Source organism: Sceloporus occidentalis, unplaced genomic scaffold, assembly GCF_023333645.1.
Source record: "Sceloporus occidentalis isolate IW3139 unplaced genomic scaffold, rSceOcc1.0.p SCAF_7, whole genome shotgun sequence".
Lineage (NCBI taxonomy): Eukaryota > Metazoa > Chordata > Lepidosauria > Squamata > Phrynosomatidae > Sceloporus > Sceloporus occidentalis.
Genome location: NW_028316987.1, coordinates 1613052 through 1856106, shown reverse-complemented (window position 1 = coordinate 1856106; position 243055 = coordinate 1613052). Strand labels below are relative to the sequence as shown.

The 243055-nt window shown below is 41.8% G+C and overlaps 5 protein-coding genes, 1 long non-coding RNA gene, 2 other non-coding genes and 1 pseudogene across 22 annotated transcripts; 6 read left to right on the top strand and 3 right to left on the bottom strand.

The window, feature by feature from the left end:
- The first annotated feature begins 5616 nt into the window (after positions 1 to 5616).
- LOC149309004 (rho-related GTP-binding protein RhoH-like) lies at positions 5617 to 8421 on the top strand (annotated as a pseudogene).
- On the bottom strand, positions 7989 to 8060 carry TRNAC-GCA (transfer RNA cysteine (anticodon GCA)). The gene has a single exon. It is a non-coding gene; the product is annotated as a tRNA-Cys (tRNA).
- An 8360-nt stretch (positions 8422 to 16781) lies between the features above and the next one.
- Positions 16782 to 20430, top strand: LOC149309003 (dickkopf-related protein 3-like). The gene is made up of 4 exons (XM_089531248.1): positions 16782 to 16943; positions 18066 to 18243; positions 18986 to 19181; positions 20376 to 20430. The coding sequence occupies exons 1-4, from the start codon at positions 16782 to 16784 to the stop codon at positions 20428 to 20430; spliced, it is 591 nt and encodes a 196-aa protein (XP_089387374.1).
- Positions 20431 to 23055: 2625 nt separating this feature from the next.
- Positions 23056 to 23127, top strand: TRNAC-GCA (transfer RNA cysteine (anticodon GCA)). Its single transcript has one exon. It is a non-coding gene; the product is annotated as a tRNA-Cys (tRNA).
- A 4839-nt stretch (positions 23128 to 27966) lies between these two features.
- On the top strand, positions 27967 to 50903 carry LOC149309001 (ADP-ribosylation factor-like protein 5C). The gene is made up of 6 exons (XM_089531618.1): positions 27967 to 28012; positions 35118 to 35178; positions 37697 to 37844; positions 42289 to 42372; positions 46132 to 46283; positions 47586 to 50903. Exons 1-6 carry the CDS (start codon positions 27967 to 27969, stop codon positions 47632 to 47634), a joined length of 540 nt encoding a protein of 179 aa, XP_089387744.1. The 3' UTR covers positions 47635 to 50903.
- An 8660-nt stretch (positions 50904 to 59563) lies between these two features.
- On the top strand, positions 59564 to 124413 carry LOC149309000 (plexin domain-containing protein 1-like). 2 transcript variants are annotated; one of them, XM_089531617.1, is made up of 14 exons: positions 59564 to 59813; positions 78447 to 78610; positions 96832 to 96975; positions 99927 to 99996; positions 101009 to 101131; positions 102284 to 102402; positions 102601 to 102700; positions 105260 to 105355; positions 109575 to 109656; positions 111977 to 112037; positions 114855 to 114990; positions 121772 to 121807; positions 122837 to 122997; positions 124303 to 124413. In XM_089531617.1, the coding sequence occupies exons 1-14, from the start codon at positions 59705 to 59707 to the stop codon at positions 124411 to 124413; spliced, it is 1512 nt and encodes a 503-aa protein (XP_089387743.1). In that variant the 5' UTR covers positions 59564 to 59704. The 2 variants fall into 2 exon arrangements, with proteins under 2 accessions (XP_089387743.1, XP_089387741.1); XM_089531615.1 differs by lacking the exons at positions 59564 to 59813; positions 101009 to 101131 and having other exon boundaries at positions 78450 to 78610.
- Positions 111300 to 162115, bottom strand: LOC149308998 (uncharacterized). Of its 3 annotated transcripts, XR_016281875.1 has the most exons (6): positions 161847 to 162115; positions 161042 to 161312; positions 128359 to 130249; positions 124354 to 124501; positions 122970 to 123266; positions 111306 to 112436 (listed from the first exon to the last, which is right to left on the bottom strand). It is a non-coding gene; the product is annotated as an uncharacterized LOC149308998 (long non-coding RNA). The 3 variants fall into 3 exon arrangements; XR_016281874.1 differs by lacking the exon at positions 122970 to 123266 and having other exon boundaries at positions 111300 to 112436; positions 124354 to 130249; XR_016281873.1 differs by lacking the exons at positions 111306 to 112436; positions 122970 to 123266; positions 124354 to 124501; positions 128359 to 130249 and having other exon boundaries at positions 156563 to 161312.
- On the top strand, positions 133753 to 154756 carry LOC149308999 (F-box only protein 47-like). 12 transcript variants are annotated; one of them, XM_089531604.1, is made up of 13 exons: positions 133753 to 134081; positions 136243 to 136322; positions 136431 to 136526; positions 138287 to 138494; positions 139429 to 139599; positions 144466 to 144542; positions 144655 to 144732; positions 145888 to 145996; positions 146296 to 146472; positions 147752 to 147898; positions 148220 to 148362; positions 150989 to 151148; positions 153079 to 154756. In XM_089531604.1, the coding sequence occupies exons 3-13, from the start codon at positions 136467 to 136469 to the stop codon at positions 153186 to 153188; spliced, it is 1440 nt and encodes a 479-aa protein (XP_089387730.1). In that variant the 5' UTR covers positions 133753 to 134081; positions 136243 to 136322; positions 136431 to 136466; the 3' UTR covers positions 153189 to 154756. The 12 variants fall into 12 exon arrangements, with proteins under 12 accessions (XP_089387730.1, XP_089387735.1, XP_089387729.1 ...); XM_089531606.1 differs by having other exon boundaries at positions 133798 to 133840; XM_089531608.1 differs by lacking the exon at positions 133753 to 134081 and adding an exon at positions 134448 to 134505.
- A 2469-nt stretch (positions 162116 to 164584) lies between the features above and the next one.
- LOC149308997 (LIM and SH3 domain protein 1) lies at positions 164585 to 233509 on the bottom strand. The gene is made up of 7 exons (XM_089531602.1): positions 233127 to 233509; positions 216866 to 216960; positions 194078 to 194162; positions 178010 to 178117; positions 171500 to 171665; positions 169566 to 169669; positions 164585 to 168301 (listed from the first exon to the last, which is right to left on the bottom strand). The coding sequence occupies exons 1-7, from the start codon at positions 233193 to 233195 to the stop codon at positions 168128 to 168130; spliced, it is 801 nt and encodes a 266-aa protein (XP_089387728.1). The 5' UTR covers positions 233196 to 233509; the 3' UTR covers positions 164585 to 168127.
- Positions 233510 to 243055: the final 9546 nt, after the last annotated feature.

Genomic DNA, 243055 nt, shown 5'->3' with positions numbered 1-243055 from the left:
GCTCAAGTCCCATTAAATATAATGGCATAGCAAAATGGTATCCCTTATTGAAAAAATGGAAAATCAAGCTTTGATATTTGAAATTTATACTCTTTTAAAAATATTTTCAAACCGTGCATGCTTGAATCCGTCTATTAAAAATCTGTGTATAAGAAGGGCCGACTATGTGTGTGTGCGCTCGCAAATATGTATGTGTATATATATTTATACACACACACACAATCATACATACACACACACACGCACACACCAATGGGGGGAGCAAACCTTGCTCTTTCCCATTTTATAAAAGGGATGCTGTTTTAAAATGATGCGGTTTTTATTTGTGACTTAATGCTAGTAGCTAGTATTGCATTCATTTTTTTAACTTTTGGAATCAGTGTTTTAGCTTTGTCTTTGTTTCAGGGAAACTTTGTGCAAAGGGGTGCATTGATAGAGAATGACAGCAGAGGTGGAGAACCTGTGGGCCTTGAGAGCAGGGAACCGTCCAATTAAAAAGATTGTATCAACAGCGCTGTGTAAATTTGCCGCGCTTTATGAATAAAGGTTAATAATAATAAGGACTGGCATTTTTACTTACTGGCTTAGAAGTTTGCTTCCCTGCAATGGTCTGAGAAGTGCCCAGTTCATCTCCTGTCTCTGTAAGTCTGAAGGGGGGGGGGGGGGGGGAGAGAGTAAAAGACCATGAAACATCAGACCGTTTGTAAGTCTATGAGCCTGAAATGGAAGTCAAGAAATTGCCACTGATGAACAGGTGAACCATCATGTATACCAAGCATCAACACTTCAAAAATCTTGTCCAAGAGACATATGAACTCCTCAGATTTGTTCATTTTCAGTGTTTTCCTTTGAATCATTCGGCAAAGCCCACTTTCTCTTTCCTGATTCTGGAGACCAGGATTCAAATCCTGACTAAGCCATGGAAAACCACTGGTGTGACTTTGAGTGAGTCACACTCTCTCAGCTTCAGAGGATGGCCATTGCAAAACCCCTCTGAGGAAATCTAGCCAAGAAAATCTTTGACAGGTTCTCCTGACGGTTGCCACAAGTGGGAAACAACTCGAAAGCACACAACAACAACAACAACAGCAACAACAAGAACAAAGCCTCAATATACCTTTCCATTGTTGTTATCATCGTTGTGTGCCTTCAAGTGGATCCAGACTTTCTAAGAGCAAACGTATCATGGCAAGATTCATTCATCACCTCTTTAACCAGCTTCAAAACTGCGTTGAAGACTCTACTGTCCAGGGAAGCGTTCCCAGGCGTTGCGTGATTGGTATCTGATGTTATTTTAAATTGTTGTCTGCCCTATTTTATTGAATGTTAATATGAATCAATATGTATTATTTAATTATGTGTGTAGTATGTATGCTATAGGCAGATTTATTTTTATCTATTTTAATCGTGTGTAAATTCACAGTGCTATAGAAACAAAATATTAATAACTTTAATGGACAGGTAATATAACCTATACATCTGCCACTGGAATCTTATCTCTTCCCCCAAACTAAATTCTTTAGTTCTTGTGAGTGTGTGAATGTGTGTATCTTATATACACTATACACTTGATTTCCCTCAATACATTTTTGATTTACTTTTACTAAGTCCTTGTCTGTAAATATTCAGTGTCTCTGTATAGCATCTGGAATACTGAACATTCAGCAGTAAGTCTGTAATCCAGGGATTTAAGTGGGTCTGGTTCCAGGACACACACATACAACCCCCCCACCCCAATCCATGGATGCTCGTCCCACTGGTCCCTTGATATTTGCTAGGGTTTGAGAAAGAAAGAAAGAAAGAAAGAAAGAAAGAAAGAAAGAAAGAAAGAGGCACTTACATCTCAGGAGACCCTGGATTTTCATTCTCGATCGGAGAAGACCCGAGGGTCTCAGGGCCTCTGGCGTGCTTGTGGTGCTTCTTCTTGAACCACTGCCAAGCAGAGAGACAGCGAGACCCAATGAACCCCCTTGGGATGGTCAGTCACACAAGCCCCCTCCCCACGCTTGACCGCTCCCCTCCTCCACCTCCTCGGGCTCACTCACATTGCAAACACCTCTAGGCATTTTGGGAATGGTGCCAGCAAGAACCCAACCTGAAAAGGACCCTGTCGGAATCGGTTGACCTCTGACCTTAGGCCCAAGCCCAGAAACCAGGCCAGAACAACGGTTGGGTTCGGAACCACCCGGGATCTCTGGGGCAACGATGTAAACAGAGATCCACAGCTAGAAATGGAACCCTTTGCAAGGAAAATTCTCTCTTGTTCTGGCAACGCTCCTCTGCCATGATGGGCAGTGTGTGGGTTTGTGTATGTGTATACAGTGGGCCCTTGTTCTACGCAGGGGTTTGGTTCCAAGATCCCCCGTGGATAACAAAATCCGTGGATGCTCAAGTCCCATTAAATATAATGGCATAGCAAAATGGTATCCCTTATTGAAAAAATGGAAAATCAAGCTTTGATATTTGAAATTTATACTCTTTTAAAAATATTTTCAAACCGTGCATGCTTGAATCCATCTATTAAAAATCTGTGTATAAGAGGGACCGACTATGTGTGTGTGTGCACACGCGAATATATACACACACACACACACACACACACACACACACACACACACGCACACACCAATGGGGGGAACAAACCTTGCTCTTTCCCATTTTATAAAAGGGATGCTGTTTTAAAATGATGCGGTTTTTATTTGTGACTTAATGCTAATAGCTAGTACTGCATTCATTTTTTAAACTTTTGGAATCAGTGTTTTAGCTTTGTCTTTGTTTCAGGTTAATAATAATAACGACTGGCATTTTTACTTACCGGCTTAGAGGTTTGCTTCCCTGCAATGGTCTGAGAAGTGTCCAGTTCATCTCCTGTCTCTGTAAGCCTGAAAAAAAAAAGGGGGGGAGAGACCATGAAACATCAGACCATTTGTAAGTCTAACTGGTCTGTGTTAAAATTTCATTGAAAGGGGATGAAACTGCTTAAATGTCACAGTCAAGCTAGTGCTTTGTTAACTTAGCACCAAACTCTGAACTGAGATGGTCGCCATAAGTCAGAAATGACTTGAAGGTGCACGACAACAACAAGAACAACCTTCTGATCACAATGATATTTATCTAACCAGAGCTGGGGGAAATTATTTGCATGGGTCACACCTCCCAGAATTCCTCAGCAAGCACGGCTTTTGTTTCCAGTGATCCTGTGTCCTACTGGCGGCTCGATGAAGCCACTAATAATCTACATGAAAGGAGAAGTAGGACCAATACTTCTATTGGGCAGAGTTAAGCCCTCACCATGGGTACCAAACATTATGATGGGAACAAGAGTAGGAACCCCCTCTCATCATTCCAGAGCATGGAAGAAATGAGGGGCAAACAAGAAAGCTAACAAAAATAAGCTCTGCTATCTGTTTTTTTAAATGAGGGAACAAAAAACTACATATCACCAGTAACCAATTCATCCCATGGGTCTAGTTTACTTGGAACTGACAGGTCACACTCTCTCAGCCTCAGTGGAAGGCAATGGCAAAGCTCCTCTTTGATCTGGATTTCCTGCATGGCAGGGGGTTGGACTGGATGGCCCCTGTGGTCTCTTCCAACTCTATGATTCTATGATTCTGTTACAACTGTTGCAAAAGCCTAGACTTACAATCAATGTAAAATTTTATGCTGTCAAATCATACATGCTTTTGCTACTGAATTCAGAGGCAGCCTTGAATTGCTTTTAAAAGCAAACAAGAAAAAAAAAAAAGAATGCATGGCAATTGCATCCTTTTCTGGCATTTCCGAGGTGAGGAATCTATTATTATTATTATTATTATTATTATTACATGTGTAAGGATAATGATGATGATAATAATAATAATAATTGTTATTATTATTATTATTACGCTTACATGTGTTAGAGTCATTCTGGGGAGCAGGGGGGAAGCATTAGCTTGCATGGGATTGAAAAAGGGGGCAGATCTATATATATTGGGCAGACTGCTGCACTAACTCTAAGGGGGAGTTGTAAAGGGTTGTTGTTCTTGTGAGGTAGTTGTGTGCATTTTGGAAGTGTGGAGGTTGCTATTGTTGTTGTCATTGCTGTGCACCTTCAGTCTGTTTCTGATCCTGGAATAGAATAGAAATTTGTAGGCTTATATATGAGTATATACAGCAATCATTTACGCTATGACAGAAGCTGAGAACAACAGTGGAGGCCCTTCATCTCTATTCCTCCCAAGCCTGACTTGCCTTTTCCCTCTCTTTAGATCTGTCCTCCACTTGTAAGCTAGTCTGGCACATTTAATTAGTGGACCCTATTCCATTGCTTCTGTTGAACCAAGTTCAACCAATCCAGTTGGCTTCTGAATATGAAAAGGAAGGGGTGCCATCTTGGCTGTTGCTTCAAACTGTAAAATGTATTGGACTGACCCTGCAGCAACCTCAACCAAAAAAAAGAATGCATAAAAAACCATAGTGTGTTCCAGGATGCCCATATTTTAAAGTGCCTGGCCTATAAAGCCCTTTCCAGCTCTGATGCGATGGAGAAAGGCCATACATTTAGAGAAGTATCAGTGTCACTTGGGGAAGCCCTTCAGGAGTGCTTGAAGGTTAAGATAGGTCTTTTTCTCACTCTCTCTCCAGACTACTCTGAATCATTCATGTTGCAAGTATTGCCTTCCAGGAAATGGTTTCTCATGCAATAACTGCCTTATAAGTACTGCTGAGCAGAAGTCAGAATGAAAGTCACCAGGGTGGATTAGATTGAACCTCTTTGTAAGATCCAAAAAATCTGTTTCTCAGGATCATTTAGGTTATTTTCTAGCAACAATACATGGGTAGAAGGTCTTTTCTTCATCAGACATATGGAGAAAATGAAATGACTTTGGGTTGAGGTGTTCTACTTTTTGACCCCAGGTTGATCTCCGCATCAGAAGGCAACAAGATTTATGTTGGAGGCAAACAACCAGGAGGTAAGATTCACCTTCTTCACTGAACATGAAAGGTACAGTCCTCCTACTGAAGGCAAGGGAAAAACACAAATCTTGGGAAAGTCAATTCTTTGTGTAGCACTGATCCAAACTACTGCATAACTTTCACAAGATGGGTGATATGTCGCTTTTCAGATATTGTTGAGCTGTAACTCCTTGCCAGTCCTGTCCAACATAACAGAGGTGAGGAATGAGGGAAATATGTTCAAACCAGCTGGAAGGTGAAATATTCCCCCCTCCAGCCTGGAGTTATCTCTCCTATGCTGCAGTGTATTCTGTTGCTCAAGCTTTTCTGTTGGTGGCTAATATTGGTTTATTAATATTTGATTCTTCTTGAGTTTTCTAAAACAAAAGTGGGGTCCTTAATGCTCTCTGGAGGTTGTTGGCTTGAGGTTTGTATCATCCTTTACCATTGGCTATGCTGACTACGGCTGATGGGAGTTGCAGTCCAACATGTGGAAGGCCATATGTTTGTCCCTCATGTCCTAAGGTTTTTTGTAAGGATTAAAAAGCTATGGGACCTAGGGAAAGCCATGTAGGCTCTTCTGAGGAGAGAGTAGGATCTGTAATAACAAGAAATAATTATTTCTTTTTGACTTGCCACTAAAATGTATTCTCTTACTGTTGTAGGAAACTAGCTGGACTAATTGAAGCACTGAAGAGTATGGGGCACAAGAAATCTTGAGTCCTTGAGTTCAGCCACAGAAAACATTATGGTTCCCAACTGAATGGTGTTAACAATAGTAGCCCTCCTGGGATTGTTTCTCCGGGCTCCATTTTAGACTTAGAAAAAATGTTGGACTCAGTCAAATGCGTTTTGGTCGGAGATGCTGCCGTTGGGAAAACAGCTCTGCTTCTAAGATTTACCTCTGAGACTTTTCCAGAGACGTACCAGCCAACAGTTTATGAAAACACAGGGGTCGATGTTTTCCTAGACGGCGTCCAGATTAGCGTAGGTCTTTGGGACACTGCTGGCAATGATTCCTTCAAAGGCATTCGCCCCCTTTCCTATCAACAGGCAGATGTAGTCTTAATGTGTTACTCAGTGGCCAACCGCAATTCCTTCCTCAGCTTGAGAAACAAATGGGTCACAGAGATCCGGACCCACTTGCCCCGAATCCCAATTTTAGTGGTGGCTACCCAGACTGACCAGAGGGAAATGGGACCTCATAGTGCAGGCTGTATCAGTCCAGTGCATGGCAAGTGACTGGCCAAAGACATTCGAGCCAAAGGCTCGAATTGCTTGTTTTTTATTTTATTACATTAATTTTTATTATTAAATATATACAACCCTGCCTTGTTTTTTTTCATTATTTTTTATTATTAAATATATGCAAGTACATTTTCTGTGTATTTATGGAGCTTTGAATGCTAACAAGTCTGCCTTTCTTGGCCAATTATAGTGGTGATGATGATGGTGGTGATATTGATATCAACAAGCCTCTGAGGCACGGCCAATGTAACTTGCTGTGATTTTTACAAACTCATGTGCAGTGAAGAAAAACCACAGTCCCTTGCCCAAGTACACACTTTGGAGAAGTACAGTTGAACCCGAGGGCAAGTCCATTTCTGCCATCTGTCTAAGAATAATGCCAAAATGTCCTCCATTTTGATCATGCCTAAAAACATGCATTTATATTAACATTTTAAAAAAAAAAACTCAAATTTTTTGCGTGTCCTCCATTTAAAAAATGTGTCCTACATTTGAAAATGTTGCCCTACATTTGTCCTACATTTGTCCCGGTTTGGAGGTCCTGACTTACGGCAACCCTGTGTATATATAACCCATTTAGCCTTCCAAAGGTATCACAATTTTGTGGATTTGGGGTTGTATATATATATATATATATATATATATATATAGGTTTTATGGATTTGGGGTTATTGTACTTTGTTAGATAAATAGATAGGTTCCCATATAGCCTTCCAAAGGTATCACAGTTTTGTGGAATTTGGGTTGTTGTTCTCATATATATATATATATATATATATATATATATCAAGGCTATAGGGGAATCTATCTATTTATCTATCTAACAAAGTACAATAACCCCAAATCCACACCCACACACACACACACACACACACACACACAATGGCTTTGTGGATTTGGGGTTATTGTACTTTGATATATAGATATATAGATATACATATTCCACATAGCCTTCAAAAGGTATCACATGTTTTGTGGAGTTTGGATTATTGTAGTTTATACACACACACACACACACACACACACACAGCACATTAACCCCAAACCCACAAAACCATGATACCTTTGGGAGGCTAAATGGATTACCAATAAGATAATTTTAGAAGAATTGTAGAGGGCCAAATAACAGTAAACAATATAAGACTTTAACAGGGTTGTCAGTAGATAACACATTCATTTTAGCGACAAAGGGGCGGATGTAAAGAGTTGTGTAATAAGCTTTAGATATCATAAAGAACGAATGAACGAATGAATATATATGTTTATTCGGTCAATGACCAGCAAAATTTAAAAAGATGCAAAGCAAATACAAAAGTGTAACAATAAACTTCAAGTGATACACAATAAAAGTAAAATAAAATAAAATGGAGTAATATAAAAATACACTTCCCTGTGATTTTATACAATTCATAATTACATTATTTGACCATAAGGCAAGGTCTTACACACCCTTAATATCTATATGTAGAGAGATCTTGCAGCACCTTTTGAGACTAACTGAAAGAAAGTAAGTAAATCTTTATTGAACCAGTCTGCTGACTATATCAAACAGTTAAAAATAACTTAAAGACTAATTGAAAGAAATAAGTTGGCAGCATGAGCTTCATAGACCCAGATGCTTGCAAATAGACTGAAGCCTGGGAAAGACCATGCTGCCAACTTCTTCCTTTCTGTGAGTCTCAAAGGTGCTGCTGCAAGATCTCTCTCTTTACACATTGACTCTAACGTGGCTGTATCTTTGCAATTCTCCTCTTCATATCTATTTCTAATTTATCTTAATATTATATAAAAAAGGTTCTTTGAGGGGGCACCCGGATTTGAACCAGGGACCTCTTGATCTGCAGTCAAATGCTCTACCACTGAGCTATACCCCCTCTGCTGGCATGGAAAATGGAGACAAGTTCTTTTCATGTTATGATGAAATAATCCCAGCACTACAGCTGCAAACCTTGGAAGGGAAGAGAAAGAGACAGGTTTTGTTCTGAATGGAAGGTTTATTTAAAGCAGGAAGAACTAATTAGACCCAGAATCTAACTGGCTGATCCTGCAAACAAAAGAACTGCTAGCAGCAGCAGCAAGAGATAATAAGACTTAAGCAAAAGGGACTGGAGCAAAAGAAAGCATTGCAAACAAGGAAAGCAGGTTAAGCAATCTAATTTGTTGTGCTCCCAAGTAAGCTCCCAAAAAGTCTCATTGACACAACATTGTGTTGTCTTGCATTGGCAATATTTTTAATTGCACAACACACTCACACACACACACATCTTTTATATAGTGTCCTCTGTCAAAATGTTAACATTGACAGAGGACACTATATAAAAGATGTTGGTGTGTGTTGTGCACTTACAAATATTGCCAATGCAAGACAGAAAACAGAAGGAATCTGGGTTATTTTCTCCCCTCTCAATTGAATGTGTGATAATAATAATAATAACAACAACAATAATAATAATAATATATTTATATTCCACCTTTCCCCGAGGGAATCAAGGCGGATTACAACATGAAATATAACAATAAATATATCATAAGAATAAAAATTCACAATTATAAACAATCCCACATCCCAACCCTCCCCTGCATCTTAAAATAATAGTCAAAGAGCAATAAAATAGAGATAAATTAAAATTAAATTAAAAATTTCAAGCACAAATTTTCTAAAACCAAAGGTAGATTTGAGGCGAGACAAATAATTTTGGGGGGGTCAATTTTTTACTAAAATTTCTAGACTTATACATGAGTATATACAGTATCCAAATTGTGAATAGCCCCCCAGGTTGTAAAACCCATGATTTCCAAGATTTTACACTCTCTGATCTGGATGTCCAGATTATTTACTTATTTATTTAGTGCCAACACTGTACAGAGTGCTTTACAAACAGTTGCAAAATAAAACATTTCTATACCATTCAATATCATACCAAAATACAATACGAAGGTCCAAAACACACTGCAGAAATAATCCAGTTTGAGACCGCTTTAACAGCCCCTGACTCAGTGCTAGGGAATCCTGGAAATTGTAGTTTGTTGTGGGACCAGAGCTCTCTGACAGAGAAGGCTAAATGTCTCACAAAACTACAGTTCCCAGAATTTCCTAGCATTGATCCAGGGCAGTTAAACTGGTCCCAAACTGGATTATATCTGCAGTGTGTTTTAGACCTAAAATACAAGGGAAGAATACACACACAGACATGATGCACAATGAAACAAAACAGGAAGTACAGATAAGATAATTACAGGTAAGATGCTTCTTAACTGCAGACTATCTGAAGGCAGGTGGGGGGGGGGGGACTTTGTGTCTCATAAGGCACTTTGCATGTGCTCAGAGGTTTTCCAGTTTCCTAGGTTAAGCTCTGGGTTTGGGTTCTGACAAACTGCTGCTGTGGCACAGTGCCACCCTCCTCCCCTTCACAACCTTTTACATGAGAGTGAGCAAAGCAAGCCCCTCTACATGTTGCTGGACTGCAACTCCCATCAAGCCTACCTGTCATGGCTAGTGGTGGGAAAGTTGATAGGTGTAAGTCCAGCAATATTTGGAGCTTTGTGAAGTCAAAGGCTTTCATTGCCGGCATCCATGGTTTTTGTGGTTTTTTTCGGGCTATGTGGCCATGTTCTAGAAGATGCCAACCACAGATGCTGGCGAAACGTCAGGAAGAAACTCATCTAGAACATGGCCACATAGCCCAAAAAACCCACAAAAATATTTGAAGCTTTCTTGGAAAGATATATTCAGAGTAGTTTATCACACGGGAGGAATTTAATGTAAAGACTGGTTTACTTTATATGCACCCTCAACATATTGGGTACTGTGATTTAAAAAGAGAGTCCAGCACAACCGTTCCTCCTGCAACAATCATATCTAAAAGCATGTGTATCCAAAAGAAATGTGTATTCTTCCCTGTTTATTCCTGTCTCCATTTTAAACTCCTTTCTCCATTTTCCTCACTACAATTCATTCTTATATTTTCACTTTTTCAGGAAAAGAACACATCCTATTAATCTTTGTAACATTTTGAGCATATCGGTGGGACAAAAAGAATAATGAGATGTAGGCTCTGTAAGAAAGCTTTGCTATGTGGAGTGTATAGCATGTATAACAGCCTGTTGTGCCTCCTTCCATTGTTCCTATATAAAGAAACACAACTTGGAAAATTATTGTGTCTTTGTTTGCAAATGCACCCTCTGTTTTTCCTGTGGATTTCTGTTTTTGAGATTATGTCTGTCTATGCATGCCTATGTGCCTAAGTTTCTTTTTAAACTTATATATATATATGAAGATATAGAAGGAATCCATTTGGAGAAATCCAGTCAGAGCAACTCAAGAGTGATTGGGAACTGTTGTGTTTGCTTCTTTGAGCAAAGATCGAGTCATTCCCTTCCCAGCTGGACCAAACTCTCCAGAGGAGAAGGTGCTAAAGACATTAGCAAAGTCAACATGTCATTTGCAACCTATTAGGGAAGGTGCTAAAACCATCACTGGGAGGAGATGAGCCAAGGGATGATGAAGTGTGAGGGGGAAATCCATTTAGATAAATATTTGTATGCAAACACACATGCACTTTGTGTATCTGATGAAGAAATCTCCATCTGTTTAAGCCTATGCCATAATAAACCTGTTAGCCTTCAAGGTGCCAAAATAATCTTACTTTTCATTTCTTTCCCCCCACACGTTTTGCTTTTCCTATATATGCAGCTATGAGTCAAAAATTATCCATAGGGATCAGAAAAGGGGGAAATGTGGCCCTCCAGATGCTGTTGGATTGCAACTCTCAGCAGCCCTACCAGTCAGTGGTGAGGGATTATGGGAGTTGCAGTCAAGCAATATCTTGGGGAATACATGTATCCCACTCTGCAATAAATGAATGGATCATATAGCATTAGAAAGAATAAAATGTCAACAACACCAATATCTTTGTTATGGTAATATTAGAACGTAATGTCATAAGGACTAAATCAGGGTGGGAATTATGTTGCTCTCCAGATTTTATTGAACTGCAGTTCCCAGCATTCCTTACTATTGGCTATGCTGACTAGGAATGCTGGTAATTGCTGTTCATCAATATTTGGAGTGTCACACAATTCCTGCTCCTGGCTGAAATGCTTCCTTGCTAGAGAAGACCCACTGAATCAATGGGATTTATGTAGCAGTTGAGTTACCATTCAGCCATTCTTAAATGTGTCTACTTTGGTTTGGACTACCAATATACTCAGATCAAGATGAGCTGTTGGTAAGGTCAAAGCAGACAGCAAAACAAAAGTTAGAAGGGTGAGCATCATACGCAAACACAGACCTTGGAAAGATTCTGCCCATACTGGACTGGGATTCAGTAGTACAAAGGGTAATTTTTCAAAGCTCCCCTCCAAGGGTTGTATTTGCTCACGGAAGAGAAACCTTATTAGTTTTCTGCTTCTACATAATTTTTGGGCACATTCTGCAAAAGCTGAAACTATTGGAACCCTAGGAAAGCAACCGATGCAGAACACCTATTGCAAAAAAAGTGACAAAAAGTTAACAAACCTCTTGTTCTAAAATGGGAATAATTTAAAGTTGCCCTTCTTTTTATCTCTGTTTGGGTATGTGAAAAAACGTGTACACATTCACACACGAGCACACATATAACTCTTTATGGTTTTCAAACTTGACATTTGCAGAGCATTTGCCTGCCACATCTTTGCAGGCTACAAAATAATATTTAGGGGCATTAGAGTAGCCCAACACATTTTGCTGCCTAAGGTAAATGATTACACAGAACCACACCTTTTCCATTCTCATAGTGATCATGGCTTAAAGCAGTAGGTCTCAGTCTTTGGCCATCCAAATTATTTGGACATCAGCTCTCAAAATCCTTGATTAATCTCCTGGCATTTGGAATCCAAAGCACCCAGAGGACTGATCTTCAAGAACCACTGTCATAAAACAGGGATGGAAATTATACAGACCTCTGGATATTACTGGACTGTTAATTCCCAGGATTCCTCACCTTTGGCTATTCTGGCAAGGACAGATGGGAGCTGCATTGCAAGTACATCTGGAGAGCCACATCATTCCCATTTCCAACTCAAGTCTAATTGCTAGACCCATTAAATCAACCAAATTTGCAAAAGTTTCTGCAGTTAATTCAATGCCTATGCTCTAGTTGAGTCTAGACAGTTAGATTAAGCCTATGGGATGAATTAGATTAATCAAGTCCTTCCGGTGTTGATGGACTTGCAAATTTTATCAGCCTTAGATGTCATGGCCGGTGGTGAGGAATGCTGGGAGCTGCAGAATATCTGGAAGGCCAGTAATTAGATGGCAGGTTAGAGAGCAGTCAGTGGACACACACAACTAAACTCTGTCCACCACCTTTGCCACCATGACACTTCTCACTTGTCTTTCTGCCTTGTGTCTCCTCACTGCTTACTCAAATTCTGCAAGGTGGCAGTGACAGCAACATTGTGCATCATGTGAGCAGAGTAAGCTTACTGAGATGTGTGACATGGGATCATGGTCTGCACAACCACTAGATGTGGGGCAACACACACTCTCTCTCTCTCTCTTTCTCTTTCTCTTTCTCTTTCTCTCTCTCTCTCTCTCTCTCTCTCTCTCTGTCTCTCTCTGTGTGTGTGTGTGTGTGTGTGTGTGTGTGTGTGTGTGTGTGTAAAATGTATCCTGTTGTCCTCATGTGCAATGAAGGACACTGGTTGCCAGCACTGAGCAGAACAAAAAACTGGAAAATACCTATTCACAGTGGAAGAATAAAAGGAAACAAAGTCCCATGGGCTGTGTGATACTCCAAAAACTTTAATATCTTAAAACGCCAGCACTGAAGCAAAATTCAAATGCCACTCCAGTTGGCTTGTCTATATGGAATAGGGCTGGAAAGACCATCTTGTCCTTTTGCTTCAGACAGCAAAATCTCTTGTGACATTTCTGCCTCGATTGGCTGCCTCTTTGCTTGCTTGCTTGCTAGGTTATTGGCCTTTTCTAATGGTACAAGTTGGGGAATGAAGCTCACCCAGGTCAGACCAGCCACAAACAAACACTGTTTCAGTTGAGACCCCAGCTCATAAATTTGGACATGGCCATAGGATTCACAAGGGCAGGAAACTGGTACCATAGCACTGATCTCGCCTCAATATCTGCCACCTGAGGCAGTTGCTTCAGTGTCACTCATTGTACAGCTGACACTGTTAATGTGGCAAAGATTGGGAACTTCTTCACACCTCTAAAAATCCTATTAATTAATTTTTGCTCCTACAACGTCCAAAGCCCCATAGCTACCGGCTACACTCGCTGCAAGATTCTGGGAGTTGTCCGAAAAGGACTTTTCTAGTTTAATAAGATACATCCTATCTTTCTATATAAAAGAGACGTAAGAATAGGTGTAAAGCAACATCTACCTGAATTAAATATCCTATACAGGTTGAATCTTCCGTATCTGGAATTCCAAAATGCTAAATACTGCAAAATCCAAATTTGTCTATACAAGTGGCTAAGACCTTTGCTATTATGGTAGCACCAGAATTGAATGCCTTAATGACACGTTTGCTTTCTGATGATTCGGTGTACATAATCTTTGTTTCACACACAAAATTATTAAATAATTGTGTATAAAATTATAAGGAGAGTTGGGGTGGTATAGTGGCTTGAGCATTGCCCTGCGACTCTGGAGACCAGGGTTCAATTATCTGCTCAAGCATAAAAACCCCAGTAAGTGACCTTAGACAAGTCACACTCTCTCAGCCTCAGAGGATGTCAATAGCAAACCCTCTCTGAAGGAACTTGCCAAGAAAACCCGATGATACGCTTGCCTTAGCATCACCATAAGCCACAAATATACAACAAAAACAACGAACAACATGTTTATAAGGTGAATTTCATGTTTAGACATGGGTCTCATTTCCAAGATATCTCACTATGTAAATGCAAATATTCCAAAATCTTTTTCAAAATCCAAAATTCTTCTGGTACCAAGCATTTTAGAAAAGGAAGACTAGGCCTGTATATACATTCCTTTCTCATTCTCTTGGGAGTGAACTGAACCAAATATGGCACATACAGTTCTGTTAGTCTCTGCACTCCCAAATCTCTGTCTTTTACTAATGAAGGACACAGATCCATATTTGTCTATTTAAAATTACCACTGGCTACCATCAGATTTACACTCAGGTAAGCTTGCATAGGATTGAAGCCTAAGAAACAGGAGGTAAGGGCTGAAGCGTCTCTTCCTCTTATCCCCTTGTCACCATGTTTCTCTGGGGCAACAGCCATTGTCACCCCATTAGATCTTCAGACTTATCAAGATACAGCAGTTAATAGGGTTTGGGGGGAAGTGTGGCAGGAAATTAATCCTGTTTCACCATAGAATTGACTGTAGACAGCTCACAAGTAAAAGACAAATATCCTCCCTATCTCCCAGGCTAAGACCCTGGCAAGGGCTGCCCCATGACATTTTGCTGCCTGAGGCAAATGTTAAAATGGCACCATCTCCTAGTTCATGTACCAAAGCCAAACAAGCTGGCAGTTCTTACTTTAACACTGGTGGTGGTGGAAAAGGGTTCACCCAGGGTGAGCAGATGTCACAACTGCAGAGGAGGACAAGGCACTGCAAAATGTAGGCCACTCAAGAAAAGTGTAGGGCATTCCAAAACAACAGCTAAAAACACTCATATAAATATAAATTCATTTCACACAGCTATAAGGTATATAATGTGTTTTATTATGTACTCTACTCATCCAACTCTATGATTCTATGATTCTGTTTTTCTGATGAACTTGGCTTCATTAAAGTGCCTTGTTGGCTTGCAATTTACTTAAAGAATTATGAGTAAGACTAACGCTTAAAATGTATTTTCCTAGCAACATACCCCACATTTAATTTATTCCTTTTATTTTTCAACATTTGCATTGTGTCCTCAAGCAGCCCATTGCCTAAATAATTTGCTCTCCTTTTCCCTTCTTGAGAAACAAGGCTACCCAAGCTCTGGGGGCAAGTCTTGTCTGCTGTTGTTTCTACGAAAAAAGAACATTAAATATTTTACAGCAACAAATGTAACCAACAATCAATGCATCTGAGACTCAGTACAATGAGGTGTAGCGAGTGCATGTTTCCTGATTATCCAGCCACATTTTTTCCAGTTGACACAACAACAACTTTATATCTTTCCAGAAATCAACATGTGAGGATTTATGTAACTAAGAGCTGCTTTGGGAGTCACTTGTCGGCCCTACAATTTGTTTATGTGACTGAATACAAACATACAGGATGTCATCTGCAGAGATTCCACCTCAACATTAGGAGGAACTTCCTGACAGTAAGGGCTGTCTGACAGTGCAACAAACTCCCTCGGAGTGTGGTGGAGTCTCCTTCCTTAGAGGTTTTTATACAGAGGCTGAATGGACAACTGTCAGGGGTGCTTTGATTGAGAGTTCCTGCATGGCAGGGGGTTGGACTGGATGGCCCTTGCGGTCTCTTCCAGCTCTGATTCTATGATTCTAATACCCTAAAGGCACCAGATTCCATCTGATCTTGGAAACTAAGCAGGGGCAGCCTGGGATTTTAAGGAGGGATGCTTAGAAATCTCATCTATAGAACTCTAGTGCCACCCCAAACTACCAGTCCTAGAATTCCATAAAACTGAACCATGGCAGTTAAAGTGGAGTAATAACACTAATTGTGTAATGTGAAGTAGGTCCAAGCTGGTCAACCCCTACTTCCCTCTCCGTCATCGCCACTTACATTGCAAGGTCACATTCTCCTCTCTCAATTTCTCTGTCTTTCTCTTTTGACCCATAGTCCTAGGCACCAGATCCCCTCTGATCTTGGAAACTAAGCAAGATCAGCCCTGGTTAGTATCTTGGTGGAAGACTGCCAATGAATATGAGGTGGTGTAGGCTATATTTCATAGGAAAGAATTGCCAAACCGCTTCTGTGTATTCCTTGCCTAAGAAAAGCCTAATCCTAATCAGGTACTGCCAACAAGGCTTGGAATTTTTTGCTTTTTTAACCTATATCTCACAATATCCCCGAGCCAAAGGTCTGGGAGATTCTGGGGATGGTAGGCTGAAAAAGCAATTATGTCAAGGTCTAGCTATAAACGAAAGGAAAAAAGACAAGAAATAGAAAGAAGACAAAGATGATGATGAAGAAGAAGAGAGAAACAGCACACTTCCAATATTAAATAGCAAGCAAAATCTCATCATAAAATGGCACTGATGTCTACTTTGTCTAAGAGCACATGATTTGTACTCTTGCCACACACTGTCTATAGTTTGATAATAGTGAGCCTCTTGTCCTTTATTTTAATGCTGACACCACAGACAGAGAAATGGAGACAGAGCGTATTGGTATCCCACTATGAAGGCAGATTTCAGGGAGTCAGCTCTCCAGGGGGTGAGGAGGGGTGGATGCTGGAGTTCCTAGTCATTATGCTAAGCCTCTAAGCCTTGATTGCCTCCTCCTCCCAATTAGGTTGGCAAACAGTTTTACCAGGAGGTGTCAAGATCAGCCTGCCTATATAAACTTTGCCAACTTTGCTTGCTCTAAAGGCTTCTCTCTTGCTTGCTAACCGCTTGCTAACTGCTAACAACAGTTGAAGAACCAGGAAAGATCATGGTGATGATGGGGAACCAGCTTTGCCTTCTTCTCGCCATCCTTTTCTGCTCCCTGCCCTCAGCTCAGAGCCATCTCTGGGCATGGCTGTACTCGTTGCCCGAGTACAATGCGGTGGCATCTTCCAAAAGTGCTGAACTGCTGTCTCATCTGGAGATGAAGGTAAGACCACAGCATTGCATGGAGTGAGTTGAGATTTAGGTCTTTTCTACTCTTGGTTTTTTTTACTACAACACCAAGATCCATGGAGTAGAACCCGGGGCAAAAGACAGCATAATTAGCATGTTCTGAGCCCTCAGAGAGAAAAGGCTAAATATCTCACACAACTGCACATCCCGGGATCCCATAGTATTTTAAGCCATGGCAGTTAAAGTGGTGTCAGACTGCATTATTTCTGCAATTCAGATACAGCCATGGAGTACTAAAATACATTTAAACTGTAGCAGGGAATCAGAAGTGGCTGAAAGTCCTGGTCTTGAGAAATGGTTGTTTGCTATGAAACAGTGTAGGATGGTGGGTGGGTGGTCTGTTTAAAATGCCCCGGGCAGTCCAAAATCTTGGTGAAAATGCCCCCTAGGGGGCATTTATGGGCAAAACATTTGAAATGATTTCTTTGCATGTTTTAACTCCAGGGGAACCTGGGGGGGGGCACAAAAACAGAACTGAAGGGGGGCTGTATGTGACCCACAGACCAGAATTTCCCCACCTTTGATTTAAAAGCTGAGTTGTCACTTATTCCTCTTGTTTCCAGGAAAAGAAGGATTGGGGAGACTAAAAAAACAGTATGTAGAGAGATCTAGTAACACCTTTGAGACTAATTAAAAGAAAGAATTTGGCAGCATGGCCTTTTTTGTAGACTTAAGTCTACTTTCTCAGATGCATTTGTCAAAATTGGCAAACTTGCCAAAATTGGTAAATGCAGCTGAGGAAGTTGACTTAAGTCTATGAAAGCTCATGCTGCCAACTTCCTTAGTACTGGAGCATAGCTTCTGGCCTCTTAGGACGCATGGATCATTTAAACAGCCTACCTCCAAAGTGACCCGAAGCACCTTTATTATGGCCTGTCTGCTTGGGCCCTTAGTCTCAAAGGTGCTACTAGATCTCTCCACATACTGGTTTGACAGACTAATACCACTCTATCTTTGAATTCTACCACTCAAAAAACACTGTTAGGGCTTCCACATTGCCTAGAATCCTTTAAAAGGTGGCATTTTCAAACCCAAAGTGATCTCATGCCTCTGATCTTTTCTTTCTCCCTTCACCCCCATTTTATTTCCTCTGCAGATGACTGCCTGCAGCCCTGAGCAAGGATGCCCAGAAGGGCTCTTCTGTGACCACCACTTTGGACTCTGCTTCACACTCAGGGAAGATGGCGAATTCTGCCGCCAGGATGCCCACTGTGCTGAGGGACTGATCTGCATGTTTGGCAAATGCCAAGAGAGTCTGCCAGAAGGACAGGAAGGTAAGACGGGGAGGTGGTAGAGGGCAGGTGTTGAATTGGTGTTGTTATTATGATTATATTTATTCTCCAGTGCACTTTTGGAATTGAGGCCAATATGTTTCCAGTAGGGAGTTTCAGTGGTCTAATTTGCACTGCAGAAATGGTGCAGTTCCACACAGCTTTAAATTCCATGTCTCAGTTCTATGGAATTCTGGGGTTTGTAATTTGGGGAGATATTCAGTCCCCTCTGTCAGAGAGCTCTGGTGCTGCCACAGACTTCAAATCCCAGGATTCCATAGCATGGAGCCATGGCACTTAAAGCAGTATCAAACTGCATTATTTCTGCAATGTGTATTAGACCAATGACAAAACCAACCATTGTTCAGTCTTGGAACATGTGAAGAAACATGCCAGATGTAAAGAGCAATCTTTTCCAACCGGGTCCTCTCTTTGGAATACAGTACAAATTCTATGCTGCATGCTGGCTAGGAATGATGGGAGTTACAGTCAAAAACAATTGAAAGGCATCAGTGCATCAACTGAACTAAACATTGGGTCAGATTTTGATAAATCGTACTGAGCATGTGTGTGTTGTGTACCTTCAAGTTGTATCTGACTTATGGCGACCCTAAGGCAAACCTATCACAGGGCCTCCTTGGCAAGTGTCTTCAGAGGAGGTTTGCCATTGCCTTCCTCTGAGGCTGAGAGAGTGTGAGTTGCCCAAGGATTCAAATTATAACTCTCTTTTCCTTGCTCCTGAAAGGTTCCCGTTGCTATCATGATAATGACTGTGGTCCTCAAAACTGTTGTGCCCGCCACCATGGGGAGATGGTTTGCAGGAAAAGACTGGCTTTAGATGAAGGATGCTATGTCCCTGAAGGAGGCATTGCATTCAGCATGAACCAGGTCTGCCCATGTGCAGAAGGACTAGTATGCAAAAGGAGATCCCTCAACCGAGAGTGAGTACTGGGGTGAATTCTGGAAGAGGTGGGCAGGGAGGGGTGGATGGAGAACAACTCGCCATGCCATGCCATAACTCTAGCATGGGTCCTTACATAAAGCTTTCATACAAATGTGCATGATGAAATAAGCAGCAGGTTTTGATGCCATGAAAAGGTTGCAGTGAATTTATATTTTTGTCTTTAACTTATTATTATTATTATTATTATTATTATTATTATATTTATTTATTTATTTATTATTTATTATTACTAATTTATTTTTTTACTTATAAGTAGTTTACTTATAAGTAGACTTGCCCAAGGTAATCCAGTGGGTTTCATGGCCAAGCTAGGAATCAAACCCTGGTCTTCAGAGTCATAGGCCAACACTCAAACCACTATGCCATGCTGGCTCTCTTATAAGTAATACATAATATTTATTTATTTATTTATTTATTTATGACTATTATTGATGCTGTTATTGTGTTTCTCCAAGACATTTTTTACTTATGGCAATCCTAAGGCAAAGCTATCAGAGGATTTTCTTGGCAAATTTCTTCAGACAGTATTAGGAAAAAAAGATTTTATCTCTCTCTGCTGCCAAAGAACTTGATTGGTCTTTGATACTGTTCATAAAGTTATTTTTTTGGACTGTATGTCCCAGAATCCCACAACCAACATGGCCATATATGTCTTTGTGGACAAAGATGCCATTATTATTATTATTTTGCTCCATCTCAAGCCGGTCATCCATTGGGTTTCCATGGCTGAATGGGGGATTCAAACCTTGGTCTTCCACAATCTGAGTTTAACACTCAAACCACTACACCACTCTGTCTGATCATAGTTTTATCTTGGTTTATCCCAGGTCTGTTTGCATTAGTTATTCACACAGCCTACAATGTGAATATTTTAGGAAAACAGAATAAAAATCCCAAAATCAATTATCCCAGGATTTGCGGGTTTTGGGGTACCCCCCGAAAATGGATGCATTCAAAATGCATGAGAACAACAGAGACTAATGCCACATTAATCTGGGATTTTCTTTTCACCATCTGAATAACCCCATCATTGCAGCCACCTCTAGTGCCTGCTTATCCCAGTTCTCTCTATTCTGTCTTTTGTTTGCTGTTTGTTGAAGCATCCTGTGTGAAACAAAAATCTGTCCAGCAGTCCAGTAATTTTCTTTCTCTTTGTCCTTCTCTTTTCCAGGGTTCCGTTTGAATACTGGACAGACAAGAGCAATTGGAGCTGCCAAAAGAAATAGGCAAGAAAGAAATGCACAGTGGTTGAAATAGCAGTATTTATTCTATGTAAATAATGATGTACATAGACCGGTTTCAGTCCTCTTCTCCTTCTCCCTGTTGACTATTTGCAAATAAAACTCTTGGATCTGTGTAACCCAAATAAAGCAAGTGTTGAGTAATTATTACAAGAATAAAGCAACGGTGGTAGCAAGGTTGAAAATGGACTGGTGTGTGTTGTAGTCCTATGGATGACTAGACAGAAGTAATACATATTGTGTTCAGAGGGGCTTATTCCCAGGTTTGTGCACATAGAATTGTGGCTTCAGTCCAGAAGCAATGTTTACATCTCTTTACACTTATGATTCAGCAGCTTCCTATATCACCTACATTTTGTACCTTGGGTAGGACTACAAGGTCAGGACTATCCCAGGACTTAAGATTTCAACGCCCAAACCTGAAACTTAGGGTTGACCCCTTGTGAGATCGTGAGGGTGGGCTCCTAACAAGGTTAATAGGATGATATTATAAGTGTCAACCATAGCTGCACAGAATATGCCATTCAAACAAGAAACAGTAAGCAAGGAGGAAAAATATACAGTGAGACCTTGGTATCAATCCGCTGGAGGTTTGGTTCTAGGACTCCGGTGGACCCAAAATCCATGAATGCTCAAGTTCCATTAAATACAGTGGAGTCGTGAAATGGTGTCCCTTATATAAAATGGTAAAATCAACATTTGCTTTTGGGAATTTATAGTGGGCCCTTGATATCCATTGGGGTTTGGATCCAGGAAACCCTCCCCCCCATAGAAACGAAAAAGAAAATTTGGAAGGGAGATTCATTTGCAAGACATCTTATCTTTGGGAGGCATGAGTTAAACAGAGGACAAAGATAAAGGAAATGAAGACCATTTTTATTCCTTGGAGGAAGATCATTTTAATTTTCCAAATGACTCAGGGAAATCTTCAGGTATTAATGATTCTTGTTGTTGTTGTTGTTGTTGTGTGCCTTCAAGGATGCTCCATGGACACTCAAGTCCCATTAAATACAATGGCATAGTAAAATGGTGTTCCTTATATAAAATGGCAAAACCAAGGGTTGCTTTCTGGGATTTTAAAAAGTATATTTTCAAGCCATGGATGGTTAAATCTATGGATTAAGAATCCATGGATATGGAGGGCAGACTGTAGTCCTCTATGCCTTGGTGCACTACAACTCACCAAAGGGTTGCAGTTTGCCAATGTATAAAGCCCATCAGAAGGGCTTCACTTTGTCCACTCCTGGTTTATGTGGATATATGATAATTTTTAATTTTGATCTCTCATAATGCTATTCTTTAATATTTTGTCATCTAGGTTTTTGTTGGGAAATTTTATAAGCAAGATTAACCACAATAAAGAGTCTGAGATGAAGTGTGAAATATTAAAATGAAACAAATAAAATACCGTGGGCATTTGTTATCTGCCGAGGTTTGGTTCCAGAATCCCCCCTGGATGAAAAAAATCTATGGATGCTCAAGTCCCATTAAATATAATGACATAGCAAAATGGCGTCCCTTATAAAATTGAAAATCAAGGTTTGATATTTGGAATTTATACTTTTTTTGATCATTTTCAAACTGTGAATGCTTGAATCTGGGGATTAAAAAAATCCATGGATAAGAAGGGCTGACTGTATATAAAAGTGAAATACTTGTCAGCACTCAGCTATGCCTTGTGGAAAGATAGGGGAATTATTTATATGGCTTTTAATAATGGTAACACCTTTGAGACACATACATACCTCCCTGTAGTCTGTTTCCATGCAAAAGACGGCTGCCCGTATCGCCGGGCAAGCCGATTTGCCGACGCGGCGGCAAAGAACTACAGGCCCCAGAGTGCTCTGGGGCCTGCCCCGGCTCCTTATTGGTGCGCGGGGCGGAAGGGGCAGTCCTTCCTCCCCGCGACGCTCTGGGAGCCGGGCTCTGTGGTTGGAGCTCCCGGTCCTCCAGGGCAACCCATTGGCCGGGTTGCCTTGGAGGAGGAGCTCCGTAGCCACACGTTGGAGGGGCGGGGCTTAGGCCTATTTAAGGCCGCGTTGTCGGCCCTGTCCCTCAGTTGGCGCTTGGCTCTGCACGGTGCAGAGCCAAGATAGGAAGGGAGGAAGACCGGGAATCTTCCCCACCCACCCACCGCTTTCTCGTGGGTTTTCCTTTTTCTGTCACAACTTTGGGCGGCAGCATAGGCCAGGATCTGCACGGTGTGATACCAGGGATAGGGAGCTCTGGTTTGGGAGTCACAAGGTACCCGGGGGCGAATAGGGCAGGCGTATGGCCATTGCGGGGGCCATACGTGGGAGCGCCTCCCGGTGACTAGGGGCTTAGTGAATATGTGAACGCATGACATGGTTTGCGGTCAAGGTTGTGTTCCTTAGCCCCTAGGTCATCCCATGCGCCTGGTGGGTGCCAGGTTTTGAATCAGACAACATCGGGTTGTTCGATTCCGCAGATCCTGACCTCATGCTTTGTGCCAACCCTTACCAATTGCTTGCTAATAAAGTTGTGGCCTTTCTTCCAATATGTTGTTGTGTGGTTATTTGCTGGAGCCTCTGAGGCAATGAGGATGTTACTTCCAAACAGAAAAAGTTCAAGCAAGCCTTTCTTGCAGCTGGGGGTATAGCTCAGTGGTAGAGCATTTGACTGCAGATCAAGAGGTCCCTGGTTCAAATCCAGGTGCCCCCTCTTTTCTTCAAAGTCCAGGAAATTTAATCTCTTACTTAAATAAATGATCTGTCTCTGCAAGGAAAAATAAATGCACAGTACAGTATTTGTGTTGTAAGGAGGGAGCACTCTAGAAATGTGGGGTGGAGATAGGGAGGTTATGCAACTTAAAGGCAAACACATCTCACATCCTACCTAATAGGAAACAGGCTACAGTTGAATTTAACTAGTAGCAGGTTAAGTGGTAAGTGTAACCAGAAATATAATATGTGTATTCTAGTTTCATAAGGCTCATGCAGGATTTCCTCTCAAGTTTGTTTTGCTGAATCTGCAATACAGATCTATGTCAGCGTTTACTTTGAAATCAAGATATACTTCTGGGGAAATTTGGTTTCAAGAGCAATCGATAAATGCGGTGTGGAAATCTAGATCCGAATCCTGATTTTGCCCTTAAAAGTTATTGTGCAGCAACAGTCATACAGACAAACTGAACCTCTTTGTTCTTTCTCAGGTTCAGTGACCAACAGGGATTTAGAAAGATAAGAAGAAAAATAAACAGACAGGGGACTTGATCGAATAAAGATTGCTGGCTTTTCCTGGGATTTTAAAAATAGCGAACAACAACAACAACAAGAATAGATGTTCCAGAAGCAATTCCAAACAAACTGACAAAAACTTGGAAATAAATCTCTATAGATAGGGCCACATCAATGCAACTGCAAAAAAAGTGACACTGCCTGGAACATGCCATGATATATGACAATTTGTTGTAGTCATTGTGTGCCGTCAAGTTGTTGAATAGCAACCCTCTTGTTGTGGTGGTGCCTCCAAGTCGTCTCAGACTTATAGTGACCCTAAAGTGATCCTATAATGGGGTTTTCTGGGGCTGAGAGTATGTGACTTGCCCAAGGTTAGCCAAGGTTTCCATGGCCAAACAGGGAACCAAACCATGGTCTCTGGTAGCCCAGTGCTCAAACCATTACACCTCCACTTATCCATGGATCATATCAAAATCTATAATTTTGGTCCTAAAACCTGCCCTCCACTTATACATGAGGCCGATTTATAGTTGAATTTATATGGTACTTTGTCTACAAATATTTTTTTCAGAAATGTGGGAGCTTTTTCCTCCAACTGATGCGGTGAAACCAACAAGAACACATAAATGACCTTTGCTGTCAATAAAGCTAATTTAAAAGATGCACCAAGCCACCTTCAAATAGCAATTAATTCAGTTTTTCCAAGCATCTATCTGAAGATTGGTTTTCGTTTTTCTTTTCCAGCTTGTTCCTGCTTTCTGTTTTGAGTGTACCTCTAGAGAGAAAATACATTATTTTCCTATCTCAATTCCCTTAGGGAGGGGCATTTGACAACAATATTATAATCAATTTTTTCTCTCCACCTTTATGCCCCCCAATGAAATGCAAGGCATTCTGCTTATGCTCAGAAGCTTTGAGGAAGTTACTTCATAACCACAGGCTTGATGTTCCATTTCTACAATTTCTAGGACATTGATTTTAGAACAGAGCCCATTTCGCATATATTGTAAGCCTCTACCAAGAGGTGGTTGTGTTTTTAAGTACAATTTTGTTTACAGAGTCTGTATTTTCCACAGACAGAGAAACAGAAGCGATCACATCATCAAGAAAGAGGAAATACCTACCCGCTTCCTGTCTTGTAAGAATAAGTCGGCTGCAAAGACCATATTGTGCAGTTTTGTTCTGCAAAGGACAGGAAGAAAACAAACCAACATTTAGAGCTTCAACAAAATTTTCTGCACTGTCATCTTCTTTCAGATTTCTAGGGTTTTTTAAAAATCACATAATTGATTTATCATTCTGCAAAGAGGCAGCTGCTGCTGTCTTGATCCCAAATAATAAAGAGGCAGATTTTATTTCTTGTGCTGGACCAACAGAAGCTACAAGTCTGTCTAATCATTTGAGAATAAAACCCTTTAAATACACCATTTCTACTCCTCTCATTTTATTTTTGATTAAACATACACAGAACTGAGCTGTTAAGTATAGTGTTGTTGTGTGCTTTCAAGTCTTTTCTGACTTGTGGCAACCCTAAGGCCTAACTGAAATATCATGGGGTGTTCTTGGCAATGTTATGTTCCAAGGAGGTTTGCCATTGCCATCCTCTGATGCTGAGAGTGTATGACTTGCCCTAAGTCATTCAGTGGGTTTCATGCCAAGCTGGAATCGAAACCTGGTCTCAAGAGACATAGACCAATACTCTAACCACTATGCCATATTGTTTATATAATATTATTTGCATATCTGTTATTGCCATATGCCTTCAAATTGACTCGGCTTACAGCAACCCTCTCATATCTTCTTGGCTAGTTCTATGCAGAGGACATATGCCATTGCCATCCTCCGAGGCTGAGAGTGTGTGACTTGCCCAAGATCACCCAGTGGGTTTCTGGGGCTGAGCAGGTATTCATATCATGATCTCCAAATCATTCTCTCCTGCAGCCCTTGTCCAAAACTCAAACCATGCTGGCTCTCCTTATTTGCTTACTATACCTTTCATTTAATTATCAACCCCATGTCATACAATTATTAAACCACAAAATAGGGAGCACTTAAATACTTGGAAGACACCAGTTCCTGTCTGATCTTTACAGCTAAGCAGGTCAGCCCTGGTTAGTACTTGGATGGGAAACCACCAATGAATGCCAGGTGCTGTACGCTATGGAGCGGTATATACCGCCAACAAGCAGCATACCAGCCCTGATTCTAGGGTTAGGGACCGCATGGCAACCGCAGGGTCCCTAACCCTAGTACATGCGAGTGGCATAACAATGGCGGCGCCCTGTGTACACGGGCACCACCATTGTTACGTAAGTGCTGCCCAGCATCTGCACATTGCTGTGCGCCACTTACGTAATGAGTGCACCACTGCCGCACTTGTTACGCTGCCCCAGCGGCTCAAAAAGAACCCAGGTTTTGGGGATTATTTTTTCTCTATAGGGAAGCCGCGCGGTTTGGCGGCTGTGACTTCCCTATGGAGGAAATTAGGCCACCGGGATGCTGCCCTTTTCGGGCGGTCTGTCCCATGCCACTATTTCAGAGGAAGGAACTAGCAAAACGCCTCTCAATATTCCTTCCCTAAGAAAACCCTGTGAAAATATTCTTCTTCTTCTTCTTCTTCTTCTTCTTATTATTATTATTATTATTATTATTATTATTATATCCTGCTTTCCCCCCAGAATTGGGATACAAAGTGACTTACAAATTAAAACAGTACAATTAAAAACATACAAAAGTGCAGATTAAAATAGCATTAAACTAGTTCAATGTGAAAGCATCACTCACTAAAGGAATAAAATGCAATCAAAAGACCAAAGCTCTTAAAAACAGTGCATATGGAAACAGGTAACATGCTAAAATACATTGAAACAATTAACAAAACTACACTCATCCATCTATATTTGCGGCTTTGATATTTGTGGATTTTATTATTCACGGATTTGAACATCTAGGCCCTCCAGTGCAACTCTATGGTGAACTAAAAGTTGCACTGAAAGACCTAGAGATTCCTAGACAGAATACTACTCTGTTAGGCATTTGTAGCTCCTTCAGCGCAGTTTTATGGTCAGTGTCTGTCGGACGTTGACCCCAGAGTTGCAGTGGAGGACTAGAGATTCCTAGAGAGGTGTCCTATCAGGTAAAGGCATAGTGTTTTTGCTATTTGCAGTTTTTCCATATTCACTGGGGTCTTGTGCCCCTAACCCTAGCGAATATGGAGGGACAAATGTATATACATAGCCGAACACAATCATAGGGTTTCATGTTACTGCATGAGAAGTGATCACACGCAATTTCGGGCAATGGCAAGCTATTTTGGGGCAATGGGAAGTCAGTTCGAACGCAATTTACATTCATGTAAATTAGCTGAACTAGCGAATTCATGTGAATGCATTCTGGCCCCTTTCTTTTCATTCGAAATTAAGAGACATTCCTCCCGTGTGATAAACTCTCATGTAAGCTGTTGTGTTTTCCATACAGACGTCTCCATCTTGCCCTTGGAGATGTAAACACATATGTCATTGTGGCAACTTTCCAAACGGCCGCTGTATTAGTCTATTGTGGGAAAAGCCAAAAAAGAACCCATTGGCACCTTGAAGACTGACAGATTTATAGTGTTGCTTGAGTGACAACAGAGAGAGAGAGAGAGCAGGCATCTGGGTTTGTTACAAGACCTGATCCCAGGCACACAAGTGTTGTTGTTGCTCATATATATATATATATATATAGTCCTCATTGTATGCCTATATAGGAAACCCAAAGCAGGATGTGAGTGCAATGACACCATCTTGCTCGGGTTTTCTCCACAACTAGAATACAGAGGCACCATATATAAGTATGTAGTGAGGCTCAATGCTATGGAATTCTGGGATTTGTAGTTTCTTGTGGCACCAGAGCTCTCTGACAGAGAAGGCTAAATGTCTCACAAAACTACAAATCCCAGGATTCCCTAGCATTGAGCCAGAGCAATTAAAGTGGTGTCAAACTGGATTATTTCTGCAGTGCAGATCCCCAGGACTCCATAGCAATGAGCTTTGCTCTGGTGACACAATAAACTACCATTCCCAGGATTCCACAGCACTGAGCCATGGCAGTTAAAGTAGGGCCAGAAACAGGACTGTCTCTGAAATGTGGAGGCAAAGACCAGAGAGTAGCCCTTCCCAGCCCTGGTCCAGGGATCCAAGTTCTGGGTCTGCAGAATAAATTTCCCCTCTAAGGGGCGGGGCTTAATCGCAGGGACCGCCCCCTCCTTGCTACGTCACCAGCAGAGGTTATAAATAGGCGTGGGCGCTCCTTGTTTCCTTGGGAGGCTGCGGGGCTCGTAATGGGGCAGCTCTTGGCTAAGCTCCTGAGCGTCTTCGGAAGCCGCGGTAGGAGCCCTTGGGGCCCTTTGGGTTACACGTTCCCTCCCTTGCCCCTTCTTCCCTCTCCTTTGCCCATTTTCCCATTCCCTCCTTCCTTTCTTTCTCTTCTTCCCTCCCTCCCTCCCTCCCTCCCTCCCTCCTTTCTCTTCTTCCCTCCTTCCACTGTTTTGTTTCCATCTCCAGATTTTTTTCTCTCCCTCTTTTCTTCCACTTCAGTCTTTTTATTATTTTTCTCCTTCTTCATCTACCTTCTTCTTCTTCTTCTTCTTCTCTCGTCCTCCTTTGATTCCCTTCTCTTCTTCCTGTCTTCTTTCACCCTTTTGCTAGTATTTTCTCCCTCTTTTTTTTTAATCCTAATCTTTTTGTTATTTTCTTGTCTTTCTTCAATCCTTTCTCTCCTTCCTGTCTTCCAGGGCTGCTTTATCCTTTTTGCTTGTATTTTCTCCCTCTTTTTCACCTCAATCGTTTTATTATTTTCTCTCTTTTCACCCTTTGAATGGTTCTCACACACTCTTAGTTCTCATCATTAACACCCCTTTATTTTTTCTTTCCTCCCATCCTTTTAATATTCCCATGAATGACTCAATCCTCCCTTAGTTCTCATCATGTATACCTCTTTTTTCTTCCATCCTTTTAATATTCCTTTGAATGTTTCATCCACCCAACTTTCATCATTTGCACCCCTTTATTCTTTCCTTCTATCCTTTTACTATTCCTTTGAATGATTTATCCACCCATCTTCCATCATTTGCACCCCTCCTTTATTCTTTCCTTCTGTCCTTTTAATATTCCTTTGGGTGATTCACCCACACAACTCTCACCATTTACACTCCTTCTTTTCTTCTTTCATCCTTTCCCCTCATTTCTTTTGCCCGTGTTCCTCCGTTTATTCCCTTTGGACTGGTCAGTTTCCTTTGCTTCAGTGGGTTCCCTCCTCCCTTTTCTCTCTCCCCCCTTCCAACTTCTTCTTTCTCTTGTTGTTTTTTGTTGTCTTTCCTCCATTCCTGCCTTGTGGGTCTGGGTGAAATTTGGGGCAGATGGGGAGGGAGAAGAGAGAACAGGGCTCTGGCCTTTCTAGCACACTGCGATCCTTGGCTGGCGTGGAAGGATGGCTTTTGTGTGGCCGTTCACTGAGTGTCGAGTGTCATTGTTGTGTTGTGTGCCGTGTGTGAGAACTGACACCCTGCCAAGTGGTGCAGCTTGGACGGCGGGTATGGAGTTGGAGAGAAAATGCACGTTATCAGACAAGGGAAATTGGAAGTATAATCCAATGGCAATCCGAACGCAGTCATGGGGTTTAACGTTATTGCGTGATAGACTACCACACACAATTTCGGGCAACGGCAAGCTATTTTTGGGCAATGGGAAGCCAGTTCGAATGCAATTCAAATTCAAGTAAATTCACGTGAATGCATTCTGGCCCCACTTTCTTTTCATTTGAAATTAAGAGAAATTCCTCCCGTGTGATAAACTCCATTGCTTCTCCTGACCTGGACATACTCAAAGGCTACTTCTGCACTGCAGAATTAATGCAGTTTGACACCACTTTACCTGCCACCGCTCCATGCTACCGATGTCTGGGACTTGCAGTTTTTGTGAGACATCTAGCCTTCTCTGTTAGAAAGCTCTGGTGTCACAACAGGCTACAAATCCCAGGATTCCATAGCATGGAGCCATGGCAAGTAAAGTGGGGTCAAACTGCATATACAGTGGGCCCTTGCTTTGTGCGGGGGATCCCCGTGTAAAGCAAAAAATGCATATGCTTGAGCCCCATTATATCTAACGTCGCCTATAAGGAGCCTGCATATGGCACGGGCTCACTGTACATATATTTCTACCTCTGTTAATAAAGTTTATGTTAAGGAAGTACCATATATACTTGACTATAAGTTGATCTCTTGTATAAGTCGAGGGAAGGTTTTGGAGCAAAAATTATGGATTTTGATATGACCCGAGGATAAGTCGAGAGTAAAATTTAGGGCTATGTAACAAAGGATGTAAAGGATGAAGCAAAGGAAAACAGTGCCAAAGAACTTACAGAATCCCAGGAGGCATAACTGTTTGTGTTCATATTAAAAGCTGGAATGATGGGAGAACAGAGGGAAGTCACTGCTCTCAGGACAGATTGTTCTCTTGCTTTTCACCAAGGGATGGTTCCTTTTCTCACACACACTCACACGCATAACACCCCTTAACCATGTAATATATTTCAATATAGATAAATATATAAATTGTCGTCCTAGGTTCACGTAAGTCTGTCTCTGATGGGGAATACCTGTTGTTTCAGGCTGAGGGCAATCTCTCTGTGTGGATGTGATGGTAGGATGGTTGTGGGATGCAGCAACAGGTGTGACAAAGTTTGTTAAAGAGGGCCTTGGGTGAGTCACATTCTCTCAGGGGAAGGCAATAGCAAACCACCTCTGAACAAATCTTGCAAAAAAATCCATGATGGGTTTGCCTTAGGGTCATAAGTCGGAAAGGACTTGAAGGCACACAACAGCAACAAGGCAAATAAAACAAGGGGCAGAAAGGGAAAGTCCAGGCTGTCTTGATAGTTGGTTTTAAGTGTTAAGGAAATCTTAGAAGATGGTGGGAACCTGTGAATCCCTAGAAATGAGTTTCTCTTGAGAGTGTTGGGTGTAAGATAAAATCAACCCTGATGATCTCCTCCTTTGATCACTCCAATTGTGAAAGAGCGCATAGTTTGGAGAGGGGAGCATTGCACTACAACGAAACTCTTTGTCATCTTTGTTGGCCCTCTGTTTGCTGAGGCAGATGTTTGGTGGTGAGAATATTTTCCATCCTTTTGTTCTCACTGTCTTTCAGGTTGATCTCTCCTTTTGTCTTCTTTAAACGAACTCCTTCTGCTTGGCGTCTTTTACGGCTGCATCCACACTGCAGAAATAATCCAGTTTGACACCACTTTAACTGCCATGGCTCAGTGCTATTGAAATCTGAGATACAGAGTTTTGTGAGGCTTTTGGCTTTTTCTTTCAGAGAGCTCTGGTGCCACAACAAACTACAATTCCCAGAATTCGATAGGATTGAGCCATGGCAGTGAAAGTGGTGCCATGCTGGATTATTTCTGCAGTGTAAGTACAGCTGCCATTTCCCCAAAGATATTAGATGAGGGTTTGAAGAAATAAAGACTCACTTTTTAAGCATTGTGTACATGTGTTTGAGGGGATCCTTTTCTGACACAGAGGCAGTGGCCCACATGCACATACACCTATAGCTGGATGTATGCACAGGTGTATTTCATTCACAAAGCCACGTTCTTGATCAGGCTTGCTTGTGTGCACATTGTTTGAACACAGTCCTGTTGATCCATTCATTAAAATTTGGGATATTGCATTGGAGGTGCAGAAGCCTACTACATTGGATGAGAGAGAAGTAGTTGCTTTGAGCAATAGACAATGTATGTATAAACTCACTTATATTGCTCCACTGCTGCTATTGCTGTCTGCCTTCAAGTCTGACTTAACAGCGACCCTATCTTCGGTTTTCTTGGCAGGATTTGTTCAGAGGAGGCTTCCCATTGCCTTCCGTGAGGCTGAGAGCATGTAACTTGCCCAAGGTTACCCAGTGGGTTTCATAGCCAAGCTGGGAATTGAACCCTGGTCTCCAAAGTTGTAATCCAGCGCTCAAACCGCTATGCTACACTGGCTATATATTGCTCCATAGGAATCCCCATATATCCCAGGTTTTTGCATTATGCACTGTTGACATTGAGTCTCAGTGGTATGTGCACAGTCCTTTGTTGTTGCCATGGTTTTTCTGGCTCGAGGCCAATGTGTCATGCATGCACATGTTCGTTTTTATGAGGCAGCTACTTATGAGTGTGTGCATTAGGTATTTATGAACTGCTAGTGACTTGAAGGCACACAACTGCAAGACGAATACAGTATTAAACCTTTGTTCCCTGAAGCACATACATATTTTGTTTTTGTTTTTTAAATCTAGATCAAATCTGCATGCACTCTCTTAAGCATGTGTGCTTAAAAATGAATCAAAGGGATATTTTCTTTTTTTCTGCTGCATTCACAGGTCAGGCTCAAACATGGCTTAGCATGGTGCACACAAGCAGCAATGGACAAAAGTGAGCCTTGGGTCAAAACAGTAACCCTTCCACATGGCTGGACGAAGGAGTTCAGAATTTGGGGAGAAGAGTTGTTTGTTAACCACAGCTTGGTTGGCCGGACTTGAATGGTGATTAACTAGGGCTGCAGCCGCACTGCAAAAATAATCTAGTTTGACACCACTTTAACTGCCATGGCTCAATGATACGGAAATCTGGGAATTGTAATTTTGTGAGACTTTTAACTGTCCTTGTCAAAGAGCTCTGGTGCCACAACAAATGACCATTCCCAGAATTCCATAGCATTGAGCCGCAGCCGTTCAAGGGGTCTCAAACAGGATTATTTCTGCAGTGTGGATGCAGTTGCAGTGACTGCAATTTATGCAGGTTATTATGTGGTCCTGGCCTTGAGACATGTCTCTGGAGAAAACCAATTCTTCCATTGTGTCCTTTCTTTACATTTGGAGTAGCACTTCCTTCCTTCTCTACAAAGCAATGTAATGTTTATCTGATGAAGCTGCCAGACTTTTCCTTCATAGAAAAGGAGCTGACCTTTTAAAGCTGAATTCTTTGCTGCAGCCCCCTCCCCAACTTCTTCTTATTACCTGATCTTAACCATATATGGAATTTTTATCCTGGCCTTAGAAAGGGGGAATCGTGAAGTCTGGTGTGCAGTTTAAAACAGGCTTTCCCTGAAACTGTGCATGAAGCTAAACCACTTAACAACTTTTGAGAGACTGAGAAATGAAAAGAGAGAGTATATGTTATTCATTCTTGGCCTTTAACTTTTGCCACAACCAAGTACCACTTGTTTGTTTTGTGTCTCATTTTCTACAGTGTACTCAGTTGCAAACATGGTCAAAAGTGACTGTAGGGTTGTGGAGCAAGGGAAGTAGAATTCTATTTGTACATGTTTTTCCACCTTATAAGACTAAAAGAAATGTAATAAATCTTAAGGTAGCCTCAGTGCTTCAGCCAGTGGGCATGATACACTATAAAAGTTTTTATAAAAGTCTAATTCCAAAAAGGACACTGATGTGTTTAAATCTTTCATGGTAAAAATCGATCAATTGCTTATCCACAGCTTGATCGTATACTGTTAAGTATCAGCACAACACAGTACTATGTTAATAAAATACTTGTTTTTTCTCAAGCTACCTCCATTTTTGAAGTACATACAGTAATCCCTCCACATTTGCTGGCGTTAGGAATGAAGGGTCCCAGTGAATATGGAAAAAACATACAAAAAACCCTATTCTTTTTATCTGAGAGAACATCTCTCTTGGAATCTCCAGGTCCTCCAGTGCAACTCTGTGGTCAATATCTCCCAGAGGTTGATCATAGAATAATGATGGAGGACCTAGAAATGCCTAGAGAAATCGTTTTTTAAGGAACTTCGTGGTTCTCCAGCACAATTCTGTCAATGGTCAACTTCTGGCAGAATTGCACTGGAGGACCTAGAGATTCCTAGACAGAATGTATTAATCAAAACCGCAACTAAATACAAAATATACAAGACAGTTGCCCAAATATCTTTATTTGTCTTACATGCATTGTAACTTGTTGTGCCTTTTGCTGGAAAAAAAATTCATACCAACATCACACATAAGCCAGAATGTAAATTAGGAGAGAGGTTGCTCCTTTTCTGGTTTGTGGAGGTGAAGTGTGTGTGTGTGTGTGTGTACACACACACACACACACACAAGAACTTTGAAACCAGTATTAAAAACTTTCCATAAAGGAGAAAGAAAGAAAGAAAGAAAGAAAAGAAGGTATAAGGCCTGTGCTTTTTTTACTTCAGGCATTTCTTACGTTCCTAACTCAGTTCTGTTGCCTTTGCTGTATTGATAGCGAGACGAAAATAAAACTTGCCCAACAACATCTGGAGGGGGCACCTGAGTTCCCATTCCTGTTGAAATGTAACTAAAAGAATTATGTTTTTGGTTACTCAAAAAAACTATTTGGGTGATGGGGTTTAGCTAGGGTTGCCATCCCTGGGGACCTCCAAAACGGGAGAAATGTAGGACATGGTTTAAAAATGTAGGACTGTTGTTGTTGTTGTTGTTGTTGTTGTTGTTGTTGTTGTTGTTGTTTCCTGGCCAGGAAATTAAAAAAAAAAAGTCCTACATTTTTAAACCTTGTCCAAGGCCTCGCTGGGGTCTGGGAGACAGCGTCTCCCAAGCCCCAGCGAGGCCTTGGAGGACTCCGCGATCGCGGAGCCCCATCCAGGGCCTAGCTAGGGCTTGGGAGGAAGCGTCCTCCAAGCCCCAGCCAAGCCTGGAGGACTCTGCAATCGCGGAGCCCCATCCAGGGCCTAGCTGGGGCTTGGGAGGAAGCGTCCTCCAAGCCCCAGCCAAGCCTGGGAGGACTCCGCGATTGCGGAGCCCCAGCCAGGGCCTCTGGGGGGGGGAATCCCGGGGGAATCCCCCGCCTCCCCACGCGCCCGTGCCACCTTCCCCTGCCTCCTCTCCTCCTCCCTGCGCGGAGGAGATGCTGCCTCCTTCCACCTTCGCCTTCTCTGCGCGGCCTGGGGGAGAGGGGGCGGAGGAGGAGGGTGGCGCGGGCGCGTGGGGAGGCACCGCCTCCAGCTTCGCCTCCTGCGCCCCAAGCAGGCCTCGCTGCCCTCTTCTTCCTCCCCGCCTCCCCGAGGTGGAGGAGGAGGGCAGCGAGGCCTGCCAGGGGCGCAGCAACCCAGGCTGCAACCGGGGGGGCTCCCGGTTTTGGGGCTGCACCCGTGCCGGGAGGGGCCCCGGGCCCCCAAAATCGGGAAGTTCCCGGTTGCAGCCGGGTTATGGCAAGCCTAGGTTTAGCGCCTTCAGTATAGCTCTTTTAAATTCTGTACTGAAACACAGAACAGATTTACTGCTCCAGAAATATAGAAGCCATCATCCACTGCTTCCGTGAAGTCCAGAGTATGAAGTGACTTGGCTATACCAACGACTGCAATAACAACTCAGTTTATCAACAAACTAAAGAAGTCTTATATGCATGATAGCCATCTCAGGATGCTTGTTGTATTTTCTCTCTCTCCAGAGCATAAAGTGATAATTATTGGCTTGGACAATGCTGGAAAAACCACCATCCTCTACCAGTTGTGAGTATCTCCTTCCTCTTTGCTTTGAACTTCTGTTTACATTTAAGAAACTTGCCATGGAGTTTGTTCAAATTCAAGGATTCTAGTAGAGACAGGGGTTGAGCAAAGTTGACACTTAAAATTAGAATGCATTTCAGGTGTCACAGCTGAACTGTGGCACAATAGTAAAGGAAATATTCCAAGTTTTGAAGCTGTTTGAAGATAGTTTGCTTGCTTTGAGTATTTCTCATGTTTTGACACCTGCTGAATTTAGACATTTCTGTTACCAAAGTGATGAATTTTAGCTTTAACCACAAAACCAAGGGGGCAGCCAAGATCCCTGATATCAACTCCTTAACAGCATAAATATACTTTTGAGGCCATACGGCTTAACCCAGCAAAGTGCCGCCTTATGAGTCCCAATTCACAGGCAGTGCTAGGTTTTTCTCCAAAAATCAAGAGGAAAAAGAACTGTGTTTTACCCTGCATTCACCAGGAAAATCCAGATTGGCGGTAAGGACATGGTTGTGTGGCTGGAAATACTGTATATACTCATGTATAAGTCTAGAAATGTTAGTCAAGAAATTGACTCCGAAAACCTGAGTCGCCTTATCCACAGGTCAATAAAAGTACTGTACTGTACTTTCATTGTTATAAAAGCAAATATCCCCTGGTGAAAGGCAAGAGTATCATCTGTTCTGGAAGCACCCACACCCCCTTTATATTCTCTCATCCATGAAGCCTTTAGTATGAACACAAACAATTATGCCTGATGGAGTTTTGTAAGTTTTCTGGCACTGTTTTCCTTTGCTTCATCCTTTGAAGCAAAGTGCACATGCAGACAGGCCAAAATAAAGCTGCTTCAAGCCACTTTGGAGGTATGCTGTTTAAGTGACACACAGATCTTAAGAGGCCGGAAGCCACGCCAAAGCCACACTCCAGTCCTAAGGACTTTGTTACATGCCCCTAAGTTTTACTCTCGACTTATCCACGATCATATCAAAATCCATGATTTTGGCCCCAAAACCTGCCCTCGACTTATACATGAGGTCAAGTAATAGTTAAGTATATACGGTACTCCGTACTATAGGATATGTGACTATTGTAGCACTGCCCTTTTCTACTGGGTTACACTGATCTCTTCATGGCGAGCGTGGCCTTATCAGAATCTTTGCAGATCAGGAGATTGTGCTGTTTTTTGCAGGGTGCCACCCTCAAACATATCCTGGGAGTCTAATGCAACCTCTTAGCCTCCCACGGTTGCCCATCCCTGATTTAGCCAAAGGTGATGAGACTTTGTCAGCCAACATGGTGACAAACATGCCTCCCAAATGCAGTGGCTAGGGAAGTGATCTTTGACTGTTCTTTTCCCTCTTCACCTCATCTGACACCAACTATCTGACATTGATTCAGGAGGGCTGGGAGACCATTCAAAATGACATAGAAATGTCACAGACAGTAAAGGGCACTCTTTGAAAATCATCTTACTCCCTATTCTATTGTGGAAAGTCTTCACTTACTAGTTAAACAATCTTGAGCCGAGGATACCGGTTAGCTACAATTCGTTGTAACTAGTTATTAAAAGTAAATATAAATAGCGATTACATAGCGGGAATGAGCAAGTATTAAGGAAATGCTGGGTAAGTACTGGGAAACAATCCACACCCATCTGCCAGGAGATTGTTTTTTTAATCACCTAATGACAATGATAGCTAAATACATACTGCAAAGGTCTACTTATTTTCTGTAGAGAAGGAGATGTCTCCACCACTAATGCCTTGGTCCCTTGTGAACAGATGAAATTGAGCCTTCCTGCATTAGGATAAATGTCCATCTAATCTAATACATTGCTTATACTCTTTCGCTCATTACAACCTATCAAATACATAGCTTACTGTAACACATCAGTTGTAGCTTCTGTTGTTTTTCTTTGTATACAGAATTAGTGCTTCCACATTCCATTGATTTCAGTTTGGGAGACTGAAATTATGAACATGCATCTCTCCATTAAAATCAATGAGGCATACAAGTGTTTAAACGTCATTAGTATATATCCCTGACCTGATGGAAAACTTGATGCACGGCACCCCTATTAAATAGGTGTATGTAGTGTACATTGTTCGCTGCTTTGAGTCCCTGTATTGGGAGAAAAGCAGGATATAATAAAACAAAACAAAAATACATCTTCCTTAGTATATCTGGTGTTTGTATGTTTGCTAAAAGATGTTATAAAAATAATTCCCAGACATGGGACTTGTAGTTCAAAACATCTGGAGAACACCAGGTTAGGCTGACACCAGTGAACAGCAGATGTCATGCCTACAGTATATCTGACTGCTCCTTGCTTAATGCTGTTCAGCTTCCCCAGAATCCAGGGGCTCACTGCCATAAAATTTCCAGTGTTCCCAAAATACTTCTGATTGGAGCTTAGGGATGCAGACGAAGCCTGTGTAGTTCTTAATTCCCCTTATTTTTATGTGGGAGGAACCACGAATGATTGTGGGTTGCATAGCCACTCACTGCTCTGTTTTTCCACCAGCCTTATGAATGAGGTTGTCCACACATCACCTACAATTGGCAGCAATGTGGAAGAAATTGTATTGCGCAAGACACACTTCCTGATGTGGGACATTGGTGGACAGGAAACCCTGCGATCTACCTGGAACACCTACTATTCCAACACTGAGGTGAGCTTGCTTCAGAACATGTCATTTAAAAGAAACCATTACTCAGTAATGGAAGAGTGCTGCATTAGCGATGCGTTATAAGTATATTACTGTTACAAATAACTTAGAAACACAAAATGGCCCCCAAAATCATTGTATTGGGAATTTTGTTAACACTAAAAAGGTAGAGATCCTACTGATCATGTCATTATTATTTTAAAAGTTATGGCTGGTGTCCTGTTAGTAGTTACAAGCTTGTAAGTTGAAACTATGATCTCACAAGTGGATGTGACCTCAAAAGCCCTTTCTCAGCACATCCTGTGAGTAAGAGTGCTGCAGATTTCATTTACCAGTGCCATAATCTGCAGTAACTCAGAAACCCTTTTTTGCAGTGCTGTCTGGCTGAAAAGCTAGGTTTGGGGAGTGGCTCATCAGACATAGCTATGAAGACAGAGCTCCATCACTGTAGTTATGTACAGTGTCTCAGCTTATGTTACCATATCTTTATTTCCCATTCCCAAAGTAAAGTGTTATAGATAGCATTGTTAATTATAGCAGTTACCTCCAAACTCCGGTATGGGTGGGTTCCAGTAACATTGCTGTTATTTATTCAGAGGGGATTTGCCATTGTTTTCCTTGGAGGGCGAGAGTGTGTGACTTCCCCAAATGATTTGTCCAAGTAACTAGAAGGAAGTAAAAAAAATGTATTTTTCAAAATTGGTTACTTCCAAAATTGGAGCCTCTGGAGAGTCCCAGGAAATAAAACTGGGCTTTGGATTCACTGATGTTGCTCAACCCTGGATTAGTCCTATTGAACCCAATAAGTCTTAAGTTAGTCATGGCTAAGTTGATCTGTTGGTTTCAATGAAACTAAAGGTTATCTATGGTCTGGATCCAGCTCAAGCACTCTGAAAGCTTAAAAATATTATATCAGTGCTAAGTATTTGTGACAGTTGTGTGCAATCTATTTTTGTTATTGGAGCAGCATTCAAATCACATTAATTTGCACTCAGATGTACTATGCTCCAGCCCAGCTATTCATGAACAAATATGGACAAGAAAAGCCCATCATAGGGTTGCCATAAATCAGAACTTATTTGAAGGCATACAGCACACACACACAGAGATTTTTGATAGTGGCCAATGCCCAACCAGTGGTTTGGTAATGGTATGTAGCTCATTGACTAAGTACATGCTTTACATACAAAAGGTTCCAGGTTTAACCCCTGGCATGTGAGATGAGGGCTGAGGAAAAGCCCAGGAGAGCCACTGTATTCAGTAAGACACAGTATAAAGATCAACCAGTAGCTGGGAAAGGCAGCTCCCCAGGTGCCTACAATGGTGTTGAGAATTGTCACAAAAGAAAATAATATAACTCCATGTCATATTATGTAGCCCAGCTAAGTCAGGCACTCTGCTTGAACAAAGTGATCTTGTGGCACATTTGAGACTGTGGTCCAAAACACACTGCAGAAATAATCCAGTTTTGAGACTGCTTTAACTGCCCTGGATCAATGCTAGGGAATTGTGGGAACTGTAGTTTTGTGAGACATTTAGCCTTCTCTGTCAGAGAGCATTGGTGCCACAATAAACTACAATTCCCAGGATTCCCTAGCACTGAGCCAGGGCAGTTAAAGTAGTCTTGAAGTGGATTGTTTCTGCAGTATGTTTTGGACCTCAGTGAAACAAATTGTAGCATAAACCTCCATAGGCTTGATCTACTTCATCAGATGCAGTTTGAACAAGTTACCTTTTTTGGACTGCAACTTCCAGAAGCACCCAGCTAATGGACTGGAGGATTCTGGGAATTGGGGAGGTTCAAAAAGGTAATTTTTCTGCACTCTGGCTTAGCTCTCCTCTGTTAGCTTTTTGTCCCAATTTGTTGAGAATAAGATTAAAGTATCTATCTGTTCTCTAGACTTGAGAGTTGAGGCCTGTCTGTGTCATGGCTCTCTTTCTACTTTGCCAGAACAAAGCCAAGTTGAGACAAGTTCTTTTTTCTGCCCGGATCACATTCTTGACATTTCTCAATATGGAATGTGTTTTTCCCCTTCTTTTCTCTCTCTCTCTTTCTTCACTCCCACCCCCACCTCCTTCTCTGGGTTTCTCAGCTTTTGCCCAAAGAACAAGTCGACAAAACAAAACTCTGTCTGAACTTCATCTCGTCTTGAATTTGGAGCCCCCTTTTAAAAATTCCACATGGATTATGTATTGCTTATGGAAGAAATCTAGAGAACTTCACAAGCTTGTCTGCTCTGCTCCACCCCGACAACCCTTGTATATGGAAATGGCCACATTGTGACTGTTTAAATTAAACAGCTTTCATTGTATTTTGTTTAATTTTACACTGATGCTGCTGAGGTCAGCCCTTTCATTAGGTAGAGTGAAGCAACTGCCTCAGCCAGCAGATATTGAGAGGCACCAGTGGCAGTCATATCCTTCAGTCTGTCTTACACCCCCTAAACTATCTTTCCACCCTCATGTGTCGTGGTAGAGTTTATCCTGTTGTCCATGTTAAAGTAAAATTTACTTGCCACTCCAACCAGTAGAATTTGGCAGAGGATGCCTTGGCCTCAGGCAGTAAAATGTCTTGGGCAGCCCTGGCTATTGCTGGCCATGAGCCAGATTTAGAGAAGCTAAGCATATAAGTGCATAATTAGATGTCTTAGAGATGGGATCCAAAGCGAAACACAAAATTCATTTATGCTTCATATGCGTATTATATACATAGTCTGAAAGTAATTGTATATAATAATTTAAATAATTTTGTGCATGAAACAAAGTTAGTGTACATTGAGCCATCAGAAAGCAGAGGTGTCACTATCTCAGCCACCCATGAAAAATGTTTTGGTTTTCGGAGTATTTTGGATTTCGGAATTCTGAATAAGGAAGACTCAACCTGTATAAGAGGCAGTAGAAAGCTTTTCTGGGAGTTGTAGTCCCTATATTGGGAGAAAGGTGGGATATAAGATACAATCATCATCCAAAAGTAGCTTTTTCCAAACTCTGTAAATTGGCAAGGCAATGGATTTGGGACTCCTTCTGGGTATGAAATTATTAGAGTGGGCTTAGTGCATACTGGCCCAGTTTTACTTTCTTTCCCACCTTCAACACACACTAACTTTATTTTATGCACAATTTTTAAAAAGATATTATATACAATTACGTTCAGGCTATGTGCATAAGGTGTATATGAAACATAAATTAATTTTGCATTTAGTCTTGGATTCTATCTTCAAAATATCTCATTATGTATTTACATACAAATAGTTATTTTTTGCCACAGCTACATCCAGGGACAGTAGGTCTCCTTCACTGTAGAGCTGCTTCCAGCTGACCACCATTTTTGCCATCATTGCAGTTGCACCCTTGAAATCAGAGGTACGGGCCAGTACTATGCCTTCTCTCTACTTTATCATTACAACAACTCTGTGAACTAGGTCATGTTGGGAGAACATGGGGAATATGTGGCCCTCCTGATTTTGCTGGACACTCTTCAGCCTAGCCAGCACAGTCAGTGATAAGGGATGATGGAAGCTGTAGTCTGACTATAAACTAAATTCGGAAGGCCCTGATTCTCACTTCTTTCACTATGAGCTGCAGATGGTGTATTCTGGTATTTAATGCCCTGCAATGTCAAGACTAAACTAAGCAAAAACCTCCCTACAACTAGAAAACATGAACAGCAGTGATAAAAATGAGCTTGCTATGCTGATTTTCTATTTCAAGGTGTGGTTCTGGATTCAAGACATGCGGACTGTCTGCATCATGAACTAGGTACATTCCAACCTTAGGAAATGGTTGACAGTGTATATGAAGGTTGAGTGATAGGTGTAGTACTATAGTGCCAATATAGTGTATTTTAGATTTTAGAGTAGGAGCTGCCATACAGTGTTACAATATGAAATTCTGTCCAGAATTTCAGCCAATCCATTCTATACACAAATGATCCAACCCAGTCAGTCAACATTTTCTGAGTGCACTTAGTCCTCATGAGCCTGTTTTAAGGATTACTCCTTAAATTTATTTTTTGCTTACCACATTTATATCCTGCTATTCTTCCACTAAACTCGGGGTGGCAAAAGAGGCTCTCCTCATCACTTTATTCTCAGAACAACTCTGTGTGATAGGTCAGACAGAGGAAGACAGAGAGAGATATGATGTAACCAGCCCATGGTCACTTAGTGATTTCCATGTCTTAATAGGAATGTGAACCTGGGTCTCCCAAATCCTGGTCCAACACCATGCTTTTATACTTCCGCAAACCCTGTGTTTCCCCTAAACTTTGCTGATACTTTCTGCTTGAACTTGAACATTATTGTTTCAGTTACATATGGATTGAAACTTTGGAGAATTGAGGCGGCTGTTGGTATGCAAAGGGAATGATGTTTCCATCTCCTTTTCTTAGATGTGGATTGTGTTGTTTAGATAACTCATAGATTTGATGCTTTCTTCCTTCCTTTAGTTTGTTATTCTTGTGATCGACAGCACAGACCGCGAACGGTTGACAGTGACAAAAGAGGAGCTGTACAAGATGCTAGCTCATGAGGTGAGTCTGCTTGCCACAGAATACAAAGAGATGCTTTATGGGATAACATGGGTACCATGCTGAGATTTTATATTATTGTGAGCCTGTAGTGCTTGATGAGACAGTTACCTGACAGTTGCTTTCTCGCACCTAGTGTACAGGTGGTAACAGGAAACACAAAAGTCCTGAGGTGGTAGACTGGGTTGTCGTTTTTAAAAATGTTACCTTATTGTAAAATCTTTCTGCAAGCAGAAAGACAGCTTAGCTGTTTGTTTGTTTGTTTACTTATTTATCTTGTGTCCTGTGTTTCTCCCAGAACTGAGAGTCAAAAAGGTGCAGATAAAAACATTAAATGATATAATGTTAAAATGCAGTTACACAAATTATAATATTCAAGATACAAATAATTCCAAAGTACACCAATAAAAAATGTGATGCCCACTCTTTGGGAGCTTCTTGCAAGGCAGCCAGTCAGTTGTCAAGGGGGTTGTTCTCACTAGGTGAAACCCCGCGTTCTGAATCGAATCCAAGGAGTGGCGTTCCTATTAGGATCCGATTTAAACCTAGAACGGTTCTAGAGCAACCCGCAATCGTCCCCACTACAAATCGAATTGTAGAGCGGAATAAAATTTTGAATCGAGTTTTCCTCATTTAACGCGTGTTAAAAAAACACTAGGGTCCGACCTACATTTTTCCATTGATTCGATTTAGGAACCGGAGCATTTAAATAGGAACGACAGCCTTTGAAATCGCGTTAGATTAATGGGAGGAGCGGAGTACGATGGGGCTGTCCTTGGGGGAGTTGCCCTTTCTGTCCTCATCCGTCTGGCTGTCGCCATTTTTGCTTCCCTCACCCCTTTGTCCGCTGTGGTCTTTCAATAAGAGATAAGGATTATTTTTATTTTTTATTTTAATGGTTTACAGGCGCTTAATCTCTTCAGCGCTTTAAACACCTGAAGTCCCGGCTGCTCAAGCGCCTGCATCTGCCAAAGGAACAAGGCTTCCCCTGGTGGATTGCAACCTCCCCTCTGTGTGGGGAGAGCCCATTTCTAACGGAGGAGAGGCAGGGAAGGGATGGCTGTTTGCGAGGAGACATCTGATCTCACCCAGGCAGGGAAGGGCTCTAATCAATGGGGGGGGGGGGGGATAGAGCCTTTCTCTCTCAAATGGAATCTGCCTTCTCCTCCAACCCTGAAAAGAGAATCTTTGGGAAGGGTGCTCCCTCCCTGCTTTTCCAGCAGCCTCCTTCATTGATCTCTGTGCTCTCTGAAGGGATTCTCCCTGGCTGTCTTGGGAGACAGGATGCTGCCCTCCAAAACCTATCCCATAGTTCCTCTGGAAAGAGCTTTGCTTTGCCAGAAGCCTCTCCGATTGATCTCTGTGCTCCCATTGATCTCTGTGCCATTTTTGCTTCCCTCACCCCTTTGTCCGCTGTGGTCTTTCAATAAGAGATAAGGATTATTTTTATTTTTGCAACCTCCCCTCTGTGTGGGGAGAGCCCATTTCTAACGGAGGAGAGGCAGGAAGGGAAGGCTCCTCTCGAAGAGGCATTCCCTGCCCGCTTGGGCTCTGATCTCGCCCAGGCAGGGAAGGGAAGGCTCCTCGCGAGGAGGCATCTGATCTCGCCCAGGCAGGGAAGGGAAGGCTCCTCGCGAGGAGGCATCTGATCTCGCCCAGGCAGGGAAGGGAAGGCTCCTCGCGAGGAGGCATCTGATCTCGCCCAGGCAGGGAAGGGAAGGCTCCTCGCGAGGAGGCATCTGATCTCGCCCAGGCAAGGAAGGGCTCTGATCAATGGGGGGGGGGGGGATAGAGCCTTTCTCCCTCCATTTCTCAAATGGAATCTGCCTTCTCCTCCAGCCCTGGAAAGAGAATCTTTGGGAAGAGTGCTCCCTCCCTGCTTTTCCAGCAGCCTCCTTCATTGATCTCTGTGCTCTCTGAAGGGATTCTCCCTGGCTGTCTTGGGAGACATGAAGAGGGGATGCTGTCATGCAAAACCTATCCCATAGTTCCTCTGGAAAGAGCTTGGGTTTCCTAAATTCGCTTTCATAAATTCGCTAAATTCACAAACAGTCAATGAAATGGAAACGATGCCAAAAGATAAATCGCTTCCAAATATTCCGGATTAACGTTACGTCATTCTGACGTACTATTGATTGACAGCTCCAAATAAGGTATGGAGGAGAAGAATCGCTTTATTTAAACACCGATTTCATGCCAAGTAGGAACGCTTGCAGGTAAAAACTTCGATTTAAATAACCAGATGGGAACGATGAACAAAGCGATTCGGATAGCGGGATAAGAACAGTGTTATTTTGAATCGATTTTATTAAAAACGTTGTATTTTAAATCGTTTCAAATCTTAAGTGAGAACAACCCAAAGAGCCTGCAATAATACAATGAAATGTGCCTGTTGGCAGAGGGACAAGGGAGAGAGGGGCAGCCTAGCCTTTTTTTGGAAGGAAGTTTCACAAAGCAACCACTAAGAAGGCCCCACAACTTTGCTTCCTATGCCAGAGGATCTTTCTCTCTAGTCAGTCTTGTGATTGATTATTCTACCATTTCATCCTACTGCATCTATAGATCAGGCCTAATTGAAGAATGTTTTGGCCATAGACTGCATCACAAAAGATGCCAAAATAGATAGAAGGAAGCGTGTGTAATGCTGCTGGCTGGTAGCAGGAGGACTAACTAATTCTGGCCTGATAGTTAGGAAACTCAATTCAAAAGGGGGTCTAGAGGGATGCAAGAGACAGTAGGCTAAGCAGGTATAGACCTGGGAGGAAGTGTCAGCATACATTTGAGGAAGGCAGCCAGGAATCAAGGGGAAATGTTACAAGCATCCCTGGCTCCAAGTGATATTTGCAGGAACTGAATGGAAAAGCATGGAAAGTTTCAAAATTGGAAGGGGCTGAATTTCACATATTGCTTTGAACTAATAACCCAAATCTATGGGCATAAAGTTTTATTAAATATTTACAAAAATTGAAAAAAGTATCCCTTTTGTCAGTGGAGATTATCACATCAGCAAAAAAGACAGGATCATAGTGGTATGCACCCATCAATATTGCGCGATAATGTGGAGATTATCACACGACGTCACATTTATCCCATGAATAAAGAGGAATTCTAGTGCATTTTTTATTCACCGGGATTTTCTGTGAATAAAAAAAGGCACTAGAATTCTTCTTTATTCATGGGATAATCGTGACGTCACATGACGTTTCATAATTTCTGTGTTATCGCTTGATATTGATGGGAGCATACCACTATGCTCCTGTCTCTTTTGCCAATGTGATAATCTCTAGTGTGTGTGTATCTTTGTGTGTAGGACCAAGGATGAAGAGAACATGTGGCTGTCCAGGTGTTGTTGGACTGTGACTCCCATCACCCCTTACCTATGGTGGCTGGGAATAGTGGGAAAAAGTCCAGTCACAAGTTCCCCGACCATTATCTGAAGGAAGACAGAATTAAGGCCACTATTTGGAGAAGTGGGGGAGAGAATAAGCTTTTCTCCTCCTCCCCCACCATAACAAGATGTTGAGCAAGGTTAACTGGGCTTCATCGGAAGTTGTTTTGATAAATGTGCTACAGGCAACAGGTATGTTACAGTCCAAATATTAATTTGGCAGTGTAGTTATTATTTTACTGTGTGATTCCTGTATTGGGATATAACCTCTGAAGTATGGAATTTGTGAGTCACTCCTGTTTCAGTCCAGTTTGGGAGCCAGTAGAGACTGGGCGGCAAAAATAAATAAATGCACCCTCTCCTTCTGTCCGCAGGATCTTCGTAATGCAGCTGTGCTGATATTTGCTAACAAGCAGGACATCAAAAATTCCATGTCTACCTCTGAGATCTCAAAGTTCCTCACCTTGAGCTCCATCAAAGACCATCCATGGCATATTCAAGGATGTTGTGCTCTTACAGGAGAGGGGTGAGTAGTATTGCATACATAGATCTTCCAGTAAGGCGGGAAGATAACTGGAGTCCTTCACATATGGAACCTCTTACCACAATGAACAGAGATGAAAAAAATCTCAGGCTCAAAACTGGAAATGACAAACTGGTGAGGCATCACGATTGTTCTAAGATAGCCTCCCTAGATCTCTGCCACTAGGTCTATTTTTGTTGCCCCCAGGGGCTAATATTTCTAAATTGCAAAATGCTCTCTGAGGGGATGGGGGCATTTTTGCCATGTGTTTGGACTTCTGTGCCAGGAGAGGCTTGTTTCTGAAATAGAAAGTGACTTCTGCTCATTTCCTTTTGTTAAAAAAAAAAGACAGCCTCTGGGCTTAAAATGGCTCTAGGGCTGCTAAAACATGGTGAAAATGCCTGTCAGGCCCTCCAGGGGGACATTTGGGGCAGATTTTTTAAAAGCAGGGGTTGTGGTAGGACATGTGCCCCTTCAGTATTCCTGGGACACTAATGCAACCTCCTATCCTTCCCAATAGCCCACCTCTGTTCTAAGATAAAAACCCAAGTACCTTGCATGGAGAAGAATGGAGCTCATGTTTTGCATGTAGAGAGTCCCAAATTCAGTTCCTGGCATTTCCAGTTAAATAAAGATTGGTAATCACATGGCAGACATGCAGCTCTCCACCTGTTTGAGGGACTCCCACGCCTGCCAGGACAAAAAAAATCAGTCAGAAAAGAACAATTACTACTCCCCACAGCTCCCAAAAGCAAGGAGCAATGATTTGTTCAATTTATGCACGTACACATTTCTTGTATATTTTTCTAAGCCAGAAAAATAAATGTAGGGAAAATCAAACTTTGCGAGGATATATGGCCTGGGTTGGACATGTGGGGTTAAAATTACTTGAAGCTTGCCCTCCCCATTGAGTTAAGTGTTCAGTGCTCTCTGTTGCACATTTGCTGCCAGCTAGAGTAAAATAATACCAGGATAGATGAACCAGTGCTCCAGCTCTATAAAACAGCTATGTAGGTCCGTGCTGAGTTTCTAATGGGTTTTGATCAGCAGGACCTGAAACAATTCAAGGGTTTGCAATTTTCTATGAGTGAACCAATTAACTAAAGTGTCCCCAATTCACTGTGCCATTGATTTTTTTAAAATTACCTATAATTACTGTACTAAAACTTAGATGCCAAGCATCAGGGGACTTGGGGTGGGTTCTCTCCCTTAGAGGACAGAAGAGGCAATTTGAGTAAACCACTAGATCTGTGAGTTCTTGAGTTCCCCAGCACTCTGCTATCTCTTCCTCTCTCTTTCCTGCAGCCTTCCAGCTGGCTTAGAATGGATGATTTCTCGAGTTGCAGGCAAGTGACATTAGCCAAAGCTCTTGGAGAGAAGGCGGAGAGGAACCTTGTGCATATTTATTTCTACTTTGCAACACTCTCAGGACTTATTGGACATTTTTTGGCTTTTTCTAGTTTTTCAAAGCCAATATAACTTAATTTTATATACTATTAAAGTATACTGAATATTATAGAAGGTGATGATGAAATGTGCCTGTACAGAAAAGGAATGGAAGATTCCAGTTGTATCAGGTCTTGCCACACAGAGAAGAGGAACATACTTCATACCATTACAGACAGGTGACACACTGAACATCTTTCTCCCTGACCCTTTCCTGACATGCTTTAAAATGTCAGCCTCATGAACATAAAGACAGTTCTGAAAAACTGTGGAACAGAAAAGACAAGCCGTGTTTTCAGCCTTCTTTTCACTCCAGAAATCTTTGCCTTATCATGTGGGATCAGCAAACGTGGGATCAACAAAAGCTCACCTTGACTTTTTCTGATGGTCTCTGGCCATAAGCTGAGCTAATTGGAAGCGCAAGAGTAAGTCTAGGAGGAGACCTCTGTTCTCTGATTCCCCTTATTCTTCAAGGATTATTCTCATGTCTTTGTGGATCATATGCAACAGAATAATCAAGATGCTGCTGATTTACCCATTGGTGCTTCCCCCTTTCAGTCCCTTTTTTGGGTAGAGTTCCGCCTTTTTTAACAGTATCTTACTTTTTAAAACCTGGGAAGAGTAATCTCAGCAGCTGGGTGCATTTTAGGGGTTTTTTTAAAAATAAAGAATTCCTTTTAACGTGTCTGAGCAGGTCTTGGACAAGGACTCTGTCAATAGCTTTTTTGTTGCACAACAGCATCAGAATCACCATGTAAGGGGGAACGTTTATTGGGAGCTTATCTCATGAACAAAAAACCTGACTGCACCCCACTGGGATGCAGCCGGGTTGCCGGATGCAGGCGAGAATAATTGCATGTAATTCGCCACCAGTTCCGCCAGGCAAGTGCACCCTGGCTGCATCCCGGCTTTGAAAATAAGTCTCTGAAGCGCGCCTGGGATGCAGCCAGGCTGTACTTGCCCAACAAAATCGGCGGCGAATTACGTGCGATAATTTCCACCTGCAACCTGGCTGCATCCTGTTATTATTATGACGTGCAGTCAGGTTTTTTGTCCATGTGATGAGCTCCTTGCTGTTGTTGTGTGCCTCCAAGTCATAAGGCCTATCACAGGGTTTTCTTGGCAAGTTTCTTCACAGGGGGGTTGCCATTCCCATCCTGTGAGTCTGAGAGAGTGTGACTTGTCCAAGTTCACCCAATGGTTTGCCATGGCTGAGCTGGGATTCGAACCCTGGTCTCCAGAGTCATAGTCCAATATTCATTGTATTCTAATCTCCCCTCCTTGTCAAGAGAGGCAGAGTTCTTCAAAATTTGTTCAGACTTTTGTAGAGGTAATAACAGCTGAAATGTGACTGTAAATTGGGGATAGGCAGCATGTACCCCTTCGCTGAACTACAATACTCATCAACCATTATCAGTGGCTATCCTTGGCCAACGGGGAGTGCAGTCCAACATCATCGGAAAGCTTAGAGGTTGTCCATTGCTATTATAAATATTACCATCTGGATCTAAAATAATGTAACATGTCAATATCAACAATTTTATACATTCAGCTATGCACTGTCAAAATTATATATCCTCAATGTGCCTTGTGTATTCACACAATTAATGTCTTCTTTGTATGGCTCTGTGGTTAATGTGTGTAGTAGAATGAAATAGTAGGATAGACTCAACCACTTTGGATTACAAATGGGGAAGCTTTTGAAAGTGGCATCCCTCTTGGAAAAAATTAAAAAAACAAAACACCTCCTTGTCAGCTGAAAATGAATACACAACCAGGAAGATGCTAACATAGTTCCTGAAATGCTGGGCTTTCTGTTTAAACTGGAGATCTGAAGTGGTGTTGTCAGTTCAAGTGCCTCACCATTTGACACTTTCCTAAGGCATGGGAAGAGATGTAGACCTAAATCCTATTGCTAGTCCTGACTACAGTAAACCCATTGGATCTATGTTATTTTATCTATCTGTTGACCTGCCATCACTTAATATGTCTATTCTAGAGGGAACTAACAACAGGATGCCACCCAGTGTGTCCTTTCATTCTACACATTTATATCATACCCTCCAACTGCCCCAATTTGGCAGAGAAGTCCCGGTTACTCCTCTGTCATCCCACTTTTCCAGCTGCTTTTAAAATGTCCCAGTTTCTCTCCTCCACCCGCTATGTCCTCAGCTTATGTCAGTTGCTGCAAATTGATGTCAAAGTAGTTTGCACGCAGTTCAGCATGGGAAGAGGAGAGGAGGGAGTGGAGTTTTGCACACTCTGGTAGGGTCAGGCACACTCAAACTGCTGCAGAATCTCCTAACTTGTGAGTTGTTCTTCAATAATTTTGCTGCCTTAACTACAATCTGATGCTGTTTGACTATATATATCCTCTTTTTCATCTGTGAAATGTTGATTGGCATGTTATACCACTGCGATTCCACTTTAACTGCCATGATTCCATCGTGTGCAATACATCTTTGGGATCTACAGTTTCTGGAGGGATACTGACCATTTCTGCCAGAGAGCTCTAGTGAAACTGCAGGAGGCTAGGAGGCTGCATTGACTTCTGCTGGAGACCACAGAGGGCTGCACCTCCACTGCATAAAATCACATGTTAATTTGTTTTGGCTTCTGAATGCCCCAAACACTGAGAGGTATAGGGATAATTTTTTGCCATGTTTTCATATCTTCAGTGCTTACAGAGGAAAGCAAGATTTTGCCCCCTCTTCTCTCTTCATTGAATTAATTGAGTGCAAACTACTTTTGCTCATTGAATTTCATTTGCAGCAGCTGAAGTAAGCTGAGGACAAAAGGAGAAAGTGAGAGGAGGACAGAAACTGGGACAGTTGAAAAGCATATGAAAAAGTGGGATGACAGAGGATTAATCAGGACTATCCCTGCCAAATCAGGACAGTTTGAAGGTATGTGTTTTTGCTCAACCAGGCCATTTTAGGTGCAGGGAAGCTGGCTTATTTTTCTTTTTTGCTAAAGGGAAGTGACTTCCGGCTCCCTATTTTTTAAAAGAGGCTTCTCCTGGACCAAAATGGCCCGGGGGAGCCTAGCAGGCATTTTTTCAAAATGATTTTTTAACCACTTGGGAAACCATGGGATGCCACAAAAATGTTTTGAGGGCTTGTATTGGCCCATGGGCTGTGTTTTGCTTACCCCTACACCAGACTACAAATCGCAGGATTTCATAGGATGCAGCCATGACACTTAAAGTGGATTCATAACTGGGTAATGTGAAGGGAATCCTGATTACTCCAACACAAAGACCAATCCCCACCTTGCTTAGCTGCACTATACTTTTATGGAAGTTAATGGACTATACGGTTCATAATTTAGAAGGCTCTACTGCGTTTCAACAGAAAATAAGTTTTCTCATCCCTTACATGTTCTCTTATTGTGAGTTTTTAAATATATATATATATTTCCAAACAATGGTCTGTTTGGATTTTTTTAATTAAAATATTTCTATTAGTGAATGTGTTGTTTTTATTGTTTATGTTTTACATACTTATGCCTTGACCTTTAATTCTGTATGTTCCTGAAAACAAAATTTGCTTATTGTTAACTTTAGCCCAAGTATTGGGGCTATAGTCTTGAGTTCATTTTATTTTGTGTTTACATAGAAGAAAGCGTATGGGAGGCTGCATGCCGGCAGTGGACAGGGCCACCCTTTTGATTGTATGTGGCCTGATATGATTGTACAACTCCATTCTTACTCTCTCCCAATCTGACCTTTCCCCCGGTGTCCGGGCTTTTAAAAAGCCTCCCTTTTGATCAATCACCTTTTCAAGGCATCATTCCCAAAAAGGGAGGAATGATCCCTTCCTCCTCCCCCAAAAATCGCCCTATGCTACAATTAAATTTTAAAATTAAAAAAATATATACGTGTCACTGAGTTTTTAAGAAACCTTCCATTGCAGTAAGACAGGTGAATTTTTCCTGGGGGGTATCACAGCATTGGTAAAATAGGTTCAGCCTTTCTTCTTAAGCAAAACATCATCCCTCAGTGCACACACAGAGAATGCAGTTAGGCTTTTTAAAACCTCCACTTCTATGAATGGAGGCTTTTTAGAAAACTCTGCAGGAAGGGGAAAATCTCTTATCTTTAATCAGCTATTAAAGAATTCAGGGGTTCAGCCATGTTAATCTGAAATAGTATGCAAAGGGATCTTGTAGCACCTTTGAGACTGTGCAGAAGAAGCTGCAGTATAAGCTTTTGTAGACTTAGGTTGAAACAGACTCTTCCAAAGGGGCGGCATGACATCGCCCCTTTGGGGGCCGGATTGTGGCCACGGCAACCACACGCCACGGCCCTTATCTGGCTTTTTTCCAGTGCAAAAAGAAGTGGCAAAATGCCGCTCCTTTTTGCTCCTGAAAAAGTGTGCTCTGTTTGCCGCCGTTGCGGCTTTTCAGCACTCAGCTTTAGCAATGGTCATTGAGGGACAAAGGCAGGAAGGAAGATGTTACCTAAGGCCAGGGTCGATGGCTATCCATATGAAATGGAGGAAGTTTTCGAACTTGATGTGAGCAGGCTGGGAACCAGAAAAGGGATGATCTTAAAATGATCAAAGGTAAGAGCAGTAGGAAAAGTGTCTGGATTCCTCCCACAGGACGCAGTTTTCTCACTTCTAACATGCCTGGAACTAATTTTGGTTCCTGGCTCTGCCTCTGTGCAAATCATTTATAAAGATTCCAAGCATTCTCATCTGCAAGGCTTATGGAGTATTAAACTTGGCATCTTTGCTTTATCAGATAACATGGTGTCATGGCTGGTAAACTCCATTCAAAGAGCATCAGTCTTAATAACACACTCTGTATCAATATGGTCTTTTTATGACACCTAATGTCCTGATATCAAATGCCAATTTCACCAATTAGCTGCTTCTTGTGCAAAAGAACTTCTGACACCCCCTGCTTTTCACACTTAAAATACATCCTCCTCTCAATCTTGAATGATGCCCAGGGAACAGCTCTGGAAAAACATAACTTCTTAGAAAATGAGACCACTTATACAAAACTGGACAACTCACTTGTAGGTACCAGACAGCCTTTGCAGCACCTTTTAGTCGTTTTCAGAAAAACAAAAGAGTAGAATAAAAGGTTATTATGGTATCAAACCGAAGGGCACAATATTGGAGCCATCAAGCTGCTTTTGAATTGACCAAGGTAATCTGAAGGTAGCAAGCCATGTATTTTTTTAGTACTCCAGAGGCCAAAGTTGTTTACAGCAGAATGGGTTTTTCAGCCTACTATTATGAAGCGCCATTGACCCTCAGGAAAAATCAATGGCAAGGTATGTATGTGTGTGTTGGTGGGGGGGAGTAATAGGATACAGAAATTGAATTTATAGCATTGCAGGACTGCACAGCGTATTTCCCCACCACCATCATAACCCTCGCAAGAAATTACATTAAATTAGGAAGTGTAGCTAATACAACAGAGGATAGGATCAGAATTCAAAATGGTGTGGACAGAATGGATTACTGAGCCCAAACTTACAACATGAATTTCACCAGGGATAAATGAAAAGTAGTGCATTTAGACATCTGGCTTGAAAACAGCAAATGTGGAAGGGATCTGGGGTTTCAGTAGTCCACAAACTAAACCTGAGTCAGCAGTGTGATGCAATGGCTGAATCAACAGGAGTATAATGTCCGCAGTTCAAGAGGGATATTGACAATCTGGAATATCTCCAGTGGAGGCCAACCAAGATGACCAACGTTCTGGAAACTAAGCCTTATGAGGAATGACTGAGAGAGCTGGATATTTGTAGCTTGGATAAGACTGAGGTCTAGTCTGCCCTGCAGAAATAATGCAGTTTGACACTGTTTTAACTTCCATGGTTCAATAATAATAATAATAGGATTTATTTATATACCGCCCAATCACTGGGAATCTGAGCGGTTTACAACAGAGGGGATAATATACGGTTCCCTGCCCTCAGGCTTACAATTTAAAAAGACACGACACAAAAGGAGAAGGGAATGGTGAGGGCAGGGGAGGGATTTTAATGCTATGAAATTATGGGATTTGTAGTTTTATGAGCTATTTTCTGAGCTATTTAGCTTTCTCTGTCAGAGAGCCCTGGTGCTACAGCAAACTACAGATTCCAGAATTCCATAGCCATGTCAGTTAAAGTGGCATCAGACTGCATTATTTCTGTAATGCAGATTAGACTAGAGAGGTGACATGATAGCCATCTTTTTGTCTTCCTGCTCCAAAGACTAGAGCAGTGATGGCGAACCTATGGCACGCGTGCCAGAGGTGGCACTCAGAGCTCTCTCTGTGGGCACATGTGCCATCGTCCCAGCACACAGTTTGCCAGAGTTTGTTACTAGAAAGCCAGAGGGACATGGCACTTTGTAATAAATAAGTGGGTTTTGGGTTGCAGTTTGGGCACTCAGCCTCGAAAAGGTTCACCATCACTTGACTAGAGCATGAGCCAATGGAATAAAATTACAAGAGATTTCACCTATACATTAGGACAAACGTATTTTCTGTAAGAGCTGTATGACATTAGAATAGACTTACAGCAACCCTAAGGTAATCCTATCCTGGGTTTTTCTTGGCAAGATTTGTGCAGAGGATGTTTGCCATTGCCTTTTCCCTGAGGTTGAGAGAGTGTGACTTGCTACCCAGTGGGTTTCATGGTTGATCAAACTCTGGCCTCCAGAGTCATAGTCCAACACTCAAACCACTATGCTATGCTGGCCCCTGCCTTGAGGTTTTTGAAACAGAGATTGGATGGCCATCTCTCAGGACTACTTTTGTTGTATATTCCTGCATGGCAGGGTGTTGATGGCCCTTGAGGCTCTTTCCAACTCAGTGGTTCTGTGGAATCATATGCAACCCAAGGATGGTAGGCCCATGCTTATTAGTATAAGAGAATCAGTGTGGCATGCTGGTTAGATTTGTGATTAACTTACTGGAGAGGAAAGAGCTTGTAGTCTACAGTGGGTTAGTTCAGCAGCATCATGGCTAAAGGCCAAGAATGTTAGCAAAGTGTCTCCATCTTTCTCCGAGAAAACCAGCAGAATGAGGAGTCATCACCCTGTAAATCCTCAACAGATCCCCTGACGAGACACAGACCAAGATTGCCAATTTAGTTCTGGGACAAGTACCACTTCTGGACTACAACTCCCAGAATCCCCCCTTCCAGCATGGCCTATGCTTAGCCACTAGCCATGCTGTTGAGGGATTATGGGAGTTGTTGTTTGAAAAGGTACCATTTCCAAGATATATATGGAATTCCTAAGCTTTTATCATGTCTGCCAGCAATTTTATAGGGTTCGCCCCAGGCCACAAGCCATCCTTTAATGGAATGATAAATTTAGGGCAAATGCACATGGAGACCAATGCGTTCTATGTTTAGCCCTTCATCTTTTCGTCTTCCTTCGCAGGGTTCCTGTCTGTTTAAAATCTGCCTGATGGATAGAAACCCAACACAGGCTTTCTGTGTATGAAGATATGGTGATGGGAAAGCATTATCTGTTGCATTTCTCCCTACCAAGGAATGGGGAGTGTGAGGCGCTCCATAAGATGTTAAACTTCAATTTCCATCATCTCTCACCACTGGATATACTGATTAGAGATGATGGCCATTATAGAACCTCATTATTGGAAGCCACAGCCCTAAGTTTGTAAGACTTAAGGAGGGCTGCTAATAACAGGATATTTTGAAGATCTCTCATTCATAGTGCCATAGCTATGTATCACAACAGAGCCCAATATCTGAAAGGCCACCAGTTTCCTGTCTCTGACCAAAAACTCTGCAAGACCCTAGAAACATGGGGGGTGGGTGGGTGGGAACTATATACATACAAATAGGAAAATGAAGTCAGGCTCTGGATAAATACTGTATGCTGTTCAAATGTAAATTATTATGCATTGTCAGCATAGCTGAAATACAGAAGTTTCTGGACTTTAAGGAAATGAAAAAGTGTTAGCAGGACCTTGAGGATAAGGAAGTATGTCTAGCCATACAGCTAAAATGAAGGTTTTACAAGTCCAGTTTCTGCAATACATTTTTGCAGGGCTGTTCCTGCTATTAGGCAGAGTGAGGCATTTGCTTCAGGTCTTAAATGCTACATACACGACGGATGTGTATGTGACTTCAAATCACCTGTTAATTTATGGTGGCATTAAATTCATTGGGATTACTTAGGTAAAGAATACTTTGTGGAGGTTTTGCCAGTTCCTTGCTCACAGATCAGTAAAAATGAGACAAGACAGGAAATAAAAGGGAAAGGAGACAAGGAAAAAGGAAGAGAAACTGAGGAGCATGCAAGGGAATCTATAGATGAAATTAGAAACACATTTCAGGATGTTCAAAAGATGGCCTATATTTTCAATTGTCCAATATAAATAGTTTGAGCTCCTCATCCAGAAATTATTGAATTTCTAAACAGCCTCTGAGGAAGACCTTGGGAGGTATACACCAGTCAAAATATCATACCCTCCAACATTTCACTGATGAAAACCAGGCTAGGCCAAGCAACATCCAAGTGTGGTCAAGATGGCAAAAGTTATTAATGAAGAAGAACACATAAACTAGAAGAGGCTACAGCAATTTGCTTTTGCCTGAGCCTACTGGGAAGGGCAAGATACCTCACTCCACTCCTCCCTGGCCCTGTTAAGTTAATGGCGTCCAAATTTACTTTGCACTCTGAACTCAGTTTCCAGCAACTGAAATAAGTTGAGGACAAAGAGGAAAAGTGGGAGGAGGAGAGAGAAACTGGAACGTTTTAAAAGCAAAAATAGGGGGATGACAGCAAATTAATTAGGACTGTCCTTGCAAAATCAGGACAGTTGGAAGAAACATATTGGACTTTTTTTATTAGTAAAATAATATCCATCTTTTGAGCATCTTGAGCTGTGTCTCCAATTTCTTCTCAGTCATCAATAGGACTTGACTTGAGCCACCCCTGACGCTTTATAGCTAACTACCCCTCCTCCAGAGTACTCCCTTTCCCATTTTTAAAGTTCAAGTGTTGATTGCAGCCATTTCACCATTTAGCTACTCCAGGCCCAGCCTTTTCCAAGGTGCTTGGTCCAGCCAGCGTAACATTTCCACACACAAAATTAAGGCCACATGCAGAGTTAGCAATCATTAATTTTTAACATTATAAAGTTCAATCCAAAAAAGAAACTTTTCTGACATCTAGCAAGGCCAAATGCCAGTAAAATTACCACCTTTTCATCATTGTCTTGCCATATGGTGGAAAGTTCCACATTTTAACTATTACTTTTTTGTATATTTACATGTTTTTCACCAGCATCAGTATCTGGTTTATTTTTTGTAAGCAGCTTTGAGTCCAAGATAGGGAAAAGATATGAGATATAAGTGCATAATGTAAATATAATCATTATCATCATCATCATTGCCATAACCATGATAAAAAACAAGACCGCTGAGAAATTTGTGCTAAACAAACATGGCTATGAGCCTCTTTTCCACTGTGTGTGACTAGTTGCTAAAGAGGTGACAAAATGAGGACATTGCCTCACCATAAGAATTCTGTCTCCCAACGAAATTTTCCATCAACCTCCCAATTTCTAGCATTGCTGTTCAATACGTAACTTGGAAATGTAAGAAACTGTGGCCTGTTACAGACTGCCAAAATAAAGCTGCTTCAGGTCTCTTTGGAGGTATGCTGTTGATGGCGGGTTACAAACTGCCGAAAAGTGGCAGTCTGCTGCCGCCGCTGGTTGCAGCATCTGGGAACCACAGCAGCCAAATGGTGTGGTTCCCAGATGCTGCAAAGAAGGAGTGCGAAAATCGCGCTCCTTCCTGCGCCCCAGAAGAGACACCACAAGTGCCGAAGTGCGCACTCACTGCGTCATTTCCGGGGCGCAACGTGCAGATGCAGTGCGTCTGCTACGTCAAGATGGCGGCAGCCGTGTGGAACGGCCGCCGCCATTTTGTACAGACTCAGTCCGTACTAGAGTTAGGGGCGTCTGGAAGAGATGCCCCTTTCTAACCCTAGTACGGACTGAGTCCGTGCTAGGGTGCCCGTTTGTAACGGGCCTAAATGATGCATGCATCCTAAGAATCCGGAAGCTGCACCAAAGCTGCACTCCAGTGATTAGGAATGGAGTGTGGCTTTGGCACAACCTCTGGACTCTTAGGACCCATGCATAATTTAAATAGCATACCTCCAAAGAGACCCAAAACAGCTTTATTTTGGCAGTCTGTAACAGGCCTGTATTTCTTATTTAAAAGTAGTTTGGGCTTTCAAAGAAAACAGAGAGACAAAGGGTGCATCTACACTGTAGAAATCATGTGGTTTGACACTACTTTAACTGGCACAGCTCCATTCTAACAAATCCTAGATTGTAATTTTGTGAAGCACCAGCACTCTTTGGCAGAGAAGGCTAAAGACCTTATACAAACTACAAACCCTAGGATTCCATAGGATGAAGCTACAGCACTTAAAGTGGTGTTCAACTCTATTAGTTCTACAGTAAAGAGGCGCCCAAAGTTACCAGGGAATGTGAACGCAGGAAATAGAAAAGTCCTAGGGAATTTTCAGTGACTCACTCTCTGCAGTGCTAGAAACTTAAGGAGTGAAGGAACATTTCATTTGGGGGAGCAGAATTCTTATTTGGAAGACAATACAATATTCCCATTTTGCCTGCACCTGGTTGTGGTTGTGCTGGTGGTGTGCCTTCAAGTCATTTCAAACTTATGCCGACCCTAAGTCGAACTTGTCATGGTGTTCTCATAGCAAGTATCTTCAATTGGAGGGGGTTTGCCATTGCCATCCTAAGAGGCTGAGAGTATGTTACTTGCCCAAGGTTGCCCAGTGGGTTTACATGGCTAAGACAATATTTGAACCTTGGTCTCTAGAGTCATAATCCAACGCTCAGATCACTACACAAGTTTGTAACTACAGGGTTACACCATGGCTCTAAGTGTAACTCTGTAGTTACAAACTTGTTAATACTTTTTTTTGATGACAGCAACAGTTTTAGAACAAAACAAAATTAACTTCACCATCCAACCAGTGAAGCTTTTATACCAGAGGTGACACCAGTGCTCCTGAAACATCTGCCTTTGAGCAGAAACAAGCTGTGGCATTTACCTATGTCCCATTAAAACACTGAAGGGATGGGGTGAGTGGGGTGCGGCTCAGTGGGAGGACAAAGCAGAGGCCCTGGTTTTTGTCTTGTTTTATTTAAATTAAAATTTAAAATTAAAAAAAAAGTTAATTTTTAAAATTATTTTTTCCTTAAAAAACGCCAAATTTTCACTTTAAGCCCATGAAACTATATATAGGCAAATACATTTGGGCTGTACGTATGAAACTGTAATTTAAAAGTACAATTTTAATTGTGCTGGTTGTTCATGTCGCAACTGTCAGCATTACCTTCAGTGGTATATGCGAATTATGATTTTTGAGTAACATTAGTAAAAAAAAAAAAACTCATCACTAAGGATTATGCATGGTTTGGTATTGGAAGAGGCCAGCACGGCAATGGTGACACCATGAATTACTGCACCGGGTGACACCAAACCTAGTGACACCCACTGTTTTGACTTTACAGGTGGATTTAAACTCAAATTGGTTTCAGCCCAATGGAGACACATGCCTTGAAGCTTGTGCCTTCATTCAATTCCCTTAAATGACCAAGATTGCTTTTGTTGTACATCCCAAATGGCCACTAGAGGGCAAGCAGTCCCCCTCTTTCTCTCTCTCTCCTTCCTTTCTTCCCTCCCCTGCTTGCTTCTCCTTTCTTCCAGCCCCCCCCATCCAAGCCCTGCTCAGCTGAGCTTTGATAGTTGCTTGGTGCAGCAGCAGCCCCCAAATGCTGGGTTTTCTGCCAGTCAAATTCCACCACAGACTAGGCATCTTGCTGAATGCACTCATCCTTGGCCATCACCAGCCTGGAGGTGACAAGTGCTAAGGAGGGAGACCAGGAGCCCTGGAGAGAAACTACAGAGCAGAAAGTTAGTGCCAAGGAAAAGGTGGTGCTTTCGAAAGATGGGGATGCACCTGGAATTGCTGAAGATGTCCTGGGGAGCCTTTGTCCTCATCTTCTGGCTCCTGCAGGAGACGGCTGTGGGATCTGACCAAGAAAGACCAAAGCCAGGTACAGTTCACACCTTCGGCGGCATTGGTACCACCACCATCTCTCGCAGCAATGTGCATGTGCATTATGTGCACAGAAGTGGGTGAAAGCATGGGTGGATGTCGGGTAGAATTGGTGCATGCTGAACAGCTGGGAGCAGGGTACATTGAAGAAGGTGTGGGCATGCAAGGGAGGGATGATGACGGGAGGTAAAGGTGTGAAGGTGCATGGACAGATGTGCCTCTGACATGTAAAGAGGAATGAGATGTGCAAAGGTGGGAAGGAGGTGTAGGTGCTGACAGATACCTTAAAACTGACAACAGATGCAAGGTGTTAGGTGAGAATGGAAAAACACATCATTCTGGTTGTGTGCATCCATGCCCAAATTAATTGGGCACATGCCACAAAAGGAACAGGTAGGCGCATGCATGCCAGAAATGTGAACAGCATCAGGATTTGTGAGAGCCAGCATGGTGTAGCAGTTCGAATGTTAGACTATGACTCTGGTAGACTAGGGTTTGAATCTCTGCTCAGCCGTGAAACCTACTGGATGACCTTGGGCAAGTCACACTTTCTCAGCCTCAGAGGATGGCAATGGCAAACCCCTCTTAAGAAACTTGCCAAGAGAACCCCATGTTAGGTTCGCTGTAGGATCGCCATAAGTCAGAAATGACTTGAAGGCACACGACAACAATCAAGATTTGTACATTAACATGTTCATCCCTATGCAGATGCATGCAACTGTATTCAGATGTTGGCGCCTGTAATGGTGAGAGTTTGCAAGCATCTGGGAAAGAAGGGATTACCTGTCCTTGTGTCTTTCCATGGCAGTGGATTGTCACTGTAAACTGTCAGAGGTAAACAAGTGTAACTGCCTGCTTCCACACATAGCTCTCAAGCTGGGTCCTTGTGCTGCACACACCACACAAGGATCCACGTTCTTGTGGCTATTCTGAACTAGTTTTGTGAATGACACTGTGTGGGTCCAAATTGATATACCCAGGGTTCAACCAACTCTGTTAAAGAAATTTAGGTTATGATGGCTTACACTATGAACATGTGGAAAGCATTCACATGACCAGTGGGCTGTGATCGAACCTGCTCTAGAAATCCACTCTGCTAACTTTATTGTGTGAGTCATCTTTGTATATTTATATGTCAGTGAACATGTATACAGCTGCGAAGGGTGCAACAATACAATATACAGTGGGCCCTTCACATTCGCTAGGGTTAGGGGTAAAGGACCCCCGTGGATGTGAAAAAAACGCAAATAAAAAAACACTATTCTTTTTACCTGAGAGAAGACATCTCTATGAATCTCCAGGTCCTCCAGTACAATTCTGTGGTCAACATCTACCAGAAGCTGACCATAGAATCATGCTGGAGGACTTACAAATGCCTAGAGAAGTGCTTTCTCTAGGAACCTCTGCGTTCTCCAGCACAACTCTATGGTCAACTTCCAGCAGAATTGCGCTAGAAGGCTTAGAGATTCCTAGAGAACATATTAATCAAAACCACAAATAATCAAATCCGCACGTCAAAGCCACAAATGTGGAGGGCCAACTGTATACCTGAGTCATAGATTTGCTCACTCACTACAATATATTCACAGCTAAAACCTTTTCTTTAAGATTGGGAGAACCTTGACTTTATGGATTTGGGGTAGAAGCTAGCCATACTCTGTACCATTTGGCTGGTGCCTTGTGATATCACAAATGGACTTTCCCAGGAGCAGGTTTTCAGCTCTTAAAAACACAGTGGTTTTTGTTTTAAAGAGGACACCAAATTTCAAATCGATTTAAATCACTTAAATTACCCAGCAGAAGTTAATAATATGTATCTTTATGTGTCTTGATGGACCTTGTGTAGTGTAATGGTTTGAGCATCAGATTACAACTCTGGAGACCATGGCTTGAATCTCCTCTATTCTTTGTGCTGTCCTAGACAAATATTCTATACACCTGTCATGCTTAAACTGAATCAATCTTTCCGTATTCTCCATTATATGGAAAGGCTGCAAAGAAAAAGAAAAGGTGACATTCCTTTATTTCTGGATATATTGCTGGATATATTGCTTCTTCAAGTACACAAATATTGGTCAAAGGTATTAGAAATAATGTTGTTATTAGGTATTAGAAATAATATTGCTTGCCACATATCAAGCTGTTAATTTTTGTTACTTTTTATTTTTTTAAACAAGAAACAATCACATTAAAAATGGATTCTACTTCTTATAGCTGCAGCCTGTGCAGCATTTGCTATAAAATGGGAAGACATTAAAAACTTAATCAACTGGTGACCAGAAATTTTGGGATCTCATTTTGGAAACTTTACACTCTGCTGATGGGATTCTCAGAAGGCTCAGGATGGTCACTGTTGGAAACAAGATACTAGATAAGAAGAACTCTTGCTGTTATCCAGCAGGATTGTTATTGCTTTCTTAAATTCAGCCCCCAGCAAAAGTCATCTGTCCCATCTCCCATTTCATTTGGCTGCATCTGCACTGCAGAAATACTCCAGTTTGAAACTGCTTTAACTGCCCTGGCTCAATACTATGGAATTCTGGAAACTGTAGGTGGTTGTGGCACCAGAGTTTTCTGGCAGAGAAAGCTAAATCTCTCACAAAAGTACAGTTCATAGAATCCCATAGCATTAAACCATGAACCAGTTAAAGTAGTGTCACCCTGGATTATTGCTGCAGTGCGGATGCAGTCACTGCCAGGAAAACAGCAAGCAAAGGGTGCCTTCCTGCTTACAACAAATGACAGTTCCCAGAATTCCACAGCACTGAGCCAGGGCAGTTAAAGTGATGTCAAACCAGAGTATTTCTGCAGTGTGGATGCATCCTTTGTTTATATTTCTTAAACTTGGTTCCCTTAGCGAGAAGTGCCTGGGTTGGCACTAGCATTAGACAAAATGAGGCAATTGCACTAGTAAAGTGGGAAGTGGAGAGAAACATAGGAGTTTATCACACGGGGAAAAATGGAAGTTTAAAATGGTCAGAACCCGTTATTAATTCACAATTGCGCAAATGGTTTTCACATGCAAAGCGTTGTTATCCTGTGCAGAATCAGACTTCCATATCCATGGATTCCTTATCCACAGATTCAACCGTCCACAGCTTGAAAATATTAAAATATATATTTAAATTCCAAAAAGCAAAAGTTGATTTTGTCATTTTATATAAGGGACACCATTTTAATACACCATTGTATTTAATGGGACTTGAGTATCCACAGATTTTAAAATCCATGGGGGTCCTAGAATCCAACTCCAATGGATATCAAGGACCTACTGTATTTTAAAACCAGCTGAAAAAGTGGAATGACCGAGGATTAATCAAGATAGTTCCTCCCAAACTGAGAAAGTTGGAGGGTATGCACTTCTTTGCAAAATTGCTGTGAAATTAAAGCTGGGGTAGGCAAACCAACAGATAATGGTTATATATTATAGCACTTTTAGCTGAGTGTTCCAAATAACAGTGGGTTGTACTGTATGTATTTTCTCCCATTTTCTTGTGGTTGTCCTATTATACCGAATGTCTCTCTGCCTTTGTCTGTCTGGTCCTGTTTCTAGTGTGAATCTTTTTATTCAGTTCATTTAAGGGATCCCGTAGTTTTGAGCATATTTTGTGTAAATCATGGAGGTGTGAGTCTCCTTCCAAGAAAGTGGAACAAATACAATCACTCCGTAACACTTGGCTGCAGAGCAAAGGTCACGCGGTGTCCTTTTGGCATGAGCTAGAAGTGAGTTGATTTTTTAAAAATTGTTCATTACAAAAAGACCAGGAAAAGGTTAATAACAAAATCAGGCAGTAGGCAAGTATACATATAATCAGCTGGTTTAATATAGTTGCTAAGAGACTGGGCTATGAATCAGCAAGCCCCTGGTTCGAATTTCATCTAGGATGACTACATGCACAATGACAAAAAAAGGGGGGATACATAATAAAAAGGGGGATGAAAGAGGATACAGATTTGTATATATACAGTATACATATAGAAAGCATTGCTACAATTTAAATAGGAATCCAGTGCATCTCCCACAGGGATGTAGCCAAGGGGGGGGGGGTTCTTGGGGTCCGGATAGGGTTGCCATAGTGCCGGACCTCGAAACCGGGAAAAATGTAGGACAAAATTTTCAAATGTAGGACACACAAAAAGTGTGTCCTACATTTGAAAATTCTGTCCTACATTTTACTGCGATCGCAGCGGAGGCCAAGCGGCAAGGGAAAGCCTCCACTTAAGGAGGCTTTCCCTCCCCGCCTGGGCCCCGCCACGATCGGAGGCCAGGATCGGGGCCTCGCCTCGTTCCTGGGACCCTCAGGGACCAGGAAGGAGGCGAGGAGGCCGGCGGCGATCGCCCCGGCCTCGCCTCCTTCATGGCCCCCGCAGGGACCAGGAAGGAGGCGAGGAGGCCGGCGGCGATCGCCCCGATCCTCGCCTCCTTCTTGGCCCCCGCAGGGACCAGGAAGGAGGCGAGGAGGCCGGCGGCGATCGCCCCGATCCTCGCCTCCTTCTTGGCCCCCGCAGGGACCAGGAAGGAGGCGAGGAGGCCGGCGGCGATCGCCCCGATCCTCGCCTCCTTCTTGGCCCCCGCAGGGACCAGGAAGGAGGCGAGGAGGCAGGCGGCGATCGCCCCGGCCTCGCCTCCTTCATGGCCCCCGCGGAGGCCAGGAAGGAGGCGAGGAGGCCGGCGGCGATCGCCCCGGCCTCGCCTCCTTCTTGGCCCCCGCAGGGACCAGGAAGGAGGCGAGGAGGCAGGCGGCGATCGCCCCGGCCTCGCCTCCTTCATGGCCCCCGCGGAGGCCAGGAAGGAGGCGAGGAGGCCGGCGGCGATCGCCCCGGCCTCGCCTCCTTCTTGGCCCCCGCAGGGACCAGGAAGGAGGCGAGGAGGCAGGCGGCGATCGCCCCGGCCTCGCCTCCTTCATGGCCCCCGCGGAGGCCAGGAAGGAGGCGAGGAGGCCGGCGGCGATCGCCCCGGCCTCGCCTCCTTCATGGCCCCCGCAGGGACCAGGAAGGAGGCGAGGAGGCCGGCGGCGATCGCCCCGATCCTCGCCTCCTTCTTGGCCCCCGCAGGGACCAGGAAGGAGGCGAGGAGGCCGGCGGCGATCGCCCCGGCCTCGCCTCCTTCATGGCCCCCGCAGGGACCAGGAAGGAGGCGAGGAGGCCGGCGGCGATCGCCCCGGCCTCGCCTCCTTCATGGCCCCCGCAGGGACCAGGAAGGAGGCGAGGAGGCTGCAGGGAGGCGGGAAGGTTGGCGCGGCTGCGCCCAAGAGGCGCCGCCTCCCTGCAGCCTCCTCCGCCTCAGGCCTCGCTGCCCTCCTTTTCCGTCCCGACTCCCAGGCCTCAGAAAGGCCTTGGAGCCGCGGCGGCGGCGGAGGTGGCCGCGGTGGGCGGGGCCGTCCCGGTTTGGGCGCCAAACCGGACCGGGACCGGGATGGCACCGCCCAAACCGGGATTGTCCCGGCGGGGGGCGGGATATGGCAACCCTAGGTCCGGACCCCCCCTTCCATTAGAAAAATGAATGGTGCGTGCTGCTGTGCTGCCGCACCCAAGCCGCATTATAATGGTGGCACTTAGTCTGGACCCCCCAACTTCCTAAAATCCTGGCTACATCCCTGTCTCCCATCACAAGGAAAACTACAACCAAGTGACCTGGTACTTCAGGTGCTAATTGTTGATGGACAACCTTAGGTTTCCCTCTGTCCCTATTTATGATATTTCTATTTTTAAAATAGATTTGGACTGTGACATATAGAGGATTATCCCCTGTAAAACATGACCACCCTCATCTCGCTTTGTCATGAACTCACTAATCTCAGCTTCAACCCACCCACCTGCAAGGTGAGGGATAATAATAAAGACGTACTTTGCAGGGTTTTTATAAGGATTACAAGCCCATAATATATGCAGAGTTCTTTAAATACTTGCAATTGCTAGGCACATGCTGGAAATATTATTACTAACAGCATTCTGCTCAATAAAGTGCAATGCTAATATCAGTTAAAATTAACATGTGGGAATTTTCATTATCCTTAAATCATTATTACAAAGCAATCAAGAAAAAGGAAAGATTGTCTTGTGAAAGTGGATGAAAAGGATTAGAAGTATGCAATGGTCTGGAGGTAACAGGAGTGCAGGTAACAATAGGGTTGCCATATCCCGCCCCCCGCCGGGACAATCCCGGTTTGGGCGGTGCCATCCCGGTCCCGGTCCGGTTTGGCGCCCAAACCGGGACGGCCCCGCCCACCGCGGCCACCTCCGCCGCCGCCGCGGCTCCAAGGCCTTTCTGAGGCCTGGGAGTCGGGACGGAAAAGGAGGGCAGCGAGGCCTGAGGCGGAGGAGGCTGCAGGGAGGCGGCGCCTCTTGGGCGCAGCCGCGCCAACCTTCCCGCCTCCCTGCAGCCTCCTCGCCTCCTTCCTGGTCCCTGCGGGGGCCATGAAGGAGGCGAGGCCGGGGCGATCGCCGCCGGCCTCCTCGCCTCCTTGCTGGTCCCTGCGGGGGCCAAGAAGGAGGCGAGGATCGGGGCGATCGCCGCCGGCCTCCTCGCCTCCTTCCTGGTCCCTGCGGGGGCCAAGAAGGAGGCGAGGATCGGGGCGATCGCCGCCGGCCTCCTCGCCTCCTTCCTGGTCCCTGCGGGGGCCAAGAAGGAGGCGAGGATCGGGGCGATCGCCGCCGGCCTCCTCGCCTCCTTCCTGGTCCCTGCGGGGGCCAAGAAGGAGGCGAGGATCGGGGCGATCGCCGCCGGCCTCCTCGCCTCCTTCCTGGTCCCTGCGGGGGCCATGAAGGAGGCGAGGATCGGGGCGATCGCCGCCGGCCTCCTCGCCTCCTTCCTGGTCCCTGCGGGGGCCAAGAAGGAGGCGAGGATCGGGGCGATCGCCGCCGGCCTCCTCGCCTCCTTCCTGGTCCCTGCGGGGGCCAAGAAGGAGGCGAGGATCGGGGCGATCGCCGCCGGCCTCCTCGCCTCCTTCCTGGTCCCTGCGGGGGCCAAGAAGGAGGCGAGGATCGGGGCGATCGCCGCCGGCCTCCTCGCCTCCTTCCTGGTCCCTGCGGGGGCCAAGAAGGAGGCGAGGATCGGGGCGATCGCCGCCGGCCTCCTCGCCTCCTTCCTGGCCTCCGCGGGGGCCATGAAGGAGGCGAGGCCGGGGCGATCGCCGCCGGCCTCCTCGCCTCCTTCCTGGTCCCTGCGGGGGCCAAGAAGGAGGCGAGGATCGGGGCGATCGCCGCCGGCCTCCTCGCCTCCTTCCTGGTCCCTGCGGGGGCCAAGAAGGAGGCGAGGATCGGGGCGATCGCCGCCGGCCTCCTCGCCTCCTTCCTGGTCCCTGCGGGGGCCAAGAAGGAGGCGAGGCCGGGGCGATCGCCGCCGGCCTCCTCGCCTCCTTCCTGGCCTCCGCGGGGGCCATGAAGGAGGCGAGGCCGGGGCGATCGCCGCCGGCCTCCTCGCCTCCTTCCTGGTCCCTGCGGGGGCCAAGAAGGAGGCGAGGATCGGGGCGATCGCCGCCGGCCTCCTCGCCTCCTTCCTGGTCCCTGCGGGGGCCAAGAAGGAGGCGAGGATCGGGGCGATCGCCGCCGGCCTCCTCGCCTCCTTCCTGGTCCCTGCGGGGGCCATGAAGGAGGCGAGGCCGGGGCGATCGCCGCCTGCCTCCTCGCCTCCTTCCTGGTCCCTGCGGGGGCCAAGAAGGAGGCGAGGATCGGGGCGATCGCCGCCGGCCTCCTCGCCTCCTTCCTGGTCCCTGCGGGGGCCATGAAGGAGGCGAGGCCGGGGCGATCGCCGCCGGCCTCCTCGCCTCCTTCCTGGTCCCTGAGGGTCCCAGGAACGAGGCGAGGCCCCGATCCTGGCCTCCGATCGTGGCGGGGCCCAGGCGGGGAGGGAAAGCCTCCTTAAGTGGAGGCTTTCCCTTGCCGCTTGGCCTCCGCTGCGATCGCAGTAAAATGTAGGACAGAATTTTCAAATGTAGGACACACTTTTTGTGTGTCCTACATTTGAAAATTTTGTCCTACATTTTTCCCGGTTTCGAGGTCCGGCACTATGGCAACCCTAGGTAACAAGGGCAGAATAGAGGTTTTTTTTGGGAGGGGCATTTTCAGCTACAGGAACACGTTCAGTTTCAATGATGTTTTTTGGGGGGTGGCATGTTTCAGTGATGGTTGGGTAGGACCTAAAATATCTGTACATGGTAGCTGCAAATTCTTACTGCCAGTAACTATGGTTTTGGAGAGGCATGTCAACTTTTTACAATTGGAAGTGAAACCAAGACAAACCTACACAGATCCTATACAAAAGCTCGGAAACCACTAAGGTTGGATTCATGAGAAAGGGGTCATGGTGATTTGGGGGAGACCCCAGGAGGTCAGATTCAACCTCAACATCCGGAGTTCTCTGCAGTTTATGTGTAAACCCTTCCCAAATTTATACCCATCCATAGCAGGGCCAGATTACTGTATCAATTGCTCCAACATCCTTAATGGCTAGAGACTCAGGGGCTGTGCAGACCAGCATCTTTGGACAGCCTGGGGGACGCACACCCTGACTCCGCCTCCAGGCCGGGTTGACACTGCACACTGCACCACACGGTGCGTGGAATCATGGCGCTCCTCTGGTGCTGTGCCTAGATGACACAGTGCCAAAGAAGCACCGTAAAGCTGTGGTGCCAGCAGCTACAGCTACAGCACCCTTTCCAGGGTGCAAAAAGGAGCCACTTTTTGCAGCTCCTTTTTGCGCCACGGAAAGGCCAGACCAGGGCAGTGGCATATGGTCACCATGGCCCCGATCTGGTGAAGATGGAGGTGGTTGCAGGCCACCTCTTCAGGGGTGGTCTGCACAGCCACTCAGTGTGAAAAGAAAAAGTCTTGTAGCTTGATTCCTCTTCTTCCCAGTCACTTGCTGAATTTCCCAGTGTTTCTGCTATTATCAAGATATTACAGTGGATCCTCCACATTCGCTGGGGCTAGAGATGTAGGATCCTTGTGAAAATGGAAAAAATGCAAATAAAAAACCACTTTTTTTTTACCTGAGAGAACACCACTCGAGGAATTTCTAGGTCCTCCAACATCTGCAGGAGCTTGACCATAAAATTGTGCTGGGGGACCTATAAATGCCAAATGTTCTTTCTAAGAATGTCTAGGTTCTCTGGCACAACCTCTTGTGAAAGTTGGCCATAGAGTTATGCTGGAGGACCTAGAGATTCCTAGAAAGAACATATTAATCAAATCCGCAAATAATCAAATCCACAAAAGTCAAAGAAGCAAATGTGGAGGATCAACTGTACTTGAGTAAGAGAGTAATAATGGCAGTCCCATCAAAACTGCAGGGTTAAAAACAGGTTCATACATGAAGATTTGTATGTTTTTGTTAATGTACTGTTTGATTTCCATGTCATCACTCATAAAATTGCTCATTAATGTGCACTAGGGGGACCTATTTCAGGAGCTGCTGTGGGTTCCAATCATCTTAATCCAGCTTTACCCAGATCAAATTGAAGACCTTTCTAGTCCTATATTTTATTCTTTGAAGAGTCAACCAAATGCCCAGCAGGACAGCCGCAACCTGGAACTGAGCACAGGAGCATCTTAATGCTCCCCAAAGTACAAAAACATCTCAAATCCACAACACAGAAATTCCTTTATGGGACCAATCAAGATGCACAAAATACATTGGTTAGTTAGTCCAGTAAAGGTTTCACTGTTTTGTGGATTTTGGATGTTATTGTACTTTGCTGTATGGTCACCACTGCTCTACCCAGGATATCTTTAATGTCCCCCAGTTACTGATACTCAGTGGGAGACTCAGTACTGTAATGCTGAGAAGTTTTTAACAGGGTTGGATCAATCTAAAGCAGAATGTAAATTGAAAGAGCTCAATAGATTTTAATTAAACCACTAATTACTGAAAAATTAGGTATTGGTAGGCATTTCCTTATGTGTCCCTGAGTAAAATGCCTAGCAATTTTTTTTAAAAAATAAGAAAGCTAAAAAGTAAAGGGATTGGCAAGGCCAGATATAGCCTTAAGCTTGAGGTTGGCTGCCTTTCATGAGTAGGGATAGCCCAAAGCATTTTGCTGCCTGAAGCATTTTGCTGCAAATGGTACGCACCTGCTCCAAGTTAAGTATCCAATAATATGTGGTGTACAGATTAGGGTATTGGTCTGGGAGACCTAGGTTGTAGTCTTCACTGAGCCATGACACTCATCCAGTGGCCCTGGGCCAATTACTGCCTCATAGCCTGACCTACTCCCTTGCAAGATTATTTGAAGATGTAGTGGGGAGGAGATCCATGAAGGCTGAATGAGGAACAACCATGAGTTCCTACCTCTGACTGTAACAATGCATGGACTAAAATAATTTTAAAAATAGCACACTTTTGTGACAGCTGCAACCATGTTGATAGGGCAAGGACTATAGGTTTTGGCAACTCTAGAAAATGCAGACCTCCAGTTGCTTCAGCCTGTACCAAACTGGAATTAATACTTCTTTGGCCCCATTCACACTATGAAAATAACCTGGTGTGAAACTGGGTAATTTCTGTGACGTTCCCACTGGCCCCGAATGCACTCGGCACCATTTGTGGGGGGAGGGGGGCATGGAAAAACCCACTTAACCCAGTATATTTGACACCGGGTCCTTAAGCGCATCTATTTTAAAGGTCTGAGCAATCTGGATCTTTGGCAGTGTGAGCACACTACCGAATCGATCCAGATCATGGGGATCATTCCTGGACATGGAGGCGCCTCAGTGTTAAAGCGAAGCGGTGCGTGTATGAATGCCGGAGAGGATTTAAATGCCTCTGAGAGCTTCAGTCATGTTAAACATAGTGGGAACATTGATCCTGTATTGTGTCACTGCGGAAATCCGGATGTCTGCGGGACAAAAACATAAGTATAAATGCCCACCAGGTTTAATTGTAAACTCACATTTAGGGTAGCTCCCAATTTAATCAATGTGAGGTTTTCCCCCCAGCCAGTCCATTCCTTCTTGTGAGCTGTGTTGATGTCTCTACATTTTGTGGGGTGACCATTTGCTTCATCAGTTCTATAGTTCAAGAACTTAAAAATATTCTAGCAATAAAGCCAGGCCTTTATAAGTGCTAGGAAAATGAAGTTAGCAATGCAACATGGCTAGATGCAGTTTCCTATTAGCGGCTTTTGAAAATCTCCCACAAGACTAATTCAAGAGTGTGAAAGAGCAACAGACCTTCTACAGCCCAAAATTCCACTCCTTGGGAGGTTTTGTTTACTGTGTAGTCAGTGCCCTCTACCCCTTTTTCATGTTAGATGTTAAAATGTCCAATTTTAAGCCTTTTCTAATGCACAGACTGTCTTGACATGCATATAAAATGCAGATGTGTGAGCAATATGTAAATACAGAACCATGTTATGTTATACCTCATGCTTCCTGCGTTGAGGGAGAGTTATAATATAACTGTCCCCCTTTCAAATTTTACTAGCAAGCAGTATGTGTTGAAGTATATATATATTTTTAAAAGAGCCGGTAGGTGTTAATGTGTTGGTCGAGGACTTGGGAGAGCCAGGTCCAACTTGCCACTAAGCCAGAAAACTCTGACTGTGTCACAAACCTGTTGTGAAGATAAAACGGAGTGCCATGTATGAGCTCATTAAAATATAGATATATTAATAAATCAATAGATGTCAGCTTTCTGGGAATATATTGACCAGGTGGGTGTATTAGGGTTGCTAGAGTGAAAACTGGAGAGGGCTCTTCTACTTTTAATGGTTGTGTAGAAGAGGGCATTTCTACAGGTGTTGCTTGTTACCTGGTTGTGTGAGAAGCAACATCTGCTGAAATTCTCTCTTCTACACAACCATTAAAGGTAGAAGAGCCCTCTCCAATTTTTAATCTGATACCCTAAAGGTTATTCTTTTGAGTCCCTCTGAAGGAGAAATGAACATGTGACAGTTCTGTTGTTGTTGTTCTTGTGTGCCTTCAGGTCGTTTCCAACTTGAGTCAATCCTAAAACAAACCTTTCATGGGGTTTTCTTAGCAAGATTTGTTCAGAGGAGGTTCACCTTCCCCTGACTGTTCTAGTACTCAGGATATGGTGGGCTATATTTGTACCAAACTTCAGCTTCCTAGCTAAGGTGCAAGCTTCCTAATTATTTTACAGGTATAATCAGTAAAGTCTGATCAAGGAGAGATCAGAATATGCCTTGTTATTGAGTAAAGTGAGACATATGCCTCGGATGGCAGATGCTGGAGGCTAGCCAGTGGTGGGGAAGAGCCATGGGTTCCATGTGGCCCACATTGAGCTAGGTTTCTGCCCCAGGTGGAGCAGAGAACCCTGTTCTGTTGTGGATGTTGAAGAAAGCTTCATCTGCCAGGGGAGCTGTTTCTCTTTGTAGAACAGAAAGGTCACCATCTTGCCCGCCATTCCAGGTAGCTAAATTCCATTTGGCTATCCATGAAAGCATCATACAAAAATATTCCACATCAACCCTTTCTTATATTCAAGTTGTCCCAGACTACGCACGGGCCAGATTTAGAGATTTATGGGATAGCAGACTAACTGAGCAATAGTGCAAGAACCTGTTTTGAGAGAGAGGCTGACCATTTTGATTTCCTGTAGAGTTTCCTCTGCTTTGAGGAAGAGGTTTTGAAGAATCTCATTTTCACCTTTTCCTATCAATTAGAGACTCTTAGATTAGTGTGTTGCCAGATCCCTATCTGTCAGTGAGACTGATTATCTATCTATCTATATAACACAGAGATTCCCTAGGGCAGATACAATTTGTTGTACCCAACATCCGTGGTAAAACATCTCAAAGTCACCCAAGTTCTTTGTCGCCAACCCAATCTCAGCTGGAAAACTGTATAAACAGGAAAAGTCAGCAGTGCATGGCCAGCAGGAAAGAGTCTTGCGGCTCTCTCAATACGCATTTGCCTGTTTCATAAAGTGTCTGAGCTCAATATTTTCACGCCAGGAAATGGCAGGGAAAGCAGCCAAACCATAGAGACTGATGTTGCCAAATAGCCGTCTTCTTGGATCATCCATATGTGAGGGAGGGAGAGAGGGCAACTGAGGGCCTAGCTAGATGTTTTCGGAGGTGATGACTGCCTCTGACCCACATCTGTTTGGTAAATACTGGTCAAAGAAGTACATATGTGGTCTATCGATGACATCAACTTGTTCAGGTTGTCCTCAGCCTCTGCAAGTGACAGCCAATGAATTGGAACAAGTGTTTGAGTTAGGGTTGCCAGATTGAAAGCTGGAGATGGATCCTGTACCTTTAATGGTTCTGTAGATCAGAATTTCAACAGGTGTTGCTTGGCTTGTCATACAACCAGGTAACAAGCAACACTTGCTGAAATTCTTGCTTCAGCACAACAAAGGTACAGGAGTCATCTCTGCTTTTTACTCTGGTAACTGTAGATGTTGGGTCTAATCAAGTTATATCACACATTTCTTTTGCAAGATGCTATTGAACTGGACAGTAAAGGAGGCAGATAGGAAGATGTTGTGTTCCAAAGCTAGGAGAGACTGCAGCAGTTTGCTTTTACCTGGGCCTATTGGGAAGTGCAAAACTTCACCCCTTCTTCTCTTCTTCCTCCTATTAAGTTGACTACAAACTGCTTTTGTGCTTTTTGCAATGGTTGAAATAAGACAAGGTGAAGGGAGATAGTGGGAGGAGGAGAAAGAAATTGGGATATTTTAAAAAGTAGCTGAAAATGTGGGATGAAGGTAGACTAATCAGGATGGTCCCTACCACAATGGGACATTTGATGGGTATGAGAGAGCAATCTGATGACTCCAGGTATATAGCTTTCTTAGACAAAAACCTTGGAAGCACCCATAAACCCTACCGGATAGTCCTTCAGCCAGTTACTATCTCTCATTGTAAGGGAATGGGATGTTTGTGCATAAGCAGTAACAAACTGGTTATGCACAAGCACTCTATTCCCTTACAATGAGAGTTTGTTACTCAGTTGTGGTAATCCCTATTTAAACCTTTAAAACTTTTAAACCTGCCTCTTTAGTTCCAAGATCATGACCCTAACATCAAATGGGACAATAGAACATCATCAGTACATGGAAATATATTCAACTGTATGTTGTTTTGGGATCCTATACCTGAATTAAACACCAGTACTTTATGCGGGAAATGTTGTCACTTCCATTTCTTGGTGCAATAAAATTCACTTACTGCATCATCCCTGCTTTTTAAAACCAGTAGCAAAGGCGTTGAGAATCTGATCTGCAAAATTGGATTCCCCTCCCATTGTGATGGTCTGTTTTTTCTTTCCTTCAGAAAGCAAAGCAAGTGCCCAAGGCTCGTTTCCATTTCCACCACCATACCGGTGTTTGATATGCTACCTCAATGGAAAACATCTGGATTCCCAGGCCATTTCTGCAAGCCACAGGCTAAATTCAATCTTTGTGGGGGAAGCAGGGCTAGGATGAATATATACCATGGCAATCCTTAGAACGGAAGGAGTGGTTCCAGAAGGAAGCCAGGAATAACATGCTGTGGTTGTATTGTGTGACATTGGTTCATGGCTGGTGCAAAGATTCAGTTGTATATTGGGGTAGGCAACTTCTGGATTCAAATTAGAGTCCTTCTGGTACAAAAATTCAATGTGCTATAATGGCTCAAGTGTTGGGGTGAGCATGGGAAGAAGATTATAGTCCCCACTGAGATACAAAACCCCTAAGTGACTCTGTCATTCTCCTTCACCCTGAGCAACACCCATGGAGTTGTTGTGAGATTAAACTGGAGGAGGAGGAGACAACCAGAGGTGCCATTTTGAGCTCATTGCACAAAAAGGCAGGATTAAAAAATTTAAAAAACCAAATAGGAGTAGTGTGCATGAAGTTTGGAAATAAGCCATGACAGTATTTATTTGTGATTTCTTCAAGAAGTTACTTTCTTCAGGAAGTTCACGTTGGCTGACCTAGGCTGCCATCACATGGCAGAAATAATCCAGTTTGGCACTACTTTAACTGCCATGGATCAATGCTATGGAATTCTGGGAATTTGTAGTTGTGGCACCAGAGCTCTTTGATAGAGAAGGCGAAATATCTCACAAAACTACAGTTTCCAGAATTCCACAGCACTGAGCCATGGCAGCGAAAGTGGTGTAAAACTGGAATATTTCTGCAGTGCGAATGCAGTCCTAGCCTCCCTCTCATTCCTTTGGGCCTCATGACAAATCGGTGAGTTAGCTTAAGGTTAAGGCCAAAGTCACCTAATGGTATACATGCTACTAGACTGTGGAACTCCCTTCCCAGGGAGACCAAAATGGTCCCTTTGTTGATAGCCTTCCTCCAACATGCAAAGACCTTCCTCTTCAGACAGGCATTCACAACAGAAAACTATTAAAGACTGGGATGGGGTGTTATATTGTTTTAATGTGTTTTAAACATTTTTCTCTTTTTAAACTATTCGTTATTTTAACATGTAATTTGTTTTAATTATTGTGGTAATTTAATTCTGTTTTAATGTACTATTTTTGTATGCTTTTAACTGTACTGCTTTTAAATGTTGTAAACTGCCCTGAGTCCCAGTCTTGGGAAAAAGGTGGGGTAAATGATGATGATGATGATGATGATGATGATGATGATGATGATGATGATGTCTGAAAGGAGATTTTAACCTAAGGCCCATCCACACTACACAATTATAGCACTTTGGGTCTACAGTACTTTATTTGCCATAGTTTCATCCTATGAAATAATGGAATTTGTAATTTGGTGAGGCAGAGAATTCTAAACATCCCTCCCTATACTGCCAACCTGAGGTTCCCCTTGGTTGTGCCATGGCGGTTAAAGTAAAATCACAGTATTTATTTTCTTCCCCCCCCCCTACTTCTTGCCAAGGTGATCTGCCAGTGCCACCCATTTTTCACTTTCCTCTGCCCATCTTTTCTTCCTTCAGATTTTGCCTTTACCAGAAGGTTGAGGGAGAGGAGGAGGAACAACTAGGCTGACCATATGTAACATTTTAAATAGGACAGTACCTTTTTTTTTTCATATTTCCAGACCGTCCTGTCATTTTATAAATGTCAATTTTGTCCTGTTGTCAAGAAAAATGCCCTGTTATGTTACAAAAATGGTTTGAAGATCCTTGTTTAAAATTGTGTGTCATACATCCACCCCCGGCAAAAAACAAACAAACAAAAAAATCCAAAAAGTGTCATGGAGTGTGAGATGTTTTATGGTAAGGTGTTGAAAGACCGAAATTTGCTGTGCAAGATTATTTCATCAGAGAAATATTAATGGTACAATGAAACACAGCCCTCCTCTATGTCTACATAAATTTTTGTATGAATTTTGTCACTGAAGAATAACTGTTAGCTCAGTATGTTCATGTAATAAAACTTTTGTTATTGTCTTACTTTTTCATGAATAAGGAATATTATGTAACTTCGTCCCATTTTTGCCATCCCAATGTCCCACTTTTGTCTCAAGGAAATATGGTCAGCCTAGGAAAGACTGAACTATCTGTACTGTGGTTCAGTTTGTAACTTTCAACATCTATGGATCAAATACATGTGGTTGTTTGGGGTTTTTCTTGGTCCTGTTACATAAAACGTTTTTGTTTCTAAAAGGAGAGGCATCAGGACTCAAACTTGCCTATACATGTGGCCTTCTGACCAGCTGCTCTTCACAGATGTGTGTGGTGTTCAGAGATAGAAATAGGACGGACTCTTTGTACTCGCTTAGAAGGAATTGTTGCCTTTCTATTTGTTTTGTAAGTTCTAGGAAAGAGTCCTGGCGCCAAAATCTACTTTCAGGCCCAGATTCATTAATGGTTGTATATATCTGATGTCACTACGGATATTTCAAAATTCTGTGCCAAGAAAAACTCTCAACTTGGAAATTATTATCTTGTCATGAATCATCTATATAGCCGATTGAATAAACAAGGTGAATCATCTATATAGCATATTTAGTAAACAAGTTGCTTCACAACGTATTGTCATTATTTATAACACATTTAATGTGCAAACCACTTTACAGCTTTGATTTGGTTTGCTCCATGAGCTTGGAAAAAGTTACTTTTTGGACTGTAAGGTCCATAAACTCCTAGCCACCGAGCAAAGAACATGTTAACAGGAGAATTCTAGGAACTACAATCCAAAAAAGTAACTTTTCTAAGCATTGGTTTGTCCTTTTAGTAGCCTACTAAGTAGGCTACCATTATCCCCATTTTACAGGTGGGAAATTGCAGCTAGCAGTGAAGAAAGTTGACAAGAAAAGCATCAGCTTCTTTGAAATATGGTGATGGAGCAGACTGTTATGGGTACTATGGACCACCAAAAAGACAAATAAATGGGTCTGAGAGCACATTAAGCCTAAACTCTCATAAGAAGCCTGAATGATTCTTGTACTTTGGGCATATCAAGAAGTTAATTCATTGGAAAAAACGTTAATGCTCAATAAAGCTGAAGGCAATTGGAAAAGATGAAGAACACATTATAGGTGGATTGATTCAATTAAGAAAGCCACTACCCTGAGTTTTTAAGACCTGAGCAGGTCTGTAAATAACAATGTCTCTTGAAGGATTCTCATTTGTGTATATAAGAAGAGAGAAAGATTTGCCCAGTGTCACCCAGTGAATTTTCCATGCCTCTCCCCTTAAAAAAAACATCTTAAGCCAGCATTCTGCATTCGCTAAACATGCTCAGGTTTCACCGGGAACTTTGTGGTCTTTTTTCACTAAGTATTTTATATCTCTCTGCCAAAAAAGGCCTGGAAATCATGCCCTATGATGAGCAGCTTAGGGAATTGGGTATGCTTTCAGCCTGGAGAATAGAAGGGTAAGAAGTGATATGATAGCCATGTTTAAATATTTGAAGGTATCGGATGTCATATTGAGGATGGAGCAAGCTTGTTTTCTGCTGCTCTAGAGACTAGGACATGGAGCAATGGATGCAAACTACAGGAAAAAGAGATTCCACTTGATGGTAAGAGCTGTTCAACAGTGGAACATGCTGCCTCGGAAAGTGGTGGGGGCTCCTTCTTTGGAGGTTTTTAAAGAGAGGCTGGATGGCCATCTGTCAAGGATGCTTTGATGGTGTGTTCCTGCATGGCAGGAGGTTGGACTGGATGGTCCTTGAGATCTCCTCCAACTCTATGGCTTTGGTTCCTTCACCCTAAACCTGCTGATGCCTCTGTTGTGGTGAGTTGGTGGTATAGTTTTGGCTATTTGGGGATTATTGCCTCTCCCCACAGAACTTCAGAAACTGAAGGAATTATTTCCCCCCTAGTTTTTAACCATTCTTCCCCTAGTTTTTAACCAGCTTTATTGTAATAATGTTTTTATAGTGCAATTTATTTTATATTGCTTCTGTTTTAGGACTAGGATGGTGGGTGGGGAAGGGATTATCTATGGATTTTATTTTATTTGTAATGTATTATTTTATTGTTGTAACCCACCCTGATTCTTCATGATTGGGCGGGCTATAAATAAATCATCATCATCATCATCATCATCATCATCATCATCATCATCCCTGTGACTTTGTTAATGTTTGTTGAAACAAAGTAGGAAGAAACCAGAGTGAAGCAGTTTTGTATTCTTCACAGGATCAGATTAACTCATACTTAATCTATATATCTTAATGAACAAACACCATTGCTTCAAAACAACTTCCTACTCTAGAAAAACACTGGCTGCTTTTCATTCTCTTCCTACAGGTTGGACCCAGGGACATGTTTCAATGCTGGGGGTAGAACCTCGATCCTGGGAGCGAAAGGTGCGGGAAACCTCACCAGACAACAAGCGGACACAGATTAGCCAGGACCTCATTGGGAAAAGTTTAGCTATTGACACTTTGACAGACAACGAAACACAGATTGTGGTGAGTTTCATATAAGAATGGCTATCACAGCCAAGATGGTTTGCTTCATCAAAAGGGCTTTTGATTCCAGTAAGCATTATTTTCTTTGTAAAAGAGAATAGCAGATTGGAAAAGTTACTCTTCTTGGACTACAATCTGTACAACCCCCAACCAGTGCTAGTCCAAAAAAGTAATGTTCCCAAACTCTTGAGTGGACTAGAGTGGGTTCTGAGGGTTGTAGTCCAAAAATACTCAAAACCTTTTCCAATCTGTGGAGTGGATTAGATAGGATAGATTAACCTTTCTCTACCTGGAGTCCTCCAGATGTTTTGAACAACAGCTCTCAGCTTTCCTGACCATTGATCATGCTGTCTGGGGCTAATGGGAGATGATGCTCAAAACAACTGGAGGGAAGTAGGCCAGGAAAGGCTGGGATAGGATAACTTTCCCCAACCTTGTGCCCTCCAGATGTTTTGGACCCATTTCCCTCCTCAATTAGCAATTCTCTCTCCCTCACTCTTTCCCCTTAACTTTCTTAAAATTATTTAGCAGCAGCAAGAGAAAGAAAAAGAAAGGACGTGGGGCCAGCAACATGACAGCAGGGAGACAGGGAAACCTTCCTTTTCTCTTTCCACCAGAGGTATTATTCCTTCACCTTCTTGGGCACAAGAATATCCCATGGATTTGTTTTGGTGCTGTCCTCCTAAACATGCCATAAGTGGATGTTCGTAGAAAAAGCTGAGGAACCCCCCCCCCTTGAGATAAATGCATGCAAATAGTGGATACAGTTTGCATTGGCCCCAGGGCCATTCCCTATTCAGCAGAATTAGCAAAGGGGTTCAAATGCAGCAGGGCTGGCTTACCATACTTCAGAATAAGTAGAAATACATATTTCCATCTAAAAAGGAGGTTTCTATGACACAATTCAGTCCAGACTCTGCACCACTAATTATCTGCACCATTGCTCCACTAATTAATTGTCCTGGAGTTCTCCCTAATTCCCCTGAATGTATAAATACTGCAGGACCACACTCTGAGTTTCTGAGTAAACTATGCCAAACTCTCCTCCCTTTGCCAATATATGTCCACAAAATAACAGTTGCATCCAGAGCTCGATTCCTGTCAAATTTCATTTTGTATTATTTTGTTTTGGCCTCTACTCTCCTGGTCTTAAGGAACAAAAGTAGTCTTGGTGTTCAAGAACTTTATGTTTTGTGTGTTGTTTTTTTAAAAAAGAAAGAAACAAACAGCCATGCAGGAGGCAGAGAAGAATTAACGCGGACAGTGATTCTAGAGGAGAAGCCAGAGGCATAATGTTTGGAGTGCCAGGACATTATCACATGAGGCTTTTACTGTGGGACTAGAGGAAGATAATAGCATTATTGCACCATATATACTGCACAACGTCATCTTCATCCCGTTTCTGGTGGTTTCTGAAATGCACTTGTCAATGAAGGGGAAAATCCATCACTTCTATTTGTGTAGTTCTCCTTGTGCAATAATTTCTTCTGCTTCATACTGACGATGAAGCAAGCTTGTTTTCTGCTGCTCCAGAGAATAGGATCCAGAGCAAGGAATTCAAACGACAGGAAAAGAGTTTCCACCTCAACATTAGGCAGAACTTCCTGACAGTAAGAGCTGTTTGACAGTGGAATACACCCCCTTGGAGAATGGTGGAGTCTCCTTCTTTGGAGGTCTTTAAACAGAACCTGGATGCTATCTGTCAGGGATGCTTTGATTTGTGTTCCTGCATGGCAGGGAGTTGGATTGGATGGCCCTTGTGGTCCCTTCCAACTCTGTGATTCCATGATGCTATGATTCAGAAATGGAAGAGATATCAATCACGTGGCATGAGGGGATGGGATTCTCCTCCTCTTGTCCTCTTTCCCCCTCTCTTTCTATTCCCAAGCAGCCCAAGCCATTCCTTTCTTTTTTATCTTTTCTGTTTTTTGTTGTCATGTGCCAGACCGATCTCTTTTTCCTGCTATCACCAATGCCTGATCTCTCCTCTCCTGCTGCCACCCAGTCTCTCTTCCTCCTTTCACCACCTGCTCTCCCTTCTCCTCTTCCACCACCATCCAATCTCTCTTCCCCTTCCTCCGCTGTACAGTCTCCCGCCTTCACTGTGCAATCTCTCTTTTCTCCCCTCTGCTACCTGATCTCTCTTCCCCCTCCTCTGCAACACAATATCCCCCCCCCCCACTAGACCTATCTGCATGTCCCAATTAGGGCAGTAATGGTGAGGAAGCAGAAGTGGATCAGGGCGGAAGGTGCACCATACCAGTATTGAAATGGAGGTGCGACAAAGATTGCTTCAATATTGGTATGTTTCTGTGTGCTTCAAAAAAGCGTGATTGCTATGCAGTAGACTCTTCAAGTGGTAACGTCACTAGACTTCGATGAGGTACAACTAGGTTCACTTTACTTAGCTCACTTGGTAAGGTTTGGCCAATCGTAATCTCTTAGACCAGGAGTGGGCAACTGTGGATGGCTAGGGAGCTGCATTCATGTGCCAGGAGAAACTGGAGGGCTGCACCTCCTCACACTCATAACATCAACTTCCACAAAAAAAGGTTTTTTGCCACCAAACACCTTCCGGGGGATATGAGGAGTGGTGTCGCTAGGGGGATGACATCCTAGAAAAGAGGTGACACCCAGTTGACCCCCCCAACTTGGTGCCATCACCTCATTCTCCTCATAAGAACAGTATTATGAGAATGAGGCAACACCACCAAGCAATAGCAATGGAAAGTAATAGCAATTACATTTCTATACTGCTTATCAGTGTTCTTAAGCACTCCCTAAGCACTTTACAATGTGTAAGAGAATTACCCCCTGTGATATACAAAATTTTGACCCCCTTCCTCATATAAGGTTTTTGTGAGGATACAAAGATTAGGAAAGAACAACCCTTTTCTCTGTGGGAAAATCCCCATTTCCATGATCTGTTAGTGAAAAAACAGTGGGTGGAAAAATCGAACCTCATTTCTAAAGGAGAGAGAGAAAGAGAGAGAAGGGGAAGCTTGATCATATATCTCAAATGTCTCATGTCATTTTACTCCTTGTCTGCTTGTTCTCTGGCTAGAATTGTAATTAGGGGTTTAAATTCTCTCCCTTCCTGAAAATTACACCAGAAATGTAAAATAATTCCATTGAACCTGCACAATTGTCATTGATAAAGTCAGCATGGTGTAGTGGTTTGAGTGTTGGACTACAACTCTGGAGACCAGGGTTCGAATCTCGGCTCAGCCATGTAAACCCAGTGGGTGACCTTGGGCAAGTCACACTCTTTCAGCCTCAGAGGATGGCAATGACAGATCCTCTCTGAAGAAATTTGCCAAGCAAACGCTGTCATAGGTTCACTTTAGGGTTGCTTTAGGGTTGCCATAAGTCGGAAACAACTTGAAGGCACACAACAACAATGTGACTACGCTGAATGAAGCACAGAAAACAGAAGACATGGCAGGATCAGTCTGAGACATTTTGCTGCCTGAGGCAAAGGACAAAATGATGCCTCTCTGCTATTCCATGTATAAAAGCTTACTAAATGAATCACTGAATCAGCATGGGGGATAGGGCAGCATCCCGCTTTGCATCTTAGGACATCAGGCTAGCTCCTCAATCACAGATCAGGCTGTGTGGCACACATTATTTTGTACTCTAGCATCTTATTATTACTCTCAGGGACGTAGCCAAGGAGGGGTTCCTTGGGATCCGGACCCCCACTTCCATTAGAAAAATGAATGGTGTGTGCTGCTGCGCCGCCGCGCCCAAGCCCCATTATAATGGTGGCACTTAGTCTGGACCCCTCCTCCTTCCTAAAATCCTGGCTACGTCCCTGCTACTCTGAGCCCTCATACCCTGAGTATCTGTCCCATGGAGTGGCTGCCTAACTCAATGATGGAGCCAACCTTGGTGAGAAGGTAATGTCTGAAGAAAGGGAAGAAAATGGTTTTAAAATTAAGTTATAATTTGAACGGAGTATCAAAAACATTTCCGCTAGCAATGCAGCAAAACACAGCACTGAGGAGTTAGAGATATCCCAGAGAGAGCAGCAACAAAAGAGTTGAGTAGTTTGGATGGCTCAAAGTTTCCTCATCTTATATCCACCTATCATGACGTCTCTGGTTACATAGGCTGGCATTCTGTTAGTGGCATATGCATGTGTAAGTTATGCTATATATGCAAGGTGAATGATTTGCCATAGGGCAACAGATATATTCTGTAGGTAACAGTAGAAGTGGAGTTGCACAGACAACTTTGTACACTGCAGTTGTGCATTGCCTATTGTGCACTGTAGTTGCACTTTCACATTGTACTGCAGCACCCAGCCAGTGACGTGTGCTGTGCAATGTTGCTATTTGGCATAGTTTTGTCATATTGGCATATGTGGATATTTTCGCTATGCTGAGAGAATATTGAATTGCAATCAGTGTCTGATACTCCTGGGGAACTTTCTACCTCTTCTTTTCCTGCCACTTTTATCTCTCTTACAGATTTTTCAGGGATGAAGCTAGTTTAGTTCAGTAATAGCTCAGCACCTTGGAGAATTTACCTGTCTTAATGGATATCTTACAATAAGGTCTTTGTTTTATTTCTGGAGCTGTTGGTGTCTTTACTCCTTAATCAAGCTCTCTAGCCATTGCACTCATTCTCCATCGAATTTCCATTATGTTTGCTACTTTTAAAGGAAGAAATGCTTTCCCGTTTCTCAAAAGTAACTATGTACAATCATTACACTTTAGTTGTCTAAAAACACACACACACACCTGACTCTTACAAACTGCCGACTTGTAAAGCAAACTTTCCTTCCACCTACTTCAACACCTACAACAGAGCGCAAGGCAGCTCTTGAACTACCTGATATTCTTCCTCCACCATTTAGTGAGACCACATTCCAGTAACTATCAAATTAGCTAAAATTATAGGTATATCACAAAAGGAGCAAAGGTAGCTCCCATTAAGTTACACTAATTATGAAATGTCATTTTACCTTTGTTAAAGTACCTAGTTGTATCTAGTTGTTTGTAATTCAAGCTCTGATCCAGATCAGCTAGAGGCATGTTTATGTACCTACTTAATATGGCATGGAGTGTGGGAAATGAAAGCCCTGAGGAGGTGCGGGATTGAAATAGAGAATTCTGTGAGTGGTATAGATTAATGGCACATTGTTTATGAGCTTTGGAATTAGAGTGTGAGCTGCGTCTAGATGAAAGAGGATTGCATTTTAATGAACTAAAATCAATACAGAGGGAAAATGTGTTGCACACTTTGACAGAACACTGCCAGCAGCTGTAGCTGCAAAGTTGATGCACTCTACCCATGCACAGGTGAGGCAGAATTTAGAGACTTGTTTCATTTCATGGCATTATCAGTTGTTGGGTGAGGATGACATACAGACCTATTAGTGAGAAGGGTATGTACCCCAGGGCAGGTGTAGATAAAACAGCATCTGTACAATGGAGCAGAGAGTGCCAGCTTTTCAACCTGCCTTTGTGATTTTGCCTTTAACATAAATTGACTTCCAGGAGTTAGCGCAGGGGTTGGAATCCTGTAGCCTTCCAGATATTGTTGGATTGTATGTCCTACTAGTCTTAACCAGGACTACCAAGAGTGAAGAATGCTGGGAATTGCTCTCCAAAAATTTCTCGATAACTGCATGATTCCACCTCTGAATTAACTGGTAGAAAGAATGTCCACAGCATGGAGATGAATGTATCCTCTGTTAATTCTTGCAGCTCAAGCTGCTGTTAAAGGCACAGCTGCAAAGACTTTTGAAAATGTGACATCCTTTAAAGATCTCCAGTCTATTGTAACGTTATAAGAGCAGCTGGGTTGGCTGTTAAACAAAAAAACAAACTTCAAAATCCACCCTGTGTTAATACCTTTATTGGACCAAACAAAGGGTATAAATCATCACACTAGCATTTAAAGCTTTACAGGCAGAAGAGGTAAAAACAAAAACAAAACATATACAGGAGAAATAAAGTGACAACATTTTGGTCGCACCATCACAATTCTGCTTTGGATATTATAGGAAGTCTGTGTAGATGAAAAGTAACACTACCACCCCAAGGCTGGTTGAAACAAAGGGAACATGAGGCAAGAAACTCTGCTTTTTCCATTTGAACTTACAAAGTACCCTGCTCCCAGAGAACTGTATTGGCATCTATCCAGTTAGAAGCCAAGGGTCGTTAAGATGGAAGAATGCATTTATTCCTTTGAGAAAGTCTCTTCATTCTCAGGAATAAAGATAACTTTAGGAGATGGAATAAGCAAGGTCTTTCAACATAGGTGAATCAGGTTGCTTTACCTGGGCCACCATCCAACATCGGCATCTGCACTGCCCAAACCCTGTGCGGATGCCTTTGCAGATAATGATGACTGGTTGATATTGTGCAGTTGTTGTTGTTTTGTGCCTCCAAGTCATTTTTTTTAATTCTCGCAACCCTAACATGAACCTGTCATAGGATTTTCTTGGCAAGTTTCTTCAGAGGAGGTTGCCATTGCCATCCTCTGAGGCTGAGAGAGTGTGACTTGCCCAAGGTCATCCAGTGGGTTTTTATGCTCAAGTGAAGACTGAAACCCTGATCATAGTCATAGCCTAACATTCGGACCACTACTTCAACCTAGCTTTCAACGATGTACAACTGTAGTATGAAACATTGCTGTATGCACAACTCTGTGTTTGTCAATGGCTGTAGAGTATATCTATTGTGCCATGACAAATAATTCACCCTGTATGCATAGCTTTACTTACACATGACACTAGCTGCTGGAAGGTTCTCTGCAAAGCCATTCCTAGCGTATGATGACAAGGAATCCACTTCTTGAAGTAAAGTATATTTACAGCTAAATTTGGTATTTTCGGTACCAGTCTATTCTGAGGTGCTGACCAGAGCAGAATACCCCATGATAATTTGCACATATCCTGTACTTCAAAGCAGGGCTATGGCTCACCATATATTGATGATCTACTGCTCCTATGGTTACTTGGTATTGCCCATACTACCTAGGAATGAAGAGATGGAGTTCAGCAGCATTGGGGAAGCCACAGCTTCCACAGCTCTCCTTTAAAACAGGTTTGGGAAACTGTAGCCCTCCAGAGGCTTTGGCCTTCCATCAGAATGAAAACTAGAGTAGGTTCCTGGAATTTTCATAGTTGCGTAGAAGAGGAAATGACCAGGTAACACATGCTGAAATTCCCTCTTCTATACAACTATTATGAATGCAGGACTATCTAGTTTTTACAGGAGCAGCTTTATCCAGAGTAGCTAATAGTGAAGGATTGTAGTAATTGCAGTCCAGAAATATCTACAGCAGGGATTGGGAACCTCCGGCCCGCGGGCCAGATGCGGCCCGCGGAGGCCTGGCGGCCGGCCCCTGCCTTCTCTTGCCGCCGCCACCGCCGCGGGCGCCCGCCACAGCTTTTCACCGCTCTGGGCGCCGCCATTTTTGGCAGCAAAATGGCGTCGAAGTCTCGCGCGACCTCCCCTGAGGTCACGCGAGACTTCGCTGCCATTTTGGGTGAAAAAATGGCAGCGCCCAGAGCAGCTTCTGGGGCTATGGGTGCCGCCATTTTTTTGCCCAAAATGGCGGTGAAATCTCGCGTGACCTCAGGGGAGATCGCGCGAGACTTTGCCGCCATTTTGCCGCCCAAAATGGCGGCGCCCAGAGCGGCGAAAAGCCGCGATGGGCAGCCATGGCGGCAGCGGCGGCAGGCCTTTAAGAGGCCCGCCACCATCCCTGGAGCCCTCCAGCAGGGCTCCGAGGGCGGCAGGGGGCCTCTGGGAGGCCCGCTGCCATCCCTGGGGCCCTCCAGGAGGGCTCCGAGGGACGGCAGGGGGCCTCTGGGAGGCCCAGTGCCGTCGCTAGGGCCCTCCAGGAGGGCCCCGACGGCGGCAGGGGGCCTCTGGGAGGCCCGGTGCCGTCACTGGGGCCCTCCAGGGGGCCCTCCAGCGCTGGTGGCCCCCACCAGCTTTTTTGCCGGTCTCTGATGGGGCCTGGGGCCCTGTAAGGGGCCAGCAAAGATGGGGAGGCCTGGCCCCCGGAGGGTGGAAGCTCCGCCCCCGGCACGCAGCCCTGCCCCAGAGGGTGGAAGCTCCACCCCCGGCACACGGCCCCGCCCCGGAGGGTGGAAGCTCCACCCCCCACATGTGGCCCCGCCCCAGAGGGTTGAAGCTCCACCCCCAGCATCGGCCCCCCAGTCGCCTGAGGGACACCAACCCGGCCCCTGACTCAAAAAGGTTGCCTACCCCTGATCTACAGGTTCCCATTTGCTCACCTCTGTTTTTAAAATTATATACTGGGCACTTTCCCCTGGAAAAGGTGCCAGGGAACAAAACCCATAGCTTTCTTGGGCAGCTTAGCCCCAGAGCTGGACTCTTCTTAGAATTAAGATAATTTTCCTAATGTTCAAAACAACTTCTACCTTCCTATAGTTCAGGGCCAGGGAATGTGGCACTGCCACTTGCATCAGCCTTAGCCAGCGTAAGCAATACTAAGAACTGATGAGAACTGTGTTCTAGCAATATCTGGAGGGCCGCATGCTCCCCATCTCTGAGCCTGACTAGAAGTGAGAGGAGGAGGAGACAGAGGAAAAGTTACGCTGGAGACAGCAGCACCCCAGGAGTCTTTGGAAGCTGCATGTCCGAGCGGATTCCAGCAGCCTTGGCTAAAAAACAAGGGCAAAGGGATGCCAGCATCTTCCACAGGGGCAAAGCCAACTGAAAGAAGGCTTCCTTCCAAAATTCAGTAATGGGTGGTTTTGAATGAAGAGGCAATGGGTGCCTCCCTAAAGGGGGGAAGGGTTAGCTGCAAAGGAGAGAAGCGTCATGATGTGCCAGCTCATGGGCGTAGTATTGGTAAGGCCCTGACTATAGCTTATTTGGGAGAAAATGTAGAGCTTCTTATTACTGCAGTTGGCTTTTTGCCCTGGAATATTGTGTCCAGTACTGGCCACCACAGTTTTAAAAGGACATTGAGAAACTGGAGAGTGTCCAAAGGAGGGCGACTAAAATGGTGAAGGGTCTGGAAACCATGTCCTATGAGGAAAGACTTAGGGAGCTGGGGATGTTTAGTCTGGAGAAGAGAAGGTTAAGAGGTGACATGACAGCCCTGTTTAAATACTTGAAGGCATGTCATATTGAGGAGGGAGCTTACTCGTTTTCTGCTGCTCCATAGAACAGGACCCGGAACAATGGATGCAAGCTCCAGGAAAAGAGATTCCACCTCAACATTAGGAGGAACTTCTTGACAGTAAGGGCTATTCAACAGTGGAACAAACTCCCTCAGAGTGTAGTGGAGTCTCCTTCCTTGGAGGCCTTCAAGCAGAGGCTGGATGGCCATCTGTCGGGGATGCTTTGATTGAGATTTCCTGCATGGCAGGGGGTTGGACTGGATGGCCTTTGTGGTCTCTTCCAACTCTATGAACATCATGGCTTTTCCAGTTTCTGCTGTGCACACTGTCATCTTTGGGTTGCTCTGGGCTGCCTGTAAATCAACCTTCTCCAAGCCAATGTCCACCAGCTGTGTTGGATCCCAATTTTTCCATCATTCTCAACCTGTCATGTTTGTGAGTGATAAGAAATACAATCCAACACTACTGGAGAGTGCTTTCCACAAACCAGTTTTCTGTCAAGTTACAAAAGGCTTGTTTTGTGGAAAGCTTCACTATGGATTGGGGGTGCTTGGCTTTTTTTGGTGGGGCCTCGGCCAGGACTGCAAAAAACGCTGAACCATTTTACACATCCTATTCCTTGCTCATTTTCCATTCCCATTGTTGCTAACTGCATTTCTTATAAGCCTGTGCTGCTATTAACTCAGCAGAGGTGGAAGGAGCAGGAAGAGTTTAAGCAGGAATGATAGAATCATAGATTTGGAAGAGATGCAGAAGGAAGTCTGAACAGTTCCTATCAATTAACACAGAAATCAAAAGTATCCTTTGCTGGGGCAGATGAATGTGGAACACAAGCTTCTCTTCTTCCCAGAACCCTTTGGCCTGTTACAGACTGCCAAAATAAAGCTGCTTCGGGTCTCTTTGGAGGTATGCTATTTAAATGATGCATGGGTCCTAAGAGTCCGGAGGTTGCGCCAAAGCCACACTCCATTCCTAAGCACCGGAGTGCAGCTTTTGGTGCAGCTTCTGGATTCTTAGGGTGCATGCATCATTTAAATAGCATACCTCCAAAGAGACCCGAAGCAGCTTTATTTTGGCAGTCTGTAACAGGCCTTTGTCAGATCTTATGAAATTCTATTCTGTGAAACCTGAAAGCTTACATGCTCCAGCAACAGCTTAACCTACTTCAATGTAAGTATTACATTGTATAAAATACTTCAATGTATTTTAACCTACATTGTAGTTCTTGTCTTTTGACTAACATAGCAATAATCCAGCATCTCCACCCCCACACTTCCCACTTTTGCTAGAGGATTCAGATTAAGCAGTGTGGCAGAGCTGGGGGAGGCCATGGCAAGTTTCTGCAGGATAACACAACCAGATTGCAAAGCTTCACCTCATTCTCACTTCCTGTGCATGTTTCTTCAAGGTTATTTTCCCCCTTCTCTCATTCCCCTCCGCTCCCCTTGTTTTTTCTCTCTTTTTAATTCTTGCTGTAACCAAATCAAGGTGGTGGATTGGGACACAGTAATGATCCAGCAATGAGGTAATGATGGAGCACATGCCGAAGTGTGAAAGCAGCCAATTCCACCCAGCCCTGGCATTTGCTGTTTAAATTTGTTTTTCCCCCACATTATTTTATTGAGAACACATTTGGAAGCTCCTAGCCTCTGTATGCGTGTGCGCAAGGGAGAAAAAGGACCAATATGGTTGATGATTCTCCAACAAGTAGCTTTTCTGATAGCTCCCAAATGCTGCTGTGTGCCCCCCTCACCCACACACACACCATTAGGAGATTTCAGTTCTTCTAAACATATTGTATACCCTCAGGCTTCTTTCTGAGTGGAAACTTTCTCACCCAGACATTTGTTGTTGTTGTTGTTGTGAGCCTTCAAGTTATTTCTGACTTATGGTGGCCCTAAGGCGAACCTATCACAAGATTTTCTTGGCAAGATTTGTTTGAAAGATTGATGATGATGTTGCCTTTGCCTTCCTCTGGAGTCGAGAGAATGGGCTTTGCCCAAGCCCACCCTGTGTTTTTCCATGGCTAAGCAGGGATTCAAATCCTGTTCCGGACACTTCATTTTAAGAAGGATATAGATGAGAGATTCCCAAACTTTGCTTTTCCAGGTGTTTTAGACTTCAACTCCCAGAAGCCCCAGACAACTTGGCCAACAGTTAGGAATCCTGGGAGCTGACGTCCCAAACATCTGGAGGACCAAAGTTTGGGAACTACCAATATAGACAAATTGGAGCAAGTTGCGAGAAGAACAAAGAGGATTATAAGAAGTATGGAGAACAAAACATATGAAGAGAAGTTGAAGGAGCTGGCCATGGTGAAGAGAAGGCTGAGGGGTGACATGACTGCACTGTTTAAAACCTCAAGGGCTGCCACAAGGAGGAAGGTGCACGACTTGTTCTCTGTTGTCTCGGATGGTAGAACTCGGTCTAATGGTTTTAAGTTACAGGAGGATAGATTTTGATTGAACATTGGAATGAACTTCTTGACAGTGAGAGTGGTTTGGCAATGGAATCAATTGCCTAGAGAGGTGGCGAGGTCTCCTCCTCTGCATGTCTTCAGAAAAGAGGTAGACAAAAGGGAATGCTCTAACTGGAGATCCTGCATTGAGCAGAAAGTCAGAAGGCTCAGAGGGCCTTCTGCAGGAACTGTCTTTCAGAGATCCTGAGCAATTGGGTCAGAGGCACAATGTCCATCACCGAATTGACTTTGCTTCTGTGAGACAGATTATGCTGCCAGAGTCAGTACCATACTAGTGCTAAACTTATTGGCTGAAAACTCAAAAAGGAAGAAACTACCCTGATGATTCCTGGGAGAAAATTCATCCAGGGATTATGCTAAATGTGGCACTCAGGCAAGGCCTATAAAGAGTAGGTAGCCCTATGACCAGGGCTGATCTAAGATGTTTTGTTGCCTGAGTCAAAGAACAAGATGATAACCCCCATTTCATGTAGACAAAGTCATCAGTTTGACAGTTTCATTTTATTTTGACACTGCATCTTCCTGAGGGGCATCAGAGACTAGCTTAGAGAGCACAAGGCAGATCCAGAGCACAGAATAGTTACTTTTGTGGACTGTATCTCCCACCATTCTCCCACAGGCATCGCCCTTAGCCAGGCCGGCAGCAGGATTCTGGGAACTGTGTGTGGGCCATATAGCCCTGTCTGTCAATATCTTTTGAGTACTTATCCAACCATTCGGCATTTGCTACCTGAGTCGATGGCCTTTTTGTCCTCAAGGTGTTTGGATGTCAAAACACCTGGAGGACAGGTGGCTGGGGCTTCTGAGAGTTGAACCCCAAAACACCTGGAAGACCAAAGTTTGGGAATCACAGTTTTAGTTAATGACAGAGCCAACCTTACCTAAGACTGACTTGACCTAAAGGAAGATTAACAAACCAGGAAATTTGCTGAGTGCAGCACATGGAGTCAGCTCATTGCTATAAGTGAACCAAAGGGAGAATGTTGGGCAAAGGAGGGGAGGCCTTCAAGCAACAGGTCCAGTGAAAAGTGGGAAGAAGTCTTGATTCTTTGCTGTGGGGCTTCTTAGCAAGACAGCAATGAATATAAGGGCCAGGCTTTTCTCTGAACCTCTCGGTTGCAAGAAGGTAATTGTTTGGGCTGGTTCAGGCCACCCCGCTTTCCCTATTACCTTCACTGCCTTTAGCTTTTCTGACAATTCCTGTTTCCTTTTCTATCACTGGATCAAGACCTCCATGTTAACAGTCTTGTTCTGAAGCATCAAAGGGGTAACTTCTGAATTAATGTCTCATTCCCTAAAACCTTGGCCCATCATCCCATTAATTTTTTTTTAAAAGCAGTCAAACCCTGAAAGTCCTTTATAGAAGACCAGATTTCTTTAGCAACACCGCTGTGTGAAATCCACATGATTTGGTTGGTGGCCTTCCAAGATAGAGCTTGGCTAGAATAAAACTGAAATTTGAGCCAGAAAGGACTTGGTCTCATAACATGTTTGCAGTGGAAAGTCAAAAGGGGCTATGATCAGCTTGAAGATGAAGATGAAAGATAAAAAGCCCCACGTTTTAAAAAAAAATACACAGCTGAGAAGGAGATAACAAAAAACATTTAGAACAGAGTGGGAAAACCTTTGTCTTTCCATGTATTTTTGCCTGCAACTCCCGTTATCTTTCCAGCTTACTCAGGGGTAAAAAAAAGATTGTGGGACTTGTGATTTTTTGAAACAGAGCTTGAAAAAATTTGCTTTTTTAAATTAAAATTTCTAGATTCCCCTTGCCAGCGGCCATGCTGTTTGGAGTACTCTGGGAATTATAGTCCAAAAAGGTAACTTTCCCAAGCTCTGCTCAGAAGTATATGGAGGGCCAAAAGTTCTCCGCTGCTAGTTTGGAAAATCATTGAAGAAAATGAATAAAGAAACATGCACATACACACACACAGAGAGAGACCAGTCTTGAATACAGCCAAATAAATAAATAAATAAAATACAGCAGTAGGCAACAAGCAGGCTGAACAAAAAGCAAACCTTCTTAGTGTCATGTGCAATTAACTTGCAGAAGTCACTTCCATGGGAAGTTGTGAAGACTTGCAAGCATAAATGGCTTTTAACCACTATTAGATACTTCCTAGGGCATATTCTGCAGCTATTGATTGGAAAGCAGAAGGGGAGAATATGTGATTCTCCAGATGTTGTTGGACTGCTACTCTCATCAGCTCCAGTGAGCATACGCAATGGCAAGGGTTGGTGAGATTTTAACTAACATCTTTAGGGCTATGCTTTCCATTCCATACAGGATTTTGGCTAGATGGAGACCAAATCTCCACTCAGCCCTTGGATAGTCCAGGACAAAATCTCCATTAGCCTAACCTATCTCAAAGCAAGATAATCTTTCTTGGGGTCTGTCAGTCAGTGCAGGAAGAGAAAGGGGAAGGAAGAGGATGAGATGGGGGGGGGGGAATACAAAGAGGATAATGGCAACAATGTTGGAATTGGAGCACAGTCTATTTCAGTACTGGAAAACATGCTGGCCTTCCAGACATAGATAACATTTAGCTCCCATCAGTCCTAGCCAGCATAGCCAATGGTGAAGGAGAATGGGAGTACAGCAACATCTGCATGATCACATATTCCCTATCCTTGGGCTAGTTGCTTGCAATCCATTTATTAAGCAGATAGAGTCATAATGAAGGTTATCACACAGGATGCATCCCATGTAGAAATGGGATTTAAAACCTGGAAAACACCTAAGAAGACATGCAAAAGTGTGATTGACACATTGGTGTTAACGCAACATTAAACTGGCTAGAAAGTCAACAAAATGCAACTCTTTTTTACTTTTGGGATTTTTCAGAAGTAAAAAGAATCACATTTTGTCTACTTTCTAGCCAGGTTAATGTTATGTTAATACACCTGAGCAGCCATGTCATCTGAAAATCAATTGCGCTTTTGCATGTCTTTCCTACTTACTGACCAGGTTAATATATTGTTAACCTGGATGTTGTCTGATAATAAATCTGCTTTTGTGGTGTTTTTCCCCCCACTTTAAATCCCATTTTTGTACAGGATCCCTCCTGTGTGATAAACTCCATAGACTATTGAGGAAGAGTTTCCATTTGAGTGTTGGACTGGAACAGCATTTAACAATAGCAGTAGCATTTACATTTTTATACTGCTTCATGGTAAACGTAAGCACTCCCTAAGCAGTTTACAACATGCAAGCCAATTGCCCCCCAACAAGTCTTACCGACCTACAAAAAGATGGAAGGCTGAGTCAACCTTGGAGCTTGGTATACTAGGCTTTGAACCCTTGCCATGGAAACCCATTGGGTGGCCTTAGGAAAGTCACACTCTCTCAGCCTTAGAGTATAGCAGTGACAACTCTCCTCTAAATAGTCTTGCCAAATATAAATCAGAGGTGACTTGAACCCACATAACAACAAACTAAATCTGTCCTGTTTCTGCTTCTTTTTCTGCACCTATAAAAAGGAAAGGGTTAACTAGATAATTCAAGCAGTTTGGTTCCAAATGGTAGATAGTTAGGACACAAGGAGTAAAGTTCTTTTTCAAAAGGAAAGTGGTCTGGGATAACTCATTTCCACAGTAAAAACCACCCTCCCTGCCTCCCCTTAAATGTGTAGCACTCAGAATATCCTCAATCCTCCATCAAGAAGCAGAGATAGATCTGCTAAAAGAATAAAGGAGGGGAAGCATCCTTCCACATTAAATGCTTTTTTATAAATAGAATTTCTATCCTGTTTTCCATCATGCAGGGAGGCGGCAGTGGTCTCTTTGGGAGATATAACTAGATCACTCAAATAGAAGCCTTTTCATGGTATCTTCCTCTCCTTCTCTGTCCTCAATCTATTTAAAAGGAAAATAGGGGAAACAGCAGAGCTGCTAACATAACATAACAGCAATGTTCTGGAACTGTAAAAACCCTCCTCCCCATTTCCCCCCCTTCTAATAATGTGTCCACAGGAAAAAGAGGATGAGGCTGCTGTGTCTTTAACAGTTCTGATACATCTGATGAAGTGGACCAGAGTTCACATAAGCTTATTCTAGAAATCCCCTTTTCTTGGTTAGTCTCAAAGGTGCTACAGTAGTGGTTTTGAAATGGTGGGGCATTTTCTTGGCAAATTTCTTCAGAGGGGTTTGCCATTGCTGTCATCTGAGGATGAGAGAGTGTAACGTGCCCAAGGTCACCCAGTGGGTTTACATGGCTGAGCTGGGATTCGAACCCTGGTCTCCAGAGTCCTAGTCCAACACTCAAACCCCTACACTATACTGGCTCCTTTTCCCCATCTTTTTTATATACTCGCATATACACAAGATAAGAGAACAAATATTTCTATGTGACTGTGGGAGAGTCAATGAAGTATGTGTGTGAGTGAAAGAAAGAATGAAAGAACATAACTGTGTACATATCTGTAAGCAAGTGAGTGTGGCTGTGTGTGAGACAGTATGTGTAAAATTTACACGTGTCGAGTTAGGTATTGGATTTATTTAAATAAAACTGTTCTAATTTTGAACGATGTTATTTCCTTTTAAAATGTTAAAATATGAATATACATGAGTGTACAGACAAAATCCGCACACTAAACAGAATATTTTTATTCATATACAGTTTCGTGGGGGGGGGGTGGAGGTGTTCACATGTAGATCTAAAGGGAATCACAAGGGTAAAAGATGCTACAGGATTTCTTCATATCTATGCTTTAACAATTGGGTGGAAGAGGAAACTGCAGCACGTGGAGCTTTAAATTCCCTCCTCCGGGAACTATTGAAGGTGCCAGATCCTTCACTTCTTTTTCAAGTGGCCACCCTACATCTCAGTCTAAGAATTGTTGCTGGACTTCAGATTTCAGCCAGCCTAACCAGTGGTGGTGAGGGTTGTTGGACATTGCAAGTCCAGTAACTTCTAGAAAGCCACAAATTGTCCATCACAGGTATATACACTACAAATTATTTGGTCATAGATCCAAGGATTCTAATGCCAAACTTACAAGGTGGCTGGCAGAAACATAGGGCTGTTTCACACTACACAATTATAGTGCTATGATTCCACTTTATATGCTATATTTCATCCTATAAAATCCAGAGGTTTGTAGTTTGGACAGGCACAAGAGCTCTCTGTCTGAGAATTTTAAATGCCCATCCCTAAATTGCAAATCCCAGGATTCCATAAGCTGATGCTATGGCTGTTAAAGTGGAATCATAGTGTTATAATTGTGTTGTGCCCATGGAAGGGCCCATAGACAGAGACAACTAAGGAAAATGTCCCTTACACAAGTGAGGAGCACTGAAATCTAGCATTTCTTCTTTGTGAGTTCTTTGTTAAAACACCAGTTTTTATGTGCTTTGGTAGAAGTGTTCATCGTAAGCATTTGGCAATCTGTAGACTTTCTTCCATATATAACAAGAAGTAAATCTGTGTTCTGCTCACTGTGAGCTTGAATATCATTCTCTAATGCACATTTTTGGCACCAATGCATATTTTTTAGCTGTGGGACAAGTTTATGATGATTATAATGTTGTAAATACTGATATGGGATTAATACATTCAGCAGCATTAGAAATTAGTTTATTTTTAAAAATAAAACACGATACCGTTAGCTGTGCAGCAGACTTTTTTTTAAAATGAAGTATTTATTTTAAAATACAAATGCACAGAAGTTTGCTTTGTTGATTAAACCACTAATTAAGTAGCAAGTGACCACATAAAATTGTCTTGAACCCAGTTGGTTCTTGGCTCATGCATTCAGAGTGTGGTTTGTGGCAAACCATGGCTTGTTAGCAGAGCTGGTTCACATGTAGTAAGCCAGATTCTAGCAAACCACACCATGGTTTGTTGTGCTGTGCAGACATGGTGATTCCCTCAAATATACTGCTTTCAGATGGAATCCATTCAAATATTTTAACAGCCAAATATCAAGAATACAGAGAGTAAGTTATGTCTATCAGGCTGGGCAACTTTTGGTCCTCCATTGGACTCTAGCTTACATCTCCCCTAGTGGTCAGGGATGATGGGAATCATAGTTCTGCAGCAGCTGAGGGCTGCAAATCCCCCAGCCTGGATATTCAAGCAAAATGAGGATCAGCTCTAAATTTCAATCTGATGCTTAGTTAAGATAGGAAGCAGCTGTAAATGTTAAGTGCCATCATGTTGTCTTTAGAAAAGAAAAAAAGTTTTACAACCAGAGAGAGTTTTTCCCCAATACGTCACGATTTTTATAGCCATTGGCTACTGCAGCACAGAATTTCCACAAAGGGCTTCGCAAGGCATCAGTTGTAGCAGCTGCTATTGGTTTTCCTCTGACTGGTCTGATGCAACCAAGGCTGCAGTCTTGTAAACTCTTCCCTTAGAATAACTCCCATTGAACTCAGTGGGATTTAATTCTGAGTAGATGTACATAGGGTTGGCCCTTCAATTCTCCCTGTGGATCAAGAAGAGCTTCCCCCATTTGCTGTATTTCTGGGAAATACAGAAGTTAGTTAGAGAAACATGTGCACATACACATGCAGAGGGAGAGAGAGAGAGAATGAATCTGCATGTTCTAATGAAGTCATATAGCTTCTACAAAATGTCCATTTTGGTCTCTGTAATAACTACACCTGTTTCTCTCTTTACAGGAAGACAACCATAGCTACTATATATCCCGGATTTATGGACCTGGTGAGATTCGAGCCAAAGAACTTTGGGTTGAGGTAGCAGAAGCTAATAGGAGCCAAGTGAAGGTCCATGGAATCCTGTCCAATACACACAGACAAGCCTCGGTGAGCCCATCCCTTTCACTTGCCTTGTCCTTTCAGTTGCTATGGACTTACTTGTTCTTCTGGATTCTTTCATGCTAGGAGTCTACCATTGCAATTCCAGACATTTCCTCCCTCTAAAGGTGATTATCTGCATGCATTCTCAGGGCTGGGTACCTTAGTGCCTTCCAAGTGTTTTTGACTTAAGGTTTCACCACTCCAGCCACTGACCATGTTAGCTGAGCCTGTGTTGCCCAAAATGTCTGGAGGGCATCAGGCCGACTATCCTTGCCTTATCTTTTCCTGCTAGTATGCAGCTTTGGCCCAGTGAAGGACAAGAAAATGGGCAGGAATGAGGAGGAAGAGGTGGTGCCTAGACCCTGAAAATCTGTGTTCCTCTCTAAGGAAGGGTGTGTATTTGTATATTTATTACTGTACATAATAAATAGTCTCAAAGACTAACAGGGATCCTGCTTATTCTTTCACACTAAATATCCTGAGATTCCAGTACAGTACTTAAGAGTGCTTAAGCCGAGTGTTGATGCTAACTCTGCTTGTTTGGACTTTACTGTGGTTCATGAACTGGGATCCTAGGCAGTTTGGGACCACTAAACAGATATGGATTAGCTGGCAAATGGCAAAGAACTCATAATTTCTCTGTCTAAAGAGGCAGAGGTGAGGAACCATGCCTATTTCAATGGTATTCACTCATAGGAGGGGTCCTACTGAAACCCATCTTGCCCAAAGACCCTGCAAAGCCTGAAGCCAATATAGGGTTTTCATTTCCTGGAGATGATCTTGGTTTACTTTTTGGTTATTTATTCTTAACAGTAGCCTCAACTCTGCATGATCAAAAAGTCAGTATTGGCTGGATACTAGTTAGATACTGATTCCAAGAACCTTTTATATAGCATTGTGAGGTTGTGTGGAAGAAGGAAATTTCAGCAGATGAAGCTGCTATTACACTTGGGTGATTACTTTGTAAAGCGTACTTAACTGAATAACTGATGTAGAATTCTACCTGTGTTTATATTGATGGGGGCAGTCTCCTGATCACAAGGATATATGATATGGTGCAATCCTTAGCTTAAACTGGGCTGGAAGAACATGCAAAAAAATATTATTTTAGATAAAACAGTTGGTTCTGCTCCATGATGACTCCAGATAAAAATCACAAATAAAGAACTGGTGCTTTACAACCACAATACGCTTTGGATCACTCCAAAGGATATGCCACCTGTGCCCAGGACAGTGCTGGCTAGTGGCTACTCTAAGGGTAGAAACTGAGTACCAGACTCCAACTTGGTCATCACAACCTCTGCTTATTTAAACTGCTGAATCAATATAACAGAAAGCAGCTATTGAGCTGCTAACTACTCATTTATGGGTGTTATTTTCCACTCCCTGAAGGTGTGGCTAACAAATCAATACTCAAACAGCCTCTTAACTGCTGGGAAAACATAAAGCAGCTATTGTATGTGCCAACTACTGTTTTCTGTGTGTTGTCTGGCACCAAGATATAACACCTTAATCACAGATGTTTCTGAATGCATTCACCCCCAGAGGCAACAAAGAGAAAACAAAAAAGCTGAAAAATGAACACCTGCTTCTTTTAATGGCAGCAGCATTAACATTGCACAGCTGCTGTGTTGTAGCCTATTAAGTCCAGGTCATACTGTTGTTGTTGTTGCCAACAACCTTGACTATGTAGTACCTTTTTTCCTCTGTTCAAATCAATTCACTTCAGTATTCTTTTTAGTTCAACCTTCAGTCTTAAAAACATGCACCTGTATTAAAAGACATGCTGAAATGTTACATAATAAAAATACAATTGTTCTTTTCAGTAAAATAGACCTATTACATAAGTGAGTAGGCCAGTATTTATGTAAGTTCTGTTGATGGGTTGGTTAGCTCTAGTTAGAAGTAACAGTTAAATTTAATCTGTTGTGGTTAAAGGAGAATCCGGGTTACCAGTTAAGGATCATCCTAGGCTCTGAGATTTCCAGGCCAACCTGAAACCTAAGGATGACCTCTGGTGATGTCATTAAGCATTATGCATTAGGTACCAGCCACAGTGTCCCACAGCTTGTCAATCAATCAATCAATCAATCAATCAGTAAGTCAGTCAGTCAATCTCAAACATACTCACATAAGCACAAAACAAAGATAACATATTTTTCTGTTTGGAAATTAAGACAGAAATCTCAGATGAAGAGGCTGCTCCGAGACAGGAAAAGGAATATTTAATGTGGCCAATTTGCTTCTGGTCAAAAGGTGGAGGCAAAGCAGAATGGAGGGTGAGCCCTGACACCCGAACAACCAGGAGAGAAGGAAGAAACTATCTAACTAATTACTTTGCATGTTGCAGCAACAAATCTAATTAAGCCTTGGAAATTGTAGCAAGCTATACACATAGCCATTTTCTCTAGAAGTGAGACCACCAATACTGGAGAATCTGAACCTTTGTCTCCAGCCTAGAAATGAGTCATGACAGCTGAGGCTTCTTCTAACTGTGATCTTACGAAAGTCTATATCCCAAAATGCGAACATTTATAACCAGGAATGGACTGGCATTTCAACAAATGCATCATGCATGCATCAGGTGTAGACCTAGCAAATCTTATCTTAGATTTATGAGAAGAGGATGTTTCTATCCCTTAGGCAAGTAAAGGCAAGCCTGAAAATATAGGCAACATTTCAGAAGCTGGGTGAGCAGCTGAGATGCAACTCTGGTGTTCACATAATTCCTTGCCCCTCTCTGTGATTAGTAAAAACAGAATAAACTATGCCAGTAAGTAAAGCAGGGGCACGGCTACTTATAATAAAATTACTGGCTTTCCTCAGCACTGAATTCAGATTCCTCCGTTCCCTAAAGCACTGACCAACACTGCTATTTTATCTTAAATGCTTTGGAGGCCTGGGAACACATGCGGTTCCTGTTTTTAATACTGTTATTTCTATCTGTCCTCCTTCAGAGAGTCATCCTGTCCTTTGACTTCCCCTTCTATGGGCATCACTTGCGACAGGTCACCATAGCAACGGGAGGTAAGCTTCATTGGGTACCACACTGGGTATAAGGCCTCCTGTTTTGCAGAGGTTCACTGAATACAGATGGAGGACTGCCAGAAAGGTTTCAAAAATCAAGGTGGTGCATTAAACATTTAGATTAGAAGGTGAGAATCAGATGGCCTTCCAGATGTGTTGGATTGCAACGCCCAGCATTCCTCACCAGTGGGTATGCTGGCTAGAGCTGATAGGCACACAGCTTATTAATTTACAAAGCTCTGAAGTGTGTGGGCTGAGAGATAAGGCTAGAAAGAGAGAGAGTGAAAATACACTTGAACAAAGGCTTGGGGAGCTTGTGGAGTGCTTACCTGCAAATAGGTCAATATTTTTCTACCTGAGGTGAAAAACAAGATACTGTTCCATGTATGGGGAAAAAACCCAACCAATTGGCAGCTGGATCTTAAACACTGGGGTTGGGACAATGCAGCATCTTGCACCATACTTGAAGGAAACATTCAGGGGTAGCTGTGTTGGCCATTTAACAAATATAAACAAAAATCCGTCAGTGATACCTTTTATTAGCCAACCAAAATGCACAATATACTTGTTGCAAGCTTTCGAAGCTCCATGGGCTTCTTCATCAGGCTTGCTTAGGGGATTCAAGACAGGCTGCATGGTACAGTCAGTCTTCCATATCCACAGATTTAAGCATCCATAGCTTGAAAATATTCCAAAAAATATAAATTCCTTGATTTTGTCATTTTATCTAAGAGACACCATTTGATTATGCCGTTGTATTTAATGGGACTTGAATATCCACAGATTTTGGTATCCAGGGGGAGGCCTGGAACCAAACTCCAACTGATACCAAGGGCCCAGTGTATACAGTTTTCTCCTCCAGTCCTTTGCCAGTGCCTCCCAGTATTGCTTCCTAAGCATCGCCCTCTGAACAGTAGGGCCAGAAGGCAATGGGATGGTAGGTTGTGACTAACATATATATTGCAATGGTGATACAATGAGATTTCTCACTCCTTTTTTAATCTCTTGTCAGGTTTCATCTTCATGGGGGATATCATCCATCGGATGCTGACCGCCACGCAATACATTGCTCCTCTTATGGCAAACTTCAATCCCAGCTACTCCCGCAATTCCACTGTCAAATATTTTGACAATGGTGAGGTCTTTCAGGAATGACCATATAACTACTGAAAAAGATGCTTGCCATTATTTGTAACATATGTCGGTGGTGTGGGAGGATACAAAAATATTGGACCACTAGTCCGGACATGAAAACCAGTATAGTGTAATGGTTTGAATGCTGGACTAGGACTCTTGAAGACTTGGGTTCAAATCCCTGCTCAGCCATGGTAACCACTGAGTGACCATGGGCAAGTCATACTCTCTCAGTCTCAGAGGAAGGCAATGACAAACTCTCTCTGAACAAATCTTGCCAAGACAGCCCTATGGCAAGTTCACTTTAAGTTGCCGTAAGTTGGAAGTGATTTGAAGCCACAGAAGATCCAAAGTACATGGGGCTTCAAAGCTGATCATTTTCCCAGTGGGTGTTTGCTGAACTTGGTTGTGGCTACTCAGTGGTCAGTGGAAAGCACTCTTGATACTATATGCTTAAAGCCATACTTCAGCTAGCCACAGAAAAATAATTTCTACCTAAGTATTCTCTCTGGATGTATTCTGTGCATGCTCAGATTCTGCAAGAACCAGAAGTGAGAGAGGGAAGGAAGTTACATTTAGTTTAGGTTAGCCAGTGACAAAAAGCCAGTGCACAGGCTTATATGTGTTTTCCTATGTAGCATGGTGCCTTGCTCAGTTTCTTGAGTCCTTTGGAGCTCTCTTACCCTGCAGGGCCAGTATTGCTGTGCTGCATTTGTCTTTGGCCATAACATGGTGACACAGAACAGACTGGGAGCAAGTGAGTGCCTTGTGTCATGGATTTGGACTACATAGCTTTTGGGGTTGGGTTTTTATTTGTTTGTTTTACTTGTTTCTGTGAATCCCCATCAAAGTTTGGAAAGACTACTGGGGACTACAGTTCCTAGAACCACAACGACTAAGGAAAAAATCTCATTGCTTCTTTTTTATATTGATCAGAAATTCCTTGTCTAACCATGTGTTAGGAATATAGCTTGAATAAGTTACCTTTAGGGACACCAACCCCCAGAATCCCCCAGCCAGCATCAATGTTAGCCTTGCTGACTGGAGAATTCTGGGATTTGTAGTCCAATTTTTCTAAGGTCTGCTCCTCATATCCCCTCTTAAGGCACAAGATTTCCTACTGCTATCTTCTAACAGCTTGTTTATCTCACAGGAACAGTCTTTGTGGTTCAGTGGGACCAAGTGTACCTGGAAGGAAAAGAAGACCGAGGTTGTTTCATCTTCCAGGCAGCTCTACACAGTGATGGCAGAATTGTCTTTGGCTACAAGGAGGTAAGGTGATGAGTTTCTAGTAGAAATTATAGTCTGGAGGGGTCTTTGCAGTTCTTTGGTGTTTCTTTCCTCAAAAAGTCATTTAAAGCCCTAGCCATTTGGGAAGTGTGTATGGAGGGAGTGGGGAGTGGAAGAATCTCCAGATCCTTATATAATTGCAGATTCTTACATAATTGGGGTTTTCTTTCCTGGCTCCAGATCCCCATGTCAGTCCTGGAGATTAGTGCTACACAGCACCCTGTCAAAGCTGGCCTCTCAGATGCTTTCATGATCCTTAACTCTGCTCCTGGTGTGCCTGGTGAGTCTGGGATGAATAGAAGCAAAGGGATATAGGTGTGTGGGTGTGCCTGCAGGCTATGTGTATAAGGTGTATATGACACATATATGAATTTTGTGTTTAGACCTGGGTCCCATCTACAAGACATCTCATTATGGATGTATATGCAAATAAAGGTATTCCAAAATCCAGAAAACATCCTTAATCCAAAACACCTCTAGTCCCAACCATTTCGGATAAGGGAGATTCAATCCCTTAATGCAATGGCAATATGCTGGACCAGGATGGGGAGACTTGGGTTTAAATCCTTATTTGGCTATAAAGTTCAGTAGGTGAGCATCACACACTTACCATTCAGCCAAAATCTCTCATTGGCAAACCTTAGAAGTGTTACATAAAATTAATATTATGTTATTTTTTAAATATATATGTAATGTTAACACCACTGCAGGTTTAGAAGGCAACACATTAGTAATATACTGTAGGCTTGTTGTTTTTATTTACTTTGTATTTTTATCAAATTATTAAAAAATAAAAAGTTACAGAAAGGGACATGGTTATCATCCCTCTGTAGTACCCTCCTCCTCCTCCTCCTCCTCAAAAAAAGTGCCACATTTTATAAGTTAAAAATGTCATTTTTCATTTTAATGCACTATTTCCAAGCTGAGTTCACAGTGCTGTTGTTAAGATAAAAATGGAAAGGTGGACTATATACACTGCCTTGAACTCCTTGGAGGATGAGGTGGGGGGTTATGAATATAAGAAATTAATTAATAAATTAGCATAGGAAAAATGCTGATTTGATGAAGATTGCTTGATTGAGATAATGAAAGGAACCTCTTTTTTTAGCTGCCAAGATGCAAGCCCCAGTTAAACATATTAATGCTTGGTGCACTTCTGTATGTACTGCAGAATAAAGTGGGAAGATGGACCCAGCCCCTTTAGATTGCAGATGCAGAAACTCTTCCTTTCTTTCTTTCTTTCTTTCTTTCTTTCTTTCTTTCTTTTCTAAATTCTCCCCTTTATTAAAAACTCTCAGCCAATAGAAAACCAACCTAGCAGGTCTGAGACAGAACATCTGATGTTGTCATTTCCTATTTGCACCAAGTTTGATCTACATGGGGGAGAGAATTCATAGAATTAGGGCGGCTATGACCAGGTGAGCTAGGGCTATTACACATGTATTATGCAAATTGCTGCAGATTTTCGCACATATACATCAACACTGAATTGTCTTCACTTGCCTTGCCATCATTGTTTTTATTATCACTGCCACCATCAGTCATCATCATCTTCATCTTCATCATCATTCAAACTTTGCTCCAACGAGTTCTAGACAGAATATATAGTCTTCCCCTTGTTGCCTCACACTAGTTGAGGCTGAAAGACTCAGACTTGCTGAGGGCCCATTCCCACTTACCGGAAAATCTGTTTCCTGAACCAATTTTAAATTTAATTGATTTATTTGAAAATACAAAAAACACTGCAAAAACCCAGCATCTTTTTGATGTGGGTTAAATGGGCAAAAAGGGGCAGAAAGCATGACCTCTCTTTCTGAATCGATTTCTAAAATCGGATTCAGTGGGAACCATGCCCCTTTAACCCGGATCCTGATCCCGATTTAAACATAGTGGGAAAAAGGCCTCAGAGTCAGTAATTTCTGTGACCTTGTTCTGTGGCCTGAATGGGGAGATTTTAATCTCTAAAACTCTAGCCCAGCCTCTCCCAAACTGGTGCCTCCCCTGGTATGCTAGATTACAACTCCCATCGTCCTCACCTTCCTGGTGCAAGTGTGCCTGTTGAAGGAGGCAACTGGAGAGTACATTGTCTAAGGCAGGAATGGGCATGGCCACAGGTTAGAGGACTATGTTTGGGTCCTCCAGGCCCTTTTAGAGCTGCTGCCATGTCCATAGACCCTAACAAGACAGTTACTTTTGTACATTTTGGGAGAAGGTTATATGTGGCTGTTTGCGTGTGGGCAAAAACAGCATTTTAAGCACTTCTAGATTGATTTTGGGGTAATATTTTTCCCAGCAAAAAAATGAAGAGGGAGAGTTAAAGGCTTTACAGTACAGTTGGCCTTCCGTATACACAGATTCCTTATCTACTGATTCAACCATCCATGGCTTGAAAATATATTTTTTAAAAAATCCAAAAAGCAACTTGAAAATATGTAATATATATATAAATTCCAAAAAGCAAACCTTGATTTTGCCATTTTATATAAGGGACACCATTTTACTATGCCATTGTATTTAATGGGCCTTGAGCATCCTTGGATTTTTGTATCCATGGGGTGGTGGTGGTCCTGAAACCAAATCCCAATGGATACTAAGGGCCTACTGTACTACCCACATCCCAGGATTGCATGTGACCCTTGAACCATGCGACTCCTATCCCTGATCTAAAGGGTGCCTGCTTTATTGAGTGTGGTTTAGCGATATGAACGTCTGTGTGAGCCAGTTGGTAGCTAGCTCCACCTTAATACTTGATCCTCTAATGGACCTTGACATGGTGTGCCATTTAAAAAAAGAGGACAGAAATCTTCACTAATATAATACTCACTTTAATCTATTTTAGAATCCCACCGTCGGACCATCTATGAATACCACCGAGTAGAACTGGACACCAGCAAGATCACAAGTGCATCAGCTGTGGAGTTTGTGCCCTTGCCCAGTAAGTAATAATAATAATAATTTGTTTTATTTATATACCGCTATTCCAAAGATCATAGCGGTGAACAGCAAGTAAGCTAATTAGCAAGTAAGCTAATTTGCCCCCAACAGTCTGGGTACTCATTTTAGCGACCTCGGAAGGATGCAAGCCTGAGTCGAGCTTGGGCCCTTTGCTGGTCTTGAACTCGCAACCTTGTGGTTTCAAGTGAATGGCTGTAGTACAGGCATTTAACCACTGCGCCACCAGGGCTCCTCCTAAGTAGAGGTGCATAGAAGCATCACCATGCATCCTTCTTCCAGAGATTCTTAGGCTTTTCACAACAAGCTTGTTTTAAATTAATGGAGAGATTGTTGGGTTTGCCTGAGACATTAAAACTGTAAGTCATCTTGGATGCAAAAGGTTAGTGGTTAAAATAAAAACGAAAACATTTCCGTATTTATACAGCACAGAGTTTTTTAAACAGGTTTTTAAACATCCCATTGCCTTTTTGTGGAATTGGTTTATGTGCATCCTGTTTTTAATCCAGACAGAGTCCCCAGTGATTAAACGTCTACTTTCCTGTGTACATTTTGTACCTTTCATGCTTTGGGATGCATCAAAGAAATGATGCTGCATTGCCACTGAAATAGATAACATTTTGTGAAAACAGTGAAAACAAGGAGTCCTGGTTCAATCCATAAATACCCAGACAGCAGAGGATAAACCTATCCAGAAGATGCTAAGTTTATACATTCATGTCAACTCTGTTGGGTGTTTTATGGCAGGCTTGGCATGCTGCAATGCAGGGCATAAATAAGCGTTCTGAAATAGGTGTTTTTTTAAGGGGAAGAATATAATTTATGTGATTTTTTAAAAAATTAAAAATCTTCTATGGAACTGAGAGAGAAGAATCAAATAAAAAGGATTTATGGGTATGTACTTAATTCTCCTGTTTGGTTAGTAGCTTCAAGTAAACATATTTCTTTCTTTGTTTGATTCTATTGTCTGGTCACTTGACTCTGGCTAAAATAATAATAACAACAATGACAACAACAGTGGAGGGTGAGAGACGCACAGATACATGAGTTTCTCACTGAAGTCTTATGAAGTATTCTTCCCAATGTTCTCAGTGTTCAGGCTGTGAAAGCCAAAGCTATGTGGCCAAATGGTATCATCATGCACAAGGGGGAAGTATTAATAATCTCAGAGAAAACCCAACATTGAATGTGGAATGGAACAACACTCTGTACTGCAACATTTTATTGCAGCCCCATTTGTCTGGCTTAAGCCAATTTTCCAAAAGCTATTTCAGACAATAGGATCTTACTTTGTTTTGGATACATACCAGTCACTATGATGACTCTCATTTTAAATACTTTACTATAGAAGCTTTTTTGCTCTGAAAAAGAGGAATTGTTCAGGGAAATGAGGACATAGATAACTCTACGTAAAAGAAAATACTGCTTCTGTGAGTGGTATATTTGCATGAAATGAGCAATTCAAGATGAAATTAATGAACTCATGACATTTGTATGATTCAAGCAAAGCTCATGCAGTATCACAGATCTTGCTTCAGTAACTAGGGGAACTGTTCACCCTATACAGTTATAGTAGTATTAGTCAACTTTAACTGCCATGGCTCCATCCTATGGATTTCTGGGGTTTGCCATTCGGTGAGGCACTGGAACTTCCTGGCTGATAATTCTGAATGCTTAGTGGTTTGAGCATTGAACTATAACTGGAGACCAGGGTTCAAAGTCCTGCTCACCATGTAAACCCACTGGGTCACGTTGGGCAAGTCACAGACTCTCAGACTCAGAAAACCCTGTGATAGGGTTGCCATAAGTTGGAAACAACTTGAAGGCACACAATAACAAAAACTGCCAGTCCCAGGTTCCCATAGGATGGAACCATGGAAGTTAAACTGGAATAATCATGCTAAAATTCTGTAGTGTGAATGGGCCCATGAAAAATCTTGGGTTTTTTTTTTCCTTCTTAAATAGTCTTAGGAGCCATTACATGGTCTTGCATGACTTCAGAAATCTCAAACCCAGACTTGCCTAGCTGGCAGGCCTTCTCACTCATTTTGTTTGGCGTTTTGCCATTTGAGTGTGATATCACCTGAGATATGGTTGCCTTGGGATCGCATATGTCGGAAACGACTTGAAGGCACACAACACACAGACGCACACAATTTAAGGATGATGGTTTAGAGCAGTGCTGCTCCAAGTTGTGGTCCAGGGACCAGAGCTGCAAGTCCCTGGCAGGTTTCCTTCTGGGACAAAACTATCGAAGCCAATGGGCAGAAGTATGATACTGGTCCCTGGGACATGGGGTGGTGGTGGCCAGTGCCCCACATCAGATAGCATGAGATGCAGTGGTTTAGAGGACCCAGACCCCTTGAGTGTGAGACTGTTTGATCCTTAATACTAGGAGGGGTTGCCTGTCATCTTAATGGACTTGAACGGAAATCCAGGATTGAAGGACAAGCCAAGATGATTGACATATTACATGAAATAAACATGGAAATCTTTTTCCCTGCAGCATTAAGCAAACCACTTCTCCCAGAGGGAAAAGGCTTGCTAAATTGCTGCCAAAAACAATGGAAAGAGTTTTAGATACATTTTCTCTTTATTGTGACTCATACTGTGAACTCAAGTACAATCATTCCTAGCTATAAAATCACTCTGTACCAATACTACTAAAAAAGAGGAAGAGGGTTAATTTTCAGATGAGAAACAGTGCAGTCCTTCCCCATTTCTCTGAAAGTTTGAGGCTCATCCCAGGACAAGTCCCATGGGCATATGCATGTTTACATGTGCCATATTGTGTGTGTGAAGTTTCAAAGTAACTCTTCTGTTCCCAGACATTCTCACAATTCTTGAGGTTCAGAAATCTACTGTGAGATTGTATGTCATAAAACAGCTGATGCAGAAGTGGACATGATCTCATTGTGGAAAGAAGCGTTACGATTATGGAAGAACACCTGGGTTTCATTTGAGTCATATTCACCAAGTCTTGACTTTACCAAATCACTTTTACCAGAACTAGCTTTCAGTACCAGGAACTAGCTGCAAAATGTTTGAAGTGGAAGAGTAGTGCATCCTCAGCCCACTCCTCTGGGAAATGGGAAGTATCTTGTAGAGAACAGGGAGATAAAATTCTGTAAGATCTGTATCCACACACACACACACACACACACACACACATCACTTTCCTGTGACTAAGACCATGCATACTGAACATTATCCTCCGCATATTCCAGTAGAGCATCTGCTGAAGCAGACTGAAGTCTGTGAAAGCTCATGCTGCCAACCTCTTTCTTTCAGTTCGTCTCAAAGGTGCTACAAGATCTCGCCACATACTTATCTAACTTGAAGCATGAAGAGTTTCTACACCGGTGATGGATTCAGAATTTCTATATACATTAAAACACATGCATGCACACACTGGAGAATTGCATTGCAAAATTCGGAAAGTCAAATCTGGATATTTGACTATCTCTTGGTTCACATATTAATTTAAACAGCAGGAAATCATCTGTCAAGGATGCTTTGACTGTGATTTCCTGCATGGCAGGGGGTTGGACTGGATGGCCCTTGGGGTCTTTTCCAACTCTACAATTCTATGATTCTATGATGCTTCATTGGGAGATGTATTGTAAAGTTCTGAACAGGCAGAACTCTGACATGTATCCTTTGCACATACATCCAAAAACTCATATTTTAGCTGTTTTAGTGTCTCCCCCATAAGACATTGAAGAAAAATTTAGGGCATTAGAAAATAAAAACCAAAAACACTAATATAATTGTAAATTCATGCTTCTTAGTCATACTCAAAATGGGGGACATTTTGAAATTCCTCCTGGACAGAAGGATGAAATGTAGGACATGTCCTGGGAAAGGAGGGTGTCTGGTCCCCCGTTTCATACACATTTCAAATTTATGACTTTTTCTATGGGCACTTTTTAAATATGTGTATTTCGGTTGGGTTTGTTTTTTAAACAACTGTACACATCTATCAGTATTGGACTCCAGAGCACAAGATGCATCTGGCCCATGGAGAGTCTCGGAAATGCTAGCTAGTTAAAGTCTACAAAAATAAAAAGTCCACTGACAAGGATTCCTTGCACATTTTTTATTCTAGAACAACATGACTATCTAGTTGACTTTAAATGCAATACACCCCATTTTAGAAACCAAGAATTGAAGCACTGTTACGTTTGCTCCTTCCCTTGCAGCTTGTCTCCAGCACCAGAGCTGTGAAGTCTGCATGACGTCAGATTTAACCTTCAACTGCAGTTGGTGTCATGTCCTGCAGAGGTAATGCACAAAAGTGAGAGGAAATTCCCATTCCAATCTCAAAAAAGCCAAGTTGGCTTTCTTGGTGTTATCCTATCTCTGGAATTGTTCTGGAGATATATAATATATCTGTAGCATTTATACAGTTGTATACCGGAAAGGCACCAGATCTTGTCTGATCTTAGAAGCTAAGCAGGATCAGCCCTGGCTAGTACTTGGATGGGAGACCACCAAAGAATACCAGATGCTATAGGCTATATATCAGAGAAGGGAAATGGCAAAACCTCCTCTGAGTATTCCTGGACTGAGAAAACCCTATGAAATTATTGGGGTCATCATAACAGGTGACCTGGAGGCACATGCGCATGCATAGTTAGGCACCAGATCCCATCTGATCATGGAAGCAAAGCAGAGTCAGGCTTGATCAAAACTTTGATGGGGGACTGCCAAGGAATACCAGGTACTGTAGGCTGTATTTTAGAGGAAGACAGTAACAAATCATTATTTATAAGTAATGGATTATAAGGTCACCCAGTGCATTTCATGTTGCCATTAATACTAGAGCCTGCATCATCCAAGTTGCAGTCCAGCATTCTAAGCAATGCATTATACTTGCTCAAGGTATATTAGATGAATTCATGGATGACAAAGCTATCAGTCATGATAGCAGTATATTACATCAATTGTCAGAGCCTGTATGCCTCTCAATACCGGTTGTTCAGAACCAAGAGGAGGAGGGTACTAATGTATTCTCTTGATGGGCTTCCCAGAGACATCTGGTTGGCAATGTAGGAACAGAATATTAGATTGGGTTGACTACTGGTCTGATTCAATAAATCCTCTTCTATTCTTATGTAGGACACCAGGCTACAGGCTCCATTCCATGATTCCGTAGCTAGCAATATTTTCCCATCATTGTCATGCGCAGGTGTTCCTGGTGGAAATAGAAACAGCAACAAGTGGGAAAGTTTGTAAATTTATAGTTCTTTGTGGGTTTTTTGGGCTATGAGGCCATGTTCTAGAAGAGTTTATTCCTAGGAATATTTCACAAAAAACTATGGATGCCTTCCATGAAATCCTTTGGCTTCACTTTGTAAGTTTATTTCCCTCCTTAATGCTGCACCCAAAGGACTAAAATCCAAAAGTAGCATCTGCAGATACAGATGGATGAATGGAGAAACGGACATGTTTCCCAATTTTTCTGTCTCTTTTGGATACCTTCTTTTCCAACACACAAACACATACACATGCAGAATCTCAAGCAGTTAGATGGAACGGTTTAGCTTAGCTTCTTCCGACCCAGCTGTGCTGGAATGGAATTCCCAGTTCCTCAGGGGAAGCCCTTTTGCTCTCTCTGTTTGTTACATTTGTCTTTGTATCTGGTGCGCTACGCCCATCGGGGAATTCTGATGATAAAATCAGATGGTTAAAAATAGCCGGGCCCTCCCACATAGTAAGGGACCAGATGGTACACTGCTTCAGCCTTCTCCTGCATCATAGCAAATGGAAGCATTTTGAAGAGAAGGTATCCCTCTCAGAACAAGAGGTCACATACACTACAAGCTGCGTTTTAACTCTCATGGCTGCACACCAAAGAAGCCTGGGAACTGTAATGTGGATAGCCACCTTAATATTTTTAGAAATTCAGAAAGCTACATTTGAAAGTATTCGAAATATTTGAATGGAGCATTTGAAAGAAAGCTAAACAGCTCAGCCTTCTAAAAATAAATATTTTTTTTTTCAAAAGTCTGACATAGGGTACATCTGCACTGTTGAAATAATGTAGTTTGACACCAACTGCCATGGATCAGGCTTACAGAATCATGATTCGCAATGATACTTTTGTTAAAAATTTAATAAGTAACAGTTATAAAATATGAGAAATTGGAATAATTATATTATAAAAATAACTTTCGAAACTCTGGGTCTGGTGAAATGGAGGAAGTTCTTTAAACACATGTCTGCACAACAGTTTTGGAAGAACTTGATTGTACTTCCTCGGTGTACCCAGTTTCTTCATGTTAAACAGTTCCTATTCAATATGCACGAAGATCCCTGCATATCTAAATGACAATGTCAGAAATTATGTAAGGGTTGTGCGTGGATCTTGTCTTTCATGGGGAACTGAGAACTGTTGTGTATCTTCCCCCATGTCATGCCAAGTCCTTCTGCATTTCTTTTAGTTGAAGCAACACACACATAGAAATATCCCATAGAATCCCAACCAAAGCATGGCCAATGTCATTATTTCTTCAGTTCCTTAGAAGTCATCTTGGCAGTGACAATGCCACCAAATAGTTATCTTTGTTGCATACATTATTAATGTTTCTCCTCTCTGCAGATGTTCCAGTGGATTTGACCGATATCGTGAAGAGTGGTTGGAATATGGATGTAGCCAAGAGGTAAAGTTATGGTTAAAAGAATGAAAGGTGGTCAGCCTTGAATCATTGCTGCTTCTCTGTTTCACGGACTAAAATGACAGATCAATGTAGTTACACGGCATGACATCACAGAAGTAGTTTCTTCATTTGAGCTTGGAAAAATTACTTTTTTGGACTAAAACCCCCATCATCCCCTAGCCAGCACTGCAATATTTGCAAGCCCTGGTCTTCACAGATCTAAAGAGCAGACCTGTTATGGAGAGTAAGGCAGCATATGAGGAGAAGGTCTGGAGGAATCTAGAGGACAGAACTACTGTAAGTGGGCCACTTGGCCTGGTTTTTTTGGTCCATAAACTTCTCTCAGCTGTGATGAAAGATGTTATTCCATTGTCAGCATTCAGTCGACTGTACTGTCAGGTCCTATTGAGGAATGTGGGAAAGAAAACCATTTTGTCCTTCACCAGCTCTGCTAAAGAGATGCCAAGAGAGGCTTTTCTTTGAAAGCTAACACCAACATGAGAGAAATGGGGAATTTATCAGCATCACAGCAGAAGAGATGTTTTGCCACTCACATTATTATTATTATTATTATTATTATTATTATTATTATTATATTTATAGATTATAGATTACAACCTGATAAAAGATACAAATCACACCAATAAAATACAATAACAATTTACATAGCTCCATGGTCCCCAGGAGGACTGATGGGCCCTCATGTACTTGCTATTTAGATTAAAAAATAATTCAGGGGCATCACAGTGATATGTTTAGCATTGCATGTGGTTTGCACCAGAGACATACGTAGAATGTACTTAGTGAGAGACTTAAGATGTCTTTGTAATAACATATCCTATTCATAACCTGGGGATCTTTTGTGTAGATTTTGGGTGCCAAAATAGGTTTATGGAGAGAGTAGGAGTGGACCTCTGTTGACCTGTAGGATACAAGGATGGAGGAAAGTTGTGTAGTGTGGGAATGTCCCATGTTAATTAAGACAAAAATGAGAGAAGTGGTTGAACAGAACATTTATGTTCGGAGGAGTCTGAGGATGAACTGCAGTAATTGAAGTTTTTAATACATTTAAAAAACTATATAATAATAATAATAATAATAATAATAATAATAATATGTTTTATTTATAGACCGCTATTCCGCGATGATCATAGCGGTGTACAGTAAAATCGTAATACAATACAAAATACAGTTAAAGGAGGGAGAAGTCTCGTCCTTCAGGCAGTCCAAGATGTTGGACAAATATCCATCCATTTCCAACCACTTAGGACTTTGTGGAAGAAGAAAAGACTCAACCAGAGTCAAAATTCTGAATTAAGGGGAAAATAAACTTGACAGAATTATATACAATTGACAAGAGACATAGCAAAGAATGCCAGTACTTTGGGTGGGGAAGAGGAGTTTGTGAAACAGAGAAAGATGAAGAGTAGAAAATTCATTTCTAACAAAAAAAGAAAGAGAAGAAAACAAAGCACTGACGGGTTGTCAGAACTACCATGTTATTATGTTATTGTAATATTATGCATACACACAGATATACACAAATATGCAAGCTCAGAAATAAAAACAGAACATAGAACTTGGGTTCCAGAGGCAGGATCTGAAATAACGTACATGATCAGGAATAGAAATAGGACCAGGACCAGGACAGGGCAGGAGTGGGTTATATCTGAGTTGAATTGTGAAGCCAAACCAACAGGAGGAGAATGTAAAGTAGTACCTGAAGCAGGTAGACATATACTAAAAATGAGGAAATGCACATGCCTAATCGAGAAATGTGTGGTTCGTTCTAGTACTAAGCTCATAAGTTCTTTCACACAAAAAATTTCCTTAAGGATTCCCCCCAGTGTTCTTCCTCAGAAACCTAGTATGCAGGGAGAGGGGACCTTTTAGTTTTTACAGTTGTTAGACCAAGATTGGGAACCTGTGGTTGTCTAGATATTAGCCTCTCTTCCATTACCCCAACTAGCCTGGTCACTTGGAAAAGATGACGGTCTTGGTAGTCCAGTAACATGGTGGGTCAGAGGACTCCCATCCCAGAGAGCTACCAGCAAAACCTGACCCACTTTCTGCCCATCTCTAGACTAGGATGCCAGATGCCATTAAAATAATAAGATAAGATGGAGAGCCCACCATGACATTTCCATGGTGGCAGGATTGTGTGCTCCTGTGAAAGAAGAGACTATGCTGCTGGTAGCACTGCTGCTGATAGGATTTCCCACGTCAGACAGGCTTTTGCACTTCTGAATGTCTTTCTACCACAAAAACCCTAGGATGAGATAGTCCAAAATAGAAACAAGAAGATGTCAAAAGATGAGACTCCCAGGTCAAAAGGCTAGTGATGGAGAGCAGAGGACAAGTATGACTAGTGCTGAGTCTAATGATGCAACCAGACTCAAGCAAAAACAATGTTCAGTTCCTGATTTACTCATATGTGAAAGGAAACAATGCATAATAGTAGGATGATAATGCTTGGAAATGTGGGAGGCAGTAGGAAAAGAAGAAAGCTGCATTAGAGGTTGATAGACTTAATCAAGGAATTGACAGCTTGGAGATATCTCATTCAGATTTGCCATGTGTTGAAGTCAGCTTGAAGGCAGTTGACAACAACAAGTTGGTGATGGGTGAACAAAGACTCAAACATTTGGTTGGATGCATGGGGGAGTTTAAGTGGGTGCAGAGCTCAGAAAAGTTTTCCCTCTCTTTTTTTACATCAACTCCACAAATCTTCCATGCCTTTCCAAGTTCTGATTGTATCAGCAAAAAGGCCACCTAAAGAAAGTCAGCAACAAAATGTATGATTTGGGTTTGCCATTTCAGTCAGAACAGAAGACCTGTGCAGACTTCGAAGAAGATGAACATTACTACTCCTCACCTCCCAATACCAGTCCCTTCACGCCACTCGGAGAAGGTGTCACCACTTCTTCTCACTTTGTCGACAGCCTAACCACAGAAGGTATTGGTCAGGTTCAAAAATTATGGTGAGAGGGGAGGGCAGGGCTAACTTTGAAGGTACGTTCTTCTTGCAGTTTATCTACTCTATCTTCTCAAATGCATGGGATAGTCCTCTCTCTCTAGAAGATTTTTAATGCATTCATAAAACTTCTTTGAAGAAAGCCATCATAGTTAAACCAAGCAGTCTGACATTGATCTAGATTTCATATAGTTATGCATTACCTGTTCTAGGAGCAACCCTACCATTAGGCAGATTGAGACAGTTACCTCCAGTGGGAGATGCTGAGTGAGATAAGTAAAACAGCAGGAGCTTTCCATGGACATTCCCTTTCACTAGAGAACAGGGACCCTTTTACACTACACAATTGTAACACTATGATTCCAGTTTAACTTCCATGTTTCCTGGGATTTGCAGTTTAGGGAGGTCTATTTGGAATTCTCAGCTAGAGACCTTGACTGCCTCGCCAAACTACAAATCCCAAGGTTCCATAGGATGCAGCCATGGCAGTTAAAGTACAATGATAGTGGTATAACTGTGCAAGAACCCTAGCATTTTACATTCCAAGCAGGCTGTACTACACCCCATAAAAATAGCAAGGGAGAAACTAACAGTATAATAACACTCTATTACAACAATGCCCCAAAGGAATGAAACCATAACAAAACAATTATCAACAATGATCATATCATTAGGTATGTAACCACATTGTAATAGTGTTACAAAACACATTTTTTGGTGTTGTTTTCTCTTTCTTTCATCTTTCTTTCTTTCATCTCACCTCAAGCAGCTCAGTGTCTTTAGCTGGGCCGGTCCAAATCGATAGAATTTAATTGGCTATATTAGTTCAAACACAAACTTTCTCTACTTGAAATACCATATAGTTCTGAATGTAATACTGGGAAAAACGATAAAGAAAACACTGACAGAAAAGCATTTATGTTTTTGGTTTTGTGACAAGTCTGTCATTATAGTCAGCTCTCAGAGATACATTCATGAGAAGATACTGCTTGCAGAGAGAGACCAGCAACCTAATGCTTACTGTATATACTCATGTATAAATCTAAAAATTTAGGTTAAAAAATAGACCCAAAAACCTGCATCAACTTATCCATGGGTCAATGTAAGTACTGCATTTTAACTTGTGTGTGTGTGTGTATGGCAAAAGGGAAGAATTTAATCTGGCCTGGAAGCACTAACCCCCTTCTACTCTTTCATCCATCCAGCCTTTAATCCGTGCACAAATAGTTATGCCTGCTGGGATTATGTAAATTCTTTGGCGTTGTTTTCCTTTACTTCATCCTTTATATCTTCATTACATGCCCCTCTAAGTTTTAGCTTCGACTTATCCACAGGTCAAATCAAAATCTATAATTTTGGCCCCAAAATTTGCCCTTGACTTATATATGAGGTCGACTTATAGTATACAGAAAAATATACAGTATTTTTCAAAATTAATTTTTAGATAAACAAATGGGTGCTTGAACAGATCAAGCCTGAACTCTCCCTGGAAGCCAAGATGACCCAATTGAGGCTGTCATACTCTGGCCATATCATGAGAAGGCATCAATTATTGGAAAAGGCAATAATGCTAAGAAAGGTAGAGGGCAGAAGAAAGAGAGGAAGGCAGCATGCTAGATGATCCTCATCTTATTTGCTGGGATAATGGGAATGATGGGAGATACAGACCTAATGGTCTCACTGCTCAGGGAGCCTCCATCAGGCCTGAAATTTCAGGACCTAAGCAGAACAGTGAAAGACAAGGGGGTCTTGGAGATGTCTCACCCGCAGAGTTGCCATGAATTGGGGTTGACTCAAGGGCAGCTAACAACAAAACCAACATCCACAAATACTTCTGATGTTGAATGAAATATTATTGTCCTATCTGTGAAATTGAAGGCCTTTGTGGCCAGCATCCATAGTTTTTTGTAGGTTTGCTGAACTATGTTGCCTTGTTCCAAAAGAGTTTGTTCCACCATCTGTGGCTGGCATCTTCAGAGATGTTCTATCTGTTTGCCATATTTAGCTGTAAGTGCTTATATTTATGTACCCAGATCATCACCAGCCAGACATGAGAGATAGCAGCAGCCTCACCAAAGAAGTATAAATATTGAGAGAGAGGAGAATAAGGGGAACCCCTCAAAAATCGCACAGTGTGGGCTAAGTGTGTTCAGTGCGCATGGGATGCTGACTGCTGAGGGAGAAGGAGCAAAAAAGTCGATGAGTCAGGGAATGGGGTGAAGTATTGTGGCAGACAAGGTTGTCTATCTGGAAGAGCAAACAAGAGCACTGCATTCTGCAATGTTTTCTTTTAGGATTGCACTAATTCCAATCTAGGTAGATTTTCTCCAGTATGAGAATTTCCATAATATCCCCCCAGGATCTTGTGCATAATATCCTATGTTGGCGCCAAAGATGCATCCCCCTATGAGATTAGCGACAGGTACTGGCTCAATTTTGCTGCTTAATAGTCCCTGTCGCAAGCTGCTAATTAAAATAAATAGAAAAGAACATTAGTAGTTGCCCTTCAGCAGTGAAGGAAAGAGAGGACAAAATTCTTTTGTGACAGACTTGACTTTGAAAAGAGCTAATAAAAGATGAGGGAAGAGGCCCCCACTGTAACTGTAATGATTTCCCAGTTCATTTTTGAATCTTGGCAGGGGGGCTATTTCCTTTTTTCTTTTTAAATAGAAGCGTATTCAAGCATGAAGCTAATTTCCTATCTCAGAAGACAAACAGAACAGTCAGCTTTGGCAGGTCAGAAGACTTCTGATTTAATAGCATTAAAGCGTGGAGTGAGGCAGAGCAAAGTTAACTGCAACCTTCTTCCACCCGTTAGGGCTATAGCTCCCGTCATCCCCACCATTCCAGCAAATGGAATGAGGATCATCAAGGTTGTAGTGGACACCAGGATGAGCGATACTGAAAACAGGTCCTTGAGTTGTAGTTACTCAAGCTGGTATCTTCCAGATACGTTAAGACTATTAGCAACCCCCATGCTTTCTTGGGATAGTGGGCATTGCAGGGTGAAATAGCTGGAACACTCTGGGCTAACTTCTAGACCACTGCATTGCAGGTAACGCAAGGCTCAGTGTGCCTTAGCCCTCAGCTCTGTTCAATGCTTAAGCCTTTCAGAATGAAATAATAAAAGGAGGTGTAGACCTTAGGTATATGCAGAAGCTTTTCTCTTATGTAGCTTCACTTCTCTTCAAGTACGGGGGGCAAACAGTTCTTTGTCCATTCTGGCCCCTTGCTTTATTCAATACTCTTTTTTTGTATGTTTGGATTCCTACTTTGTAACCCCACAGTTTCTTGAGGCTGCATCTACACTGCAGAAATAATCCAGTTTGACACGACTTTATCTGCCATTGCTTAATGCTACGGAATTCTGGGAATGGCAGGTTGGTGGGGCATCAGAGCAAAACAAACTACCATTCCCAGAATTGCATAGCATTGAGCCTTGACAGTTAAAGTGGTGTCAAACTGGAAGGGAAGAAGGAAGCTATCAAAAAATGTAGATCCTCCAGAGCAGTGGTCGCCAAACTTGCTCTTTAAGGGATTTTGGACTTGAGCTCCCAGAATCCCAGACTATTGGCCAACATGGCTGAGGCTTCTGGGAACTGAAGTCCAAAATCTCTTGAGGACCACTGTTCTAGAGTGTGTTTGCAAATTCCAGCAACAAATCATTTAAGCCTTGTGAATTGTAGCAGGCTACTATATTAATAGGAGAGCCAATATGGTGTAGGGGTTTGAGCATTGCACTATGACTTTGGAAGCTAGGGTTTAACTCCCTGGTCAGCCATGGAAACCCACTTTCTCAGCCTCAAAGGAAGGCAAATGCAACACCCCTTTGAACAAATCTTGCCAAGACAATCTGTGATTGGTTCACCTTAGATTCGCCATAAGTCAGAAATAACTTGAATGCACACAACTACTACTACTTTAATAGCTGAGCTGGAGATTTGCACAGTCTTTTCCTGAAGCCACCAAAACTGGAGAATCTGTACCTTCATCTCTCAGCTGGAGATGGCCCACAAAAACTAGTGTCTCCTGGCCAGGCCCTGAAAACTGGCAGCCCTGTTCTCTCAGGCGAGCATCTATTTCAGGAAGGCCTCAAGAAGAGCATTTGCTTTTGGCTTGTTTCCCTCCCTCCATCTGAGCTCCCTTGTCCTCTGAGGAAGTTTTTTTGGAAAACCCCTCCTGTTTGTGGGTCCCTGTTGTTGCAAATGTGACAACAAGCAACCACCAGGTAAAGGGTTTCTTGGGAGTTGTGCCTTGACTGAATCATTTCCGAGGCAGCATTGCTCATCTGCCCTAAGACATGTATATTGCCAGACATACATAGATTCCAACAAAACTGAGCCTTGAGAAGATGAAGCACCTTCTTTCTTTTATTTCTCCTCTTTTTTTTAATTTCAAAAAGCACAAAAGAACAGGGAAAGAACAACCTTCATCTCTTTCCCATTTCCAGGTGCATATATGGTTGTTACGAGGGTCATCTAACACATGTCAATGACCACTTAAAATTTGTGGAAAATCCAGCAGGAATATGAACTTACATTCCAGTTTGATGTACTTTTGGTTCATCGTTGAAGGGGCTTAGCTTTTACTATTAGTGATGTTGTTGAAATGTAGACATTCACACTTGGGAATAGAGCCCTTCCCAGTGTGAATGGTGAAATAGATATGTGTGTATGATGGACTGGCAAAATGATATATATGCATATTCCTAACAGGAATTTTCTAGTGATTAAAGGGGGGAAACACTGTTCTGCCACTTCTGAAGACAGCATAGAAGTTACCTTTTTTTTGTTTCCTACTCATAGTATCCAAAGTCTTGGGCACAGACAATGGAGAACTTTATGAAACTTATTGACATCTTAGTTATTTGGATATCATTTAGGTCTTCCTCTGTACAGAATTCCAGAGTCCAAAGGATTTTTGCCAACAGATGATGTTAAGTATCAGAAGAGAGAAAACTTTCCTTTCTCACTTACTCATTCCTTCCAAAGAAAGCAGGAGGCAGTGGTTAAATAAGATGGATTTATGACCTCTCCTCAAATGAACACGTTGTGCATTTCCCCTATCTGAATCAGCCACTGTAAGCAGATCAGTAGACGAAAGGATGACCTAGATTCAAAACCAGGTCTTCACAGATGTTGGGCTGTATGTGTGAGAAAGAGAGAGACAGAGAGAGACATGGGGGGCATCTGAGACAGTGGTGGTGAGGGCGACAAGCAGTCTTAATTTCTTTCTCTAGGGAGAAATCTTTTTTGAAAACATGTTCCTAATGCTAAACATTAGGGGGGAACGTATTTCAGTTGTGTGTGCCATGTGATAATGCCATATGGAATCATTTACATGTGATTCATATTAAGAAACTGTGTGGTGTGACCACCAATTTGTGATATCCATCTTAACTGACTCAAGACATTTGTTGATAAAAGTTGTTTCAGCTCCTCGCTATCTCAATCAATTAGTCAATCAATTTATTTATTTCTTTTCCAGCTCTCGGCTTCCAAAGTCTTTAAAGCAGTGAACAAACAGATAAAAATAATGCTAAACATGATACAATGCAATATAATTTAAATACCAGTAGGAAGGAACTGATCCATAGATGGGGTATATACAGTCTCTGATAAAGAAGCTCCTTTTTACAAAGTTATTTGCTCACCCATTTCTCTGTTTTGCTGTAAAACATGCTCAGTAAGTTGGCAGCTGCTGTTTACTTTGCCTGTTGTAGGCAGGCATACACAGCTACAACAGAACTGGCCACAGCAGAATCCTGCTCTTCCCCTACTACAGTTTTATTTATCACATTGTTTAGTGCAGACACAGTGCTGCAACCTGACAGCAAAAAATGTTTCTGTAGCCTTCCTTCACCATCTCCCAGTGCTTATAGCTGCTAAAAAAGTGTCATCTTGACAGCAGACAAGGAATAAGTGGGGCTTTTACAAATAAGTCTTTGTAAAAAGGAATTCACTTCCAAATGCTTTGTTAACTGAGGTGTACCAACTCTTACTCTTCTATTATTTTCCTACTTAAAACAATCATTTCAATAACCTGCGACATAGCAAATGTGAAGTTAATGTGCAGGAAAATTAACTTCAATCATGCCAGTAACATTTTATAATGAACTTTGTCCAGGCATGTGCATGATACAGATCCCTATTGCAACTATAATAACTATTATAATTCTGTTAAAGATTAAGCTGACCCACAAACTCACCATGAACTTGGAATGTTACTTTTAGGAAGAATGGATATAATAATATGCTGAAGCCATCCATAACGGGGACCAAGACCATCCTTGTGCCAAGCCTTAGTTAGGAATTGAGCTTCAGCATTGCCACTATATTCATTATTCCTTAAAGTAAATTTCCACAATTTTGCTCCTCACAACAGCAAAAAGCAACATGCAGTACTGATCAATTCACTGAATTACAATTAACTGTTTAACTTTGTGTCATAATGTAGAGAGATCTTGTAGCACCTTTGAGACTAACAATTTGTTAATTTCAAAGGTGCTACAAGATCTACTTACCGATTTTACAGACTAACACGGCTATATCTTTGTGTCAAAATGTAAGGTTCTGAAAGGAAAAGAAGCCTCCATGGACAGCCCTGTTAACCTCTCTCTAATTGAGCATCTCATTTAAAGCATTATTACTTTTCTGGAATTACCTTGGTTATTAGTAACCAGAATGGAGGTAAGTCTGTATACATAGGGAGAGTTTATTAAGCCAGTTTGTATCCTCTTTTTGTTTTTGTTAATTTCTTATAGATGATACAAAGATGAACCAGATTCCAGAAGGAGAAGGTAAGTGCCTAATTATCTCATGGCTCAATTTTATGGGACTTTTTATGCTTGGGAATGTCTGTGTCCTGGGGACATAAGATACTCCTAAATTGCTCTTGCAGCTGGTGCTGGTGAATGTCAGACCAGTTACTAACAAATCATCTCTTCCTTGTGGTATAAGCACACATTGACTTAATGTTGGATGATGTGCATCACAGTTAGACCAGAGGAATGTGACCCACATATACTCAGTGATATTTGTTGCAGTGTAGCTCCATACACTTCTGGAACAGCTGGGAGTTGGAGGAACTCCTTTGCAGTAGCTTCAAGCCTAACTTACTGATCAATACCAAGAAGATAGCATTGGGTGATGTGTGCAGTACCTCCAACACATCTGGAGGGGAACCAAGTTGGAAAAGGCTGTATCAGCCTTAAAATATTATTCAGTGGTTTGGTCCACTACAAGTAACATCCACTCAGATAGTGTATCTGCACCATGCTTCACTTTGGCCCTATTCACACTATAAAAATAATCCATGATGAATCCAACTTGAATCCTTGTTGTTCACGCACATCCCGAATGCACCTGATGTACTTTTGGGGGTGGGTGGCAAAAAACCCACTTAACCTGGGATATTCAATACCAGGTTGTTGTTTTTTGTGTGTGAGTTTTCCTGAAAGAGCTGCATCGATCTGCATCTTTGGCAGTGTGAATATGGTTCTGAATCGATTCAGATCACTTTGTATCGTTCACTGGAATGGAGGCAGCTCCATTTTTATCCCGAAACGATTGTATGTGTGAATAACAAAGGGGTTACAATGACTCAAAGAGATTTGCAAACACAAAACAAAACGAAAACAACAAACCCAATATGCATTAGCGCAGCTATCCACATCTCAGGACAAAAAAATGAGTGTGAATGCCCCCTTTGACCACTGAACCAGGTATACTTCTTAAATCATGTGTGTATGCTTTCTTTTCCCTTTTCTTGTTTTTCTGTATCTGAGAAATACATAAATTCTTTCCGTCTATGAAAACTTCACCTGCAGGTTTGCAAGATGAACTCCCTACAAAGAAAGTGGGGTCACAGATCCATACAGGAACAATAGTTGGTATTGTCCTGGCTGTTCTGCTCATTGCAGTGATTATCCTTGCTGGCATCTACATCAGCAGTAAACCTACCTCCAGCGCTGCGTTGTTCTTCCTCGAAGTGAGTGCAGAAACAATTCTTTCATCTCTTGCAGGTTGTCTGCATTTCTTTAAAAACAATTGTGAGTTTCCAAACTTCATAATCTGAGTCCTAGCCAAGCATTTCATTACTTTGAAATGCAGTAGCCAACATTAATGTAGATTTTAATTCTGAGTCCAAGAATTGGTTGTGGGTACCAGAACAAGATGCAGTTTACTGTCCTTTCATGTCATATTTTAGAGTGTTATATTCTACCTATTGCTCTTATACATGAAGAGTATTTGCAGATGCTGTTAAAGAAAAAGAACATGCTATTAAAGAAAATGGTATTTTATTTGGGATTCTATTTTTATATAATTTCTAAAAATATGTATGTATTGGGGGGGGGGGGTTGAACCTTCACTCCCAAATATCCAAGTAAATTTTATAAAATGAATAGAAGCTGTGTTCACATTATCAAGCCCAGAGCTCTGGATGTGCTTTGACGTGCATAGAGGGATCTTCATCATGTCCAAGCTATCCTATTTTTTAATAAAATGGTCAATTCTGTTTGCCCTACATACAGGAGTTAAGCAGTTACTTGCCTCTTTATATAAACAGAAAAGCATAGAATGCTACCGTATACCAGATCAGTCTACATATCCATTGAGATCAGGGTTTTTGTACTAATAGGCAGTGATCTCAGGCAAAGGTTTCTCCAACCTTGTGTCAGGATCGTTTTTTTAAAAAAACTGGAGATGCCAAGTATTGAATTTGGAACTTTCTTTATGCAAGGCATGTGCTTTGTCACTGAACTTGGAAAAGTTACTCTTTTGGACTGCAGTTCCTACAGTCTCTTAGCCAGTATAGCCACTGGCTTTTCCCTCGGGAGTTTATCACACGGGGGAAATGCTGTGCAAAAACAGGATTTAAAAGCTGGAAAAAAAATGCAAATGCAGATTGATTTTCACACACGTCATTGTTAAACTGGTGTTAACTGCACGAATAGTAAACAAAAGCCATCCCTTTTCCGAATTATGAGATTTTCTGAAAATAAAAAGGAGCAGCTTTTGCCTACTTTCCGTCTACTTTCCATTCATGTTAATACCACTTTACCAACGATATCATATGAAAATCAACCTGCTTTTGCATCTTCTTTCTGATTTAAACCCGTTTCTGCACAAGACTTCTCCTGTGAGATAAACTCCTTGGTGAGAAGATGAGCTCTTGGAGTTTTTTCAGCAGTAAGAAATTAATGGATCAATTTCAGATTGAGTAGGAGCAGATATGTGTAGTTAACAGTTTTTTTCTCTTTGCGTGCTAATGTTCTTCTTTTTCACACCTTAGCGAAGACCACACCAGTGGCCTGCTATGAAGTTTAGAAACCACTCAACTTACACTGAGGTGGAAGCAGCAAGCCATGAGAAGGAAGGATTTGTTGAAGCAGATCAGTGTTGAACAATGCTTCTCTTCTATTGCTCCTACGCCTTTAGAACATCCAGCGTCTCCTGTCCAGCATCTCCTCTTTATTTCATGATGAATCCAGCTGAAGAATTGGACAAGAGGGAAAGTAAATACAGTGAAGAAATCCCAAAAGAGAATTAGGAACACAGGAAGCTTCCTTGTGCTGTGTTCACATCATGAGTTCCTTATTCTAGCCCAGCATTATTGACATTGACTGGCTGGAGCTCTCCAGAGTTTTAGATAGGGACTCGTCTGGGACCTTCAGCATGCAAGGCATGTGCTGTTACCACTGAGGTACAGCTCCTCCGCAATGGATTTGTGAGAACTTAAAAGCATGAAAAAGGCATGCAGATTTGGTATATAGCCACTGGCAGGAAAGGCCAGTGGAGTCAAGACTTTACTGCAGAGATAGTGGCAACCCATCTCCTATCAGGTATCATCCACAGCTGGTTGCAGTGCCAATGAAAAGCAGTCTCTGCCCTTCCTGCTTTTTACCAGCATTGTAACTAAGGTGATAGTACTGTACTGGTCACCGGAAAAACAGATCTGCCACTATATGGTATGGGTAATATCGCACATAATTTTAAGGAGTTCCCATATGGTGGGAAAATAAACAAGTGAAGCTTTAGAAGAGACGAAAAATCAAACTTCCAGATGAGAACTGGAGTTTACTTTCTCCATATTCTTTGAGAGATAACATTTAGGTCTTATGGATTATATTATCACAGAATGGCTGGGCAGGCTTGCGCTTTTTCAGTATCTCAGTATCCTGCGATGCTTATCAAATGCAGCACCTGACATTTGTGGGTTGGGGAAAGCTTAAACTGGGTCTGAAATGCCACCTTCATATTTATCTGTAATGGTAGTATAAATTCAAGCCAGGAGAAGGAAAGCATTAATTAAGTAGGCCTTGTCATTGACAGTAATCGCCCCAGTTGACAGCTGAGCCAGCCGGCGGATAAAATATGTACCAAACTTGTCATCAGACCACCAAAACGACCCATCTTATTTCTGCTGTAAATTACTTTCGCCACCTAACGATTTCCTCTAGGCTTCAGGTTTATTTTGCCTTTTTAAAAACAGTTTTTAAAAGCCAATACTGGTCATTGGTTTCAGTTGCAGAACATAATAGAGGACTTAAATTTCATCAATGGGTGAGTTTTATCTATTTTTGATGAATCGAGAGTTATTTTCTGTTGATAATTAAGGTGTTGGGAACATCGTGATTCCCTGCTTTTCTGTTCTTGCTGCTTGCTGCTGGATTTCCCATATCTTCCCCCAGCATGAAAAGAAGGGTAAAGTTACATGGAAGATGATGGCAAGCATCCATGAAAATGTTACAAAACTATTTTTCAAACTAATAGAGATTTCTGTACCACAGATAACACTATGTACTCTGAGGCATGACTGTCAATCCTAGATTTCACTTTCTGCCTCAGGTCCTTCTTACAGAAAAATCCAAATACATACTATAATAAATATTTTTAAACAGTGAGCATAGATGCATGGGACATGCACATACACACATGTAACATGTAGCTGTGTTAGCTCTGCATATTTGCTGAAGGCCAATCCTGTAATGTAACATGGGCCTGAATCCCATTGTTAATTCAGACTAGAGTAGACCTACTGAATCAGTGGGTTTTATCCATTCCCAGCCAAACATTGATTCTGTGAGTTTGCTTTAGCTGGGAGTAACCAGTAGAATTCAGGCTATGATTAACACACACACACACACACACTTTCCTCACAGTTTCTTCAGATTCTGTTTCACCAGGCTATGAAATGCCATTATTTGCTCCGTATTGCCCACTCGTGCTACAGAAGCTGGCGCCGTTTGCGAGGACAGTAGTAGGGAAATGCTGACAGCATGCTGACACTATATCATGCGCCTGCTTTAACAAAACAGTGCCAGGAATCTCTGGAAGGAGGCACACTATGGTAACTGCCATGCATTCAAGATAAACAGTAGTTTGGCCAGGACAATTTAAAGCAAAAACTTTATAGTTTCAGGTTGCATGAAGAGAGTGCACCAAATAAAGACAAGCATAACATAGCATACCACTGCAGCCATAATACTTTGGTTGGAATAGAATAGATAGAGGAAGTAATTTTTAATTGTTGGTGAGGATATATCTTAAATGCTTACAGGTGTTCCAGCCTCATTCCAAATCCAGTCTGAGCCTGTTTGCTCAAAGGATTTCTTTGGAAGCACATTATACCATATAGAGTACTTAAGTAATTTTGTCTAACTGCATAGCCATATACAGAAGTAGCACCATAGAACTGGAAAAGGCCACAAGGGCCATTCAGTTCAGCCTCCTGGGCAATATGGAATGGGGGCTGCTATAATGATACCCACACACAAACAGAGGCACAGATCATCCTGCATATGTTACAACACAGACAAGCTTAGCATGCCAGTGGATTTTTCTAAGAACAAAGTATGTACTATTCATTTATCACAATCACTGGTACACAAGCCTTGGGCTTGATGAAGAAGAGATCCCTGAAATGAAAAACAGGGCAGTCATATCTTTTTCTACCAACCGCAGTTTATGGAAAGTAGCTCAGAGTCATAAAGAATTAAAGGATAATTTAATAAAGTGTTGCCAGGCTTGAGACATAGTTTTCCCTCTTCAGTACGGATATGTTTACATATGAGTCTCGCATGTTATTACATGGGGATTTCATTACCAAGTAGGAAATATAAAAGGCAGTGTTCTGTGATGGTACTTTGGATGGCTTAAATACCAGTTCAGTGTTCTTGTTGTATATGAGTAAAGTACTGGCATATTAAAACTGCAGGATTTGGATGTGTTGATCATATCTGATCCTCATGCAGGAACTTCCTAAATGTTAATAAGTCATTTAGTTAATATCCATTGGGAGCAGGAACCAAATACCAAATTATTAACTTCTCTTAGCAAGCTTATCTTCTTTCTACATACTTGAATTTACAGCATAGTTCAATTTAAGAGGAGGTAGGCTGAGGCCAGACATTTAGTATGGATTGTCTGCATGGAATGCAGTGTTACTACTAATATATATGAGATAAAATATTAAATAAGTTGTACTTTAGAGGTTGCTTTGGTTTTCACAATTAAAACATTGCAAAGATCGTAACTGATATTCAAAGGTATGTTAAATTTCAGGATTTAATAGTTTACTTGCATCCATATGATAAAGATTTTAAGTAGTTTTATATGCTTGATGCATACCTGCCTGCTACATCCATATGTACCTATGATTTATATGTTGCTCTGATATTTGTTGTAGTGCTCAAATTGCAAAGAACAGAGGAGATCCATCCCCCCCCACACACACACATCTTTTGGGATAGCTGCCATAGCTAGCATTTTTAGGTTGTGTTTAATTTGGCGGGGGGATCAGAAGACGAAGAAGCAGCTTTTGAATTTTACAAAGAACTCCCTACCTCTTTCCACCATTCTCATAGCAGGTGTCAATCCAAATGAGGCCATGAAGTCCAAACACCTTCAGACCCCACATACTGGTTTCTTCTTTTCCTTCACAAGGAACACACTCTCTCCAAAGATGCTTGTACAAGGCATGGTACACAAGCATCAACCAAGAGTGGAAGGTGTTTTTTACATGTGCCTGTATACCCTCCCACATTTCATTCTTCCTATTCTAGATAAATATATTGAACCAGTCTCAAAAACCTTTACTGCTGCATTTTATCTATTTTATTTTTTCTCTTAATTATATCTCAACACTATCGGTTTCATATGTTACTTTTGCAAGCAGCAAGCGGGCTTTTACTTTCCATTGGAATTGACAGTTTAAGAACACAATTAGATATGACAACAGCAGACCATATGCTTTGCTACTTATAATCACTCCAAACATGAGTGAATTTCAAGTGACAAAGCAAGCAACACATGCTGGATGGGAATGCTGAAACCTTCCTCCACCCACCTGTTTTCTTGCCTCAGAAATTCTCCCCTAGTCTATTTTTCCTCTTTCTGCTCTCTTCAAACCTAGCCAGGAGTAGTTGTATAGTGTGTGTGGGGTCTTGCAAGGAAAAATACAACTCTTTGTTGTCCACGAGATTAAACTCGAGATAATTAGCCTCAACAGTTCATGATTATTATTCTTGAAAAGACAACTGCAGCTGCAGGGTCAGGAGGTATGATATTGTGTTCATTTTTCTTTTCCTCCTGTCTGGACGTTTGCAGCTCCTGCTGTGTGTTGTACAAAAAATAATCAAAACATGGTCAACCCTCATTTATATGCTCTAAGAGGAAGAATTACAAAGATTAACAGAATTCAAAGATATAGCTGTGTTAGTCTGTAGGGTCAGTATGTAGAGAGATCTACATTAATTAGATTAACAGAGACAGGGACACCACCAAGAAGTATTTTTCAAGAATGTTTTTTGTTATTAACTGCTGTCACATCGGCTTCAACTAATGGCAACCCTATGATTTGAAAGACCTCCAAGACACACTTTCATTAATAGCTCTACTCAGGTCCTGTGAACCCAAGTCCTGTAGTTTTCTTGGCTGCTTCTATTCACCTGTAATGTTGTTTTTCTCTTCTCTGCTGCCTCCCACATTGCTAAGTATTATCAGCCAAGATCCTGCATCACTGAGTTAGGAATGCAAAAATATTCACACACACACAAATACAAAAAAAAAAGCACACTTTGATTTTTCTGTTTTACATGAGGGATGGCATTTTACTAGGCCATTGTATATAATGGGACTTGATCACCCATGGATTTTTGGTATCCACGGTGGCTCCTGGAACCAAATCTTAGTGGATACTGAAGGCCTACTATATTGCCTCTGGGCCTGACTCTCCCAAATCTACAGTAACAGCCAGCAACTGTTCCAAGCAACGGAGGTCTGTCCTACTGATGATTAGGGTGCAGCAAGATGACATTTCCAGACCTCTTCCACTAGCATTCTGCAAACTGACAAATTGTAACAGGTCCTGCTTCTGATTGTTGTAGCCTTACGCACTGGCAGGAGTGGGCTGCACCCTGATTTCCAGCAGAACAGACTTCCATCACTTAGAGCAGCCCTCTGGAGCTTAAGGTCAGATTCAGGGAGCATTGACAATCATGGCAATAGTGCTACAAAAGGGAATACATAGTATAAGTGTATGTGGAGCAATTATAGATCTGTACAGAGACAGTATGGTGTAGTGTTTGAGTGTTGGACTATGACTCTGGAGATAAGGGTTTGATTCCCCACTTAGCCATGGAAACCCACTGGATGATCTTGGCCAAATCACATACTCTCAGCCTCATAGGGTTGTATTAGGGTTGCCATATGTCGGAAGTGACTTGAAGGCACACAGTGACAACAGATCTGTCTGTAACTCTAGGTTATAAATTCATAACTGTAATATAGGATACCAGCCAAAACTTTGTCTAATGACATGTCCAATGTACAATTACCTCAAATTTGGCCTGTGTTATTATACATATTTCGTATAAAGTACAGTTAACACAAGGGAAAACAGTGAACTGAATAAAGCAATACCCCCCCCCCCAAAAAAAACCCACAAAGATAGATAATATTCTCCTTGGTGGCGATAAGTGCTGAAACCGCTTCTAATCTCCTTGAAGTTCCTTGTATGTATTCTTTACTCTCTTCCATCTCATAATAACCACAGGTAGAAAATGCACTGGTGCTATTTTTTCTCCTAAGGTCACTTCCCATTTGTACTTATCTTAAGCAAAAACAGTTCTGACAGCAAGTTGTCATGTTCTTATTCCAGATCCAGGCTCAAGTAGAAACTGTTTGAGCTTTCTTACAGCAGTACAATCCTGTAGTCCCCGAACATTGGCACAGAGACCCTGAAAAGGAATGGGAATCTTTACTATCTTGTACTCATTCAGACTGGTAATATAAACATTATGAGTAGGATCCATTGGATAAGACAGCTCCACTCCTGGGAGCTGCTTCCATCCAATTTTCTCAGGCTCATCTGCTTATTCCATCCCTCTGTAGATTTTCCAGGAGTTTGGAGGGCTTCCATGACAGCCACATCTACCAGGACAATTGCATATCCCTAAACCTGGATCCATCCCACTGTATCAATACACAGAATGAATAAATAAACCTTCAGATTAATTAGCTGAGAAGCCAGCAGGAACAGTTCCTGCTGAATCCTCTTTACAGGCCAAGATAGCACATTATTTTAAGCATGGGAATAATCCTTGCAAAGCAAAAACATATACATCACCAGGTTGGAAGTTTGCATAAGAATGTCATCGCTATGAGTCCATGACAAATGCAACTATTGGATGCACTGAATGTTCAATTCGTGAGCTTGCCATGAAATAAACATCCAGAAAATTAACTGATTAGCTGGTGCCTTCCCATGACTTTTAGGCAAAAATATGGTAAACCACATGCATGTTTGCAATACTTCAGTACCATTTCTCCGCATCTGTGTTGTGTTTCTGATCTGTACTGAAAAACATCCAGGAAACAATTCAGGAAGCCCAGTTTTCCCAGAATCAACCGCTCTATAGAGACATTTTATGTATAAAACCTAGAAAGAAAAGGTGGCTAAAAATCAAAGACACTGAATATATGAACTGATACAAATCGCTGTGTCTGCAGTGCAGACAAATCCCTAACAACTAGGAACCACATTCCAGGAATGGTTGTCTAACTTTGAGAAAACAACACAGGCAAACAAATCAAGACCTCTAATACATCAAATTGTGAAGTTTTGCTTTTCTTTTAATTTGCATAGATCTTTAAAAGTTGAAGTTTATTTAACGTGTACTTTAAAGGGGGAAAGATTAATGAAAAAGCCATACACAACAATTTCACATCAGAACTAAAAGCTGAAAACATCTCTGGAAGTTGTTTATAAAATTAAAAGAAATGGCAAAAGTCTGCATTCTTTTTACAAGAGTGGCTGAAAGACGTAAGCCAACAGTTTGTCCCATAACATACAGCAATTATCTGGTAATTGTGTCAGAAATGATCTCCTCCTTTCAGTCTCTGTCCTAGTTCTAGTTCATTCATGCATCCTGTACCTCTTCTCCTAGAATAAAGCTGGCAAATGCAGCTCTCCAGATGTTGTTGAACTGCAACTCCCATTAACCCTTGCCAGCACAGACAGTGATGACTATTTTGGAAGTTGCAACCCAACCTCTGAAGGGCCACAATGCCCACTCTTGCCCTAAAGGATAAGTGGTGGCGAACCTATGGCACACGTGCCAGAGGTGGCACTCACAGCCTTCTCTGTGGGCACGCATGCTGTTGCCCCAGCACAGAGTTTGCCAGAGTTCACTACTAGAAAGCCAGAGGGACATGGCACTTTGCAATAAATAAGTGGGATTTGGCTTGCAATTTGGGCACTTGGTTTGCAAAAGGTTCACCATCACTGGATTAGGGGCATTTTGTCTGTGTTGCCTGCAGCAAAACAAAACAAACAAGCAAATAAAAAAGGCAATCTGAGGACACCGGGATCTGAACTGTCAAGTACTCTGGTATGTCTCCAGGTCAGAGTCAAGTATGTAGTGCATGCACTGTACTCCCAGAAGACCAGCTCGGGAATATTTAAACTTAAAGTGAAGGGGGACATCTGGCCCTTGCAAAATTAAATGGCTTCATTTCTAAAAGTTACGCCTATATTTGGCTGCAAGATCCCCATCCATCAGAATCACTCCGTCTAACATAATTTTGGTTGAGAAGGGACCTCTAGTGGTTTTTAAAGACATCCACTTTTAAAATGTTGGATGCCTAAAGTATTGTGGAAATGGTTCATAAGAACATGATAGGGAATATTTATCAACTAGTACAGCTTGTACCCAGAGGAACCTGGAAACTGAACCTCTTTAAAGGATGCTTTTACATATCAGATGAGGGTTGTTATCTACAATGTGTAGAGTTCAGTCTAATGCATTTGAGGAAGTAGACTGAAGTCTACAAAAGCTCATGCTGCCAATTTCTTTCTTTCAGTGAGTCTCAAAGGTGCTACAAGATCTCCCTGCATACTGATTCTACAGACTAACACGGCTATATCTTTGGATCCTACATCTACAGTGTGTGTAGAGTTACATTTGGCCCTCCATATCCACAGATTCTTCATCCATGGATACAAGCGTGAAAATATTCCAAAAAAGGATAAATTCCAAGGGGTTTTCTTGGCAAGATTTGTTCAGAAGAACAACTTGAAAGCACACAACAACATCATCTCACGAGACACTTTATGACACATCACTTCCTTTTCATGTGTTAATATCTTGCTGCTTCAGGTTCCACTTGTTCAAAAGCTAACAGTTTGGCCTTGTTGGTCATGAAGCTGCGACTGCAGAAACTCACTCCATAAAGAGATTTATAGGGCCACAGCTTCAGGAGACCTCTTAGTCCTTCAGACACTCAAGATTAGATGTTTTTAGCCAGCGTGGCATAATGGTTTGAGTGTTGGACTACTGCTCTGGAGACCAGGGCTCAACTCACAGCTCGGCCATGAAAGCCGTTCAGTGACCATGAGCAAGTCACACTCTCTCAGCCTCAGGGAAAGCTCTGAACAAATCTTGCCAAGAAAACCCCATGATAGGTTTACCTTCAGGTCACTCTAAGTCAGAAACAACTTGAAGGCACACACAACACACATGCACAATGACTGCTATGATTTGTTGAGAAAGACCTAAGGACATACAGTGGTCCCTCCACTTTTGCTGGGGTTAGGGGTGAAGGACCCCCAGGAATGTGGGAAAACCGCTAATTAAAAAAAAAATCATTCTGGTCAGAGATATATTTATTGAATATAAAGACAGCACCCCCCCCCCCCATTAAGGATAAATATTGGCTCAATGCTAGGGAATTCTGGGAACTGTAGTTTTGTGAGACATTGAGCCTTCTCTGTCAGAAAAAGTTCTGGTGCCACAATAAACTACAATTCCCAGGATTATTTAGCACTGACCCAAGGCAGTTAGAGTGGTCTCAAACTGCATTATTTCTGCAGTGTGTTTTGGACCTTAGCCTATGCTGCAGTTCTTTGGGACTGCATCTCCCCAAATCCTTCACCACTGGCTATTCTGTCTGGGGATTCTGGATACTGCAGTGCAATGCAAAACACTTGAGGGAGGGAGGTTTAATATTACTGTATTAAAACATGAGCAACCAGCCAGAGATGTTATATATGAACACCTATCTCCTCCTCTCAAAACTACCCATATAGAAACACAGTCAAGGAGGGAACTTTTTGGCGCCCTTTTGCCTCACTTATTCCTAGAGGACTTTTTTAACTCCAGGACATGCGGGGGCGGGGCATTTCAAGAGGAGACCTACTTAAATATTCATGAGCGGGGCGTGGCCCAGCAGGAGGGCGGGAAAATTCTGAACCAGAGCTGAGCCTCAGAGACTGAGGCGAAGGGGGAGGGGAAGAGGGAGTCCAAAAAGGCGGGAACTTTTAAAACAATGTATTTAAATGGCCCTGGCATTTAAACTAATTTCATTGTTACTGAGGGAAATAAAAATCCTGTGGTGAATAAGTGTCCTCCAAGTGTGTTTGCGCAGAGAAACCTGTCCTTTTCACACACCTGTAATTTGTCCCTCAGAGTGGTATATTATCCTTAAGAAGGCCATTATATAGTCTATGATATAGGTGCTCAAAGGAAAATAAATACACTATAAGCAAACTTTTACTCAGTAAGCAAAAAGGTATCCATTTATAAATGATTGACAAACTACTGGTTTATAAAAAATCATCACTAAATAAATGCGGCTGCCCTCCATCCCTTCCAAATTGACCTGGATACTTTAAAGACCGGAATAAATTTAATATACAATTATAAAGAAAATGTATTCTGAGCTTCCAAATGATAAGCATCTACTGTATTTTGATTATTTATTTTATTTCAGTGAGGGGCAAAATGTTCAAAATTAGTGTGGAGGATGGGGACTTTAAGCTCAAAAATAATATTAATTAAAAAGTATCTTCTCTTTTTTTGGCTCTGTATCTTTATATTGTTGTTGTTGTTGTTGTTGTTGTTGTTCTTATATTCTCCAAATATAGGCACTCAAGGCGGTGAACAGCAGATTTAAAACAATACAATATATATGACTGCCAGGTCACAGGAGTGGAGTAATCTAGATTGCTGTCTCAGTTTAAAATTACATCTATTCTGGACTAATTTACATCTATATTGGACTAATTTTGAAGATTAGTATTTCAACCTATTCTGAGCTGGAGATTTCTCAATATCTAACTTTTATCTGAGGGAAGCTGAAACTTGTCTGTCTTCCTATCACATAAGCATTAGCCTATATATGAACACACCCTGATGGTAACAACAATAACAATAATATAATTTATTTATAGCCCACCTCTCCCCAAAGTATCGAGGCGGGTCACAATCATAAAATCACAATAAAATAGTTAATATAATCCCTAACCCCCAATTAAAAACTACAAATCATCATAAAACACAATCAAATTTACTAAAATTAATTAATGAAGCAATAATATCCTTGTATTTGGAATTAATGAAGCATTTGTTATTGCAGAATTTCAGCAGCAATATTGTGTTCTTATATAGGCTAATGTTCATATATATATATATATATAGGCTAATGGTTATGTGACAGGAAGACAGACACCTTTCAGTTTCCCTCAGATAAAAGTAAGATATGGAGAAAGCTCATAATTAATATTCATCTTCAAAATTAATCTTCAAAATTAGTTCACTACAGATGCAATTAGTCCAGTATAGATGTTTCATTCATTTCATTTATTACAGCAAATAGCCAGCATAAGTATAGATGTAATTTTATACTGAGTCAGCAGATCTATAGGACTGCATTCTTGTGACTTGGTCATATATACATTGCCTCATAAGGGTCACATTTTTAGACACAGTGAAGAAAGACAACTACAACAGAGTTAAAATATGTTTTTTTTAAAAAATAGCATTTTATTGGGTTTTATAGATTTCAATTTAATTGTTCTGCTTTCCACACTTAGAAGAAAGAAAGGAGTGGGTTCAGTATAAGAGATATCAGTTCAGGTTGCTGCTCTCTTCATAATATTGTACTAAATACATGCTGTTTCAAAATTAGGAAGTACAGTATATGCCTTTTCAGATGTTATAATCTGCCATTCAGATGCCAGAACAAATATGCCATTAATACTCTGCACGTCTGAGAGATGTGTAAGCTTCAATTTAGGGGAACAAAAATATCTTGGGGTTGTATGAAATTGAGAATTACCACAGACCCTGGGTAATATTTAATACATGTCAAGCGTTTTAGTATTAAATATCATGGTATTAAATATAGTATCATAGAGACTGGGAGCGATCTTGGGACCCTTCTGGGAGAAAGATGGCATACAAATGTAATAAATAATAATAACAATAACAATAAATAGTATTAAATATAGCCCAAAACCAAACAGTTTGAAAGTGGACAAGTAGCACCTTGAAAATCAACAGCGCAAGAAAACTTTCACATTATAAAACAATTTTAAAAATATGACTAATTTCTCTCATGTGTTTCTTGCAGGAGTGAGCAACTGTAGCCCTCCAGATGTTTTTGGCTTGCATCTCCCATCAGCTATAGCCAGCATAGCCCAGGATGAGATTATAACATCTGTAACCCAGAACATCTGAAGAATTGCAGTTGCCTAACACTGATTTATTATAGAAGAGTTTTTAACAGTATCTTTGCCATCCAATTGGTATCTATTGACTACCCAAACTCTCCTATAAGGAGTCAAAGATATAGCTGTGTTAGTCTGTAGAAACAGTATGTAGCACCTTTGAGACTAAGAACTTGGCAGCATGAGCCTTTGTTTGACAGTGGTTTAACTTTTATCTGTCAGGAACCTACTGCCCTGCCTTGAGGGAGCTGAGCTGCGTGGGTCCTTCAAGGTTGCATCTTGTTTTCCACATTGTTCCACATGTAAATACACAACAGCAAACTTTTGAGAGAGGTGGTTTGAGGATTCAGAGTCTGGTGTCATATTTATGGTGAAGGAACTGAACCATATCTTTCTTAAATCTTGATAAGGTGGCAGAATTCCTGGACTGCCTTCCGGAGTTATAAATGGGCTGGATGAAGGCCAGTAGAAAGAGGAGAGGTCCACCCAAAACCAAGCTCTTGATGGTAGGTAGGCCGGTCAGTTTGGATATATGTAGATAGCCTGTTCTGGATCAGCTTGTATTCTTCCTGAAAAGATCAGTTCAACAATTGCTTGGCAGTTTTATATAGGCTGGAGTGCATTTTCCTAGTTACACATTCTTGGACAGTGCGGATGGTACCACAGTTTCACATCCTTTGGTGTCTACATTACAGTACAGTCCTGAGTATCCACAGATTCTTTATCCACAGATTCAAGCATCCAGGACTTGAAAATATATATATATATATTCCAAAAAGCAAACCATGATTTTGCCATTTTATATATACCATTGTGTTTAAAGGGACTTGAGTCTATCTAAGTGTTTGTCATTGCCTTCCCTGAGGCTGAGAGCATGTGACTCGACCAAGGTCACCCAATGGGTTTCATGGCCGATCTGGGAATTAAACCCTGCGGGGCATTCATACTCACTTTTTTGTCCCAAGGAGATACTGATCGCCACACTGATGCATATCGGGTTTGTTGTTCCCATTACGTTTTGGGTTCACAAATCTCTTCAAGTAATTTTAATCCTTGTGTTATTCACACATGCCATCGTTTTGGGTTAAAATGGAGCCACCTCCCTTCCTTTAACGACAGAGAGCGATCCAAATCGATTTGGAAGCCTTTTCACACTGCAGACAATGTGGATCAATGCAGATCTTTCAGGAAAACTTGGGGGGGGGGGAACGGTATCAAATATCCTGGGTTGTGGGTTTTTCATCAGCCTCTCCTCCCAAAAGTGCATTGGTAAAATTTATTCAGAGTGGCTTGTCATTGCTTTCCAATAAGGGTGAGAGTGTGGTTTCCCCAAGATCACTCAGTGGATTTCCATGACTAAGGAAATGAAACCCTGGTCCCCTGGAGTCCTACTCTGACACTCAAAACACTACACCATGATGGCTATCTTTACCAAAACAAGTATGTTGTTAAAATTGTTTTTTGCACTTTTTGCAAATATTACTAATATCCATGCCATAACCACATTCACAGGTTACCATTCAAGTTTACTCCCTTTTAAAATAACTGATTTAATGTATAAACATCGAGAAAGAACAAAGATCTGCCAAAATGCTGAAGTTACTGTGAAAGATGATGCTTCTGGTGAGACATATTTGCAAAATAATGAATCAGAGCCCAGAAATTAACTGTGTTATTGGAACAAATATGCATTCACAGGATGTGAAATTTTAGAAACCATTTGGAGTCAGGAAGGAAGCCTTGAATGTTGATTATTCCTTTTCTATGAATAAATCACAATATATATGCACAAGCTCCATCATCATGATTTATTTGCTCTGTTTGTATCAGTGAAGATTTGTTTAGCCTCCTCCTGTCATGACTAAATAGACTATCATGCAAGAAAAATCAAGGAGACTGACAAAAGCTGTTAGTGACCGGAAGAATCATTATATTACATCTACATACTTAATTTTAAATATTTTTTTAATGTTGATAACCTGCACAAAGCAATAACCTATATACACTTCAGAAAACAATGAAGAATTAGAGATGTTTGTTCTATAAGTGCTTTCTTCTTGCAGTGCACCTGCTCTCTTCATTTTAGCTTTGCTAACATGCCTATAAAATTCTACATAGTTCATGTAGCAACTCAGTATTAATGTAAAAGTTAAGTACGTATGTAGTCTATATAGACCATTTGTTCATTGTTTCTTTTTATTTCCTCTGTGGATTTAATTTTACTTATCTTTATATCTTCTGTGTATTTCTATTGGTTATTCCCCAGGCTAGGTTTACAGGCCAAGAAATCGGGATGACAGCTCCTCTAAAGACCGGCTATACCGTAATTCCTAAGCAGAGATATCGACGTAGCTATCGTCGTTCCAGCAAATTTAGCAATACTCAGAATACAGATTCTTCATCTCTGTCAACCCTTGGGAATTTCAAAGCACTCCCTTTAGAAATATTTCACATGGTTTTAGACTATCTGCCAGGTGAGACTTTATCTGGTAAGACAAATTTACCCTGTTTGCCAAATAAGCATCCACATCAGCTGCCAGTCTATATGTGACAATCACAAGACACTAACAAGGTTTACAAAAGCAGGATATCCATTATGGAGGCAGTCCTATCCTATGATCCTATGATTGTGGGAGCTGTAGCTCAAAACAAAGGTCTATTGCAGAAGTCTTCCCTTGACCAACAGTATAAAGATCTGCTTCCATGCCCATTTCATTGTTGTTGCTTTTGAAAGCGCAAAATGAAAGCACTCCCACCTCTCTGTGATATGAAGGGGCTTGATCTCCTGCTATATCAGTGTGCTAATGTGTGTGTGTGTGTGGGGGGGGGGGGAAACAGCTAAGCTATTAATGGGGAGTATGCTGAGGTTTGTGATGTGGTGCCGGAGAAGAGTTCTGTGGATACTATGTATGGCTGAAAAGACAAATGGGTCCTAGAATAAATCAAGCCGGAACGCTCCCTAGAAGCCAAGATGAATAAACTGAGGCTGTCGTACTTCAGCCACATTATGAGAAAACATGACACTAGAAAAGACAATACTGTAATTCTTGGAAAGATAGAAGGCAGTAGGAGGAGAGAAAGATTGCATAACACTTAGATAGACTTATTCAATGAGGATACAGCCCTAACTCTGCAGGACCTGAGCAGATCTGCTGAGGATAAGGTGTCTTGGAAGTGTCTCCTTTACATGGTCCCCATTAATTGTGGTTGACTTGAAAAGGCAGTTAACAATAACAACAACAACACTGGGGTCAAATATTAAGTCCTTGGGGGCTGCATTGACTCCTCCAGACCAATATTGGTTCAGATAAAGTGAATTCTTACTGGCAGATAATTGCTATTGTTTTGTCAGAAAACAGCGATCTCAAGTCTAACTGTTGTGGGTTTTACTTTTTCTCTTTTTTTCAGTGAAGGATATCAGCATACTAAGTATGGTATCAAAGACTATCAGCAACTGCCTTATTAATTACATCTCTACTCCTAAAGGAAACAAAAAGCTTTTGGTACAGAACTTTCATAATCCCGAACTATCTGGCTGCCAGAAAGGATCCTCCATTTTAGAGCACTACAGATGCTTAGGTGACTACCCTTTAATGTCCTTCTTTTGGTACACAAGCATACAAAAGAGGTCAACCAAATTTTTAAAAGTTAAGATATAAAATCTTCCATTAACCAGACAGCAAAGAGCTAACTACAAATTGTATCCTGTTAAATAACAGGAAAAAAATAATAATACAGGGTGGGAGGAGTATTTTCCTTTGGCAATATACAAATCAAATCAAGATTTGTAGTCATACAGTGAACAAAGATTAGTGTCTCAATTAAATGGCCATAAATGTAAGTCTCAAAGACTTTAATTAGTCTTGTTTATGATAAACAAAAAGAAGCTGTAACCCTTAAAAAATGCTGTAACCAGCAGATGAATTTGCACTCTGGGCTCTGATAATTATGGAAGAGGGATGGCTGAATAATGGAATTGGAAATAGTAACGGTGGCATTTCAGAAATCTAGTTCATATTTAATGAGATGGCTTAGCCTGCTCAAAGCTATAGTTTGTTAAACAAGCCAGCTAAACAACATATGATTAGCAGTTGGCTTGTTTGTTTTAAACCAAGATTCTTTGTTTATGTATAATAATTTAAGGAATGGGAAATGGCTCAAGCTCACACTTTGTATGGGCTTCTTTCTACTTATACATATAAAGCTAAATCCTGGCTTGCCAAAATAATGCTATGATGTCTATGGTTTATAAAGTGATTTTATCGTTTGCCACATTCTGTCAAAAGCACAGACAAGCTCAATAGAAACCCATTAATAAAATGGCCAAAAGACAGCTGCGTGTATGCTAAACTTTAAAAACAGTTGAAGTATGCAACACAAGCATAAGAAAATTGTCACTTTGAAGAATGATCCAGATTAAATCTCATCCTAACAGTTCAGCAAAACTGAGTGAAGGAGAAAATATTTTATACTTCACTGAAGGCAGCCAATGATAATTGTTTGACTTCCTATATTATTTTCATAAAATAAATTATAATGTAAAAGAATGTAAATGTGAAAAACATAAATACAAAATATTAAAAGTTGAGATCAACAAAACATTTTTGGTCACCCACAAGAATTTATAGTGTTACAAAGATACCTGAAATTAATGGTCCAGAATATTTTACCAGAATAGCTTTCCCATCTAAGATTTATCATTCCCCAGAAGTTATAGTGTTGAATAAATTTGTTATGGGGGAAGAGTGTTTGCTTTAGCTTTTTGACTGTGTTAGTAATTGGGGGGGGAAACTAATCACAGTCATAGAGCTGGAAGAGAATACAAGGGCCATCCAATCCAATCCTCTGCTATGCAGAAACACACAATCAGAACTCCTGACAGATGGCCATGATGGACTCTGTTTAAAAACCTCCAAAGATGGGGACTCCCCACATTGTCAGGCAGCTCTTACCGTCAGGAAGTTCTTCCTAAAGTTTAGGTGGAAACGTTTTCCTGTAGTTTGAATCCATTGCTCTTGCGCTCTAGAGATTATTGCACTACACACTTATAGTATCTGGTTCCCTCCCGTTGCATTCTGGGATTTGAAGATTAGGGGGGTTTAGTTATTTAGAATTCTCAGTCAGAGAGCTCTTGGGTCTCACTGAGCTACAAACCCCAGAATGCAACAGGAGGCAGCCAGAGCAGTAAAACTGGAATAGCAACACTACAAAGTCTAGTGCAGCAGCAGAAAGCAAGCTTGCTCCATCTCCTATGACCTCCTTCCCAATATTTAAATATGACTATCATGTTACCACTTAACTTCCTCTTCTCCAGGCTAAACATATCCAGGTCCCTAAGCCATTCCTCATTGGGTATGGCTGCCAGGCCGTTTAATACAATATGTTGGTAGTCCTCCTCTGGACATGTTTTCAGCTTGTCAATATCTTTATTGAATTGTGGCACCCAGAAATAGACACGGTATTCCAGGTGAGGTCTGACCAAAGCAGAATAAGGTGGTACTATTACTTCCTGCAACTAGGGTTGCCATAACCCTCCTGCCAGTGGGACATTCCCGGTTTTTCACCACTAGGGGGCGTCCCTGCACGGTTTCCTCCTTGACTCCCGGCCTGTTGCCAATCTGGTCACTTTTACACCAAAATGGGTACTTTTCAGAGCCTTTGGTGTGATTTTGGTGGTTGGTTTTAATGGTAATTTTGAGAGTTGAAATAAGTTCCAATTATTTTTATTCAATTAGGGCTACGTTTTATTGCCATATTAACATTACAGGGACTTTTCAGGGAATTTGAATATTTGGTGAGATATGGGGGGGATTTGGTGAGTTTTGGCTAAACGTTTGGGGAATTATCCTCGAGGCTTGTTGGCAACAGGAGGTTGCCAGACTCAGGAAGAGCTGGAGGACCACGTGGACCGGTCCCAGCAAGGCAGCAGAGGGGAGAGGGCCATTTCCTTTGGCACCGAGGTGAGGATGATGAGGAGGAAGAGGAGGAGGAGGTGCGTGGCGATTTTCAATATTTTGCCCCTGTGTATTTCTTCTAACTTTGACTACCAGGGCTCAATGCTCTGGAATTCTGGTGTCTGTGAAGCATTTGGCCTTCTCTGTCAGAGAGCTCTGGTGCCACAATAAACTACAATTCCCAGGATTCCATAGCACTGAGCCCTGGCAGTCAAAGCAGTGTGTTTTGGACACAGATATCCTCCTTTTGTGAGTTAATGAATGAATCCAGTCCTTAGCTTTTATAGACTCTCATGCACTGCAGGAGTAATAACCCACTTTGAGACTGCTTTACCTCAATGCTAGGGAATCCTGGGAATGCTAGTGTTTGGGAGACATTGAGACTTCTCTGTCAGAGATGGCTCTGAGGCCACAATAGACTACAATTCCCAGGATTCCCCAGCACTGAGCAGTCTCAAACTGGACCATTTCCTCAGTGTGGATGCACCTGGTGAGGCATTCTGGGCACTGCAGTTCACACTACGTTGTGACTCCCTGTCAGAGATAGCTCTGGGGCCACAGTGTACTACAATTCCCAGCATTCCCCAGCACTAACCCAGGACAGTTAAGTCACTCTCAAACTGGATTCTTTCCTCAGTGTGGATGCAGCTTTGGTGAGGAACTCTGGGCATTTCAGTCCAGGTATGTTTTATTTCTGCAGTGTATTTTGGACCAGAGACAAGGTGACCAGACATCCTCCTCCTTTTCCAGCACATGTCCTCTTCTGTCAAATTTCAGAATGTCCTCCATTTTGATCATGCCTAAGAAACATGCATTTATATTAACATTTTTTTAAAAATCATCAATTTTTTTGCATGTCCTCCATTTATTAAAACTGTGTCCTACATTTGAAAATGTTGTCCTACATTTGTCCCGGTTTGGAGGTCCTGGCTTATGGCAGCCCTACCTGCAACAAAGGCCCCAAACAAGACAGGCCAAAAGGAGCAGCTTTTGCCTGCTTCGGGGGCATGGCATGCAGCAAAAATCCGCTCTTTGCCAGCCACCTGTTTGGGACCGTGGATGAAGAGAAGTAATTGGTTAACATCCTTTTGGGATCCACCAGTCAACCAATTACAAATCCGCTTAACAGTAGCATTGTCTAGCCAACATTTTATTAGCCAGAATATAATGGGAGACATTGTTAAAGGCCTTACTGAAATCAAGATAGGCTGCATCCAGAGCATTCCCTTCATTGTGTGATTGTCACTTGCTATCTGATGTTCTTTTTGTTGCCTGTTTTATTGAACCATTTCCTGTATTGCTATGTATTTTATTTGTATTATCCTATCATTTCTTAGATTGTACGTCATAGGCAGGTTAACTCTTTTATATTTGTTGTTTTTATGTACAGCACTGTGCAAATCTACAGCACTATATTAATAATAATAATAATAATAATTTACCAAGCTTGTACCTCTTTCAAAAAAAATATTAGTCTGGTATGGCTTGCTCTTGAGAAACTCATGTTGACCTTTAGTGAAAATATTGTGGCACCTTTTGAGAACAGATTATTTATGTTAACAAAAGCATTTGTAGACTCCTCGGATGCTCTGGGGAACAGATTTTCAGTGAGCCATAGCATTAGATCATAAGGGGTTCCTACTATGGTTTAAACTAGATTGTGATTCCAAATGATCTGGTTTAAACCACCATGGTTCCCACTTAATCTGAATCACTGAAGTGATTCAGAAAGGGGGGGGGGCATGGTTTTTACCCATTTAAACCGTGTCAAAAAGACTCTGGTAAAATAGAGTGTTTTTTGGGCTGAATCGATTTATTTGGAAATAAATTGATTCAACCCAAACGTGAATCAGGCGGAATCGAATTGAATTCAAATCCTCCCTGGTTCCCACTGGCAGCGGCTTTCACGGCAATACCTCCATGCTCCATCAATCCTCCATCCTCCAGGCCTGCCTCCCTCCTCCGCCTCTGGTATGGCCAGGAGGGCAGAGGGGGGCATGGCAGGGAAGCCGCAGCTGTCACTTCCTGCACCGATTCTTGAACCCAGTGCAAATATAGTGGGAACCACTGTGTTTGCTGAACCGGTTTCAGGAATCGGTTCAGGAATTGAATCAAGAGGTAAGTTGGAATGAGGCCTAAGTGAGTCTGGTGGCAGTGGGGAACAGTATTGCCAACAAGCCTCAAAGATATTCCCCAGAATGTTTTACCAAAATCCTCAGAATTCCCCAATATTTATCGGAATATTCAGTCAAAATCCCCAGAACGAAATTAATTAAATCCCCCGGATTCAGGGGAATTCCCTGGAATTTGGCAATGCTGGTGGAGAAGCAAGTAGGCAAGGGAAAGATTTTCTGGAGGAAAAGGTCTTGAGGGATTTAAAAGACAAGAATAGTTATCTGCTTCTATGTCTTAATTCAGTATAGGAGTTCAGTCTTTAGTAGCAATGCTCAGAATACTGTATTTCAAATATTGTGTTTCTCTTCCTCTGTAGGCCTGTTGTTAAAACGGTGTACCTTACTGCTCCCTACAAAGGAGAGACTGAAATCCATACACAATATACTTTCAGAAGTAAGCTCCAAATGACTTTTACACAAAAAAAGCATTGAACCTATTAGCATCATAATTTTTACATGCCATGTAAAGTAACCAATAAATTTAGTTTTATTTTTAATCTTTATAGATTTCCTGTTTCAAGCTCAGCGGCTGCATGGATCCTTTGCACTGTTTAGGACTACAGTGTTATGGGGTATTTTTACAGGTAAAAAACAACAATGATCTCGTGATGTCTTAAATAATTGACAGATTATTAGATAAATTATTCTGTGCTAGAGTCCACTTTGTCATATACACACAGGCTGCATGCAGACAGCAGCAATAATCAAGTTTGACATCACTTTAACTGCCATGGCTCAGTCCTATGGAACCCTGGGAGTTTGTTGTGGCACCAGAGTTCTCTGACAGCAGAGGCTGAGTGGCTCACAAAACTACAGTTCCCAGAATTTCATAGCATTGAGCCATGACAGTTAAAGTGGTGTCAAACTGGGTTATTTCTGCAGTGTGGATGCAGCCATAATAGTCTCTTGAATAACAGTTTAGAATAAACTAGATCATTAGAGGTCCCTAAGCATATGCCAGTGGATTCCAGGGGACAAGATTTTGAACCATTAACTTCTATATCTGATATTAGTATGCTTTTTGGATCATAATTTGGAAATGTTGATGTATTGTAAAGCTTGAAGCAAGTCGGTGTGGCATCATCCAAAAAATTTTCGAGACATCATGAAACAATTAGTATCTTGTTCGTGACTCAATATTTCTAGAGTGGTAAATCTACGTTTCCCAATGAATTGCCAATCCCACAGCACTGGGTTGAGGTTTTTGGCCCTTAACCTGTGCGCTATTTTCAATGTGCCTCTAAGCTTTTAGATAAGTCTAATGTGCTTCTTCTAATAGGCATTTGAGACTTCATCCCTTTCTGATGTTGGCAAAGATCTTAACTCTATTTCGTAGCCTTATCATGGTCTCTAAAGTGTTTAGAACTATTATCAATTTTCAGAGATAGCAGAGTTCGGAAATTACTTTGTTGGACTACTGCTCCCAGAGTTCCCCAGCCAGCATCCTCACTGGGCATACTGGCTTGGGGATTCAGAAAGTCACCCCAAATGATCATCTCTCATTTTCTGCTACTTGTCCCTGGTCCATGAATCCATTTAATTGCTTCTCTCACATGAAACTACTGTATAGTATTGGTGGGCATCTGGAGCTGAGCATTGTTTTTTCTCCAAAACATGCCAGTAAAAAACTACACATGATGCAAAGTATACTGAAAAAATACATAAAGATCTTGTAGAGTGACTTGTTGGTGTTTATATCTATATTGGCATTATTTTTATTTTTCTGTTTTTTTTTCCAGACCTTAACAGCTGGCTGGGATGAATTAGAGTGTCATCGGGTTTACAACTTCCTTTGTGAGATGAGCAATTTGCCCCAGAGAGTGCAGACAGTAGTCAGTAGCAAGCCTGGTAAATATTACATGTTAGGCTCCATAGAGTAAATTTGAACTTTTATGTTCTATTAATTGTTTTGTTTTGATTTATTCATCGCTATGGAAGCTGTTGTGGGCTGGGAGGAGATAACAAAAATATCTTAAATAGAAGTTCTGTAACCTTCTTGTTCTGACGCATAGAGGTAAAGAGTGAAAGATTCAGCCCTACATTTCTAGGAATGCCTTTCCACCAACTTATTTTTCATTACATTATGTGGTATTCTAAGGGCAAGCTGCTCTGAACTGATTCTTATCTAGTTTTATGATTTGCCCTAGGAAGTGCTCGAAAGCTGGAACTGAGGATAAGGATATTTTGCCGCAATGTCCTGCTGAACCATTGGATCCACTGGGGTGATTCTGCATTTTGGCTGACACGTATTTTGAAGCCATGGCCAATGGTAAATCAAGCCCGGCTACTCTATATAATATTTGGACCTACCTCTATTCTGGATGGTAAGCTGTTTTAATAAATTGAGGCGTAAATAGAGATATATAGACAGTGACCTGTGATTTCGGTCTCTGAAACTGCTAGAACTGTGGTCAGAAGGTTTCAAGAAATGTATCCATAATTTTAGATTTACATAATTCATGTTGGATTAAAAAAGCCTTAGTACTGGTGGGCATGTAATTTCTGTGAGCCAGAGATGGCGCTTCTGGTGGACTAGTGGATAGGGCCAATCTGTAGTCCCAATTGCACCTTTCATGCTGGAGTAGAGAGGCACTGTAATTGGCTTATGTCCTCTCTTTTGTAGAAAAAGAAGGCATAGCGTTCTTTATATACCTTTAATATGTACAAGAGAGATAGTTTATTATATTTGATCCCCAGGCATGGCCTGTTTGTCAAGAGAAGAAAGTGCTTGACAGATTTTCAGAGTGATGTAATTCCACACCATCCTTGTTAGTTGTACCTCATACTAAGCCTGTTATCTCCTACACATTTAGTCAACATATCTCAAGTAAAACTATTGCATAATATAATTAACACCTTCTTCAAACTAGATTTTTACTGTAAAATCACCATACCTCATTCATTCACATTTTGCAGACAGTGATCACAACTTGCTCAATGCTTCTTTCATAGTTTGTATTACTACAGAGTCCCAGCTTTTTTTGAAATGGACAGAAGCATAGCACAAACTTCACAGGGGAACATGCACTTAGTTTTATAGCCTGTTTTAATTATAATCAAGCTTTCAATTAATACAACAATGTTTTTCTATATATATATATATATTTAAATTGTAAAGTATTTTATACACATTGCTTAAATTGCAGTGTTATAACATTACAACAATAATTTTTCAAACTAATAAAACATTTCAAAATTCTGGTCATCACAATTTTAGCAATATGATGTTTTCTCCCTATTAAACATTTCCAATATATAATTTGGATTTTTAAAAATGTTAAACAGATAATAATAATTATTAAATGAATAAGCACTTATTTATAAATAAAAATTGAAGATAGTTCAATAGACACCTGAGTGCTATTCGATACATAGAGATACTATGGCACATCCTCAGTGTGGGATGAATGACCATACAGAAAAAGTGTATTATTTCCCATCGCATGGAAAGACTATTCCAAATCTACTTAAGAGTTTATTGATTATTTACTAGCTAATGCTAGGAGTAAGACATCTGGAAGCAGAATATTGGTGGTGGACAGGGGATAATGCTAATTTTTGACCATGGTTAATTCAGTAACCCATATAACTATTGTAATGCAGGGCATGTGGTTTGGCATAAAATGATTGATGGTCCAACAGATGAAGCAAGTTTGAAAGGGCTGGCGGATGCTGTTAAATTACTTTATGACCCAGAAGCAAAAGAGTGGACAGCAGATGACGTTATAAGTCTGGTGGATGAACTTGCAGGTACAGTACTGCTTTTATTCTGTACATGAGCAGTGCCCATTCTCCCAAAAGCCAGCTTTACCATTTGGTATAGTAAGGCAGCCACTCCAAAAGGGACAAAGGCATATATGGCCCATTACCTTCTCTGTGCCCCCTAAGTCCCAACCAGCATGGCCAAGAGACTGTGGGAATTGAATTTCAAAACATCTGGTGAACCAAATGTTGAGAACCATTGCCCTGAGTCACCTTCAGATGTATTTTGAGAGAATGATATTTGTAAAAGTAACAAATAACTAAAAATAAATGAACTCACACTCATACAATCTTGTCACATTTTTATAGTAGTTCCTCGGGAATGGCTTCTGGAGAACAGTGCTCGGCTCCTTATCTTGTGTGGAAACAATATCTGCTTCACTTTTATGGCTAGCAAAGCTGTGAATGGCCGAGCTATTGAACTGGCAAGACTGGTGGTTTCCCTGGCTTTAGTGAGTAACAATGAACCATTTTTTGTTTCCTTTTTATTTAGTACCCTCTTCTTTCCACTATTAAGTCCTACCAAATAGTCAGTCTAGACCTGATATTGATTTTTCTGGATTGCGTTGTGTCTGATTTATTCTATTTTAAGTAACAGCTGTGTGGGGAAGTGACACAATGAGAACCATGAAGAGAAAAAGAGTTAATGATTTCCCTTCACCACACTTTTAATTAATCCCCCCCCCCCTCAAACACACACACTGCTATTTTACTTGAAGGAAAGCTATCATTGGCTCAAATGGATCAACAGTTGCTTTGCAAGGGCAGTGGATCTTCATCAGGTGAGATGCAGTAGGGAGGCAAGGGCTAACCCCCACCTCATGCTCTACAATGTGATTCCTGCTAACCTCCCGCCACATGCCTCACATTTATTTACAAGGAGAAAAACTACAGATGTTTTGCAGTCACATACTTTTAATGTCATACCTAATTGGATTTTGGACAAGTTGCTAAAACTAACAAAATTACCATACAATTTAAAGAGGCACAATTTAATATCATATCTGAGAATCCTACAGACTAATTATCCTGCCTTAGAATGTTTCTATGGCAGCGTGAAGAATACAGTGTTTTGTATGGCTTTAAATGGGGAGTAGGAAAAGCATTTTATTTTAAGACTGTATAATTATCCTTGAATAAACAGTTAATTTGGATTTTCATATCTCTTCTTGCCCTCTAAATGGTCTGTTCTGCCATTAGGGCTAGTGGGGACCAAATCAAAATACCCTACATCTTGGCTTTACCTGCATGAGAACATAAATCAGAGGATCAGTGCCCTTCCTCCAAGAAAGGAGAGGATGAGGCCACATCTGTCTATGGTGGGCTGATGAAGTGATACCACTTCCACATCCCATTCTGAGGTAGCCAGAGAGCCCTACTCATTGGGTAACCTTAGACTAACCACTCTCTCTTTCTCATCCTCAATATCCTGTCTGCAAAGTGGAAATAATAATACTGACTGACCCACTTTGGAGAGCCATTGTAAGGATTATGTTTTCTGAGCTTAAAGATAACAATGTGATTTGACCCTTCCCCCACTGCTTTGGCTCACATTCCCCATTGGGAGTGATAGAGGGGTCATTTGGAGGGTAGCAGCTGTGGGAGAAGCTCTGATCTATAATAAAAAATAATGGCACAATTTATCCATGCACCATTTTCCATCAGGTTTGAAGGAGTGCAGCACTTGAGGAACTCTCCTCAACTCCAGAGGACTGTGTGTGAAGCTTTAGGGAGGGAAGTGGCACCCCCCCCCACCAGAAGTTTTGTAGTCTGGTTATAGAGCCTTTGCAAGGCCAGAGGTTTACAGGAAAAGAGATTCCACCTCAACATTAGGAAGAACTTCCTGACAGTAAGAGCTGTTTAACAGTGGAACACACTCCCATTGAATGTGGTGGACTCTCCTTCTTTGGAGGTCTTTAAACAGAGGCTGGATGGCCATCTGTGAGAGGTGCTTTAACTATGTATTCTTGCATGGCAGGGGGTGAACCAGATGGCCCTTGTGGTCTCTTCCAACTCTATGATTCTAGGTTCCCATTCCCTAGTTGTAGACTGTTGAAGTTTTACTAGTATATCTTTACCCAAAGAGCAAGTGGTCTTAAATCAGCAGAGGACAGGCAATTGTACTGCAAATTAATATAGTAGATAGTGGAGAGTACCCATTCAGCTATGTGTAGAAGTAGTACAAAAAGTGGAAATTAGATGTTAAAAATGTGTTCCTGCTTTCATCTGGGAACATTTAAGTAAGAGTATGCAAATTTGGAACAGACCTCCTACCCACCAGTTGAAGACCAATGCTCTCATTTGCCGTTGAACTTATATAGCAAGGTGTTTATGCAGTAAATAGAGAAATAAAGCAGGAGAGTGTCTGATAGAATTCTGTGAGGCCAATCATCTATTCCTTGCAAATACCTCTTTCATACAACCAAATAGGAGACTATACACATGGACATCACCAGATGGTTAACAAAAAATCAGATAGAAATGTGATGCTGGATAAGAGTACTTAGGATACCATGGACAGCCAAGAAGACAAACACGTGGGTTCTTGAGCAGATCAGCCCAGGGCTCTGCTTGGAAGCAAAGATAATCAAGTTGAGACTATTGTACTTTGGCCACATAATGAGAAGTCATGGATCACTAGAAAAAACAATAATGCTAGGAAAGGTAGAGGATAGAAGAAAGAGTGGATGACCACAAACCAGATGGATAGACTCAGTCAGGGGGGTTATGGGCAAGGGCTTGCAGGATCTAGGCAAGGCAGTGGAAGACAGGGATTCTTGGAGATGTCTCATTCACAGTGTCTTCATAAGTCGGAACTGACTCGAGGGCAGCTAACAACTGCAGAGAGACATGAAGAAACATTTAAAAACAAGCCAATTAAGAAAACAAAAGTCAGAGCCCCTGCACTGAATATTAGCCATCTTGATCATCAGAAGGTTTATTATGTAAATTGTATTATGTAAACAATGAGACTTGCTTTGATGCAAAAAGGAGGGAAGAGGAGAACAAAGAATTCTAACTATTGACCCCAGCAATAGTGTACCTTTGTTTTATGGCTATTTCCTACTCTTATACCAGGTGTGCGAGAAAGATCTCTATTGCATGGACTGGACTGTAAAAATAATGCAGAAAATTTGCAAGGTTTTCAGTACTCCAGGAGAAAGAAACAACTTCTTGCAAAGTGTAGAGAATGCTTTTGCACATATTATAATGGAAGCACTGCAGTCTGTGATATCAGGTAAGAAATTCAAAAATAGAACTATTGTTCCTTGCTCACTGCCTTCATCTTGCTTTTTGTAATCTCAATTTGCCTGGATGCTCCTCCATGCAAACTCACCAAGTGCTATTAATCCTTTGTCATAAAATTAGATATTCTAACAGATGCAGGAAATAATTCAATTGAATCCATCAAGTCCCAACAGGCTTCAACAAAATAACATCCCCCAGGACAAAACCTTCAACTTCCAAAAAGTGCTACTACCTGCAACACCTTTGGCCTGTGCTCTGTTCCATCAAAATATTTCCTGCATTTATTGGAATGGTTTATTTAAGACTGTTAGGGCCAAACTAGTTACTGAAAATGCATAATCCCATTTTGCATGTCTATTTTCTTTCCTTTTCTGAGTGTGCCAGGGGAAGGTATAAATGGCAACCAAAGGGAAAGGGATCCAGATTAGAACCACCATGAATTAGGAGCAGTGGTTTAATTCTTTCCCTTTGCACAATGTTCCTGATTAAAATTTCCCTTCAAAGGCAACTCCATATGCTCCTACCTTTTACTGCTGAAAACTGGGATACATGTGGTCAAGCAACATCAGTGTGTGGTCAAGATGGCAAAAGTTATTCATCATCATCTGGAGAACCTCATGATTCATTTCCCACCTTTTTGATATAGGCAGTTCAAACACACACACACCATGCCAGCTGACACCAACCCTAGTGACTCCACTGCTCCACAGCTCAGTTTTGTCCTGAGGATAAGGCTGGGCTGTGGAGGAGGAGGAGTGAATGCATGCCCCCAAGCTTCCTCCACAGCCCACTGTGTCCTTGGGAGAAAGCTTGGCTATGGAGGAAGCTTGGGGGCGAGCATCTGCCTATCCTGGTCCACAGCCCAACCATCTCCTTGGGAGAAGGCCAAGTGGCAGAGGATGCTTGGAGGAGAGCTTGAGGAAGCACCCCACCAGAAATGGTTTGACAGGCTACTTGCAGTCCATGGACCATATGTTGTGCAGGTTGTTTTAAAGGGCCACAAGTGAGACCACAGCCTGTGTCTGCCAAAAAGCTGATGTTTGGGGAGCAATGGGGTCTCCCCCCTCCCCCCGCAATTAGGGTGTTACCTGGTGCAACCAGAATGACATGCCTGACTATTTCCATCCCCAGCTAATATTAAGACCAGGGAACATCCAGACAGATGATCCTTTTATATTTGTAATTCTCTAAATGTCATGCTTCATCCTATAGAACCCCAAAACAAATGAAACACTGTCTACTCACAAATTACTATGAGCATGTACAGCCTCATGGACTTTTGGCTTTCGAATTGCCATTGAGTGTTTACAAAACCGCAACCAATACAGTCAATATGTAACAGAATCAGAAGATAATTAAAGGAGCAAGACAATTCTTGTATTTATGATTTATTACGTAGGATTCATGCTTAACAAATTAAAGCTGCTAAGACATTGGCTGAGATCCTGGATCATCATCTTAATACAATGTCAAAGATCTGCCACTGTATGTACTGCATTTGTTCATGACTGTAAACACTAATCCTAAACAGTGAAGCAATTAGAATATCTCATCCAGCTTACCATATCTTTACTGCTGAACAGGAAGCCATACTTGTATGATGGAGCTACTTTATGTTTGTTGAATGAGGCAGAGACTGAGGTCCAAAACACACTGCAGAAACCAGTTCAAGACTGCTTTAACTGCTCTAGCTCAGTGCTAGGGAATCCTGGGAATTGTAGTTTATTGTGGCACCAGAGCTCTGAAAGAGAAGACTAAATGTTTTGCAAAACTACAGTTTCCAGAATTGCTGAGCATTGAGCCAGGCCAATTAAAGCAGTCTCAAACTGAATCTTTTCTGCAATGTGTTTTGTACCTAAGGATAAAACACTGGCTTATAAGAGCGTGTTTCTTTTAACCTATTATTTATTTTTGCTTAGGGGAGCATGAAGAGGAAGACAGCAGCTTTCTAAACTTATTCCATCTTGTGAATGCGCAAGCAAATTTTCACAAAGAAATCCTCTATCTGACCATGAGCAGCAACTTGTAAAATTCTCTGGATCTTGAGAGTTTGGACAGCAGCTCACCATTAGCAGTTAAACAAACTCTTTTCTCATTCATGTTTTCCCCTTTCCCTTTTGGTAGCAATACTCTCACCTGCCTTCCAAACCTGAATTTCTGTGGGGTGTGGCCAATTGTTTCACATGTTTTTTTGCAGTTGTTGAAGTGTGTGCATGTGAATAGAGGCACATGTATGCATATTGGATCCTTTTAGTCATGTTCAGTGGAAACTTGGGCAAAATCAGCAAGAGAAGTAAGTAATGTTTAGCCTTAATAGAACCACTGACATCAAGTCAGTAATGAATTTACTTCTCCCACTGATTCCAAGTCTGGATTCAATCCCCAAATATGTATACATTACACATATAAAACCAGAAACATTTGAAATGGATTGCACAAAACATAGAGGTGAACCATGCAGAAAGAAGCAGCTAGTTCTGTTTTGAAAAATTAGGAAAAGAAGAACAAAAGTACATAAAATCTTTGCCTTGAAAGAAAACATGGCAAGAGGCATCCCTTCAGGACTATTGGTATATTAACCCTGTTCATACAAGAAAACAAGACTCAGTGGAGACTTGGCGATGAAAGGTGGGATTACTACCTTTGGAGACCCCCTTTCTCCACCTTTTACATGTTCTATTTAAGATTTTTAAACATTAAGGCTGACAGATAGCCTATGTAAATATTTTTGCACACATCTTTGAAAACAATGAAAAATAAGCAAATCCTAACTATAGTATAGCAAATGCAGAGGCACTTGTGTAGTTTCTTCACTGTGTGTCCATTTCACAATTCTTCATTGTCACCAAGTCTTCTTTCAATGGATTTTCAGTAATGTAGTGAAGTATGCATGTTGTGTGTATGTTAAATTATTATCCTTATTCTTCATTAGTGTAAATGAAGTCTCTTCTCTGGCGATATGTATACAGGGCAAGCATACTAAAGTCATATTCTTTGTTGGTTGATGCACATGTTTGCTAACAAGATAAACTATGTGACTGTTACTTGATCTAAATAGCTTTAGGACATGCATAGTTGTGATTATTATCAAGCAGAGTTTGGAAAGGGTTTCCTCCCCTTAGTAAAGCTCCCCAAATCTTCCATGCTGGCCAGGGAATTTTGGGAATAGTAGTCCCACCCCACCCCAAAAAACTACTTCTCCAAACTCTACTATAATGTGAAACAGCTTTGTGCAACCTGCTCATGCATGCAAAAATCCAGTGTGCAGGAGATTACACACTGAATGCAGTGTATTCTCACAATGCTTAAAACATGGTAATAACCATTTTTACTTGTCTGCCTGCATCAGCAGAACTTGGCTGCTTCATTTCCTCTTTGGGCTGCTAATTTCTACCTAGGGAGAGGAGAGTAGTTTAGCCCTTTAGTTCTGGTTTCTTCTTGGTATTTCATTAAAATTAAGCAAGAGCCTTATCAGTTTTATACCTAGCTCCCATTTTTCCTTCAACCTTTTACACATAAAACCATTCTGTAGGAGAAGGTTTCACGCATATTGTTGCATCCACTGATGTACAGTAAAGAGATTTCATATGCGAATATTTATGGATATCTGTTATATAACAGAATGCATTCTGATGATTCAAAACATACTGCAGAAATTATCCAGTTTAATAACTGTCCTGGCTCAGTGCTAGGGAATCCTGGGAATTGTAGTTTATTGTAGCACCAGAGCTCTCTGAAAAAGAAGACTAAACATCTCACAAAACTACAAACCCCAGAATTCCCTAGCATTGAGCGAGGGCAGTTAAAGCGGTCTCAGGCTGGATTATTTCTGCAGTGTGTTTTGGACCTGATGTCTCTTATGTGATGTTTTTGTGTATTCTCTTGCTATTTATCGACAAGATGTCCTGCATTTTTTTGGATTAGAGTAATTAAAAGTTTACTTACTGAAGGGGGAAAGTATAGTGTACCTTTCTCCCCCTATAAAATCTACAGTGAAAATAGCAATATAGAAGAGATTATTTTAAAATAATTATTTATACTGTTTAATTAATTAAAATATAGAAATCCCATTCTTGTGTCTTGTATTACTTTTGGGTGAGTGTCTCTTAACAAGGACATAGTAAAATGCACTCTGAAATTGTTACGGACTCTGGCAACTTTATTTGGTGACGTTAAGAGTTGCTATACTTTTGAACATATATAACCTGGGGGTGGAGAGACTCTTTTCCTTTGAAAACTCAAAACACCTCCATAATATATTTCTGACTTTAAATTACTGCTCACTTACAATTTATTTGAGTCTCGGTGACGTTGAAACAATATATTAAATACAGAAATATATTCTAAATGTATTAAATATAGAATCATTGGTGCGTTACACACCGCCATTTACTACGTGGTCCGCGCGTCCTAGGGTCAGGAAGGGGCGTGCTAGGGTTAGGAAGGGTCTCACCTTCCTAACTGGCCCTGTTCCTAGGACGTGTGGAGTGCGTAGTAAATGGCAGTGCCTGTCCACACGGGCGGCGCCATATTTATGTCTTGGACGCACAATGTCCGGATGTGGCGCGGTGGAAGTGACGCCATGAGTACATGCCTTGCGTTTCACGGCGCCACTTCCGGGGGGCCAAAAAGGAGCGCCATTTCGGCCTGGCCGCCGGGCCTTCTCAGCATAGCTAATGACAGCGGAGGCAGACTGCCCACTTTAGGGCGGTCTGTAATGCACCATAGACTCCTAGAGTTGGATGAGACCACAAGGACCATCCAGTCCAACCCTTTGCCATGCAGGAAATCTCAATCAAAGCATCCCTGACAGATGGCCATCCAGCCGCTGTATAAAAAGCTCTAAGGAAGGAGATTCCACCACACTCCAAGGGAGTTTGTTCCACTGTCAAACAGCTCTTACTGTCAGAAAGTTCCTCCTAATGTAGAGGTGGAATCTCTTTTCCTTTAGCTTGCTTTGCTCTGTGTTCTAGTCTCTGGAGCAGCAGAAAACAAGCTTGCTCCCTCCTCAATATGACATCCTTTCAAATATTTAAACAGGGCTATCATATCACCTCTTAACCTTCTTTTCTCCAGGCTAAACATACCCAGCTCCCTAAGTCGTTCCTCATAGGGCATGGTTTCCAGACCCTTCACCATTTTTGTCACCCTCCTTTGGACATGCTCCAGTTTCTCAATGTCCTTTTTGAATTGTGGCGCCCAGAACTGGACACAGTATTCCAGGTGGGGCCTGACCAGAGCAGAATACAGTGGCACTATTACTTCCCTTGATCTAGACACTATACTTCTATTGATGCAGCCTAAAATTATAAATAAAATTTATAAATAAAGAAATAATCTTATCTTCAAAACATTTTTTACTTATAGAACATGGCATTGAACAAAAATACAGAAACATGAACATTCACTAGACCCTTTGTTTTAATGTGCAGTGTCAGTATTCAAGGAACGCACAAAGACATGTGGGGTTCAGAGCTGCACAGATATTGCAACAAACATACATAAAATAAAAAGGAAGTATTGAGATAGTGCATGACAGTCATTTGCTAAGAGGCAGGTAGAACAATCTTTATGTCCCTGATGGGGCAAGGTGGTGACTTGGTTGGAAAACTGTAAATGTGGTATCTGTGTTAAACAAAATAACTGAAAAGATCTTAGTAACTATCTGATTCAGTTCAGTGGCAGGAAAATTAAAACAAGAATGCTCAGCTTTATTCTAGTGGAAAAGAACACGTCAGATTTAAGGCAGTATGGGTTCCCTTCAGATAATTTGTTTAGGTAATTTGGCCCACTATATTTTGCTGCCAAAGGCAGAGCAACATTTAATCCCTCCCCAAACGATTCAATTCAAGGTGTATAGTACCCCAGGAAGATTATTTTGTCAAATTACACAGAAATCCACATTTCTGTGTAATTCTGAACCTGTTCTTGCTTAAATAAATGAATGTTGCTGTCCTTTAATTACAAATAAAATACATTTCCTTGAAGCAACTGCTCTTCTGTCTAGTTCAGTGGCTCCCAACCTTTCCTCTGCCCCACACCCCCAGAAAGGTTTGATTCATGCCCACACTCCCTACAAAGGTAATATCGCATTTGAAGGTGAAGTCTAATTTCCAATTTTTGAACCACATACAAAATTGTGGGTGAACAAACTGAACTTATTTTTTTTAATTCAGTGGAATTGCAGGTCTTAACCTTAGTTTTTGTTTGGGTTCTGACTGGTTGGAGATGAGCTGGCTTTCCCACTCTGCATGGCTTGACATGGGCCCTTTGACACTCTTAAAGCATGTTCCTCCAGAACATCTGCTTCTTGTGTCACAGTCACACTTTTTTCTATATAGACATGCAATTGGCCCTCCATGTCCATGGATTCTTTATCCACAGATTCAAGCCTTCATGGCATGAAAATATTATATTAAAAGCAAACCTTGATTCTGCCATTTTATATAAAGCTCACCATATTACTACTGTCCATTGTATTTAATGGGACTTGAAAATCCATGGATTTTATTATCAGTAGGGAATCCTGGAACCAAACCCCAACGGATACCAAAGAGTCCTCTGTATAGATGTCTTTGAGTTGGGAAGATGTACTAATAGCCTTTGGATCCCTTCCAATTGTGTGATTCTGTTTTATTGTTGTCAACCCCAATTCTCCAAACAAAGTGAGGCATTTCAGTGGTATAGCACTTGCCCAAATTTGGCTTCCTTCCATTTATGAAATATTCCTTGGTGGTTTGTAATATTTGAGTTTGTGGTATATGAAACAAAGCATGACTTCTTTTTCTGTCCCGAATCACCCACCCTTTAGCTTCATTGGAAGACCCCAGACTCTATATCAAGAGGCACAGAGAAAAATGAATTAGTACCTCACCAACATCAGAACCCAAAATATTGGAGTTGCTCTACTTATGGTATAATTTTTGTTTGTGTTTTCTACAATGTTTCCAGCAACCTTATGAGATGTAGTATCATTTGTTAACTGCCCTCAAATGAGCCCCGACTAATGGCGACCCTGTGGAAGAGACATCTCCTAGAATCCCTATCATCCCCTGCTCTGATCAGGTTGCACATATTCATGTTTGTAACCTCCCTAACTGTATCTAGCCATCTGGTGTGTGGTCTTCTTCTCTATCTACTGCTCTCACCCTTTCCTAGAATTATTGTCTTTTCCAGTGAGTCATGCCTTCCCATACAACAGCCTCAGTCTTTTCATCTTCCTTTCCAGGGAGAGTTCAGGCTTGATCTGTTCTAGGACCCATTTGTTTGTTCTGATATCCTCAGCACTCTTCTCCAGCACCACATCTCAAATGCGTTGATTCTTATCTGCTTTTTCCACTGCCCAGCTCTCACATCCTTGCAGGGTGATGGGGAATACAATGTTTTTTTTGGTGCTCAATTGTGTATCGTCTTTTCCAGTCCTTTCATCATTGCCCTTCCCATTCCTAGCCATCTTATTTCTTGGCTGCAATCACCATTCTTATCAATGATCCATGGTCATTATTTCTGTTTTCTTTATGTGCGGCATTAAGCCTGCCTTTCCACTTTCCTCCTTGACTTTCCTTAGCAATTTTCCCAGAACTGAGATGTTTTCCACTAGTAGCATGGTGTCATCCGCATAGCAAAGATTGTTGATGTACCTTCCTCTACTCCTCCTTCTTCTGAGTCTAATCTTGCTTTTCTTTATTACAACTCCCCCTTAAAAACAGTTAATACAGTTTTTGTTGTGAGTAGTTTCTACACATTAGGAGAATGACTGAACGCTCATTGGATTTCCTCATGGATGCTTGGTGATGTGATAGAACTGTTCTCAGTTTACAGAAAAGGTGGGCACAGGGGGAGGAACTGTGGCCACCTTGATAATGTTGAACTGCAACTCCTATCTATCTTGCCTTTCCACTAAGGAGCTGAAAGTGGTATATCTGGTGCTCTCCACAATCCTGTCCTCACACAACCACCTTGTGAGGCATGTTAAGCTGGGAAATAGTAACACGCTCAAATTCACCAAGTGAGGTTCATGGCCAACTGAGTTCTACTGGACTGCAGCTCCCCTCATCCACAATTACCCTATTGGCTGTAGGAGATATGAAGCATAGTCCACCATATCTGGATGGTGCCAGGTTGGAGAAGAAAGCTCTAGGGCAATGCGTTTGTTTTGATTTATTTTTTAAAACATAAACTCAAGAAAAGACAGCACTCTGAAATTTAAATGAAATTATGCCACACGACTCCAAATCCTTCAAAAACTACTGTAGGTGAGAGAAAGAGATGCAAAGGTCTTGGTTAGAAATATATTCCAAGAAAATCTGGCTGTTGAGCAGGGTAAGCCAAGTTCAGCCCTCCAGATGTTCTTGGACTCAACCTGCACTCCAAGGATTCCTTACCACTGGCTACGGCTGCTGAGAGTTGCTATCCAACATCTGGAGAGGAATGTTTTGCCCATTCCTGTCTTAGCGTGGGACTTTGTACTGTTAACATTCAGCTGAGACTAAAAATGGACACAGTCCTCCTCTGGGGGTGGAGAAGAGGGTTCGTGGCAGATGAACTGTGCTGCTTCCTAAAGCCTGCCAGGTTTCCATCAACCAAGGCAAAATGTAAAGGGTGGCTTCTCTCCGGCACTCCCTTTCCTCCCCACTACCGTTTTCTCTCTCCCCTCAAAAAAATTAATCTATCAATCCCATAGATTCAACAGAAGAGAAAATAACTATGTCAGCCCCAAATCTATATGCCTTCCTCTTTCTAAGGGTGGCTAATGGGGTACTTTATCCACCCCTAGAGATGCCCCAAACATTCCCTTTTCATCCTTTCTGCTGGAGCAGTAACAGCAGAGAATTAAGACAGCTGGGTTTTCTGTTAATAACTAAAGAAAGACCTGCGGCTCATCTTTTGAAGAGATAGTAAGGTTTCTCTCCCTCAACACAGAAGTAAGTCACAAAAAAAGTGATTTCTCTCCAAGATCAGGGTTTTTCCCCCTCTGTTTTAGTAATTGTGCTAAAGTCTGATACAGTCCATCCTCCATATCCACGGATTCAACTATCCTCGGCTTGAAAATACGTATTTTTTCATCCCCAAAATCAAACCTGAATTTTGCCATTTTATTTAAGGGATACCATTTTACTACCCCATTGTATATAATGGGACATAGATTTTGGTATCCATGTGGGGTTCCTGGAAGCAAACCCCAGCAGATAGAAAGGGCCCACTGTACTTGGTCAGCTCTGAAAGCATAACACAAGCATTTTCAGGCAAGTTTCCCCATGAAACATCACATCGTCTTATGTTGATAACAATTACAACCCTGCTACAATTGGGGGGGAACAGTATCCCAAACTATCCCATCAGTCCAATCAAACCTCACTTTCCCATTTTTTTCAGGAGCCTTTGGGTCCCTGTACAATATTTTTACTCTGCTTGGAATATGCTGAGAGGAAAGAAACAATATAGAAAAATATTACTGAAAAAGCTTCTTTTTTAAAAAAAGCAAAAATAAATATTCTGAACTATAGAAGAGCAGAAAGAGCACAAAGATGCACAGTGTTTAATACACAAATTTACACTGGAAAAGGTATGGGATTTCGAATACACCAATGAGTTCCCACTGCCCCCATTTACTTCCCAGCAAGCTTTTCCAGAACCTACTACAACCAAACAACACTGTCTGTGCTGATACTTCAGAGTGGCAAACATTAAGAAAGGTACAGTTGGTTATCAGTCTGTTTCTTTTCTCTCTTCCATTGGGCCTTTACCAATGTTCTATGATCTTGAACTTAAAAATAGCCGGGGGGAAATATTTTCTCCACTCAGCAGTTGTGTATCTAAGACATAAAGAAAAATCAAACTTGTTTGCACCCCAGGACAGCAGAGGCAATAGCTTCCTCTCACCACTTAGATCCATCTTGTTCTATTGCAGGTATTTTCATCTGTCCTTGTCCATCTCCTTCCTTGTCACTAACCAGTTCTTCTAATGCATTCCCAGTTCAGGTCTTTTGAAAGCATGAGCTGCTACTTCAAGGCATCCTGCTGAATCATTCTTCTCTTTACGGCTAATCTTTGCAAAGGGTTAACCTTTCTCTAGAATGATCTGGAGTCGGTCTGTGGCACTATGCTGCTGAGATGCAAACATGACTCTAAACCAGGGTGGGGTCTCCCATTTCTGCAGGGGGAAAAAATCCACATTGTAAGACAGAAGGAGAAGGAGAAGGGGAGGAAAAAATGTGGAGAGCTAACTAAAAATGTCGAGAATTGGCAGAGGATATACACTGCACAAACAATTGCTAAAGCAAGGCACTTTCCCACCCATCTAGTTCATAGAATAAAAGCTACAGAAGGTATCAACCATAATATACCATTGTACTTTCTTTTGGTCCCAAACATAATAAAAAAAAACCCAGCATAATTCTAAACCAGTATATAGGACTCTATAAAAGGAAGCAAGAAAAAGAAAGGAAGTCATAGTAACAGCCTAAACATTTTCATAATCACATCATTATTTATTTTTCAAATATGTTCTGCTGAGTAAAAAGGCAAAAGCTGCAGCTTGCTGTTTAAGAAAGATTGCAAGTAGCTACTAAAGACAGAGAGCTTGAAAAAAACACAATCCCTATTTCTGCCTTTATACAGTTTAAACCCCCACCCCACCCCCACAAAATCAAACTTAACAAGCACACAATGTGTGGGTTTTAAATACCAGTTAGTCTGCCAACAAGGAGTCTTGGGAATCCCAACCTTCAACACTGTGCTGCGTCAAACGGCGAGGGGAAAAACCTTTCTCTTTGCTTAGCTGTCTTCCATAGGGTGCTGGCAGTGGTGCGGCTGGAGATGCTACAACATGTAGATGATGTAGGACAAGACCACCAGGCCTATAATGGCAAAAAACATGAGAATGAATATGTCCAGCATGATGGTGATGATGGGGAGGAAGGGGGAATGGGGACAGCGCCTGGAAGCAGAGGCTGGAAGAGAGCGAGAATGACAGATGGTGCAGAGAGGGAGGGAGGGAAGGAAGGAAGGAGGGAGGTTATTACACGCAGTGGTGTGTGTGTGTGCGCACACACAGCAGCAGCAGCATCTTAATAGACTGGAAAGATGCTTCCAGATGAAACACAACAGTCTTATTTTTCTTCAGGGCAAACAGCTGAAGAAAAGAGGAAGGCAATGGGAAAGATGGGGGATGTCAGCAAAGCAGCCAAGGGCTTCATGGCTGTAACACCAGCCATCCTCCTCTCCAGTGCGTTTTCTTTATTCACCATTTTTCCCTAGTGAAGAGATCCGAGTAATCTGAAAAGCGTGCACCATATTTTATGACCTTTGAGTTGTCCTAATATGGTCAGCCCTCCATATACACAATTTCTTTATCTACAGATTCAAGCATCCATGGCTTGGAAACATTAATGTGTGTGTGTGCATTCCAAAACTCAAACCTTGATTTTGCCATTTTAGACAAAGAATACCATTTTATTGTGCCACTGTATTTAATGGGACTTGAGCATCCACAGATTTTGGTATCCACAGGGAGTCCTGAAACCAAACCCCAGCAGATACCAAAGGTCCACTGTAAAAGATATCAATATGGATTTTTAGCCTTTTCATTTTTTTGTGTGTGTTTAAGTTGGAAGGAAAACAAAGGTGTCTGTTTGCTCCAGCATGTGGAATTGGATGCAAATCCTAGATGCAATTCAGAGAATATTAAGTCAGTGTGATATAGTGATTGAATTGTTTGAGTGGGATGCAGGCAATCCAGGTTTGGGTTGACCCTAAGCTATAAAATTATTTGGGTGACTTTGGCCAAACTCTCTACCTTGCAAGGTTGTGGTAGGAGAAATTGGGAAGAAAGATGTATGCCATCTTGAATTCACTGAAAACGGTAAGGTATAGAAATAACTAGTGAAATAACTTTATAATGCTTTGGAGATTTGTGACTTAATTGTGTGGGTAGTTATCCACTGAAGCAGACTACAACTATTCCACACAAACATGATGCTAGAATTTGCTGTGGGCGCCATGAGTCCCATACCAGGAGAAAGGCAGATCAATCAAATATATGACAGTTTAACACCTAGTGCCAAACCTCAGGAATGGAGCTTCTCCATACTTACCTTGGCTGTTCCTTAGAAAGCAGGCAGGCACTCTCAACTGGGGTCACACTCAAAGACTTAAAAAGCTTAGCCTAAACAGATCCTGGCCTAAATTCTTGTATAGTACTGACTAACGTATCCACTGAATCCATTAAATTTATCTACACACTGATTTGCCATTGAATAATGTATTAAATGAGTCTACTTTATCAACAGGCTAAAGCCAATTCAGCTCATACAAAGACTTAGACCATGTTGATTCAGGTGAACTCAATTTCTAGCATATCCCCCCTCCCCTGCTCTTAATATAAACATAAGACAAAATTTTGGAAATATAAATAAGAAGCATAGAGAAGAACTGGCATTTTGTGATCCCAAATTTAATTAGGATCATAGTAAGGAGAAAATGTGTAGATGCCCTTCTGCAGCTGAGACACCCACTGTCCAAATGCATGGACTGTTGTGAATGAGCTTTTCTCAAGCATGCACTTCTCCCCCTCGTATTTACTGCTTTGGATAACCCATGAATTGTCTCCAAATTCAGAATTAGAAATTGTTGTCTCTAGTTCTGGTTTGGAGGCTATCTATGGTTTGCCTAGAACAGAAGGTGAAACAGTAAGAGTACAAAGGAAGGATGATGTGAGCCTGAGCTTTCTGTGCTTGAACTGGGCCACTTTTATAGTTATCAATCCAACTTTTACAAAGTTTGCGTCAGGATGGATAAATTTCATGCATTTGGAATAAACTGTGGGTTGTTCTTTTAAAAACCATCTACTAGGGCAGTGGTTCTCAACCTTCCTAATGCCACAACCCTTTAATACAGTTCCTCAGGGTGTGGTGACCTCCAACCATAAAATTATTTTCATTGCAACTATCGGAAATATGTGTTTTCCAATGGTCTTAGGTGACCCCTGTGAAAGGGTCATTCGACCACCAAAGGAGTTGTGACCCACAGGTTGAGAACCGCTGTATTAGGGCAAAGTACAAAGGACATAAACTTGGTATTAAAGAATCCTAAGCCCATGAATTTTTTGTTGACTGCTATACAAAACCTAATCCTGATTGTTCCTCCTCAAACTCTGATTCAGTATCATAGTACAGGTCAAGGAGGCAGGAATAACTTGTTGATAGAGAGCTTATTGGAAGTTTTTGCCAATCAAGTGCAAATCACCCAGATACTCAAAGTTATGTTCTACCCAACACTAGTTTAATGGCCACTTGTCTCAAGATTAGATAACAGTGTTAGTATTATTTTTTCTGTGTTTGCATGCTCAAAAGTAATTATGAATATGTGTTTATACTTCTATCACAAAGGGAAAAACAAACCATCAATGAAGACCAAAATCAGTCAGCAAGTAAAAATTATACTTTTATTTTCAAATTGGCGTAAAACCAGAAAAGAACTGGTACTACATTTGATTCTATGGTGCCATTGAAAAAGGCCAAATGACTTTTGGAAAGGGCATGCAAGCCCGCAAAGAAGAAACACACAAAGACAACAAATGAAACCCGCAAAATATGCTCCAAACAAACCAACCAACAAAAAAATCATTCTAATCATCAGACACTGATATCCAGCTTGAAAAGATAAGATGTACAAGAGAACTGACATGGATAAAAATGGTTACACAGATGCAATTTAGCTGTTTTTGTTTTCTTTTATTATTTTTTTTACATTTTAATTATTTAAATACAGGTTTAGGTGCTTTTCAGCTAATGGAAAAAATCAAAGGCAAAAGTGCATAAGTCACAGAAGGCAGGAAAAAATAATAAAAATAAACCAAGCAGTGAGAAACCACTTCTCCCAGGGTAGAGGTGAAAAGGCTAGGAGAGATTCAAAAATGAGTACTTTATTTGGTCCTCTAAAAATATTTATTCACATTATGTTACTTCTTATCTTCTTCACAAAAAGCAGTCCTCTCAAGGATTGTCTATACATGATTTTGCCTCATTCTTATCAATTAGAAAAACAGCTACTGCTAAACTTGTGCTTCTGTCTTAGCACCAAGAAGGTGGCCTCTCTTCACCCAGCAGTCACCACTGTTGGCACAACCTAAAGGTTTACCCCAAGGTTAGGTGGTCCCTAGACACCTATGTCCCTCTATATTGGGCCTTAAGGGAAAAGCTGCCACCATTCCTACTGACTTTTCTATTTCTATAAACGGACCTTTCTGAGGTGTAGCTATGGCGAAGCGGAAACAGAAGCATTCCTCCCTTTTACACCTTTTTTGCTAGTGCAAGTGTCCAAGGGAAATGCAGAGACTAGGAATGTTTTGCAATGGGAAAAAAAAGACTACAAAAATGTTTGTGCTTTTACTTCCTCGTGATAAGGATTCTCTCGTCATTTGGTCACTATTTCTGCCACTGATCGGGGTGAGTGCAGGAATACTAGTTTTTTAACTGGGGGGCAGGGACCCCTGTTAAGGGAATTAAAATCCTCCTGTGAGATTAAGCTAAAGATACTAGTGTCCTGAACTCCACTATGTATAAAGAGATGAAATATTTATTACATGAATGACAGTATGAAGCATCTCTTTGTATTCAACTTACATGGACTTGAACACTGAAGGAGAAAGTTCTCCCTAACTCTTGCTTAACGTAAGCCTCTTTTTCACCTCTTGTAAAGAGACTAAATGGGTGCTTTTACATCTAACCTATGGTTATTTTCTGCACCAAGAAGTCCACAGAAAGTGTGGATATAATGTGTGGAGAAGGCTAGTTCCCAATATGCTGTCTCTATACACAGGAGGAAGAAACAAAGATGAAGCAAAACAAGAATGGCAGAAAATTTGAGACAATGCTGAGTTTTTCCACTTTTTCCTGATACACCCCAGGAACTGGAGAGGGTACCAACTAAAAACAGGAACCAATTCAGTGGATCCAAGCATCTCCCTGCAAGTGTGCCTATGAAGTTAATTCTTCAAACAGTAAATTCAAAAATTTCACCTCTGCAGGTCCACTCACTAACCTGCTTAAATTGCCTTGGTGAGGACAGAGTCCACAACCAAATAATGAGACATAGACCTACTCACATTTCATTTAAATATACTATAAATATTTCCCAGATATCACTTCCATTTGGAGAGATCTGCAATCTCATCATATCGAAATTAGTAAGAGACACCAGGTCTGAGAAATATTTCTATGGGGATCCAGCTGTGTATTACTCAAACAGGATTTGTTCTTCTTTGCCAGCACCTAAGTAATTTTTCAAAAGAAGCAGGAGAAGGAACAATCAACCTGCAGAGAAGGAATGGTAACTGAAGCATTTCACTCTCATCTACAGGCTCTCTGTCCAAAATTTATGCTTCCTTCATACCACCCCTAGTTTTCCAGTTATATAGTAGTTCCCTGCTCTTTTGATAGCAAAATATTCCAAGGAATTTGCTTTTGGTCCATGATATTATCCCAAGCTAGCAACACCATCTGCTAGCTTGATACCAGAGAAAGGGCAAGAGGTATGTTTCTAGTGCAAGGTATTTGTTCCCTTAACCCGCTCACTCGACTGCTAGGCTGGCTGGGGACAGGGGCAGGAGAGAGAGCATAAAAGATTGTAAACATAGCTTGGCTCAAAAGGTACAAGATAGGAGATGAGCCCATCCATTAGCCTTTTGGCTGACGGCACTTAGTTCAGAAGAACAAGTGTTCAATAAGGTTCAGCCTTCAGTGAAGCCCCAAACAGCCCTCCCCCCCAAAATTAAAAAAGAGCAAACTGGTCCCAAAGTTAGCCTCTTCACAGCAGGTATGATTTTTCTTGCCTAGAGCTCCTTGTTACAGATATAGGGAAATGTCCACCTATTTCCACACACTAGGTGCTAAGAGACTTTAGGATTCTGCAGGAAAAGACAGACAGAAAGAAAGAGAAAAGGGAACACTGACATCAGGGATTTTTTTCCCCTAAAAAGGGATATATGCAGGCATTAGCTGGGGGAGTCTTGCATAGGCTGCTTCAAAGTGAAGCTACTTTTGGGGTGGTCAGGACAGCAGCAGGAGTGGTCAGATACTATTAGAATATGCTGCTCTTCGCAGGAGGTAGCACCAAAAGTAAGCTGTTCAAACCAATATACATTAGCTACAAAGTTTTGGGTAGCAGTTTTTGGTCCTGAGCACATTCTACTCTAGCTCCTCTCTCCCCAGGATAAGGGTGCATGTTCTACACTCCAAACCTAAGGTAGACACTCACTCTTACTCCTCCTGAACTTTTCTGTACCTGTACAACAGCAAGTATTTTATCTTTTCTCAGCCTTGCAGGCATTAAATATATCCTGTCTCCCCCCTCCCCCAATTCTATCAAACACTCTCTTACTTTCAAACAAATAATGTGATTTCTTCCAAACTGTTATTAAAAGTGTATAGAAAATAAGGTTTAATGTAAGTAAGCAAGGATCAATAGGCAGAGATCTTGGATAAGTTTTTCAATAGAAATGGACTGGAGACTGCCCCAAATTACTCAAAGCTCCACACTCCCCCAAAAGCAAGCACAGTACTGGTTTCTGCCTTTCAGTCCTACACTACTTCCTGTTCACTGTAGCACATTAAGGAGAGCTCAATTCATTCTGGATCAATCGATTCCCTGATTGGCAGCTCCCTGGGGAGGGAGAAGGGTAGAGTGCCATGTTCCATAAAAGCTGAGAGAGAGAATGGAAGGACAGCTGGTCTTTGAGAAAAGTCTTATTTGATAGTAACAAAAAGAGTGCCATGTTCCCACTCCAAGTTCAAATCCCCACCCCAACCCCAAAAAAGCTATTTTGGCAGAAGAATAAAGATGACCATGTGAGAGGTTCAGAACAAAATAACTTGACGTTTGATGAGAGACAGCAGAGAAGGGATAATGGAACAAGAAGCACATGAGACCCCTCCCCTGCTTGCTTTCAGTGTGACATCAGTGTGGGGCTCATATAGCCTCCACGTAGTTGGCCGGAAGCATGCCTGTATCGCCGGTCCGCTCAACGGTGCCATACATCCAGCCATCATCAATCTGCTGCACGTTGATGATGGTATCACCATCCTGAAAGGAGACTTCATCCTCGTCGGCAGCATTGTAATCATAGACTGCACGGAATCGCTTCTGGGGTTGGGGAAAGCAAGGAGTAGAGTCAGGGCTCAGAAATGTTAGAAAGTCCAAAGCAGCTGGGGGAGAAAATTTTATTCTTATGCTTATCAAATTTTGTATGGTAGATAGCAATTCAGGGAAAGGACCGTGACCAAGGAGCAGTGCAGAATCTAATGGGACTGAAACTCTTCTCCCCAATAGTTTCATGTTTTAAATACACTAAATAACTATAGATTTGGATGATTTATCTATCATCCACCTGAAGTGGCTGCAGTACCAGCCTTGGCTGGAATATACTGTTCAAACTTCTGTGCTTGACCACTGCCAACTCAGAATTTTCATAAATTAATTTTCATCAAATTCACTTAATTTTTTTAAAGAACTTATTTAACTATTTCCATTAAACACTTTATGGTACTGTTATTTTAACTGTACTCCAAGTACTGTTAATTTTATCACTTACAAAATTTATAAAACTAAACTGTAGCACAGAATATAAACTAAGTATAACATAATATTGAGATTAAGACTGAAGAGTGTTATCAAGCATCTTCTTTTTGCATTGACACTTTGTTCCTCCACTGGGTTTCTGGTACTATGCTCTATGTGCCTATAAGAGGATTTGGGGTGAGTGACAGTGCTTGGCCAAAGGATCCTACCTGGAGATAAAGGGGGTAGACTTTAGCACCTTATAGCTTCATTTTAAGGAAACCCAAATGACCAATGGTCAAAAGGTGAACCCTGAGAGATGGCCATGTACTCAGAATGAGCTGGAAATATAAGAGCCTCTCAACAGGTCGCTTAGACCAATAAATTATTAGCTTTACTTATCTTTCCTATGGAAATATTGGAAACCTTTGTTTCCTATGCACATACATGGTAAGACCTTCTTGTTCATTTCCCAAAATCTACACATACTGGTCCAGTATATAAATATATTGGTTCAATGTCTTTACAACATAATGGCCTCATTTATTATTTAGCTTGTGGGTTTAACTTGGGAAGATTATTTTGTCAGCTTTTCACCAAACATTAATGGACAGTACATATCTCAACTGAAAGCTAATTGTTAAGCGCTACATTATTTACTTTAGATCGCAAAGTTGAACATTTGGCACATTGACCAAAAAAAGCTATTAACCACACCTACCCACCCACAATGCGGAGAAGCAGATTTCTGCAAAAGGCTAGTTTTCATTATTGTTTCAGTTTCCTTTCTCCTCCCACAATAGCTATTTAATGTCTGGCTCCTCTATTCTTTTCCTAGTTTCACGCTTACCCCTCCTCCAGATGGAGCATTACGCTGTATTGAAACAGGTGCTGCTGGTTCCTTGTAGCCATAGGACTGAGAGGTTGGCTGTTGTGGTGGCTGGTGATGGTAAACTGTGAGACAAAAGATGTTACTGTTAACTCTGTGATGAGCAAAAGGCATAGCTAATGGAATTTCACAGCCATTGGCAGGACCCAAAGTTGGGGCAATTCAATAGTCTTAGTTTGTCCTTCTCTTCAGATGTGCTTCTCCTACTCCTTTCTTCACCAATCTTATTTTTTAAAAACCCAGTTTGCAAAAAATTCTGCAACTGTGGCCTGAAATCACAAGTCTCTTTCGCACTGTACACTTACAACACTTTAACTGTCATGGCTCCTTCCTGAACAATCCTGGAATTTGTAGTTTGGAAAGGAATGGTGGAAAATTCTAAATAAGTCACAAAACGGCACATTCCAGGAGTTCATACAACTGAGCCATGGAAAATAAAGTAGTATCAGACTGCTATAACTGTGTAGTACAAAAGAAACCAGTATTGTGCATCTACTCTAACAAGAAAATGTATAATCTGCTCTATTTCAGGGGTGCAAGGTGACCAAATAAATTCAAAACAAAGCATTATCTTCTGAAGAACATACAAGTAAAAAAAAAAAAAGGAAAATACTGTAGTTTGATGATGGCAAACTTATAGTAAATCGGGAGGCAGGTAGTTTGATTAGTAGTCACAAATATTCACATTAAGACTAGTTCCTTCTTTCCATATTCCATTTCCTTGATCATCACCCAAACTATTCAATTCATTTTGTCCTTTACTTAAATCCTCAGACCCTAAAGAAACAGTGGATCATGATGTGCCTAGATATATCATGCCTCTAACTGTCTACTAACAGTTAAGGTTCTTTGCTCAAACTAGAGAAAATGCAAGAAAGTGGGAGCTCTGCAATGGTTTTGACGTTGCTCCAAGATTCAAGTAACCAAGAGAGCACAAAACGTAACGTATTTATATTATACTTTATTTATATCCTGAATTTCCTCAGTATGGTTGCTATTGACATTCCCACCAACTTAATGACTATTCTATATTCTTCTTAGGGTGGGCAAAAGTAGAGGAAAGGAAATGGGAGAAAATTTAATTTGCCCTGATAAACATTCAATGGGACAAGGAATTTCACTTGTTTCAGAATTCATGCAGTTTTCTGCATTATACAAAAGCTGTTAGAACTTTGTACTCTGCATATTATTTGGTAGCTTGTAAGGGACAACAGTTAATGAATAATTGTGACTGTAAGGAACAATAGTTAATAAATAAACCTACCACAAAGCTGATGTAAGGAATATCAGAATGCTTTTCATTTTTAATTTATATTTCCAGCCTTTGCACATTCCTGTCATCTTCTGTTCTTTGTTTCATCTAATTCCTTCCCACACATCTACAGATTTACTCATCCAGCTTTTGCATTAAAATTCTGACAGGCCTCGTCCAATGTATTTTCCTGCATATCCATCTCTGAGCTCCTAATTACTCTGAACCTGCTGTCAGCTATTCTGTTGACATGTGGCTATAGCTGCAATTCATTGTTGCACAGTACACTATTTGGATAAATTGTGGATAACCTGTATCTGACATATTCCCAGACCATCTCTCTCTCTCCTCACCTGTATGCCTTTCCTGTCACTCTACTTTTGCTCTTTTTGCTTCCTTGGAGACTCTGCCTCTCATCTCTATAATTGCCATGGAATTTATCTGCTCAGTACATGTGGCTCACAACCTATTCCAAAAATCCTACACAAGGACTATTTTATGGTATGAGTCAACAGAGCTATATAGCTTGAGGATGGGCAAAGATCCCATAAGAAAACCTTAGGCATTCATATGAGTATTAGGCTAGATTGCTAGTTCTCCCATGCTCACTTCTCTCCAGCACAATACTATCTCCGTTTCTTACCAGGAGTACTTGGCGGGGCATGATGAGGTTGCTGGTGTGGTTGTGGCTGTTGCTCCACTGGCCTCCTGTAGTTGGCACCCTCCTGGGAGTTGCGACGCTCCAGCTCCCCTCCCTCCCCACCAGGTGTGCCCATTCTACTCTTCTCAAACTCTTCATGGTACTTTATCTATAAAAGAGGGAAGTGACAGTATTAGAGCAGCAATATGCAGAAATACCCACAAACAATTCTGAGACAATGAGTCTTCAGCTTATTTAAAGTTCAATATATTCCCAACATAAACAGTAATGGGTTTTCTCTGAGTCATCTTCAGAGTTACTGAGCCAAGCTCCCATTCTCCACTGTCCATCCCCACCCCTCTCTCTGCTGCTCCAGATGTAATTCAGAAGCTGTGGATGATATGCCAGTAGCCATGTGAACCTGCAGAGGAACTAACAGATAATCTTAGGGTCAGAGAGATTAGCAATAAAGCCCTTGACCTATAAGTTGAATATTTGTGCTTTCTAACAAGCATTTTCAACCCTCTTTCCCATCTGTGAAGTTACTGTAATGCAGCATATTGGCCAAGAGGTGGCACTGGAAAACTAGCACTCTCATGTACTGCTGATTGTGGTTAACTCCCCTTCTTATGGTGGATGTATGTGTGCGTGCGCGCACACACAGGCTCTGAGAAGAATGGGTTCATATATATTTCCTATATTACTACCATCAATTCTTCTCCTCTGCATATGTCTTAGCTACCATCTTCTAGTTGGTAGATGGAACACAAACGGGTACATCAAAATCTTTGGATGGATGCTTTTAGACTGACATGCAATTAACTAATATCTAACACAAACCTGACAATCAGGAATGCCAAATGATCAGACACTTGGTTATATGATCCAGTTTCTCAGTTGCAGCTGGCATAAAGACAACACTAGCTACTTGAAGATGCAGCACTGGTATCAACACCTGGCATTCTTGGGAAACTACCAGGGACCCAGGTCTTGGCAGGGTCTACTGCTGATGCTTGCAATGGGTGAGCCCTTTCACTTTCTCCCCTTGGTCAGCATTGTGAGCTACACTAGAAGGCTATGTCTAGATATCATTTAAGTCTTCCAGAATGCCCCAATGCTCTGGAGCATTCTGGGAGATTAAAACAGTAACTAGACCTAATTTTCCAGCACTTTGCTGACACCAGTACCAGTTAAGACCACCAAGGCCCACTGGCAAAGGAGTGTCACTTTGCTCCCAAAACCTGAAACCATTACCCAGAAGCTTTACCAAATAAGGTATTCTCTCCAAAACCAAAGAATCACAATTTTTTTCAGTAACAGTGGACAGTTTCTTCTAAACCCTTTAAGCTTCTCTGGAAGTTGTATCCTCTGACACATACCAGAAATAGTTTGCTAGTATTCAGGCATGAGGCACACTTCACAGTAAAAATAATAAAAATCTTGTGACTAAATTTCAGGTTACAAAGACCATACAATGCCCCTGTTGAAAAAGCTCCTCTGGCTGATGGTTTGTTTCCAGACATAATTCAAAGTGCTAGTTATGACTTACAAAGCTCTCTATGGGTCAGGTCCAGGCTATCTGGAAAACCATATCTCCCTGTATGAGACAGTTTGGACTCTGAAATCATCAGAAGAGGCCTTCTCTCAGTCCCACAAGCATGGCTGGTAAAGGACACAAGAGAGAGCCTTCTTGGCGGCTGCCCCTGGACTCTGCAAATCCCTTCTCGGGGAAGCCAGAAAGGCCCCTCCATGTTTTCCTTCAGTCAGCTGGCTTTTATATTTTATTTTTATTCAGACAGGCTTTTAAAATATAAAGTCTTTAAAGAATGGGCTAGGGGTGCTTGTACTGTTTTATAGTGTCAAATTTTAAAATGTTTTAAGTGCTTTTATAATTGTTCAACTATATTTTTAATGAGTGATCTGTTTAATACTATAATAATTTAATCCTGTTTTAATGCTCTGTTTTGTATATTTTTAATTGTACTGTGTTTTTTTTTAATTGTAAGCCACCCTGAGTCCCAATTTTTGGGGAAAAGCAGGATATAAACAACAACAACTTCACAGGAGGACACTCTACTTAGGAGTTGATGGCTATGCTCTGGTAAAGAGAAAATGAGATGGAGAAGAACAGGACTTGGGGACAGATAGGATGAATAGAAAATTAATCCAGACTTTTCACATAGTTTAAGATCTTTAGGTGGTAACACTGCCTCTACTCTTGCTGATAATTATGACAGCAACAAAACACCCAACCCATCCACTTTGTATGAAAGTGGTACATTCTGGAGTCTACAATACAAATGTGAGTACAATAATACAGTGCGCCCTTCCTTGACGCGGTAATCTGTTTTGGACCCCCCCCCCGCGTAAGGGCAAAATACGTGAAGTCAAGTCCCATTAGAAGTAATGGCGATTATGCCTGCGGCACGTCCCATAACCTCTTCCTGGTGCACCGAGGCTTCTTCCAGCGCAGGCTTCCAGTGTAGGCTGGGAGCCGCATAAGCCGCGCCCACGTATAACACTGGTGCACTGTATAAACCAGATTCCATAGTATAGATTTTATACTATAGAGCACATGTGACAGAACCCTGCAATGGTTAATAAAAATTACTCTTTATCTCTGATTTTATTCACTCAGTAAATGGCCTGCCTGCTGGTCCCTTATATTACCAAGAAAAGCTATGTCAGTTGCAGCTCTAACAACCTTAAGCATAATTCCATCATTATAGCGTGCCTCATTTTTTTCTCCTTAGAAATGTGATACCTAAAGGACTAGTGTGAAGAAGAGACAAGAAAACCACATTTTGTGCATGAATTGAGTTGGTAGTTCAACAGAGAGGGATTCCTGTCTCTCAAAACCTCAACTAATCTTGTTGCCTTTGTACAGTTTTGTCCTCAGAACCATCCCTTTCTGTCAATTTCTCACCAGTGAACAGTGGCCAATAACTGGAACCACCCTGTGATCTGACAGACATAAAGGACTATAAAAAGGATGGGGGGAAATACTATCCACTATAAATCACATTCATTTTCCTATTCATTCCTACTGAAACCTTTCCACTTTACAGTGACAAGTTACAGCACTGCTCATATTGCTCATTGTTGCCATACAGAGATCTATGTTGAGTCCTACTGACTTTATTAAACAGTAACCAATCTCTGCCTTTTTCAAATGTCACATGACAGAAAAGCCTGTTAAAATTCCTTCCACATTCTTTGGCCTCAAAGGACAGAGGCATATGAGCTTGGAAGCTACACCAAAACAAGCTCCCAAAAATGTCTCTGATGCTCAATAGATTTCTTCAAAGAAATTCAGCCAAACTGGATTTTTGCTGTAAACATCAGGCAAGACCTTTTCCAAGATACACATCCAACTGTATTCCTGGGAAGACTGCAGAGGAGTGGAGAATAGGCTGAGTCTGTAACCGAGCAGAAGAAAGCAAAACAAAACGAAACAGGGGCAACTGCTTGAGTTAAAAACTCAAAGTGACTCTGGCAAAAAAATCTATAGAGCAAAGGGCCTGGGAAGGGAATCCCTGTGGGATTAAATTCATCCTGCAGGGCTCCCCTAGAATTAACTCCCACAGCGCCATCTCAGACCAGATGGCCAAAGCAAATTATTAAGGACAGATTAGTCAACAAGCCTGAAGAAAAGTATTTTGAAGCTAGGATTATACAGAGAGGATACTAAGAAGTCACCAAACATGAATTTTAACCACGGGAGCCTTGATATTTCACATGCCTCCCACCTCAAGTTTACATTATGCTGCATCTTTCTCACTTGTATACCTCTCTCCCCCCCCCCCCCCCCAACTCTTTCACATTATATAAATTTCCACACTGGAGGAAACTGCTCTCATCAGTAAATGAATATAGTTTCTTTCTTTCACTCTCTCTCTCTCTCATTCACATACACACACACAACAAAGTTGTCACTTTGCTGGTAAAAAAGTGCATCCAAACCATGCTAGGGGAGCATAGATTCAAATCTCTTCTTAAATAGATTACTAGGTCATTCATAGCATGTCACATCCTTCATTCACACTTTTCCACTTCATAAAGTGAGGAAAATACTTCTTACTGGGCAATATGAAAGATGTGTAATTATTTGGTTTGAATTCAATGCATGATAGTTAAAATATTTGGAGCCTCTAAGACCTCTGTGTATTATTTAGTCAAACACAGGCCTGTTACAGACTGCCAAAATAAAGCTGCTTCAGGTCTCTTTGGAGGTATGCTGTTTAAATGATGCATGCATCCTAAGAATCCGGAAGCTGCACCAAAGCTGCACTCCAGTGCTTAGGAATGGAGTGTGGCTTTGGTGCGACCTCCGGACTCTTAGGACCCATTCATCATTTAAATAGCATACCTCCAAAGAGACCCGAAGCAGCTTTATTTTGGCAGTCTGTAACAGGCCACAATCTTTCACTCACTCACATGTACTTCAAAACAGCTGAAAGCTGTACCTGCTAAAAGGTACAAGAAGTTATTGTGGATGCAATTAACATAAAAAACTATTTTTGCCATTTCTCCATATGGATAAATTATGAAGGAGGAAATCAAGCTGGTCTCCTCCCACTGGGCCTTCAAAGGGCAGCCTTAGACAGGTTCCCCCATTCCATCTAGCTTGTGGTGAAGACCCAGTGTTGGGAAGGCTGAGCCCATGTCCTTCCATGTTTGTTCCCTTCTGGGGAATGAAGTGGAGAAGGCTACTATGTAATATCAATAAGTATTTAGCAATTAGTAAAAAACCCTTAAAGGCCAGGCTATGAAAACCATCTGAGTACAACTGGAGTTGTAACACAGAGAGATCAAGTTCAATGAGAAAATTGGCAAAGACTACAACAAAATACCATCCCCCAAAAAAGAATAGGTAAGGGAAACCTGTATGCGTTCAGCTGCAATTTCCAGATATGAGATACACAAGAGGGTTAAAAGACAGAACCACCCAGCTGGTTGAGAGGAAAAGTGGAGACCTGCCTATACTCTGCTCTCCAGCTACATTTATTCGTTACCATGTGGCAGCAATTCTCAACCTGGCACCTTCCCAACATGTTAGACTACAACTCCCATAACTGCCAGCCAGCAATCTGGGAAACGATGTGGAGAAGGCTACTATGTAATATTTCTGCACAAAATAGTTCAAGCTCCCAGGAGCTGTGTTTTTCTGAGAAGACACATTTTGATAATACACTATTTCTTTTCTTTATTTTGAGGGGTGAAGGTAAAACTACAAGTGGTAAAAAATTTCCAGGCTATATTGTTAGTTGAAAGAGTTCAATATAAACACTTCATTCATAAAAGGGGGAAACGTTCTGTCAAGGCAAAAATGGAAGCAATTCTTCTTTTAAATAATTTAGAGGGGAATGCAAAGAAAGATTATTCAGGGAGCAGTACTGGACTAAAATGACTGTCTCATCACACAGTATATCAGAAGTCCAAATGAGTTGGATTAGTGACAAATAACTGTCCCAAGAAATTAAAGTAACTGTGATCCAAAACTAGCTTATATTTCTTGGCAGACTATTTGACAAATTGCATTAGGGGAACTACTTTGCAATCAAGCCGCTTTACAACTTTCTAACAAAGTATACTTTTCTTGCTTAAACCTGCCTACTTTGAACATAATTTTGTATTATTCATTTGAAGTAAAGAAAAAATAGAGAGTGACCAACAGTTTTAGCATTCTGATTTTCTTTAGAAAAGCCAATTCAAGAAGAATGTTCAATTGTGAGGTGAGATATTCAGTGGTTATATTTTACTCAAAGATTTTTGAGGTGGCCATTCTAGTCATTGCAAAACAACAACAACAACAAAAACCCCGAAAGAATCTTGTGGCATCTTTAAAGAGCAACATATTTTGTCTGGCATATGTGGGCTGGAATCCATAAAGCTTAAAATGAATTGGAATAGCATCTGCAAAAGTTTATGGCAGAATTTAAGTACAACAGGACTCTGTTCCTTTTATCACATTTGAGGCAACAGGCATAAATCTAAAACTTTACAGATAAAACTGTTAGCAGAACATACATTTCTTAGTATTAAATTCTATGCATACATTATGATGATATGTGTGTTTATATTTATGTCATTATAATAAAAAGGTGAATAAAGAATTCAACAGTCATTATACAAGATGGGCACTATTGAGAGTTTAAACCTAGAATGTGCAAAAAGATACCACGGACAACTGGCAGAATTAGAATGGATACAAGATTGGAAGGTTCTCAACAAAATAAAACAATTTTTGAAATGATGTTATGTTTGGAAGGCAACCACAAAATAGTGAAAAAATTGTACTGTTAAGTTGTAGAGGGTCTATTAAGGGACGGAAACAGAAAGTCAGCAAATATTAAATAAGAACCAATATATGAAGGGTAGGAACACGTTACTTTAAAATCTGTGAATCTGTAAATGGCATTTCATTGTTTTATGTGTGTGTTGCTTATAGTTAAGCTTAATAAATGTATTCAAAATATACAAATTGAAAAAGCAGTACACAGAGTAGCTTACGTTGCTGATTTGATCCTGAGTCTTCTTGATTCGCTGTAGCTCAGGGGTGTCAGCCACCACACTGAATCCTTTCCCTTTATTCTTCTCAAACTCCTCCTTGTAGCGAACCTGGGTATGAAGAGAAAGAAAATACATGTGATGTTATTTTCCCAGTATCACTATCTCCTCCAAAACGCACAAGTTCCAATTTGAAATGGGGCAAGATGTTGCCCAGAAGCCCCAATGGCAAGAAAATCCATTGTTATCATGGAGAGAAACACATCAGATATTGTGACAACAAGGCAAAACATGTGCATGCAGTCTTTAGAGGAAAATCACCCATATGCCAAGACACATTTAAAAAATAACAACATCTATCACAACATGACCATACCCCTATTGCCACCCATTACCTGGCAACTGAGCACTGTGTTCTTGCCACTGAAAAGTACTTGCTGAAATACTGGGCATAGAGGCTGACAAATTTCTGACATGCACCTTTTCTGAACTTGAGTTGACATTGGTTGAATTGGATCCTGCAATTTTAATATACTCCAGGTATCTCAAAAGGATAGTATAAACAGGAGGGAAAATTCCACATTTAAAACTTTGAGAAGAACTGGACTCACTATTTCTTTCAGTATGAAAGGATGTCTTACTGAAGATGGAAAAAGTTTGTTTTCTGCAGCTTGAGAATAGGACACAGAGCAACAGATTTAAACTACAGGAAAAGAGATTTGACCTAAACATTAGGAGGAACTTCCCAATAGTAAGAGTTGTTTGACAGTGGAACAAGCTCTCATAAAGTATGATGGAGTCTCCTTCTTTGGAGGTTTTTAAGCAGAGGCTGGATGGCCATCTCTCAGAGGGTGCTTTGATTGTGAGTTCCTGCAAGGCAGGAGGTTGGATTGAATGGCCCTTGGAGTCTCTTCCAACTCTAAAATACTAAAATACAACAGTGTGATGCAGCAGCTAAAAGGCCAATGCAATTTTAGGCTGCATCAATAAAAGTATAGTGTCTAGATCAAGAGAAATAATCGTGCCACTATATTCTGCATTGGTCAGGCCCCACCTGGAATATTGTGTCCAGTTCTGGGCACCACAATTCAAAAAGGACATTGAGAAACTGGAGAGTGTCCAAAGGAGGGCGACTAAAATAGTGAAGGGTCTGGAAACCATGCCTTATGAGGAATGCCTTAGGGAGCTGGGGATGTTTAGCCTGGAGAAAAGAAGGTTAAGAGGTGATATGATAGCCCTGTTTAAATATTTGAAGGGATGTCATACTGAGGAGGGAGCAAGCTTGTTTTCTGCTGATCCAGAGAACAGGACCCAGAACAATGGATGCAGGCTCCAGGAAAAGAGATTCCACCTCAACATTAGGAGGAACTTCCTGACAGTAAGGGCTGTTTGACAGTGGAACAAACTCCCTTGGAGTGTAGTAGAGTCTCCTTCCTTAGAGGTCTTCAAACAGAGGCTGGATGGCCTTCTGTTGGGGATGCTTTGATTGAGATTTCCTGCATGGCAGGGGGTTGGACTGGATGGCCCTTGGGGTCTCTTCCAACTCTATGATTCTATGAACCACAATCATAGGAAAAAGAGGAGAGAAGAGGATGTTATAGCAAGAAAAGCTTAAAACCTCTGCTCACATATATTTTACTGTTTAACCTGAAGATTCAGGATCTTCCAACTCTATGATTCTATGATTCTAGGTCTTGTGAAGATACAGGTATAATATTCTCTCTACTACTGCATGCTTTTTATAATATGTCAACATCCCATTTCAAATACCCTGTGACTTCAAGACAAAAAAATTGATACACCAACAATGAGTTTGCCTACACAAGGGACAGAAGTATGAGTGGACTCCCCAACACATTCTGCCCCGGACCCGCTCCAGAGTCATCCTGCTACCTGTTTCTGTGGAGGAAAATCAGGTAGATGTCTACACGTGTCCCTGCATCTGGATGTTGCTTTAGTCTGCTGCCACTGTCCTTTCTCTCACTGTCACTGCCTTTCTTTTGTCAGCTCCATGACAGAGCCAGGACAGATCACAGGTTGGTAGGCACGGTGGCCAGTTATCTCAATGTCTGGGCTAGTTCCCAGCCTGGAATGGTTACAGAAAGGTTTTACAATCCTCAGTGCAGTTGTGATCGGGGCATTCATTTCTGACCTCAGAGCAAGTGAGCGTGTGTCAGCAGCAGCTCCAAAGAGGCAAAAACCTTTCTGTAACCTTTCTAGCCAGGAATTGGCCCAGACATGAGATAAATGGTGGTGCCTGCCAGGCAGTGATCTGTCTTGCCTCCCAACCTCCCAATCCCCTCCCAACCTTGAATCCAGGGTGGATCCATTATTCACATTAAAGGAAACACTGGAGTATTCTGCAACTTCCAGAGTAAACCGTTTTTTAAAAAAAACCTAGGTAAGGTGGTATCCCCCAAATTTGGTGTGGATAGGGCCACACTTTGTGTGGCATTATTACCACAGATTCGGGGTGGGGTGGGAGTATGGTTTCTCCTCCCATGTATAGACAAGCCTAGTGTCCTCTTTGGTCCTTCTACAATCTTCAGGGCTGTTAAGACTGTTTGAGATACTGCCCTGAAATCTTCTTTTGGATGAAGCTGCAATCTATATTTTTCAGTACAAAATAAACCTGAATAAATATTTCCTCTCAAACATTTAGTTATCTGACCTCAATAATTCAATGAAGTTTAACATATGGACAAATAACTGATCCAAAGCATACTTTGTTTTCTGCCTCCTACTCTTTGGGCTCTAATTCTAATCTTGGTATTACCCCAGAATGACAACATGGCTCAGTCTAAAATATACCCAATGTTATCTGAATCAAATTTATCAGTTGCTAAACTCATGAGAAGTATTCTGTGTGAGTCTCTATACCAAGAATTTATAATCTCTGAGAGGTGAAATTTCCCAATGTACCCATTCTGGAACTTGATCTGAGTCACTGTAGTCTCACCAGGCAGAGATAGCAGTCACATGGAGTTACTATTTCCAGAAACCAGGGAAGTTAAAACCACAAAAGTTGTTGATAGATAAATCCCTCTACACTCATCTTTGCATGTCTTTTTCATTCCCCATCCCCCACACAATATCTGACCAAGAAAACTGAATACCTTAAAATAATCCTGAAGAATGACTACAGGCAGACAGCACTAGTGGTGACATACAGCTCTCAACTGAGACCCCTTAGACAATCATCAATGAACAACACGTTATTGTGGACAACAATGGTGCCCTCTCAAGAGCCCTTGGTGGTGCACCTCTACTTGCCTAGAGACAACATCCCAATCTCACTGTTACTTATCTAACAAAAGGATACACAAGTTTAGGAAAACTTATGCTACCAATCTCTTTCTCTCAGCTAGTCACAAAGATGCTACAAGATCCCTTTGTTTAGCAATATTTAGTCTAGATCCACTGTAATCAATGAAAAGTTAGTCAATTAATAACTTTAGTCCCACTGATTTCAGTGGATCAACTTTAAGTAAGATTCTATGGATACAACCTCTATACATGCATGTATTCATTCATTTTACAGGAGGTCTATCCATTTCACATATCCTCAGCATCCCCAGAAGCCAACATCATGATTTTTAAAACTTAGCTAGGAGGTTATCCTTGCATGAGCAGTCATGAAGTCTGACAAGAAGAATCATTACTAGCAGAAAACAGTTATTCTGGCCCCACAAGAGATAGAAGATAAAAAGTATTTAGAATGAATTTAACGGATGAAAATGCTCTTGATTTTCCTGGATTTCTAGTAGATGGAAGCATTCTGTGAAATTCAAAAAAGTATACACTCTTAAACCAATTCAAGGCATATTCACTCATAACTCAATTCTCTTTGACAAGCCTCTTCTTTTTTTGTTCTTCCCCTAAAGACATCCATCAGTCATCCATTGATGGATACAAACAGCCTTGCCAGCACTTCCAATAGGAAGCATCATATGAAAGAGAAGATAGGGAATCTTTCTTTTCAAGATTACAGAGAGGCAGTCATAGTTGCAAGTTGCTTCCTGGATCTCGAATATTTGAGAGGATCCAAATAAACAACAGTCACACAGAACTGAAATTTCAACAAGCTGTTAAGGATCATTCTTTGGGGCTTTGCCTAACCCGTCAGCAGTAGAAGAGCCATGCTAGGACAGAACCACTTCCCAGACATAGGTGTTCATAGAACCATAGAGTTGAAAGAGACCGCAAGGGCTATCCAGTCCACCCCCTGCCATACAGGAACTCTCAATCAAAGCATACCCGACAGAGGGAATGTTAGTCCTACTAACTTTGCAAGCTGTGCAAATGGTGTATTTCTCTTGCACACCACACGGTGAAGCAACAGAGTGCTGCAAGCAGAGGAAGTGCTCAAACAAAACTGGCTTTCAGTTTTTTCTGTCCTTTTATGGGCACTCAGCTGGAACCAACTCAGCTCTGATGCTTACAGAAGGCCAGACATGAGTGAGTCAGTCAGGCTGGCTAGTTCTTTCCCATGTCCTGCTCAATGCTGGGCTATTATGGCCGGGTAGAAAAAGGATGGCGGGGGTGGGGGTGCAGCTACTTTCTCTTGGTCTTGTACCCTTGTGCTCCAAATGGAGCATTTAAACAAGGAAATCAGATGTGCGTTGGGCCACTGCCCCTCAGTACAGAAGTAATTCTATTCACTAGATCATCTAAAAGGTTTGCAGTGTTTTCTCCAGTTATAAGAAGAGACCACAGTTCTTTACCCCTGAAAGGGACTGCTCAGAAATAAATGACTTGCCATGTGCAGCCACACTTGCTTTCAACCAAGGTTTTCTTTGCTGATAAGTGATTCACTTCAACCGTTAATGCAGAAATAAGTGACCTTTTCAAAACAAAATCAAAATGCATGTCTGTACTCTCTAGGGGTAGTTTTTCTATGTTTTAGTCAACTAAAACAATATTCTTTCTTGATTTTATTTTATTATTTTTATTATCCACAATTCAAGTAAAAGACATCTATACACCTTACACAATTTCTATATACTGTACAAACAAAATTATATTTAAAAAATTCCTCTTTTCCCTCTCTCCTTATTTTCAACATTAGGTTCACTTTGATTACTGTATATACTTGACTATAAGTCAACTTCATGTGTAAGTTAAAGGCAGGTTTTGGGGCCAAAATTATGGATTTTGCTATAGGTAAAGGTAAAGATAGTCCCTTGACTTGAATGTCTAGTTATAACCGACTGTAGAGGGCGGGCGGTGCTGACCACTGTTACCTTCCCACTAAAATGGTACCTGTTTATCTACTTGCGTTTGTATGCTTTCGAACTGCTATGTTGGAAGAAGCTGGGACTAGTGACAGGAACTCACCCCATCATGCAGCAGTCAGGCCCCATCCTGCCAACCTTCTGATATTCCAATCATCAGAACTGGCATCTTAACCACTGCACCCACATCCCCTTCGCTTTGATTAACTGCTAACTTATATATTCTCACTTCATAAAGGATACTTGATTTTAAAAATGATTTTCCTGGGCCTAAAACAGTGCAGAGACTCCCAGAAGTCTGGGGAGACTGTTACAAGATCTCCCAAAAAGGAGCAAGGGAAATTTGGATTTAAAATAAATAAAAAAATCAACATTTGAATGATGTCCTTGAAGACTTCAAATTAACCTCATGCAGCCCATGGGACACATTCTCTCCACCTCTGCCTTAGCTTGGGTATTTAACCACTGTACTGACACCATGTAAAAAAATTGTTACTACCTATAAGCCACTCTGCTCTTTTCCTAAGTAAAACAAGCTATTTCAATAAAAGACTTAACACTATACTAAAACTGTGAAAACCCATTCTTCTTCAATGGCTGCCTTTGTATGGACCAATACAATCAGCCTCAATTCTTTAAGAGTTATTATGCAAAAGAATTTACTTTATTCTTCAGAAGAACCAGTGATTCAGGGTTAACTTAAGGCCTGGTTTCTGGCACTATAGAAGGAAACTAAAGGCTAAACTAATGCAGTAATTTGCTTTGTGGAAAAAGCATACTTCCTGGTTACAATGTGCAGCTAGTTCATGCCCACTTTAATAAACGATGGGCAGAAGCTTAAAATATGACATCCCATCTTAGAGCAGAGCAAGCCTCAGGTGATATCTTCTCTCAAAATATTCCTTATTTACCCTCTAGGTGCTATTTTCATGATTTGTGAAGGCAAACCCATAGGAAATAAGCCCTCTCATTCCAGTCATTAGTGGGTTGCAGGTATTAAAATTAGCCTGGCTTGAAGGACTTGTTTACTCACAAAGAAGATAATTGTGTGCTTCTGGCAAGCTACCGGAACTAACTACGCCTTCTCAGCTACTCAAAATAAGAACTTATAGAGATCTATGGGAGGGTTCTCAGCGTGGCTGCTTCAGTCATAGATGTCCTTGGAGAAGGTCCAGTAGGAGTTCCAGAAGCTACCAGATGGTATAATCAGGAAAACAACATTTAGATTCCCAGCTTGGTGGACCAAGTCTACGTCACTTCTGTATCTACCATGGTTTCTTACTTCTCTTATGCAGTAAGCAACTTAGGGCCCATTCCCACTGGTGTTTTAACTCACATGCATTTGGATGTTTTGGGGGGTCAAGCTCCTAGTTCCTACTGCCATTTGCCGCGGAAGGTTTTTTTTAGGGGGGAGGTGTCAATCAATTGCAGATGTGTGTACACGTCACTATGATGCATCAAAGAAGAGGTGTGGTGATTGTGATTTTGACCATTTCTGCTCACCCTGTAGTTGCGGTCATTTCCAGTCACTTTAACCAGCAAGCGAGATGGATCCAAACTCTGTGGCAGTTTTGCAAGCGATGCTGATTTGTCTGTGAACCACTTTCCTTTTTCTAATGTGGTTTTGGAGGAGTCATCAGCAACTACTCAATCTGCTCCACCAAATCGACGAGGAATGGGATGCTGCTGGTGGGTGTGTTGCCCACTGGAGGGTTCGCGATGATGGGGAGCACATGGTTGCCGCGGCCAATATGCTGGATAGGCAGTTTTGGGCCACCATGCAGCGGTGCTATGCGCTAATGCAAAGGAGGTGGTGGGTATATTCCAAGTCCAAGGAGACATAGAATGTTTTTGCAACGACTATGTGGTCTGACAAGAAGTGGAAGGAACACTGCCATCGCAATATATTTCCTGGCAAATAAGGCTTCCCATTCAACCGTCTCAACAATTTTTGGTGTTGGGAAGTCAACTGCCTGCAAGGCCATAATCAAAGTTGTGATTGCCATGGAATTGGTGCTCCTGAGGACAGTGTGCCTGGGGGACTACAGGAAGGTATGCCAGCTTTTGTCTTTCTGCTAATTGTTAATTGGATTTGTTAATTAGTTTATGCTTACAAAATGATGGGGTACACTTGTGTGTTCAGGATCCCACATGACAACATCTTCCTGGGGGTCATGCTTTTTGGTGTATCCTTGTCTCTCTGCTAGCCAAAAAAGCATTTTAAGGGAATTGTGAACCTGCTTAAGGGCACTCCTGTAGCCTTTGGAGAGCAGCCATCTTGGTGTGTGGTTGGTGTACTTTAGTGCTTTGGTGGGTGGGGTAGTTAGGGTCACACTCATGAGTGTTATGCTCTGCATTGCTGTAGATTGGTCCCATTCCCAATTGTCTATTCATTTGCTGCATAATACAGTCTGATTGTGTGTCTGTGCTTTCTGTTTCCCTTACAGGTGATGGCTGGCTTTGAAGCTCTTGGATTTCCACAAGCAATTGGTGCAGTGGATGGCTGTCATGTGAACATTATTTTCCCAGTGTGTCAGGTTGAACAGTTCATAAATTGAAAATAGAGATATTCTGTGGTTCTGCAAGGGACAGTGGACCACACAGGCCGCTTTACTGACCCAGCCACTGGTTGGGCGGGGTCAAACCATGACAGCTATGTGTTTTGGTGCACTCCATTGTATTCTGCGAGGGGGGAGGGTGGTCAACACATTGTGGGAGCTCTGTCCTTGGGAAATATAGTACCAGCCAGATAGTCCCGCAAGCAGTTCTGCAGCTTGGGGCCTGCCTGTCCAAGCGTTTTGGCTCTAAGCTGGGTGAATGTGAAGACTGCTATTTGGCCAAGGGCCCCAGCCAAATACAGGTCCCAGGTGAAAGTTGCAAATTAGGTAAACTATATCTCCCACATTAGCTCTGAACATATTGCTTCCTCTGGGGAGCCTTGGGGTGTGTATGTATAAATACACATGTATCCATACATATGTGCATGGCCTATTAAGTTGGAAACTCACACACCAATTCATACACACCTATATATGCATATACTGATGTCCAGGCATTCACATGCATGCATACATAGTCTCATCTACCATGGTCCAATACAATGATATCTGGGAATAGGTGGGGATAGTTCCCATATGTTCTATCTGCTGTACAGCTATGCATTGCGCACTCTATCTATCTATCTATCTATCTATCTATCTATCTATCTATCTTCCTCCTACTCGGTGGTAAATCAAACACAGGTGGAGAAATTCCCAATTCTTTACAGGCTTTCCTTGTGAGGATCATGTTTCCAACAGGAGACACAGGTGGATGAAGGGAGGCAAGACTCCAATGCTGACTTGGCCCAGCTCTGGCCACTCCCCTCTGGCTGCAGCTGCTCCATTGCTGACTTGGCCCTGGTGTTGGGAGGGAGAGAGACAGCTTCCCCAGCACAGTGTCCCTCAGCAAAAATGTTAAAGCAGAGACTGCAGGCTTGTCTTCTTCAAAGCTGCAAACTACTCCCTCTTTTTATGGATATTTAGTAACCAGGCAGCCTGTCAAAGACTGCATTTGCAATTCATCGCTTGTGCGCTTTTTTCCCCTTCCCTGGGAGGTGGGATACATTTACACGTGACACTGCAAGTGGTGAAACATGGTGCCTAAAAGAATCCTGTGTTTCCAGTGGTGGGGCTCCAGAGAGGTGCGCCTGATGCTGGACCACTTGTCAGAGCTGCCCGGTGCTGCTGCCCTTCTGATGCAGTTCTCTAACCTCAGAAATATCCATTTTTACCGGTCTGTGGAGCAGAGACTGTCCCAGGAGCACTTTGAGAGATCTGCATTGCAGTACAGAACGAAGTTTAAGGCCTTAAAGGCTTGCTTTTATGAAGCCATAGAGAGGTACCATGGCAGCCCACCACAAGACCAGAGGCCTCCTTTTTATCGCAGGCTCCTCCGTCTATGGCAGGATGCAGGCCATCCGGGATGGAAGCGACGTCACCTCCGCTGTGAGTAGGACTCCCCTTTACTTGTTTTTTTAGATTGGCTCCTTTCCCCGCCCCATTGTGCAAACTGTGACTTTTGCCAAGCTTGGCCACAGCTAAAACTTTTGTATTTTGCCTCTTCCAGGCTGCAGGCGGTGCAGGAGGAGATAAGCACATGCCATATCTTCATCTGACGACGACGACGATACCCCTCCAGAGCCGCCTGATTCCCCACCAACCCCCCCCCTCCCCCAGGGCCCCAGCCAGCAGGTTTATTGCACAGCACCAACCTGATGGCTATTGCTATCCACTGACATTGTTTTGTATATATGTGTGTGCACGCATTTAAATGTACGCATATGTGCAGAGGGAGAGGCAGAATGGTTACTTTATATATCAGACAATACAATGATATCTGGAAATAGATGGAGTGTACCCGCGTCATACGTGGGCAAGCTATATGCGGCTTTCAGCATACACGTCCCATTAGATTAGATTAATTGCGCATGCCGCCATGCCGCTCGCATGCCGCTGCGCTGCCACACCGCCGCATTCATGAGCCCCATTCACTTGAATGGGGCTTGAGCATGTGTGGTATTTGGCTTACACGGAGGAGTCTGGAACGGATCCCCCGCGTAAGCCAAGGGTGCACTGTATTTACCTTATGTTTATTCTGATGTGTGGTTATGCATTGCTATACATATACACATCTATCCATGAGCCCAGATGCCAAAAATTACTTGTGCACAATATACCTCTAATTCCTCGGGATGCCCCAGGCACGTTGGCAGTCACCATTGATGAGCCACAATCGACACCATCCACAGCTGGACCTGGCCCATCACCTGTATGTCCTGAAATAGCTGTGCATATTGCTTATCTCTTCACAATGCATAATCTGGCCACCCCAGCAGACTCCCCTGGGGAGCCCCAACCAGGCCCATCGACTGCTGGGCCTCCCACATCCACAGGACCGCCAATGCCACCTGAGCTAGGTAAGTGTTACGGTAACCATGTGTGTTTACACATGACCACATATGTAGGTATGGATAGCCATACGTACCTCTAGGAACAGAATTTGCAGCTTGGAAAAGGAAATGGAGGTTCACATGCATTGTTACATATGAACCTATACAGTCATATACACACATGCACGCACACACATATATGCATGTACAGCAATTCATATGAGTGTGCTTCCACATATCTGTAGCTTAACTGCATGCGTATTTGTGTGAATAAAGATATGCGCGCGCACACACACACACACACACACACACAGAGGCCTTAACATGTGCGCATGTTATTACACTCACAAAGAACCACAGCAGAGGACACCTGCCCAGAAGAGGACCCAGTGTTGTGTTAGCAACTAAATGCGTGATGTGTATATGTTTGTGATCCACAGAGCCAGTCATACTGGAACGCCTACACGGACTAGAAGAGGCATTTGCTGGCTTACAGGCCGCCTTCCAGGGCTTGCTGGCTGCAGTCCGAGCCAAACAGGGTCCGCCTGCAGTCCCACAAGGGATTTGTAAGTAATCAATAAGATTATCTTTCAAGTATTCTGACATGCACACCAAAGGTGGGGCCAAAGCACTCTTAGACTGCATTTGTGTCTCCTCTTTCTTTCAGGGAACAAATTGTTCCAGAGGCTGGACATTAAACTATCTGTGCTAATCTTCATGCTGGCTTTACATAGGGCTACTCTAATTGGGACAAATCACTTCACCACCAGACTCAACATGTTAGGACTATGATCTGTATGCACACAGACAGATATGCAGAGAATCATTATAAGGAATGTCAGATAGTGGGTGTGATTTTAATAGTTATCTCAAATACACCAAAGAAAAGTACAGTAGAGACTTGGTTAACCGACCTTCGGTTATCTGACGCTCTGGATTATCCGATGTTACATGCTTCTTCGTGAGCGTGCATGCACGCTCACGAAGAAACATGGGACATCGGATAATGGCGTGGCTTGGTTTTCCTCAGCCAGAAGGGAGTGCGTGCACCCCCACAGGCTGAGGAAAACCAAGCCAGGAAGGGGCGGACTGGGCGATGGGCCCAGCCCTCTCTTCCTCGGCTTGGATCTCCTCAGCCCGCGGGGAATGCGCGCACTTCCTGCAGGCTGAGGAGATCTAAGTCGAGCTGAAGAGGGCTGGGCCCAGTCCTCCCCTTCCCGGCTTGGTTCTCCTCAGCCTGCAGGGAGTGCACGCCGAGGAGGGAAGGAGGAAGGGAGGAGGGGAAGGGAGGCAAGGGACTCTTGTCCCCAATAGTGGTGCGCCGTCACTGGGGACAATCTACATTATCCAACATTTTCGGTTATCTGACTATCAGCTGGTCCGTTTATGTCGGGTAATCAAGACTCAGCTGTATACATAACAAAGGCTCAGATGCCCTGTTGTGGCCATGGACTATCAGCTGACAAACAGTTCTGTGAAAAACTGTTTGTGAGAACTATCAAATTAAAAGCAGAGTTCTGGCCCCAGCCAACAGGTTTGTTATTGCACAGCACCAACCTGATGGCTATTGCTATCCATTGACATTGTTTTGTATATGTGTGTGCGCGCACAATGATATCTGGAAATAGATAGAGATATTCACCTTGTTTTTTCTGATATGTGGTTATGCATTGCTATACATAACTATACATATACATATCTATCCATGAACCCAGATGCCAGATGATAGCTTAACTTTTTCTCTTGCTGGGGAACAGTGAGAAGACCATTAAAATGTTTCAGAGGGGCAGATGGGAGATGGTCTCCAATCCAAAGCTATGTGCTCCTCTGAAACATTTTAACGGTCTTCTCATTGCAATCCAGCAAGAAAAAAATGTTAAGCTATCAATGAATTTGCTAAGAGCACAGAGACTTTTAGATAAAAGATTGCAACATTAAGAAAAGGAGTCATTCATCGCCCTCACTAGGCCTTGACTTTCAGCATCTTGATACAGAAGTTTCTGGGTCATTTTGTTAGGACTTGTTGTATAAGACTTTCCCCCTCCAAGACAACACCTCAGCATTTCGCCTTGTTTTTTTCTCTCTCCAGATGGCAGATTAAGAAAAAAGGGAATACATTAGATTGCCTGGGAAGAAAACAGCACTACTGTCCATGGTGGGGAAAGGGGCTCAAATCAGGTAGTTAAGAGGCTATATTCCAATTAATTTGCTACATGGCAAGATTATATGAGAGGTTGAAGACTATTAATTGGACAGCCTCCATTCCACAAGCTGTTTACATGATAACTACAAATATTGGGCATATACATTTCCACCCCAAAATTAAGCCCTAGGCTCTACAGGAAAGCCAGTGTGGTCTAGTGGTTTAGGTGTTGGACTAAGGCTCTGAAGACCAGGGTTCAAAATGCCACTCAGCCGTGGAAACTCACTGGGTGACCTTAGGCAAGTTGCACTCTCTAAGGAGTTTATCAAATGGGAGGAATTTCTCTTAATTTTGAAAGTGGGGTCAGAATGCATTCACATGAATTTGCTAGTTTAGTGAATTTACATGAATGCGAATTGCCCAAAAATAGCATGCCATTGCCCGAATTTGTGTGTGGTAGTCTATTACGCAAGAACATGAAACCACATGATTGTGTTCGGACTGACTTCCCATTGCCCAAAATTGTGTGTGGTCATCTATCACGCAATAACGTTAAACCCCATCATAGCGTTCAGATTGCTACTGGATTATACTTCCCTTGTCTGATAAACTCAAAAGCCTTAAAGGAAGACACTGGCAACCTCCCTCTGAACACATCTTGCTCAAAAAACCTGTGATAGAGTCGCTGTAAGTGAGAAACAACTTGAAGGCGCACAACTCAAAGCTCTACAAACAGGATTCCTAGCTTGAAAACCTAAATCAAGACCTCCTTTCTTAAGGTAAAGTTGCCCAAAATATAACACCCCAAGGACCATAGCAATTAAAAAATATACAAGTTGATAGTTTATTCTTTGATTACTAACAACAATCAAGAACATGCAGACAACATGTCTACTACTGCTGCTAGACATGGCATTTTCCTTGCCTAACGTATCTCTCAACCAGAACCACTGCTGTCCCTGACAACTAACCATTTTTGCACTGGTTTACAGCGACTGGAATCTAAGACATCTGGAAGAGTCAAGTTGCCTACCACTAGGCTTAAATCAACATCAGAAGAGCAAGAAAGAGATTCCAGGGAATGAGATCCAGGCAGGGACTGAAATGAAACGTAACAGGAAGCATTAAATAACAATAGACACAAGGTTTGGAGAAAAGTAGGCTGATGAAATAAATACATAAATGAACCATGCTAGAACCCTATTAATTTACTTAGCTTAATAAGTAACAAGCTCAGAGTTACCTATTCCTAAAAACATAATGAATAAAAAAATGAGTAGCCTTATGTTCACAAAATAGAACTGAAAAAAGCTATAAGAAAAGCCAGGGCACATTTATCCAGGTCAAGGCACTCCTGAGCAAGCTAAGTTTACGACTTCAAAGGCAAAAACAAAATGCAGGAATCCACAATATAAATGTCTAATTCTGTGTCTAGAAGGGATCACACAGAAAGCTTCTACATAATTTCTGTGGAGAAAGGAATGGTTTTGAAGTTCATGGTAATTCTCTGTCAAGCCTGGAAATGAAGCAATCATATCATTTATTGAGAGAGAAACCAATCCTAGATTATTCCCCTTTTCTTCAAGCATCAAGCAACACCCTCTGCCTGGACCTTCAAAGAACATCTGTTTGTCTTTACAGGGACTGTTCTCATGCAACCAGGGGAGAAAAAACCTACTTCCCTCCACTAAACTGATTGTTTTGCACCTCTATCTTCCCTATTCCCCTTTGCTCAAAGGGGACTATCAACAGCATTCTGTATGTATTACACTGGAGAGAGAGAGGACAGTGTCACAGCAGAATCATAGAATCATAGAACTCTTCCAAGAATCATAGAACTCTTCCAAGAGTTGGAAGAGACCGCAAGAGCCATCCAGTCCAACCCCCTGTCATGCAGGAAATCTCAATCAAAACCACCCCAGCTTCTTTGGCAGAACGCTAGTTTTTGTACTTTTATCTCTAATTAAGATGAGTTAGGAATTATGCAAGCCTTCAAATAATGCTGGTCTGCAACTCTCATGATTCCTAACTGTGGTGGTTAGGGCTGCTGATAACTATAATCTGGCAGCATCTGGAAGATTATATGATATTCTCCCCTCACTGACATGATCTTAAGTAGCAGGGCTAGAAAACTGGACAGAATGGTACTAGGTGACTGGTCAGACCCAGACAAGCATAGTTCCTCATATCTTAACAAGAGAAAGTCATTAATGCCTTCAGTCAGTCAGTCTGATAAGTAGACTAGCAACAGTGTTTGTTTCTTCTCAAGCAGACCAAATTGAGCTCAACGGAATGGATTAATGCAAAAATACACAATTTGTGACCTTCCAGACGTTGTTGGACTGCAATTCAACTTCATCTGGAGAACCAGAAAATGACCATTCCTGCCTTAGTGTCACCAGCTTTTGCCATTTATGATATTCCGGGGCCAACCTACACTGTATTTGTATTGCTATAGATAAACCTCACATGAAGAGTTTTTGGCGCCATCAAAATAGTGGTTATTTGAAGAGTTTTTAGATATGTAAAATATGAAAACTTCCAGGCAACCTCTGTGTTAAGGCTTACAAATTAAACCTGATTTAATGAACTTTACTATGTGGGATGTAACTCATGAAAACAGAAACATAATAATGTACTTCCCTCTTAGTTCTTTGCCAGCACTTACAAATGAATAGGTAATTCTACCAATTTATAGCTGAGAAACAGGATAAAGATGATGATGCATCCAAGGATGCCACAATCACCATGACAGAGGAAAGATCTGAAAAACAGGGGTACCTTTTACTGGAAAGTGCTAAAAGGAAAAAAAAATTGCAAGTTCTGGCTCTCTGAGCTGACTACTGGAAGCAGCTACCAGATCTCCCCCCCCCCCACCCCAGTATGAAACTTCCTGATGTCTATGTCGAGATCTTGTAGCACCTTTGAAACTATGGTGCTGCACAGACGGGTGCTATAAGGCACTCTCGTCATGTGTGAGGGGTGGCGCTTCCAGACACCCCTTGCATGCGACGAGGGCGTCAAAATGGCAGCACCCTGTACAGATGGGTGCTGCCATTTTGATGCAATGGACGCTTAGCGTCTGCACGTCACGGCACCATAATGATGTTGCGAGTGCGCCACTGACGCACTGTGGTGTCATTATGGCGCTGCAAAAAGAACCCACTTTTTGCGGGTTCTTTTTGCTGCACAAGGAAGCCGCGTGGTTTGTCTGCTGCAGCTTCCTCGCACAGCAAAACAAGGCACGGGCAGGCTGCCCTTTGGGGGGTGGTCTGTACCCCGCCTATAAGAAAGAAGTTGGCAGCATAAGCTTTTATAGACTTCAGTCTACTTCCTCAGATGCACTTCCGATCTCATCACCCATGCTGCTTGATATTTGCCTGACTGCTTCTTCACATGTTATTTGCTCACCTATTTACTGCATCTTTACGACTTGTATATTCCTGCAGGAAAGTACTGGGTACTGGGAACATTCCTCAGATGCTTTTTAGATGCTTTGAGTTCTTGTACCTCAATTATTGTATCATAAATGTCATCTGTTGTAGGGTGGATACTTGTCAGAATTTGTTAATTTCATTTCGGCTTTGTTAATTTCATTTCTCCTGGCAATATGTTAGCAGCTTTCCTTTCTGACAAGAAGTAAAGAGAATTCTATTTTAAGAGTTGCTGAGTTCTTACTAACATCCTGAGTGCTGTTTTGAGAAATAGGAAAAGTACACAACTGATAAAATAGGTAGCATGTGTAGAAACACTGGTAGCCTTACTTGGCTCTGAAGCTCGCTCTGCTGCTTAAGACGCAGGTTTTCAGGAGTGTCTGCCACCATGGTGAAGGACTGCTTCGGGTAGTGTCTGGAGAGAAAACAGATGAGGCTGTGTTAACAGTAACGAATTTTAAACTGGCTTGGCCAGTAATGAGCCACAAGGTCCACAAAACAAGGCCACATAAATATAGATTTTATTCATACCAGCTGTTTCACATCCAGCTGTTCTAAAGCAGATTGATTGAGGGCCCTCCTCAGCTATACAAGAGGACTCTGTCTACCCTAAAGAAAGGATATTTGCCCTCTCTGTTGTAGCTGTTTTCTGTATGTCAATGACTGCAAGGATTCAGTAAAAAAAAATCCAAGGGAAAATGCTGGCTTTCCCTCTGTGACTTTACAGAATTGAGAAAGTTTCAGTGTGCCAAAATCTGTGTGAGTGGGGAGAAGAAAATTTACACACAGTCTTGTGAATAGCACAATTGTTGTAAATGTCACACTTCTGTTCCCTCCCACAAACAACTGTAGCCTCTCATTTTTCTAAAGGAAGAAAGATCCTAACATTTATTAATTTTTAAATAAAATAACTGAAATGTATCCAAATTTAGAAACCATCAACTATTGCCTATCTTTGAGTTAACTGAGAAGCCTGAGTCAACTGAAAGGCAGACCATTGAAGAATTTAAGATTTTTCATTCACAGACTATCAGTTAAGCTTAATTCTGATCCAAGAATTCAAAATTTCCATACTAATGTAGCGTTTTCTTTACTGTCCAAAGAAGGCAATTTATGTGACAGGTTCTATGACTATTTTCAGCTTGTAATATTTTGAAGTGCAGGGAAAGTAATAGGGTCAGAATGCTGAAAGTCTGCAGGAAGGTTCTCAATCATTAGCTTTGCATGTATGAACATAAAGCATCAATATTATTCACCAGATGAAAGGAAAGTCCAGAGCTGCCCAACACATATTATAGGAACATGGAATGCAAGAAACATGAATCAGGGAAAGCTAAACATAGTAAAACAAGAAATGGAATGTATAAACATTGCAATACTTGGGGTGAGTGAGCTAAAATGGACAGGAATGGGCCATTTTGAGCCAGAAAATTGCACAATGTTTTACCCAGGAAATGAGTAAAGCCAAGATAAATAGACTAAGACTGTCGTACTTTAGACATATGATAAGAAGACCTGGCTCACTAGAAAAGACAATAATGATTTGTAAAGTAAAATGCAATAGGAAAAGAGAAAGGACATATTATGGATGGACAGTACCCATCAAAGAAATTACAAGCCTGCATCTGCAAGCCCTGAGAAGGCTGTTGATGACAAGGTGACTTGAAGGTCTCTTAATCAAATGGTCTCCATAAGTCAAAGTCAACTGGACTTTTAGCAAACAACAATCCATTCCTCTAGAAGGACCAACAAATCAGACAGGCCAGCAAGGGACCAGCATCACAGTTATCTGGTTTGCTTGGTTGATAAGGAATTTACTTCAGGCTTTAATCTAGGAAGAGGTAATCATATTTAACTTGTAAATGTTGGCATCAAGTCAAACCCACATTACTTTGTTAGTCTACTTTGCACTGAAAATGCAGTGTTTGTAAGTTTTCCTCCCTCTCACCAGTGGAGGTAAACATTTGTTGAAATGCATTTTTACCACCACACTGTGAAGACCAATACTGATTTCAGAGATATACTAAAAATCCAAGAATTAGAAGTGTTAGAATTAAAAGTACAGTGAACCTGCCATATCAGCAGCAGTCTGTTACTTCACACACATACCCATGAATGCTAAAAAAAACCATGGGTGATCATGCCCCATATTATTCAATGGTGATGATATAAATATGCATGTTTCAGCATGTGCACATTCACATCACCACCACTGAATAATATGGGGCATGGCAATCTGTGGGCGGTCAAATTCACAGTTCAGAAGGCTGCCAACAGGGAGGACCAACTGTATTTTGCATGCGGGCACATAGCGGTTAGGCTTCTGCTTACCTCTATTTGCTATGTTGTTGTTGTGTCCCTTCAAGTTGTTTCTGAATTATGGTGACCCTATTATGGGGTTTTCTTGGCACAATTTGTTCACAGGGGGATTTGCCATTGTCACCTGGTGAGCTGAGCAGGGATTTGAACCCTAGTCTCCAGTAATAGTCCATTACGCAAAGCACTACACTATGCTGGCTCCATTTTCAATGCACAACATTAAATTTCCACAAAGAATAGTAATGCATTTATACAGAGATCATGCAGTTGTACATTTGGAGAAATTAATGTAAGTTACTTTATTTGCATACAGTCAGTCCTCCGTATTCATGGATTCTTTGTCCCCGCATTCAACCATCCATGGCTTGAAAATATTTAAAAATATAAAGATTCTAAAAAGCAAACATTGATTTTGCAGTTTTATATAAAGGACACCATTTTATTATGACATTGTATATTATGCGACTTGAACTTCCACAGATTTTGGTATCCATGAACCAAACCTCAGCAGATACCAAGGGCCTACTGTACATTTGGCAAATCACATTCTCTTGACAACATCTGTACTTCAACAACACCAAAATCAATCATATGTTCAATACAGTATTGTTTTGTGCAGAGTCCTGAGGATTTTAGCCTTTACTTTTAAAAGGGGCAAATTTCTAGCCTTTGTGGCTGTAGGGGCAAACTTGAAAATGAGGCCAATGCCCAGTGAACTCATGACCACATGAATAAGAGACCAGTGGAGCAGAGTAAACAATTCCATAGTCTTCCCTCTAGCTAGCAAAAGGAGAAGAAATGTCTACAAATCTGCATAATTACTTCCGTTTTTCCTCCCCCTTTTCCTCCTTTTTATGCTGCAAGAGAACTTCTTTCAAAGCAGATGAATAAGTGGGCAAAATTAAGAGGGGTTTTTAAAATGTACATAGAGTTGTTATGCTCTAATGAAACAGGATCTTCAGTGCCTGAGAATCTTTTCTTCCCTTAGGCCATATCAGTGAAGCAGGACAGCCTGAATGACAGTTAAGTGCTGTGGATTCTGCCTTCTTTCTATCTAAAGATTCTCTACACTGACTAAGGAGAATTAGCCTCTACTCATGGGATGACAACTTTCCTTTTTCACACTGGTATACAGAAACAATAACATCACAATGAGTGAATGGGAAGCACTCTGCCCTCTCTGATTTATAAACTCCATATAGAATCCTATACCTTTAAAACCCATTCACACCCCTAAGTATATACAACCCTGCATTGGTAAGTTGTTGCTGCCTTCTCAATATTGCATTTATTCTAAAAGTCCTAAAAGAACTGTATGAGATCTGGATCTGGGAAAGTTGCTTTTGAGACCCATCACTGCTAGGATCTCCCTGTGTAGCCTTGAAAGGAATCGTAATAGTCTGCCTCAAAGCACCGTTGTGAAGATAAACCAATTATAAAGTGCCATTAGTTTCTATGCGTACACATTTTTTAGTTTGTTTAAATTTTTATACTATATATTTTATACTCTTACAAAGTTTTTATGTTGTTACATTTTATTTTCTTTTAATATAATTTTGCAAATGAATTTTTAATTAATATCATTTACTTTTATAATTTTATAATTTACTATGATGTTTATTTATGATTTAGCATGATGTTTGCTGACTGATGTTTATTTGATGTTAGATCAGTTGATTGTAATAAATGTAGCTATCTATTTCAGTACTTCTAACACACAGCATTAGCGACCAATATCACACAGAGATGAACAACTAGCCACAGAAGAGAGGAGGGGGGGAAGCACAATTTAGCAGAAAGGCAGGAAACCTGGGGTTAAAAATAGAGTTGGCTACTTAGAAAAAAATCAGCCAAGAATAAGTGTATTTTTAAATGTGCTCTATAAAAATAAAGTGTAGAATGAATAGTAAGTATACTATGCACTGAGCACTCTACTCTCCATTAAATTTGGACAGAATATGCAAGAATACATTGCTTACCTGTAACTTTTTTTACTTTGAGTGATCGTCCATGAACTCACACAAATGGGTTATCTGCACTTGCATTGTGCATCATTCAGAAAGTTCTACAGCTAGGAACTAAGTGTTTTGATGGTAGCCCCTCTCCTGATTGGCCCACATGACAGGACTTGTTCAGTTTCCACTCAGTCCCTCAGAAGCCAAGGAGAGAAGGAAAACAGGACACAAAGAGGGGTGGACAGACAGGGTTGTGTGAATTCACAGATGACCACTCAAAGAATCACAGTTACAGATAAGCAACCTGTTTTTCTTCTTCATAGTCTTTGTGACTTGCACAAATCGGAGACTAGCAAGCTATTCACCATAGCAAGAGGGAGTGTCATGTGATAGAAGAGAAAAAGACAGTTGTTCAAATGGGCCACTGCCCTGGATCTTGTGCCAAGTCTATAGTGTGTTATGAAGGTTGAAGGCTAACACCAGGTGGCTGTCCTGCAAACGCTGTGCAGTGGGACACCTCTGAGGAATGTGGTCGATGCAGCCATAGCCCTGATAGTGTGACTGTGCTTGAAGAGGAAGTTCCTTCCAAGCAAAAGCATAGGTGAGTCAGACACTGAGAGCAACCCACTTGGAGAAGCACAGAAACAGGTAGGCCTGTCTTGCTAGTCTCTCTCTCTCTCTCTGGCTTTGCTTCGCGAACAAAGATTCAGGAAGGACTCATCCCGCGCTTTGTATCCTTCGAGCCTGTGCAATGGATTTTTCTGGTGGAGCGCAGCGTGCACAGAACTGGCCTCACCCTTTAAACCAGAGATTCGTCTGCTGAGGCCTTGACAAGCATGGACGGTAGCAGCGAGGTCCTCTGGTCGTAGGTTTGATTAGTTTCCTTCTCTTAGATGGTTGACCTTACAGGGTTAGACGAGCACCATCTGCCCAGGTTTGGGGTTAGAGTTTTCCTTCTCCTAGGATGGTTGCCATAAGGCTAGAGAGCCCATCCTGCCCTTTGGCGCTCTTGGTCAGACCCTTCGGTTGTGACCTGTCTGGCATGGGAGGCCCTGCCGGTGGCTATTATACCACCGCCAGCATAGCTCACAACATCATTAGGGTGCGCAAGCCTCTCCCCCACGACAAGGGGGTGTCAATGGAGAGGTCTTGCTAGTACAGTAACATATAAACAGTTTCTGAAACTTTTGAAAGGAGGCCTTATAGTCCATGTAAAACGCTACTGCCTTTTGAGCATTTAAGGAGTGGACAGAGAACTGAAGTCAGATGAAGGGTTTTGCATCAAGGCAAGTAATAAAATCTCCTGGTTAAAGTAGAAAGCAAAAATCACCTTAGGGAGGAAAGGTATGTTGGGCCAGAGGACCACCTCGTCCCTGTGGGAATGCAGGTAAGGGGGAATTGACCCTGAGAACATATATTTCCCTCATTCTCCTTGTTGAAGTTATGGCTACCAAAAAGGCTGTCTTTCTAGTAAAATGCCTCAGGTTGCACAAAGCCTGTGGTTCAAAGGCCTTCTGTGACAACTGGGAGAGAACCATTTCCAGGTTTCTGTGGGCCAGCAGCAGTAGGATGGAGATTCTTACATCCCCTTAAGAATCTTTTCATCAAGAGATGTGGAAAGCAGGAAAGTTTCCCAATGTTCTGCAAGCTCCAGGAGATCACAGCATTTGACTGATGAGAGACAAAGGAATTTATCAAACGGGAGGAATTTCTCTTAAATTCGAATGAAAAGAAAGTTGGGCCAGAACGCATTCACTTAAAGTCACAAGTTTTGCACAATTACGTGAATATGCATTGCATTCGAACTGGCTCCCCATTGCCTGAAAATAGCATGCCACTGCCCGAATTTACATGTGGCAGTCTATCACGCAATAACGTGAAACCACATGATTGCATTCGGACTGACTTTCCATTGCCTGTATTTGCGTGTAGTGGGTTATCACGCAATAACATTAAACCCCATGATTGCGTTCAGATTGCCATCGGATTATACTTCCAATTCCCCTTGTCTGATAAACTCCCATGTCCCATGTCACACAAAGAGATGAGTAACACCAAAACATGGGTAATTTGCACCTGAATGGAAAAAGGAAGGAGAGAAAGCTCTTCCATTTGTAAACTTAGGAACACTGAATGGCAGGTCTATGAGCAGCTGGAACAATGTGTCTGACAGAGGCAGGCAAGGAGGATATGGGAACTGTGCTGGTCATGTGGACCAAGCATGGGAGGGACTACCACCAAACACTTAATCCCTAACTCTAGGAGGCTTCAAATGATGTACTGTGCAGGTACAGATAACCCATTTGTGTAAGTCCCAGAGACAACAAAAAAGAGTCTCCATGACCATGCCATTGCCTCCAAGAACAAGGGGGTGGGTGGGAGAAGAATATGCAATTCCAAGACATCAGATGTGAAATATCGGGATGACCAAGACATGGAAACAGAAAGGAGTACCCAGTAAAACCATCAGGTAGGATTATGATATATTCTCCTTTTCCCAGCAAAGCCTTCTTCACAAAGCTAAAATTTCTGCCCGAAGCATTTTTTTTAAATGTCCAGATTTTCCCTCACTTCAGAAACTGAGAAGCGAGCAGCCTTTAAAACTCTCTAATTACCGCAAATCTATGGAGCAAAACAAAGCACCATACAGAGAACATCCAATCACTACAGATGGCCAAGATTATATTTTGTAATTTTGAGTCACACTCTATGTCTACTGGACTCAGAGGGAGAGGCAGGAGGGGGAAAGTAGAATAATGGTGGTGACAGTAGCTCTGGAACAAAGGAACTACTACATGGAATTATTGTAGGCATCTTCCCTCTCCTCTGAAATATCTATATGTTCATCACCCCACACCTTTAACATTCTCAAGACTTTCCATCCACTACCCCTTTCACAATCTACAGTTGTTCTTTTCAGTCACCCTGACAGTTTTCCTTGCTACAACTCTACCTTGTAGGGCTGTCGTTGGCAACCTGCAGTACTGAAGTAACAGAAGATCAGGAATGACAGATGAGCCTCTAATTCCAGGTGGTGTTGGACTATTGCTGAGGTAAACAAAACAATTGTTGCTATTAAATATCACTAAACGATACAATTGTTGTTATTTAAATACAATTAAGATCAGCAAGACTTCTAGTTATTATCACAGCTTATATAGTAAGAGTATTTAAAATGAGAGCTGTCATAGTGACTAGTCATTTAAAGTAGACTGCTGATAAATGTACAGTTCCTCTTTTTTGCTTTTCAAAATACGGCAACCCTACTGTTTGGTCAACACCCCAATTATTATAAAACAAAGAAGAAAAGTGAAAGCTGAATTAGTGCAATGAACAACCATTCAGAATAGCTCATTGCCATGTTCAGTATGGGGAAAACAAAGGGGGGAAGTAGACAGGATACATGCCTTAATTTAAGAGTTTTGCTGATTCACCGTTATTGTGAGTGCAGGCAAAACATGTCAGCAGGAACACAGTCCCCACAGGTGAGCATGACAACGTTAATGCCTTGAATGAAAACTTTGCTATGTTGCAAAGGGATCCCTTAATCTCAAAACAGAATAACCTGCTTAGATGGAGTAGCTACATATTCCATGAACACATGGTATGGCCCCAGAACAGCTGGGCCATAAGCACATTAGACTTTAAAAGATATAGATTTTAGCTTTTCTTCAGCTACAACTTTACAACAAGCCACTCTGCCTCTCAATCTCTTGTATGAAACAGAAGCATCATATGAAAGAATAATTGCAGATTAATGTAATTAGGATAGAAAACATGTTTTAAAATATTATGATCTTAATATTTTCATCTTGAAGCAAAGCCCCTTCTATTCCAACAGGCATTCAGAATGCCTGCCCATTATGCTTATAGGTTTTAAAATGGATATGTGGACATTTTACTTTTTTATTATAAGAGTGGTGTTTTTCAATTGTTTTAATATTTAATAATAATAATAATAATAATAATGATTTATTTATAGCCCGCCCAATCACAAAGAATCCAGGCGGGTTACAACAGTAAAAATAAAGATAATAAAATAAAATACAATAAATAAATAAAATACAATAAAATTAAAGAGAGTGAAGTGAGTACATTCACAGTTAGGCCTGATGGAAGTTGGGCCTCTCTTTTTCACTCCCTCCCAAGTCTGATGATGATGTCATGGAGGGAGGGCTCTTCTTCTTGAGGCAAGGATTTTATTTTAATTAATTTTAATTTAATTCTTCTCATTAAATTTAAGAGAAGAATTGGTGGACAGAGTGACATAAGTCACAGTAAATGGGGAGTAGAACTAGGTAGGGAAGGCCTGCCGGAAGAGATCCATTTTAAGAGCCTTCTTAAAGGCTGTAAGAGTAGAAATGTCACGGATCACCTTCGGCAGGTCATTCCATAGCTTCGGAGCTGCGATGGAAAAGGCCCTCTGGGTGACTGATGTTAGCCTAGATTTTATTGGCTGAAGTAGATTCTTCCCCGAGGACCTTAGAGTGCGGGACGGACAGTATGGAAGTAGGCGATCTCTTAAGTATTCTGGACCCAAGCCATGTAGGGCTTTGAAGGTAATCACCAACACCTTGTACCTTGCCCGGAAACTAATTGGCAGCCAGTGAAGGGATTTCAAAACCGGTGTTATGTGATCGGTACGACGAGTACCTGTAATTAACCTGGCTGCCATATTTTGTACAAGTTGAAGTTTCTGAACATGGCACAAGGGTAGCCCCATATACAGCGCATTACAGAAGTCCAATCGAGAGGTGACCAGCGCATGTACAACTGTTTCAAGGTCTCCCTGCTCCAGGAAGGGGCGCAGCTGGCGTATCAGCCGAAGCTGATAACAAGTGCTCCTGACTGTCGCATCTACCTGAGCTGTCAGGTGAAGCGACGAGTCAAGGAGCACCCCTAAGCTGCGGACAGAGTCTTTCAGGGGAAGTGTGACCCCATCCAGAACTGGCTGACATAATTCCATACCTGGGCTTGGGTTATAATTCCATACCTGGGCTTGGGTTTTAAACTGGATCTGAATATGTATAATTGATTCTATTTTACTAGACTCTTTTTAATGTTGTTAGAAGCCTCCTTGCATGCCAACCCTGCAAAAGGAACACCAAACAAATAAAATGTGAAGTATCACAAATATGTGGGGTACAATGGATCCAGCTTTGAGCTTTTTTTCTTTTTATATCAAGTTATAGAAGCATTAAAATGCTGCATTTTTGCATTTCTGAAGCCCTTTTAAGAAAATCTTTAATACAGAGAGACTGTTGAGAACTAAATAAAATACCGTAACAGCAGGATCATCATATGTACAGAAGGCTGCCATTTTGAATCCATGTCACTACTCTCTGCTCCAATTACCTTTGGGCCAAATTTGATGCTATATTAAATCTGCAGCTGCTACCAAAAAAGCACAGCCAGGATCTATTTTCCTATACTGTATTTTCTAATAAAACATTTCCATGTCAAAACAATAATTGGTCTAAATCCTATTTTAGTCCTGACCAGAGTAGCTAACTTAATCCATTAGACATCTAAGGGTAGCTGTGTTGGCCAGATAGAAAATCCAGTAATATCCAAACAATTACATGTTGCAAACTTTCGAAGTCACAATAGCTTCTTCATCAGACAAATGGGGGGGAAATTGAAGATGTTAATCATAGCCTGCATTTTCTGTTTCTGGTCTTAGTTCAGATAGCAGTGAGGGCTATGTGCAGGCTGGCACCTCCCCCTTTGGCCATGCGGTCACTGGTAGATTTTCAAAGTCAAGGAAATTAATGTCCATTTGCAATTCAAAGATGTTTCCTTGGAATCCAGCATGTCTCCTTCCTTTGTGAACCAAAGGTTCCTATGTAGGTAGAGAATACTAAATTTCTGATGCAAACAAACAAACGATGCAAAAAAGTGTTCCTGATGCAAAACATGAAGACTTCTTGAGAAATTCAGTGTAGCTTGAAAGAGTGTTCTTTTGTATTGTAAATGTTAATTTGCAGGATTGTAGCAATTTCTGGTTATTTTTAGATCACTGATAGAGCCATATCAATGAATAGTATGAAAATTTCAAGTGATGAACTCTGGCCCTGATGAAGTTTCTGTTCCTGCAGAAAAAAAAAACTCCAAAGGAAATCCACGAGTGTATGATGGAAACACTGAGTGACAAGTACCTGTCATACTGAACTATAAAGAAGTGGCGTGCCAACTATCAGCTTTGAGATTTTGAGGCTAAAGATGCAGCAGGGTCTGAGGAGGTTTCAACAGTGTCAACTCTTGAAATGTTGAGCATGTTCATGACCTAATTTTGGCAGGTTGGTTAATCTCAGCTAAAACAATTGCTGAGACACTAGAGATATCCCAGGAATGCACTGGGTTTATAATTCATGAGCAGTTGGCTTTGCAGAAGCTGCCTGCCAAGCAAATACCGAAATGTTTGAATGCTGACCAGAAATAGAGTGGACACCTCTAAGGTGATTTTGAAGCATTCTGAGCGATTTAGTGATCATTTTTTGGAATTATATGTCACTGCTTATGAAATATAGTTACATCACTATGATACGGAGACCAAACAACAGTCCCATGGCCAAAGAAATTCAAGGTCACAGTTTTTGGGGATAAGGAAGGTATTTTGATGACTATCTTTAGGAGGGCCAAACAGTTCATGCAGAATACTACTCGAACTTGCTGTGCTGATTAAAAGAGGCACTGAGGGAAAAACAGCAAAGAAGAAAAAAGGTGTTCTCTTTTTCCAGGACAATGCAGCTGTTCACAGGGTTGGCAAGACGATAGATGTTTTGAAAAACCTGAGGTTTGAGTACATAGACCATCACCCTACTCACCAGATCTTGCTCCATCTGACTATTTCCTGTTTCCAAACCTTAAAAGAAGTTTAAAAGGAAGGAAATTTTCAAATGATTCAGAGGTGATAACAACAGCAGAGCAGACCAGACATCAGGGGAAAGAATTTGGTGGGGGGGGGGTGTTAAAGAAACTTGAGAAACAAGTGGGCCAAACTTCAGGGTGAATATGTGGAACAGAATGTAAATTTCATGGCTCTAGGTCAGTGATTCTCAAATAGCGGGGTGGAACCCCTGGCGGTGTGTGAGAATTGCTCAAGGGGGGTGAAAGAGTAGGAGGCCCTAATCCCTCCTCCTCTTTCCAAAATTTTTAATGTTCCAAACTTTTTATGTTGAGTTAAATATTTGATTTATGTAAATAAAACTGTTCTAATTTGAACGATGTTATTTCCTTATAAAATGTTAACATGTGAATATACATGAATGTTTGAATGAAAATATGCACATCAACAAAAACAAATTATTTTTATTCATATGCTATGTCAAGTGGGGGGGGGGGGTATAAGTCTGCAAGTTAATCTAAAAGGGGGGGAGGTCTCAAGGAGTCCACAATACTAGCCAAATAGTGGACAGAAAGGGAATTCAGGCTCTGAGATAAGTGGAATTTAGGGTACCACAATCAGTTACAGGATGGACCAGAGACTAGCAAGAGACAAAGAACTAAGGAGACTTATTTCTTTGGTTCAGCATTACAGAAGATCTTATGTAAATGAGAACCATCATTCAATCAATCAATCAATCAATCAATCAATCAATCAACCTTTAATTTATATCCCGCTTTTTGTTACCACAATCAAAGTGGCATACAACCTTTAAAAAATACGATATATACAATTCCCACCCCTTAAAAAAGGATTAAACAAATCTATCCATTAAAATTACAGACGATAAAATCTAAGAATAATAATACAATAATAGAATAACGATGGGCAGAATCTTCACTTATATATGTCTGTGAGGGAAGTGTTACATGGCCGGGTTCTATTCTGGGAAGGCCTACCGGAAGAGATCTGTCTTGACAGCTTTCTTGAAGCTCTCTAGGTTGGTAATTTGACGGATCTCATCCGGCAGGCCATTCCATAAAGTGGGAGCGATCGCGGAAAAAGTCCTCTGCGAGGTTGCCGTCAATCTGGTCTTTGTGGACTGCAACAAATTCCTCCCAGAGGATCTGAATGCACAGGGCGGATTATACGGAAAGAGGCGATCCCTCTTGTTCACTAGGGTGTAGGAAAGACATGGCTTTAATCAGCTAATTTTTCCAACTTAAGCTATATACACTGAAGAATTTATCTGCTAATGAAAACCAAACCTATAGAAACATTTCCCCTTTAATATCACTTTTTTAAAAAATCCCAAATTTCCAAATGTATGTACTATGGATAGCAGCACTGGCACATTTATGGTTCAGTCACGGTTCATGAGCTTTATGTTGCTACTGCAGACAGCCAAGCTCTGCAGTTTGCCATGGCAACAGCAACTAATGCTCATGTTCAAACAGAGGGTTTCTAGTAACGGCCTCTGAGTTTTGATGTAAAGGAAAGAAAATTATTTTTAAAGGAGCAGAAATTCATTATAGGAAAACTGTTAAACTTTGAAACATTTTAGAAAACAGCTCTAGAAAAGGGTGTTAAAGATCCCAACATCCTTGCACAAATGTAATTCAAGAAATGTGTCAAAGCCAATACTATTCCTTTTACAGCTACTTACAACGCAAGACAGGAAAAAGTTATCCTGGAGTTACAATGGGTTGACTGGAAAGAGAAATCAAGTCTATTGTTGGACTATGACTCTGAAGACCCCCAGGGTTCGAATCCCAACTCAGACATGGAAACCCACTGGATGTCCATGGGCAAGTCGCACTCTCTCAGCCTCAGAGGAAGGCAAAGGCAAACCCCATCTGAACACATCTTGCCAATAAACCCCTGTGATATGTTCGTCATAGGATCATCTTAAGTAAAAAAAAAAGACCCATTTAGCCATTTCTTGTGGAAGATTGGATAATATCTTGATCGTGGGTTGTCCCACACGCTTCTCTGTAAGTAGGAACAAATAAACCTTTCAGAGCACCCAGTTTTGTGTGGTCCTCTTCTGGTAGACCTTGATGGTGCAACACATGACCAGTATGTGCCAGATCTTCTCCAGCCGTTTAGAGGGCTGCGGAAGACTGGCAGTATGAGTTCCTGCTCCCTATGGAACAGCAAGTTCTCGTTCTGAACAAAGTTTGGGTCACATCTACACAGCACTGCCTCCAATTCAGCCTTGTCGGAGGCAGAAGACAGTCCACTACCAAGCTGACTATCTTGCACCACCAAGGCCATCTCAGTCAGGTCTGAGTCAAAGATCAATGTGGTGTTTTCGGTTCTTGCCCACTTTAGCACCCTGGTGTGAAGCGTTGTTGCCAAGAAGTGTACAATAATCCCTTGGGACACAGAGAGATCAGTACATCCAACCCTTTTTGCCCCCTCTGTATGGTACCTGGACAAAAAACTGAGGACCTTCTGACTGACTGGCTATGTATCTCTGCGTTCCTGCAATGAGTTATTATTAGCTGGGACACCTCTTAAGTGCAAGGCTGCATTCTGTTTGGCCCAGATAGGTCTGGCTGAGCCAATGAACCTTGGAGGTGTTCTACCTTGAGAGACAGCAGATTGGTTTATGCCCAATCCTGGAGGACCCTTGCCTCCTCCATGAGGGAGCAGGATCTGTTCCCTTTGTGGTTTATACAGGCTTTGACTGTGGCTGAATTGGTCCTTATGAGGACTTCTCTTCATCCTACCAGTCACTTGAATACTAAGAGAGCCAATCTGATGGCCCTGAATTCCAGTCAGTTGATCCTGTGCTCAGCTTTGTGCTTCTGCTTAGTTCAGTCTGCAGTGGGCTCCCAAGCATTTTGTAGCCCTGAAGGATGATATTCAGTACCCATTTGACTGTGAAGGCCTGCTTCCATATGTCCATAAACTCCTGGAGCCTCCCTTCAACCAGGGGACTGGTGTTATGCCTGCTCATTTTTGCACCGGTCTGTGTTTGATGGGCTGCCTGTCATCTAGCTGGGCAATTTTGCTACATGGGCTGGAGTCACTTTCCCCCCAGCATTGCTGTTTGTAGCCTATGAAATCCCTGGATCTTGCAGTGGCACTGAGCTGCACAGAGAAAATGCCCCTGAATGGATGTTTCACTGCCTTCTTTTCTCCTTCCACGAATTAGGACTTATCCCCTTAACCATCTCTTCTCCTTGGAAAGCTGATATCTTCAAGCCACCATAAATTCTGTTCCTCTAATACTTCATAATAATGGGTATTAATTATACTAGAAAATCAACTCATTTGAAATGTGGTGCTAGTGAAGAGTTTTACAGATACCATAGACTGCTAAAAAGACAAATAAATGGGTTGTAGAGCAAATCATGCCTCAACTGTCCCTAGAAACCAAGATGACTAAACTAAGGCTATTGTGATTTGGACATATCATGAGAAGACATAACTCACTAGCAAAGACAATATACTTGGTAAGGCAGTAGAAAAAGAGGAAAATCACATGCCAGATGGATAAACTCAATCAAGGAAGCTATAGTCCTAAATCTGCAAGACTTGAGCTGGGATGATGATGATGATGATGATGATGATGATGATGATAGGGTGATTTGGAGGTCTATCATTCATGGGGTTGATATAAGCAGGTGTACCTAAAGATGGCCAAAATTCCCCACAATTTAATTCCATGACAACAAACTGGTTTTCCCATTTCTCAGAAAAATATGAAGGAAAAATTAAGTGGAAGGTTTATCTGGAGACATAAAGCAGGCTCCAAATGAAGCAACAGAAAATGAAGTAACACATAAGAAATCTACTGCTAGCCATCCAAATGGCTAAAGATTAATCCCTAAACACCTGGGAGTTAATCTTTAAAAGGAAATGATATGGATGACAAAATACAAAAACAAAGGTGTTCTGGACATGTAACAAGTTTTTTGTTTCTGTTTGTTTTAGAACTCCAGGAAGATACAGAACAGCTATTTAAAATCTAGTCAGTTTTTCTGTTGTACTGAATGCAATTGTTGTATATACTCATGTATAAGTCTATAAATTTACATTAAAAATTTGCCTCAAAAAACCTGAGTCGACTTATCCATAGGTCAATATAAGTACTGTATTTTAAGTCATATAAATATATAGATCTATATATGGATATGCCCTGGAAGCATTGACCTTCTTCTACTCTCTTATTCATCCAGCCTTTAAGGTGAGCACAAACAGTTATGCCTGCTGGAATTTTGTAAATTCTTTGGCATTGTTTTCCTTTGCCTCATCCTTTGCATCCTTCATTACATGCCCCTAAGTTTACCCTCAACATATCCACAGGTCATAGCAAAATCCATAATTATGGCCCCAAAACCTGCCCTCGAATTATACATGAGATTGACTTATAGTCGAGTACAGTGGACCCTCGCCTTACATGGAGGATCCATTCCAGACCCCCCGCGAAAAGCAAATTCCGCTTATGCTTGAGCCCCATTCAAGTGAATGAGGCTTGTGTGTGTGGCAGTGCGGCGGCACGCGTGCGCCATGGGCGCACACCCTATTCATCTGAATGGGATGTGCTGCCCCTTGCGCTCTGCGTGCGGCTTTAGCATCTATGCTTAAAGCCACGCACGCTTGTGTATAACATAGGCGCACTGTATATATGGTAACTACATGCAGTGCAAAAGTTGAAATGTACATGAGGTCTACTACTAAATGATAGTAATTCTTCAGAAAACAATAGAGAAAGGGGAAGATGATATGCACTTATATGCACCAAAAACCCTTGAATGGAAAGACTTCAGACAGAACTCAACATGTTGAAAAATTTCACTTACCTGGAAGAATCAATATACTATAGCACAGAAGCCCGACTTTTCCAAATCTTGATTATCCCAATTTATGAATTATTTCAGAATTCATTTATAATATAGAAACTTGCACCTCCTTCTATTGTCAACTTAGAGCTCCATTTTAGATATAGCTGAGAGGGAGGAGGAGCTTAGAAATCAGCAACTATGCAAGTGCCAAGCAGACTCATTATTTAAATTAACACCACCCTAGACACCTGTATTAAGGCAAAAATATGGTACCCTTAACCAACATACACATTCTTCCTAGAAAACCTGGTAATTAAAAATAAGACTACTGAACTGTAGACAGCCAAGTGCATTAGTCCTCCAGTGCATCTCCCCCCCACTCCTGCAAAAAAGATATTACTGTTTTAAAGCAGCTGTGCTACAGAAAGGAACACAGTCTTCCTCCCAGGCAAGAGTAGGGAAGAGGAAATGGCTGTGCAACTAGGCCACTTGCTTCCTGCCAGCTATTCTACACCATTTCAAGAAATAAAAAGGCACACAGTGGGGTGTGTGCCAGTGAGGCAGCCTCCACAATTAAACACACACTCAAGTAGTTCCAATCAATACTAGCACTCACTCCCATACACTTACTTCAGCTACATATGCTGCTGAAATTTCAAAGCTGCCCTGAGGCTTTATTTATTTGGTAAAATTATAGACCCTTCCTTGCCTTAGGAGTCTGGGCTACTTTATTCATTCTCAATAGAAAACCATATTCTGCTCTGAAATTTCTCTTCCTATTTGTGAATTAAAATGTGAGGAGTATATACTTTTTATGCAGTTTTTAAAAGCAATAAAGGAAATCACCAGTGGGAAATATATTTCCACAGTACACATGTGAGAAATGTCAGAATAGTTACAAAATGGTTGGCAATGGGAGAGTGAATGCTCCAGTTCAAATTCCTCTCAGCCCTCAGTTATTTTTGAATAACTGTGGGAGATCCTAATTACAGCTTTCCCATATCTTGTCTATGAGTGTGTCACACCAGAAATATACAGCTTGCAGCGGAAATTAATAAAGCAGCTAAAACAGAAAAAAGCCATGGAATTAATGTGGAATTCTGAAGCAAGAAGAAGACCATTTGGTAAGGGTAATTTGATTCTTGTGTTACTGTAACAAACAATTAAAATATGAAAAATGGTCTTTTCTTCTGCCATAGGTAGGACCTTTTGTTCTAACTCGCCCAGTGATGTTTTCAAGAAAAGTAGAACTGGAAAATTTTCAAGACTTTAAATAATGTTATCTGATTTAGCATGTTTGCTTTAATTGTTATATTCAAACACATTCAAAGTTTTATATGGAAATTATCTTACTGGAATAATAGAGTGCCAGTGTGGTGTAGTGGTTTTCGGCTTGGGCAGAGTTCAATTCCCTGTTCAGTCATAAAACCCCACAAGCTGATCCTGGGTAAGTCACACACTGTCAGCCTCAGGGGAAGGCAACGACAAATCTCCTCTACACAAGTCTTGCCAAGAAAACCCCATGATAGGGTCAGAAACGACTTGAAGGCACACAACAACAACAAATTTGTAATCATTATAAAGAGCACAAGATATTTGTTGTTTTTAGTTGGCATCAAACTGGCTTGGACTTACAGTGACTTACAGGACTTACAGAATGGGACCTCCAAGACACCCTGTCATCAACAGTCCTCCTGCTCTGGTACTGCAAACTCAGGGCCACAGCTTTCTTGATGGAGTCTATATGAGGTCTTCCTCTTCCTCTTTTCCTACTGCCTCCCATTCTGCCAAGCATTATAGTTTTTCCCCCCCAATGAATCATGTTATCTTGAGATATGTCCAAAGCATGGCAGCCTCTGTTTAAATGGGATATATTTCCCTTGTATTTAACCGAAGACAACACAAGAAGGAACTCTTTTTAGGACACATACCTAAAGAGAACAAATAGCTCTCTCTAGGTATATTAATAGTTTAACTTAAAAAAAAGAAAAAAACCTGATTCAGTACAACTAGTTCAATATTCTATTTCACTAAGAGATGGATGTGAGTCTGCAGGCACAGACAACTTATCACATTTTGTCTTAACTATTTTTACTTGGGATTAACTGAGAAGTTAGGGAATCTTTGAAACAGAAACAAGCTTCACAGTGTGTTCATGTGTTAAATCTGTTACTCTGAACACTAAGATCTGTCAATGCTTGTCACTTTACAAGAATAACTAGAAGATTATATAGTATTCTATATTTTGTTCATCTTACCTGATTTGGTTGCAACAGAATAGGCCAGACAACTGTGGTTAAATGGAGACCTACATACACAGGTCTCCATTAACCACAGAAGCTTCTCTCTCCATGATGTGGAAATTTTCCACAGAAAAATATAACACTGGAAAATTTTCCATGACATATCTCTGAATATGGCTTTCTACATCTCTTACTGAGCATCAGTACAAAGATTTGTTAAGATTTAAATATAATAAATATAATAGAAGGCAAATAAATTGGTAGCGGCCCTAATAATTACACTAAGGGATTGACTGAGTCATCAGAGAGGAATTAAATTATACATTTTTACAATATTGATAGAGACACTTAAACAGATCAAAACTATATGACATAAACCCCAAAAGTGATTTTCCACACTATCTGTAATCCTGAAATGTGGTGTACATGTAAATTAAAACCTTAGTAAATAGAATTATATCTAAAATGCGATGTTTGTACATCTGACATTTTTTATGGTCAACGCTTGGGACATGATTCTTACCTAGATTAGATGCTCACAATCATCAAACATGTGACATGTTGTGCTGAGTTGTGAGTAGCTTATATACTTGACTATAAGTCAAGCTCATGTATAAGTCATGGGCAGATTTTGGGGTCAACGTTATGGATTTTGGTATGATCTGTGGATATGTCGACTGTAAAACTTGTTGGCATGTAACAAAGGATCTAAAGATGAAGGAATGAAAAACAATGGCAAAGAACTTACAAAATTCCAGCAAGCACAACTGTTTGTGCTCACACTAAGGGCTGGATGGATGAGTGGATCAATGCTTCCAGGACAGAGCACACTCTTGCCTTTCACCAGTGGATTGTCCCCCCCTTTTTTAATAAGAGTTAAACTACAGTACTTACACTGATACATGAATAAGTTGACTCAGTTTTTTGGGGGTAATTTTTTAAACTAAAACTTCTGGACTTATACACGAGTATATACAGTATTTCCTCTCAAACACTTGAATCAGACTAAGGAAGTAAAAAAAAATGGAAAAAGCCATGATGTCATAAATGTCAAGAGTCAATGGCATGTAGTAATTATTCAGGAAGATTAATCTCCAGGGTGAAGATAATTGGGATCCTGGGACACTTAATGAAGATAGTCAACCTAGGCCTCAAACAGATGGCCCAAAGGTTGGGGGGGCATGGCATTCAGCTGATGTACACCCTGAATGCAACCGGAAACCAACCCGAGTGCAGCTCTTTCCTAAAGAACCGGGCTCAAAAGGAGCAGTAAAGTACCGCTCCTTTTTGGCACCCACTTCAGGACGATGGTGGTGGCCTGGATCAAGGCTGGGTGTGTGCGGCTGCTGAAATCCTAGGATGAACAGCAGTGGTGCAGACCTTTTGCACTGTCTGCTTCATCCCTAAATCCACTTTACATAGCTGTGAAGGTGATAATGAGACTACGTCCATGAGCTCAGTGGAAAAGGGCCAACACACAAATATGAAAAATTATTTCAAAGAATCTACATTTTCATCAAAATTCCCTTACTGGCAGCTATAGCCAACCTGTTATATAGGCACCCCTTTTGATCAACAACCCCTTTGTTGTAATGCATAGATCAACTTAATGAGGCAGTTCTGTACCACTATATTACATATAGGGGATTGAATAAAAACACTAAAATCAGGAACTTCCTGATTCAAAGCTACCATCTTAGCCACTACACCACACCAGCTCTCCGGCTGGAGCTAAATGGGCATCATTCAGTCTAATTTATTCTCAGAGACACTATTGACAGAATGGCCGTAAACCATTAAGATCAGAACAAATATGCCCTGCTCACCTTGCCTCATGATGCACAAAAGTCTCAGACAGAATAATCAAACAGTAGAATCTCTGATTGGAAGGTTATGACCAGATTACTGTATGGCATCAAGACAAGAGAGAGGAAGCCCAGCCTTCTTCCTACTGCTCTCACTGGGCAATAAGCTTACAGCTTGGCAGGAAGCCAAAGTATGAACAGAGGAAAGCCTGTGTTAGGCATGTTTGAAGAAGCAAGCTTGCTCCTGCCAGCATAAACATGGCCTTTTTCCTTCCCCACTCCAGAGAAAATGATAGGACATCATTGTGCAATTCTGGTTTTATGGAGGCTGTTTTGAAAAGAAGGCCTTGTGAGCAACACTGAAACTTCCCTGTACAAGACTATGCCAATACCTATCTCAGCTGCAATGTGCCCCCATCCCCAAAATATTATGCCAGAGAACATATATATTGGGATCTTTGTCTGAAACTATTTAACATATGTACTAAATCCAGTGCTTTGAGGTTTTGCTGAATTCTGCACTTTAACAATGCATGAAACATGAGTATAGACCAAAGAGAGGATAATCCCGTTACTTATAATCAAAATCATTCAAAGACACTATCTGCCTATTTTCAACTATGCAGAGTTGGAATTAGACTGTCACCTGAGCAAGCACTCCTAGCCAATTACTTGCTTGGGTTTTAATTGATTACATCAGAGTAAATTTGTGAAAGGAAAAACGCAATTGAAGAAATTAAAAAGACTGTATGTTAGATGGCCTATACATGTATCCCAGCAACCACCATCTTAGAAAATATATCCTTGTGAGAAGGAAAAATAATTCCCTAAAACCCAGAATTTACCTCCTATCATTTTTGTAAGTACCTGCATTTAATCATTATGGCAGACTTAAAAGGACTTAATTATGTGACTCCCATACACCCCTCATTTTTATTTTATTTTAAAAAAAAACACCTCTAATGTACTTTGCTTCCTAAATTTAGCAACAAACCCCTAAATGCACTACAGACCATAGCCCAGTCAGTACTGTAGTCAATTGTATAGTCAATGACATATTAACTAAAGCCAATATAAGTGCTATTAAGGATCATTAATGAGTGTCTGTGTTTTAACTGATGTAATAACATTGAATAAATAATTTGTAATTTAATTTCAGTTACCTTTCATTTATTTTGTATATGTGTCATTACTTTATTTACTTTATTTTAATTAAAAACCTAAAAACAAAACAATTGGCCCACAAACACTTGGCCAACCAGAAAAGTCGTTGGTGCCTCAATCTTGTGGCAGCTGCTTACCCCATAATTTAAACATTTAAAGACCTTACAAAATTTGAATCTGAGTATGGAACACATTCCCTCACAGTGTGCTGGATTCTCCTTCTTTGGAGGTTTTTAAACAGAGACTGGATAGTCATCTGTTTGGGCAGATTGCAGGCTTATGGCATCTACTTTTTCATATTGAAAATCTTGAGATACATCAGAGTAAAGATATACAGTAGTCCCTCCATATTTGCAGGGTTAAAGGAATGAGACCCCCGCGAATATGGAAAAATTGTGAATAACTCCAACCTCCACTCAGAAGCCAGTTAAAGGAGGGGTGGTCAGGGGAAGAGGAGCAGGGGTCCACGCTCCATTTTTCCCACCCTCCCGTCCCTTTAACTGGCTCCCTGCCCCATTCCCAGCCCGATCACTTCCTTTCCCAGGGGGCGACTAGACAGGGAAAGGGAAGAGGAGCCTCCATTTCCCCAATTGCCTTTCCCAGCCAGATCGCTGCCTGGGATGCTCAGGCAGTGATCCGTCTGGGAAGGAATCTGGGGGGGAGGGCACGAGATGGAGGCTCATCCTCCCTTTGCCAGCCCCATCACCCCTTGAACAGCCCAGGGAGCGATAGGGCAATTAAAGGATCCTGTGGAGATGGAGGCTCCTCCTCCTTTTCCTGGCTGGATTGCTGCCTGGCCAGGCGGCCAAAATACAGATTTGGCTCCTGGGCTTTTTCTCCTGAGGGGAAAAGCCCGGGAGGGAGGGGGAGGAGGAATGCCTGGCTAGCAGCCTTGGCCTCACAAATAATCGAAACAGCTAGTGTCAAGGCCGTGAATATGGAGGTATGCTTAGACTGAAAGAATTCTGAACCGAAGACTTTCTTTTGAGCATAAGAACTGAATGGTACTCAGTCTTTCCAAACAAAAATCCACCCCTAGTTACATCAAGTTCTCTTTACATCAAGCAGTGTAATTTAGGATGTGTGTCTTGTGTGCCTGACTTATGATGACCCTAAAATGAATCTACCATGGTACAAATGCCTTTCAAGTATTAAAACAAAGGTCTATAAATGAGATTGCGAAGCTTTTCACTGAGGAGCATACCAACAATATTTTAACACTGTCACAATTATCACCAAGTAAAATCCCTTTTACCCAAAACTATTCACTTTGTCATACTGAAATAGGCTGAATTTTTAATCCAGAAAAACAACAAGAATAGAAAATGGGAAGTTGGGCAAGCCAGCATTTGCTCGATTGTTCTTCTCCCACGCACAGAGCCATTTAACAACAAATGGGCCATGCCAAGAAAAAAACAACCCTGGAGAAGAGTCAGCCAATCTAATAGCAACTATCCTATCCAGGAGAGAGAGGAAGAGAGACAAGTAGCTGAAGACACTAAGTCCTTCCTTCTCTGGCACTCATTTTGTATTAACTATGTGGTTTGAAATCCTATAAATGTCATAAGCCATAAAGACTCAAGTACAAAATCAGGATACAGGCCTACTGAATAAAACAGTTCTCTAAATATCATCTCCAAATGTTTTTAAAGCTGTTTATAGCCCTGCGAGTTTTATAGGTGGCACTGAGAGAAGTCACTAACATTGGGAAAGCAATGACTCCACTCTGCACAGTTGTCTACCTTTTACTCGCAGCTATTATGCTACATTCTTCCAATTCCTTCCTTATATCTCATGTTCAGCTTCTTTCCTCATGTCTCTTGCCTGCTGAAGAAGTCCAACATCCAACTGCATTGACAGCTATAGATGGGCAACATCCCTTGCAATATACTTTTCATATCCAACTCTACAGAGCAAAAAGACAAGATGCTAGGAGCATAAGCAACTTACGCATTGCAGTATGGCTTCTTCTCATAGCCCTTGTAATTCTTCATGTTTAAGGTCATCTTGCATACCTCGCAGTGGAAACATGCTTTGTGCCAGTACTGGGAAAGATATAAGAAAGAAGTGTTAACACAGAAAGTTTCGACTAACTGCTCTTAATTGAAGATTGTCATTTCCAGAATTGCTATTAGCATGCCTCTAGAGATTACACTTGAGAGAATTCTGCAGGCAGACTAGTTTTGGAGGACCCCACAGGTACTAAATGCCTGTTTAGAAACAAGAGTAATTTACTGCAATCATTTAACTCCAAATACATTATTTTTAAAGCAAGACTAGGGGTAAAACAAGTGTTACCAGCATGTATAATTTAGTTAATGCTAACAAGATTGTGTCCTACAGTCACACACTGGACAGGGAATACCTGTAACTCACTACCTGACTTCAGCAAAAGTCCTTCCCCTCAATGGAAAGTTGCCTTATGTTGTTTTAACACAGAAATATAATCCCACACCCCGAAGGTCTTTTTACTGAAACAAAGTAACCAACCTAGGCCTCCCATCTGGTCTTGGAAGATAAGATTGTCATGCAAGACTTGTAAAAGCAGTTTTGATTCCCAGATACCTTTCTAAGAGGGGTATTTACCGTATGTTTTCCAATGTACAAACACACTGAAAACTGGTAGTACTTGACTGAAAGCTACAGTTATTCTGACATCAGATACTGGGGAACTCTTTATGCGAAGCCGGCTTGATAGTTAAACTTTGGAATTGGTGAGCAAGGGTATAGGATTTATCTCTGTAATATGAAAATCCACACTAATTTCCTCCAAACTTTTCAGCCTGAAAGTGTAACTGTTTTGCATAGAACAACTGTTGAATGGTGAGGTAACAACTTCATGTAAATTTACATGTAGCATCTACTCTACCTCAAGACTACCAATGGGACACAACTTTAGCTTTTCAAACCAGCTATGTACTTATTGAAAACTCATTTGTTTTGTCTTACATGCACTTCAAATTCCAGGTATTTTGTGAGATTCTAAAAAAAATCATCACTGATGAGTACAGAAATGCAAGGCATCATATGAGGTAATGTGCATGGTCAACAAAACTGTAATTACAGTTGCATTTAGAAGTCCACGTCCTTTGAAAAATGCACTAAATCATGAGAGTGTGAACCATAATTTTATTTAAAAGCATTTTTAATGCTCACTTTCATTTTTTAAAACGAAATGGTTCAGAAATAAGGTCACTGTTTAAGAAAAGTCAGCCTATGATACTAAGAAGGAGGTCCTAGATTATAACATCTCACCTCTTCAGGTGGAAAGCAAAGTAGTTTGTGATCACAAAGTCTCTTAATGCCTTTCCCCAGGAGGAGAAGAAACAAAACAGTGACTAGAATACAGGTATGAAGAATGGATTTTTAAGTCAGTCCACTATTAAAAGCTCTACAGACATCTCTTATTAGCTTGATAGTTAATATAATATGCAATATACATTCTTATTGTGTCTGACTCAGTGTTGGTTCAAACAAAGAACACTCTCCGGGTGCCATAGAAATTACTGCATACTGTAATCTCATAGTTCTAAAGAAATTACTGGATACTGAGGCTAGAATCCTATTGATTATTCTTAAGTAGTGTAGATCCATTCAATCGATTATGGAATATTGAATCAAAACACAAATCCCACCAATTCTATGAGTCAATCTGAGTTGTGACTAGTAATTGGCTTTAGGCCATGTGAGTGAAGTCCATGTGATCATACCTATTTGGTATATCTTCTCTTTCAGCAGTACTTCATCACAAGTAAAATGTAGTTGTATGCCTTCAAGCTGCTTCCAACGTATGGCAACCCCAAACCTACCACAGGGTTTTCTTGGCTATATTTGTTCAGAGAAGGTTTGCCACCATCACCTTCCTCTGAGGCTGTGACTGGCCCAGGGTCACCCAGGGGTTTCCAAGGCTGAGCATGGATTCAACCCCTAGTCTTCATAGTTTGTTCAACACCCAAGTTCAACACTAGTCCAACACCCAAACCGCTAACCACAGTGGCACTCCCAAGTAAAATTACAGCTTTTATAACAAGTGTATGATGCAGTAACTGCCACAACACTATTTAACCAAGATTTCTGGATAGGTTTACTCCTTCTCTGGAACACACATTTAGCAGGGTTGCGAAGTAACCTGCAGCCAACTAATATTATGGAAATTGTAATGTGAATCAGAATACCACACCCAATATTTAAACACAGTCACAACAGAGCACATGCTGGAACAGAGGGAGTCTGCCTCACTTTGCCCAAGGCAACAGATTTGCACCTTCATCTGTGGATCAGATCAAATTGTTCCTGGAGAAGTAAATTTTTGTTTTCTTTAATTCAAAAGGCCCCTCTGGTTGCAGTCAAGCAAAACCTGTTCTTAATTCTACTGACAATATAACCAAATTCAAGATCTTACTTTAGTACCCAGGCATAATCTTAAATGCATAAAAATGAGACCCCATTTCAGCCTTAAGTCTTTCTGACTCCTTGTGCTTACACATATTTCAGGATGTCTGTAACAGCCTGAGAGAAAGGTTTTTCCCTTTCCAAACACACACCAAATGTTTTGGATTCTGTATAACCTACAGATAGACGAAGGAGCTGGTTGCCTATGCAGGTTCCATCCATTGTCCAAACAACGCAAAGTATGTACAGTTAAAGTTTACAACATAGTACTGTCATGGAGCTTTAGTATAGACCAGTGCTTCTTAAGCCATCAACCTGCCATAGAAGGACAGCTAACAGCTCATGGGCCGACACTGTTCCATGGGCCACTGCTTTGACTAGAGCTTGTGCCAGCCATATTCATATGAACTGTCACTTCGGTTTATCAAATGTGTAACAAGTCTTCAACACTGAAGCAATCCCAACTATACGGAAAATCATGTGGAAAGGGATGAATATATATACTGTATATACTCTTGTTTAAGTCTAGAAATTTAGGTCAAAAAATTGACCCAAAAAACCTGAGTCACCTTATCCACAGGTCAATATAAGTAACTCTTTTTTAAAGAAGGAACCATCCTCTTGTGAAAGGCAAGATTATAATCTGTCCTGGAAGACTGACCCCCATTACTCCGTCATCCATCCAGCCTTAAGAGTGAACACAAATAGTTATGTCTGCTGGAATTTTGTAAGTTCTTTGACATTGGTTTGCTTTGATTCATCCTTTAGATTCTTTGCTACATGCAGATTGGGTGAGACTGGAAAATCTCAGTGTACTAAATATTGAAGCATCCAACATGAGGTATGGTTGGCATGGATACCTTTGGTATCGCAAAGACTTGATAAATAGAGAGTTCATAAATCATTCAATCAGGAAGCCATTGTTAAGAATTTGGAAATTAATTAAATCAATGTTCTACACTAAGATACCGTATTGGGCCTCTGCTCAAGAAGCATTGTTTGGCCGTTGGGAAAAGACTCAAACTTGGTTAAAGTATAAAGACTTAATTAAAATGATGGATAAAGGTAAAATAGAAATAAAGACCAAAGAAGAATTGGAAAAAAAGGGGATTCATGTTGAATCGTTCGCATATTTACAAATCAAAGCCAGATTTAAGGAAGACTTAGTAAAAGAAGGACTGGAGATACAGCCAAATGACTTAGATAAAATATTCTGGGATATAGATAAGGGAAAGACTGCCAAATTTTACAAGTTATTATCATCAAGAGATCTAGAACATGAGGTAATTACATCCAACATGATTAGGTGGGCTCAGGATGTGGGTCACACGATTAGCCTAGAAAACTGGGAAAACTCATGGAGAAAAACAAAAAAGTTTACGGTAGCTCAGGATTTGAAAGAAAATCATCTAAAAGTTGTTAATAGATGGTACTTGACGCCGTCAAGGTTATTCAAAATACACAATTCAAAAGAAAACAAATGTTGGAAGTGTGGTAGGGTTAAAGGAAGCTACTATCACGTATGGTGGTCCTGTTCTAAAGTTAAATGTTTTTGGAAAAAAATTCATGATGTCATACAAAAGATAATAAGAGTAAAACTCACTATGACACCTGAGCTTTATTTGCTCAATATGACTGCATTTCTGGGGTCTGAGATGGAGAAAAGGTACTGGAAAATAGCGTTATATTTTGTGACAGCCACTCGTATCCTAATTGCTAAAGTGTGGAAAACGATAACCTTGCCCAGTATAGACGATTGGATACAAAAAGTCTTGGAAATTAAAGCAATGGATAAATTAACTGCATTATTAAGGAATGAGGAATATAAAAGCAGTATTTGGACACCTTTTGAGGAATATGTGAACAAAAAATGGAATGTAAGAATGTAAGTGAAGCGTAAAGTAAAAATACAAAGTTATGTGAAGTACTTAGGCAATAGTTTTGTAATTCATTTATGTTATGTTGATATAGAGTATTTATACGAATAGATACAATGATATTACGAATGGAAGAGATATAATTGAGGAAGAACAGCAATAGAGAATATGTATAATGTATTAAATAGAGAGAATGTGCAAGGTCATATTATGCAATATTATTTGTGTATCTGTACCTGGTCTTGGCTAAACACAAAGAGGATGAAATAAGTGTGGAACTCATTGAATACACCATTATGATTGTTCACTTTTATTTTACTATTATTATTATTATAAATAAAGATTATTAACAAATAGATTCTTTGCTACATGCCCCTAAGTTTTACCCTTGATTTATCTACAGATCATAGCAAAATCCATAATTTTGGCCCCAAAACTTGCCCTTGACTTATACATGAAGTCAACTTATAGTTAAGTATATACGGTACATATATTTGTATATGAAGAATAAGTAGGACTGAATTCCTCTCATACTCAAATATGGACATGTCAGAAGATGCCTGCTACACTAGTCATCATAGTCAAAAAGAAATATATTAAAGTGACTTCACACAATACTATCTAAGGAAAGTAGAGAAAAAGAAATTCATACCACTGCAAGGTTAGTATGGTATTTAGGCATAGTGTTTTGATACATTTGACAGTTGTCTTTAATACTGTTTATGTGAATGCTTCTGAAATGATGGTGGATTCAAAGAATGACAAGTATAATAAGTTAAGTCACTGTGGCATAATGGATAGCATGTGGAAATGGTGACATGAAAAAGCAGAACTCATGTTCACCTTGACACTCGTTAACAATGCCACTTTTGTCCTTAGTTCTCCATCTGCACTGCACAAGTACACAGCTACCTCATAAGGAGATAGAAAAGAAAAATAACATGAAGTACAGTGGACCCCTGCCTTATGCGGGGGATCCGTTCCAGACCCCCCCCCCCGGCGTAAGGCGAATTTTGCCTATGCTCAAGCCCCATTCATTTGAATGGGGCTCGTGTATGCAGCAGCGCGCACACCACAGCCACACACTCCATTCAAATTAATGGGATGTGCCGCCCCTTTCACCCTGCGCGGCTTGAGCGTGTGTGCTCAAAGCCGCGTATAGCGTGCCCATGTATAACGTGGACACGCTGTACTTGATATGTGGAAGGTGTTTTGTCGCCACTGTTTTTATTCAATCATTTTCTCATGAGTGAATACCAGGAACAAACTATCTGAAGTCTCAAAAAGTATTTCCTACAAGACTTCAGTGACACCATTTCATTTCTTACAATACACATACATACAGAAGGCTCAAATATTATTTGAATATCAAGGTTAAGTGCTAACAAAAAACCTTCAGAGACACAAAAACCAGAAGAAATGCAATAAGGGTGAAGACGTTCATCAATTATACTCATAATTAGTTCTCAAACATCAATACTTATGAATAAGAAAAAGAGAAAATGAAATGAGCCACTACATGGCAAGTGGTCTACATATGGCAAAAAACAATTAAACTATAAAAAAATCTCAATTTCAGTATTATGGACTAACTGGTTGGAAATAATCATGTGTTATGGAAGCGAACTGTAGCACTTTAAACACATTGTCCTCTTAACATTAATAATCATCCTTGTGTGACTTCTATAGCTTGCTGCTTTGAAATCAGAGCTAATGGATATGGCCTTTGAGTTTGGTTGCAGACTAAGAAAGCCTGTATGTCACACATTTTCTACGTTTCCTGATCACCAGCAGAGATATATGAACCAGCAGTATGAATGTGGTAGTCAAGCTGAGCATCACACAGGAAAAACCAGCACATAAAGCAGGTTCCATGAAGAATCTCGATTATGAGACTACTGCATATGAAATGGGGCATTTATGAAGTTGAAACACATCATTTCTTTTCTCCTAATGTTCTTGCTTCAAACACTAATTCAGTTCTTATTGCCAATGATTATCTTGCTCTACTAAGGTGACTCTATGATTTACACTGGGAGGCCAAGAAGAAAAACCAGTAACACCTGCTGGATTAAGACACCACCCCACCATTTTTACCACAAACATCTAATTAGCAGCTGCATGTAGCCTGTGGCAACAATTCTCTCCTTCCTGGAAAGAGGGACAATATGCATGGTTGGAAAAACCCTCACCACCATACATCTTTAAGGTATCTAAAAATCTCATGAAGACCTGAATGTGGGTGAGAATGAGTGAAGAATGTTATCCTGATGAACCTGTGAACATGCCTTATGGCATACAATTGACATATAATCTACACATAGCACAGTACCATTGGTTTGGTTTAGACTTCTCTTTAAAATCAAAGTCCTCACTCTAAACCATATGCCTATTAAGACAGCTGAAATAACCTACATCTTACATTGACCTATCCTTTCAGCACATGTTAAATTCTCAAACTTTAAACAGATGCAATAGCGACAGCATTCTATTTGTTTAAACCTAAATCTACACTAAATGAGTGGGGTGAGTTCCAAATATTGTGCATATTCAAGCCCATATTTAAGTCCCATAGGCGCGCCCCATTGCCATTAATGGCAGTCACCCCACTGCGGATTTCCAAGTCCACGCCTCTCAAGTCTGCGGACCTGGAGGGGCGAGTGTATAATCTTTTCCCCCCTTTCTCAGCTCAGCTCCAATAGGAGATGTTTTCTTGGTTTAGAAAAAGCAGAAGCTCTAAGAAAGGAAGAGAAAGAATTCAAAAGGACAGCTGCAATGTGGGTGCTTGGAAAGCAGGATCCAAGAGAGCTTATATTCAAATAGAAATAAGGATCAACTAAAAACAATTTAAAAATTCAAAAAAGTAATGCTGTTAAAACACAGGCGTTGAAACAGTTTAAAGCACAAGTGAAACATGTGTTATATGCTGTCCCCTGTATCTGCCTCAAAGACAACACGGTTTCCTTTCTGCTGTGTGTAGAAAGGGGCTATATCTGCACTGCAGAAATAATCTAATTTAAGACCTCTTTAACTGTCATGGCTCAATGCTATCAAATACTGGAAATTGTAGTTTGTTGTGGCACCAGAGCTCTCTGACAGAGAAGACTAAATCTCCCACAAAATTACAATTCCCAGAATTCCAGAGCTTTTAGCTATGGCAGTTAAAGTGGTGTCAAACAGATTACTCCTGCGGATGCAGCCATACTCATGAATACACATCAAGGCTTTTGCAGAGAAACTAAATATGCCAAATCACTACTGGGCAGCAGCAGTAGGTGACACTGGTGGAAGATCTATCAGAGACAACAGCAGCAGCACTACAGCTAACACTTGTCAGTACTGCACAGAGGGAGGCTTGGTAAACCATCTTTTGAAGATATTTCACCATGGAAACCCTATATGAGACAATCCAACATGAAACAAAAGATAGTGCCACTCAGTGAACTACCAGAGTAGAGCAGAAGACAACTACAAGTAATACTGGGGCTAACAACACAACTGGACTCAAGCCAAAAGGATGTTCAGATGCTGACTTGCTCAGAGGAGAAACGAAAGTCCTAGACTGCACCACACATATTATAGGGACATGGAATTCAAGAATCGTGGATCGGGGAAGCGAGACATTCTAAAACAAAAAATAGAATGTATAAACATTGTACAGTACACTCTTTTTTAATGCGTGGGATCCATTCCGGACTCCCCCCTCCCACGTAAAAAAAAGTGTGTATGTTCGAGCCCCATTGAAAGTAATGGGGCTTGTGCATGGCACTGCAGCACACATGCACCATGGCGCACGCTCCATTAATCTTAATGGGATGTGCCGCCCCTTGCGCCCCGCACAGCTTTCAGCATATGCTGAAAGCCACGTATAGTGCGTTCACGTATGACGCAGGCGCACTGTAATTCTCAGGGAGAGTGAGTTGAAGTGAACAGGAATGATAGTTTGAGTCAGATAATTACAAATACACAAGAAAGCTGACAGGAAAAAAATCAAGTCATTTGAGATGTGGTGCTGGAGAAGAGTTCTGCAGATATCATGGACTGCTAAAAAGACAAATGAATGAGTCCTAGAGCAAATCATGCCTGAACTCTCCCTAGAATATGACTAAACTAAGGTTGCCATACTTTGGACATATCATGAGAAGACATGGCTCACCAGAAAAGACAATAATCTTTGATAAGGTAGAAGGCAGTAGGAAAAGAGGAAGGCCACATTCCAGATGGATAGACTCAGCCAAACAAACCATGGCTCTGAGTCTGCTAGTCCTGAGAATGCTGGTTGGGTGACTTGGAGGAGGTCTCCCATTCATGGGCTCACCATAAGTCAAAGTCGACTTGATGCCAGTTAACAACAACAAATAGGCTAGGACTTCCATGTGTTTCTGACTTTTTTTTTCTTTTTGAGGCCCTGAGGATGTCAATCCATGTATTTTCTCTAAAACCAGCTATCTATACTTCACAATGGATGGGGTTTGACTTTGCCATATTTCTGAGCATCCCCAAGATGTTTTAGGACCAAAAGAGAGACTGTTAAAAAAATTAAAGAAAACAGGAAGTGAGCTCAAGTCTGTCTGAGTGCCACTTTTTAAAAATGTTTCTTTTGGGCCCGACAACAGCTCATGGGCTCCAAACCAAGAAAAAAAAGGTCCTTAGGCTATAAGGCTTGTTGGGTGCCTAAAAATTCAAAATATTTGCAGGGATGATGACATAATACCAGGTGGAGCCTTCCAAGGCCCCAAGGAAGGCCAATGCAATTGTCCAATGATAGCAAGTGCCCATCCCTGATTTTAAAAAGATATACTAGACATGAGAGTTACAGGCTTATTTGTTGAAAGGTTGCTGTGGCCAAATAACTAAGTGCAGTTAGGGCTTCACATTTGTATCCTTCTGAAGAGCTGGATTTCATCACATCTAGTCTGATCTTCAACAGTACCAAACTGGGACAGGGGAAGCAAACTGAATGCAGAAAGTGCTGACATGCTTTCTTTAAAAAATATATTCAAAGGGGAAAAATGTTAATTTATTCCTCTAAAACAACCAAGTGTCTTGTAGTACCTTTAAGACTAATGGACTTATTTAAGTATTAGCTTTTATGGATTAGAATCATTTCATCAGAAGGAAGGAATACATGCACAGAAGCTTTCCCACAGTAGTCCATCCATCTGGGAAAGGAATGGTAATTCATGAAAGCTCATGATTAAATACATGTGTTGTTGTTGTTAACTGCCTTCGAGTCAGCCAGACTCACGGCACCTCTCTGGATGAGACACCTCCAGCACCCCCTATTCTCTGTTGTTCTGCATAGGTCCTGCAGATTTCTGCTACCTTCTATCTTACCTAACATTACTGTCTTTTCTAATGAGTCATACTTTCCCATGATGTGCCCAAAATACAACAGGCTCAGCTTCATCATCTTGGCTTCTAGGGAGAGTTCAGGCTTGATCTGTTCTAGGATTCATTTGTTTGTCTTTTTGGCCATCCATAGTATGTGATGCTCTTCTCCAGCACCACATTTCAAATGGATTAGTTCTTTCTGTCTACTTTCTTCACTGTCCAGTACACATCCATACATGGTAATAGGGAATATAATGGCTTGGCTGATTCTCTTTCATGGCTGCCTTACGCATTCCTAGTCTTATTTTTTCAATGCATCTTCTGGTCTGATCAATGTTTGAGCCAAGGTATGGAAAATCTTTAACTAGTTTGATTTCTTCATTATCTTCCATTGTCATTTGTTTTCTGTATGTTCAGCAGTAAGCCTGCCTTTGCACTTTCTTCTTTGACCTTCTTCCTCCTATCTACACTCCTCCTCCTTCTGAATCTAAACCTGCTCTTCATATGATGTTTTCTGTGTACGGTTTAAACAAGCAGGTGATAGAATGCAGCCTTGCCTGACCCCTTATTGGGAACCATTCTATCTCTCCAAATTCAGTTCTAACAGCAGCTTCTTATCTTAAATACAGATTTCTCATCAGAAACTATCAAATGTAGTGGCACTCCCATGTCTTTAAGAGTGTTCCATAGCTTTTTGTGATCTATGTAGTCAAACGCTTCGGTGTAGTAGTCTATAATATACATACTTAATTTCTTCTGTAATTCTGTGGTGCTCTCTATTAACCATTGTATGTTAGCAATGTGGTCCGCAATGCCTCTTCCTTTCCTGAACCTCACTTGCACCTGTGGGATTTTTCTCTCCATGTTTGATTGGAGTCTATGCTGCAGAATTTTGGGCAGAATTTTGCTTGCATGAGAAATTAATGCTATGGTTCAATGGTTGCTACAGTCTTTTGTCTCCTTTTTTATGGATGGGGATATATATTGATCATTTCCAGTCTGTTGGCCTTCTTTTTGTTTTGTTAGCAGCTTTTAGTTAACACTAGAGTTGATTCTTTCGTGTGGATTGTAGTAATTCAGCTGGAATATCATCTGTTCCTGGTTATTTTTTCTTTGTTTTGTACACCTTGCTCTCCAGAATTTGGCTTTCATCTTCATATGGATCTTCATTCCATGTGTCATTCTTTTTTCATCTCTTTTATATAGCTCTTCTGTGTGTTGCTTCCATTGTCTCTTTATTTCTTCGTGGTCTCGTAGTATGTAAAGCATCCCCATCCTTGCTTTGAACTTTCTTTTGAGTTCCAGGATCTTATGGAAGAGACTCCCATTGTTGCTACCGTTTTCTCTTTCTCTGCATTTAATATTATAATGGTCCTCTTTATTCTTGAGCAACAGTCATTGGACAGTTGCATTTACAGTTCTCGTTTTGTTCTTATCTCATTTTTCTTTTGCGTCTCTTCTTTCCTTAACTGCTTGAAGCATTTCATCTGATATCCATGGTGTCTTCTCTTTCCTCTTGGCCACTGAAAGGGTCTTCCTACATTCTTGCTTGATTATATCCCTGGTTTCTGACCACAATTCTTCTGGTTCCTGTTCAATCATGCTTAATAGTGCTAATCTACTTCTTACATTGCCTGTAAAGTCTGTTGCAATACTGTTCAGATCATAATTTGATATAACTGTTTTTGCTTTTTTCTTCAGCTTCACTCTAATTTTTGATATAAGTGGTTCATAATCTGTACTACTGGCCTAATTTGGCTGCAAGAACAGAGCTTCTCCATCTTCTGCTTCCAATTATATAGTCTATCTGATTTTTGTATTGACTATCTGGTGATGTTCATGTGTACAGTCTCCTCTCTGGTTGTATGAAGCAGGTATTTGCAATAAATAGGTTGCTGGCCTCACAAACTTCTATCAGTCAGTCTCCTGCTTCGTTTCTTGAGCCTAGTCTGAATTTTCCTACTGTTTTGGATTCTTCTGTTGTGCTTACTTTAGCATTCCAGTCATCTACAATTAGTTTGAAGTCCTACGTTAGGAGACTAACAATCAGGGGTGCAGGAGCACCAGGGCATCTCCACCACCATGCCATCAATGCTGCCTCCATTGCTCTAAGTGAGGAACTAAAGGGGGGGGGGGACAAGATGGCAGGACAAAAGGGGAGAGGACTTGGGAGGAAGACCAACAGAGTATGACAAAAGGATGGAAGGACTGATGGCAAATGAAGAATCAGAGGCAAAGAAGGAGAAGGAGAATTGAGGGGTCGGGAAGGGGAAGCAACTGAGTCAAGAACAAAGGGATGTATGGAATAATAGAGTAACAGAGAGCTACTGGGCAGCAACAGTAGTGATGGGTGACACTGATATAAAGATATCACAAAGAGAAGAGCAGTGACACCTTAGCTAACACTTGTTAGTGCCACGTGACACCTTAGCTAACACTTGTTAGTGCCACGTGAAGGGAGGCAAAGGTAACCTCATTGCAAGACCCTTTCACCAAGAAAACCCTGTGATGAGATAGCCCAAATGAAATAAAAGTGAGATATTACAAAAAGAGAAATAATAAGGAGAAGCAATGGGAAATCACAGCAGAGAGTTGACCAAAGGCACAAAGATGGGTACTCAAACTGCAGAAATGATCAGCAATGCAAAACTTGTCTGCAGCAGCACTATGCACTTTATAGGACCATGGAATGTGAGAAGCATAAGCCAGGGGAAGCTAGTCATAGTAAACAAGGGAACAGAATGCATAACAATACTAGAGGTGAGGGAGCTAAAATGGACAGGATTGGGCCACTTTGAATCAGGTAACGACACAGTGTTCTACTCAGGAAATGAAAAGACACAAAAAATGGTGTGGCTTTCATATAAGGAAATATAGCAAAAGTAATTGAAGGATACAACACAAAATTGGACCAAATGAAAAAGGCTTCAGAGAAAACCTATAAATACCAACATAATCCAAGTATATGCACCAACACAGAGACAAAGGATGAAGAAATTGAGAGAATCTATGAAGGAATTCAGGAAGAAACCAACCCAGGATTTCAAATTTAAATACATCCGTACATCTTACAGGCACCACAACACTTTCAATTTTTCAAACTTCTATCTACAGTCACACCTCATTTCTTGCAGACTTCATGTCTGCAGTCTTGGACATTCACAGAGGGGCGACCTCTGTTATTGTCAAGTGGGTGGGCGCTCATGTGCACACGCCCCTTTCAAGCCAATGGAATATCAGCAAGTCTCTGTTTTGGCGGGTGGGGGGGGTCCAAAACGGATCCCCAACAAAAACAGAGAGCCGTCTCTTTTACAAGTATCTTTCTGAAGGTAGGTATGGCCAAAATCCAAACAAAAAATAAAGCAGCATGTAGATGCCACTAAGACAGCAACTATTACATTAAGACATACTACTGACAAAGCATTCACAAAGCATGTTTCCTACTCAATCAAGAAGTTCTACAGATAAGGTGTTAAGACGAGACCAAAAGAAAGAATCCAATCATTTATACACAAAGTGCTGGAACAGATGGCCCTGAAAGTCTGGCTCAACGCTGGCTTGGGGGTGTGCCATTTAGACATGACATGCCCCAAGCTGCCCAGTAGCTGCACTGGCGATTACATGCAGGCATACTTCCAGGTGACTTGGAGGTTTGGTGTTCATATGCCACTCGCCCCAGAGCTGACAAAAAGCCACTCTAGAGACAAAGGGGCGGTTTTCCCCACCCCAAATAGGAGTGCTCCTGTTTGGGGCGGAAACTGGCCGGACTGGGGCAGCAGTGTGCAATTGCCATGGCCCCAATCCGGCTTCCTCAGGAGCTGCATCATGCCGCCCCTTTGGGACCGTCTGTTTCACCCCTAAGTTTTAGTATTTTAAACCCTGCACAAAATCAATCTGAAGGCAGTATGCAAGAGAAGAGATTCTAATGGAAAGCATATGATAGGTAGCTAGTCCATTTTCATTTTGTCTGTTGAGACATCCAGCTGTTTTAACTGCAGAAGGAAAAATACTGGGAAAGTTCTTTCTTCATAACTTCATGAGAATCCAGTTTTAAAACATCAAAGAAAAAGACTGAGGTTATGGTATTTAAATTGTTTTTTTTTAAATGGGAACGCAAATCAACAGCTGGCAACATGGCTCAAATTCCTGTCTTTTGACCTTAGTCAAAATTGGAATATTTCCAACGCTAAATTCAGCTGTTTTATTTATTTGTGTGTTCCTAAAGAATAGTCGGGAAAGTGGGTTTTTTCTTTAAAAAATCCTGCAGAAGCCTCTCACTGGCCTTGGATGTTATGAAAAGTGAGGAAATCGGCTTCATCTAGTTTAAGAATAAAGAAGCTAGGAAGATCAGGGGGAGCCAAGTTTGAAGTTTGTTTTTTGCTTGTTTACATGAGCTCAGTGTTCACACCCTTTTGCAAAATGGGAATACTGTAGCATTTGAGGGCAAAGGCTACTGTTCACCCAGGCACTATTCATAGGAAGGGAAGCAATCAAAAAGAATTACCAGACACACAAATGCAATCATGCATCTCCTGCAGCCACTTTCTCTGTAGACACTACCACTCTTTCCATTTCTATCCCATAATGCTGGTCTTTCCTAGACTACACAGATTCAGTCTCATCTTTCATTGTTTTGGGAACATTAACTGTCAAACCTACCAAGACCAGGAGCCCTTTTACATCACACAATGCACTGTGACTCCACTTTGCAACTGCCACACTTCCCTCTGATGGAATCCTGAGATTTGCAGTTTAGAAAGAGGCATTTAGAATTCTCAGACAGAGAGAAGTCTAGTTCATCTCCAAAGTATAAACTCTAAGATCCCACAGAATGCAGCCCTGGTAGTGGAATCATAATGCTGTAACTATGTAATGTGAAAGGGCTCCAGAAGCAAGGCTATCTATACCTACACATGCCCCTTTCATTTAGAATCATAGAGTTGGAAGAGACCGCAAGGGCCATCCAGTCCAACCCCATTCTGCCATGCAGGAACTCTCAATCAAAGCATCCCCGACAGATGGCCATCCAGCCTCTGTCTAAAGACCTCCAAGGAAGGAGACTCCACTACACTCCAAGGGAGTTTGTTCCACTGTCAGACAGCCCTTACTGTCAGGAAATTCCTCCTAATGTTGAGCCTGAATCTCTTTTCCTGTAGTTTGCATCCATGAAAAGATTCCACCTAAACATCAGGAAGAATTTCCTGACAGTCAGGGCTGTTTGACAGTGGAACACACTCCTTCCTCGGAGAGTGGTGGAGTCTCCTTCCTTGGAGGTCTTTAGACAGAGGCTGGATGGCCATCTGTCAGGAATGCTCCAACTACACCTTAAAACACCAAAGCCAGATCCAGATGTAGTCATACCTGATCAACCCACTGAAATCAATGGGACATGTTAGTGATGACTACCCTAAACCAGGTTGATTTCACTGGGCGTACTCTAAGTGATTTAACCCTACGTTTGACCAAACGTTTTATCATTTGCATTTCAACCATTCTGCCCATGGCTACCCCAACCTCTCACAACTATTCTTTTTAGATTTCTCCAAAATTCATTCCTTTTTGTGTGACACACAACAGGTAAGCTTTGCACCTCAACACCAGTCTGCGTAGCATGCTATCCTCCAGCCTCCACTCCTGACCACTAGACTCCCTTCCACACTGCAAGACAGGCTGCTTCTCATCACCCTCCACCCCATACAAAACGAAAGGGTTCTACAGAGCGTACATTACTATCTATGTGCTGGTGATAACACCACACTCTGTATCCCCACACACACATCTAAAGTCGCTTGGCTTGAAGCTACCGGTCCTCTACTTTCTTATGTGCCATCAAGTCCTTACCGATTTATGGAGATCCTAAAGGGGTTTTCTTGGCAGGTTTCTTCAGAGGAGATTTGTCACTGTCATCCTCTAAGGCTGAGAGGGTGCGACTTGCCCAAGATCACCCATGGGTTTCATGGCTGGGTGGGGAATCGAATCCTGGTCTTCAGGGTCACAGTCCAACACTGGAGCCACTACACCGCACTCGGCCCATTCGCACTACAGATGACCCTCCGTTTTCATGGGGGATCCATCACAGACCCCCTGTGAAAACGCAGGCTCGCACGTATTCAAGCCCCATAGGCTTTAATGGGGTGTGCCCCAGCGTGCGCGCCATAGGAAACAGCGGGTATTTGAGGGCGTGGATCTCAGATCTCAGAAGTTAACCAGCAGCAACCGTACGTTGTCATAGTGTTATTATTTCACTTCAGACTGTGGAATCCTGGGATTTTTAGTTTGACAAGGCACTAGAGCTCTCTGGCTGAGGCCTCTAAATGAGACAGACAGAAACAAATGGCAGAACTTGCCCATAGGGAAAGACTGGGAAATACAGTACTTGGCCATAGGGAAACACGGGAGCATACTTTCCGATATGGCAAGCATTCTCCAATGGTTCCCTATGGACAATAGTACACACTGGAGAAATAACCCGGCTTGGCCCCGCTTTAACTCTTTGTCTAGCTCCTTGCTATGGAATTCTGGGAGTTCCGCTCCGCTCTGGGCCCACAACAAGCTCCAACTCCCAGAATTCCATAGCCCTGAGCCTCCTTGCTTCCTTCCACACCTACCTTGTCGAGGCAGTTCACCTTCTCGGTCGGGTAGACGATCTTGCCGCAGCGGGCGCAGCTGGGGTTCATGGCGGCGAAGGCGAAGGCGGGGAGGTGGGCTTTCTTTTTGGCAAGAGGGAGGGAGGAGGAGGAGGAGGAGAGGCAGGAAGCAGCCCCGGCGACGGCTGGGATCCGACTGAAGAAGAAGAAGAAGGGGGGAAAGGGGCGCGGCGACTAGACGAGAGGCTCTCTGTCGCCTCCTCCTGTTGCGCGCTCCTTCCTTCACTCGCTCGCTCGCTCGCGCGCCCCAGCCAATCAGCTTACTCGCGTTGGCTGCCTCGTCCGCGCTCCAGCCAATCAATCTCGCGCCCGAGGAGCCAATCAGCTACTCTCGCTCGCTCCCTTGTCCGCGCGCCAGCCAGCCAGTTTCTATCTAGTCAGTCTAGGCAACGGCTCGCGCTCCCTCCCTCCGTCTTCCTCATCCGCGCGCCGCAGTCAGCCAGCCAATGGGTAGCGCTCGCTCGCTCGACCCCGCCCTCTTCCTTGCCCGCGTGCCTGCCAGTCTGTCAATCAATCAGTCAGTCAGCCAATGGCTAGCGCTCGCTCCCTCCCTCGACCCCGCCCTCTTCCTTGCCCGCGCGCCTGCCAGTCTGTCAATCAGTCAGTTAGTCAGCCAATGGCTAGCGCCCGCTCCCTCCCTCCACCCCGCCCTCTTCCTTGCCCTCGCGCCTGCCAGTCAGTCAATCAGTCATTCAGTCAACGGCTCGCGCTCGCTCGCTCGATCCCGCCCCTCTTCCTTGTCCGCACGCCAGCTAGTCAGTCAGTCAGTCAGCCAATGGCTAGCGCTGCCTCCCTCCCTTCCTTCTTCGACCCCGCCTTCTTCCTTGTGCACGCGCGCGCCGTCCAGTCAATCAGTCAACGAGGGCTCACGCTCGCTCACTCCTTCGCCCGCGCGCCAGCCAGCCCCGCCCTCTTCCCTCGCCCGCGCGTGCGCGCCAGCTCTTCAGTCGACGGCTCGCGCTCGCTTCCGCGCGCCAGCAAATCAAATGAGTCAGTCTCAGCGGAGGCGCGCGCGTGCCTTGAGGCAACTAGTAACGGTTGAAAGGAAAGGGAGGGGGCGGGGTCGTCGTTTTCGTGAGGGGAGTGTTAACACATCGCCACACAGCCGCCCCCAGAGGCAGGGCTTCCGGTTCCTCCTTGGTCAAAAAATAAAATGTACTCAAAAAACAACAACCCACACATACACAAAAGAACACCCACCACAAAAACCACTCCCTTGTGTGAATAAGTACTGAGCAGTGTACAATACCCAGTTGGCTGCTGTGAGGGAAAGCGCCATTGAAGTCAGTGGCGGCTGTGAGGAATGAAAGGCTGCCACGCAATAAATGGCCAAAGAGCGGGGCTTGGTTTTGTATTTCTTTCTGTAAACAACTTACGTGGCGCTTGGGTTGGGACCAGATGTCACAACCGCAAAGGAAGGCGAGGCGCCACAAAATGTAGGACGTTCAAAGCTAGAAATACTCCTAAATGCATGCTTCTTAGTCATGCTCAAAATGGAGGACGTTTTGGGATTCCTCCTGGACAGGAGGTTGGAATGTAGGACGGTCCTGGAAAAGGAGGACGCCTAGTCACTGGTTGGAAGAGCCAGGAATCCATGTAAATGGAGGACATTACAATAAAATAGCATAAAGCAGTGTTGGGGCAGAGCTTTACTGTGGACGGTTGTGTTTTTAAACAACCACACCCTAATTGTCTAAACAAAAAGTCTCACAAAACTACACTTCCCAGGATTCCCCAGCAATGAGCCAGGGCAGTTAAAGCAGCTTCAAAATGGATTGTTTGGACATCAGACACCTATTAGCTTGGCCAGAGTTCTTTTATCTTTAAAGCCTTGTGACAAGCAGCAATTCAACAAGTAGAAAAACAACACACTTCCTGTTGAATTTCTAAATGTTGTCTGGGTTTCAAAAGGCACAGGAATGGCAGGTTTCCTTCTGGTTGCAGCACTTTCTTCTCCACAGAAGTAACAAGACACTTTTTAGAACAGTGGCTTCTTTATTAAGGCAGCTTTTAAAATGGCCACTTTAACTACATTGTGTACCTTTCTGCTATTCCATTTTGTTTTGGATCTCTGTAAACTGCCCTCAGAACATAAAAGGTGGAGCGAGAATTCAAATAGTGAACATATTAAGCAATAGGGAAACCCAAACCTGTTGAACACTATGTTCTGGAGAAATACCTATAAATGTCAGTACTGTATCTTTCCTGAACAGTAAAGCAGTATTGCCTAACATTTGTGGGTCACAAACTGAGATCTTTCCAAGTCTTGAGATTGAAGACTATGGTCCAAAACACACTGCAGAACTAATCCAATTTGAGACCACTTTAACTGCCCTGGCTCAATCCTATGGAATTATGGGAACTGCAGTGTTTGTGAGACATTTAGCCTTCTCTGTTCAGAGAGCTCTGGTGCCACAATAAACTACACCTCCCAGGATTCCCTAGCACTGAGCCAGGCCAGTTAAAGTGATCTCAAAGTGGATTATTTCTGCAGTGTGTTTTGGACCTTAGTCTGCATCCACACTGCAGAAATAATCTAGTTTGACATCACTTTAAACTGCCCTGACTCAATGCTATGTAATTCTGGGATTTGTGGTTTTGTGAGATACTTAGCCTTTTCTGTCAGAGAGCTCTGGTGCCACAACAAACTACAATTCCAGAATTCCTTGACAAAGTGGTGTCAAAGTGGTTTTTTTCCGGCTGTGCGGATGCTTAGATCCTAATCTGAAAAATGTTTTGATGAGGACTGAACCATGCAAAATATATGCCACTTGCACTGCCGCTCCATAGTTACCAATCTCTTGTTTCCTTGAGGGCAGAGTAATGTCTAATTAACAATTTGTAAGCTGCTCTGATAGCATTTGGCTGAAGAGCGAGGTATGTATGTATGTATGTATAAATAAATAAATAAATAAATAAATATTATTACTTAAGCTGAGAAGAGCTGAAAACACTGAATTTCCTAAAATGTTTATTCCTCATGTCTTATTTCTAAACAAACCAATTAAACTCAAATGCTGTATGTCAACTATTGTTTCTCTCTTAATTACAACTATCCAATTACCTTTTTTTCTCTTTCTTTTTTTCAAATACTATCTTAAAAATAGCTAATAAGGAAAGAAGCAGGTTCCTCAAGAAAGAGCAAGATAATGTTGGGGGTTCTAGAGCATTACAAATGGAATACCACTTATTCAAAATGTTTGGCACCAGAAGTGTTTTGTATTTCAGAATTTTGGGGGGATTTTGCAATACCTGGATTTGCATATACTGTACACAATACACAATGCAAGTGGCATAGTATATACAGTCAGCCCTCTATATCCACAGATTCTTTAGCCATGGATTCAACCATCCATGACTTTAAAATACTCTATAAACTCATGTATAAGTAGGGTTGCCATAAGTCAGGACCTCCAAACCGAGACAAATGTAGGACAAATGTAGGACAAATTTCTTACATGTAGGACACTTTTTTTTTTTACATGGAGGACATGCAAGAAATTTGATGATTTTTTAAAAAATGTTAATATAAATGCATGTTTCTTAGGCATGATCAAAATGGAGGACATTTTGCCATTACTCCTAGACAGATGGCAGAAATGTACTTCCCTTTCTGGCCAAGCCATCCCCCTCCATTCCAAAACACACACGAAGCACATTTGGGCATTTCAATGGGTCTTCATAAGTTGGAAAGGAGCTGAAGGTACACAACAACAACAACAACAACAGAGGAGGAAGAAGGGGGAGGAGAAAAATGAATGAGAATGAGAAAGAAGAAAAGGAGGAGAAAGAAGAAAAGTAAGAAAAAAAAATAAAAATAGGAGGAGGGGAAGAAAAAGAGGAGGAAGAGGGGAAGAGGAGGAGGGAAAGGGGAAGAACAAGAGGAAGGGGGAAGAAGAAGCGGAGGGGAAGAAGAAGAGGAGGAAGAAGAGGAGGAAGGAGGAGGAAGAGGGGAAGAAGAAGAGGGGGAGGAGGAGGAAGAAGAGGAGGGAAGGAGGAAAAGAAGAAGAGGAGGAGGAAGAGGGGAAGAAGAAGAGGAGGAGGAGGAAGAGGGGAAGAAGAGGAGGAGGAAGAGGAGGAAAGAAGGAGGAAAAGAAGAAGAAGAGCCCTCCACAACTGCCATCTGCTGGCCTGAGAGGGAGTTCGCCAGGCAAGTCCAGCTCCATCAGGACTAGCCTGGAAGAAGGAAGAGCCCTCCCTCCAATCCATCTGCCTTGGTCCAGGCCTTAGAGCAGGGATAGGCAACCGTTTTGAGCCGGGGGCCGGGTTGCTGTCCCTCAGACAACTGGGGGGCCAAAGCCAAAAAATAAATAATTAAATAATTTTTTTAAAATTTAAATAAATAAACCGGGACAAATGTAGGACAACATTTTCAAATGGTGGACACTTTTTTAAAAAAAAGTGGAGGACACGCAAAAAAGTTTGCTGATTTTTTTAAAAATGTTAATATAAATGCATGTTTCTGAGGCATCTATAGACAATTGCCCCCCTTGCCCCTGCGTGCGAGAGGCCAAAGGCCCCGGTGGCAATTGGCGGCAGGACCGGGCTGGGGCCGGTCCCAAGGCCTTGCCGGGCCGCATCCGGCCCGTGGGCCGCAAGTTGCCTACCCCTGCCCTAGAGGGAGAGAAGAACCACTGGACCTCATCCCCTTTCCCTCCATCATTCCCTTCTCCTTTTGTTTCGTGTCTTTTAGATTGTAAGCCTGAGGGCAGGGAACTGTCTGATTAAAAATAATATTGTAAGCTGCCCTGAGAGCCATTAGGGCTGAAGGGCGGGATATAAATACCTAAATAAATAAAAACATAAAGGAGGCAAAACCAGCAGCAGAGAGTCCAAAAAGGCTGGCCAAAGACACTCCTACTATTGTTATTGTATAATAAAAAATGGTTATATTAAATAGTAATTTCTGTGTTCATGCACTTTCCTGTGATTTTTATTCAAACCTTCTGACTTCCCAATTTCTCAGCTGCTTTTAATAATGTACCAGTTTCTATTTTCCCCCCTTTGTCCTCAGCTTCTTTCCATTGCAAATGATCCCAGTTATCCCAGTTAATCCTTTCCCTTCCCACTTTTTGGAATCATCTGTATTCCTGCACGGCCAAAGAGGGTTGGTCTATATGACCCTTGGTAATAACTTCCAGTTCTAGGATGCTATGTATTCCTGCATGGCCAATGAAGGTAGGCCTATATGGCCCTTAGTAGTAACCTCCAGCTCTAAGACCCTATGTATTCTTGCACGGCCGAAGAGGGTTGGTCTATATGACCCTTAGTAGTAACTTCCAGCTCTAGGATCTTATGTATTCCTGTATGGCTGAAGACGGTCGACCTATATGGCCCTGAGTAGTAACTTCCACCTCTAGGATCCTATGTATTCCTGTACAGCCGAAGAGGGTTGGTCTATATGACTCTTAGTAGTAACTTCCAGCTAGGGTTGCCATAACTGTCAACCTCCAAACCGGGACAAATGGGCAGAAAATGTAGGACAATGTAGGACAAAATTTAGCCCCAAATGTAGGACATATTTTTAAAATGGAGGGCACGCAAAAAATTTAATGATTTAAAAAAGTATTGATATAAACTCATGTTTCTTAGGCATGCTCAAAATGGAGGACATTTTGGCATTATTCCTCGACAGATGGCAGAAATGTACTTCCCTTTCTGGCCACCCCCCCAAAAATTCCAAAACACACACAACAACACAAGTCCAGGCATCCTTAGCATTTGAGCTTAGATAGACAGGCAGCCCCTTGAGCCAGCAAACTACATATTCCAAGCCTTCTTAGCAATTCCCCCCTTCCTCCTTCTCCTTGCCCCCTGCAAACCCCCCAACCCTCACCCCCTCTTTTCCCTCAGGTACAGTATATCTCAACTTACTATAAGGGGGATTTGTGGGTCACTCTTTTTCTTTTTCTTTTTGCATGGGGGCAAAGCCCCCAGAAGCCCTGGATCCTTGAGAAGAAGAGGACGGGGGCTTGGGGGGGGTAAATAGATAGAGGTTTAGATAGAAGAGGTTAAATAAGAGCGTTAGAGAAAGAGGGGCTAGCGAAGGGAGGCTAAGAAGAGAAGAAAAAATAGGGGAAGGGGAAGGAAGAGAGATAGCTTGCTGGCAAGACTCTTTTCTGCCCTCGGCCCGCGCAAGGGACCAAAGAGGAGACACTCCTCCTCTTGAGGCTGGCTGGCAAATAGAGAATGGAATAGAATCACAGAACTGTTACTTTTTCACAGATATTCACTAGTCACAGTTTGGAACTGTGACTGGCTTGAAGACTAAACTGTGATTTTCAGTGACTGTGATTCATTCTGTTACTGAGCTCCAAACTGTGATATTCACAGAACTGCTACTTTTTCTGTGACTGTGATTCATTCTGCTACTGAGCCTCCAAACTGTGAACTGCTACTTTTTCTGTGACTGTGATTTCATTCTGTTACTGAGCTCCAAACTGTGATTTTCACAGAACTGCTACTTTTTCAGTGACTATGGCGGGTTACAGACCGCCATTTAGTACGTATTCTATACATACTAGGGTTAGGAAGGGCCGGTGCTTCCGCACCCCCCCTAACCCTAGTATGTATAGAATACGTACAAGATGGCGGCGCCCTGTTCATACGGGTGCTGCCATCTTTACATATTGGACGCTGTGCGTCCGAACGTGTCGCGGCGCTAATGACGTCGCAAATGCGCCCCTGGCGCCTCGCCACGTCATTAGGGCGCCGCAAGAAGAAGCTCCATTTTGGAGCTTCTTTTTTGCTCCGTAACGGAGCTGCGCGGTTTGGCTGCGACGGCTCCCAGAGCAAACAGCGGCGGCGGCAGACCGCCTCAAAGTGGCGGTCTATAACCCGCCTGTGATTCATTCTACTCTCTTGAGTCTTGAGCTCCAAACTGTGATTTTCACAGAACTGCTACTTTTTCAGTGACTGTGGCTGCATCCACACTGCAGAAATAATCCAGTTTGGCACCACTTTAAATGCCATGGCTCAGTGCTATCTATGGAATTCTGGAAACTTTAGTTTTGTGAGTGAGACATTTAGTCTTCCCTGTCAACAAGCTCTGGTGCCACAACAAACTACAAATCCCATGGCACTGAAAGTGATTGAAACTGGATTACTTCTGCAGTGTGGATGCAGCCACACATTCTGCTCTTGAGCTCCAAACTGTGATTTTCACAGAACTGCTACTTTTTCAGTGATTGTGATTCATTCTGCTACTGAGCTCCAAACTGTGATTTTCACAGAACTGCTACTTTTTCAGTGACTGTGATTCATTCTGCTACTGAGCCTCCAAACTGTGAACTGCTACTTTTTCTGTGACTGTGATTCATTCTGCTACTGAGCTCCAAACTGTGATTTTCACAGAACTGGCTGCTACTTTTTCACAGATCACTCAGGAAGCACTGAAATAACAGAAAATCACTGATTCAGTCCTTTGTAGGTAAGGTGCTTCCACCTTCCAGTCACAAGACAGAGTAACTACTACAAACAATTCTGTGATTCTGGATCAGTAGCAGCAGTATCACTCTAGTGTACAGATCACAGAAATCACAGAAAATCACGGAAATCACAGAAATCACAGAAAATCACGGAAATCACAGAAAATCACGGAAATCACAGAAATCACAGAAAATCACAGTTTTGAATCACAGATATTTTAAAATCACAGTAACAGTTTTCACTGATATCTGTAAATCACAGTTATTCCATTCACTACTGGCAAATGGGGAGAGTGGAGCTGGAACAGCCCTGCCTCCTCCTGCTAGCAGTCACAGGCTCCTGCAGCAGGGGAGGGCTGTCCAGCCATTGGCCAGCCACCCTGAAGGGCAGGAGCTCCTGCTCAGCCCTGCGCGTCGCCGCGCAAGAGCACGCAGGGCCAGGGCAAAGCGAGGCAGGCGGCGAAAAGGCTGCAGCAGCAGCCACAGCAGCAATGGCGGTGGCGGCTGCAGAACAGCCGCGGTTGTTGCGGCGGCGACGGCAACCAGCTCAACCCGGGGCAAAGAGCCAAACCGGGCCGTGACCGTGCCAAGTGGCCAAAAATCGGGTTTGTCACGGCCCCAGGGGGTTATGGCAACCCTATGTATAAGTCTAGAAATTTTAGTTCAAAAAATTGATCCAAAAAGCCTGAGTAGACTTATCCATGGATCAAAGTACATACTGTAAATACTGTGTCTTAACTCTTACCAAAAAGAGGAACCATCCCCTTCTCTGAGCAGAGTGGCAAAAGGCAAAAGTTTAGTCCATCCCAGAAGAAACTAAAAGAAGCATCACCCCTCTCTATTTTAATCCAGTATGGTGCCACTTCTGGCCTTTTTGAATGTCTGGGTGGGAAAATAAAAGTGTGCTTTGGAATAATTTTCCTTTCCTTCATCCTCTGCATCCTTCCTTGCATGCCCCTAAGTTTTACCCTCAACATATATGGAGATTATATAAAAATCCATAATTTTGGCCCCAAAACCAACCCTTGACTTACGGTATATGTTCATGTATAAATCTAGAAATTTAGGTCAGAAAAATTGACCCAAAAAACTGAGTTGACTTATCCATGGGTCAATGTAAGTACTGTACTGCATCTCAACTCTTATTTAAAAGAAGAAACCATCCCCTGGTGAAAAGCAAGAGTATAATCTGTCCTGGAAAGACTGATCCCCTCTACTCTCATCCATCCAACCTTAAGAGTCATCACAAAGACTTATGTCTGCTGGAATCTAGAGCCTTTGATATATGCCTCTAAGTTTTACCCTTGACTTATCCACAGGTCATAGCAAAATCCATAATTTTGGCCCCAAAACTTGCTCTCGACGTATACACGAGGTCATCTGAGAGTCGAGTATATGCTGTATTCCAAATGGATATACATTTCAAATAGCAAAGTTTGATTTTGCTGTTTTATGTAAGGGATACCTTTCTACTATACCATTGTATTTAATGGCACTTGAGCATACTTGGATTTTGGTATCCAGGAGGGGTCCTGGAACAAAACTCCAGCAGATACCAAGGGCCCACTGTACTGTATTTTCAAGGCTGGAGAGAGAGACTGAGGGTCTGTGAAATGGCAAGAATTCAAGAGTGGTGCCTGGCCCAAATTCACATCTCCCGCCATTTCACAGATCCTTGGGTTTCTCTCCAGCCTCACCACTGGTTGATTCACTACTTGTGTTGTGTATGAGACACAAGGCTGGAGAGAGATTAAGGAACTGAAAAATGAACAAGCAGGAGTGCCACAACCACAATCTTGAAGCATCTGGCAGCAAAAGGTTTTGGACATTTTCAGATTTCTGGATTTGGGTTGCTCAACCTGTATTAATTAAAAGCACTCACCTCTGATCCAAAGCACACTGCAGAAATAATCCAGTTTGATACTACTTTAACTGTCCTGGCTCAATTCTACAGAATTCTGGGAATTTTGTGAGACATTCAGCCTTCTCTGTCAGAGAGCTCTGGTGCCACAATAAACTACATTCCCAGGATTCCCTAGCACTGAGCCAGAGACAGTTAAAGCGGTCTCAAAGTGGATTATTTCTGCAGTGTGTTTTGGACCTCTGTTTTAATTCAGTTTATACAGTGGAAGTTTCCCAATCCACTACAGATGCTTTGAGTCTGACATGGGAGCAAAGTGGAATTATGAAGATTCTCTAGCCAGTTGGTTGTGGACTGGTTCCCACTTGTCCTTAAAAATGTAAGCAAACCAACAATTATCAATCAATAAATAATATGAAAACGACTGCTGGCATCTACAAAAGATGGACATTAGCTCCCTCTCGTGTTAAAACCTGGTCATGGGGAAATCTCCTAACATTCCCATTTTCCTGTTTTGTATGACAACTTGAGTAACAATAATGTACTGTTCTGCAGCTATTCTAAAAATAAATAATAGCGTTTCTTCCTGGAAGAGGAAGTGA

What these genes read in the sequence shown, in the direction of transcription:
- LOC149308999 (XM_089531609.1), top strand. Translation starts at nt 136,467, where the DNA reads ATGGGCTGGATGAAGGCCAGTAGAAAGAGGAGAGGTCCACCCAAAACC. An exon ending in CCAAAACCAAGCTCTTGATG is followed by an intron (nt 136,527 to 138,286) that starts GTAGGTAGGCCG and finishes GTTATTCCCCAG; the next exon opens with GCTAGGTTTACAGGCCAAGA. An exon ending in TCTGGTGGATGAACTTGCAG is followed by an intron (nt 147,899 to 148,219) that starts GTACAGTACTGC and finishes ACATTTTTATAG; the next exon opens with TAGTTCCTCGGGAATGGCTT.
- LOC149309003 (XM_089531248.1), top strand. Translation starts at nt 16,782, where the DNA reads ATGGTGATGATGGGGAACCAGCTTTGCCTTCTTCTCGCCATCCTTTTC. An exon ending in TGTCTCATCTGGAGATGAAG is followed by an intron (nt 16,944 to 18,065) that starts GTAAGACCACAG and finishes TTTCCTCTGCAG; the next exon opens with ATGACTGCCTGCAGCCCTGA. An exon ending in TCTGCCAGAAGGACAGGAAG is followed by an intron (nt 18,244 to 18,985) that starts GTAAGACGGGGA and finishes TGCTCCTGAAAG; the next exon opens with GTTCCCGTTGCTATCATGAT.
- LOC149308997 (XM_089531602.1), bottom strand. Translation starts at nt 233,195, where the DNA reads ATGAACCCCAGCTGCGCCCGCTGCGGCAAGATCGTCTACCCGACCGAG. An exon ending in AGGTGAACTGCCTCGACAAG is followed by an intron (nt 216,961 to 233,126) that starts GTAGGTGTGGAA and finishes TATCTTTCCCAG; the next exon opens with TACTGGCACAAAGCATGTTT. An exon ending in CTCAGGATCAAATCAGCAAC is followed by an intron (nt 171,666 to 178,009) that starts GTAAGCTACTCT and finishes CCTCTTTTATAG; the next exon opens with ATAAAGTACCATGAAGAGTT.
- LOC149309000 (XM_089531617.1), top strand. Translation starts at nt 59,705, where the DNA reads ATGGGGATGCACCTGGAATTGCTGAAGATGTCCTGGGGAGCCTTTGTC. An exon ending in CCAAGAAAGACCAAAGCCAG is followed by an intron (nt 59,814 to 78,446) that starts GTACAGTTCACA and finishes CTCTTCCTACAG; the next exon opens with GTTGGACCCAGGGACATGTT. An exon ending in CTCTGCTCCTGGTGTGCCTG is followed by an intron (nt 102,701 to 105,259) that starts GTGAGTCTGGGA and finishes AATCTATTTTAG; the next exon opens with AATCCCACCGTCGGACCATC.
- LOC149309001 (XM_089531618.1), top strand. Translation starts at nt 27,967, where the DNA reads ATGGGGCAGCTCTTGGCTAAGCTCCTGAGCGTCTTCGGAAGCCGCG. An exon ending in ACCACCATCCTCTACCAGTT is followed by an intron (nt 35,179 to 37,696) that starts GTGAGTATCTCC and finishes TTTTTCCACCAG; the next exon opens with CCTTATGAATGAGGTTGTCC. An exon ending in ACAAGATGCTAGCTCATGAG is followed by an intron (nt 42,373 to 46,131) that starts GTGAGTCTGCTT and finishes TTCTGTCCGCAG; the next exon opens with GATCTTCGTAATGCAGCTGT.